Source organism: Lonchura striata, chromosome 1A (genome assembly GCF_050655825.1).
Source record: "Lonchura striata isolate lonStrDom1 chromosome 1A, ASM5065582v1, whole genome shotgun sequence".
In the NCBI taxonomy this organism is placed as follows: Eukaryota; Metazoa; Chordata; class Aves; order Passeriformes; family Estrildidae; genus Lonchura; species Lonchura striata.
This window is the reverse complement of record NC_140741.1, coordinates 45,117,610-45,348,014: the sequence shown is the minus strand read 5'-3', so window position 1 is coordinate 45,348,014 and position 230,405 is coordinate 45,117,610. Positions and strand designations below refer to the sequence as shown.

Sequence of the window (230,405 nt, the reverse complement as noted above, 5' to 3'; positions counted from 1 at the left end):
TCTTCTCCCCTTCATGTACTAAGTGTAGGATCAGGCATCCTAGACAGATTCAGACAGAAAGATGATAGATGTAAATACAGGGGAATGATGATAAAAAAAGTTCAGTGAGATTAACAAAGGGTGCCCCAGGAGTATTCCTAATGTAATGACAATGGAAGAAAAGCCAGTGTCTTCCATTTTCTCCAATTCTGAATTTTTTAAATGTTGGAGAGCATTCCTTTTTATTTATAATTTCTGAGGAATGTCTTCCAATAACACTATGAAAGAATTAAAAGAAACATATTCTAAATATGGTATATAGAAATATTAAAATTATGTTTTGCATTAACAAATGTAGTTAATAAATTGTATTCCTATTGATTAATCATGTGTTTAACATACACTTAAATATATGCTAAATTCTAATGGCCTGGGACTTGCAATAAGAATGTCTGAAAGATTAGCTTTTTAATGATCTGATCAGATATTAATGTAAGCAATAATTACCCATTTTTCACAAGGTAAAATTACTTTCCTTTTCCTTAATTCAATGGTTTTTTTCTGCACAAAACCCCATTCTATTTTAGATTGCTACAAATTAGTTAGCATTTTTATGTGTCTCCAAAAATTATTTTCCTTTAGGAATTTTAAACACAGAAACTAATTTCAAAGGTATGATGGTTTTAGCCATGGTTGCCTGATGTGTCAAAACCGTTACCAATTCCTGTATTTGATTTTCACATCAGAATGAATCCAAATTTTCTCCTGTATGGCTGCAAAAGGAGCTGTTTGGTTTTGAAGGCAAGAGATAAAATTAAGTGCATTAATTCTGCCCAAAGCATCTCAACCATGTAATTCAAAAGCCATTGTTTTAAAAGGATGATTCATAATATAGGCTTTAAGCACTAGGTGTTGGAGATACATGAAATCTAAACACAATGTAGAAGTTAGGTTTTGTAAGATTTGCACATTGTGTGCTAAAAATAGACTGCTATTCAAGGAAATAATTGGTGCTTAAGTGGAAGGACATAATGGTGAGATTTATAGCAGGACCTAATACAGCCAACAGACAAGTTGCAGAACTAAATATTGTTGGCACAAGTAAAATTGTTTCAGCATATTTTTACTGTTTGGCTATCTAAAATATGAATAAATTCACATTCAATTCATTAACTAAATATCACTGAAATCTTGCAGAAAATGCATCAATATACCAAATGCATTCTAACAACTTCACATTTTACATGCACAAACATGTATGTGTATGAATGGCAACCATTAAGGAAATATCTAATTGAAGGTATGTTTGTTTTTATACATGGCACACAAAATTACATAAAGCTATATTTTAATACTGTAAATTTTAGATACATGGTTTCTGCTTTCCTTTTCTAAATCTCCTTTAGAACAAAATATTACTGTTACTATGGAATCTGGTTAGACTTATTGTAACCTGAAAATATATGCACAAAATCTTGTAAGGCAAAGAACTTTCAAAATAGACTGTCAGTGCATTTGTAAAAGGAAAAATAAAACATTTTGACTGAGAAATAAATATTTTTATCAAAATAGCTCAGACACAGAGGAGTTTTAGAAATTTAAAAATTCTTGAGTTGCTGGTCTGGCATTCTATCAAAAGCTACAGGAGCTTTTGGTGATTAAAGAATTTTTCACAGAGTAAAAAAGGTACATTTGTTTATGAATGTCAGTGTTGTCCCTTGCTGTGTGCATGCAGGCATATTGTGAGAGGAAACAATGGCAAATTGTGGTACCTATATACAATCCAGTCATCCTCGAACCTGTTGCACAAAAAGCCTCTTTCACCTTCTGCAATGGGATCAAACTGCTCTTGTAATAGTACATGGGAAAGTGATTTCCAGTGAAGTACTTCAGGGGATGATCAGACAGTATAGGTCAGACTCATGCTTTGTTCAGATATTGACAAAATTATTTTACTGTTGACATTTGGAATGATCTTCAATCTATAATGAAAAATAATCACTAATTGACAGTCAACCCTGTAAAATGAAATTATTGCCTTTTGAATTTGCAAGGACATCTTGTTCTTTTTCTTTTTCTCTTTATTCCTGAGGTGATGATGAAGCAGAGGTGGTTTCAAAGAGCTCTGGGTCAGAGCTACCACGTCCCCCAGGCCGTGGTGTTGCCCCCCTTCACCCCACACCTCCCTATCCTTCTCACTCCATTTCCCTACATCTAAGTGCAGGAGTGTGCTGGAGCACAGTTGCTGGAGAGGCCTGGCCTTTGCACCAGCAGTGGAACCGGGTCTTTGAAGCGGACACAAGTCAGAGTCACAACACACTATTATCACTGTCCTGCAGCTTTTGTGCTCATACTTAAATCTTTTATTTTACAGTTAATATTTGTATATGAAGGGACACAGTTTCCTCCATTTTAGAGAACTTCCCTTGATTGTGTTGCAGTGACAGAGTACTTTGGCCGAAGGGAGTGGCTGTGCACAAGGAAGGTGTGCTGTCCTTGCAGACCACCGGGCCCACCAGTGGGATATGAGAGAGACCGCTACGGCCAAGCATTAGTGGATACATTTTTACCTCTTGAGATGTCATTTTCAGTGCATTATCCTTGTAGGCCTCACAGAAACTCTCCTCACCCTTTCTATTTGGGGTGAATATATAGGAAAATATATGGTGTGAAAAGGTGCTTGAGGCTAGAAGCAACTAAACTGAGGATGAGGCCGTGGTTTCTTTAAATTAAATGTGTTCAACCTTTCCTGCATCCTAGTCCTTTTGGTAAGATCCTGTATGGCATTATTTTTTTTCTGAGAAAATGTTGAATTTCCATGTCCCCAGCCATTTGTACATTTTATTGATTTAAGCAGGAAAACTGGAATATGATCCTCCATGATCTGCCCAGGACATACACACAAACTTCAAGTAGATTCAGCTTGATACAACAGCCTATTACAGTAATTTGCATGGCATAACTCAGTGTTGTTTTTATTCAAGAGAACTTCTCAAAGTCTGGATTTCCATACACTAGAAAACTACTGTACTTATGTGCTTGCAGTTCAGACTGGACGAGACAGCTTAACTTATTACACTCCTAGAAGCAAAACCATTTTTCTTGATAATTTGCTCTTCCCTCCTGATCTGTGACAGCCCAAGAGTCTTTAGTTTCAGTTTGTGCTGGAAAGCCTCTTTCCATTATTTCTTGTCCACCTCTTTGTCTCTTTGAGGGCCTCTTTGAGGGCAAGTGGGAAAACTGCTTTTACACTCTAGAGACAATTCAAGTAAGCTGGATGTGCATTTGAAGACTAGTGTAAGTACTTTAAAAATATTGAATAAGCAGGATGTGCATTTGAAGACTAGTGTAAGTACTTTAAAAATATTGCCTCATGGTAAAACTATGACATTAAAATTTCATATATCTGTCAGTGGTTCTGTTGATTCAGATGTCTCCATAAATGAACTCATTGGCCTGAAAAGGTGTAATGAGAGTATGTGTTGCCCTTGATAATACAGGAGAGGAGTAAAAATGAAGAACAAGCTGACCATCACAGACAGAACTTGAACTAGGACAGGGATGTCAGAGTGGAGGTGAGCTGAGTAAGCATAAGCTGTGACAGCATGGAGAGGGGTGAAGAGAAGGCTTGTATTGGCTTGTACTGTGTTGATATTACATGATTTTTAAAAAGCCACCAAAATGCACAACCACACACCCAAAACTAACTCTGGAAAATTAATAAATGTGTGGACTTTGGTTTTGAGCCATTGTTATCATTATTCTTCAACTTGTTTACACTAAGAGTAAATTGGCTTGCACTTTCCTATATGTGCAATATTCAGATATACCATTAAGAAATTTTGCTTGCTATGACTACCACAACTGTGGCAGTAATTTTACAGTAATTGTACAGTTGTGTTACCAGACACTGAAACAGCTGTTAATCTATCTTCTGAGAATGATATTTTAAATGTGAAAATTATAAAATTTAACTTTTCAGTCTTGTCAAAGTGTGTTTAGCTACATCCTAAATTTTCATTGAACTGACCCATTTCTGTAAAAATAGCTCAAAAGAAATCATTATTATAGATGAACATAGATGAGTCCACACGATTATTATTCGTTCTTCATAAAAATTACATTTAATTTTTAAAATATTATGCTATATGTTTATGATGCAATATAATCTCAGGTCAGGAAGGATTAGTGACCATTATAATGCAACAAAAAACAGCTTCATAAAACAAAGGTATTAATTTAAGGGTATTAATGTAAGCAATAGCTAATAAAATAAAATAATTTTATGTACATATTAAGAGCTAGACTAATCAAAGCTTAAAAATATGATTGATTAATAAAACAAACCTTGTTAATTTGTCATAGCAAAAACACATAATCAAAAGAGCTGGAAGAAGCACAAGCTTACATTAAGAGAAAAGTGCCAAGCATTTATTTTCACTGAGATCATTGTAGAAATTCAGAGTAATTTTAGCTGGAAGTCACAGGACACCAGTAGAAGGCAAATCTGCTCTCTCACTGTTATCAATGATGCCTGCTTGGATGTGCTGGAGGGATGTGGGAATGAGGTAGAGGATGGCATTTCATGCTATCTACTCTCTTTTCTGGTAAGAAGGGAGAAACAAGGGAGAAGAGGTAATCTACTAACATGAGGTCACAGGAACAGGGTTTTAATGCAAAGATTGATGGTCAATCAATACATTTATGTATATTCCATAAATTCATAATCTGGTAGGAAAATGAGGAATCATCAGAATACTTAATGGAACATTTAAATTGCCAGTGAAATTTCAGGTGTTTAAGTAATTCTAGCAGAGTTATACTATGAAATAAATGGCCTCATTAATCTGAGTCTTTAATAGATTAAGCTGTCCTTGCATTTTCTTTTGCTCGATTTCCTATAGACTAAAGCCTTGTGCATCTTGGAGCCTCATGTGATTTCAAGAAAATTTGAGATCTGGTTAGTAGCCTTAAATTTATTCAATTCCATTAGGAAAGGATGCCTGGGAGGAAATCAAAAAAGCCACAGAAAGATGTTTCAGCATCTCTCTAAAAATCTGTCCCTTGGGATCAACATTACACAAAAAAGCAAAGATTTGAAGTTTCACAGCATAGGAAAAGCTTCAATAAACCATGAGATAAAATCCATAAAAAACAAGACTTCATTAGTTCCAGAGCTCACAGAACTTGTTATCATTCAGCTTGTTTAGCAACTTCAAATTTTAGACAACTTTTTTCCTTGCATATGTGACGGGAAGCTTAACAGGGTATTGAATCTTCTATATCTGTGTAGGGCTCCAATGAAAACAAAAAGCCCCAAGCCAGTGTTCCCTTAATGATTTTCTTTCTGTATGGTTATGCATGTATGTGTCAGGAGAGAAGGAGTGGAGAAGGCAGGCAGGGGAAGCATAAAAGGACTGAAATGTCATTTTGAGGATTTGGTGAGGCAGTGTGTTATCTATGTTCTGCCTTCTGACATCTGCTGGCAAAACCTCTCCATTGCAATGCTTACTCTGAATTTTTCAGAAATTCCTCCCCCAAAACTCTATGGGCGTTGCTGACATTTGTGGGTGTTTGATGGCAGTGAAAACCAGAGCACTTATGGATAAGGAGGTAACTCTGCTGGCTGTCAGGAGCAACAGATATGCCATGAACCTTAAAGTGGGAGGAAAACAAAGAAGATTTATGTAGTGGGTTTATCATGCAAGCAGCTGCATCTCTGCATCTTGGGCTATCTTTCTGTGTAGAGCAGACACCTGAGATACCTCTGAACTGCTTGGATAAGCAAATGTTTCCATGCCAAGCTCTAAGCACTGCTTCCAGCTGCCAAATGCCAGCACACCTGCCTGACACTGCAGCTACTGATCTGTGTCCCCCAACCACAAGTAAAAATGTTGCTCATTGTAAATACTGAATTTTAGGACCACAGTGCATACAAAAATGACTGGTCTGAAAATATGTTTTTAGAAAAAAACTGTACATGATTAATCATTGGTCAAAATGAAAATGTCAAAATTATTCTTAGGGTCATAAATGCCCAAGGATCTAGAATGCCCTCACTGCTTATAATCCTTACATTATATTTGGGCTGTGTTTTGGAAAATGAGAATTACACACATCCAAGATCAATCCAAGATGCTTATGCTATGTTTACCATCCCCTGTGGGTGAGAAAGAAATAGAAATTTGAACTGACTTGCTATGTGAGACAATCTGGCAGGTGGTGGAGCTCTGCAAGTTGGCCAGAAGTGAGGCACTCAGTCCCCCAGGGTAAATGTTTTGGCAGGATGATGAATGCCAGGAAGGGCATGCATGTGCAGGAGTCAGGTGGTGTCATTTATGTCCATCTACAAGTGACTGTTTAGCATGAGTAATAAGAAACTAATTTCACTTTGGTCAGGTGAGGGTGGACTTAATTCTAACACTGGAGAGAGAGAGGCCCACATGAAGACTTCTGAGCACTAGTACATCACAGTGCTCTGCCCTCATAAAGTCCAAGCTCTGAAAAGGCTGTCTACTGCTACCTTCAAAGGAATCTGTCAATGAGAGCCATAAAAGCAGAAAAATTCAAAGGCACACATCCTTTCTTTAACTTTTCCTGCCATGTGTGTGATGAAGGAGGAAAGGCTTGAGACAGAAGGCAAAGCTCAGTCAGCCTGACCTCCTAGCCCTGCACATCCTAAGACTTAAGGAGCCATAATTCTCTCTAGATATATATAATTTTCTGCCATATTTGCACAAGAGAAATTACTTATATTCAAACTATTAACTATGTAATCCATTAGCTCCAGATTTGTAATCTCATTGAAAGGTATAGCAACGCTAAACAGATAATGTAATCTTTTATATACATGGAATAATTTTTTTTTGATTCTGTGTTAATTCAGAGGCATTTTTTCATGCTGAATTGATAGTTGATTGTCTTCAGCCAAGCTGAAAAGCTCTATAGTTCTCTTCTGTCTCAAAAAAAAAAAAGAAAAAAAAAAAAGGAAAAAAAAAGCAAGTATTTCCTTTTGGTCATGCATTTGAAAATATCTTGAAATCTGCAATTCAGAACATTTAAAAATCATCATATTTTATTCATGTTTTAGTCCCATCCTGTTCTGCACTGCCCACTTCCCCCCCCCCCCCCCCCCTCAGATCAAGGCTGTTTGGAATAAATATGGTAATATTCTAAATAATACTATTACTTCTTCTCTTGACTCTTGAAAAGCTCTACTTTGCCCGTACTCAGTATGCAGAAAGATGATACAAAACCACATCTTTTTGCCTTACTATTAAAACATCATAAAATGCAAAGTCTTCAAAAACCTTTACGCCATCTTGTAAGGTTTTTAATGCCCATACACAAATCTGAGTGCAATTTTTTTCCCCTTCCTTTATTAAAACATAGATGGTTAAAATTTAGAGGATGAAAGATTTAAAATCAGAAAGAAATACTGGAGAGCAGAACAACTTATTCCTATTTAATTATTCAACACACTTTATATTTCACTAAACTTCCTGTCTGAAATATGGATGATACTGTTTAAAATATGATTTCTAACTATTTAAGAGGAGAAAAATGACCGGGGTGACCTCTTGTTTTCCAGCAAACAGTTTGACAATGCCTTAGTTTATCTCCAGCCTGGAAGGAACTAAGTTCCTAGTGGGCTAGTAAGTGGGCTAGTAAGTTTTGACACGTTTTTTTTACCAGAAAGTGTGATGCGATGCCTCTTTTTAAAACAACACTGTGCAGATTAGAAAATGCTGCATTGTGAGATAATAAATGGCACCATGAATGTTTACAGTGAAGCCTAATCCTTTTTGTAGATGACTTCACAAGTCTGCCAACACATGTTGCCCTTGGTAAAGAGATTTCAGACAAAAATAAGTATGATTTTTTTTGTTAAATCACATTGATCTTACTTACCTACTTACCTACTTACTACTATTGGTCTGCCTAACCTCCTATTTTCACAAGGTCTCCGTGATGAAAATATATTCAATACATGTTATTGAAAATAATTATATTTATTTTAGAATTGAATTTAAAAAATCATTAGGTAAGAAGGTCTGCTTTGTTTCCTATTTCTTCTATAATGTATTCTTTAATGTAAGATTGTAACAAAATCTACTTATAACCAAGGATAAAACATTGATTCATTTTGGAGTTCTTTGTAGCATAACTGCAAGAGTTGGTGCTTTCTGATACGCAGAAAAATAGAAACTCTCATATAGTATCAGATTAAGAAAAATGCATGCACTAATGACCTTTGAAATATAGGAACCCAAATTTAAACCGGATGTATGTGAACACTTTTGGTCCTGATTTTATTTGTTTGCTTGTTTGTTTTTCTTTCTCTGGATGCCTGATTTAGTGATTGTTTCTATTTCCTGCTTCCAGTCCCATAGATGCAGGTGGAGTGATGTTTTGGAAGAAAACTTGTTGTTTTTCAGTAAAGAAAAAAGAAGAGAAAATGGCTGATATTGCCCTCTAGAACAGTTTATAGCTTTTTCCAAACACATAAATAATACTTACTCTATCTCAAATAAAAAGATGGTACTACACTTAATATTCTTGTCCTTTACAACTTTGCTGTGCAATAAAGCCCCATAGGCACCCCCAAGTATTTGGCCCATTGACTCTTCCTTTTGGTGTAAAAAAGCTCAGACCTGTTACTTACAAAATATATAATAGAGCCAAATAAATAATTGGTTAAAAAGAAAATTTAAGACTAAATGCAAAAGGTGAAGAGGTGCAACACTTAACATTTTTGTACATGCTTCATCCAGAGCAAGATTCAGAAGCTGTGCCTGGCAACATAGGGTCTCAAGAGCATAGAGAAAGTAAGGTGCCTTATGATGATAAAAGATCTAAAAAGCTCAGCAGTGGCTTGTCAGGAGGTATCAAATGAGAAATGAGGAGTGCAGGTTTTTAAATCTTTCCCCTTTAGAGAGCTTAGGTGTTTACAAAGTATAAGGAAGAAACTTCTTTATATTTCAAAATAGAAATTACAGTTCTCATAATCTGGGGGATTTTACTCTTTATGATGAAGTCCTGATGATATGATATTCCATAGAGTAAATCAGTCAAACAGCATTCATCTGAGGGTTTCTTTGTGAGTTTGGGGGAGTAAAGTATCACCCATGATGGGAGACAATCAGTGGGGGACCATCTAAGCAAAGTGGACTTGCAACAGTCTGTAGGACCAGGTGTGTCCAAATACCCTGAGGGAGTGGGCTGCAATATTCTCATTCTCTGGACAGAGAGGCATAATTCTGTCTCTCAGGAGAAGCACAGAGAGAAGAGAAAATAATCTTCTCTCTTGTGCTTCTCCTGAGAGACAGAATTATGTCTCTCTGTCCAGAGAATGTCAATTTCACAGTGGGCTGATGTCATTATGAGACCACACTCTAACATTTGCAAATGATCATGGTGACAAGAGAAGATCCCAAATAATAGGGAAATAGTAAATATATTTAATTTCAATAAGTCAAGAAGAAGGATGTGGGGAACTACAGGTTATTTTGCAGGAAGTTTATAGAGAAAATGCTTCTGGAAGTAATTTCCATATGCATGAAGGGCAAGGAGGTGATTTGGAATAGTCAGTGTGGATTTAGTAGAGGCAAATTTTGCCTGACCAACATAATTGCCTTCTACAATGAAATGGCTGTCTGTCTGGGGAAGAGCAGTGTGTGTTTATCCTGACTAGTTAGGCTTTTGACATGGTGTATTACAACATCCTTATAGCCAAACTGGGCAGACCTAGGCTGGATAGGTAGTTTAAAAAATGGGTGCAGATTGATGGAACTGCAAGGCTTGAAGACCAGTGGCTGGTCACTAGTGGCATTTCCCCATGTTCAGTACTGGGGCTGAACTGCTGACAGTCCTCACCAACATTCTGGATGACAGTGGCAAACTCTCCCAGCAGGTGATACCAAGATGCTGGGAGCTGTCAATATACTGAAGGGCGAGGCTGCTGCTCAGAAGGCTGAAAACAGGCTGGAGAATTGAACTCACAGAAACCTCATAATGTTCAAAGACAAATGCAAGTTCAGCATCTGGGACAGAATAAACCCATGCAGCAGTACTAGTGGGGCACTATCTAGCAAACATTCTTGCAGAAAAATGCCTGGAAATGCTGGTGAACAAGATGAACAGGAGTCAGCCATGTGTCCTAGCAGTGGTGAAGGCATGACATATGAGAAAATTGGTAGATGTGTTTGCTCAGGCCCTTTAAAGAAGGGAAAGGGGAGAAATAACTGCCGTACTCCACTGCATATGGATGGTTACAGGGAAAATGGAACCAGAGGCTTCTTGGAAGTACATAGCAAAGGGTTGAGGCAACAGACACAAAAGCCAGAAAGAGAAATTCAGAGACATTTGGTTGGATGTAAGGAATGAAAACCTTTTCAGTAAGGGAGGTCAAAGGCTGGAAAAGGGACAAACAGAGTGGTAGGCATAATCTGTGTCCTTGGAGGTATCTGAAACCACTGGACACAGCCCTAAGCAACCTGATTTAACTTTGAAGTCAGCCCATGCATGACTGAGATTGGGATCTTCAGCCCAACCAGAAGTGCAGAAATCCCTTTCGATCCATCTTCTCTCTGATTCCCAGCCTTCTCTCCTCTTGAATGAAAGCAACAAAGTCTCGCTCCCAAAATTACCGTGAATATACATGTTCCTGTGGGTTGTTTTTCTTTCCTTTTCCTTTTCCTTTTCCTTTTCCTTTTCCTTTTCCTTTTCCTTTTCCTTTTCCTTTTCCTTTTCCTTTTCCTTTTCCTTTTCCTTTGTTTTTGTTGTTATTGTTTTTGTTTTTCCCCATTCTGGAAGATGTCAGTACTCTGTAAGCAACATTTATGTTAGCATACATAAGCATACATGTGATTTATATCTTAGAAGAATGGATTTAAATGGTAAAACCCCCAAACCATAGTGTTTATCTCTATAACTTAAATGATGTAGAAAATAAAGACTGGTTACTTGTTATTGTTTTGCAGTCAGTTTTTCCATTTTTTGTGAAAGCTTTCTAAGATCAATGATCATTCCAGCATGCTAGTTAAAAACCTCTTTTTCTTCAAAATGAAATACCCAGCATGATTTTAGTAAATGCCTGTGGGAAACTTATTAAATAACCCCAGAATAACTTTGCTCCATCGCCTTTTCATTTCCATCAGCTTTTCAGGAGTCAATTACTTTTATTTTTGTATGTGAACATCTGGAATGTTGCAGAGCTTTTAAAGGACTTAAATTTGGTGGACCAGATTCTCACCTGGGATAAAAACATAATTGTCTGTTTGTGTATCTGTACACATATTATAAAGGGGACTTGTAGGCACTGTTGGATTGCCTCAGCTCACACAGTGTCAGGATGACAACCACAAATAGTTTACAGCAGCTGACATTTGAGATCCTTGCTTCCTCTTCCCCAGCTTTATGGGATGGCAATAAAGGAATGCTTCAGGATGCTGCTGTACATCAGGCTCTATGTCTATATATCTCCTTACACCAAGGTATTCCCAGTGAGCACTGTGGTCTGAGCTGCTGCTTATTTTAGTATGTGAAGTTTAATATTAAGATAGTTGGAAAAACCGACCAAAATCCTAATCTTTAGGTACAAAATGAGAAACCAAGAACCTAACTGCTAAAAGGAAAAGCAGTGTTAAAACTGGCACTTTAAACTAGTTTAGATTAGTAGCATGGTGAGTAGTGGGAGGGGAGGAGTCTATTCAGAAAGATAAAGGAGCAAAACTGTTGGTAGATCTTAATGAACAGTACTGACATTGCTGTCAATTCTTAGAGACTAAATCTACACGTGGCTATTAAAATATAAAATTTCTTTTTTTTTTTTCTATTTAGCAGCCCAGAATATGCATGCTTCTGAGTAAAATTAGTGTTTAAAAGATATACACACCAGATCCACATACAACTAGTCAGAAACAAGTTTTTACTTTCCTGATTTTTATGCAGTGATATTCACCTTGAAATGGAAATGCTGAAGTTTCTCCAAATACTACACCTGTTGCATATGCCAGTGCCCATTTCCATGTTTTATGCTTGTCTTTTATCAGGTGGAAGAGACATACAAATTGATGAAAAGTAAGAAACAATGACACTAACTCAAAAATGAAACTAGCTGAAGTAATAAAGATAGAACATTTATGTAATAATTGTTCATAACTACATTGTGTTCTAAGGCCATGGTATTCAGCTGGGGATTTTTCAGTCAGAAAGATATAAATACAGGGTGTGTAAGATTAAGACTGCCAATCTGGTGTATCCAGAATTTGGTAAATTTATCATATTGTACCTGTGCAGCATGTACAAAGGCACCTTTGGAGATGAGTCAGACTTAACCAAGTAAGCATCTGTAAAACCAGCTGCATTCTATAGGTGCAACAGATCGTTTCAGTTCTTCCCAGGAGTGTTGAGCATACTGCAAAAGCAGAGAAGCTTTCTGAAAGCATGTCTTTCAGGACATGATTTCATATGCATGGTGTCACACAACCTGTGTGTGAGCACTGCGGATTTCTTCAGATTTTCAGATGTTACACAAACAGATTTGGAAATGCTCATGTGCAGCAGCATTATGACATAAACAAAGACTACAATTTTAGTGTTTTCACTGGCAAAATTCTGGGGTTTCAAAACAAGTCAGCTTACTGCTTTGCTACTTTTTCTTTACTTGTTTGCATGGGACTTGTTTGTTTCAACATGGTGATAAGTACTCTGTGTCTTCAGATGTATTTACCAGTTTTCTGCAACAGCCGGACACCAACATGAAACTACCAAGTGTCCTCTGGTCTTACAACATGCAGTCAGCTTGAGTGTAATGATACAAGCAGGTAAAATAAACATATGTGCTCCTATAGCAACAGGGTGTTTGCCACATATACAGTGCAACAGCTGCTGTAGTTGCATTTTAGTTGCTCTAGTTGTATTTTTGGTGGGCTTTCACTGCTTTTAATGGAGTAGCAATACTTATGGTCCTACACTGAGGCAGGGAGCTGGAAAGATTATCCTTTCCACCATGTATTCAGGACCTCATGTCATTTGGAATTGGTGGGGCAGGAGCATCCAACCCCTGTGGACCGACTTTAGTCTGGATCTGTCTCTTTTCCTGAAATAATATTGTGGTGCCAATAGCAGCACAATCTTGGCTTTTTCCAGTTGCCTCTAAATTTTTTTTTAGCTGTCTGCTAAAATCTAGAAATGTGATTACCCAATAAGAAAATTCTGAAGTTATTGTATCAGCTTCCAATGAACGAGACAAGACCATATTTGTCTTTACAACCAGCAGCCTTTTAATTCAGCTGCAGTCAGCATCCGGCATGTATATGTACTGCAGTGCTTTCTGCAACAGCGCTTGTGACAGTCACATACCAGGCTACTTTTAACTTGCCCTTTCAATACCAGCCTCTTTGTATTTCATCCTACAGCTGCATCACTGCATGCAGAGTAGTCCACATTAAGCCTTCATTTTGCCCTCTTTTTTTTTTTTTCTTTTTTTGACTGTGTGAATCTTTAGAAAAGGTTTTTTTTGGAAAAAAAAATCAAAAATTCTACATATGCTTGTTTGCATGGAAGAACTAGCATGAACAATAACAAGAAGAGGATTGTTTCACTTCCCTCTTCTGTTTCTGACAGTTGATTATGAACATCGGGTAAGATGTGGTAACAGTTAAGGACTGAGCAGAAGGTTCTTTTCTGAAAACTGGCCATTATACTAGCTTGTAGAATTGAAATAAAACCCAACAGATGATCAGGTATATCAGTACTTCTTAATGCTGCATTAATTCATCCCCATTTAATTTAGGGGTGAACCAGAATTACAGGACAAAACTGAGAACTTGACTCTGATACCACTGTAACAAACAAGGTTTCTTTCTCACCTTTATTAGCTGTGTCACCTCTACTTCTCTGCAACACCTTTTGAATAGCACAGAACACAGCAAAATAAACTAGAATATCCTGCTTTTAATTATCCTCACTCAACAATATTTCCCCTTATTAATCAATAGTCGTGGCAGACGACCACGACCCGCCACATGTCTTTAAAGCTGTCTTAAGAGAAACAAGAGGTCTTTAGGACCTGACCCGTACTACCTTTACTCACTACCTCTGGAGCGCAGGTACACGGACCAAGCTCGCCACCCCACCGCGCAGGGAAGAGGGGCCCGGCCGAGTCCTCGGCTCTCCCGGAGCTGCCGTGCGCGACTTCCTTCTCCCTCTGGAGGGAGACACAGTCCAGTTTTTGGCTGCCGCCGGCGCCGCCGCGTCCCTCCTGCCCCTGCTCCGGCAGCCGCGGCCCCCTTTCCCCGGGGCAGCTGCCCTGCCCGGCCCTACCCTGCCCCGCCCGGCTGCTCGCTCCCGCCCGGCGCCCCAGCCTCCCACCGCAGGGGCAGAGGGGTCCCGGGGGAGCGGCGGCGCGGCCACCGGGGGTCCGCGGGCATCTCCCCGGCCACATGCGCCTCTGGGCGTAAACTTCGCACCCCCGCCCCGCCGCTCGGAGCGGAGAGGAGAGAAGGGAGAGCTGCGCTGCGGAGCGGGCGGCGGAGGGAGGCGGCCCCAGCCCCAGTGTGCGCGGGCGGCGGCGGCAGGCACTGCCGGCTGAGCCCCGCTGCTCGGTCAGACAGAACCGGCCGCTGGGACTTGCTCCCTCGTAAGGGCTGGGGAGGAGAGTCGCGAGTGGCCGGATAAATACGGGGGAGGAGAAGGGCGTCTCTCCCTCCACCTCCTCCCTCCTCCCCGCCGCGGAGGGCGCGCTTGGAACTGCCTGTCTGTCCGGGTGCCCGGGGTGTCTCCGCGCCCTTCCGCGGAGCGGTGCGCGCACGCTGGGCGCGGAGGCTGCTGCTGCTGAAGGTGAACCTCGCGCTCTCCAATTACTTTTCCCAAGAGAGAGAAGGAGGCAGCAGGAGGGGGAAGTCGTGCTGTGTGTGGAAGGCACACCAATCAGAGATGCTCTAACGGAGGGACTGCTGCAGGACGCGCCGGCTTCTCCTCCTTCCTCTGCCGGCGGGGCTGAATCGGAACCAGGCGCAGCTGGCGTAGGGGCCGAAGCCGTCTGGGCTGCAGGACTTACCCATCTCCGCTGTTCCAATAGATCAACCATACTTCGTCCTCTCTATTTTTTTTTCTCGATACTCTGAAATCGTGCATAAGAAACACTTCAAGTCTTCTCTCAATTCCCAGTTACTTCACCCTTCCTCTAGCATCTCTTAGCCGAATTCCTGGTGTATTCCCAGAGAGGCGGGGTGTGAGAGCCGGGCCCCGCGGGCGGCTGCTGCCGAGGGGAGCCGAGCGGACGCGGCACGGCGCCGCTCCGTGCCCCCGAGCGCTGGCGGGGCGCGGGGCGTGTGCCGGCGATGCCCGGGCGGTAAGGCTGGAGCTCCCCCCGGACGGGAGGCGGCCGATCGCTAGGCATTTCTAGCAAGAATCGGGACTGCAGGTAGGTGAGCGTAGCGCTCCAGGCTCGTGTGTCTGTCTGTGTGTCTGTCTGGGCGCTGGTGGGGCCGCCGGGTGATACTCTTCGCAGGCGGAAACCCCGCGGGCGGCGGGCGCCAGCGGCCGCGGCGGGGCCAGGTGTGAGGTGTGCGGAGCGGCTGCCGCGGGCTGCGCCCGCCCGCTGCCCTGAAGTTGGACGAAGCCGGATGTGAAGAGCTGCTTTGCCGTCCTTCTGCTGGGCACCTGAAGCAGCCGGCTGCAGCCTTTCGGCGGGCGATTCTCAAGACTTCTGTTTTCCCTTTTAATTTTATTTCATTTTACATAAAAGAACAGTTCAACAGAGCCGAGAGGGAGGCGGGGGGAGCAGGGGAACCCACCCGGTTTTCAACTTTTATGGAACGGGTAGCCGCTAACTCGCAGGACCTTCGGGCACTTGGGGATTACTGTGCCCGGACGCTTTATCGGCCGCGTTCGAGAGAACGGCTGGAAGAGCGGATAGTCGCTTTATGCGGCCTCTAAAAACAAAACAAACAAGAAAAAAAAAAAAAAAAAGCCATAAAGGGAAGATTCATGGCTCCGTTTTTCTCTTTTTCTCTGTAGTGCTCTCCAAGTTGTGCGTATATACTATGAAACATACCTTGTATATCCACGTTGCTTTTGTAGAGAAAGTTTTAAAATAACCTGCTTTATTCCTGTGCAGCTGTGGGATCGGATACAATGCAAAGAATAAAGAGCGAGAGCTTGCACTGCCCTGTTAGGGGTTGCTACGCATGGCTGTTCTGTATATTTCATTCCTACGGGAGTTAAATGATTGCTTAAAGCATTTTAAATTATATGTGTAGCTACAGTTCTCCCTTTCCAGCTTTTGCTTGGAGCTTACCAGTATTTTTTTTTATAAATACCTCAGTTTTACCACCCTCCCCCCAGTAGACATTGGCTCAGTATTTAAAGAACCATGCTTTGACTCCTGCAGAACTGTCAATTTAAATAATAAACCTACTCAACTCCTTTCTCTGAAAACCCCATAAAGGATTCCGGGTCATAGGGTCTTTGGACCACAGTGGATACATTTAAATTACTATTGACTAAATGATAATTGTTATCTGGTTTCTCTGTCTTACCAACTAGTCTCAGACTTTATCATTCAGCCTACTATATGTTTAACACTTTAAAGCTACTTTATGGGCTAATTTAAGTAAAATTGAGAAATTAAGATTCTTACCTGTAGTATTGGGTACACACTTGAAACACAGTAGTTCATTGATGCTAGGAGGAGAGCTTAGTTGAAGTTGGGAAAGAGCATACTAAGATATTTTTATCAGAGGTGGCAAAGATTACAAGTTCAATTATACTTGTGCACATTAATTGTGCTGTCATCTCATACTGATGCCTAAATTGTTTTGTGAGTGTATAATTAACAGTAGTAAAGTAATTCATATAAATTTCACTATTAATATTTTATTTCAGAGAGATGATGTTGCTGAAGCAGTATTGAAAACCATGTGGGTTTTGTTTCACATAATCCCAATTTCCAGTAGTTATTCTTATAAATGTAAATTACCTACCATAATTTCAGTGGAAATCTTTGCTCAGTTGATACAGCAAATCAGATTTACTACTCACTGGTTCTACATATTTTTTTGTACATAGAAGGTCCCTCAAAAATGTAGTATTAACTTTAGATACACTGATGATAGTAGGTGACTGAGATAAAATCTTGATTCTGTCTTGCTGTTTTAATCAGAGAATGATGGCTAAGCTGCCAGTACCTTTAATCATATTGAACACGCGGGGTAACTTTTTTACCTGTCTCTTATGATCTGGGAGATCTCAGCTTTATGTGCAGATGCCTGTAGTGCACTTGATTATTCTGGTGGGGAATACATTAAAAACTTGTTCTGAATGAAAGTAAATAGATGTGTGTACAGATGGATATTGGAGATTGTTTTACTGGCAGGTTGCAAAGTGATGATTCATTGAGCCCTGTCTAGATTTACATAAAGCAAATAATACTTTACACTGAATTGTTATGGCAGAGAAAAATGTAGCAGCCAAGAAGTTTCATGATTTCATGACAGGTGATGACAGACTTGATAAAGGACATCTTTACAAATACAGGCAGTATGTTTTTGGTAAGCAAAATGTAACCACGAAGTTTTTAATATCTGAGCATCTTCACACCAAAATTTATTGCTGTCTGTGTTGCTACTTACCAAGCAGTGTAAACCTAAATAATGTACTAGAAAGATGTTTCATTGATTATGTTGTATGTTTTGTTTACTATAAATAAGTAATGCAACAGTGCTAACTAGTTATCTCACTAAAGGGAATCACTGACTTGGAAGACAGAAAATCACAATACCTAATACTCATCTACACAGAAATGTGATCACCATCTTGAAAAATTATTCCAAATGATACAACTATCAGTGAGCAAGCGGTTGTATGCCTCTGTTTTATCTTCTGCAGGATTTTATTAGAAATGCTTCATTAAATCACATTATTCTGCAGCTGTCTGCTCACGGAAAATTAAAATAAAAATCAGGAAATTTATCCAGCAGAGCAGTAATATTTCCTTTGCTAAGTACTGAAAGTTTAAATAAAACAAGATCTTTTAGCATCAGTGTACCAGAAGCACTGAGTACATCCTATTTTTGTGATGTATGGATGGCATTTACAGATGCAATTCATCAATGTATTTATTAGTCAAATGTCATCAAACAAAGAAGATAAATGGCAGTAAACAAAGACTGCATGGTAATACAGAGGCTAAAGCAATGGAAGACCCTACAATCTAATTAGTTAATGTTGAGTTTCATATTTTCAATCTCTATTTAAACATCTCATTTAAATGTCTTTCATCATTTTTCTATTGCCTGTCCAAGTAATTCAGGTAGCAATAGCTTTTTATTGGAAAATATATTTTTCATTTACCTTTTGAATTTTGAAGGCCTTGAGCTGTCTAAGGATGAATGTAACAGAAGAGTCCTATGCCAGCAGAACTGAATACTGACCAGTCCCTGTTCATGATCATTTTTGTGTTGAGGGTTATCACCAGCTGACTTAGACTTTCATTCCTCTCTTGGAGTAGTTGCAGGTCTGACATTTTAAACCAGCTGGAGTATTTGCTCCATTATCCTTATATCACTGAATTTAAGAGTGTGAATTTAATCCTTCATTACTTAGAAGGATTTTGCTTGTGCTTTGTTTTCTTTTTTTTTTTTTTCAGCATGATAAAACAGTGTCATAGTATACACAGCTTCACAGAGTCCATTGTAAGTACACACTTTCACATTTGAAATATTTTTTAAAAACAGAAGTTCACTCTTAGGGCTATTTCAACAGAAAATTTGGCTCATTGATTTGGTTTTATAAACTCTTAATATTTACTTTGCAACACTTCTCCTCATTACTAAGTTCAGATATATAACATTCACCAGACATAGGAATGAATGTGGAAACATCAACAGTAATGTTGTTCATTTTTTATGGTGACAGCTACAGAACTATCTCCTTTTGCTCTTGTAGAACTTGGGAAGGATTTATGCTTTGTTTCTTTATATAGCCAAGCAACCACTCTTGTTTGCCATATGTAGCGAGTTATTTATCAAAAGAGATAGCAAAATAATAATGGCCAGCTAATGTACCTTTTCATACTACTAGTGCAGAACAGTCACATTTTTAAGATAAACAATTCAAGGCATCTTCATATAGCTTCTTTTATATCATGTGTTTTGAAAAACACTTTGGAGATAGAAAAGAGAAAGCAAAGACCTTACACTTTACTAATTAAAGTAGTTAACTACCAGGTATGGCATGACACTAGTTAGATAAAATAGTTAGATAAAATGATGAAGAGATTAAGTCACTGAAAAAAGCTTTCTTAGCTTTTTCTCAGAAGAAAGACAGATCTGAATACATTGGTACAGTGATTTGTAGAATGCACTTCAAGCTGTTGCTTGAAGTAGCACTGGAAAATTCTTTGTATGGATTTGATCCTTAGGCTGTAGCTAAACACTTATAGGAGAGGATCCTGTATGTTTTGTGGTGTGGAAGAATAATTTATATAATTGCATGTGTAAAAAGTTAGGAAATGCTTTCCCCCCCTCATCTTTGAAGTTTAGCAAACCTCCTTAGCTGTGCTAGGTTCATAGCTTGCATTTTCTAGTTGCCTCACTTCACATCTTGCTGATCTTGTAATAGGAAGCTTGAACACAGGTCTCTTGGCACCAGGACAGCATTGTATACAGCCGCCTCAGCTGTGAGCATCCCTTTAACAATGTCAAGGGGAAAGCCACGGTACAGGGTAGCACTCAGATGAAAGCACACATGGCTTTTTTTGGACTCCTGGGTGTTTGGTATTCTTCTATGCCTCTATTACAAATCAAAGCTAATGCAGCAGAAGGTGCTTTACACTGGCAAACTTCACAAGTAAATAATAAACAATCACAGTTCAACAAACTTAACTGGTTGTATAAATAGCAAAATATTAATAAATGAGTCAGTAAATATCAAACACTCTAAAAATAGATAAATGTTTAGTCTTGGTTGTATGCTGGCCTCTCTCTCTGTGGAATATTTCTTGCCTCTTCTGTTGCTGTATTAAGGTCCAGTATTTGAAGATGAGGTACTGGACTAGATGGATCATCGTCTTGATTCAATAAAGCAATTTCTTTCTTGAAATGCAAGGAGGCAGTATTGCAGTGCTGCATATTTACTTTACTTACAAGAATCAAACTGCAGCTGCTTAGTGTACTACTTTTGCTTTTTTTTTCCACTTTTAAAAGCAGGATATAAAACATTTCTAAAATAAATCTGTCAGTAACATGCAGTCTCACACCAGCTCTTTTAGAGACAGGAGCACAGACCTGACTAGTCTCTCACATTTGCAGTGATATTTTCATATTGGATTTTTTCTACTCCCTCAGTGCATTTTCTGCATCACATATTGATAAGGCAGAGCTGTGGCCTCTGATCCATCCTGCCACAAAGCAGTCAGTTATGTAGCGGGTGTTCTTCCTCATCTCTGTCTGGCAGGTTGTATCATGGATGGGGTAGAGGGTGTGGCTCAGCCCTTGGGTCACCCAGTGGATTTTCATGCTCATCTGAGCATCTTTATACAGAACAGCCTTCCTGGTTATAGGTTGTCCCTACCTTGCCATGTGAAACTGTGTATGAGAGAACCTGTACCAAAGCCTTTGACGTGCAGTCATGCAGCCTTAGGATAGGTGCTGCCTTCGGCCTCGTGACTGCATTTGGGAGATCTGTGAGCACTGTATTCAAACCATGGACTCTAGATCCCCTTTCAGTTGAGACTTTCAGTGTTTGTTCCCATTTAAGATACCTGTTTGGCCTTTCAGGTTCTAGGCTCAATGATATTTTGTCACTGGGTATTGTGTTATTGCATATATTCAAGTCACACAGAATGGCTTCGTGCCTCTGAGGAAAGCTAATGTCTTTCTGTGCTATTTGTATGTTGCAAACTGTTTGAAATGTGGATCTTTTCCAGTAAGAGATGAAAGTGAGTACCATCTGAAGCTTATCTCATGATTTATATAAGATGAATTAGTAGTCTTAGTTCAGTTTGAACTGTAGAAGTGTCCAAGTCCCAAAAGTCACCACAGGGAAAAATTAGGATGTGTTCCTGCTGTGTGCAGAGAGGTAAAACTTGAGGGCTGATCATGTGAGACATTTCAGCTGGTGTGGCTTCAATGGGACCAATCAAATTAATTATGTGATTTAAGTCTTTTCTGAATTGAGCCCGAATAAATATTTCTAATTGCTTAGACTGATCAGTGCTGAAGGCATGTAGGTGAGGTACTGTTTTGATAACTATGTTTGTATTTGTATTATGGGTATAAATTTAAAACTTGAGCTTTATTTGAGTGGTTTACCACTCCTACGCCTTTTATGAATCTTCAATCCCATTATATTCAGAAAAGAGACTATGTAACAGCAAGAAATTTTCAGAAAGATTCTACAGGCGTATGGGCACTCTGCATTATAAAGTTAGAGGCTACTATTACAATAATGTAAATTTTCAAATATGGTGTTGTTGGTGTGTCACCAAAGTAAAATATCAATTTCTGACTAAGCATATCAGGCTCTGGTATTTGTGCAGGAAATTAGGTCATGTTTAGAGCCTAATTGCAGAAAAAAAAAGATCTGTTTCAGCACCATTAAAAAAGTGCTGAAAGATATACCCTCTCTGGGGTATATTCTCTCTTCACACTCTGTTACCTGTGCAGATTTAGGATAAAAACATGTGAATCTATGCATTGCAACAAATAAAGTATTATTAAACAAGATGGGAAGTTTTATCTTATGATCCGGTAACACCCAAATAGAGAGGGATAAGTTCAGTTCTATGGTCTTACTGGAATCAAGACGCAAGAAATATTGTGTTTATATTCTAACATAACATGCTATAAATTTAGATATGGTATTATCAGCCACTACACTGACATTTCTCATTATTATGATCCTACTTTTTTTCTGTTCAGTCTAGATTCACGAGGGATAAACCTTGCATTGGAATTAAGGTAATATTTAAAATGCATAACTGGTGAGTGCCCAAACCTTCACAAGGAAGGCATTACGCTGGTATTTGTGCAATGGATGTTCAAATTCATTCAAAAGAAGTGGCCGTGAATCCTGATTGAGCTTCTGATTTAGGAAATGTTGGAGATTTTTTTCCCAAATGCAGCTTCAATTTTTCCTTTATGGCAATGAGATTTTATTATTCTGGTTATAAACATTGTCATTGTGATTGTTCTGATTTAACCCCAGTAGGCAGCTCAGCCCACTCAGCCACTTGCTCACTCCCTCACAGTGAGATGGGGAAGAGAATTGGAACAGTAACGGTGAGAAAACTTGTGGGTTAAGACAGTTTAATAGGTAAAGCAAAAGCTGCACACACAAGCAAAGCAAAACAAGGAATTAATTCAGCACTTTGCACTGGCAGGCAGGGGTGAAGCCATCTCCAGGAAAGCGGAGCTCCATCACACGTAGCGGTGACTTGTGAAATGTATGCCAAATCCCGCTTCTTCCCTGTGTTTGTATGCTGAGCATGACCTCATATGATATGAAATATCACTTCAGCTATTTGGGGTCAGCAGTCCTGCACCTCCAATTTTTTCACTGGTGGAGCAATGTGAGGAAGATAAAAAAGGCCTTGATACTGTTTAAGCACTGTATAGCAGTAACTAAACATATCTTTTCTATCAACACTGTTTTGGTCACAAATCTAAAACACAGCAACATAAAAGCTGCTATAAGAATATTAATTCTATTCCTGCCTAACCCAGTATGATCTTTACCACTTATTCTTAAAATTTACATCACACTTAGGCCCCATGTTGTTCAATATCCTCTCATTAACCACCCTTTTTCCCTTCTCACTCTGTAATATATGCAATTTTTTTTTTGTTTAGTCTGTCGCCCACCAGTGTATGATGTCCATAAAATGACAGTTGAGTTCATCTGGTCCTTGACTTGGATTCTGTTTGCTATGCTGGTCACTCAGTAGAGGAGAGGTGGTTGTTTTGTGGACTTACTGGGCACAAAACCAGCTCAGGTTGGGTCTCTGCTGCCCTTGCACTGGTTGTTGTAAGGCTTGTCCTCAACTGGTTTGTGTGGTTCTTACTGTAATACTTACTGTAACATGCAACTCAAATAATGGCTTATGGCAATTTAGATGAATATCTATTGCAGTCTTCATCCCTGGTCCCTTTGGACCAGGCCATAGGGTTTTACATTGCAGTGAACTGCCCTGATTGCCACTGCTCAGCATGGGTCTATCCATAGATCATAGCCTGTTCAGGGCTGTATCTGCTGCAGTATGGACTAATGCACAGCCGTGGTCACTCTCATCTCAAGTGTGCTCCACTGCTCTGGAGTGGCCTTATCCTTGGACCACAGCACCTTCAGGGGTGTTACCTGCTGTATTGTGGCCTTATTCATGGCCAGGTCACAAATCTGAAACACAATAAGCTACTATTAAGAAAGGTAACTATATCCCAGCTAAAACCACTATATTGATAGAAGTATTTTATTTAACCACAGAAGGTCAGCTTGTGACCAAAGCCTAACAACATAAGAGAATGTAACTCTGGGTAACTTTCTTCCCCTTGTACATTGCTTTTGCATCAGATGTGATTCTGAGCAGACAGCTTACAGTTCTTGGTACATTGGGCCTTTAGATGACTCTGTGAGGTTTTCAGCAGCTTTAGCCCTCCTGATTGTGCAGGCTGGCCTGGCATGCACCTGTTTGTGTACACGCAAATGCAGCCTTCTCACATTCTGATCATGTCTGTGTCCCCTTGTGCAATTGTTGGGGTCACTGCTTATGGAAAATGTATTAGGAGAAAGTTTAAGCCTAACTCAGCTGTTCTGAACTTCTTTCCCTTTGGGACTGTAGTATAATGCTTTAGGCTTGAGGATTTTTTGACACCTTAATTATTCTTAAGTATATCAAGTAGTCTTTGGACTTGCTTTTTTTTTTGTTGCATTATGATGAAGAGATATTTGACAGTGAATAAATACACATTTGGTATGTTTTTTCATTGGAAGAAAACTTTAAAAATTGCTAATTATTCATCAAATAAACTCTTAATAAAATTCCTCTGTATGAAAAATGTTTACTCAACAATTGCTATAGCTGCTTGAATACATGAAGACACTTTATTCCCATTTCCACTTTAAAAATGGAATACTCAATAATGGCAGTTATATTCTCTCCTTCCTCATCATGTCTCAGCTGCTCATAACCTAACTTTTTCTCCTCTGGTTCTCCTTGCCCTTCCTTTTCTCTTCACTGTTCACCTCATCTGCATTGGTGTCATCTGATCTTTCCGAATGTCAAGTAAATGCAGACTGCAGTCAGCATTACCAAATTGCTCTCCTGCCAGAAAAGTCTCTTTTCATGTGTATGACCCATCATTTCACAGTTAGCTGCAAGTCATTCTGATTCCCAAATTTACAATGTATTTTCTATTTAATGAGCTATTAAACATTATGCACTTTTAAACTTGATTTTTTCTAACTGCTTTCCTCCTGATAATTATAGCTTTCGAAAGAAACAATTAATTTGAAACCAATTCTGCAACAGAAGTGGCATTATTTAGATAGCATTCCTCCATCTTCATGCACTAGGGATTATCTCATTAGGATTAATTTATATTTGGAAACTCATGGAGACCACTATATCAGTCCAATAGCCACCATGGTGTTATCAATAACATAGACAAGGCTACTGCATATGCTATTTTAATAAAACATAAAATGAAGGTAGATACATGGCTGGCTGGGTAGTTAATTTTTAATTTGTTAGTTTATATACTTTTTTCACCCAGGAGAATGCTTTGAGTAAACCAGAACACAAACACAAATAATATTCCATATGTATTGCAAAGATTTGGACATTTTTGAATGGTGTGTTATTCTCATATATTCTTTTGGTAATCATAATATTCTGTTTGTTAGGATAATTCTTCAAATTAAGTGGTTGTCTAATAATAAGCTGGTAAAAATTGCAGCTGACTCAGTTACAATGAAGAAGTGAGTTCAACATGGCTCACATGTAAGGTTCCCTTACATCCGTGTATTTATTAAATCTAATAATATGTACTAATGCAGGCTATATAATCCTGGCTTTATAATTGTGGTTGATTATACCTAGTTAATAGATAGAAACTAAATGTGTATGCAACCTGCCAAAGGATCACCTTGTGGTGAATCCTAATAATCTTTTCACAAATGCTAATATTTTTGGTTTTTGCTGCTTTGAGTTCCACTTAAGCAAAATATGGAAATGATTAACAGAAGGAAAACTTATCCATGACTCTGGCATGGAAGTTGGTAGAAATGTCCCAGCTGCTGTAAAACAGTCTCTGATAGGCTCCCTTCATTGGTTGCATATTGGAGCTCATACCTCATTCTCACAGTTGCTTTGTGGGAACAATATTGAACATCTTCCTGCGAGAAAAATTTGTTTCTCTGAATCTGTACATGTTAAATGCAGATTCAAGATGAATACAAGATACATATGATCAAACAAATATGCTGAGAAGTTTTGGTAATTTGTAGAGTCCTTGACGCCTTTGTACATGAAGGGTATGTTGTGTATTCCCTTCTGTCTTGGATAATGAAAGGTCACAATTTACCTGTGCCTTTTTTTTGCACCCCTGTTTGAGAAAATAGCTAAATATACAGGTGAGTAATTAGTCAAGTATATAGCTTTATTTCTTTCCTCGTTTCTTTGGAACTTTTTGGTTCAGCACTGCTTCAGTTCAGTTGCAATCTTTTCTGGTTACTTATGATGGTATTATGACAGGCCTAGTTCTGTCAGCTGAAATAATAAAATATTTCTCACTAGTGAATGATTCAGGTGGTTCAAAGACAGATTTTAAAAATAAAATATTTTTTAGTCTCCCAAACTTCCTATCCATTAAACAAAGAGATAAAATAGTCTGCATGCACCAAATCCTTCCTAAGCTTTACTGTTTTACTGGAAAAAGTAAGAAGCTATGATTTTGTGATTTGTCCACAGCTATTCTGTGAGCTGCACATTTCAGTCTCTGTGTTTTTTTAGTTGTTGGTAATTCATGGCCTCCTTCCTGGAGAGACAATTTATAGCTGTCTGGTTCTTCTAATTTCTGTGTGTATTCTGGTCTTGACCAGAAGATCTGTATAACTTTTATTTAATACCTGAGAAGAACATTTTTCCATTTACTGACCAAGCCATTATGACTTTAAATTATTGTCCCTCCATAGATACGATTATTCTTCTTATTTGCAGCTGGGTACTTGCCTTTGCATGTAAAATACATTTACAACCCTGTAAGCATAAAAATCCTGAAAACATTATGTACTGACCATATATGAATAGCTATGTAACAGTCTAACATTATGAACTGAAACCATAAGATAAACATGCATAGTTTTGCTGTATATACAATATATTCCTAGATCAGCAGTGGTCTGTGGAGTTCACATGCACAGTGATGATCATAATAGGGATGAGTCACTGGAAAGATTTAAAGTTGCATCTTTTCTCTGTTCTTCCACTTTTGGGGTTGTTATTTGTTGGCTAATGAACATTTTTTTAAATTGAGGTTTGCCAAAGTGTGAATCAGACCTACTGTAATATTTTTAGATATTGGACTACAGATAGTTTTGGAGGTAGAGGGAAATGGATGATGGAACTGTCTATAAAATGATAAGTGGTTCCACAATATGATTGCTTCTGGTAGAAGTTATTGTTTGAAAATCATAGTTTGCTTTAGTTTCTCCTTTCCCCTCAGATCAGGAGAAATCTTGAACTTAATTCATTGTAATGAAATAAGTGATTGGAGCCCACTGGTAAAAGAAATAGTAGTGGACAAACAATTTCTCTGTTTTGTTTTTGTCAGCTGTTGCTGAGGTTCTCCAGTGAGTCTGATCTTAAAAAAGACCTTCAGTTTTTATCCATTAGATCTCTTTTGTGAAGGAGAAGAAAAGTTTCTCTATTAAGGTACTTCAGTAATGGCCAGAGTCAGAGAACAAGCGGGACTACAATCTAACAAAAGAAGGAACTGAGAATGTAAGAAAAGTACTTCTTTGTACTTTGATGAATACTTTGTCAAATTCTTTCTGCTGCTTAGTGGCAGATGGTGTTTCACACAGCACTGTTACAAGACAAATGCAAATTTGTCCAGGCGCTGAGTAGTTGTTTCCACTTTGGAGGAAAGAAACTGTACCTGGCCTCTGCCTTCTATTCTATTTTTTTTTTCTCTTTTCATAATTTTGGAAGACATTTCATTAGTATTTCCCAGAAATGTCTAACTATGCATTGTAGAAAAGCATGTCTGCCTATGACTTTCTATGGAAGCCTGGTTTGTAAGGCCCTTTAATTTTTAACTATTGTAAATACTTTCTAGCATTGAAGAAAACAAAACCATAACTGGGGAACAGGAAGATGTCCATTTCCTTCCTTTTTTAAATTTAAACATTTTTATCCTAGGCTTCTGCCCAATAAATACTTCCTTTGAAAAATGAACCCAGATCTATTGTTCTACTACATTTTTGTGTTTTTATTTCTTTTTTTTTAAAGAATTGTTATTGAATGAAATAATGTCTTTGATTATTGGCAGCACACTAACAATTAGGAACTTCTGTATACTTATAAATACATTCTTCTACAAAAATTTGATCTCTAAGTTAAATACCACTCACTTCCATGAATAAATACTAATTACATTAAGTAGTGGTGTAATAAAGGAGCACAGCCCATTGGTTTTGTTTTTATCAACATAATAAGTCATAGTAGTAATTTTCTGTGAGAGTTTTAATTTTTCCAGTATAATATGCAGTGAACTTGTAATGGTTCCTGAACTAAGTGCAATTTTTTTCCATTTCTTTGCCATTTGAGGACACTTCCTCATACCTCTGAGTGCTTTCAAGCCTCTAGTCCTTTATCTGTCTTTGAGCATAGCTACTATTTTGCCATTCCACTGACTTTCAACACCAGGCTTCCTGGGTAAGTCTAACTGATTTGTGGTCAAGGTTCAATAAAACAGACAGAAATATTTTAAATCCAGAGTTATTTTTAATATTAAAAATCGAATATAGAAATACAAAGTGGATTTTAAAATAGAGTCTGTTCTTTCTATCTTATGCTTCAGCTTACCTCTTCCATTTGGTACCCTGAGTTGATTTCACTTCTGCAGTTGCTCAAAGATCTGTGTAACACAGTAGCTTTTTCAGAAAAAGCTAAAGGACTTGAGCAACAGACACTACAATCATTAAAACTGGCTTTTAAAATAACATCATATCCCTTCATGGTTAGCTTCATGTGTTCAGTTTCTCTGCTAGCCTACAATACTACAGAGCTTTCAGACTGAGTACTGCATACCTCCTTTTTAATTTCAGTCTCAGAGGTGACGAAGGAGATTTAAAACCTGCTCAGATGGCCTAGATCTGTCAGAGAAAAGAGAGTCGAGCCCTTCACATAGCCATTGCAGATACTCTGAAATTCACTCTGAGAATCTCATATAACAAAAGCTCTTTGGGTGGCTGATTTTGACCGAAAAGGTGAAGGTGAAGCTACCTCTTAGCATTTTCAGCACTAATAAAACTTGTGGTTGGAATTTACCTTTTCACTGATATGATCATATCCAGAAGCTGAATAACAGCTACAATTGTGTTTTACCACCCCCTTGTGTTACTTGATTGGCCTGGATATCTTTTTCCAGCAATTAAATTTTGTGACTTGGAATGATACAGCTAGACATAGCAGTCTCACAGGTCTCATAGTATTATGTTTCCTTGCCTGTTCAAACATATGGTAGTAATTTTATTTTTTGAAGTTATTCTTTTTAATCTTGAAGCCTCTGCTCAAAAATGTGTTAAATCTCCTGGTATTTGGAGTAGAGTAATAATGGTGCATCATCAAATAAAATTCCTGAGCCAGCATACAGGACCAGACAAGAATACCTTTTTAGACATCGCCCTTTCTTTTTCAAAGACACTCAAACCCCACAAGCTATACAAGATTAAAAGTAAATACACCTTTAATTGTGATTTATTTTCTTGTCAGATAATGAACCTTTGCAAAGCTACATTTGAAATGACAGTATGTTATTTTAATGGCAAAAGAAACTCCTTCTTTAGAGACTTCAATGTTCTGCAAAAAGTAAAACACTATGTATGTCACCTTGTTATTGCTTTGTGGAGTTTAAATTAGAACCCAGTGCTTCTTGGCTTTAGATATTGCAAATTTGGTCATAGACTATCAAAAAGGGCATTAAAGTCAGGATTCAGCTTGAGACTGACACCTAAAATAGGTGTTCACTTCCAGTTGGAGGTAGGTGGTTTAGCTTCATAGTCAAGGGAGATCCAGGGTAGGATTCAAGTGTATAACATAATTTAAAACTCTCTGTCTGGCCTCCAAGTGCTACTTTAGATTGTTGCAGAACCCTATCTGAATCAGATGCAAAATGGCTTGCATCACATCTGCTGATCCCTTCTCTTGGGCATTTCAGATGGCCCTAGATGGTTATGTTTGGGCAATCGAATCCTGATGCTGATCAATAGACCTAAAAAGTGATCCTGCTGGCTTTAAAATACCTATCTAGGTTGGATCAACTAAATTGTACTTCAAATCACAGCAGGTTAAGTTAAATAAATTGCCTTAAAGGCAGCATTTTAATCATTCATGGTGAACATTTTAAATGTGGCAAAATATTTGAGATATTTGGATGGACTTTATAGTGCTGTACCAGGTCAATAATGTCAAACATAATGTTTCCCTCTGTAATCATCACTGGTGAAGCTGCACCTTGAGGACTGTGTTCAGTTCTGAGCCCCTCACAACAAGAAGTGTATTGGTGTGATGGGCAGTAAAACTGGTGAAGGTCTGGAGCCCAGGTGTTTAACCTGGAGATGAGGAGGTTCAGGGGAGACTTTGCAACTGCCTGACAAGAGCCTGTACCTTGGTGAGGGTCAGCTTCTTCTCACAGGCAACTTGTGACAGGATGAGAGGACAGAGCCTCAATCTGTGCCAGGGAAGGCTCGGGTTGGACATCAGGAAAAAATTGTTCATGGAAAGGGTGGTTAAGCATTTGAACAGGCTGCCCAGTAAGGTGGTGGAATCACCATCTTTGGAGGTGTTAAAGAAATACTGAGCATGGCACTTAGTGCTGTGGTTTAGTGGGCAAGGTGGTGATCTGGCAAAGGTGGACTTGATCATGGAGGTCTTTTAAAACCTATGATTTAGTTAACTGAACTGAGTACTTATATTTCAATGTCTAAATGTTGGTGCCATAATCCTGAACATATTGGTATCTCTGTTACTGATAGATAATTGAAAGAATAGTAGCATCATGTATGACAATAACAAAACTAATTAACATTGGAGGCAATTTATGCTAAAACTATTATTTTAATTTCTTTTTTATCTGTTGTTTAATGATTCAGTCTAATAAAAATCCGAATGTGTGAAAAAATTGTGGCTGCCCCTTGAAAGTCTGAATATTAAACTGAAGTCTGAAATATCTCACAAGTTATGAGACTGTATCAAACTCTTTAAGCTAGATTTAATGTTTCTGGTAATTCTAAGACAAATAAATAATCAGAGATTTTTAGTAATAAAAAACTATAATATGTTACACATATTATACATATAATACTTGTATTAATAAGAAAGAAATAATCAGGTTTTAAAAATAGGTCTGGAAAGGGTGCTTCCAGCTTTCCTTCTAGTTTATAAGGAGCGTGACATTAACTAAATTTTATTTCTCAGCTCAGGTTTTGTTGCTGAGACCATCATCCAGAAGGATAGTTAATTTCAGAACAAACATTTATTGGACTGTGATGTAACGGGGAAATGAGAGAAGTTTCCACAAGAATGGATAACCATATGCTGAATGTGTATAGAAATCTACTTACAGAGTTTCAGAGCAACAAACCAAACCCAAAATCCTGAAAGAGGCATACTCTGTGTGAAGTGTTTTTGTGACACTGACACATAGCATGACCTTTCAGGACTGAGGTGCTGAACAGTGATAAAACATTTTTCTGCCCTTTACTTTGGCTCACTTACATACAAGACTGATGCCTGCAAGAGAATCTTTCAATCCTTAGTCCTCACTGCATCTGCCTGTCAGTAAGTGTACATGGCATGTAAGTCACAACATTGTCGTAGCTGTGGCAGTGGTCCATGTGTCTTGGTCTATGAGGAGTGGGAAGTATATAATTTCTGACATCTACTAGTGTTTTATCAAAATCCTGAGCATGTTATAAGGATTTCTTCTGGGGTTTTGATTTTCTAATGAGCAACTTGACTATGGTTCATTAAGCTCCTCCAGTTTTGGCTCTTTGTAGAATATAGGTCTACTGGCATCAATCCCCAAACTACCACTCTGCCCATTGATACAATATACACTGGACAGCATCAATCTATGGAATTGAAAAAAATTACCATCATAAAAAAAACCAACTCTTCTTCCTTTGTCTAATGGGAATAAGTAATTTAAGAAACACATCTGCTTTGCTACTTCTTAAGATTCTTAAACAGAATTACAGAGAATTTTATGCCGAAGTACTTTTGCTTGTCATTTGCGTGGTGAAACGATTCTTAGTGTGGACAGCAACAGCTGAATTCGCTTAGTAAATAAAATGCTTGGGCCCCAGTTCTGACATGATTAGGCCACGTGCGGAGGCTACGGGCCGTGGCCCCGGGCAGAGGCAGGGGCCAGCCAGCACTGCCCGCGTGAGGCCGCGTGGCGCCGTGGGAGCGGCACCTCCGGGCAGGAACGTCTGCCCCCGATGCCGCTGCTGCCGCCGCGTGGGTGTGCAGCTTGGGTAACCCTTCATGCTGAGAGGAGATGAGGAGATGAGAGAAGGACACTTGTCTGCGAGCCCAAAGAGTCCTTTATTTACCCAGGTATGGCAGGAAAGGTGCCCTCTGGGTGGGTGCAGGAACAAATGCCAAAGAAATCAAAGATTGCAGCAGCTTGAATAGGGGGTGGGCGGACAGGGTTGCAAACCTGTCTCGCCCAATGGGGATAAAACGGAGAGGGATACAACAACCTATGATAATGTAACAGGGGTAGGCACAAGGTCAGGGGACAAATACAAAAGCTAAACTGGGGTGATTGATACAGAACTTTCTCAAAGAAACTGGGGGTGGTTACAGGATTGACAGCCAAAAGGGTATAAACAAACTCGGATTGATGGAACCAAATAAGGAAAAAACAGGGAGAGATGAGAAGATTGACAGATAACTGGGGAGCCAAGTGGTGGGAACTTTTGGGGTAAACAACTTGGATCACACCAACTGTGAGGGGACAAATGGGGGAGCATAAAGGCTAACTAACATTAATAAAACCAACTGACTAAATAAAACCACACAACAGCCATGTACCCTCTCTCCCCATATTGCCCTTTTTTTTTGTTGTCCCCAGAATTACTCTTTTCTCAGAAAATGCAAAGTAATTTTTGACTGTATTTTTATTTGCTGAGGGTCTTTAAGGCTTTTAAAAGTACCTGCCTTGATTCCTCCAATAGCTGTATTTGTGCAGTATTTTTCTGCAGGACGCTCCATCAATATCTGACTAATTAGAGATGAAATGTCCAAGCAGTATTTAGTAAGGCAGTTTTCTAATTAATTGCAAAACAGGAGAAAATGTTAATTATAGTTGGAATGATCCTAAATACCAGTTTACCATTTTTTACCATTTAATTGCAAGAAATTATGCAAATAACCAAATATAGAACATTTGAAAAAAAATATTTTTTATACTACTTGTAACACAGACAGAATGTTTTTTGTTAGGCAAAATTTTAAGTTTTTGAGGATTAGAATTCTCTCAGTGAGTAAACATTATCTTTCTTTTGTATTCAGCTGCCATCCTTTATAAATATCCCCTTCAAAAAAAAAGTTCTTTAAAATTTTCCTTTAGAATGCTTATACAAATTAAAAAATTCTGTTATATTTTTTGTGGTATTGTATGACAACTGTAATTGCAAGCTTCAAAATCAAGGACCTAATCTGTCTTAAAATGTTAGGGTGGATAGATACACATATATTGAGGGATGCAGTTTAAAACCCTAGGGCCTGTCTATAATAGAAAGAATTAGCATCAGCATTTTGTGCAGCTGAACCAATGGTGAGTGCTATTTAGGTAAAAATGAATGAGGGATGAACTTTGTTCAGCCCTGGTTCAAAGCACCATTACATATTGGACCAGGTTTTGACTGAGCCATGAGCCTGCATATGGCTATGATTCCCATGAGCTATGTGAGAACAGCTTTAAAACAAGATACCTGATGGTTAGCCTATTTTTAGGCTATTTGCATGGTGGCTTTTCTAGGACACACCTTAATCAGGATACCTATATATTGTGTTTGTAGTGAATATCTGTCAAGAGTCAGTTCTTTCTCCATAATAAGCAGATTGCATTATTAAGTTGGAGTCACTGTTTACATTAAATTATAATCTTTACCATGGTTAGCTTTGAGCAGGTTTTATTTTGATTGCTATATAGATGTACTTAAAATCAGTCACCTTTCCTATAATTACATAGGTGGGAGATAACAGAACTTTGCAAGTTCTTCTGAATACTTTCACCTTTCATTTCCTCACAAGTCTCCTCAAATGAGTACATTAGCATCATTTCCCAGAAAAAAAAATTCTACCATTTCTTAGTTCTACATACAATTTTATTTCCTTTTCACAGCAGCACAGAAGAGACCATCAGAAAAACTCACTAAAATCTTGACTTGATCCTACTTTAACTCTACATGTAGACCAGGAAGTCTGCTTTCTGGGAAGCTCACTTGTTTTTTTGTAGTGTCCATCTGACCTGCTGGGCTACCTCAGCAGCACTGCTTAGATTTCATGGGAATAAAACTTCAATATGAGGAGATTTTACCTTGGGTGATGCAGATGTCTTTCTCAGAGCCAATAAACCAAATCATCCCCAGCCAAAGCACTTTTTGGACAGCAGGTCCAGCATGATGCCTGTCCATGGTACTTTATATTAGGGAGATGAAGTTCTTAGAGCTTCCATTGACCTAAGATAATTTGCAGCTCTACAACTCCATGTGGGAACTGTCTGTAAGCACAAATTAAGATTGCATGGACAAATTGTGAGACAGCCTGCATAACTTATTGTCATTTGCACATGTAAAATGTGCATTTTTATTATTATGATTATGTGCATACAATTCAGGCCATATGCTGAAAAAACAACACTGTATTTTAATCAGGTTACTTAGCTAAATCAAATTTAAACTACTTGTTAATCTGTCTGCCCAGAAGAGTCCTGTCTCAGATCTGTATGAAGATCTTCTCTACAATAAGCAGATTAAATTTTTAAAATTTTCTGGACATACAGCTTTCTTAAAAGGCTGTCATGAAATCCTGGAAAAAGAAGATGAACATTAGTAAAGTTTGTAATCAAGTAGTCTGTTAGAGAAGCTACCATCTTGAAACAATCTTTGCCTAAATAATATTTTTGCATGCCTTTACTGTAATAATACCTGCAGTGGTTTTTTTTTTTTTTTTTTTCCAAAGACTTGTGCAAAACATTACCAAGAGAGAAATTTGCTGATTGCTAGTAGTGTGTAGAATTTATTTTTTCCAATTTCATTAAATTGAAATTTTTGGCTTCTAGCCAAATGTGATTTAAAACAATTTTAGGTCTCGGCCTCTAAACAAATTGTTTTAAAAACTGTCATTGCACAGAGGATGGGTCAGCATTTCTAGTTCAGCTTATTTAGTTCGGTGATGGTAGCTGTTATGCAGTACAGGTGACAAGAAGGTCCTTTGCCTTTGTGCATTAGTTAGAAAGCTTAGTTAGCCAGGGGATGCTGTTGTGTCAGCTACAAGGTTAGAATGCTGTGGACTTCTGATGCTTGAGAGAGCTGTTACAGCCTTGAGATGAAGAGATGTGGCTCTTAAGTGCAAGGACTGAAATTCAATGCATTTTAGTTGTGACATTCACTGTTTCAATCCCTAGTGAAACAACCTTGGAGCAATATTCACCTTTGCTAATTCAAACAGAGCCTGAATCACTTTTCCTGCTCATGGGAGACAAAGCTATCAGGATAGCTGCATGTTACCCCAAGGACCAAACCTGACTTTTCTGCAGATGTTTTTTATTGGTCCATTAATGTACCTGAATTTGGCCTGCAAACAGAAAAAAAAAAATCAGCTGATCAAATGTCTCAGTTTAGAAATGCTACTCCCCAGTTTAGAGCTCCCACTGGGACTCTCCAAACTATGTGCTGCTCATTTGCTTCTCTCTTCTGCTCCAATGTTGGTATGGAGAGGAGAATTGGAGGCGCAAAAGGTGACGATTATATGTTGAGATAAAAATATTTACTGGAAACAGCAATGAGATAATAAAACAAGCAGAAACGGCAACAATGTTAATGGAAGGGGGGGGTGGGATTAGGTGGTACAAGAAATGAACTGTTCACACAGAAACCCCCTGACAATAAAAAAGTACCTGGCCACTCCCTTCGCCAAGCTGTGCCAACCCTGAAGGTAGTGCTTCCCTGCCCCTTCCCCTACTCCCTCCCAAAAATCATGTGAGGTGATATTAAATAATCTCTGTGTCCTAGCCATGCCCCTTCTTGGCTATAGCAAAAATTTATCCAGTCCTGGAACTAGGTCATCAAACTTTGGGATTTTTCTGTGGTTCAGGACTGGCAAATTTTGATCCTTCATATGTGTTGAATTTTAATAAATTCACAGAAATGCTTTTGTGACTTTGCTTGTAATTATTGAAAATGCTGTATTTTGACATTATAGTGTGGAGAGCAATTTTCAAAGTTACGGAAAATGAGAACTTGCATAGCCATGCAGTTGTCTATGGTGACCTGGACAATTTGTATTGACCTGCTTTAATTTTAAAGGAAAAAGTATCTGCTTTTATAAACCTTTTCTGTACCTGAATCTCTACTTTTTACACATTCTGTTTGATCTTATGACCTTGCTGTATTGTTGATGCCTCTGTATATTGGAAATTTACTGTCCTCTTTTGGGGATATACACTGTATTTCTCAAAGCAGGTTCACTAGAGCATTATTGAATGCCAGTGATGGAACCCCTCATCTTGTAGGCAAATGATCTACCAATCAGGCTTTGTATTTTTTATAGGTCTGGACTGAAGGTACTGAGTTTCAGCCCTTCAGTTTGAAGGACTGAAATTTCTGCGGAAACAGAGAAGTTGGGTATGATATGTGTTCTTTGATATGGTAGTAATTAAGGTTGAAGAAAAACATACTCTATGGGTGACAACATCCCTCATTTGGAATCTGCTTGGAGGTAGCCAACTCTTGGAAAAAGGCTTTGAAGTCTGAGTAAACACATAACACTGATGAGTAGTCCAGGACACTGTGCAACTCTCGTGCTCTGCCTGAAGCAGAGTAACTGCTTTCAGAATCTTTATGTAGTCAATTAGATTACCCACTTCAGTTATGATGTATCCTTCAAAGGGCTTAGGGAGGGACAGTGTTCATGAGATGGCAGTTCTGTGGAGAAAGGTCATCCTCATATTATCAGAAAGTGTTTTATAGTAAGCATAGGGGCCAAGCAATTGAACTTGTGCATCTTCAAAGAGTACCAAATAGAGAAATGTGACAACATTAAAAAAAACCAACCATACAAACAAACATAATGAGCCCACATTTTTTTCAGTACAAGGATCAATATTTATTTTTAGAAAAAAATTGCCCTTTTTAAAAATTAACTATTGTTAACTTGAAATACAAAACAAAATCCTGGTAATTATAGGCCAATACCCAGTAAGACAATGGAACAGTTTGTATGAGTGTCATCACGCAGCACTTACAGGATGGCCAGGGTATCAGACACAACCAGCACAGGTTAAGGAGGGGAAGGTCATGTTTGACCAACCTGGTCTCATTTTATGACAAGGTGACCCGCCTGGTGAATGCTGGAATGGCTGTGGATGTTGTGTGCCTGGACCTCAGCAAGGCCTTTGACACTGTCTCCCACAGCACACTCCCGGTAAAGCTGCAGCCCATGGCTTGGACAGGAGCACTCTTCACTGGGTTCAGAATTGGCTGGATGGCCAGCCCAGGGAGTGCTGCTGCATCCAGCTGGCAGCCAGGCACCAGTGGTGTCCCTCAGGGGTCTATGCTGGGGACAGTTCTGTTCAATATCTTTATTGATGACATGGATGAGAGGATTGAGTCTTTCATTAGTAAATTTGCAGATGACACTAAGCTGGGATTGTGTGTCAATCTATTGGAAGGGAGAAGGGCTCTGCAGAGAGACCTGGAATGGTTGGATGAATGGGCAAAGCCCAGGGATGGAGTTTAATAAGTCCAAGTGCCGAGTCCTGCATTTTGGCCACAATAACCCCCCGCAGCATTACAGGCTGGGGACGGTGTGGCTGGGCAGTGCCCAGGCAGAAAGGGACCTGGGGGTGCTGGTGACAGCTGGCTGAACATGAGCCAGCAGTGTGTCCTGGTGGCCAAGAAGGCCAAGGGCATCCTGGCCTGGATCAGGAATGGTGTGGCCAGCAGGAGCAGGGAGGTCATCCTTCCCTTGTACCTGGCACTGCTGAGGCTGCACCTTGAGTGCTGTGTCCAGTTCTGGGCCCTCATTTTAGGAAGGACATTGAAATGCTTGAGCGCATCCAGAGGAGGCAACGAGGCTGGTGAGGGGCTTGGAACACAAACCCTGTGAGGAATGGCTGAGGGAGCTGGGGGTGTTTAGCCTGGAGAAAAGGAGACTCGGGGGTGGCCTTGTCACTCTCTACAACTCCCTGAAAGGTGGCTGTAGTCAGGTGGGGTTGGTCTCTTTCTCCAGGTGGCAACTGACAGAGCGAGAAGGTGCAGTCTCGAGCTGTCAAGGTGAAATATAGGGTGGATATTAGGAAAAAGTTTTTTATGGAAAGATTGATAAAGTACTGTCTGCCTGGGGAGGTGGTGGAGTCATCATCCCTGGATGTGTTTAAAAAAAGACTGGATGTGGCACTCGGTGCCATGGTTTAGTTGAGGTGTTAGGGCTGGGTTGGATTTGATAATCTTGAATGTCTCCTCCAACCTTGTGATTCTGTGATTCTGTGAAAATGTTAAGGATGCCTTTCTTCTTTTGACCTTTCCCACTTCTCAGCATAATGTTGTTTACAATGCAAATACATTTTAGGGAAAAGAAGCAAGACCTCAGGTTCTGGAAAGAACAGAAAAATGATGTGAACGTTTTGGCTGCCCTTCAAAAACTTTAAATCCACAAAATCCTAGATCAATGAGTTTACCTCATCTAGACTTCTGAGACTAAGTGGTATATGTATGGATCTGTGGCATAAGCATAGAGGTTTTCTTAACCATGGCTGTGCAAAATGGATCAAATACTAGATTTTTCTTTGATTGTCATTGAAGAATGTTCATTAAAAAAAAAGTTTTATTTTCAAAATAAATGGACCGTGGTTATTAGGGGGATTGTTGAAATTTGGAGAAGAAGTATAATACAGTGGGGTGTTTTTTTATTTTGTGATTTTTTTTGTGCTTTCATTTTTTTGGTTTAGCTATTTTGAGGACTCTTAGATATAACTGTCAAAAGAAAAGTAGCATGCTAATATGAATGATCAATAAGAAGCTAATGTTTATTAGATTTTTTTTCTTGCTTCTTACTGTGGCTAACCTCTCTGATGTTATGGAAGGGGGAAAAAATCAGCTTCTCTTTCAAATGTTCTTAGGATATTTATTTACAATTCAGTCTCTATCCAAAATTGTGATTTTGGGGTGTGGGAAAAGTGATTTCTGAAGTGATGGATGGCATTTGTGCATGAAGCCAAACAGATTTCAAAGTAGTTTTCATTGCCACATTGAGAACTCAGTGAGAGCTGTTGCAAGGGCAGTATGACAGAAGCAGCTCTGGCACAGTGAGGGCTGCTGGTTGTGTCCAAATTCAGATGCTGCTACCTGGGATGCCCAGGACTAATGGTTTGTATAAGCAATGCCAGCAGCTGGAAGGAGCACAAATATTTTTAAAAGAGGGAACCAGAAGGCTACAGGTAGAGTCCAGAACATCAGTAGTTTTTGCTTGGAAATGTGTTCTGAAGACAATAAAATTTACTAATAAATTGGCTGGAAAAGGGTGGCAGATGACCCAGCTTCTGTTTTCAGTACTTTTGATCCCAAACATATAAATATGCAAAACCTATACTGATATGTAAAAAGAAAATAGTCTAAAGTCATAACTGGCTGTAGAATTTGGTGGGAATGTATGTAGGCAGATGTATGGAGGCAGAGATGTGTGTGGCTGTTCCTTTCTCCCTCCCATAGACCACTCACGTCAGTGTTACCTGCTTTGCTTGCTCCCCACACAGAACTGACCTTGTTCTGGCTAGCCTTGTACTTTCTAATTTCTTTGTCTGTGTTAAAGCCAGCTGGTTCTCTCTATGGAAATTCACAGCCAGGACTCTTTCAGCAGATGTCTACATGGCTTCTGCAGCTCTTCTCCTCTGCCCTTCTGTGGCTTTATTAGACTTTTACCCTCACATTACAAAGCCAAACCTGGGTTACTCAACTTTCTTGAAGTGTGTAGCAATTTGAAGGCTATTTATAGTTGAACTTCAGAGCATATGGAGTGAGCAAAGCCAGAATATTTTTGACCTCCAGATCACTGGCCTTTCTTCACTCAACCCCCAGATTTACGTAAGACATTGTAGTCTTTTATTTTTGAAACAGGGTCTGTCCTACTGCATTATACAAGAAGGTTTTCTCCTGGAAACTGCAGATAAGTTAGGCTGCTTTCTAGCAGCATAACTTTATAGAAGTTTTCATACAGTTTATAACAAGATTATACCTGCGAGAAGGATAATGCTTGTTTATTGTGTAAGGGAGACTGAAGTCAGATTTGGGAGATGATAGCACATGCTGAGAAGTCAAATAATAGCATTGTCAAAGGGCAGAACAATGTCCCTATCTCTACCAGCTTGGGTAAAAAAGTTTGAGAATATATACTTGCAACACATGTTATTGCATGAGAATTCTTACTGCTTTAGCAGAAGGTGGGCTTGATTTGCACCAAACCAGGTGCTGAGACCTCTTTTAGGACAGCGCCTTGTATCAGTGAGTGAGCAGAAACACACGTGGCTGTTTAGCTGCTGAAAAAGGCTGTGAAACACCCTGGAATGTCTCAGGGAAAACAGCCATCTCTGCAGAGATTTATACTTTACAGCTCAGATTTTAAAACTGCTTTCTGGAAACTTGGGATAGTCTAAAAGACCTCAGACCTGTGTTTGAATACTCAGGGTTCAAAACCTCAATAAAAGTATTTCTAATGTGCTGCTTGCAGAAGTGACAAAACTTGGAGATGTTTGTACAAATACAAAGCTGGGCCAATGCTGTTTCTGCCTGTTCTTATTTTCAAATAAAAATTTTCCTTAATATTTTTAAAGTTAGAAAGGATCTTGACAAAACCTCGTATAGACATCTTTCTCTGAGTACTTGCATTATTCTGAGAAAAAAAAAATCTTTGTAAATGGGCAGTAAACCTAACTGGTTTATTTTGGATGAGCATATGATTTTCATGGGCATTTTGAGTATCTCATTCAGTGCATACCAGAAGATATCCGGATATTACCTGTACTGAAGATTTCTAATACAATCGTGTTTCCCCTCTGTAGGGACACATTCTTGAGAGTATTTTTTAAACAGAAAAAGACAAATACTCCATTGTAGGTAGGAGACAGATTGACTAAGATTACCAATGAAAGCTGAAAGTGGAAAAAAGAAATTAACTGCTACCACAGAGTATCAACTCTACTTTATTTTCACACTTTTGGAAAATGTCATTATTCTGATAGGGAACTGAATAGAGACCTTTTCCTTTAAGTTTTTGTCCAAAGTCAGAAATCTGTTTTGGAATCCAGCCTAAGGTTTTTGAGAGAACAGGTATGGTGACTAAGCTGGCCTTCTGGTTGTGGAAAGTACTTAGTTTTAGGTTCAGTATAAGCAGTTACTCTGGAATAGGAGGCTGCATAATATTGTCAAAAAGGCATTGTAGGAGAACTTCTACATTCCCTGGCTAGTTCCTTGCCATCTGTCTGCAGTGTTGTGACCATCTCTAGTTAATTATTCCTTCAGGCTCTTAACAGATCCTGTACCTTCCAAGGTGATGCCCTGTGGAGGTTATGGTTTTCTTCAGGCACTTGGCAGAGCATGTTCTCTTAGCTGGGGATCTCACTCAAATGCTGATAATTAAAAATAATGTCATGACTCCTAGGTGTTTGTCTCATATGCTTAGCAATGTGGGTTGAAGGGAATATATTACAACATGTTTCCAGGATTCTTTAGATTTTTTTGAGTGTAATTGATAACAGATTTTGATTCAAGGTGGTGCTATTGATCTCTTGTTTATATGAGCTTGCATCTTTACTATCTAGGAAACCAGTAAGATAACAGGTGCAGCAGACTGCAAATATTCAACCCAGGTAACATGGTACTGTAACCTGCTATTTCCTCACATAACCAGGGAACAAGACCAGAGAACAAGAATATTAATTATAATGTTGGAGGTCTTTCTTGGGAAGAGCTCTGCAATTTTCTGGGTCTCAAGATGAGTATGACAGGCAAGTGGCATATGCAATTCATAATATTTGGAGGTTCAAGCTTTGTAGTAGATCAGCTGCTGTCAATGCAGGAGTGAACAGGTAGGGATCAGGAAATTTTGCAGTGCCCTGAGTTAGACTGACTGATGGAAGAATATGAAAGAAATACCGAAGAATGGATGGAGGAGAAAGAAGAAAACAACAATGGGTCTTGTAGAGAGGCAGAGGGCATTCTTAGCATGGTTGGTGGTGGAGGTGCAGAACTGCTTGCTGCACATTTTTGTGGGCTCTAAAAGTGTACTTGACTCCAGAAATGACCACATCCGTGAGGAAAATTCCTCAGAGTTTTTACGAAAAATAAAAAATGCCATCTCTGCCTCAAGAATTAACTGAGATGCAAATTCCTAGAAGTTGTGATCATGGGGAAATTATCACTGCATATTTACTTTCTTACAAGCTCTGGGTAAACTTCTTACAAAGCTCCTGCTTTTGATGACTGTTAGAAACTATTTCTAGGAGGAGATGTACTTTCAGTCTCATCCTGTACAACTGTTCTCATGAGCAGGCAAACTGCATTTTGAGAGTGAGACACCTGTGAAGAGTAGACTGCCCTCTGGTAAGGGGAAGGATTCTCTTGTGTCTTCTTTCTGTGGATCATGAAGCAAAATAAAAGTCCTCAGAAAATATTTGAATTCTGTAGGAACTCTTATTAAAGGAATTGTAAGCTTGCAATTTGGGAAAATACTAGGATTATAAAAGCATTATACCACTGTACTGGTTTTTCAGTTGGTGATTTTCTCTTCTACTGGAAGTTAATTTTGAATTATTTTAAAAGAATCATTAACAAACATTTCTATTAAATGCGAAATTTTAGTCACAATTTAAGATGCTAATTTAGACTGACAAAACCTTGTTGTTTCTTAACTGTAAATGTGATTACTGTTATTTATAATATTTTCAAGACTTTGCATTGATCTATTTTTCATGGCTCTGTAACTGAGATGAAAACCGACTGAAATTAGAAAGTATCAGTGACAATGGTGGGAAAATCTCACACTCCAGACAACAATCCCACTTGAAAATACAAGGAAGAAACCAATTTTTAGGAGAGTTTAGATAATAAAAGGTTATCAGTCTCAAAAAAGGCCTTACAAGCTTACACTTAAGCTTCTCTTCTGCTCAGTCAAATATGGATGGCACAAATTTTTCAAAATGCTTACTCTTAGTAAGTAGGGTTTAAAACTTTGGAATAAATTTTGTTCTTTTTTTTTATTTCATTTTGTGAAAAGCTCTTAGTTTTGCATTGTGTATAGTTTGTCTAGGTACAGATCTAAGATTTCATTATACCTAATGAGACTCAAAAGTAAGCAGTCTTTAAATACTTAGAATGGATGCCTGAGATTTTTGTTGCTGTCTCTGGGATTTAGCCATACAGCTCTTATGGAAATCTTCCAAGGGACTTTGGAAATCAATACCTCAAGAGTGACCAGAGCATCAAGGTGTACCTATCTGCATTTTTTATTTATGCATACTATGACAATCTTACTGGGGTATAACAACTTCTTCCCATCTCAGTCTGCCAGCTGTGAGTTCCCTGCAGAGCTGCATTAGGCTGAGAGTTTTGTCCAGGTCTTCTCTCATGGTTTTGGTTTGTCAAACACCAGTGAAGTTCCTCTATAGATGTCAAGAGTAGAACAAGAGTTCTACTTATGTGTGAGAGCTTTGCTAATCTTTTATTAATCATTAAACTTGTTTTGACTTTCTTTGTGTATAATTATTGCAAAAGAGAAAAATAGTATTGTGTAATGTTTACATCACTTCTTCCACAGCCTTTATACCCAGTCCTTTGGAAAGTGAATGATAGAAAATATCACTGAACAACAGTATGAAATAATGTAGCATCGACATCTGGAGATTGTAATTTACACAGGGTGACCTTTTTATTTTACATATTCTGAAATATTTTTTTACTTGCTTTATAGGTTCAGTGATGTGGTAAGGAGAGAGTGAAATGTGAAATGAGTTGCAGTCTGGGAAACAGATTTGGTTGGGGATAAAAAAGGATTTTTGAAAACATAAAAGTGTTCTTAGATTTTAAAGGAAACATCCATGCATTTAAGCCTACACAATGTTCTAATGTTATAGAAATGAAATTACTTGAGTTTTATTTTAAAATGACATTTTTCTTTTGAAGTGACCTGATTTATAAAATGATTGAAAAGTGTGACTCCAAAATAATAAAAAATGTCCCTTTGAGTCAGACAAAACTTAAAAGTTTAAATAGAATTTTTGTAATTCTTGTTTGCCGAATAGAAATCCATTTCCTATTTTATTCTGTTTTCCCTCCTCTTTGTTGTCTCATCTACAAAATCCAATGTTTGTACAGATCTGCTGAAAGTAAACTAAGTGGGGCCTGGACTTTTTATGCTAATTTAAGCAAATACAATGGAGTTCGTTTCCTACATATGTGAAAGTCATGAAAAAGATGGGTTTTTGTACTTTTTGGTAGTCATGCAGTTGCTTGGGACCTAGCTTATATACCCTGGTGTTACTTTTTTTTTCTTCCCAAAGACTGACGGTTGAAAAAAGAGGTTTGGGGAGCTTCTCTCCTTGTTCTTTTTCATTCACTCTGCAGATGGGTTTGCATTATGTAGTACCTTACAGTGCACACTACAGCATTTCCATCAATGTCCCATTCAACAGTTATTAAAAGTGAATTTGTCATGAGACTGTACCATGCTGCACACCTATCGATCAATCAATCAATCAATCAATTATCTTACCTTCTAAATTCTTTAAAGTTACTCATACAGTAAGAGTAATGTGCATAGTTCAGCCCTGATACATGGAGTTCTATTAGAAGAAACCCTAATTCAAATAAGCCAGATTTACCAAATCAAGTCACATTGTAGAATCTAGATTTTTCTTAACATTTTTCTGGATTAAGAAGTGTTCTGAAAATCCTATGAAAAATAATTTTATATAGTAATATTTTTATCTGTGATCAGTAGTATCTGTGATTCCATTAGAAACAGCACAACTGGAGAAGAATTATTTTGAAAATAATTTAAGATGTGCTAAAATTATTTTGTGTTATGTATTTTAATTAGTATTTCAGGCAGTGCTGCATCTAAGACCTCATAGATCATGTTGAGTTGGAAGGGACCCCTCAGGATGATCGAGTCCAATTCCTGGCTTTGTGAAGAACACCCCAAGAATCCCACCATGTGCCTGAGAGCACTGTGGAAACACAGAGAAGCCCAGTGCTGATAGATGTTCGATAGGTAACTTACTTATAGGGTGCTACATCATCTGAATTTGAAAATATCCAGATTCTGAGAATATATGTCTAATCTAGAAGAAATTTAATATTAAGTTAATTAATAAGATTGAAGACTTGGTCAAATATCTCTAAATTGCTTCCAAGCAGACTCACCTTACCATGGAAGGTTATGAATTCTGTAGATAGCATATATTTTATGCAGAATAGTGGAGAGACTACAGATCTTTTACTTTTCTATGTGCATTGCTTCAGCCCAACTCATTCCAACTTAATATGAAATGGCATAATGTACTGAAAAACTGTTTTTATTTTTGGTGAGTGGCATGCTAATTTTAAACACAGCTGTAGGCGGGAGTATTTCATATGGTGTGCATTGGCCAACCTGTGTTGCATGTTCCTGTCATCTGCTTGTTTTAGCAAGTGTCACACCTAAGATTTGCTTTGAGCCTGGAAAATTTTATGTCAGACTCCTAATTTTCTTAGTATATTGACATCCCCAAGCTTTAAGCTCTGCTGCCACTAATTATAGATTGCTCTTGTATTCTGTTTACAGAGAAGATGATAAGGGAACACTTATAAATTATACCTTTTTTAAAGTAAGTATTTAAGTTACCTCAGTGCTTAGGGCTTCCTTTACAATCATTTTCAGACATACTCATGAGTGTATTTGTGAATAGATTTAGAAAAGACTTCTGGTTGGATACTTCTATTTACTGAATGACAGAATGATATAGCTCTGTAGATGAGAGGGGAAACCACATATATTCCTCTTCAAATTATTCAAGCTGACAGAGGGATCACTGAAGAGACAAAAAATGTCACATCCTATATGATTTAGCCTGATATCTGTTTGACCCATCTGCACCCATATCTGTATTAAATGATTCATAATACTTTTAGGCATTCTGTTTCTAACTAATCTGTCTTCAAAGCTTTCTAGTTCCTTGTTATCTAAACTTGAGAAATTATTTGAATTTTCCTGACATAATCCTAGACATTTTGAAGAGTATAAAGCTGTTGATTACAGAAGCTGTATTCCACTGCTCCTTTTGTCTACCTTCATATTGAGGCATTGCTGCCAAACCCTGAAGAAATATGTTTGTGTTCAGTACAGTAGATGAAAACTATCTGTAGACTAATGTTTTTCAATGATAGTTATGATATTGTTGTGTCAGCATTGCTATTCTAGCATGAAAGATAACCTCATCTTTCCTGAAATTTCTCATGTATTAGTAAAAGCAAATCAAGACAAAGGAAAATTTATTTTCCTTTCAAAAGGCTCTCTCTTTCTTATAAGTTCAATTAAATTTATGAGACAATTTACAAATAAAACACAATACACATCTGTATAGACCAGTCAAAGAGTTTTCAAATAGTTTCTTATTTAAAATAGGTCTGCATAGTCTGTGTTCCATTGTTAATGTAACCTGACTGTAGTTTTCCATGGGGGGCATAGTGATTGTTTAGAAATCTTAACATCTGAAGTGTCATTTTGTTATTTAGAGTATGTGGTTAAGATATTTATTTTTCTCTATCATGTTGTTTTTTCACCTTTCTCTCTCCTGAATTTTTCTGGTTTAGAATGTAGATTTGCTGCATAATCTCATGTTTCACAAGAGCATGGAAAGCAATTAAGAATACTTTTGGACTGGTTTGGCTCAGAAAAGCCTTCCCCTGAGATAATTTCATGCTGAAAGCAAACTCTGATTCTTGGCAGCAGAAAGAATTGAACCTTTTAAAAAGCAGACTCCCAGTAAGCACAATTATGTTATTCGACCAAGCGAAGGTTGAATTTAGCCTCTCAAATAAACAATTCTGCCAGCTGCATCAGTACAGCACTGGTCCCAAATTCCCACTTCTTTGATCTGGCATGGCAAATTCATGAAGAGGAAAAGGCGAGATTCTGCATTTATTTGATAATCTGTCAGATGGAGTACAGGCTGAGGCCAACCTCCACAGTTTTCTGTAGTGTCAGGGGGACTCATGTGGAAGTCATGGGGAGAAAAAAGAATTTGTCCCTAAATTCATTTTATGTTTTGCCACTTGGACTCTCTACATCTTGCCAGTCTTCCTGGTTTTTGCTTGCTTTCTTCTGTGCTAAAACTCCCATTTTTGCGCACCTTTGGTGTTGTTTCTACACCCTTTTTCTGGATTAGCTTGTGAAAGTATTACAGGCTGTGCCTGTGTGACACTTCAGAGGGAGCAGTGAGATAATCCCTGTCACTGAGTCATGGTTTCAGCTTGTGTGCAGACTCAGGAAGCCCAAGCTGACATGATGTACATGCTTCTGCTGGTGTTTGTTTATGTAGGTTCAGAGGAACAGGAATCTGGGTGACAGTGTCCCTCAGTGCACCCTGAAGCACCAAAAGCAGGCAGAAAAGATGCACTGCTGTGTTGAACTATCTCCCTCCAAATTTTTAGGCTTCTAATAATACTGTGATCAGTCTTTGTGTGGTATTCATAGCAAAAGAATAGTTATGAATGAAATAAGCAGTTTGTGCATTTAGTATTTCCCCTGGTGGTAGATTCTCATTAAATAATCCTCACACATAGTATTGTGTCCAAGTGCAAAAGGATTAAGTAATGCTGAGGCCCGCGAGGCTGCAGAGGAGAGTCTTGGCTCTTGGTTCCTTTCCTTCTCCATGAGCAGTGCTCATCTTGGACAAAACACCCCATTTTAATTTCAGCTAAACTAGGAAAAGGAGAGATAGGGGGTAGCCGCGCCACAACAGTAGCTAAGAAGATGAGGAAAGCAAATCTTTATTCCGAAATATAATCTTAACAACATTTAGTTACTTTAGTGATTTTATGATTTGGTTCCATGTTAGTTTCTCAGAAAAGCTGCTCATTTTTCTTAGGCACTGTGTAATGATAAAGCTAGGTCTGAGTGAGCTTTCCACAGCGGAGGGTATGGCATATCTAAGCTCCTGTGTGCTGAAACATTTCTAAATATGTTGTCCTTCTAAAATGATCCTTGAGGGGAACAAAACTTCAGTGGTGTATCGAAGTTACTCAGAACCACAGTGAGAGAGTATGTCAGTGCAGCAGACGACGAATTGTTACTGACTATTTCAGAAATCCAAACATCATTTTTGTCTTTACAAAATGTAATGCTATTCTTTTGCTCTGGACAGCTATCATAGTCTTCTCATGGCTTTTCCTATGTCAATAAGGACCATCAGACACATGTGACACATGTGAAGTTCAGAGCATCTATATGCTTTGAGACATCCTGCAGATGATCTGTACCTCGTATCTTTTCCTTGTTAGTCTTGAAAAACAAATCTTTCCATTAAAGGGTTCTGCTGAAAGTGTCTTAAGATTTAAAGAGTATTTTGTGTCAGCTTTGTGCCACTCTACCATAATTTCTCTCTTTCTAAAGGTATGCTCTGTGTTTCATTTTTCTTTTGCACCTGTAAGAGGAAATCTGAACCAAATAGTCAAACTTCTGCAGAACAACTCCAAAAAATATAACTGTGGATTCAATGTTTTTCTGTAATTTTATTTTAGAATCAACCTAACTTCGTATTAAATAATAAAATAAACATTGTATATTTTTGATCTTTGTGGTTAAGGTTTTAAAAATACATCCAATTGAAACATCTTTTTGTATCCTTGTAAGATGTACAAGCTGCAAGCAGGAATTGGTGGAGGCTTCATATTTCAGACCTTTCTTGTGAGAACTCAGTATTACACCAGGCATCTGGGGCTTGTTTTTGTTTTGTTTTGTTTTGCTTTGATTTTGGTTTTGTTTATTTTTTTTACACGTGCTACCTAGATCAGAACAAAGATAAAAATTTTGGAGATTTTCATTTAATTCTGTAAAAAGAAAAGGTTTGTCATGTGTAGCAATTTGTAGGCTTTATTTAAAGTATTCCATGGATGTTTTGTACAGGATGGAATACAGCAGGCCATCTTCTCCTGATGGGACATGGAAATTCATATCTAGTGGCCTTAACAGAGCCCTGGTGTTTCCATTTGATTTCTGCAGCCCATAAAAAGAATCTGACCTCATTCCCTGTTCATCTTCATGGCAGTGTCTTTCTTGTGCTTGGAACTGCTGAAATGACTGTTACAGGGATGCTTCAAGGGCACAGAGTAGAACAAGGGATTGGATACTTTTTCACTAAGAACAAGGATTAGGTGAGAATTTCAGCAAAAAGATAATTGAAGATCTCTCAGATCCTATGATTAGGTTAATGGACCTCACTAGCAACTTAAGAAGGACTAAGAGAAATATTATAAATAATCACTTTCTCATAGGGAACTCTTCATGGCAGCATCAGAGCAGTCCTGTGTACTTGATTTGAAGCATTGACAGCTCTCGTAAATATCGCCTGTTCAGGAATGTGAGAGGATCTAACATTTAAACAGTGTACCATGAAGAGAAAAATGGAAAAAAGATGAGGTTTGAATTGTATTCCTGGAATACATATAAGTACTTCATAAAAGTACTTAAAATTAAATTATGTTTGCATTTACATATTTCATGTTCAAAATAATTTTATTCTTTGCATTTTTTATGGGGATAAATGTTACACAGAGAAAACTTATCTTCAGTCTATAGGCTTAGACATAAGATTTCAAAGGTAACAGAGCAAGTATGCTGTAATGTTGAGTTGAACATTATAATTTTTGCTTGGTTAAATTTATTTCTAGGTTGTGATTATGATGGTGATTGTGGCCTGTGTTAAAAAGTCAGAATACTCCAGAGAGTGAGAATAAGATTTGAGGTTTCCAGGATGAGTGAATTATTTTTCCTCTATGAATTAGTGAAGATTGCCATAAAACTTACTGCAGTTTATGTAGAAGTAGTTTCTTAATTGCTCATATATAAGATGTGTAGTGGGGCATATAATGCTAACATGTGTTCCAAGAATTCTTGAAATTTTTGGTTGCCAATAAATGTCATAATAAGGAAAAGCCCAAGATGATTAATGAAGTAAAATCTGTGGTTACTAATCTTTATGTAAATAATTAAAAAGTAGTTTTGGTCTGATTTTGGAGCGGAACAGATGTACACCTTGGTAGTGCAAATCTGCACATGTATTCTTCCTCTTCTCTTAGGTGAGAAAATAACTGATGTTAGCAGAAAAGGACATCAGTTTCTTTGTGGTCAATGAATCCTCAAACTCTGAAATATCCAGATACTTTTGAGGGTTATTATTACTGTGGAGCTGAAAATAGAGTAATCCATTACCTGCAAGATTGTTTTCAAAACAGCAACAACACTTCGTAAGGCATATCTGGCAATGCATAAAATGCTAAAATGGAAGTATTTGAACATTGACAGTAAAACCTTATTTGTATTTATTAATGCTAATTTTTACAGGGGTAGACATCACTCTGCTTTCAAACTAATGGAAGCTATTTATTTCTAGGTAATTTACTAGCATATATGCTACATCCTTTAGAAAGATAAGAAAGAGATAAGTTATCACTTAGTCTTAGGGCCATAAGATTATGGGGTAGTTCAGGAGAAGGGACCTCGAAGTTCACTTCTGCTCAAAACATGGTCAGATCTGAAGTCAGACTGAATTGTGCAGTTTTATCTAGCCTTGTCTTGAAAACATCCAAGAGGAAGGGCTGCACAGCCTCTCTGAACAACCTGCTCCCCTGCCTGACTACCCTTAAGGGTGAAATTTTTATCCTTAAATCCATTCTGAACCTTTTGTTTCAGGTTACATCCATTGTCTTTTGTCTTCATCCCATGAAGATCTTGACTCCATCTTCTTGTTAACCACCCTGTAGGTATTGGCAGGTTAATGTTAAATATCCCCAAAGCTTTTTTTAGGTTAAGCAAGCCCTGGTTCTCTCAGTCTCTCATTGTTGGGAAAGTGCTTTAGCCTCAGGCATCGTGGAGGCCCTCTGCTGAACTCCCTCCAGTTTGTTCATGTCTTTCTAGTATTGCGCACGGTTAGATGGAAATCTAGTGAGTGCTGAGGGGGGTAATAAGGGAGGATGATTCCTTCTCTTGATCTGCTGGCTGTGCTCTCACTAATACAGCCCTAGAGGCTGCTGACTGTCCCTCTGGCTAGGGCACAGATCTGGCCCATGCTCAGCTGCCCACTAGGGCAGTTTCTGCAGAACTTCTTCCCAGCTTATCCCTCGCCATCCTGGGCTGCAGCTGGGGGAGGGTTCCTTTTGCAGGGCAGCACTTGGCTTTTCTCCTCACTGAATTGCTCACAGTTCTTTTCAGAACATTCCTCTAGCCTGCCTTCACCTCTCTGAAAGACAGCTCTGCCTTCTAGCATATCAACTGGCCCCTCTCTCTTAGGTATTAATCTGCAAACCAGATGAGTGTGCACTCATGATAGTGCTAGTGATAAAAACATCGGGCAGGACAGGTCCCAGGCTAGAACTCTGCAGTTCTCTATTTCTTACTGGCCAGAATCTTGCACCCCACTAGTGCATGGTCAGTAGAGCCGTGGCTGCCAGCCACTATCCCATCCCAGGTAGCTCTGCCCTGTCAGTGAACAGCAGATGCTGGCAAGCATCATCCTGCTTGGCCCACGCACAGAGTTCTTCCTGACACCTTCAGTGAACTTGACTCCTTGTGTCCTGCCATGATGACCTTTCAGCAGACATCAGGGAATTTTGGAAATTGTATAATGAAAATTTTTAACCATATCTCTTGAACTACTAAAACATTTTAAGAAGTTAAATTTTCAGGTTTTTAAGACAGGAAGATATTAAGGAATTAAATGAAATTTTATTTATAATTCTGTAACAAATCTCTGAAGATATTAATATTTTCCTGTTCAGTATTTGCTTTTGTATGCTGTGAAATGATCAATTCCTTGAAATTTTTGTCTTAAGAATCATAAAGGTAGGAATGATAGAAAACTGATTTCCATGATTGAATGCTACTACTACTGTTTCTACAATATGCAAGAAGTTTTTTTATAATATGATTATAACAATTATGACAGTTTGATGTTCTGTGTAAATAAATTTATTTCATAAGGTATTCATTTAAATGCAAGTAACAGCAAGGAATAGCAAATAATTTATAAACATAACTTTTCTATGAAAGTGAAAAATGAAAAGGAATTTCATTCAGTGGTATAGTTTAGTTCTGAAGCGTTGCTTTTAGATTTTTATTTCATTGAATGACATTATGTTAGTCCATAGTCATTACTGACAGATTGAAATTCTGTAGAGATCTGGGTATGGATTTTTGGTATGGCAAGCAGAGTGCAGGTGGACTGAGCAGAGCAGGCATGCTGCTTCAGGAATCTTGTTCCAGCAAGTGTCCTAGCTTGAGATCCTAATTCATTCCGGTTTTGAAACCTTGGAGAATAGAATATCAATTCCTGCCTCAAATTTAGAGTACAACTAATGTTTACCCCATGTAAATGATCTTGATGAATTACAGATACCAACAAAATATTGATTCTCTAAAGAATGAATTTCAAATTAATTTTAGTTGTCCATAAGAAGAGCTTCATGAAAGGATTTAAAAATCCAAAATGTATTAGAGCTGATAACTAGCATATAAAATTATTAATTGAAGCTTGTGATAATGTAATTGTATATTTGAGGATGGCAGTAACATACATTGGAAGAAATGGTATGATCCCAATGACATTTCTGTTCAGAATCTCTTAAAACATAGTATTAGCCATAATTTGTTATTTGTAAGAGGTTGTCACTTAATTCCCTTGTTAACATCTTAACTCTTAATAACATTCTGAATAACTGTTGGATTCACTGCTCTTGCTAATTTTTATAGGAAGTTGTTATTGCTGGCTAATAAATGTTTCATGTTTGGAAATCTGATTTTTCTGCTGATCTTTTCATTAAGTGAAAGGCTGCTTAAAGAAGGTTCTGAAGAGCATCAGTTTTTCATAGGGTGATAGTTACATTATTAGTCTTGCTGAATTAGACAATTAAGGGGACAAGCATTTAAATAGTTTTCAAGATTCTGAGGTGAATATATTGCAGGAAAACAACAGCTGCAGTTAAAGGGTGTAGAAGATTTTTAGACCATCACATTTTGTGAAAGCAATTGACTAGATTTTATAAGAACAAATTTCAAATAATAAAATGGTTTTTGTAATATTCTGTTTCAGTATAAGCAGAACTTTGTAGCTTGCCACAAATGGATCTCTATGTAAGTTGATAGGGTGCAAGTCTAATGTTTATTGTTTTCCTGGGTTTGAGGGTGTTTCGGCTTTTGGGCTTTTGTTCTCTTTTGAGAGAGAAACATTCAAGAAGTCAAGCTGATAACAAGCCAGACTTGTGTATGACACTGTTTTATGAGCTAAATTGTTCCTACAGGTTGAATATTGACTAAATTTGCCCTTCACAAATATGCACTCTTTGTTAATATGTTGTTTACAATGTGCTAATGCTCCCACAAAGCCCATTGAAGTAGAGCAAATTGTCCCATTGCATTAGTACAGGATTTTGTCTTTGAATAATTTTATTTCAGGTCAAATACCTTTTAAATCTACAGCATCAATATAACTAGTATTTAGTGTTTGGCAAAACAAGTTGCTGCTGTTTCCCGTTAGTCATCTTTCTGCCTCGCTGACTCACTCCAGCATTTTTCTGCTCTCTCAAAACATTGACATTCTCCTAAAAAATTTTGCAACTGAATGTAACAATTTGCCTTTATGCTCAGTTTTCACTCTCTTTTTGCTATCATGGATAAGTGGAGTCATACAGCGGAAGCTGGTTCAGGATGCCAGCTGAATACAATTTCTGTCTTTATGTAGAAAGGAGGAAGCACTTTTTTTTTTCTATTTACTCTGCTCAGAACAGGAGAAATTTCTATTTCTTGTATTGTTACATGTCACAGAGGAGCTGTGGACACGCATGTGTTGTTCCACACGTGTGGCCAGCACACTTGTAATAGTAGTGCTGTGCCTTGCAATGACTCCTGCCCAGGTTTGGTGTCTTTGCTCCTTAGGTGATGGTTTGCAGCATTGATAAATTAATGTCCTTTGGAGGAGTACAAGCTCATCTGCTCTACATAGAGCAATGTGCTTAAAGCTAAGAATATGCTTAGATGAAATGAATAGTTATTAATTTCTTTTGGTGCTGGACGGAGTTATTTGTGTACAGAGACGTTTTCTGCTCTTGTTTGTCCGTGGGTGTTGTCGGAAAATAGGAGATTCCTAGTGTAATGAATATATTTTACCACTAGATGGTATTGTTATATGAGATTAAGTATTTGCTTTGTGCCAGGGTATGCTGAAGACAAGAGGACTTTTAATGGCTGTTAGTCATGTGGGAGGGTGCCAATGGTGGCTTCTGAGTGAAGGGCAGATGGCCCCAGGAATACGGTTTAGCAGTTAATTAAACTATAATTTAAGATTTTTTTTCCACCCTATAGCTTGTAGGCTTGTTTGACTAATGCAAGTCTATGTAAGTGAGTAAGATCAATGAGTATGCTGACAGAACACTGGAAGTTGGGGAATGTTTTCAGTTGCTTTCATAATTTTCCATGATATTTTACACCATGTCTCCACTAAGGATTGGATTTTCATTAAACATATATCTGCTTGATGAAGAGTGTTATTTCAGGAAATACTGAAAAGGAAGGGGAAGATACCTGTATGATCAGGAGCATGAGAAGACGCGACTTTCACCTCAAGTGTTTGTGAGGCGGTGATACTCATGTGCTTACACATCTACTTCTTAAATATCCAGGGAGAAAGTAATGTGAGATGTATTCAATCATTTAGCCAAATTATTATGCATCCTATTTCTTAAAGGAAAAGATAACAAGAATTAGCAGCTGTTAATTGTTTGTGTTCTTAGGATGCTTTGTTCTGTGAAGTACCAAGAAAGTCTGCATGAACTCTTTTATCTTGCTCTTGTGTGAAAGGCATTATTCACTTAACTCTGGATAGGGAAGCAGCTCTGAACACAGCAAAGCAGGCTGCTGCTTTCATTTGCTGCTGCTTTTCACTCTACATAAAATAAAAATGGAGAAACATTTTGCATTTTTTTATAATGGCTTTGACACTTCCTTACAGCTTTGTTTTCTTAAAATTTTTGAGAGAAAGTATTTTATACTTCAGCTGATTTGCACTTTAAATTGCTTTTTCATGGCAGGCTTTGTTTGAGAATCTGCTGATTTCTCGTTTGAATCACAGGCAGATGTATTGCAGGATCTCAGTGCTGTGACTGACATTTACACTGTTCTCATGTTGTTGCTGTGGTAGTGCTATGCTGCTGCAGTCTTAGATCAACCCCTATTTTCTTGGGAATTGTATGAATCCACAACACAATAAGGTACCTGCCCCAGAGTTCATATTAGTTCATGTATTTAGAAGAAGCTTTCTATACAGAAAACTGGCAGTGAACTGCATATTTTTCAGTCATGCTGAGCTTTCCCAGAGTCCTCCCCAGTCCCTAGCAGTTCACAGTAATCTTTGGGGAGACACAAGTGCAGAATATAGTGCTGTATGGATAAGGTGGAGCTCTCGGTGCTTGCTCCTCACTGACGCTCTCTGTTCTTACCAGACTTGAAGGTGTATGCAAAGCCAAAGCCTGGCTGCTCTGGTGCCTCCTTGGGTGCATGGCAGCAGGCTCGGGAGCAGCCATCCGCAGCAGGCAGTTGGTCTTTCTCCCTTTCTGGCATATGTGCTGCCTTGAAGATGCTCTCTGCAGCGAGCATCTGCCACCGGGCCAGGCAGGCAAGCCCCTGGCGCTTGCCCGTGTCACGCCAGCTCTGCGGATGGGGCGCTGCGGGCGTCCCCGCACTGCCCAGGTCTGCTCTGGAGACGGGCCTCCAGGATGCTCAGGGAGACAAAATCACCTCAAGTGCTGCAAGCAAAGTAAACAGTGATTTAAATGACTGGGTTCCCAGCAGGTATACACCACTCCAGCTCTTATCCCACTGGAAGGCCTGGCAGAAGAAATTTTATATCAAACTCAGAATGATTACTAGGCTAAGATGGCCTGCAGACAGCAAAGTCCAAACCAGAAATGTTGTATCATGCAGTGTTGCCAACTAACCTTTAACAGAGAAATATATTTCATATTAAAACTCATAAATATTTTAAAAGAACATGAAAGCTAGTGGGCTTTTAAATTGTCATCATAATAATTTCTTATATTAATTTCTTCTTGCATTTTCTTTCTTGTACAGTCTTAATTTGAATGGATGTTGATGCTTCCTTTTCCCTGGATTTCATTTTCCTTTTTGTTTCAGTTATCTTCACGATGCTGTTTGAGCAGAAAAATGAAATCTACATTTGTTTTTTATTTCTTCTGTGTTTTGCCAACTTCTGAAATTAACTGCTGTGTGTGTTCTGTTACAGTTTTCTTGTATGAGAACTTGGAAACTGCTGAAGAAGTTTCTTTTTCACTGAGGGATACACTATTAGATATTTTCTTCTACTGATGGTATCAGAGGTAGATTATATTTGGGAAGGAGTGCTTGATCAAAGCCTATAACTCTTCATGAATATGTATTTGTTTAAATTTCTTTAAATGAATGACTTTTGGATTGACTTTTGTTTTATTTTTTAACTTTGCGTCTCTGACAAGAAACATAAACAGGTAAATTTTAATCAAAATAACAGCTAAAATAGTAAGTAGTCTCACTTATCATAAATATGTTACTATTCAGTTCTATGGAAAGACTTTCAGGAATACAGTTATGTTACATTGTGCTCATGGGCACTCTGTTCCCCTTCCCCAGGACCCTGTGACTCTGATCAAGATAACTCTGGACCCCTCCTTTCTGCCCCAAAGGGGTTGGCGGAGAGCCAGAGAAGCCCTCCCTGTCCAAAGTCTATATAGACCCCTGACATTTCCTGTTCATCCTCTTTTGCCCCGATCTCCATATGGACGTCACAGAATAAAGAGAGCTGAACCAACATATATCGGGGTAAGAGGCTCTTCTGGAAATCTTTGCCATCTCCTGATATTCCTCCCCTCAAAGCCTTGGATCTCTGGGCTAGCCTGATAATTCAGGGGGCTGTGCGAGGGGAGGAATGTGACAGTTATTTTCACTGTATTGCCAAAAGACCCAAAACAAAACACAGTTAAAAAACCCCACTTAGACAAATCTTTCTTTCTTTTCCCCGTCTATATTAAGTTAGTGTCCTGGTTTTGGCCAAGGACAGGGTTATTTTTTTGAAGTATCTGGGAAGGAACCTGATGCCATTTGGGCATGGCCAAGACCCTATTGTTATTCAATACCATCCTCTGTCATTGCCAGGGGTAGGGGGAAAGGGGCCCTGACTTATGAGAAGAAGGGGGTTCCATTGCTGTTTCCAGTAAATTAGGCAACAGGGTAACTTTCATATCAGCAATATTATTTTTAAGAGCTATATCCCAGTCTTATGCAGTCCTGGTATTAATTAGTTAGACCTTCAGTGACCTGTAGGGAGTCTAACAAAGGCAATAAGAGAAAACCCAGCAATTTCAGTGACTTCCTGGTTGCCCTTATTAGATAAGGCTGGAAAGCACATTGTAACTGAAGAGAAGGAAAGCATCTTTTCGTTATTTTTCACTACCTATTGGCAAGTGATGGAGAAAAATATCAAGGACAGCAATTGTTACATAAGATACCATTTTGTGGAAGGGAAAACTCACTTTTAGCCAGTCTGTCATACAGAAGCAGTTATACACTCACACAGAGTTCTTGGATATTCTTAATATCAGATTTCTGCTTTATCACTCTCTGATGGTGTTGGTAAGATGTGCATCTCCTAAATTTAAACTATTAATAATGATTAAAATAATCCTTCATCTAAAAAATCACATTGACTGATGGAAGGACCACAGATACTTCCTCTGACTACTAGCTTGATTAAAACCTTGCATTTGCTGCTAGAATTTCATAGCTCTTTTGCTCAACCTGTCAAAAAGGAGGTTGTACTTTCCTCTAGTGCATGCACACTGAAAGTGTACTACGTATTTCCTCTGCAAGTTTAGCTACTGTGTCATTTTGGTGATATCAACAGCCTTGATTTATATTCCTTTTGCAATACTACCTAACTTCTTTTTTACTTTCTTTACTACAATGGGATACGTGGCTAAAGGCTTTAAAGGACTTTTCTGTAATAACTTCCAATCTCTTTTTACGCTGTAGAATCTTTCTTTTAGCTGATAGTCTGCCAGTTTGGTTCTTTGTTTTAGGGCTTGTCAGTCTGCATTCATCTACATTTGCTTTTGGCAAGACCAGAGTCTTTAATGATAGAAATCTTTTCCTCTTCAATTGCAGTTTCCATATGATATGTTGTGGCTCCTCATCTAATAACACTTACAGACTTTGAAGTCTTCCCCTTTAACACTGTGGTTTGGGTCTTTTAGCAGGAGAAAAAGGCAAAAAAAAAAAAAAAAAAGGCAGGAGAGAATAAGGCATTCAAGGACACATCTCTGACTTGTACAGACTCTTTTTGCTATATTCTTGTTAACCTGTTTATATCCAAAATTTGACCAAAAACCTTAAAACTAATAGAAACTTCTGGATTAAAAGGTGCACTTTGTCCAGCAGATTATCTAAGTCTTGTCTGGAGAAAAGCACATCTCAGGTGTAAGTCTTTGGTGCTAATTCAACATAAGGTGTGAATCCATTTCTAAAGCACAAAAATCCTGAAAAATGTTTAACATTTCTTCAGTTCTGAGGAGTGAATGGACTTGGTTAAAAAAACGGAATATTTGCTGGGGGGTTCTTTTGCTGCAACATTTGAAGCGTGTTTAGTTTCCTGGCAGAGAGATGCTGTGACTGCTCCAGCTGTGAGGCACTGAATTCTCTGGTCCTTGCAAAATCCTCACAAGGACAGTGCTGATGTCCCTGTGCTGTGCCCTGGATCTCTCCCACTTGTGGGGACACCTGGCCCACACTGGGGCAGAGGTCTTTGACTCTACCAGCCTTGGCACCACTCCTCTTCTGCCAAAGAGTCAGATTTTGAGGGTATTATAGCAGAGTGGGAGGCAAAAGCCAATAGATTAGGGAGCTGAACACCTCTGATTGTCTGAGAAGATATCAGTGCTTGCTAGGGTCCTCTAAAGCTTTCTTTGTGGATGCAGCTCTTACTGTCAGAGCCAGGCTAAACAGAAAAGCAAAAAAATGCAGGTTAATTTCTCACTGTTTGGAAGTGTAATCTTCCTTAGCATAAGCTTAAAAAAGTTTATGGAATGACATGTCCAACATTAAGGCTGAGACAATAATTAACCGTAGTTTCTGGGAAGGTATGTGAGCACTCAAGAGCAAGAATGGGTAGAAACTATGAAAGGTCTCTTGCTAAAGAATATTTCCACTTGAATCTTTTACAGCCCTTCTGATTTCTGCCCTTTGGCCTCCTTCCAGTTCAGTGCATCTCCTAGTCCAGTACCAGGGAAAGCTTCACACTGTTCCATCAAACTTTTGTCAAATGATTCTCCAGATAAAATGTAACTGACATTTTTTTTTTTCTCAGCCTCTTTTTTCACCCTGTCAGAACAGTCAGAGCAGTGATCAAACCATCGAGCCAGTGGTGTGGAAACACGCCATGCTGGTATTTTTGGCGTGGCCTAGAACATCCTTTTCTAGGCAGACACGTGGAAGGGTGTAGTGAGTTGACCTGGACTGGATGCCAGACCAAAGCCTCTCTCTCTCTATCACTCCCCTCTGCAGCTGGGCTGGGGAGAGAAAATATAATGAAGGGCTCATGAATCGAAATAAGGACACAAAGAGGTCACTTACCAAACACAGTCACAGGCAAAACAGGCTCAAATTTGAGGTATTAATTGAATTTATTACTAACAATATCAGAGCAGGATAGTGAGAAGTAAAATAAGACCTTAAAAACACCTTCTCCCCACCCTTCCCTCCTCTGCTTCAGCAGCATAGGGAGACAGGGAATGGGGTTTATCTTCAGTACATTACACGTAGTTTCTCCTATTGCTCAGGGAAAGGAGTTGTTCCCCTGCTCCACTGTGGGTCCCTCCCATGGGAGTCAGGTCTCCATGAACTGCTTCAGTGTGAGTCCATGCAGTGGGCTACAGTCCTCCACAAACTGCTCCAGTAAGGGTCACTTTTTCATGGGGTGCAGTCCTTCAACCACAGCCTTCTCCAGCATGGGTCCCCCATGGGGTCAAAAGTCCTACCAGGAAATCTGTTCCAGGATGGGCTCTTCTCTCCCTGGATCTGCAAGTCCCTGCCAGGAGCCTGCTCCAGCACAGGCCTCCCATGGGTTCAGTCTCCTCTCAGGAATCCACCTGCTCTGGTGTGGGTGTCCTCCACAGGCTGCAGGTGGATCTCTGCATCCCCATGGATCTCCATGGGCTGCAGGGGCACAGCTGCATCACAATGGTTATCACCACAGCCTGCAGGGGAATCTCAGCTCCAGCACCTGGAGCACCTCCTGCTCCTCCTTCTCCACTGGCCTTGGTGTCCTCAGAGCTGTTCAACTCATGTATTCTCACCCCACTCTTCTCTGGCTGCAAGTGTGTGTGCAATAATCTTTTTTCAAAATTTTAAAATCTGTAATCACAGAGGCATTATCACAATTTCTAAATGGCCCAGCCTTGGCTGGCAGCACATCCATCTTGGAGCTGCCCAAGATTGCCTCTGCTGGACATGAAAGAAACTTCTGGCAACTTCTCACAGAATCCACCCCTGTAGCCCTCCCACTAGCAAAACCTGACCATGGAAACCTGACACAAAGGTAGAGAATCCTTCACATCCCTTCCAAGGGAGATGGCGATTACCCTGAAGGGAGCTGCCTGCAAATGGGATCTCATGTTTCCAGCATGGCCTTTGAGTCAGCATGGAAGACCAGTCACAGGCTGGGCCCCTTTGCCATGTTTATATTCTCCCACCATAGACTTCATTGTTCACTTTAGATCATCTGCCAGATCATCCCTTGGGGTGAGCTGTTTTCTTCAATCCTCAGTGGGAGTGTTGAGCAGAGTGTGGGCAGTGCCCAGTGCCACATTACTGCAATTCAATGTTGCCAGTTTGTGCTGGGCATCAGATAGACGCTGTCCATTCTGTTTATTGTTCCACTGCCCAGTTTAATCTCCTGTGTGTCAGTCTCTGGTGTCATAGGACCACATGGACAGGACCCCAGGGATTGTGGAGGTAGACATGCCAGCAAATCTATGATGAATTATGTTTTTTTGGCTCATGTCACCAGTAGTCCAGCATTAGCATGTTTTCCACTGGATGACTTTCCTTTGTCTTAAAAAGATGCCTGCTTCAACTCTCTCTTGCACTTGCTGAACATAAACTTTATTTTTAAACTAGGTTTGAAGATACTATGTTATATAGTGGAAAGGCAAGGGGAGAAGGCATTTTGCTAACATTGCAACAAGCAAGAGAATCAGGTAGAGAGGTTTTCTCTCTTTTCAAGGCCTCTTGGGTCATGTTACCTATCCTGGCCCTAGATACGATTAACTGAACCTAAAAGAAGAATCCTGGACCATGTTTGTACTGCCTCTTTGTTCACAAAAACTTGCAGTATTTGGATTGGGCATCTTTCTTAGGGTTTCACTGGCCTTTATTATAGAAAATGTTTCTCATGCCAGCAAAAAGGGGAAGGCAAACAGCAGGGTGGCATTGGGTAGTTTAAACTGGAATCTGAAATGTTTGGGCATGAGATCAAAATAAAAAACAAAATTAAAATGATATAGCTGTGTTATACCACCTTCCTCTGCTTTTCTAGGTGTCTTGCAGAGGGGGTGGGGGTCCTTTAGCACAGCAAGTGAGGGATTGCCTACCTTTCCTTGAAGTGCCAGGGGTGTCTTTGTCTCCAAAGTTGTTAGCTGGATGGGGAAGTCCCAGGAAGTGTTACACAGATTTATGTTGCACTAAACTGCTGAATTTTTGAGGAAGGCAGGAGCTGGAGAATGAGGGTAAACAAGCTCTTCTCTTGTAGTCTCTATTGTCAGTAAATTTTTTATAGAGTTGAGATTTATTCTAGTTTCAGCTTTGTGTGGTTCTGTATAGTGGGAACAAGATGGAATAGCCTGTTTAAATAAAACTTCTGGCAGTGTGTAAAGCCACCCTTCTTTTTTTAATCCTTAATGAATGTTTTGTCAATTCATACTACTCTTTCATTGTTAGCCCCTCACATGCTGTTCTTCATCAGAGCAATCCTGTGCATGTTAATTTTTCATAGAGGGAGAGAGTGGGAGACAAATATTTAGTCAGAACTCCCTTTATTTGGCAATGTACAGAACCAAGGTGTCAGTTAAGAGAGAGAAACATTTTAACTACCATTTCTTTGCTAGGGTTTTTTTTTTTTCTTTAGGTATGGTCTTTGCTAGCAGAAGGATATTTTTTTTACCCCCAGAAGGCAGCTAGAGAAAAGCCCACCCAGCCATTAGGGTGCTTGACATGTTCCTTGGCACATGTGGTGGCACCCTCCACCTGACAGCTTGGACTGGAGGTAGCATCAGGGGCTGCTGGGGAAGCAGGCAGAGCAAAATGTTAATATGACATTGTGACATCCCCTGGCCACCAAAGAGCAGTTTGTGGTTCCTTCTCACTGACAACATGAGGCTGTGCAGGAAGTTTCTGCAAACTGCCAATTGTAGAAGTGATTTCTTACAGCGTGCAGCCCTTCTGCTGATGTACAAAGGCTGAGTAAAAACAGGATACTTAAGAATTACAGCAAGTCACAGTGCAATGAGAGCTTTCCTTAGTACTTGTAATAATACAGATGAAATGCAAAAAGCAGCCAGAACTGTCTGACTGGAAAATCTTCAAACAAGGGGGGATGTTTGTACATAATGAAGTCAATCTGCAATGTCAAATGCAACCCAAGATTATGAAACGTGTTGTAATGCACTAAGTAAAAATCTCAGATTTTGAAATATTTTCAGTCTAAAGTAGGACTGCATAAGAGTATACATATTTTGTTTCTCAAGAGACTTGAAAATTATGGCATTTCTTTATGTTTATTTCAGATTCTCTGCAGAGAACTGCTGTGACAGAAGGCAATACATAGCCAGCTTAAAGTGGAATTTAGTAAGAAAACTAAAAAACATTGAAATTAGATGGGCATGGTAGTTTAGTAAGAAAATATAAGTACAACCAGAGTCAGATATGATTTCCCTAGAAGAAGAATTTGTTTTTTAAAATGCGAAAGAGAAAATAGCATTAAGTGAAAATCAGTAGTGTGCAAGGCAGAATTACAAAGAAAAAACAGGGGAAATATCCTGATCTGTTGATATAGGAAAGGAAAAATCATTAGCGTAACTGGCATTACAGCGATTTTTATCCATAGTCTTCCATAAACTGAATTATCAGGCCTGATGTTACTAAGAAACAATAGCTCTGATTAAACTGTGTTGGTGCTTTCTCTCAGCCTCACATCCAGAAAATAATCTAGTAGTGTTGTTAGAAGGCATCTTCAACAAATGTAACTAGTTTGTTTCCTTGTTTGTGTGACCAGAGGATAAGGTCTCTTACTATGTGTGTGTGCAGCAATTGTGTGCATATATAAAATAACCATTACTTTTATATAACATTGATTTTTCTCACAGTTTTATAGTGATCACAACTGTTATTCCCGGCAAAACCCAGTCTGCCTTGCAGAGTCAGACAGAATAACTATGTCAAGCAAGATTTATTTCAAGGAATATAAATGCAACTGCCTTTACTTACACAAAATTAAAGTCTTAAAAAAAAATAAAAGAAGCTTTTGCAAACTCTTTGCTTGCTTTGCTTTCTTGCTTGACCAGCTCCAAGCCAGTGAAAGACTCTCAGTGATTGAAGCAGTTGTGGAGGCTAAATGAAGTTTTTAGGTGAACATTTTAAATTGAAGCTGGCTAGGGGGTTCATGAAGTAATTTGAACTCTCAGCGTGTGCATCTGTAGAACACAGGTAAAAGTATTTTCCCCATTATCAGCCAGAGTCTCTCTATGAGCCAGGGTTAATACAGGGGTATACCTGTTGTGACACACACTTATCCACAGCCACAACTACTTTGAGGACTTGGTCCAGTGTGTCCTTGTACATGGGCTACAATCCCCTCAGAAATAAACCTGCTCCAACATGACTGACCCGTAGCTGGAGTCCCTCCAGGGGTGTGCCTGCTCTGTCATGGGCTTATCTATAGCCACACACTTTGGCGTGCTCCAGCATGTCGTCATGCACAGCCACAGATGCTTCAAGGTGTACATTCTCCAACATGGACTTCCCCCTGGACCTCAGTCCCTTCGGAGGACACCTGCTGTGGCACAGACACAGCCATGTGCACAGATGCTTCAAGAGGTACTTTGTCTGGTATGGGCTTGTCCACAGCCAGACTTTTTGAGACATCCTGCTCCCACGAGGGCTTAACTCCCTTCAGCTCGAGCTCTCACTGGATTTTCAGCCTGCACAGTACAGCAGTACAGAAACAGCAGTGATGTCTTCATGATCTGTCAGTGCATGGGCACTGCTAGGGTGGAAATGTTCCCAGGCACTGTACAGAGAGGTCATAAACACTACAGCACTACAAAAAAAGCAGCCGCTAACAAGCACTAGACTCTAATTTACAGTGAAGCAAGCAAGCCCCGTTGCAAGCACAGGAGTCTGTCAATTAATAGATAAACAGCAATAACAGCCATAAATCCAATCTGGCACATTCCAATCAAATCTGTTGTTATCTTGAACCTTCTCAGCCCCATGTTGGGTGCCAAAAAGGACTGTTGTGGTGTAACCCCAGCTGGCAGCTCAGCACTACTCAGCTGCTTGCTCCATCCTATGGTGGGATAGAGGAGAGAATGAGAAGGGTCAAAGTGAGAAAACTTGTGGGTTGAGGTAAAGAAAGTTTAATAGGTAAAGAAAAAGCCACACAGATAAGCAAAGCAAAACAAGGAATTCATCTGCCATTTCCCATGGGCAGGAAGTGTTCAGTCATCTCCAGGAGAGCAGAGCTTTATCAAGCATTGCAGTTCCCTGGAATGGCAAATGCCATCACTCCAAATGTCCTCCAGCTTCCTCCTTCTTGCCCCAGCTTTTATTACTGAACAGGGCACCATACGGTATGGAACATCCCTTGAGAAATTTTGGGTCAGTTGTCCCAGCTGTGTCCCCTAACTACAGCTTGTGCACCCCCAGCCACCTTGCTGACAGGCAGCAGGAGAGGCCCAAAGCCTTGATGCTGTGTCAGCACTGCTCAGCAGCACCTAAAACATCCCTGTGGTACAACACTGTCTTCAGCACAAATCCAAAACACAGACCTATACTAGCTACTGTGGAGAAAAGTAACTCTATCCCAGCCAAATCCAGCACACTTACGTATGTCTGGATTTTCTCAGCTGTGTTCTCTAGAAATTTTGGCATATTTTGAATACTTTATAAATGTGCCTGGGATTTAGGGATACCTGATAAACATAGTCCAGGTGCCCCTGCTCCAACTGCTGCACATCAGCGTTTCATAGTAGTCTCATCTGGGACTCTGGACATAGGAATAATCTTACTTGAAGCCCCTGAACATGTCTGCTGTTTTGTAGAGCCATGCATTATAAGTTTGACTCTTCAGAAAGGTCCTCTGTGTCTCTACTATCCATGCTGTTTATGCAGGCACGAGGGTTCTGATCGCTCTGTGAAGCCAAAAGCCTGTGCTTTACAGGGTACACACACTTCAGCCTGGTAAATTCTGTACAGGGAGGTTGATTTGGTTCCCACAGAGACCTCAGACTCTGTTGCCAAGTTTGAGGGTCATATTCAAGTATTGTACTTTTCAGGATTTTTTTCAGTTTTGTCTTTAATTAAGTGGGGCATAGGAATCCTGCTAGCTGGGCACTCTGGTTAACAATGGAGGTTTCAAATAAATTGTATTCAACATAGCTTGTACCTTTATGTCTTCAACTGAATCATTCTTTCTGGGCAGTACCTTTCAGACACTTGATCCCCTTTCCTAACATAAAACTAACCTTTATTTTATGGTAATAAAAAGCATTATCTTTTCCCTTCTTAGCCTGCCCTAAGTGATTTTCTTGGCCTAGAAAGGAAATACTGAAATGAAAATATAATTCTATAAAGAGTTAATGTGCTGTAGATTCATTACTATTTTTGCAGAAGCTATTCTCACTTCATTAGCTTGCTCTCCCCTTACATCCATTTTTATAAGAATTACTATGAAGCCAGAATTTGATTAGTCTTACCTTTGTCAATTCAAGTTATTAATGATTAGTTAATTCTCTCAAGGAATCTATTTTTACTGTGTCAGTATTCATTTTAAACCATTGAATCTCATGTTTAAACATTTTTAGTACATATTTTTCAATTATGTAGTCACAGTAGAGAAAAAAAAAAACATTAAATACTTCCTTATGGGTGACTTGTGAAGCAGGAATGATTTATGTCTGATTTCCACAGCTCAAAATACAGTGCATAATGTTACACAGTGTATATGATGCAACTCATGAGCAAAACTATTCTTATATTCTAGTCTTAGCTTTGAATATCACTTCTGTAGAGGAACAGAAGCAAGTGACTTCTTACTTAAAAAGAAGCTCATTATTTCTTCACTAGTAAGGGATGTGAAAAGCTATTAAGGTGATTTTCTTGTTGATAATCTAAGTCTTGTCAACATTTTCTCAGCTCTTCATAGTGTTTGAAGAAACTTTTTCCTTCCAAAGTTTGCAGATAAAAGTACCAATTGTATATCTAGAATGACCTGACCTGGTACATAAAAATAAATGTACTATTCTAAAAATGACTGTAAATGTAAATATAAGGCCATGATGTAGGACAAAGAAAATGGGACGCTTGCTGGTTGGGCTGTCTTCTTCTTACATCCTTGTGGAACTACAGTGAGCAAGAATAAGCAAATAGTGTGTGCTTTTTGGAAGTTTTAGACTGCCCTATTTGCACTTTTTATACTGTACGTGGATGTTGGGAAGAGAGAAAAATAGAGTTTCCTACAGAATGGTTGTGAGGATATAAGTCAGGTCTCCAGGGAGTGTTTGCATGGCTGTACAAACAAACTGTGTATTCTGCAGAGGGACTGTGACTCATGTCTGAGGGGAATAGTTTCTTACTAAGCCTTTTCAGTGCAGCGCAGAAATTCCAGGAGTGTCTCATGAGGATACTGCACGGATGAGAGCAGTTGGAAGTGCCCGTGTTTGCCCCATTAGAGTGGCCATCTGCCAGCCCTTTGAGAGAAGGTACAGTTGCCAGTTGCAAAGGATAATGAGGTCTGCAAAAGTCTGCAGAAGACTCACTACCTCTTAGGCAGCCTGACTGAGTAAAAGATGTGGAGACAGAGCTCATGATGCCCCAGAAGCACCATCCTCTGTTCTTGCTCTTGTGGCTTTGAAATCTGACCAGAGCTGAAAGCTCCAACTAGGACTCTCTAGAGACTGTTTAAGAACGCGTAGCTCTCAAGCTCCCTCAGCTGACTCCATGTCTTTTTTTTTAATCTCACACAAATTAAATGAGTAACTACGTGCATATTTTTAGTTGCTTACATGCGGGATCAGACCATGAAAAGTTGCATGTTGTTTTAGGAGATTGTTTATTTGCTGGCATTGTTAAAAATAATTGTTTTCCACCAGTTTTTCAGAGCTTCTCACATCCCTTCTAGAAGCTGTAAGCTCACAATTCCACCTCATAATTTTTTATGAATTAATACTCATTGTTAAGATTATATTGCAGGAAGATTTGCTGGTCTGGAGAGGAGTGACTTTGTACGTGTTCTCCAGACACAGAGAGGATCATTACTCCTTGGGCTTAGAGGCTGGTAGTGTTTCCACTGCTTGTGGACAGTTGATGTCAAATTTTTGTATATAACTAGCCAAATTAACACAATTCCCTTCTTGCCACAGTTACAATCCAAGTTCTTAGCTAGTTTTCTATACCTGGTTTTCTGCATTTTTTTTTTGTTATTCACATGCATTTTATCTAGTATGACATTTCTTTTATTTTGTCACATTAAATTCTAGTTTGTTAGCCTGCTAGATTGCCTGTACAAAGTAGTACTTTTGGTGGAATATTTCTTATAGATTAGTGGTTAGATGTTTTTAAATTTTTAGGTATTTTTGTAAATCCATTAACTACATCTAGACAAACTTACATTGTGTTGTCACTTTTTGACAGTATGGTGCTAAAACCACTGAAACTGGATTGACTGTTACTGAAGAGTGGTTCCATTACTTAACTGGGCTCTGGAGATTAGATATACTGAATGGCAAATTCTCTTTCTTTTTCTTTCTTAATTAATTTCTGTTTCATGGTTAAAAAGGCTATGTGCTATTGAATTAATTCAGATTGTCTAAGTATTCCCAATATGCTTTTTATCAATAGCTATGCTTTATAAAGTTATCACTGCTTTTTAACTGCTTCATCACTTTCTTTCTGGTTATTGGTTTGGATGAAGTTGTTCCACATTCAGGATTTTTCTTGATTCTGTCTCCTTTGTAGTGGTCTTTGGTTTTTTTTCCCCTAATCATAGTTTAAAAAAATATTTTTATCCTTTCTTAAGAATTAACTAATTTGATTTTAATTCTCTCTGTTTATTTCTTTTGTGGCTATTTGACAAGTGTGCAAATTATTGTATATAAATCACCAGTTCCTGTTTTCAGCAAGGATATTTTTATCCACAAACCTCCAATCAATCTCTCTGAAGCCAAACTGGCCTTCTTGAGCTCTTATAGAATAAAATCCTGCCCCAGCTGAATTCAGTGGGAGTTTTGTCGTTCATGTCAATGACTTCAATGCTTCACTCACAGTTAACAAACATTAGGTTTTAATTATAATGCCTTTTAGGCACCTCCAGCCTTCTTCCTGTTTTGTGGCTTTTAATTACTTCCCAGCAAGCACACTATTTACTCCTCCTAATTCCAGTCAGCGTGGTTTTTTCTTTTTGAAGCATTTTTTTTCTTATTGCTTTTCAGTACACAGGATGACACCTTAGGAAAATAGAAATATAGCCAAAAGGAAATTAAGGTAAATGTTAAGAATTAATCATTCTCTAAAGACAAAAAAACCGATTAATTTTGATGGGCTTCATAGGAAACATGGACTCCTTCATGCTATCCAGTGAAGGAAAGCAGTCTTGCAGTACACAATTATCACATCCCAAGCACAAAGTGGTAATATGTTTAAGAGTAAAGGAAAGAAAAAAACCTAATTGCCTATGACACATCTTGTGGTCCTATGATAAGGAATTTGTAAGATTTTTTTGCCTGCGAGATAACACAGAAACAAAAATAACTGACAATTATTGCATATTAGAGAAAGACATACTGAATTTGTAGGCATCTGCTGTTTATCAATTTGTTGATAACAATATTGTGTTTACTGAAGTACTGTGGTTTTCTGGTCTTTATTGGCTTGCTTCTTTTTTACCTTTTGAATACTGGTTAGGCAATTTTGCTAACTGTATTAGTATAAAAGTGTCCCATGTCCAAAGAATTCATGATCACATAAACTCTGTTAATGAAATAAACCTGAATCATTCAGGTTTGCGAATTTTCTCATGGCTGGCCTACAGATCTGAAGTTGCAAATTTATTAAGCAACTAAGATAAACAAAGATGATTTTCCATGTTTATCTGTGCATCTCATAATCATATATGTCTTTTTTTGTACATGGGATGACATCTTTTATTTGCTTCAACCTTGATGAATAAGGGCTGATCCTACTGGTTTCTATATGTTCTGACCTTCACAGCTCCTCCCTCTTTACATGAGACAGTACTCTGCTGTGTCATGAAAAGGACAGTAGTAATGATGCTAAATTTCTCTGAGCAAGAAAGTTCTGCAAAGAAACAGAACTACTGGAAAGTGCAACTCGGTATCATTACTTACATCTTTTTGGTATGTCTTGGAAAATGTAACCGGCAAGTAGCATCTGGGGAGAAGCTCTGTGTGCATCTGCAGCCTGCTGAAGGGAAGATCATCTTACCGGTCTACACAAGTGCATGAGTTTCTCTCATGGTGGAAGCACATAAAGTGAAATACCACATCATCAATCAAATGCTGAATATGTGAGACTTAAAGTGCCAGTGTGTTTCATCAGGAATAGCATTAAATAAAATTCCTAAGAGGAGAGGAGGAGAATATGGTGCCTGTGAATGTCTAAGCAGGAGTAAACGGTATTATCTGCTAGTCAGATAATAAGTATAGTAGTCCAGTGTGGTGATGTTCTTGTTAGAGAATTGATTCATTTCAAAAGGTTTTGTCAGGACCAATCACAAAGAATTGATGTGCTATCTAAAATCAGCATATATTTTTCAGAATTGTGAATACAGCAAAGTAATTATTGAAAAAAGGGTTCTTGTATAATAGTGAAAACAAGTATCCTCTTTTGGAATTATTATCTCTCAGAAGTATTGCTGGTAACTAGAATCCCATTCTATGCAGACATTCCATTGTCGTGTCTATCCTGTCCCTGTCCTGGCTGCATTGTGGAAGTAGATAAGAAATTACTCTGGTCCTTCAGTCTAAAAATAGTTTTGACAACTATTTCACCTCACAACAAAGAGGTGAAGATAGATAGCTTAGTAGTGGGCAGGGCAAGGGGCATTCTCATTTGTTTCTTACCAAGGCTAATTCATTTTTAAAAATAAAAAATCGCCCTTTTGTTTACAGAATTTTGATTTTGATAGTCTTGAGCCATCCATCAATCACTTTGCCTCTTAAGTACTAAAACATCAATATTGATTTTCTGAACTTTCTTCTTTCTCTTTGATGTCTTTTCTGATTGGTAACACTGAGTCCTCTCAGTTGAAGTCATTCAGCAGTAAAAGATAGAATTAGGTCATTGAAGAATTTGTAGATAGTGATACTTTTCTTACAATTAAATAACATTATTTCTTATTTACCATAATATTGGTAACAATAACTTAACCTCTTCATCTCTCTTTTCAAAATGTAGGAAAGACCATCCTAGTTTGCTTGAGGCCTGTTTCCTGGTTTTGAGATCCTTGAAAAGAAGTTTGAGCAAAATACAATAGCAAAGAGAATAATGTTAGCATTGTGGGAATTGATGCTGCTCTTTGAAAGAGGTCCAGACCTTTTCTGATGGTAGAGCAGGCTGCTACTGGCACTGGCTCTTTCATTGTAGTTGTGATGACACTGGAGGTGGACAGACATTCTTAGAGTAGATACTTCTTTTGGTAATGGTAAGAGTGTTTTATTGAGCAGTTGTCTTATCCCTGCCTCTTACATTCTGTCTGGATTTTTTGCCATGCACAAGAAGAGTAGTCAAGAGAAGCTTGGACTGTGCTGCTGTGACAGGAACTTACTGCTGCTCTGTATTCATTTGTGGAAAGGATGCTCTTTTCCATCATGGTGCCAGCATGGAGAATGGGACCAAATCCCAAAAAGTCTCGTTTGCTTTGGGATATTTTCTTCTGAAGTGTTTCTCATACAACTTCTCTGTAAAAATACCTTGTAGAGAAAAGAACCCCCCCCCCCCAAAAAAAAAAAAAAAAAAAAAAGCCACTAACTCAGCAAAACTCCATCCTGGTGGAAAATAGTAAGGTACTTCCTATGTACTTAGCTATAGCTAGTGCTGACTGCTTTGGGAAAACAGTTCTGAGGCTTTGAACTTATTCTGTGATCTTTCATTTATCTGCCACTGCTATTTGTGGTAAAGCAAGCTGCAGATCCACTGTCCTGAAAAGATGTGTTGGGGCTTGGGAGGAAAAGGAGAAAACTTAGAGCCTCTGGATGTTCTTTGCTTTAGAGAAGTCATCTGGTCCTCCATCACCAGGTGGTGGGAGTTATGTTCTGCATAGGGAAAGCAAGGGGGAGATTCTAGAGCGGTAACTTGTTACTCAAAGGTTTTGTATGCAGTTTTAGAGTTTAGGCTAACTGACTCCTTTGTTTCCTTCTCAGACCTGAGGATTTCAAAATACATTCTAATTAAAGAATTGGCTAGAAGTAGTTTTTAAAAGTGGGGGGAAAATATTCATCAGTTGTAAAGAAGGAATTTGTTATACAGATGTGAGATAGGGCAGGTATAAACTAACTGTTGTTAAGTCTAATCCCTTGTAATCACTGTGAATTATTACAATTATTACAATAGATGTCTTGTTCAGGGGTTCACACAAGAACTGCCTCATAGAATCTGATGTTTAGAGAGCCTCTGCTGTACAGATAGTCACATATCATCCATAACAAAGTGATTCCTACTGTTCTGAGACAAATGCTAAGACAAGACAAAAGTAGTAAAAGGTCAAAAAGAGACAACTACAATGTCACAGTAAAGCAAATAAGAGAGATTGAGGGACAGGTGCATGTCCTATATCTCTGAGATGTCAAGGATTTATCCAACTACAACTCCTGAGTAATCTCAAGAGCCAATCAAAAGTCCAGTGATCCCCACTGGATTTGATTCTTCTGAAGGAGAAGTTGAAGTTCATCCTGATGTGAAAGTGGAGAGTCATTTGAAGTTCTACTGTGACAGTAACATCCATGGTATTGGATCCTCTCTTTCTTGCTTTACCAGTGGGGGTGAATTCCAATGCTTCAGAGAAAAAAACAACATAAATTAAGCTGTCTGCTAAAAGAAGTCTGAAGCCTTAGTCACACAAGAGAAGGACCCAGATCCCATGATGTGCAGGGTTTTAACTTAGCACCATCTCTCTGCTAATATAGCATCCATCTTCATTAGTGTGAGCTTTCTGTGGTTGAAAGCTGTCAGAAACCTACAACACAATTTCATTTGAGAAATTACTAGTATCAGCTCTTCATACTGTTGTTCCAAGTCTACACCTTTATTGATGAAATGAGAAAACTTGTTGGTAAGGTCAGCACTTCAGTTTGTTTATAACTTGTTTGCATATTTTCCTCAAGTTTGTGAAGTTATATGCACTAAATTCTGCTTATAGAAATGTATTTTCAAGAAATGACCTAGAAAAATGTTTTGAAGGAGAGTTTCATCTACCCTCATTTCTTGGCCTGATGAGATGGGACACTACTGCTGACATATAATTCCATGTATTGCATGTAATTTGACATACTTCTTCGTTCAGTGTCCAGTTTTTCTTTTGTGTGGTGTCATAGTTTAGCAATGATATTCCTCAGTTGGGTGCTCCCACTGATGCTCTCCAAAGCTCTCCCTCATACTCACTCCCACTCTTCCTTCTCCTGTTGGACTGGAGAGGGGAATTGGAGGCACCAAAGATGAACATCAGGCATTGGGGTAAGAACAATTTACTGGAAACAGCAATGAGGTAAAAAACCAAACAGCAACAATAACAGCCTTAATGACAGAGGGTGCAAGAAAGAGCTGAACAGTTCACACAGAAACGCCACCCCGGAATAGACAGTAGCTGACTGTGACCTCTGCCACATACTGTGGATTTGAAACAGCCCTTCTCCATGAAAGACATTCCCTTCCCCCTTCCACTGGCAATGGCAAAGTGGTCTAGAATAACCTCTGGGTCCTAGTCATCCTGGCTACTGCAAAAGTTAACTCATTCCTTGCTAGCCAGAACCAGGATACAAGGGGGGAAAATAATATGTTAAAAGATAGTCCTATTTTATTCATTAAGACCCTGAAAAATTAAATACATTGAGAATGATTTATTGTAAATCATATACTGGGGAGCATATTTAAAATTAAAATAGGCAGTTCTCTGACCAGATGCAAGCCTCTGTACAATTCTGTTATCTTAATAAAAACTAATAAATCTTAATCATGTATTCAGAATCTAGGATTTATTTCTGTTTGTCAAAAGAGAGTTTCCATGTTGACAGCAAATCATAGAACCATAGAATAGAATTATTAAGGTTGGAAAAAACTCCCAGGATTGAGTCCAACTTTTCACCAATCAGCACCTTGCCAAATAGATCATAGCACTAAGTGCCATGTCCAGTCATATCTTGAACACTACCAGGGACAGTAAGTCCAGCACCTCCCGAGGCACTCCATTCCAATGGTTAACAATCCATTTCATGGAGAAATTCTTCCTGACATCCTCCCCTGAGGCCATTTCCTCCTGCCCCATCGCTAGTTGCCTGGGAGAAGAGGGCCAGACCCACCTCACTACCACCTCCTTTCAGGTAGTTGTCAAGAGCTTCCCTTTTCCCAAGATAAACAATCCCATTCACTTCTCACAGGACTCACTCTCTAGACCCTTCTCCAGCCTTGTTGCCTTCTTTGAACATGCTCCAGCACCTCAATGTCTTTTGTGAAGTGAGGAGTCCAGAATTGGATGCAGCACTTGAAGTGCGGCCTCACCAGTGCCAATGAGGGGGGGATCATGCTGTAGTGAGATGGAAACTTCTTCCTGTGCTGTACGTAGAAATGACAGCTGAGATGATCACAAATTAAAGGCAAGTGTTTGTTCAGGTCCTCAGATGATATTCTGATATAAGAATAGGAGTTACACTGATATAAGGTCTTACAGGATTTAGGAATAGTTATAAGTAGTAAGACTAATTAATTACCTGTTTGGTTCCTTTTTCAGCAATGGGAGATAATCAGGTGTTTTGTGTGTGTTTTTTAGTGTTTGTGATCTTGTTTCTTGTCATATTAATGACACTCTTTAGTAGGAAGCAAACATTAATTAGTGCATAATTTAAAGTATGAGAAGCAGAGGTTTGGGTGGTTAATCAATTTTAGAACAGAATTTTATCTAGAGCTATTTATGGGATTTCTCAGTTGTGAATCTTTATGTAGTATATTTTTACTCTCATCTCAGTTGATGCTATATTTAAAGTGTCCACGAAGAATTATTCTGTTGTATTTAGAAATCTGACCTAAGGTGCATGGGGGTGCATAGAAGCTTTAATTTACAGAGTCTTTACTACTGTCCAGTTTCAGATGGAGTCATACACTTCAGTGATTGTATGGTCCCCAAAGAAATAGTGTTGCCTAACATGCTAAAAAATTACTTAAGAAAATGTTTTCTTCCAGATTTTTAGGAAGGGGAGTTTTTCCTTGTCTTTCCCTCTTAAAGCATGATTCTACAACTAACCTATCAGTCATACTGACAAAACTGTTGCAGGAAAGATCACCCCAGGTGCCACTGTTTCATCTGTCAGCATGAGGGAGAAGTGCTTCTGGTTCCTGTTTGTGTGGTGAGGCACACAACCTCGTACAACCTGGGGCCCTGGTGGGTAGGTAGGCACGGAGCAGCCGTGTTCCCTGTGAGCAGGGGCAGCCAGGAGCCTCCTGGGCTGTGTAAGCAGAAGTACAGCCAGCACATTAAGGGATGGGGTTATCTGCCTCTTTTCAGCACTGCATCTAGATACTGCACTTGGTTTTGGGCAAGCATTGGTGTCTTCTCCCACTTCTACCCAGTGGGAGAAGACACCGATGATTGCAGTGAGTTTGCCTGTGAGAAGACGGGGGAGCTGGGGATGTTCAGCCTGGAAAAAAGATGAGTTCAAGGGGACTTCACAGAAGTTCCCCCCACTCCACACCTAGGAGGATGGCAACTTAAGACAGGCGTTTCACAGTGTTGTATGGTGGGAGGAAAAGGAAAGTTACAACATGAGGTGTTCAGATTGAATCTGGAAAGGCTGTTCCTGTGAGAACCATCAGACAGTCAAGCAGGTTGCCTGGACCGGCTGTGTAGTCTCCATCCTCCTTTACTCTCAGCGAAATCACTGAAAAGCAGTCTGTGCTTTTTTTTTTCACCTGCCAAACACTGCCTGTGGCTTCACTCCCTGAGAAATCCATAGGGCTGTTTCTTTTGCTTGGGGAACTGAATGTCACCATTTAACAAGAAGAAATGCAAGATGGAAATGGTTTCATTAGAGGGTGTTAAATTTTATAGTTCCTTCATCATATGTGTCACATTAATAGGAAGAACGTGTTTTAAATGGTTGACTTTAATTAGAAGAATGGAGAAGTCTGCCAACAACAATAATCTAGTTTTGGTGACCAAGAGTTTAAGTCATTTAGAAGTTATTCCATTTATTCTTAATTATATTTTCATTTATAGAAGTGTAATCTATTCAGAAAAGTACCAGTGCTAATGCTTCACAGAGCACAAATTATGTTGCAGAATATTTAAAACAATTTTTTTCCTCTAGTATTTTCCCTTTGCTGTTACATTCTGTAATGCTTTTAGCATCATTTGATACATCTGGTCATAAACCCATATTGCTCTTAGTTTTACCATTTGGTAAGTATTTGCATCTGGTTCAAAGGCTCTTTTTTGCAGTCTCTATATTATTGCCAAGCTGAGACCTTGATCAGCATAAAGCTACAGAAATGCCAATTAATGCTTTTGTCATCTCAAGGGCTGATTGTTGTAATTTGTTCTTTTAGGGACTTTCAGCCCATACTGTTAGGAAATTGCAGCTGACTCATTATACTGCCATGAGGATTCTCTTCAAAATGAGATTATACAAATGTATTATTAAATTTAAAAAGTATTGTTTGTAGAAAAATTCATATTAATTATTATATAACATTGCAACGGGCTGTCCAGGGAAGTGTGTGCCTCACCATCCCTGGAGGCATTTAAAAGATGTAGATGTGACACTTAGGGATGTAGTTTAGTGGTGGAGTTGGCAGTATTGGGTTAATGGCTGGACTTAATGATCTTAAAGGTCTTTTCTAATCTAAATGGGCCTATGATTCTATGTATTTGGGAGATCTTAAATTGTTACTATTACAGCCTGCCATGTGAATAATCATTTTATAGTTTCTATATATCACCCAATTTACTGAGCTGTCTTGAGGAAGTCTATTAAGATTTGTATATCATCAAGACAGCAAATTATCCATGGATATTTTCCAAGCTGAATTTGCATTGTTTTTCAATCTACATGGAAATGCTTTGTATTTACTTGAACATCTGAATTGCAGGATTTTCTGCTCCTATTTTTAATTGGCAAGTGTATAACAGGGGCTTGGGCTTGGATGAGTCTTCTTGAAAGACAATTAGTCACAGATATTGAGATTGACCTAATGACAGTCCAGATTTCATGATAATTTTGATATTAGAACATAGAAATGTAAAAAGTCTTGTTTTTACTATACTTCTTAGCTATTTTAAGTTTTGACAGAAAAAGGAGAGGTAACTCTCTTCCTATTAAGTAGATCTCTTTTTCAGTATTATATAGGTGAGAAAAAACTGGTTTTTAACTTTCCTAAGCAGAATAATCAGAGTGATTTTATCAATATGGGTAATAGTGCTAATGTGTTTATGCATGCTAGTCAGTTCTGTCTCATTAGCAACCTTACGTTAGTAAAGTATTTTTCTCTCTAAGAGGAAGCCTGAACCTCTAAAAAGTAATTTTGAAAGGTTGGTTTCAAAGGAAAGGCAGCTTATGCCGTATATTACAAAGCCTAAATGAAAGCTTTCCATTCTAATAGACTCTTGGGTACCTATTTTTTCAGTCTACAGCAACATACAGACTTTGGAAAGGCTCAGAAAATTCACTCCACTGAATCCATTGGATCAAACATATTTCTGAGAGTTCAGATTTTAGCCTGGGGTATAGTATTTCATTTTGGTCTACTATGCCTAGAGAAAGCATCTTTCCAATGCATTATTTTGCTATTTGAAACGTGATATTCTTGAACAAAGAGAAGAATGCACAGGCAGATGGTCTCCAGAACATGGGAGCTGAGACTTGGTTTGTGTTGAATAACTATTATCTAGCCTTTTATTCACCAGCTCCAGACTGCATAAAATGAGGAACTAACAGAAAATGTTAGCTGCTTTTCAAGTCTGTTTTCTGCTGAAGAGAGAAGCAATAATGTAGGAGCTGGACATGTCATAAAATAAGACCCAGATAAAGGGCCCAGGCTCAGATCCACACTCATGTGAGTGTGCTGTGCAGGTTGCTCTCTGGGTTAAAGCTCTGAGACCATCTAAAGGATTTTCTACATGGGATGCCAAAGTAGCCAAGAAGGACTCTAAAATAATTTCTTTTTGCAGTCTGATTTCTAACCTTGTTAAAATTTTAATTCTATTATTATTTATATTCTATGTTCTATTTTGCAAAGCACTATAAGACTCCTTGTTATTCTGGTGAGATAGGATATATTCCTTCTCCAGGAATAGTTACTATGGATGAGCAAAATATATAGGCTTTTTCATCTGGATATATGCTGCAGGGAGCTTGGATCTGGGAGGCATCCCCTTGCTGATCACCAAGGGGCTGTGAGGCTGGGGTAGCTGAGTCTGGCTGCAGGAGAGACCCAGCTCTGTTGCTGTTTGTCCTGTGAGAAGCTGGCAGTGGAGACAAACCCTGAAACGCTGCAGTGAGAAAGTCAAAATAACTTACTTCTAACTGGATAATCCTCCCAACACAATAGAGGATTTTCTTCTTTTTCTGTAGGATTTATTTAAAACTTACTGCAGAAAGCAAAAAGGCTCCTTTGAGGGTCCTTTGCCTGGGTGTTTGGTACTTCAGTGATACCCTGCATTCATATTTCTGGGCTGTAAATTCTTTAGGGTGGAGATCATATTATTTACATTTAGTTGAGGGCTGTGTGCTTTTCCTGGAGGTTAATCATATTTGTAAGAAATCATCTCTTCACTAGGGAAACAACCTGTTTTTCAGCCAAGTTAATGTGGAGTTTGGCCAATATAAGAGTGGTGGGATTTGAGCTGAGGACATCATGTTTTGGTGAATGTCAATATTTATTATAATGAATTTATAATATGCATTGTCATTTACTCTTTTGGGAGGTTAGTTCCTTTTAATGTAATGTGCTTGTATTATATTTTCTAATATAATAGCAGTAGAAATCATGAGAGTTGAAATAAACAATTTCCTATCTGCCAACATCTTGGAAACCCCCCTTTTTTTCCATTTAAACAACTGTTAAAAAGAGCAGAATTGAAATGAAAGATGTAAGGTTATTTTGCTTTACATTATAGGCCTGGAAAGCAACAACCTCAAATCTTCAGTATACCTATCAGATTTTAAATAATTTATAGTTCTGAAATCTGTTAATGTTCTATGGAAATTTTGGAAAAATTGATATTTTTCCAAATAGCTGACATATTTTATTTATTACTAAATATTTCTTAATTTTCTTCCTTTATTTTATAAATGTAATGTAAGAAAGGTAACTTTTTAGCTGGAGTACTGTGGTGATTCTTTGGGGAATTTCCCCTGTATGAAAAGTTTGACACGTTAGGATAATAAATTGCTGGATGGATATATAAAAGACAATGATTGTAGAACTAGTTGAAACTTGTCTCCTTAAAGAGACAATTTGAAGGTCTGCTTAAATAAACTCTTCTTTCCAGTGATATTTCTCTCTACTGGCTGGCTTGCTAAGCTTCTTAAGCTCCACTCCGGTTCATTAGGCAGCAGTGTGTGTTTGCAGTGCCAAAAGCTGTGGGCTTGACTCCTGCTGGCAGTGGAGCTGGATCAGGACGTGCCGCTGTCGCTGCTTGCGTGAGTGAGGCAGCCCCAGAGATTGTGGCCATTAACCATTCTGGAGCATATCTAACTTTATTCTGTTTAGTCCTGGTAGAGCTCCTGTGCTTCAGCTTATAGTGCTGAATGAAGGAGATGGGACTTTGCTTTGATATGCTGAATCTCACGGCTCTAAATATTGGAAGAAATATGTAGGGAATTACAGTGCCAAAAAAGGTATGCTTGCAGCCACACAACTTCAATAAAACTCCTCTTCAGTTTACACAGCATCAGTGATACTGAGAAGTCAGTTTTGTACTGATTAAGATGATGTTTCCCGGTGGAAAAAAGAGTTAGTGTAGTAGATAATGTGCAACTGCCCCTTGTTCTGGAGATTCCAGTTGGTGAGGGCTGGTTCTCTAAGCTGAGGGAGCACATGTGGCCTGTTTTCTTTTGCACAGATTGTACTTTCGTCCTCTTGATACAGAATAATTTTTGTGTAGCCATTGGTGCCATTGTAGATCTGATAGGAGTCTGTTGTGTTTCACTCAGTGTTTAAATTAATTTAGAACATATTCAGACGTCTAGAACGATGTAGCATGCAGCAGTGGGCTTCTTAAACAGAGGCACTTTCAGCATATGTTATATGAGATTGTTTGACGATATTCTGCTATTAGTTCTCTGTGTGAGACAGCATTTTATTCTAAAATAATTGGTTTTTAATCCTTGTGAAAAAGTAGGTCACCTCTTAGGGACTGGCAAAAGCAGACAAGCTGGAGCTGTCCTCATTCCAGTATTGGAATACCATTCTTCAAGGAAGGTCTGATGTTTTCCACTTCACTTGAAGCTGTTGAATTTTGGGGTATGCAGGGTAGTATAGCTGCTTTTGCAAGTATATTAAGGGTAGAACATGACAGGAACAGTCTGTGCTTCTGTGACAGCATGGCTTATTTTATTTATTTTGGCTTGGATTTGAGATAATAGTGCTGAACTCTTCTGTTTATTGTAATATTATATTTTAATTGATATAAAGCACCTTTTTAGAGTAAATAGAGTTATTTTTTCTCTAATGTTCTTCAAAAATTCCTATATCAAGAATATACAACTTTGAAATATCTTTGAAGTAAAATATAACATTTCATTGCTATTGAATTATGAAGTAAAAGCTACTAAAATATTGAAAAACTTTGTAGTGTTTTCTACTACACAAAACTATAATTTGTACATCTGCGTCCTTGAAGCAGTGTGTCTTTGCATCCATTTGTTATAAACTAGGATCTGCAGTTGAACCATGGCAGCCCAAAAGCTATGAATGTTGTTGGACACTAAACATGAGGCAATGGGCAATAGGCAGCCTGGAACTTTAATAGGGTTTTAATTTTTTTTTTCCAGTACAAAAAACCCCACACTGGATGAAGAGCTATGTCATGAAAATTAAAATTAAATATTCCTACTGCTAAAGTCCCAGTGCTACAGGAACATGGCTGTATCATGGCATAGCGTCAGAAATTTCTCACATTCCTTTTCTAAGATGATCCCAGTACTATGAGATCTGTCTTTATTTATCTATTTTAAAGGTTTATCTTAGAAGATGTAGACAGGAGTATCTCTGAGAGTGTTCCTGGAGAAAATTACAAGCTAATTATAAGCTAATAAGCTAGTAAACTAATTATAAGCTAATAATTATAAGCTAATTATGAGCTAATATTTTGGGGTGTAGATCACACATAATGCCACAACCTCCAACTAGGTTTTCTTTCTAGAAAAGACTTTGATGAATACTTGTGTCTCAGTTTGTTTATCCACAGGAAAGCATTTTGGGACACAGGAGAGTTAATTCTATCCATTTTCTTGGATTCACTAGTACTCTGTTTTTTAAAATAAGCACTTATAAAAAATGACTTGTGTATCAACTCTTCTAACTATTCAGTAATACATTGATTAGTCATATAACAGCTATCAAAGCTGCAGTGTGGAAAACATTGTGAGGGTAAAGAGTTTCTGAGTTATTTGTCCATTATTAGCAGTTGTACAATTATTCATGAGGGTGTTTCTATAAATGCCTTAAAAATGAATGAAGGGAATCAAAAGAAATAGGTTTTAAACAGAGCAATATAGCATACTTCTGTGTGAACAGAGGAAAAATCCAACACAAGGAAGACAGATAAACCTTACCACTAACTTAATAAGACTTTGGATCAGAACCAATGAAAGTTTTGAAGCTGTTTCTGTGGAAATCACTCTAAATCATAAATCACTCCCAGCTTTTCATTGACTCTCCTGGGACCAACAGTATCCAGGGACTTTGTTTGAAATATTTTTGGGATTTCAGCTATAACTTGTGTAAAATCCTTAAATCTAACATCATTAAATATCTGATGCTTCATAAAAGTCTACAGATCTAATGATTAGAAAAGTTCTGCTATCAAAAAAACTACCTGTTCAAAATATTTGTTTGGAAGAGTCCATGAAAATTATTATCATCCAAGTACTTACTGCATTTTGTGAAGCAAATAACTTCATAAATCCAATGGATAAAATAAATTTTCCAAGCATATACTAAAATATGCATGAAATATTCATGGTATGAGCAATTTTCAAGATTACATTATTTATTTGTGATTTTATTTTCTAAGGAACTCCTCTACTGCTCATTTGGAAATATGAATCCTATGTTTGGAGTCTTATCTCATAAACCCCTGAAATCCTTCATTTGCCTTGTCTTTCTGTGAGAGTGTGAGGCTCATGTGGAAGAATTTGACTTATTAACAAAGTTGTCATCTGAGCAGAGGCTATAGGAATGATCACAGTGTGTTGGTGGTATTTATTAAGTGGTTAGCTTACATTTAGCTTTCTTATATAGTATAATAATTGTGTTCCAAATACAGTTCTGACTGATCTTTAGTAATTTAGAGTTCTCAACAGTTGTCTAGGCACACTTAAATCTTTGGCCAAATATATCCTTGAAATTGGGCCATCTTTAGGGGAATGCCTGATTTTCTTGTTCTTTGACTATTCAGCTGTAAAACAGGAACATCTTCCTTCCTTGTCAGAAGGAGGGACATGAGAGCACATAATTATTAATTACAGCATAATGCTTAAACAAAAAGTGATGAAATCAGACTAATCAGCAAATTAGTAAGACCTGTTCATTTAAGCTAAATTCAAACATTTGAAACGCATAATCCCATGTGTGACTGTCACAGCTCTGCTCTCTGTGCCTTGTACTGAGCTACTGCATTTGGGTGGTCATTTAAAATTCATCCATGAGCACTGCTTTATATAAGATCAGCAATACTGGGTCAGTTCAGCCTGGGCTTACCTGGGGAATGGAAACCTGTGCAAGTGCAGAAACAGGACAGATTTTTAGAGGTCCTGCTTGCTTGGTGACACTCCTTCAGCTTCTCTGCATCTGGGAACCTTTCGAATCAGAAGTTGCATCTTTGTGTTGGATAGACAGTGATAGTTTTCTTGCATGAGCTCATCTAACTGAACCCATATAAAATTTAGATACTGACGCATCCTGTGACAGTGACTGCTATATTATCTGTCCAAACATTTATATTTGTATTTGTTTTTAATTTTGTCTAATTTCATCTTATACTTCTTAGGCAGCATTTATTATTTATTATAAAAAACCAATGGATAATGATTTCCTTTTCACTTTTCCATGCTACTGCAAGCCCATAATTCTTATATTCTGATGGCTATTTTTCATAAAATAATACATTTAATTCCCACTTTCAGTTTCTATGGAGAGAACAGAATGTTCAGGAACTATAGAATACTGTCCTGTTAAGCTGCACAACTTTTTGACATAACAGAGGAAAATTCAATTTTAATATTTCAGTAGCTGAAAGGAGGTAGTTCAAAGAGTGTAGGCAAACAATGATGAGAATGTGTTGACAGTGCATGAAATCTTTGATGTGGATTCCTTTATAAAATAAAATGACTTTTTGGGGCTGCAAGGATGGCTGCTAAAAACTCCAGTTATAAGCCCTCATGAGAAAATAAGAGAGTCCTTTTGGTTTTAGCATTTCTCCTCAGCTGAAAGAATGATTGATGATTTTTAAAGAATATCTTGTAGTGCAAAAGACCATAACAGAGGCTATCTAACAGATCCTGGTCGTCAGTATGGTGTTTTTATATTCATTTACTCACTCTTTGTAGGAAATTAAAATAGATTAATGGGAGTTGTTTTTTTTTTTTTTTTTCAGAAGGGAGTAGAATTCAGGAAACAGAACTGTCAAAATTTATATTTAAATGACATGGTTGTGTAATGTTTGTCAAAGAAGAAAAGAGTACTACAACCTCTTTCTGTGCCCCACTAAGAATGGTTATCTGTAGAGTGCAAACAATGGACTTATTTGTTGCACACACCTGAGGCACAAAGAAGGAATGAAAGTATTCAGCTGGATTCCATCTGAATCCAGGGCTGTAGACACAGCCCTGCTCAGGTTTAATTGTTCTGTGTGCTATAAGAACACGAAAAAATAGCCTGCCTTGTAAAAGTTGAGGATAAGTACTCTGCAATTCATGAGAGAGGAACAGAGACACTGCAATCTGCCTGCTGCTCACTGAGGGCCTGGATGAGATCTTCCTCACTCTGGAAGTCATAGCCTGTGTAGAACCCTCCTCATATGCTTTGAAGGGACACTTAAGTGGCTTCCTGTCTTCCCAGCTACTCATGCTAGAAGACATGCTTTATTGTGAAGAGCAATTGTTTTCTGTAAATCTTAAAAATCCTCTCATCATTTGGCTGGGGGTCATGTTAAAGAGGGAATCCAATAAATCCCCATCCAATCAGATTGTTTCTGGCACTTCACAGTCCCCTTCCCAATCAGATTCTCTCTGGCACTTAACAGTTGATGGACATTTGTGCTTCCTCTCACAGACAGTGAAGTGCTCAAATAATGAGCTCTTCTTTACTAAAATAAATAGGTCAGATACTTGAAAGTTCTTTTATGGAGAAAGATGGAGAACTATGCTGAATGACTTTCTAATCCTCTGGCAACACCTCTGTAGAAACAAATGTAAGATGTGGGGATGGACAGATCTCTTTAAAGGATCTGATATTCTGTATGGAACTTGTGAGAAGTATCCTTGAAATATGGTCACCCACAAGATTTCACAGCATAGCAGCTGACAAATTCATGCTCTACCACTTCCAACTCCAAACAGGAAATAACTGTCTGAGAAATAATCATGAGTGTTAAGAAAGTGCTCTTGGGAAAATAGCACTGGTTTTGTTTTGCTTACAGGTAGGTACCCACCAGAAATGTGTGAGAATGGTACTACAAGCATAAGTATCATATTTGAGTGGTAGTCTCTTTTAAATATTAAAAGGACTTGGTCCCCCAGAATTCAGTTAAAATATCTATAATTTAACTAAGATGCCATATCCATTACATAATCATTATTTTGCTGGCACCTGCTTGGTTTTTGTCCCTAAATGTAATTTAACATGTCTAGGATATGGCTGATGAAAATGGTAAGAAACTTTTTGTACAGCATCAAGCATAGACAAGCTCTAAGCAAGGTATCACCCAGTATGCTGTCCTTGTTTGCTTGAGTTCTTTAGACAAACATCCTTCAGCAAACATCTCAGAACAAACACAAGTACTGCAGGGAATCCAGCAGCTTCTGATATTTCTAATGTTAAAAACAATCACATATACCACTTTTATGTCATGGAAATCTGCTTTGTAGCAGACTTAATTTCCCCCTATAAATGAATTTGATTTTGTTTTACTTGGTTTCTCAATAATTTACAGTGCATCACATTTGTATTAACACAATTGGAAGATTGTATATTGACAATAGGTATATGATCCACCTTTGTTAACATCATGTTTGAGTGTATCAAATTTTTACTTTAAACCATAATGTGATTACTTACTGTGGTCTTACTACGCCTTCCAGTTTTATGGAAGTGGTCTCTGTATAAGAAGACTGAGTCCCCTAAGGTCCTGTAGGAAACCTGTAAAAGTTTAGAGAACAGAGGCAGACTCTTCTAGTCCATTCACTGGACTCCCATTTCTTACTGTCTGACATCTTTGATGCTCAAGACAAAGGAAACATACTGTTCCAGACTATTCTGCTGCTATTGAAATTAACTTACAGGGAAGGATTCATAATATGTAACACAAAATATTTTTATATCTCTTGTTCACAAGGATGCAAATGCTTTTGCTTTTCATAAAAAACGTCAGAGACAAAAATACAGAACTGTTTCTTTTAAGCATGCAAACAAACATCAGGCATCCAGTACTTCTGAAAATACTTAAAATAGTGAATTATCTGAAGGTAAAGGACATCTCATAAGCTGAGAATCCAAGTGACTGGAACTGGATTTCAGAAATCTCATGCTGAAGAGGTACTGAGCAATCCTTGGATAGAGGAAATGAAAATTCTTTGTAAGACCTGTATTTCTGTGAAAACTAGTGATTAGAAGGGGGTAGTGCCTTTCATGTAATGCTTTCACAGCAAATATGGAGAGGCTGAGAAAAGTGTGTGTAAAAGAGCAGTAATGTGTGACAGAGAGAGACAGATTGTTAGGTGCAGCAGTACACTTAAATAAAACATCACAGCTGTTATGTCAGATATGACTAAATTATATGATACCTATTTTGAAGACAGTTTATGGCTCCTAGGATCATAGAGTCACAGGTGGCTGAGGCTGGAAGAGACCTTAGATGGTTAGTTTCCCCAGCCTGGGTGGTTGCAAGAGTTCTTATTTCCCAAGAAGAGTGCTTTGCATTTCTCCTCATTGAATGTGAAGAAGATCTGTGGACTTCCTGTCAACCAATTTCTCCAGCCCACCTGGGTCTCACTGAATGGCAGACCTACCCTCAGCATATCAGCTGGCTCTGCATCTTGGTGTCATCCTGCAGACTTGAAGAGAGTGCATGCCAGTACCTCCTCCAAGTGCCTAACCAAGGTGTTCAGCAGGACAGGTCCAACATCACTTCTTACTGGCCTGCAGGCAAAGTGTGACCCATTAACTATTACTGTCAGAGGCCTGTCATCTCAGCAATCTTTTACCTCTGGATGTCCACCTCTCCAGAGTGTAATGTTCTAATATTTGTAAAGGAACACTGTCGTAAACAACATTTAAGACCTTCCTAAAGTTGAGGTAAATGACATACACTGTTCTCCCAGCAGATTTTTTCTTTAGATATATTTTCTTCATTGTCCATTAAATTTTAATTTGAAAACAAAGCTATGATGGAGTTAGTATGCACAGCTGGACAGAGTGAGGCCAGAAGCAGAGAGAACACAGTGAAGGGCGGCTCCTTTTGCCAACAGTCCAGTGAGTTCTGTCTGTCTGCTTCAGTTCAGCTGGAGAAACCACCTGTGAACAACAGCACACAGCACTTCCATATGCACTTAACTATTGTGAAGATGTTAAAAATATCAGCTTAAGTGTTGTGCAAGTATTAACTCATTCTACTGAGTCTTGTTAGCCGATTGAAGCCATTATTAATGTTAGGAATGGCCAAAGGATATGTTTAGTGAATGTATGTGCAGAAGACCCAGTAGTAGCATTGCAGCCTTTTAAAGTTGTGAATCAGATTGTAAAACCACTGAAGTTGTGGTAGTGAGAATACACACTTAGGAGACTGATTTGCTACAAGACTACACAGATTATGATAAACAGGCATAACGTGCAGCTGAGGAATTGAGTAGCTTGTCTATAACTGGTGTGATCTTTTAGTAGCACCTGATATAAAATAAATTCTCTTGGCATATGCTTGAGGAGATAACTTGCAAGAGTAACCCCAACTTTAAAAAATTATGTTAAAACTAAGTAAAATAATATTTTTCCTGGATTATTGCACTTCTATAAAATAACATACAAAAATTTTAACTAGAACATGGATTTACTTTAAATAAAAAAGTAGTCATTGTCTAGCATTGTCTGTGCCACAGTGATTGGGATTTTAAAGATTTTTTTTTTTCAAGAATTTTCTTACCAGAAAAAGGGAACCCTTGAACATTTCCCAAAATATTAAATCCTTCTAAAACAGGATCTATTCAAAATACAGTAATCTGACTCCAAAAGATATGATATTTAACTTATACAGACTCTTAAAATAACATGAAAGGGAATAATATGAAGGAAGGGATTGTGGCTGCTGATTCATATGATGACCTAGGTTGTGGCTGAAAGAAGTAAGGAATGATTTCTCTTTTTACCCTTCTATTTGAGGAATGAAAATGGGTGATGCTTACACGAATTGGAACACGATAAAAAGAGAAAAGTGACTTGTTGAAAGGGATCTGGTTTATAGCATTGGAACTTGGAGATCTCTGCTTAGTGAACAGCAGTGCTGCCTTAATGTCAGTATATATCACTTCATGCTACCTAGAGAAAATATTTGAGATTTCCTCAAAGTTATGTGCAGTCCTCTATTATTAAGCATTATTTTTATTTTCCTCTGTGCTGTTTTTTTCACATGATGCTGATTTCCTGGCGTAAGATGAGTTTTCTGTTCAAAATGTCTGTTTTTATGTATAAATGCTCTCCCAAAGTGGTGTGAGGTGGTTGTTAAAAAGCAGTGTCTCTGCTTGGAGAACTTGGTCTTTGCCACACTTTGCTAAATACTTGGTTCTCGTGTTACTCTTCACAGATAATTGTGCATTGTTACATATAATAATATCTTAATTTTATCACAGGTAATGTGGTTTGAAAGGGAAAATGAAACAAAAAGTTATACTCCTGCTTAGTTAGCCTGCTGTAAAATTTTGGCTCAGTGGGACAGAGACATGTTAAGAGTGGGATTAAAATGTATTTCCTCTGGGTAATATGTGATGGTGGCATTTGGAAACTCATATGCTGGAAGGGTTAGCGCTTATTAGCTGGAAATATTCTGTATGTCCTGCAGAAAGTGAAAATGCTAAAGCAGTGAGTAGGTTTCTTTTCATTGTGACTGAAATAAATATTAAGAAAAAATTTAATGCAGTTTAATGTACATGTAGAGAATTGTCTTGGTGGTGTGCAGGCAGTACTTTACAATAATTGCAGTACAACTAGGAGAATATTAATGAATGCTGCTTTGAACTGCTATTAGTCATTGTGATTTGAGTATAATTTGTGTAATACTTTGCATAGGTAGTATGAGTAATATACTACTCATTAGATTTTATACCGCTAGGATGGTGGATTAACAAAATTATTGTAGTAGGATTATTCCAATTAAAGGGATCAACTTCTATGTTTCTCTTTTTTCTTACTATTTCCCAAAATAATTTATAACAATATTAATATTATTTTTATCAGGATTAGTAATAAATCCTGGATGGACCATGTTAATAGTAGCTACCAGTTACCTGTTAGCCTCTCATTTTTGTTTATTCTTCTTTATTTAAACTTCCCATGACAGTTTTATTTGTGATAAAAACTGTGTACTTTCACTGACTTTTAAAATATTTAGCATATTTAACAGTGGCAACAGAGAGCTATATACTCCGTAGTATATAGCTATATAACATGTATATGTTATATAGCTATATATATAGAGAGAGCTATGTTATATAGAGAGCTGTATAACAACTATAGTAGTTGAAACATAAAGCTAGACATAAAAAGCTATTGATTTGATACAAATAGTTAAAAGTATTTGAAAAATATTGCGGTACAGATGTATTAAAAAATGTTATGAAAACTTGTGACTTGGTTGGTAGCCATTATCGCTAGCAGAGAAGGCTTCCAGGAAAAAACGTTTGTCCAATGTGTGTCTACAGTGATTTAAAGAGTGTAGGACTTGGATCAGAGGCAAAACTCAGAGAGGGGACTTGTTAAATAAGGTGGGTTGTTTTTGTCCAGGAAGAAAACTTGCTGTTTGTATGCATTTCTCAGACAAGTTGTTACAGTTCCAGTGCACTATTGGAACATGAGTTGATTATTCAGTGTGTAGTACTTTGATTTGACCTCATGCATTTAGATCTTTTACAGAGATATGTTGGAGGTAGACACTGCATAAAAATCCAGAATGGCTACTAAACTCTTTCACCCTCAGCATGAATTATCACTATCAGAGTTTCTTTTTTCCTAACTGCAAATGAATTTAAAGTACAATAAATGTGAATTCCACTGGCCCATAGTAAAATTCCTGGTTGTGCTAGGAAACTGTATCAAGTTCATAGAACATATATGCTTGATCTTCTGAAATATTAGTTTCTTTTTAGTTGAAAGGTTGCATACATTTGCATTGATGTGTCATGGTTTCAGTTAATGTAAGTCCTGCTGTAATGTCAGTAGGTTTTTTTTCTCTATTTATTTATAATTTTCAAAGGAACTTTTACAATTCTCAACAGAGCTGTCTCCTAAAGTTTAAGTGACATGCAAACTGTTTTGTTGTTAATCAACATCCCTCACAACCAAGCTGTGACATCATGAGAATTCCCAAAGAGCCTTTTGCTTTCAATGGAAGATACATATTTATTTTTCAAACATTGACTTTTTTAACTAAAGTTTTCATTGTTGTTTAAAGAAATAATTTTTTACATATCCCAAAAGACTTAGACAATATCTCTGAATACTTCTTTGGGTTCTTGAAAGAGATTTGTAATGTAGAACTCACTTTGCACTACTTAATAACAGACATTTTGCAGTGTAGCCAGCTATTTTTTGTGCCTGGTAATAAAGGTACTGATAGCAGGCCACAAGTGTACTACTGCTGCCTTTATCTTAACTGCTCCCAGTTATTTGAGAACTTGTCAACCTCTCACATGTTCCACACTTTCCATAACTATTATTGACATAAGAAAAAATCTGTGGGGAAAAAAGTAGATCAAATCCCAATGTACATGTATGAACTGAATTAGAACTGTATGCAGAATTACATGAATTTAAATAGCCACTGGTTAAACACAACTTGCATGAATATTGAATGGCAAAATATTTCCTAGATGGATTTAATTTAGATTGCAAGTCCCCAACAAAGTTATGTTACCTATTTGTATAAAACAGCCTTCTCTTTGAATGACAGTTAATCGCAGAATAATTAAAGATTAAGTATATGTACATCATAGAAATTAAAGATCGAATTTCAGTGTGAGTTCTAAAATTCTGAGAATTTTAAGGGAAACCTATCTTGGACCATGGTTAATATACTTCCCCATATGGATATACCACATATGTGAAAATTAGTTCAAAATAAGTATCTTTCATTTCTTGCAAACCTATGGAAAGGATGTACTCTGTATACTTTAATTTTCAGGAATGTATGCAAGGGTTGGATGAAAAATACTTCCCACCAAATGTTTGGCCCTTACAGATATCAGCTTCCATTTCTGGTGTTGCAGCTGTTACTGTTAGGGAGGTAGGGGCTTCTGTGAAGGCACACATGATCTGGTGCACACAGTGGATGTGACATTTGTGCATTCAGAGAATAGTAGAATAGTATTTTTTAGTAGTACATAAAAAATTCTATGTCTTACAACATAACTGAACAAAAGTCTCTAGTCTGGTCCCAAAGGATTAATTCCTAAACCTTAGCAATTTTTTGTCCTGTTTTGGAATACTAGAAATATTGCAAGATCTTTGCTTTATAAATTCAGTAGAAGGATAAATATTTGGAAAAAAATAGTATATGATTTTAGACATAAACATGCTTTTTTAAATCAGAAATTTAAAAGGAATCAGTCTATATTTGTGTAAAGATGTATTTTTCATTAAAAGACTGATAAAGAGTTTTTAAATAGAATTCTGAATACTGTAGTTGTAGAGATTAGGGGAATATAAAATTACAATTTTTAATGTAAAATTTCATAGAATTCATACTATGAATTTGCAGAGCTCTATTGACATAATTAGCTGTAATTCAGAGTCAGTATTAATTGAACCAAATGTTATTAACAACACTTTAGAATATAAATGCTAATTTAATAAAGAATGGCAAATTCATTTAACTCAGCATGGTCATCCTCTTTGCTGAATTTTATCATTTACTTTCAGTGTGTAGAGTCTCATGGCACAAATCAGGAATAGGTCATGCATGGTTGCTTAGTGGTTTCTTAATTAGTATTATAACCCATTTGCTTTGTTAATAGCTTTGCATTTGCAAATATCATATCCCATTTTCACTGAGGAATCATCGCTCCAGCTAGTCTAGAGTAGGCCTGTTAAGGAAGCAGTAGAAATCAAATAATGTATAATCCTGCAAAACATGTTTGTCATGTTCTGTGATCCAAGTGACTGTTCTTTGTTGTAGCTATCTTTTATACCTTTCTGTGAAAACCTGGGCTGACACATGACCTGACTGCAAGATTGTATCTTTAAGGGTGGTGCTGTCACTCACTGTGATTTTAGCTATATATGTTAAATGCAAAAGTTCTAGATGTGGGTCAAATATATAATCTCTGCTGTGTTTTTTTTTTTCTTTTTTTTTTTTTTAAAGAAAGGAAGAAAACCTCTGTAGACTGGAGATATCCCTGCATTGCTTACTGTTTAAAAGCTTCCTCAAACCCTTGCACTGCATTGCTGAGAAGTGCAGCTGTTGGTCTTGGTCACTAATGACAAACCAGAAGCTGTGATGTGCCAAGTCCCACACCTGCGGGCAGACATTTACTGTGGCTTTGTGATGTCCAACAGGGCTGGAGAAGCGGGTGAGAAGTACTGCAGAGCTGAGCTTGGTGCCAGGAAAGAAAGTTCTGAGAGTCCCTTTGGCTGGTGCTCCTGGGCACTGATACAGTTCATAGCCCCATTCTGGCTACTATGAAGAAAACCAACTCTGTGCATGCAAACCCAGCACAATGGTGATAACTGTCTGCTTCTGAAAATGACAGCCAGCTACACAGAGGGCACGGTAACAAGTGTGTTTAGGATGAAATCTTATTTTTACATTAAAAAGTACCAGTATTTTTAAATAGGAAAAAAAATTTAATTTTCTCTTTTCTTACAGCAGAGAAATAGTCATGGTGTGTGATTTGAACTAATGTTGGTCTTGTTTAATGATTATTCACTAGCTCGTGAAAGAGGCTACAGAGTATAACAAAACTGGAATAAGCTCGCTCAGCACATGGTTGGAGGTTTATTTGCAGTTTATGCTGCACAGATGGGTAATAGTTTGAAAGTGCAGATGGAATTTAAGGAACAGCAAGTTCAGTGGGGAAACTGCTGTGTTGAAAAGAGGGAAAGAACTGAATGAATCAACAGCTTGAGAGAAAAATATTGAGATCCAGCTGGTTATTACACAAATTATTTCAGTCTCTCCTAAAGTATAAACTGTGAGGACAAACAGCAAATATTTTACAGGAATTGGCTTTTTCTTCATTATTGTTTTATACAAGAAGTACCTCTTAATAGAAGGGCTTTTTTTCCTTGAAAGATGTTATATTAGGAGCTAGTGAAGGAAAGAGGCAATGATCTGTCTAAAGAGCAAGACAAAGCTAAAGAAAATGAGTAGGGCAAAGTGGCTGGAGATTTTAACTCTAGGGTTTGTTAATTCAAAGAGAGGGATTAAAAAGTCTGTTTGATAAGAAGGACAACCTGCCAAGCTCACCAGTCGGCAGGTCCTGCTAATGTTGAATGCCTGCCTCTTGGCAGGACTTGTTTCTAAACAAGTCCTTCAACAGCATTTTCATTGTGCATCATCTTGAGAAAGGCAGGGCACAGAGAAAGCCTTGCTACTCTTTTCTGGAAAGAGTAACGGAAAGAATACTCCCAGCAAGTTTCACCCACCTGCTTCCCTCCCTGAGCTGTGTCCACTTGTCACACCTTTTGCATTTACCTACTTCCCACCAATGCCACAATTAGGTTGTATCTGCAGCGATTTAATCTAATGCCAGTGTGTTATAGACTTCAGCTCTTGAGTAATTTTATTATCTGGGGATCTGTTTACTCTAAACTTTTCAGTTTAACTCAATTGAGTCTTTCATCATAATAAAGTAACTGGGCTACTCTATACTTTCACATCAGAGATTTTTGGAAAAGTTTCATTCAATAAATAAGATCTGATAAGAAAAAATATGATGAAAACTCGTTTTTGCAGAACATTTACATATTTTATATTATTCTCTCAGTTCTCCAAATTTCTAATATTTCAGTAATGAGTATGAGGGAGATATTTTTAGCTAAGTTATAAAACAAAGAAAATTATTTTTGAAGTACTAAATTACATATATATGTAATTCCAAGAATAATGCAGAATCCATCATTCAGAACAGGAGGAGAAGCCTCAGCAATAAATTCATTCCTTCAAGCAGTGATTTAAAAAGAAAGAGAAGAATAAAATGATATAATCAGATGAATTAAGACTATAATTTACTGCTGTGCTGTGATTTATCTCCTGCTGCTAGAGATTGTCTCATAAGTGAAGCCAGTATGGCTGAGCATTTAAATTCAAATTTTTTTAGACCTGACTAGTTTTTTTCCCTCAAAGTTGTATGTTTCTGCATATTTAAATTCTAGGTCATTAAAAAAAACAACCTAGCCCTGAGAGCTTGTAAGGTTATTTGCGGTATACAACTAATTTTGTAAAAAGAGATATATAAGAATTGTAAAACCCCCAAATAAATAATTCTGCATCATAGTGTGGTAATGCTCTATTTAAAATAAACCACTTTCATGACAATTTTTCTGTGGAGTTCTGCTGTAGGAGCTAAGAGTCTTTCATAATAAGTAAGAGGAAATAACTAGGAAGTTATTAATGTTTTTTCTTGTGTTTATTCCATTAAATATTCAGGAAAAAATACATTTCTTTTTTTCTCTCTTTTCATGAACTGGCTTGTTTCTTATAGAAGCACATTGAGATTTACTCTTCTATCTTGTCATTCTTCTGCTTTTTGACTTTTATAAACAATGTTTGTTGATTTTTGTTTTTAATATTAAAATCATACCATTTTTTGTTGGTAATATCAGTGTCCTGATAGATCTTTGATTAAAAAAAATTAAATATCAATTTTTGATACTTCTTAAAAGGAGCATTTCTTTCTTTTTCTGGTCTATGGAGAATTTTTTTCATGGAGCTTCTACTTCCTGTCAGAAAATAAAGAAGGTGAAGGTTTGTCTAGTTTCTGAAGGAAGCATTGATGCTGACAGAAACAGATATGTTTCTTTTTGAGGGAATCACAGCATGGGATTGTATCTTCCAGCTAAGAGTTTATGATTGAAAACAACTGGAGAGAGCCTTGCAAGGTCATCTTGAAGGATTTAATAGGGGGAGATCCAAGCATTTGTATTGAGGATCTGTTGATTCATTTTCTGGACAGAGGATAAATAACGGTGTTTTTCAACTCTCATGTATGAAGAGTCTTCTGAAACTCTAGCAGGAGTCTGAAAATGAGAAAAAAGTGTTAGTGCTGTTCAGAGAAAAAAATACTAATTCTCCAAGCTAGCAAGTTGTAAAGAGATGTCTGAAAAGGTGATCATTGCCCCAGAGGTGCCAGCAGACACACAGTGAGTGCATTTCACTGCCCATCCAGCCAGCTTTACTGAGAAATTGGGTATAACTACTCCTGCCAGGGGAGTTATGTCCCTTCTAGTAACTAGGCTAGCTTTTATCCACACTGATCTGAGCATCTCTATGTGGAACTGCTCACATCTGAACAGACATGGGTTTGGTTAGTAAAGACAGCTTCCTTGGATGCAGAAAGACATTTGAACTGTCTGGAGCTAAACCTGCACAGCATTAAACCCCACTGCCTCCTACTCCCTCTATATGTGTCTGTGGAAAATTTCCTTCTGGTAATGCATATTAATTTCTTTAAGCATCCAAATAAAAGGCCCAACTTGAATGACATAACAGTAAGCAGGCATGTGAAAAGCTTAGATGTTTACCTGTGCTTGTCCTTTCAGCCTAAGGGGCTGACTAACTCCATTCTGTTCAGACTTGGGGCTGTGAAGGGGAGAAGCCTTCAGTGGAGGGCACGGCAGGGCTCCTGGTTTGGGCCCCTTTGCAAACAGTGTGGAAATGCTGTCACTGCGGTGGTTTTGACTTTGGTCATGTCCCCGCTGAGCAACAAGTCTTTTAGGAGAGAACTTCTCTGTAGGTTTTTAGATTTTTGCCCTTTCCCTCTGTTTTTCAAAGGAATATCAAGGAAATACTGTGTATATACTTTGGTAAAAACTGTTTTTTATTATTTAGTTCAGAACTTTCACTATTTTAATCATTCTTTTGAGAGTTTTAAAGTTCTAAAAGTTTCTTATGCCTTCTGATGTTTACATATTTCTACTAAATTTTCTCACACTGTTCTTGTAAATAATAATTGTTTTACATTCTTCTTTGTGGGTGGAGAGAATTAATAAGCTGTTAATTTAACCAGTGTAGTCGGAGAGCTGGCAATTACACTCCCCAATCCACTGTTGCTTTTGCTATACTATATCTAGTGTAGTCAGAAAATAAAATATCTTTTTTAGTTCTTTTTCTTCCCCCTTTTACATCTAGCATCCGTGTGTGAGTTATTTTGTGTTGTAGTGTACCAATACTTTGATTTCTCTTTCTTACAAAGATGTAAGTACATCCCAAGTAAGTAGATCCACTTGAGCTATGCAGTGTCAAGCCTCTGTCAAGCCACAGAGAAAAAGATTCAAAATAAAAGGGCCAACTTTTGGTCTTCATCTCTCTGATGCAAGTGCCAACCTTTTTCTCAGTCAAATTTTTTAATTAAGTGCTTAAAAAGAAGAATATGCTTTGAAGTTGTTGGATAAATCAAGAAGGATGGGGATTCAATGGGTTTTAAGCATAGGCTTTGAGTAAATCATTAGGGATTTTATGAGGGTAGTGTTAGTAGAGTGCAAACAGTGGATGGTGAATTTGAAAGAGGTTATACAAGGATATTTATATGCTGGATCTCTCTGGAAATGAGATTTTAAAAAATATATTGGAAATGAAATGATAAAATGTGAAAATCACAGCAAAGAATAAAGTATTTTAGTAAGATCACCATAGATAATTATATGGAAAAAAAATAAAATATGTTAAAAGGCAGGTTACTTGTTATTTTAAGTCTAAAAGCAAATCAACACTTAACTTTTAGCAATGGAAATTCATTCTCCTGTCTGAATTTATGGTGTCCCTAGGGTAGTGCTGTTTTCTTATTGAAATGCTAGAAGTTTCTATAATATTCTGTTCAACAGCTTGAATAAAGAATTTTAGAAATAATTAAATTTTTGTTTGATTTTTCAAGGAGCAATAGGTAGATAGATGACTCTAGTGCATTCTGCTTTCTTTAAAAAAAAAAATTACCATGTAAGTATTTTTGCCACCAAAGCTACAAAGATTTTAAGATATTGTTTCTTATTTTGTTGACCTTCATGATGTTTCTGACCCTCAAATACTTATAGTGCTTATTGACATAATGACATTTAAGTTCTCTTGTCTGCAGGGACTTTGGTGAAACAGAGTAGTTTTAGTGGTAAATCTTTAATAAATTCCTTCTTTCCATAATAGTAGAGATAATTTGGAGATTAATGGGAGAGAGCTCTGCTTTTTGCTGTTTATCACAGACAATTTTGGTGCCTTCAAAACAAACCTCACTACCATGATATGGTAGGCATGTCATAGCTAGAAGTATTGCACCATCCAGCTTCCCTGAAGAAAAATATGGGCTAGGTTGTGTTTGACCAATTTATGCCACTATTCTGTTATGGTTTGCTGTTCTTTGATAATCCCAGAAGTTGTAGGAAACTACGCAAAATGAAATGTACAGCATAATTGATAAACTTAACACTATTATTACATTTATTTATATGACAGCTCTGCTAGGTTCTGTTATGCCATAGCAAAGACCAGATTCAAGGGATTATTAAAGCTTTGCACTGCCTCCCTCTCTACAATGCAGGACACTGTATCACTATGCTGATGTGGGAAAACTCTCTTAGGTGCCAAATACTTTCCCATATACCAAATTAAACAGGCTTGTACAACTAGTGTTTTATTTCCTAGAAGGAAAAAGTAAATTAAATAATATTGTCTTCTGAACTTTCAAAGGAAAAAGTGAATCCTCCACTAAGGAATATGCAAAAGTTCTGCCCCATCCTCCTCCCTAGTGGGGTGGCTGCTGCCTTGCTGAGCAAGCATCTTGCTGCTCTGCAGCCCTGGGCTTGGGAGAGTCCAGCTTTTGCTTTTTAAAACTAGTCCAAGCTAGTAATCTCAGCCTACCTTTAGTCAGTGGTGAAACTGACAACTGGCATCTCCAGAGAATGAGTTAGCTGGCCATTTTTTGAAGTATTTTTTCTCCTGACTTGGCTATTTTTCTCCATTAACTTAATTATTTGGTTGTGTCTTGATTACATCTGCTATCCATTACTGACCTTTTTCTTTAATTTTATTAAATCACAACTGAGTAAAATGTTTTGAAAGAATTTCTGGGAACATCAGTATTTTGTAAAAATGAAGAAGATAAGTTTTGTGTAGACTCATTTATTTATAGTCAGAAACAGTTTTGCCAAATCTAAAAGCAGCTTTACTTCTTGCTGCTTTTAAAGTGTGCTTATGACATTCAAAGTATGTTAAAGGAGATAATGAACTATCTGGTCTCCTAATCTTATGGTACAAAAAAACTAGTCAGAAATGAAAAGGATATAACTTTAACAGTTGGAGACATGAGAAATCCAGTCATTTGTATTCAGATTTCTTTATGCAACCAAAAGAAAATGGCCATGTTTCTTAGACTTGGTTTGAAATGCTACAAAATCCAAATGTTTTGTAAACTCTGTGAACTGATAGCAGCCTATTTTTACTGATTAATATAAACCATCGATCACATTTCTGAATTAGTTATTCATTTTATGCCATGTAAAATAATTATAGCAGAAGCTGTTCCTAAAAATATTTTTACTGTTGTTGTAAGACTATGTAAGGCTTTTTTCAGCATCTTGAAATTACTTTGGGAGGATATTAGGCATGACTTAAGAGATCTAAAGCATGATGACTTGTGCTATGCAAATGTGAAATTTATATGATGAGAATACTTTGAAGAACCTTAGTAAGAGGAGTTTTTTATCAGTAAAATGGTAATTCTTGCATGTTAATAATTCTTTCCTACACATTGTGAAGCTGTGTCGGGGCAGTTTAGGTTGGATATTAGGAAGCAATTCTTCACCCAGAGGAATGGGCACTGGAACAGTGCCAAGCCTGACAGAGTTCAAGAAGCATTTAAATAAGTCCTGTGCAGGGCCAGGGATTTGAACTTGATGATCCTTGTGGGTCCCTTCCAGCTCAGCATATTCTGCGATTTGTGAGCAGTTCTCAGGGCACTTAATTGTTTCTCTCATTCTTCTGGAGGTGTAGTAGCGATAGCTGGCAACTTGGTATCTTGTCATCCCACTGAAGCAAACTTTTAAAAAAAATGTGTGCTTGGTAGTAGAATGGAATTAATGCTTTGGTCTGCTGAAAAATAAGTGCTCAGAAGCACTAATTATGCAGAGTGCATAATTATACAGTGTAAAATTATGCATTAAACACTGCATGTCTCTAGATGTTTATTTCTGTTGACTTTATTTTTATTACACAGAGGCAAATTCAAGATTAATTCCTTCAAAATATCAAATATCTAACAAAATAATTTTTAATCATTGCTGAAGTATGACTAAGATTCAGATGTATCATAATCCATTTGGTGAATATGCAGTGTAATTCAGTATTCAATATTTCTGCCACTTTGTACAGTGACCTCTGTGTAAATAAATGGCAGTCTTGTCTGTGGAGGTTGATATGCACTTTTGCAGCACTGTATATGCTTTTGCACACCTATTGTTTGAAATACTTTTTCCAGAACAAAACTGGAAAAAGAGGCATCTAACAAACCTTTCCCCTAGAAAGGTTAGAAACCTATATTTGTTCAATTTTCTTAGCATGCTTTGTCCTGATTGGATTGTGCAAGTGGTTCTTACCGACTCCAGGGTGCCAGAGTGACAAAACAATATACCTAGACTTAATCTTTTTTCTTATTATGGAACGGTTATAGCTATTGTACAGTTAAGGTTGAAGTTTACTTCCATTACAAGCCTGATCTACAACTCCCATCAACCACTTATCCCCAAAACAAGCCATTACCTGTGCAATTTCACATCATATCTCATGCAGAGTTGTATATTTCTATGAAGGCTAAAGAAAGAATACAGAAAATGTCTCTTAAAGTTGCAAAGCTTGATTCTCTGCTGCCATGAACTAGTTTGAGTCATCATAAACAATGAATGTGTCATACAATGTGTATGTGTATATTTTATTAAAATGATTACTACCCCTGCCTATTGTCAGCATCCCTAATAAGTCCTGTCATAGGGCCCCATTTTCACTTTCTTATAGCTTTGATAGGTGTTTACTGTCTTGAGATTTTATTTCAGCTTGATGTTTGTGTTTATGCATGATGGTATGTGTAAAATATCAGCCAGCTCAATGTAGTTATTGAGAAGCAAGACAATTGCACAACAGATCACTCCTTTCTTTCTGTAAATATTGTGTTGTAGCTTATGAAATGAAATATAAAAAACCTAAAAAATTCTGAAATGAGATGTCAGTTACTGGATTAGCAGAGGACAAAAAAATTCTGGATAACACCCTGCCAGTTGGCACTGGCAGAAAATCAACATTATATTCCAATTGGTGAAGCTGGTGGCACATTTAAAAAGTCCCAGATACATACCTGAAATTAAACTAGCTTCAATAAATATCCAAATTATTCAATACTTTTTAGTAGTTTTCTGTTTAATCTCACAGTTTTGTGGTCTGATAATAAATTGCAGAAAAGTATATGTGCTACTCCCTCTCTCCCTATAGTATGCACTAGCATTGCTAAACTGCACTTTTCTATTATTTGATTATTATTTTAATTTATTAAGAACCAGTTGTGCTAATTTAAAAATATAGTTAAATGTAAAAAAAAGGTCATTGAAATTCTTGCATTTTCTTATCAAATAATTTGCTTTTGAATAATAATCAAGAGTTATATCTTGAACTAAAAAATTCAATATCCATGTTAATTAGCTTTGCTTTTTTATAATGACAGGATCTAAATATAGAAGGGACAGAAACATTTTAATTCTTGTCACATTTAAAAAGGAATATGTAAAAAGTGTTAGCCCTGTTCAGTTGATCCTAGGTGTGTTACAACATTTTTTACTTCCTTTTGTAACTCATTAGACAGGCCCTACTGGCATTTGAGAGGTGTTTTTTTTTGTATAGGAGGTTCATCACGTAACTGACAATTTTTCCCTGGAATAACCTTCTTTTATTTCACTAAGATATATCTGTAGAACAGGCTATCAGTTGTGACAAATTGATGTTTTCTTCTGAAGCTCACCAACTTCCTTTGGATTAGGTGTATGAGAACAGTAAATCTCATTTTCAGTCCTGCCTTAAACTCAGTGCCAAAGAGCTTTTGCACTTAACCCTCTGTGTCACCTATCTTCTCATGAACAACTTTTCTAAAGTGAACATATGAATAAAATTCTCAATTTTGTTCTTTAAAATTTATTCTATGTTGAATTATCAGAGATACCAACTTTTAAGTATTTAAGAAAAATGAAATATCTATAATAATAATATTTTAGTAGCACATGTAGTTATTTTGCACAAAAGACTGAAATAAATTGCATGTTATCTTGTAGCACTAATGAAAACAAATAGCAGAAGCTATGTCTTCTGTTGTGCTTGGCATAGATATGTCATGAAAATTATCTAAAACAATACACATCAAATATGGCTTTTTATACAACTCAATATATGGTTATGCTTCAGAAATCTAATTACTAAGATTGATTATAATCACCATTTATTGTATATCTTAGGATAGCTCTACAATGGCCAGTACTTGAATTTTGGTTGGCCATATTAATTATTAAGTAGACTCCTTACTGATTCCTTTGCACAGTTCTATTTTAAAATTGATGGTGTGAAAGGATATGATCTTATCTGAACTGAGATAAATTTGAGGGTCATAGCTTTTTTTAAAACCATAAGGTGTAACAGACTGTGATCTTCTTGGGATGAGAACTCTTTCAAATAAATGTCAAACTGTAGTTCCTTGCCTGAAAAATTAAGAGGCTTGACTTTTTCTTCATTAACTTTACTATTCATGTGCATTAGAGTGGTGTGGAATTTCTTTAATTATTTTTAAAAATCTTAAGTCTTTACATTTATTTAACTAAGTTATATCTTAATAAATGTTTTACCATGAAAATTTCTTATTCCATTATCAATCTGAACTGCAAGGATATAATAAAAGATTTGTGGGAGTATGGATCTTGATTTCTTTCAATGCATTCAGAGATTAATGTGTCTTTCTAAAGTTTTAAACATTTAAATTAATTCAGTATTTTCTTATAAATTTTAATTTTGGATAATTTACTGTCCTGCATTTCCATTGCTATTTGTAGCAGATAGTCCAAGTGAAGCAGATTGGTGTATGACATGGATGTGTAAACATCCAACAATAGCCTTAATTTATCTGACAGCATCTTCAGATAATCTATACATTTCCTTTCACAATATGCAGAATTTAATGGTAGGGCCGGAAAGCCTCTTCGGCAAAGGATTAATTTGCAACATTGGAACAAAAACCCCACTCTGTGTGTGTGTGTGTGTGTGTGTGTGTGTGTGTGAAGGCTACGCAGCTCTTTTGTTAACTGGGAAATTTTTACTGCAGTGTCTGTCTGCAGCAGTATACTTGCAGATGCATTCTGCAGTGAAGGTGCAGCCCCCTCCTTAGAGTGCAGATCTGAAGGATTTGAAGGATTTTTTCAGACTCTCGAGGAGGTGATGAAGAGAAGTTATTAAAATGTCTTTCTAAAACAGAACTCAGGGTGTTTGTTTATTTTTCACTGCTTGGGAGATCTCTCATGGTTTTTGGTAGGACATTTTATTAAAGGGAGGCTGAAAAAGAAGGGGCTGATGTAGAGCCATTAGAGAACAACATAAATTCAGCTGGTTTGCTCTTTGGCCAGGGAGAACATATAGTGACTTTCTATTCTGGTCTTTTATGTGAAAAACTGAACATTTTCCAGTGGGATTTGGGTCAAGATTTGTGTTTGTAATGCTTGAGGTTTTGACTTTTTTGGTATTTAGACAAGAATATTTCAGTAGTGTTTTGGAAGGGAAAAATACAAACAAGGCTGTAATTGATTTTGTTCAAGAGAAAGCTGTAGTAGTAACTGGCTTGAGAGCAATCCAAATGAATCATCTTGATGGGTCTACACAGGAAACCAGTTTAAAGGGCAAAGTATAAATTAAAGGATGTTCCTTTACATTTAAGGTTTTTTCCCCATATCTATAAAGCTAGAAACAACATATGAACTGACCTAATTTTAAATGATTCTTAAGCTCCTGAAGGCATAAAATAGAGAGAATATATGTATAGATATATAGATAGGCATATATACATAGGTATATATTTATATAGATGTTTGAAAATCTGTGAATATGGATTCATGTTAGCATCTCAGTTTTTATTTAGGTATGTAAATCACAACTTTTTCTATGATTCTGTTTTGCTACAGCATAGAAGTGTTTCATACATATATAACAAGAAGTACTTTTAAAATATTTCATTCAGCAGAGTTCAGCTACTCAGTGCCAGAGGAGATTGGTCCCAAAATGTGATCCCAGAATAACGAGTGCTAGTTTTAGTTGCCCTTTTTCTGCTTTTTGTCTTTTTTCTTATGTAAAAAAAGAAATGTTAATGCTGACTTTTCCACACTTAAAAATAAAAGATGATTTCTATTAGTCAGTTTCATAATACTATGTACAAGGATGCACTAGAGATTGCTGCTTGATCCATCTCTGAGACTGTCACACTAATGGAACATGCAAGTGCTCTGAGGAAGAGGTGCCAACATAGGGCCACAAATGGGTTGAAAAGATCCCCTCCAAAGATCTCCCAATCTTTTGGTCCTCAAATGTTTTTGTATGACAAAAACAGTGACAAGAGAAACTCCCCAGCTGGGACAAGTCAACTGACAGCAATATACAGAGCCATAGTAACAAATTATGAGGACTGCAAAGAACACAATTAGAATTTTTGTAATATATTTAGTTAAAGTACTTGGAATAGCATTATGCTGGAAACAGTTTATAAAATGATCTTGTATGACTTAGAAAAGATAACATCAGGGATGAGATTACTGCTGAAGCATAGTTACCTAGTAATATTATTTTAATGAAATTTTCCCAAATCCATGTCTTCTGTGCTGCTTAATATGAGTTTTAAATGGATGGCTGTCAAAATGAAGTATTTGGAAAAAAAAATATCCAGGGTAGTGCAACTTTTTTGGGTTTTTTTTCCTTTCTTTTCCTGTTGTTTGAAAATATTTGGGTGGTATTAATCTGAAAAAAAAAGTGTGGAAATTGCCTTCTTTGTGATAAAATTCTAAGTGAAGTAAGAGATTTTCAGATCTGAGCTTCATATCTAAAACCAGGGATTTTTTAGTCTTCATTTGTTGTGCCTACATTCTGTTAAAAATATGTATATCACGCTTCAAACTGATCAAGGAAAAGCCATTTGTTGTTAAAAATATATTTCTCTATTCACAATATAAAGGTAATGTGATAACAGTAGTCTCACATTCACAAGCCCACGAAGATACCACTGAAATTCACTTGTTTTCTCTAGGGCTTCTTCATCCTCCCTTTTAAAAGGGTATCAATTTATGCTAATATGTATCCTATCCTATCTATCTTAATGTCTTCCAGGACATTATCCTAATAAATATCCCCTAAATATTCAAGGGAGTTATTTATATATAAAAGCCATTTATTTATATGTAAATTTTGATTAACTGGCTTGAGAATGCTCATACTTTTCCAAGCAGTATGAAAAGTTGTGGAGCAGAATTGCAAAGTGCAGCTCCTGTGAGTGCAGTGGCGCCATGGCAGGCGCTGAACCGCGGCGTGCGAGGGAGGAAAGCTGGTGCTGGCACGAGGTGCCTTGCCTGCTGCTACCATGATCCTGCAGAAGTTTGCTTTTGACACGACCTAAGAACCAGGGAGGAACAAACTGGAAGCTGGAAAGGCTGTTAGTCAATTCTGAGCTCTTACATGAAAACCCCTGCCAGCGGCACACAAGTGTCTGTTGCCACGGCTGAGGTTTGAAAATGCAATTTACCTGAAGTGCAATCTGCAGTTATTATTTATATTGATAAGTAAAAGGGCCTTACTGCATAGCTGTGACATATTCAATTTGGTATGACATTCTAGTTCTTGAATTATTTCAATATTTTAACATTTCTTTTTTTTAAAAAATTAAGTAGTAATAGTATTTTAAAATACTATACACAGACTATAAAGAGAAAGAACAACTTGATTCAACTTGATTTTTTTTTATAAGTCATACAAACTATTCAATGTTCCCTGCCTTTGATTGGATAGCTGTGGCTCCTTGAGCTTATCAAAGCAGAAGGTTTTTAACAAATAAGTAAAGAAGTGGTGCCTAATTTGTACTATGAAAGACTTGGGAATGCTTGCATGAGGTGTTTTCTTGATTATCCAGGGCTACTGAAAATATAGAATATGTTGGAAGATGTGGGTTTTAACTAAAATTTAGGAACAATTGTTTTTAATCAAAAGGAAATACTTTGATTTTTAATGTTTTAAACTTAAGAAGGTTTTTGAAGCTAAATAATCTTAAAAATTACATTTTTAAGCAGGTATTTGTTGAAAATATTTGATTAATTCAAGATGAATTATTGGTTGGGTTTTTGCTTATTGAGTTCTCTGCAAAAAAAACCCATACAATATTCCTGTGAAGTTTCGCAGAGCTGTAGCTCTGCTACAGCACATTTTTTATCCTGTGTACAGCACATATAGCTGTCACATTCCAAAGCTCATGGTAAGGACAGACTCAGTCTAAATAAAATGATGAGGTTTTATAGCTGCCATTAATTTTTGTGAACTCTTTTTGCAGTTGAATGGCCAAATATTTATTTCTGTATCGACACGTGCAGACAATCTTAACAAGCTGTCCAGTACAGGTTGTGTGAAAATGTGTTGTTCAGTCTAGGCTGTGTTATTGCCTTGGTTTATACAACTCCCCAGGGTCCTTAAGGTGGGAGAATAGATTGTTTAGTAACACACTCGCAGGATTTGAAGTGTTTCACCTCTAGGACACTGATTTATGTCCCAGGCTAGGTTGGCACTATCTGAGTGTAGTTGTCACCTCAGAACTTTTGTTTGGCCTATGTGAAATGAAAAGCTTAAATTCATAGTGGACAGATCCAGATCACAAAATTACCCTCTTGTTTTGTACTAATTATGGCCTTCCACGTTTCAATAAAGAGACAAGGATTCAGTAGACATTAGAACTTCCCTCATATCCCCGGTGAGCAATCTTTGTTAAGGCACTTTGTCAGGTTATCCTTGACAGTCAGGTGCTTCTGTCACCATGCCAAATACCCATTTAATCAGTAATGAAAAGACCTTCAGGAACAGAAAATCTCCAACACTAGCTTAAAAAAGCCGTAGAAAATGTTCAGAGTGAGAATTTCTACTGTTTAGAAAACTGTTACTCCTCAAAAACTTGGGGTCTAGCAATCTCAAACTCACAGTCATCTGAAATGGTTGATTATCATGTGTCTAATTTCAGTGAAGAAACAGTGCATGAATCACATTTCTATTTTTATATCTACTGTACTATGGACTGATGCAGAATGGTATGTTCACTGAACAGAAGCAATTCATGCTGAAATATGGGGAAGTTCTACTAATTGGCCAAGCATGATATTAAATACAAGAATAGTACCTGCCTGCTGAAGAAGTGTGTGAGTCCTATACTGGTGAGTTCATAACTTTGTGGAAAGAATATAAAAACTTTATTCTGGATTTGCTGTGGATGAGCAAGGTTGGGGAGAAATTTGAGTTAGATAAGAGATTTTATTTTGCTGTATTTTTCCCCCAGAAGTATGATCAAAGAGTGACACAGGTATCCAAGCAATGGGTGATTTCAAATGCCAGGGCATTCCCAAACAAAAGGATAATGATCCTTAAAGCCCAGCTGCTACAAGAATAGGAGGCACCCAGGTCTCCAGGATGTGCAGCTTGAGGATATCCAAAAGGAAATGTCTCCATGGTGGAACATAGTTCAGCTCTTGTATTTGAGGGTGTAGGAATGACTAACATCTTCCAGGAACAAGAATTAGTCAGGAAGATCCTTTGAAATACATTAAGTCAGAGTGGCGACTCCTTGACTTTGGATTCCTAAAGCATCATCTAATAAACCCAGAATACACTAGATAATCAAAGGCTAATACATTTATTATTTTATTTTATTTTATTTTATTTTATTTTATTGACTACAGCATGGCTGCTCTAGACCTTCCTTAATACTTTCTGGTAAATTACATGCCGGCCTGCAGCCATATAACTGCACAATCCCCTTCACTGTTAATGGAAAATTAGTGAGACTTAATGTGAGATCCTATGGAAAAAGCAAATGGGTTTATTCCAAGCAATTATTTAATTCATAGAACCACATAATGTTTTGCATTAGAAGGGATCTTCAGTATATTACTTCAGTTCAGGGCACATCAATTTTGTCAGGTTAAGAAGGCAAAATAGATGAAAAGATTGGAAAAAGCAGAGTTTTGATAACTTGAAAGTTATATGAGCTTGTTGTATGTGGAGAAGAATTCTTACACTATGAAGAAGAATAGTGACCATTTACTGAATACAAGTCTGGGTCAAAAAACTTATCACTCTACAAGGTGAATTGATTACATATTTGGGACTTGACAGACTTTCAGTACACATTGGTGATATTTATAGAATGTCACTAGAATGGAAGCAGAAGAGCAACAATATTTTGCATTAACTCAGTAAGGAGACCTCAAACTTCCAAAATGCTGTATTTTTACAGTCATTTCTCTAGTTGATTATTTCTACCAATTAAATCAAATTTCTAGAAGCAGGTGCATAATATTTGCGTCACCATCTCATTTTATTATGTAAGCTACTAAATTCATAATTGGTTCTTTGAAAGCAATTGTTTATTACCTCATTTTTTGATTTGCCAAGTCAACAAATTACCTCATTTTTATGAAAGCCAGCTTTTAGCATAGGCTGGTTCATTGGTATCACTGAATAAAAGACATTAAATGATTACTGCAGTTGTAGGGAGTTATGCAATGTAGTTTCAAACTTTAGTGAGTAAGTATTACACATATGCAAATTTTTTCTACTGAAATCTGTTACTAGCTTTGTCATCTGGCACAGCAGTATATAGAAAGAAAAGAAACTAATTATTTTGGAATAGTGCAGTGATAATATACATGGCATTATCTTTTGGGGAAAAAAAATAGCTGAAAGGGAAATGTTCTGTGGTTTGTGTTGCCCTTGGTTTTCTTTTCCTTTCTGGTTTCTTCCAGTTTCAATGTGGAATGCTCAAGTGGTTGTTAATTGAAAAATGTCTTTAGGATCTTTTTAGCTGTACAGATTGTATAGATCTAAATGGATTTTTCCCCCACAGATTTCCTTTTCTATAGGAGCTTTTCTCTTCCCATTCTCTGCTACCAAGAAATCTCTTTTTAGAGACAATGGAGGAGGTGGAAAGGCCAAGTGGGGCCAGAAAAAATGGTTGCTGCAGCAACAAAATAGATTTGGCCAGGCATCTGGAGGTGCTGTAAATTGTGTTTCAGAGGCAGCTGGGCTGGGTGAGTTCCCCAGGGCCCTGGTATGCAGAGGTGGGAGGCAGCTCCTTGGGCTCAGTGCTGCTGCCACTCTTGTGCAGGTGCCTCCTTATGGGGTGTGTCCTTACTGCTGCCCAAGGTCTGGGCTGCCCTGGAATGTGCTGGGAGGGAGCAGAGGAGAAAGGGAAGGTTCAGGGCAGCAGACCTATGGCTAAATAAAAGCTGCCTATCTGCTGCCTGCTGAGCAGGCAGGAGCTGCTCTGTGTGGGTACGTGAAGGGTGTAACACTAGATCTGTACCAACATGTTCATTTTTTCATAGGGCAAGTTAGGATATTTATCACTAGAACAAGTCCAACCACAGCTTCTGGCTGCAGAGCCACTATAGAGAACTAGCAGGGCCAACTCTTCTCTCTTCGTAAAACAGGTGTTTTCTTTACTGAGCCTATTGAAGGGAGACTTACCTATATTTCAGGCAGAGAAAAGACCTTAATCTCCTTCTGGAGCTGCTGTCAGAGCATATCCTGATTACACAGGGGTACCTTAGAATAACTGTTAATCATGTTCAGTTCTCAGGATGGGCTCTGTGCTGCTTTTGTCAGATTAAGGGCTAACAAGAAGATTGCTTTTTCCCTGAGCAGCTCATTGGACTTTGCTCATTGAGACTATGAGTGCCACTTCATTTGATATCCTTAAGCAAGCCTTTGAGTTGCTGTCTGGAGTCATATTTGGTTTCCTGGGACAGCAGGCACAGTGGTGGCGACTGGACCTGATTCTGTGGCAGCTGCTGCTTTGCCTGCAGCAGAGCCAGTGACAGTCTGACAGGCACAGTGGCTGCTCGTGCTGCTCTGGCCCTGCTCAGGCTGAAAATGAGTGGTTTTCTTGGGCAGACAATTACTGTAAGAGCTTCAGTTCCTTCTCTTGCTGGTAGTCTCAGTTATCCACTTCAGTGAAGTGTTTGGACATGTATTAGCTCAAGGAGGAGAAATGCCACCACTGGCCCTAGGAGGGAAGTCCCCTGCAGCAGCCCAGATGTGGGATTGTTCCTGGCTGGGGAGCAGCTCTCTGGGGCTCTGGTGGGCAGCTGAGCATGGGCAGCCCTGTGCCCTGCCCTCAAGGATGGCACTAGTGGTAGATTGGAAGATTGTCCCTTACTCAGCAGTCATTAGACCTGACCTCAGTTTTGGTCCCCCAAAAGAAAGATACAAATTGGAGCATGTACAGTGGAGGGCTCAAGATTTGAGCATTTGCCCTGCAAGGGGAATCTCAAGGATTTACTGTCTCCTGGGGTCCTAACTACAGTTTATTGATGCTTATTTTTGTGGTTAATGAGAAGATGGAAACCTGAGCAATAACGAGTGTCAGCTGAAAGAGGAGAGATACAGATTAAACAGGGGGAAAATTTGTTTTTAATTTTTTTTTTTTTTACCATAAGACTGTCCAGGAAAATTGTGCTCTCTGTCCTTGGGGGTTTATAAGACTCAATAAGATAAAGCCCTGAGCAACCTGGTCATAGCTCAAAGGTGATCCTGCTTGAGCAGGTGGCTGAAATGGAGACCTCCTGCTTCCTGCTGTTGGTTCCAGCCTTACCTGAATAAAATAACCTTTCCTTTGCTGGTGGAAAAGAAGTGAACAAAGGAATATGAAGAGAGAAACTGTCCTTGCATATCCCTATTTTTTTTTTTTTTTTGTATGGCTTTGAAATAGTATTGCCATTGCTTCTGGCTTGTCCTGTTCTGTAGTCTGCCAGACCAGTGCATTCTTGAGGGATTAACCCTGTGGCTGGTTTTGTGAAAGTCCATTTCTCAGAGGATTATTGACAATCCAGAGGTAACCAGGCACTAATGGACTAATATAAAACATGATGTGATTTTTTTCTTGTACCTTTATCAGTGTTGCAACTCTCAGGTCAAACAACATGTCTGGCAGAGGCTGGTTGCTCTCACTCCTGAGCCTGATAGTCTCTGCAGCTTTGAAACCACCAAAGAATGTGGCAGCTTTACTTTGCAAGAATTCACCTCCACCTCAGACTATGCTTTTTGTTATTGAAGGCAGAACCTGAATGTGTTGTATTTTATTTATTATAAAAAACATTTTTGTTCTCCAGTATGTTCTTTTACATGCTTCCTTTTGCCTGATCAAATACTTCTTAGCAGTTCCTTTAATGCTTATGGGTCATGGAACATTAGGCACCAAATAAGGGCTGTATCTAATAGTGCAGAATGAATGGTCCTGCTGCAAGGTCTCACTTATCACTGTCATAAAAGAAGGAAAACAATATAGCACGGTGGGAACTGGTTTTTTGCTGCTTAAAGAAATCACAGGGCACTTGAGGAGATCCTTGCAGCTGTGTCACAGGTGTTATGGACTATGTGGGCAACTGCAGCTCTTTCTGAAGGGAAATGTAAGTACAAGACTTTGGCGCCTGTATCCTTAGGAAACCTCAGCTGCTGTTGCTAAAGGCCAGGATAAAAACCAAGAGGCTAGGCAAGGAGGTGGCTTTATTTTTTTATTACATAGAATTTGTCTGTTCAGGAACCTTTTGGTTTTCATAAAAGGAACACTAATCACATGCAGATTGCAGTTCTGAGATTCAGAAAACAAAGTAATGGGTTAAATTTATTTGGGGGGCTTTTAATTTAGGAATGTTTTTCAACAATCCTAGGAAACAGGTTATGCTGTCATATGGATTTGCACTAGAGGATACAGAGTTTATTTGCTCGTGTTCCAGATGTCTAGCCAGTAGATAGCATTCTCTAATTTTAACACTCAACACACAGAGCAGAGGAGAAAACCAGTTAAAATGGTAAGCTTGCATCTCAATGTTCATTGAACCTAGTATAGAGACTGATGCAATTTTTTAGTGATCAATTGGCCAGATTAACTCATAAGCAACCAGCAATATCTAGCTATGTACTGTAGCTGTATTTCCTTCAGATTGCTTTAATACTTTTTGAAATTAATTTAAAAAATGTTTTGTCAATAGGCATCCAGTTAAGTGCAAGTGGTTCTGCATACTTACCATTTTTTACTAAATTTAAGTAAATTTTATTTGTATGTAAGGTTGCATGATTGTGTAAATATGAATGCTGGTGAATTTTTAATCTCTTCCTTCAATTAAAGATAAACTAGTCTGTTCTTAATATGAGAAAACCTATGATTCATTATATAAATCAACAGCCAGCATTTCCCTTATCTCAGCAGAAATGTTATTTTTAATTAAAGGAAATTTCAGCAATGAAAGTTTTGTTGGAATTGCTCCTTGCTTAGTCAGAAAGATTTTCACATGTTCATGTATACAAAGTTTATATATTCTGTCCAGACTGTCTTTGAAAAATTTTACAATCTGAAGATGTGGTATTGAATGGTCCTGTCTTTATGAATTGTCTGTATTTGAAGTTGATTCCTTTGTAGGATTTGATTTTCAGAAGAACAGAGGTTAAAAAGCTACATTTTAATTTATGTCTCAGTTCTCCAAAGTATCAGTGTTAACCTGCTAAGCTTTCACCAAACTTGGGATGTGAACTGTAATAAAGAATGAATCTACTGTTTTTTCAGAATTTTTAAAGTATAGAGCTCACAGTTTTTATGTAAGCGGTAAGGTCTGAAAATGTTGGAGCTATTTGAAAATCATGTGATATTGGTGAAATTATGCAATGAAAAACCTAATTAAGATCCATATTGTTTAATAATGCATTTTTAATATAAAGTTTTAATAAATAAATAATAGTAATTTAATAACTAGATAATAAATAAAGCTTTTAGAACAATCAAACTGAAAAAAATTACTTGAGAAAAACTTACTATAAATACAGCATCAATATTGTACAAGATAGAGTAGATCAAAGTAATTTTTGATTAAACCACTTTTAGTTGGAAAACATTGACAGAACTGTACTTAAACTACTTTGGGAGATCCTTTTTGATTATTTTCCTGTCTTAAAATAGTTTTGAAAAATTTTAAAGTTGTGGAAACAACCCACTTTGCCATTTCTTTTAAAAAGACTTTAGTTTTTTCTTAGTTGAAACAATGGTTTTGAAACATGTATTTGTTTTATAATAATATCAGCAATGGAATGTGAATTTTAAACTAAATATCTTCTGTTGACATTTTCAAGTTGCAAAAGTTTGGCAAATTTGACCTTTGTTTTCTTCTCAATGGGAAAGTGAAGTGGTTGGATATTTTTGTGTGCCAGGAAGTTACTGTCCTGTTGAGATGTGTTTCAGTATATGGAAGGGGATGTGACTACCCTAAGGAATCCACTGAGGACACAGGAGTAGATCTTGAGGAACATCTGTCAAGAAGGATGGCCTTCCCACACTGCTTGAGCCTTCCTATGTTAACGTTCCTAAATTATCTCTTGAGCAAGCATAGAGTGAATAGTAAACTGATGATGGGTAACAACCAAGGGAAAGAAAAATAAAAATAAAGGTTTAGAGGGTCAAAGGCTCAAAAAATGTGTTGAGTGAGTTCAGGAAAAAGGCACAGAGCAGAGCTTGTCTGAGGGAGCCCATTGCTTTCAGAATGATCTGCTGGTGATTTGCTCAGAGAGGTGTGCCGATGAAGGATCCTTACCTTTATTTTCTTCCTTCTGCTGGTGATGATGCCCAGGAAGCCAGAGCCAGGAGAAGGCGGGGTAATGAGATTATAGGGCCTCAGAGACAATACATGTGGAAGAGATGAGGAAAGCTATGCATCCAGAATATCAGCAAGAGACTCTGGAGGACTTGAAAAGGGAATGGTGACCTGGAGCTCTTGGAGCACACATGGTCCTTTCCCTAGTGAAAGTGAATCAGGGATCAATGAACTGCTTCAAAAGTATCATATCTCTGCCCACTGCCTTCAGAAGATTTGCCAGATGATCACTTGGCATGCTATGGGAAGTGGTTATTCTAGGGAATAACAAGTACCCTGATAGTAGAGAGGAAAAAAAATATGAACTTGTCATAAATAAATGTAGTTAGGGAGACAGGAAGGGACAGAAATGCAGAAACTCAGGAATCGCCAGTGCAGTAAGCTAGAGGATATGCCAGGAGACAAATATATTGCATATAAAAGTAAGGAACATAGAGAAGGTAAGGACACTGTAGCAGTGAAGAGAGACAGGAATTGAGAAATACAAGCATTGCAGGTAGGGTAGAGGCCTCTACTTACTTAAGTATAGAATAACTGAAAATAAGAACCAAAAGAAGCCTCCTAATCCAAACCCCAGCTCCAGTGAAAGGTCACTACTTAACCATGCATACTTAAATCAGTTGCACTACTTTATTTCTGGTAGGTTTTCATGAGAATCATTCAGCATCATTTTAACAAGTATGCTATTGCCTCAGGGATTCTTCTCCTTGGGAAGCATGAAAAAACTACCTTCAGACACTGGCTTTTGCTTGTCTTGCAGCAGCCTCCTAAATTATCTCTCCAAGTGAAAGTGAAATTAAATCAAAGAGATATCAAATTCCTTTACTGAAAATACTGAGAAAAAAATACTTGTTCAATATAGCACCTAGAGAATTTAAGCTGTGTAAGTGATCTGAGTGAATAACTGAGAGAGCAAAGAGGATTATAGTGCCACAACGTAAGTGTAAGCACCTAAACTGTCTAGAATGGTTTCTACTCAGGCAGAATATTACTTTTTGTTGCAAGAGCAGAACTTTTTCTTCTTTCTGCTTTTTGTTTTCTTTTGAGTATTTTGGCTTTCTAGATTTGATCTTTGTCCAAGGAATTATTATAGCTTTTATAAAGAAATAGGAAGTATCAAGTTGCATTGTTATACATGCCAGAGAGATGGATCAATGATTATTACAATTTCTAGATTTATTTGCCTCCTTCCACTGACTTTGTCTTTGGAGGAGCAGATTAGCCCTTGATTACTAGGGGGTGAACAATTCACAGTGAATAATTTATTTGGCAAATGACTTATGACTTAGAATAATTTATTTCCCTAAATGAATTAATTTGATGTTGTACAGGCTTTTTTAGGTGAACAGTTTTCATTCTATAGATTATTCATAATTGGTTATGCAATTTCCATAATTACATAAGTTTGTATACTGAAAACAAGATAACAGATCTCAGTCTCTTTACCCTACCTCAGATGCCCTGCTATGGTAGAGGCTTAGTAAAACTGAAAATCTGCAAGGATCTGTAAGAATTCTGCAATCTGGGGCTAAATGGCACATTTTTCATTGACTTCTTGCTATTCCAGGTATGTATTTTTGCTAGCAGACATTGCTTGTATCTGTTCAGCATGGAAAAATGACTATCACAACTCTGAAACTATCTGTGGGATGCATTTGCTGTTCGTCTGCAGATGCTTCAAGTTCATTGTCTTCTGTATTGAAGACATGGACAGACAGATTTTCCAGTAGTTTTGGCAGCTGCTTGTAGTGAGTGAAGCAACAGGAAAGTGTTGGAGAGCATGGACAGCATGAGGAAGAGGAGCACACAGGACAATATCTGAAATACTGCCTGTTACATGATTTTTACTCAAGACAAGAATGTATGGAGACATGCCCAGACTGATGATTGACATACAAATAACAATAATTGATTGACAAGAATGGTGTAGATCTGGAATGATTAGCATTCTACAAAGTCTACTCTGAGATTCATGAAACTCGTATGAAGTGAGATACCACTACTAGTGTTCTTAAACTACTTAGCAGTATGTGCTAACACTGTCCAGAATAACTACTGTCTCTAGGTAGCAGCTAAAGTACAGGTGGACAGACTTTAAGCTCCTGGAATGTATATATGTATACTGGTGCAGAACCTAGTAATCAGCCCCTGGCTCAGGAATTTTGAGATCTGATAATGTGAGAGTGCAGAATTATAATTTTCCATTGGACTACAAAGTCCAGCTGATCATAACAGAAGACTGAATGGTCTGATTTTTTTTCCTTCTTTCTTCTTCTTTCTTTCTTTTTTTTTTTTTTTTTTTTTTTTAAGGAATTCAGTTCTTTGCTTTGTGGATATTGAAGTTGTGTGGTTATTGCTGCTGTCCTGGGAAACTCAGTTGATCTTTCACTATCTTAATGAGTGGCTTTATTGTTACGCAGTTGATTGAGGAAGAGTCATGTAACTATTGCCTGTATGGGGGCAGCTGTACACTTTGGAGACTGCAAGGGAAATTGTGCTGTCTCTTGACAAAGAAAGGATTTACTGAACAATATTTCTTGGAACTATGGCTGTCTGATATTTGCTGGAAGCAAACAGTTTGTAGAGAAAGCCTTACTGCACTTTGAGAAACTGTATTTGGAGACTTTCCAAGATTTACAAATGGCCAATGAGATGCTGATCCAAAATTACAGTCTCCAGGGATATTTCATCTGATATATTTTATATTCTTATTTTGAAAAAAATAAGATTATTTAAAAAATTAAGTAAAATTTATTTCATTTATATTTCAGATAATTCAGAAATTAATTAATGACTTCATGAGGGCTTCCTGGACTAAATAATAAACTTATAATACATACAAATATATGCAGCTGTCATATGTAATCACTAGATGCCATTCCTTGATGTCACCTAAATATGATTGCAATGTGCTGCAAAATTGAATATTTATTTTCTTTACTTTTATGGACTCACTTTTGTTCCCAATATTAATACAGTGAAGACTTGGTCATAAATAGAGTCTGCAGGGCAAGGTTTCAACAACATTAACAGTGAAAATCATTACTATTTTAAAAATTACATCTTGAAATCAATTGAAGAAAATATTTTGTAATTTGATAGATATAAAGTTGTGTTAAGTATTTGTGTGTAATTTAGGGCAAAATAAACCCACAAAATTCTTAAGGAAAACTCAAAATAACTTTTTTTCTTTGTAAAGGGAAATTCAAAGTTTTTTATTCTGTTATACACAATATGATGATTTAAAGCCTAAAGGATTTTCTCCCTAAATCACCTATTCAAATTTGTATGATGGAACCATATTTAAACATATAATTTTTAATCTTGCTTTTCATTTGAACTTTTTCAGGAAAGCATTTCATTAGTCCTTTTTGCCATTCCACTATACTGACCTGCAAGTAGATGAGAATAATCATCTTACCTTTCTTTTTTTAAAAAAACTAATTATATCTACTTAGTTTTTAAAGCCAGTATACATCTAGTCTCATTGAATCTTACCACTTTTAAAATGTTACACAGTAATTCCCTCCTCATCATGTGTATTGGAATTTGTCCATTCTATGGCTGGACTCTATGACCTTAAATGCTGTTTCCAACATAAAGGATGGTGTGATCTTTTGAAAATGTTCAATTTTCAGTGAAATATTTAAATTACAGCACAATGATAGAATGGAAGATGGCATAGCATACATTTGGCTGTATTCATACAATTCTCTTTACCCTTTATAGGAGTTGAGAAAGAACCAATGATGATCATGCCACGTTGCACAGTTTTGGATAAGAGATAATCTTCCTACTTGAAACTCTACTTATTTTTAGAATGTTTTGTATCATTTTCTTACTTTAATAATGAATATTAAATGAAAATTATCAAGGGAGATTTTGCATACCTTTAAATAATTTTAAATTAAAATTATTTTATGTGCAATTTAATTTTCTTTCCTGGGGATTTTTATGGCACTTTTAACAGATTTTATGAAAGCTTTACTAGGTTTTTATTCTTTAAATTCAGATTTAAACCAAAAGCAAAAATGAAAATGCTTTATTGACTTAGAAATCTATGAAAATATACTGCCTTAGAATAGGAAGGAAAAAATGTGACAAGAGTTAGAACTTAAATAACAAATATCTACTAAAAAGTTTGAAATTAGCAGTCAGACATTCAGAGGCAGAATTGAATGTACAAGGCTGAAGACTTCCAGCTAACAGCAAGGTGCTGTCATATGCTCCATGCTTGACTGCCCCTGGAGAAACAGAATGTCCAAAACACATTTAAGTTGGGGTGTTGCTTATGCTGGGGCATGTTGCTTGGTGGGGTCTGCACAGGTTACTGATTACATTTTGGAAAGTTCTCTGCATTCAGCAGTGCAGGACCTGAAAGCAGTACTGGGACAAAGCAGAACACTGAAATATAGTCATACAGTTTCCTTCAATCCATGACAAAATTTTCTGAATTTTCCTTGCTGCATTACCTGCTTTTGCTTTCTTGTCCCTGAAACCCTGTCCCACGATGCTTGCCTCTCTGTGCTTCAGTGTAGTCTAGGCTTGTTTATCTGGGTATTTGAGGAGTTCCCCTGTTTTCATTCCTTTTTTTTTTCTCTTCCCTAAATCTGGCCAGATACTGGCTTACTTTGCTGCAGTTCTTGTGGAAAACAAGAGAGAAACAGAAAGGAAATAAGTCTCCTCCCTGTTCTGTTCCATGTCATCAAAAATATTTCCACCCCTTTTTTTTTTTTTTTTTTTTTTAGTGTACACCCTCAGTCTCCACTGTCTACATAATTTTGGATGTTGCTCATGTGAGTTACTACCATTTCTTTCTGAAAGTACCCCGAGATGTATGTTTCATTTTTATATTGAGAAAATGGAGCAGTTAATTGCTGGTTTGAAGAGTTTGGTTTACATTTTGGACAATGTGTGGTCTGAAGGCAGCCAAGAGGGTGCAACCGTAGGAAGGCAAAAGGAAGCTTGGACAGTGATGTTAAACAGAACAGTTCTTCCAGATTCCCTTTTAGTCGGAAAGACTATCTGTTCTGGACGAGTGACAAGGTTAGTTTGCCCTGTAGTTGTTTGAGCACTACACAATAATTTCTATTGCTAAAACTCCTGAATTTACTGTGAAGGAACAGTCTTGTAGGAATTACTGAAGTTGGTTATTTGCCTCATCATGAAGAGTGCAAGAGAGCAAGCTGACTGAGCTCAATTTGTTTATTGATTAGGATTATAAAGGCTGTGATCAAGCAGAGATATAAAGTTTTACTTTATCCAGTTTATCTTTCTTTTCTTGTGCTTCAGTGACTGAAACAGAGAAATCTCTGCATCTCATTTTACAAATCAAAAGATACCTTGATAATGAAATGTAGGACTACAATTTCCAGCCTTCTTCAGCACCTTATCTGAAAAGTAAAAACACAAAGAAATATAACATTCACAGATCATCCATATTTGGTATCTGCTTGGCAATTTTGGTGTGGTAAAATATAAAAGCAAAAGATGTAGAAATCATCTGACTAAAATGGCAAAACTAAACAATGGACAAAATGGAAAAATTAAACAATTTGGAAAACTGTAGAAGAATAGTAGTCATAGAAAGTTCAGCTAAGTCTCTTGATATAAATTCTTTAGTGTTGTGGCATCCATGTTCATATTGTGCCATCATACTCATATAAAAATTGCAGTTAATTAAAGTGAAATCAGCATAGAACACTCTGAAGATAAGTCATAGAAACCAATATTAACCTGTGCTTCAGATTGTTTTAGCAGATTACTAAACAGATTTGTTTAAGCAGATTTAATTAAGATGATTTCTTGCATTTCAGAAACAATTTATTTGTTAAGGTTTACTTCAGCTCATTTCAAATAAGAAGAAAAAAATTGAGTATCACTGCTTTGAGAATCTGAAATGTTAAGGTAGGTAGTAAATAGACTTTTGGGTGGATACTGAAGAAGATGATAATCTCCTTATGGAGAGTTAATTTGGAAACTGACTGGTAGCACCTTGATAACATTCTAACACAAGAAGTATGCATGACATTTTGAGACAGGGAAGAGAGACCTATAAATTATATGTTTTTCAACAGCTAAGTGACCCATAAGCCAATAATAGTTGATGACAGATTTCCTGTATAGCAAAATTGCCATTTTTAGCAGATAATAGGTATATTTAAACTTTACCAGGCTTGACTTCTAGCAGCATCCACCATGCATGAAGAGCCAGAGTTATCATGTTAGGAGTCCAGAGGGGAATAACTGCTGTCTGTGTCTCATTTCCAGACCTGCTGTGTTCTATGCATACATCATCCTTTTATATGTACAACATTTTCTTGGATTCTCATGCAGTGAATACCTTTTTAGTGATACCTTTTGATTTTTTTGATTCCTGTTGGTATTGGAATCCTGTGACCCTCTGCTGGCTTGTCACTTTCTCCAGTAAATTGTAGCTTACAGCAGTATCCTGGGAAAAAAATCCTGATATGCTTCCTGTTATAGAGGCAAGTGCTATGAACATTGCTAGTTTTAGAATTTAGGTAACTTAGATGAAGATAAAGCTTGTGAACTGTTTTGCATTCTTTGGTCTTAAATTGGTACTTCTTGATGTCCTGGGATTTGACCACAACATGTATTTTCATTTGGGTAAAGTTTAAAAGGTCTTCTGAACTATGATCTAACATCTCACCAGTAAATAACTTATAAAAAATGATATTGTATAGACTGTGATTATTTTCCAGTGTATGGAAACTGAAAGCAATTAGAACTTCTACCCACTGCCATATAAGCAAACTTCATATTTTGGTTTTAATTACCTCACTGCATGTCCTGACTTATAAAAAAGTCATTCTTGTGAAGTACTTTTTGAAACTCGTAATTGAATAGAACCACTTACATAAAGTTAGGTCCTTGCCAAATGAAGACTGTTGTTCCACAATGCACAGAACTGTAACAGAAAATCATTCTGAGGTGACAAACAAAAAGAAAACAGAAATGAAAATTATTAAAACCATATTTAATCAACAACATACGCATTTTAATGGAGAATTAATTTGGTCGCAAAATTGGAAAATTATAAATAAATCAGTTTTCATTAAAATAACAGCAAAATATTTTGAAATTACTTTTCACTTGCATTCTGAAGATAAGTTTCTAAGAAGATTTATCATCAAACTTAGTGACAAATAAAACTGCAGTGAGACATGAGGGAATTTCTTTTCTTAGATTATAGTCTAAGAAAATATATGTTATAAACAGTATATGCTATAAATAGTTATATGTTAGGAAAAAATGTCATAATTCTTTTTATTTCAATAGGAAAAGATTGGTGGAATCCAGAAGAAACTGTACTGGTCCATCTATGCAATATCTCTTCAAAAATTGTCTAGAAAAAGAGGTGAATACGGAGGTGACAAAGTGTGCTGATACTAATTTTTTCAGTGAAGTAAAAATGGAAAGTAACTGCTGGGATTTGCAAAAGATTTTAAAATACAAGGCGATGGTGTGATAAAGTGCCAGATGAAATTCAATGTTGATAACGATGCACATTGGGAAGAAAACCTAACTTTGCATTCCTAATGATGGGCTCTGAATGATTATTTCCACTCAAGGTAGAAATCTCAGAATTATAATAGACCATTTTATGATCTATTATAAGATCAGTGCTTAGAAATGGCCACTGATGGAACAGTGCACAAAACCAGCAAATAAAATGGAAAGAAGTGCTGGAAAGGTATAGAGAACCAAGCAGGGAACATCATTATGGCACTGTACAAATCTCTAACCTGCCTTCATCCTTGAAAATTGGCACACATCCAGTGTTCTAGTCCTGGAAACCATATAGCAAATATAGTAGAATTAAAAAAGATAAAGAGGGTGTGACTCTTGAAAGGTCTATAATGGCTTCCTTAAATGAAGAGTGACTTTCTGTGCCAGTGTATTTCAATCTGAAACAGAGGCTTTGACCAGCTCTGTCTTGGAGTATTCTATGGGCAAAGCAGAGTTTATAATGGCATTACCACCATCTGTTTTATTTTATATCATTCTATTCACTATTGCCAAGGATGGGATATTGAATTATACAAATGTTTGGTCTGACATCCTGCTTCTCCTTTTGTTCTACCTTTTTCTTATGGAGAAAAACAAGATGAAATATTTTCTTGTGATTTCATGTTCACTTGTTAACTAATAGTAGACTAGAATTTTGGGTTCTAGGCTTTTCTGTCTATCTGTCTTACATGTTTGCATAAGTATGACATGGTAATATCGCATGCTAGGCACTGAAAGCCAGTGAAGTGTGTATAGAATTTTATATTTAGCTCAACTTTTGGAAGACAGTTTGAAATGACAGATTATTTAGGTTGGAAAAGACATCTAAGATCACCAAGTCCAACATTAACACAGCACTACCAAGTCCTCCACTCAACCACATCCCTAAGTGCCACATCTGCCCTTCCATTTTATTTGCCTTCCATTTCACTGTTGTATATGATTAGTTTTGGTTGGACCACTTCACACTTACCATTGCAATTTGCATTTGAGATTTACATTCAATTGGAAGATTAAAAAGAAAATATTATTGTAGAATTTGAATTGGGAAAAGAAGTCAGACAATTTTCTGAAAGCACACAGAAGTCTATTTTAGTGTCGGTAGACAGTCATATGAAATGAAGAACATTGTGCTTATTTTGTATAAACTTTTAGAGAAAAGTAAGAGCAATATCACTGAATAAGACTTAGGAAAATGAACAATTTAGTTGATGAGAGATTTCTGAAAAGTTGTTTGCAGTAGATCTGCTGATTAATGTTATATATATGTACACACACTTTTGGAAATAAACTGTTTTGTAATAAGTCTGTCTTGTTTTACAGCAAGAAGATCCACACAATAAATTAATATGACATAATTAGTATCTTTTAAATAAATATATTTTCCTAGTTAATTTTTGCTTCTAGCTTTTGGAGTAGCTGTTAAGTAATCCTGAATTTAACTTGCTCAGTATAGTGGTATTCCATGTAACTGTCTGTGCATGTCTGCCACGTCCAGCTCCATCTCTAGCATTTTAAGTCTAAACCCCAAATTTAGAAATGAAAATGGCTAGCTTCAAATTTTATTGGTATAAAAGGCATCTCTAGAGTAATATGGAGAGAAGATAATAGGGGAGACATGCATTGGTAAAGTAAACAGAAATTACATGGTAAGACACAATGGAGATTAGTAGGAGTATTAAGTCATATGTGGTATCTGTTAAAATAAATCAGAGATTTTTATGGAAGTTGCCATGGCATGCCTAAGTAGGGAAAAGTTTATTATACTGTTTTATTGAACACCTAGCCTAAATCTGACAATGAATTCTATCGTCTGAAGAAGTACCGGATGAAAAATGTCCTTTCTATTGCTTGTTGCCAAGTTTCTATTTTAGAATTTCACACAGATATTTGTAATTCCTTTACTGAAAGAGATGTTAAATGAAGATTCCCCAGATGAATAACCAGAGACTAGAGCAGAAGACATATAATTAGATATTTCCATTGCCTCCAAATATGTTGTACAAAAGAAATCTCAAAAGCTCTAGTGTACCTTTTAGCACTAAAAAAGTAGATTGTGAGAAAAATGAAGCCTAAAGAAACTAATCGGCAGAAGCAGCAACATGAATAAAAATGCTTGCAGGTAAATTTGATACATTTAAATAAACTATAAACTTCAGGGCTAATTGTACAATACTTTCTAAATACTGAAGACATGTTAAATAAGAATCAGTGAGAAAGTCTTAGAAGTCACAGACTAGCATTCAAATGAGGAAATAAATGTAAACTTGGCAGGTCAAATATAAAATTGAAATGAAATGAGACAAAAATATTTTAAGGGACACCTTGCTAAGGGAAACCTACAATTAAAAGACACCTCCCCTCACCCCCCCCAACAGAAATGTGAAATTCGCAACAGAATGCTGAAAATAGGGAGCTAATCAAAGTCATTGAGTGTAATAAGACCATTCTGCAGAAAATCTGATTAATTGTGTGCATTTATGTATTTTGCAGAGAAAGCTAGGAAAATACCTTCTTCAGAATCATTGTTTATGGATGATATATCTGAGGGACTTTCTCAAATTAATGTGTCAATAAAAGACATTTTCTAACAGATCAATAAAATTAATAGTAACAGTTAACCATTACGTGATAGTTTTCATCCAAGTGTTCTAAGGAATTTAAACATAAAGCTGGTGGCCTGCTAATAGTAATAAGCAACCTACAATTTTGAATGAGTAGGAGGTGGAAAATATGATACTAGTGTTTAAAATGGTGATTCTCAGGATGAGCATTACATACCAGTAAATTTGAAATCTGCATTAAACAATTTGATAGATATTATTATAAAGAGTAAAATTGGTGAATGCATAGATAGATAGATGCAGTAATAAGCACTAATATGACTTGGGAACTAGAAGGATGTCATGAGTCAAAAATCTAGAGTTCTTTGAATGTATCTGTAAACATTTGCTAAAGATGATGCAGATGATATTATCTAGTTAGAACTGTGAAAGAGATTATAAAAAAATTCTGTTAAAAAGACCCTTATTTCCACCATATTAAAAGATTGATAGAATAGTTTGTTCTTATAATGGAGTGTAGTTACAAAAAAAAAATGCAGACGTCTGTGCTGAGTCTCGGCTGTTCAATATGTTCATAAATTTGGATATCACAGACTCATATATTATTCAGAAAATGAGATGAGCATTATAGCAACAAAGTTTGCAGACAAAACAAAGTAATGCCTAGTATTTAAAACAGTCTGTGATGAGATTCTGATGGTACAATACTGGGTTACTGGGTAATAAAATGGCAAATGATACTCAATGTCAATGAACACCAAGTAATACATGCAGAAGAAATGGTCTTAACTACACATACAGAATAATGACATCAAAATTTTAATTTGTTATTATCATTTAAAAATATTAGAATCATGGCAGATATTTCATACAGAGTGTCACCTCAATGGTAAAGACTGAAAAAGAGAAGTGGGTATTGAAAATGTAAAGGTAAAGCTTTGAGAACAAACACCAGAACTTTATTAAGCTAATACAATTCCATGCTGCATATTTTTTTTGAATACTACATGCAAGATGAAATCATTCTATCACAGAAAGGTGTAGAACAAGGAAGGGTACAGGGAATTTAACTGGAAATGAACCAGAGGTATGGAGCACCCGTACTATTTGAAAAACAGACAGTTGCGATGAAATGTGAAAAAATGTACAAAATCATAATGACTATTCTTTCTGGTTACACTATAAATAAGGAGCAGAATCTTAAGCAGTCTAAGACAAATAAATTGAACTGATTTTTCCTACAATAGTAGGAATAATATTCTAATAGTATTCTAAAATACTGAATACTGAATAGTACTCTAAAATTTATCACTGTAGAATACTTTAAAAGGCAAACAGAGTTTCTGAAAGTGATGAAACCAAATTATGGAAAATAGGGCATTCATAGTTATTATTTCTATGGTCTTTGTACAGCCTAAGACCCGTGAGTCCTTGCACTGCTGGTTGCTGTAAGAGGAGTCATGATGTTTGAACTCTGACCTGGGTTGGTGATTTTTAAGTATAGGACAGAGGTCAGACCAAGCAGTTCTGAAGTTGGCTTGTCTCAAAGTTCATAAATGAACATGGAAAACCTCATTCTGAACAGCCTTTTTCATCCTTCCCCATGCAGCCATCACCACTTTAGGCAAAGAACATCAAATATAGTGCCCCAATTCCTTGGAAGTGTTTTTTCTTTCTGCTGACAGCAGGGATGTTTTAGGTACTGCTGAACAGCACTGTCACAGCATCAAGGCTTTGGGCCTCTCCTGCTTCTGTCAGTGAGTTGGCTGAGGATGCACAGGAAGCAGAGAGAGGACACAGACAGCTGACTCCAACTGACCAAAGGGATAATGCAGGCCAGTATTGTGCTCAACGATAAAAGCTGGGGGGGAGAACAAGGGATGACATTCAGAGTGAAGGCATTTGTCTTCCCAAGTTCGTCATTATGTGATGGAGCTCTGCTTGCCTGAAGATGGCTGAATACCTCCCTGACCAAGGGAATGCTGGAATTAATTCCTTGTTTTGATTTGCTTGACTGCATGGCTTTTCCTTCTTTTATCTCAGCCCATGGGTTTTCTCCCTTTTAGCCACCTGATTCTCTTATCCATCTTTCTGGAGGGAGAGAGTGACCTGGGTGGTGCTCTGTTCATGCTGGCTTGGGTTAAGCCATCACAGGCAGTTTTAGAGTACGGACACACATGTAATGATGTTTCCTAACTGCAGTCTTGTGTCCAGTTTCTTCTTTTATGTGACAATTCATGTATTTAGACACACTGTTCACTGTATGAGAATCCCTGCAATAATGCATTGTGCAAATTATTTTTTAATAGTTCATTGTACTGAAGAGCGAACAAATTCATTCTAATAAAAAATATCTGACAGTATAGTATGGCTCCTGATTCAGCATGCAATTTGCAGTTTTACTCCGGTGAACAGCATGTGTACAAGACATTGCTTTTTTGCTCATTGCAGATATCGTGTATGTATTGTTTACTTATAGGGTAATATTAATACTTAATTATGTGTGAAGCAGTGACAAAGCTGGGTAATTATGCTGAAAGGACAATGTTATTATCCAGGCTCAGCCCTCTTCTCCCTTTGAGGGAAGGAATGGGAAAGTTTATAGGCTGTACTTTATCTGCAAGGAATTTCCTCTTTGCTTGGACATTCTTTAAGTTACCAAGGGACTTGGCCTTCAATCTTCTTTGTGCAGTGCTGAGGTACTTAATTGCCTGGTAAATGAATGAACTGGAGTAACAGAAACAATCCAGCTGCAGTGGCATGGGGCTGTATTTAATTTGGCTGCTCCATTATCTACAATGTATAGGTCTATCACAAGTACTGGGATTTTTATTTTTAGATATATGAGTAAGACAGTAGGAAAAGTAATTATATTTTCCTGAGTGCTCCTTCAGCAGTGCTAGGCTTTCACTATGTTACTTTTTAATTAGAGGAATAAAGACTGAAATATATATTAGGAAATAAGTGGCATTTAAAAGGGAAAGATTATGTTTAAAACCAATTGTATTTAAATGAAAGGATTTACTTTTATCCTTCCATGTGTCCTTACATAGCATTCGTATTCTGGAGCTCTCCTGGAAATATATCTAAATTTGCAGGAGAAATGCTTCAGGTCATCACCACTATGTGGTGGTCTGTCCATTAGAAGTCAAATATGCTGTCTGTATCTATATGCAGATAGTTAGAATAATTTGAATAGAAATTTTGTAAGGAAGATTATTTGAAAAAGACTTCCCTAAATATTATTTAGAATTATTCTTTTTGTCCTGTCACTGCGTGCACTTTTTTTTATGAGGCCATATAGTTATTGAACAAGGAGGAATGGCTTTAATCTGACAGAGAATATGTTTAGATTGGATATTAGGAAGAAATTATTTACTCTGAAGATGATAAGACTATGGAATATGTTGTCCAGAGAAGTGCTTTTACTGCCCCTATAAGTGTTCAAGGTCAGGCTGGATGGGGCTTGGAGTAAACTGATGTGTGGAAGGTGTCTGTGCCCAGGTCAGGGGGTTGGAACTAGATGATCTTGAAGGTCCCTTCCAACGCAAACCATTCTATGATTTTGTGGATTGCTTTTTCCTAATAAGTTTTCAATTCATACACATTGGTGAAAAAGATATTTAACATCTGAGACCTAATTGAAATAAAAACTGCATCTGCGTCTGTCAGTGCTACAAACTGTCATAAAATAAGAAGGAACCAGGACTGATTTCCATGAGGGTGCTATTTTGCTTTGCTTCTGTCATGGAGTGAGAGATAAGGTGAATTAATTGAATACTGTTCTTGAAAAAAGTTGTTCATAGTAACAAATAAGCCTCTTCTAGATAATGAAACATGATGTATTTTTAAATTATGATGTTATCTGAACTAAAAACTGAATAAGACTGAAGAGTATTACAGTGCATTTATCCTATTGGATTAGGTTCAGGTGTTCCTGGGTGGAGTGTCTCAGTCTCTAGAACTTACTGGTGGCAGCAATTTACTCCTCATGGATTTTGTCATGAAAGAATCAGTAATATTTACTAGTTTAGGGATTAAGATTGACTGTATTCTTATAGAGAAAAATACATACTTCTTCATTAACCTGAACATATTTGCAAAAATTAAGAAGTCAGCATTAAGAAAAGCAACGTGTTAGTCAGCAAAGTCTTCCTCTAGAAGTGTCTAGCTTGTGTCCCAAATAATATTTTCAGCTCTCGTAGACAGATCTCCTTGAGCTGTAAACATTTGTATTGGGATCATTATTGTGGGAAATGCAGTATTATGTGCTAGGTTGCCTCCATTGATAGCCATGAGGAAAAGACAAGAGTCCTGCTGGTCTGCACACTCTCTGAGAGTCCTTCAGATGGCAGGAGAGGAGGCTGACTATATAACTGATATAACTACATTTCTGGGGCTACTGGATTGTGTTACCAGTTTTTTGTATGTAGTGGTTTTGGCCTTCTGGGAGAGAATGGTCAAGACTAACTAAATGTTTGGATTTACTGGCCAGACATAGGGCTGGTCCACATCCATTAAAATTCCATTGCAGGGTTACTGTGGTACCTAAAGAACTATACTAAAATGAGAATGCAATTTGTTCTGTAAGACCAAAATATTGTTATATGAGTTCTCAGGAATATAAACTGAAATCTGACGTCATGGACAAATTTCCATGTTGTTTTCATTGTGGACAGCTTTGATTTCTGTTTAACTGAAGTCTAGGCAGAAGTTGTATTTTTGTTTACTTTTCAGGCTTCAAATTTTGAACTGGAGATGGTGTGTTTTGCCCCAGCATCAGGCTGTATGCATTTCTTTGCACTTAATTATTTAAGTAGTGTCTTTGATTTTTTCGTTCCTGTAATGTTGGCATTTCACCCAGAATTTACTGAGTTTGGTACTTTCCTTCTTGATACTAGTTCTTACTTTTGACTGCTTCATTCCTAAGGCAGAAGCAGTGAATGAAATTAGATATTAAAATCAAGAATATTTGCTTTTTTTGAAGTAACTGTCAAGTGTTTTTCTGTGAAACCTTTCATTTTGTATAACTTTTTGTTGGTTACAATTTTTGAGCCACAAGTCCAAAGTACCATTCTAGGCATGAGAAAAGGAGCCAAGACATTTCTTTCACTAATTTATTCTGCATTTTTTATAATGGTCAAACTTTAGGCATCTGCTTATCTTTGTGACCAATTAATACCTTCAGTGAAGCTGCTAGGAATAAGTTATTTAAGTCTATCTCATAGGTTGAAAGTTTTATGACAGTTTCCACAAATGCAGAAGAAACCAACTTCTGGTATTGCTCCACTGAAGTGCTGATGGATTTGACATGTCACAAATGTTTCCAGCCTCTACTGCCCAATTGGAGCAGGTACCACTTGTGTGGAAGTTTAATAAATACTAGATGTCATGAAGTTTGACTTTGTAGATAATGAGCTTATACTCTCCTGTGGCTAATAGATGGATGAAAGTACATATCACTTCACTGGAAATCCATACCCGTCAGTCTTGAAAACTGCAAGTCTTTTTCAGGCAAATTATTTTGATATCCTATTCCCTCTGGATGTACATATGTAAAGGCATGCAGCAGCTATGATGGAATTGTTCTCTGGACATAGAGGTTGTGGCCATATTCTGGCATTCATCTGGTCTTTGACAGGCTTATGCATGGCTGTTTGCACGGACCTAATACATTCTGGACATGGAATTGGCTGTGAGGATAGTCTATATTATTTTGTGTACAGCTTTCAATTTGAAAGAATATTGCTATTGTAACTGCAAGGGAAGCTAGCCTGTAATAGCAGATGCCGTTACCAGGCAGTTAATTTGCAAAAGGCCAGGAATTAACAGTTTTGCTATTTATGTGGCACACTAATTTTTCTGCAGAAGGAAATCCGCATTGATGAATAATTTAAATCCCAGTCTCCCTGCAAGTCTATAATCACGTGCCCCACAGAGACTGGAGTACATTCTACTGTGAGCATTGTGCAAAAGATTAGTAGCTCTGTGGTGGCAGTGCTGCTATAACAGTGTGAATTGCACTTTTAATTTGTCTTCCCATCTGACGGAGCATCTCATTATACTTACAAAATCTATTTTAAATTATACTTTTTAAATTCTCAGTTGAAGGATATTTACATAAAAAAGGTGACGATTAAATAAATTGTTTTAAGTCATATCAGGAAGTAATTTTAATGAGAACATCCTTTCTTCTTGCATTTGGAAAAGAATGTATGTTTTATTCTCACCATGTTTAGTTCCAGTCAGTCAAACCCAGCAATGACTGGATCCAATTTTTTACATTACAGTCTAGATGTGAAATGTGTGATAAGCCCTACTTTGTGTCATAAAATTATGCAGGCTCTCTAATAGCTAACTTGTTAGCTTTCTTGAACTGAGAAGTATTTTATACAAAATCTTATGTAAGATGAAAACTTGGTTTTTTCCCCATAAGTAGTGCTGAGCTGAAAATTATTACATTTTGTTAATCAGATTAAGTTGTGAGGGAATATACACATAAGGTCCTTAGGCACACATTTTTAATAACAACATTACATTTCTTTCACTCCTTTTTTTTTGCCCTATTTGCTCTTCCTTAACTACATTATTGAAATCTAGGAAGCATAATAGCTGATCTATTTAATGCCACATCATTATCTTCCCACAGCATAATGCATACTATTCATTCTCTCATATTATTCATTAATCCATTATATTTATTCTATCCTAGTCTTTGTGTAACAATGTAAGGAATCAGACTTTCACTGTACAAATGAATAATATTTTGCAGTATTCAAAGATCCCGGTTAATATCAGTGACCTGCTAATTTGATGATTCAGTTGTTAGTAGGATTTAGTGTTGGACACTATTTGCTGTAGGTCTTGTTTATTTTTCTGGACATCTGCTGCTGGAGTTAATACTGTGCTGAGCACGGTGCGAAAGCTGTGGCCATTTATATGTGGCTTCAGTGTGAGCAGGATTGTACTTAGGTGAACCAATTGTATTTAAGACTTTCTCTTAAAAAATATATGGGCCAGGTCCTTTGAGGTAAGGGGAGGTTTAGGAGGCTGTTGGCAGCGTTCTTTGCTTCTGGCAATTGTTTTCCAGCAGAGCTCAGTTCCTGGGCTGTGGCTGCCGCTGTAGCTGTGCCACGGCTGGGTGGGGACACGGCACCCTTTGCTGCAGAACAGAGCTCTGAGGGGACATCAGGGCAGACAGGCTGCTCCAGCTCATGTCCCTAGCTGTATTCCTGTGCCTTGGGGGGGAGGTCAAGAGGTGGTTTTACTGCTTTTTAGTTTCATTTTTTTAAATTTGCATACAAGTTATTCTCTAATATTGCAGTTATTAATGATTGGGCTTTGGGTCAAATCCTGATTTGAGCTTCGAAGGCTGCTGGGAGATATTAGGACCTACATTTTTGACTCATGTTATCTACTGGTTTTTTCATATTTTTTATTTGCCAAGCAGAGTTCATGTAAACTCTTCATTTTTATACAATTGTTTTAGATGACTTTTGATTCTGCAGCACCCATAGATTTAGCTTGGAAGTTAAAGTAGAATTAATTTAAAAATTAGTTTTTATTATATGTGTATTTAACTTGTACAGCAGTAAACTGCCCACATTTAAAACTAATAAAAGACTAGATATATAATGAAAGAGTAAATAATGTCCAAAATGTACACCAGTGTTAATTAAGATCTTGTGTCTCCCAGGAACTGAAGGTGTAGCCCCAGTTCCACAGAAACTGGAACATGTGCTGAGTTGTAAATACAAAAACTTTTACCAGTTCAGAGTTCCAGACTGAAGAGCTCAACACCTTGCATACTTGGCCTCTAACTGTGTACAAGCTCATGAGCTGATATTCCATGTGCATACCAAACAGCAATTAGACTTCATAAAGCTATGCAAGCATTTTGGAAAACAAGTCTCACTACAGTTTTAAAATCAACTTCCACCATCTGTTTGGGGAAAACAGTGGGTTGGTTTCTTGTGAACTTGGCAATTAAATATGCTAAAATATAGTAGTGGCAGGATACAATATTTGCCATACCTATTAAGAATAAAAGCTAAAATCCAACTAAGTAACACCAAACCTCAGACCAAGAGTTGCCATCTGGCTACCAGGTTAATCAAAACTCTTGATACTCGTCAAACACTCTCAATTGTATTCGCAATTGGAATACACTTTTAGTGATTAATTTTAAAGCAACAGGAGTTAAATTCTGTTTAGAAAAGCAAAGTTTGTATTTCAAGGTTTTCAAAAGCTGTCAAGCATATGACTCTGTGTACTATGGGGTCTTAGATTATTTTTCTGGCTTTTGTTTTTAGATTTTTTTAAAAATTATGTTTCAAGGACAGCAAAAAATGCAGAAATTTTAGCGGTTTTCTAATGCTGGAGAGATTAAGGCAGCACAAGAACATAGTAGACTACTGTGCTAGTTTTTGAAACAATGAAATCACAGCTTTTTCTGGGTGAAATATCATTCCTGCTCTTTCCAGTAATAAAGCAAGCTAACACAGAATACTTTTTAAGGATATGTCAGGACTTCTGATATTCTGGAAAATTATGTTGAAGAATAGACTTTTTTCTAAATCTTGTTTGGGTGTTCAGTTTCCAGAACCAGTTCCCTGGAGTAGTAGTCTATGAACAATAATTTGAGTGGAGAACTCTGCATGGCAGAAGATTGGAGTGAACAAAATGCTCTCAAACAAACACACTTCAGTATCTGGCATAAGTGTGCAATTGGTGCTGCTCCTACCAGGAGGAGATAGTTGTCATAACTGTGTGAAAAGCAGAAATTGCAGCTGCTTAATACACTATTGCTGGATAAGAAAAGGGCTCCATTGAGTGGTTTTCATCTCATTCATCCCTGCTTTTCAAATTATTAATTCATATATACCTAATGGCATGACTCAAGCAATAATAAAACATAGCATTTCATTTCTAATTGTTATTTGACAAATATCATACTTTCAGGAACAGGCCACAATAGAAAAAAAAAACTTAAGGTGAGGCTCAAAAGACTAACTTTTTCTTATACTGCATGTAGATGAGTATTTCTGAATTACAGCCATCATGAGAAATGTCCCATTTATCTTTTACCTCACGTAAAAGATTTTCATTATAGCTGAGCAAAGAATTGGTATTTGATGAGCTTAATCTGGTTGACAGTGCACTGGAAATATATGGTGGTTTATATTTATGGGAACAATACATATTGGGTGAATTGCTTTCCATTGTTTATGTAAATACTTAGCACATCTTGCAGTTAATTATGTAAATACTTAGCACATCTTGCAGTTTGAGATGACTGCTAAACTTTGAGGTCATGGCATACAGTTTAAGTTCATCAGCCCTATGCTATTTTAGATGAAATAACAGAAACACAGTATTGAAAAAGGACACTGTTCTCAGTGTGCAGAGAAGTGTCTTCTAGATGCTTTCTTCCAACTGGATTTCAATCCTCCTTCTTCTGTTGAAGAATTATGAATTGCCTCTATTAAATAAAATATATTAGACTGGACATACAGGAGCAAGCAAGCACTGGAAATACCTGAAGACAATATATTTACACATTCATGGCTCTTCTTGTTTCCAGACTTATTTCTGAGATAAGATATTTCTTCATTCCTGCCATTCACAGGAGATTTAGCAGCATTTGGGCTAGCCAGTGAAAACCAAACATGCATTGCTGTGATATCAGTAAAAGAGGAAGATGCACATACTTTTACCTATTAAAAGAAACAGAAAAAAATCCAAACAAGAAGGATCAGTCCTAATCAGACTTTTACTTCCATTTATCTTAGTATCTTTTTGTTAAATATATGCATTTCTGTGGTAATTTTTATCATTTAGGTAGCATTTTTTAAACTGCTAGCACACCTTGACCTTGAAATTTAAATTTCATTTTTCTCTGAAATGTCAAAGCTTACATAAGGAAATTATGGGAAGATTCCCCTTTCCAGAATTTGTGACTTATTTAATGCAAATTGTTTATATTCCTCGTTCAGCATTTATATTGATTAAACATGAAAAATAGTGATACAAGTGAACTTATTATACTTAACATAGCTATCCAGAATAAATTTCCATAGATCATCTGTAGATAATTTGAAAAAAGAAGCATAAAATAAATACGTGACTCCTGTCGTTACTTCCAAACCAAAAATCTGGCAGTACTTGCCAAATCTGATTGTCAGGAAATTTAGGTTAATTTTTTCAAGTTCTTAAGGCTTTAATACATGAAAATGGATCCTTTTGCTTCATTGCCTTTAGAAACCCCATTTTCTGTGAAATTGCAAACAATACTTACAATTGAAGTTCTTGTCTAATTATTGGAGTTTGGGAGTTTTCAGAGAAACACTAAATATCAAGGACTCCAGAGATGCTTCCTTCACTGTGCAACTGAAATGGAGGCCCATTGTTAGCAGCTGCAACTGCAAATTATGCAAGGAGCAACATAAAAGCAGAGAACGTCCTTTCATGAGTCAGTGCTGCAAGAAGAGCTTTCACCTTTAACTGGCAAGGATTTTGGGAATAGTGAGGCAGATAGCTGTTAAAATGAAATAAAATTAACTGATGCAGAAGGAACACACTTTGGCTTATATTGCATTTTGTTTCTCTTTAAATTTTGAAAGCTGTGGTAATTTTCCAAAATTAAAAGAATATATTATGAACTGCTGATCTCAGTATTGTACATATAGTTTCCTGCAAGTCTGGCAAACTCACAATCATTTACTTTAATGGTGATGGCACTGCAATAGCTATATTTGTGACTGAAATTATATGGAAATATTATTATATCATTCTCTTCTTAGCAAGTAATATATGAATGGTACTCTTGAAAAATATAACATTCCCTTATTAAAATTCAGTCATCATTTCATTGAAACAGCATTTTAAACTTTTCTATCTCACCATTTATCTTTAGAAGTTTTGGTAATTTTCTGATGTCATTAATTTATGGCCATTCCTATGTTGTAAAAGTTAATTCTATTCCTTACCTAAAGACCCTTTTCTGGTCTTGCACATTTAGAGATTAATGATCTCTTATTAATGGCCTTACATAAAATGCCTTTCTAAGACAGCACTAAAAGAATCTTAGTTGACTGTACTGCTCTTGTATGTTACCAAATTTAGATTATTACTGGCAGCAATTAGACATTATTTGGTTGAGTTTCTATACAGTTCCAATTATTATAAAATGAAGAATGAAAAGAAAAAAACCGACCCTCTCTTTAATCATGAATACTACAAACACTGACTATAATCTCTTGTTTAGAAACCAGTTGCATGAAATTCTGCATATCCTTGTCTCTAATATGAGTGATGTTAATGTAATTGTTATGAAAGTATAATGACAGAGCTCTCGTTAATAATAATATGCAAATGAAAGCAAATATTTTTTTGTTGTTCCACTAAGCATGCATAAGAATGCAAATGTGGAATTTGTTAGAAACATTTAAACCTGTTGTAAATATGGTAACATCTGAGTATTTTCTGGGCCAAGTCTGCATTAGGAAGAAAAATTATCTTTATTGAAATTTAGTTCACTATTATAAACTTCCAATTCAAGGTCATTTCATATTACTAGACGGGAATAAAAGGGTTTTGATCTAATTATGAATAACGACCTTTATATTTTATTAATAAAGTCAACTGATGTGTTCTTAGGCTCAGTTCTTTACTCAAGTGCTGTCTGCCAGGGCAACATGAAGCCACTGCCTTCCCTCTGGGCTGGAAGGTGTAGGTGGGCAGGCCATTGTGGGCCAGTGTCTGTCCCACTGCCAGTCAGTAATTTTTTAGGCTTTCCATTTTAGTATGTCATTTTCTGTAGGTTATTCACCTAAAAGGGTCAACCACTCAGCAGTGTCGCTATTGATATCTTGGCTACCAGACATAGGGAGAAACTGTCAATATTCTGATGGATGAAAATGGCAGGTATGGAGCCAGTAAAGCATACAGTTTGGTAGTTTTACAATGAGTTGTGCTTTTCTAAACTGTAGAGCTACTCGTAGGTTAGGTAATACTCCCTGTGAAGAAAAAGACAGAAAGGCTCTTGTCGTTAATTGCATTAGAAGATAAGGGTTTTACTGTTTCACAAAAGGGAACAATTCACTGGGTAATTTGAAGTAATTTATTCTGTATTTTATGCTCTAAATTAGGGGGATGTACTGCAGGTAACTGTTCCCTGACTTTGGTACACAAGCTTTTTCCCTATGCTATGGTGTCACAGTAGGAATAATGGCCCTAAAATGCAGATCAGAACTTGTCTGAGAGCCTTCTGAGTGACAGGGCCTTTTCAACATGCCATTGAGGTTTTCTGAGAATCTGAAAAGGCTTTTCAGATTAATCACAACCGAAAGGGCATCTCGTACAAGTATAAAATAATTATAATAATTATCTCTTTCCTCATGAGATTATAGGGTTGCATCTACATTAGAAAACAGTTTATCCCTGCAGAAGTGATTTTGTAGACCTAAACTGTTGTTGCTGAGGGCATGATGTCCACATTATATTAATTTAGTGGAGGAGGATTTTTTTTGACAAGCTCTTGTGTCCTGTACAGACCGCCCCTAAACTGTAGGAATGCATTAGATGCAATCTTGGGTTCTTTTTTTTCTTATTTTCATCTAAATGGATTAATTTGCTGTGGATCATTCCAGAATCATTCCATGATATGATACAGACCATAGTAAATTGAGAAAATTTGAAAATTTGTTTGTAAATTGAGATGCAGACATAAGTGCACCAAGAGTTCAAGGAACTAGACAAACAAAACACTATTTATTGATTTGTTTTGTCATTAATTCTCCTTTTGTACACTACCTACAAGTCTCAGACTACATATTATGCAGCAGGAAGCTGGGTATAGGAGTTCTAAGAAGTGCTAGTCACAACTGGCTACTTAATGAGCTCCTGACCATATTAAAATGCCATTGCAAGGCAGGCATAGTACATGCCAAAGAGAGTGCGTTATTTCTTGAGGTAGACTCACTTGAATGAAAATCACGGTTGAAGCTCCATATGATTCTTGAATAGCTGCTGTTACTCTTCAAAAAGGGATATTTGGAAAGGGGGTAGGAAATTGATTTTATTTTTCAAGGAAAACTGGGTGCCATTTATATACTTCAGCTATCATTAAGCAATGACCTAGCTTGAATTAATTCCTAGCAAGCCATCACAAGAATAGCCTGAATTTTCTGTTTTCATTAGGAATTGGTATTAATAATGTTTTATTTCTTTAGAATACTGACAAGTAGAGACCAAGAGTCAAAATTGTCTAGCATATGGATGATTATAAAGATAGCATTAGTTATTATAGTCTATGTAACAGATTAGATAAAGTGCCAGGGCCAAAACCCAACTAATATTTGATAAAACCCTGTGCAGAGAGAAAAAAAGCCATTTTTCATTTGTATGAGTAGAAAATTCATATTTGCTTCTATGTGGGCATACTACTGCTGAGTACAAGGCACTGTATCTGGATTACCTGATGGACTTCATGTTTTGCTTCCAGCTGGTGGCTGAAAGTTGTTTGTGCAGCCTGGATGTCTTCCTCTAGCATCTCTCAGAATGAAGAGTCTTTTTCAATGCATATCTTCAGGAATAAAAATTTGCATTACATACCAGATCCATATTTGGAAGAGTCAAGTCTAACTTTGATCTCACTATTTTTCTCTGAAGGTGGTGCCTGTGGTGGCTGTGACAAATGAGTATGGGTTAGGACTTGACATTAAAAGAGTGGAGGAATGTATTCCAATTGTGTTTCATCTAGGTTTACTCCCAGTTGACAATTCTCCTGTCTTCTTAGTGTGTTATGTCAGCTGTTAGAGCTATTTTTGGTCATTGCACAAGCAAGCTTCATATTTTTCTGTGATTTGAGCAACCTGTCATTTTTATTTACACTTGAACCCTTACTTTCAAGTGTGGCACAAAATGTGTAGGAGTCAGGTATAAAACCTAGATTAGGCTCAGACCTGCAATTATTTGTCAGAAGTGCTACTATGCCTATTGACAGATATAATTGTCATGAAAATAGCAGGGTAGAACTTAGTCTGAGTCCTGCTTCCCTGCTCATCTGCAGAGGTCTGTCATAGTGTTATTTGACGGAGAAGATCTTAAAAAAAAAAAAAAAAAAAACTTTCAGTTGGATATTTATGCAATAAAATCTGAACATACAAATTTCAGGTCTGCCAAGATTGTGTATTATAATGATGGCTTTTGTCCATACTCATATCCATGTAAGAATCCCAGAATTAGTCCTCCATTATTGATTTAAAAATATTATGTTTAACACAGTAGTCACTTGAAATAGATCTAATAACAACAGAGATTTTAAAATTCCAATATCCACACTTTTGAAATACTTGTAATATATATAGTATAGTTTCTTCTGTTGTATAAAAATATTTGCACTTGAAAGTACATAATTTTTAGGTTCTACATCTCTACATTTTCTACATATTTTCTATATTTTCTTTGTTTTTGCTCTTGCAGGAAACAAAACTTCTTAATATCTTGACAATTGTTTTGCTTGCCAGTTTTAAATTGCCATTTTGTCATTGTTAAAAATAGAATGACAATACAAAGATTTTAGATTTAAAACATAAGTTATAGAAAAGAGAATGAGTTTTAAATAAAGTGAGGGAGCCTTAATTACTGAATACTCACTCATGCTCAACAGTTTGACTTTAACTCACTGAAGTTAGTAAAAAAAATTTTCTACTGAAAAATCCACCTGTATAGTAATGTGACTTTTTGGGTCACCTTAAATGCTATGACACAGAGATGGTAATTATGCATTGAAGACATTAAAACAATAAGAAAGAATATTTGTCTTAATCAAATGTTTGTCAGCATGGTTAGTTTTTGAATGGAGCACAATATGGGTTCAGACAATTAGTGAGAACACTCACAGGTTTTTTTTTTACTGTGAAATGCTGTTACTTTAGGAGTTTTTCCGAGGAGAATGAAATGACACGGAAGAAATCACTTCAGTAATGAACTTGCAAAGAATTTGCTTATAGTTTTCTACACGGAAAAACCTTGTTCTTGTGTTCCTGTACTAGAGTACAAGAAAGGAATCATGGTATTAATATAGAGACAAGACCCTGGAATCACTGAGCTGTGTCCTGATCCTGCCTGCTGGCAAGATATCATCAGATGCATTTCTTATGGATATATTTTTTTGCCTGCACTGTATTTCTTTCCTTTTGATTTTTTCTGTTTCCTTTCAGCCTTTTATTTGCTTCACAAGCCAAGCTCTTTAAAACTCCTCCTGTGGTAGAGACTTTATTCTTCTGACTGGAAGACTGTCCCCATATTTTTTGTGGGTTCAGTTTCACTTTCATAAAAATGACTAGCCAAAATTGTATAGATAATTCTGAATGATAGTTTAAGAATCTTCATACTGGTCCTTCTCTGTCTTTATTGGAAATATATAATTTAATATTTTTTAGGATTTGCCTTTTTCATAGCCATCTTATTCATATTGATACTTATGTCATGTTGATACATATTGAAATGATACTGATATGCTCTTGGTGATCAGCTTAAAGAAACAAATTGGTTTTACACATGTTGTTTCAGATGATAAATTCCCAACTGGTAGCACAAATGCTGTGAGTTCCTGATATTCCCTTTCAGTACTACATGCAGTTGCTGCTCCTGGATTCATCTTTTAATTCTTGTAATCCACAGCATCTTCAGCTTAATGTAGAAGTTCTGTAGTGACACTGTAGAAAATGCTTTATCTAAAACCAGACAAATTATATCTACCTCATTTCTTTGTCTGGAAAATGAGTTATCAAAAAGAGCTGTCAAGTTAGTCTGGCATGAACTACCTTTGGTAACACTGCTTCTTTTTATCCTATGTTCTATTTACTTCTCTGTCTTTAATTTATCTTTTTCTTCAAAGCTTTCAAAGCTCTTGCAAACTGAAGAGGTCAGACTAATAGGCTTACACTTGCCCAGATCATTTTTGTCCTTTCTTTTAAATATGGGCACTTCAGTTTCCATTCTCCACAAATATTTGATGCTTTCTCTGCCTTCAAAGATGTGGAGGCTTATCTCTGCCACTGCAATGGCCTTTATGAAATCACAGTACACCTAGTGATTCAGATCTTAGTGAGACATTTTGTTCAAAGCTTATAGCACAGTTATCTTTTTTTTTTTTTCACAGTTAAGCCTTTGATTGGCTAGTGAGATATGAATAAAGAAAATTTAAATAACCATCTGCAGGAGGATCACATGTAAGGAACAAGCAAATACTGCTGCCTTGATGATTAAGTGAATAGCTCATACCTCCTGCAACTTAAAGCTCCCTTAAGCATTGAAACCAGGAGCAAAATAGTTTAAAGTGGCATAATATCAGAGAAAATGAGGAGAACTGGAGCCTAAGTAGTCACTAATACTGAGCACTTCATGGTCAGAGATTATTTCACAAAGCTGTTGGACATCATTGGGCAGCTTAAAGATATTTTACTACCTTAGATGTTTAAATATTCCATAATGCTTTATGCTAGTACTTAAAAAGTCTGTGAATGGAACGTGTAGGTTTAATGCTAGATTATTACTTTTAGTTTTCAGAAATACTTAGAAGTATACCTAACCCCCCAAAAATTCATGGAATTTAATTTCTCCATACTGAGTAACATGTCAGCATTAATGTTCATCAGGTGAACATTCTTTTGCTGGTCCTCATGAAATGATGAAGAAAGAAATCTACTCAAATACATCTGTATAGTTTGACTTGAACCTGGCTAGAAGGGCTGTGCATTTCTTGTTTAAAATATCTTTGCTTTCTTTATTGCTTTCAATTAGGTGTTGTATTGGAAAATTAATGAAGATTAAAATTACTATCAACTGTGTGTAGAGAGAACTGGGGTTAATCTGGAAACAGGGGACATTAACATTGACAGCGGTTTAGAGGGAAGACAATTATCACAACCATACAAAAGTTTTTGAAAGAAATAAGTTCTTTCCATCATCTCTCAGTGTTTCTAGCTGGGAGATGAAATGCAGCTAGGTGCCTAAAGCATTTTATACCTCTGGCAATTTGAGCATTCATGCTTATCAGATTTTGGAAACAATAATATATATGTAAATTTCTCATCTAAGTGCTATGAGACTATTGGAAAATGTAATTACCTGTATGTGCATCTGTCTACAGTTTCCCTCTGCTGGGAAACTAATTGAAGTATGCAAAGAAGAATTTTTTTTGTTTATTTCATGTTTTCATATATTCTATAACTTTTTATTTTTCAGATATTTGCGACATTTTCTTTTCTTGAAACTGTCTCAATAAAAGCTCCCTTGCTAATCTGTTTCCAAGAACTCATGTTGTGTACACACATTTCTGCATGTGCTTAAATTTAAGTATGTGTTTAAGTTACAGTGATTTAAATAAAAGAAAAATATGAGCATACATATCAATCATATACTAAAGGACTTTTGTCAATATTTAATTTGCCTGAGAGTCCTAAGTTTTAGCATAGTAGCCTTTTCAAAAGCCCTCTTTATGGCATTAAAGCCTCAAAATCTTCAGTCTGCTTCCACTGTTATACTCAACAAAGTAAAAGTGACAAGACAAGTGTATCCGTCTGCCTAGAGCGCTTTAACTGTTTCTGTTAACTTTTTAAAGAAAAAACCCAACAAACCCTTTTGTTTTGTATGCAGGGATTTCCCACACCTCCTATGTGACACCAGTGTGCATTGCTAGGCTAAATGCTTATTCTCTTTTTCTCTTTCTTTCATTGCCCACCTGCTTGTCCCCCAGCTTCCTTTTGGAATCAGAGTACACTTTGTGTCTCTTACAGGCTATGTTGTATGGAGCAGAAAGATTGATTTTCCCAAGCTACCTTGTACCTGAAGTAATGAAAGTGGCAAATTACTTGTTCCCTGAGCAAACATGACAGGAATATCATAGAGGGAATTTATATATATGCAAATGCACAGGGGTCACATTGGTGTTATTTTTACAAAGCAACCTTATTCACCAGGGGGGCATTTTTAAATCTACATCAGTCTACTCTGGAAAGGCTGAATAAAACTGCAAATACCTTCATTGTGTGGGATGTAGCAACTAACACAACTAATAAATAATATACGATTCAACACGGTAGAGAAGATAATTTAAATGACTGCATTATTTCTGTACAAGAGACTTGGGGTCTCAAGTGATTTCTACTTCTCATTTAGACTTTTTCTGAAGTAGCAAATAAAATATTTGTCATAAAAAGAAAACTAAGAGGATGTGGGACTAATTTTCTATCAGATGTTTGTCTCTTAAGCATTTTGTCATGATTCAGTAGAGAAATAGGCTTATGTATCTCTTTGTGAACATTTGCATTTACAGGGTTTGTGTATTTGCAAAAGGGAAATGGACCTTACAGTGAAATTTCCCACATATGTAAAGCAGGAATGAAGGAATTTTGAACAACTTCAGAGAATCTGTTGTATGTAAAGAAAACAAAAACAAGGAGCAACAGAGAAAAATCCTGTTACTCATAGGAGACATGAGAATTTTATTTGTGTATAAGCTTTTAAAGGAAATATAAAAGCTATTTTTTCCTTACTGTTTTTACTCCTCAACAAAAAAGAACATGAGTTTGTGCTTCACATAAAATCAGAAAGTAAGGCTGTTCAGCACTGGTTGCACAATATAAGGTAATTCCCATGGGATTCTCCTTTAATTCTGAACTGTTGGCAAGGTGCTTGATCTCAGGGTGCACAAAGAAGGAAGAAAGTAGAAATGTAAAAGCTTATGGATGCTACATTGAAAGTACACATCTGTGCATGGCATTTTCAGTACAGCTGAATAGTTGGACCTAATCTGCTGTTGAAAGTGGGCTGACAGCGAGGTGGAGCAGTGACCAGGAGAGCCTGTGCAACACTGGAGTGTATTCACAGTTTGCTGTTGTTGAGCCACACAGGGCAGGGACAGGGGTTTCTACAGACGTGGCAGCTTGTGAAACTCCTCTGCAGCATCAGATATGGTTTCTCCTTTGAGTTTCTCTGCAGTTTTTTTGTCACTAATCACCAAAACATTCTATTCTTGAGTTCATTATACCAGACTAGTGTTAGTATCATGGAGTGTGCTTCAGGGAAAAGAAATCTTTGGGAGCAAAAGTAACAAATCCTATGAATGAATCCTTGTGATATGGTGTCAGTGAAGAGCTGGGCACAACAGAGCCCAGCTCACACTCAGACACTGCCTGTTTGAATTATGTGGGTGACATATTTTTTTTATATTTTGAATGTGTCCCTGAACCACAAAAAGAGCTATCTTTCTTTTTTTCTTGACTCAAAGCACATTATAAAATGAACTCAAACATGGCAGACTTTCATGTCCTCTTTTGTGTGAAAGTGCAGAGCATTCCTTCGGTTTATTTCCAATATGTTAGGTTGGAAACGGAAAGAAATTCTTTGTTTCACATAAAGCTCATGTGAAAAATTGATTTTCATATATAGGTGTTTCCTATAGCATGGCTATTCTCTGCTTTGATCAGCTTTGGCTTATGTGGCATTATTGAAGGGTGGATGGATTCTGCAGCAAAGAAAGTAAATAAAAGAATAAATGTCTCTACAATGAAAATTACGCAGGTTAATATCTATAGTTTGTCTGTGGAGCTCTGCATCACCTCTAGTAAAAGCAGAGATCATTCCAGAGCTTATTTTTCCTACTTATCACAGCCAGTTATGTTAGTGTAATAACAGTACTGAAATGGTCTCAATTTTATTTCCTGGCTGCGCTTACCCAACCTAGATCAGGGTTGCAAGAGGCTAATAGTTGCTTCAGAGCTGAGGTCAAATGCTACCTAGTCCAAGTGTGTTCTCAGTGCCCTATCATGGACTGTTTTGCAAATCCATAACAAAATAACCAGCATCAGGGTTTCAGAGCCCAGGTGATAATGCATGCAGTGAGATACTGAGCATATCTCATGGCCTTTCTGTCCTCTCCTTCTTTTCTAGCTCCTGACTCCTGTTGTCAATGATGTGCACTCATCCGAACCTCAGCTTCTTGGAGTGCAACCCCTTCATTTTTTGTTTCTAGGGCTGTATTTGTACAGTGTGGTCCTTGTGTGTATCAGGACTGCTCCTAGCAGAGAATTTCACAGCTTTGTGCTTATGCAGCCTCTTGTCGGTTCTTGGACTGACCACTGGGAGTGACAATGCACACCATCACAGGTCTGGGTCTAGGTTGTATAGTGTAATTACTTTGAAGGTTGACATCATCTTCCAGCTTTTTCTATTTGAACAACTGTATGTTATGAATACTTTAAATAATGAGGGTTTTTTTGTAGTTATTCTGCTGGTCTCTGAACTATTAGTTCCAAACTTCTCCTTGCACTGATTTTTCTGTTAATTATATTTATTATGGGACTACTATTAGACAAAGTTCAGATTTTTGTCCTTCTGAAGGTGAATACCACTAATAACTAGTGCAGAAAAATGTAATAAGCTTGTGGTGCAGAAAGTGGTGAATAGTTTTTCTCATTATTGGGAAACCTAGCAATGGCAATGAGCCCAGATTTTCTGTGTCAAAGCCGAAACCCTTCCCTTACTTTGCAGAAAACAGCCTCACTCAGTGGTAGCTTACTCCTTTTTGGTGTGCTCAGCTGTGTGCAGGGGTTTGTATCTTCACTCTACCATGCATCCCGAGGGCTGCTGTTCTCAGGCAGAGAGGTTGGTTTTCTCTCTTTCCCCTGCTAATACTGTTTTCTTGATGCATTTGCATTTTTTTGATGTGCATTTGCTGCCAGTCTCACAGCACAGTGAGGGAATCTGGCATCAGCAGAATACAGGAAGAAACTGTATAAGATTCAACTTTGCTTTAATGGTGCAAGTCCCACTGGGTTTTGAGCAATGTTATGTAGGTGAGGAAGAAATATTTGATTTAATGAGAGATGACTTGGCACCAGCAGCATAACAGGTGCAGTATGAGAATCTAGAGTGAAAGAGTTAATTCATATTCTTTTCACAGAGATAGATGTGAAAGAGCATATGCTGAATGTGCATTCTAGTATCTTTTTTTTTTTTGTTCTTATTTACAGTGACAAATAATGTATTTCCCTTTAGCTTTGAGTGGTTCATAAACCTGGAGCTGTTGATGAATATGCAGTTTACACTCCAAAGGCACTGGAGTCAGTGCAAGAAGGCAGACCTTAGAGTGGTTCACAGCACACTGTGATCTCTGCTGGGATTATTAATCAGTCAGGCTTTCAGCAGCACATGCACCATCATGGCTACAGCACTTGCTTATTCCTCTCTCCTTTTGTTTGATAAATGTAATATCTAAACCTCTGGGAAACACATAATAAATGTGTGACTTCTGTAAAAGAATGCTGAGCTCTGTTTGCTCTGAATTCATGTTTAAAAAGGTTTGGAGCACTCTTCAGTGGGTTGTTAGTTTCAGTCATGTTTTCTTACACATAGCCTCCTCATCAATCTCCTGGAGAGCAAGATTGGCTGTTCTGGGGGAAGTGGTCTGGTTTCAATTCTGGAAGTCAAAAGTGGAGTTGGGGGTGTGTGTTGCCTTATCAGCATGTGGTATTATATTTGAAAGACATTTGATGAAAGGAGAGGAATTGTTTTGAAGAAGGGGAAAACAATTTGGGACTTTCAACATATTACTGGTTAAATCTGTATTACAGCAGTCTGCATTTCAGAGTTGTGGTTGTCCAAGATAGCACTGTACACAAGCAGAGGAGAAGAGATGCACTTGAATTCCTTTGGGTTTCTTATGAGCCTAATAGGAGACAAGTGTGCAACCATAATGAAACAATGCATTTTTTTCTGCTTAGAAAAACAGCCTAGTTCCAGGCATAACAATACAGCAATTTTGTTCAAGTGATCAAATTTTCAGCTTTTCTAGTAAAAATGGTTTGAAATAGTTATAATTTTTCTATTGACCTATCAGCAGAAACATGACCATTGTGTAGAGCTGTTTCATAGCCAGATCTCTAGGGTTCTTCCACAGGGAAGAAGTGAGAGAAGGACTCATTACTGTACTTCTTGCCACTCTCTGCACAACTGTAATCCTTAAGTTCAAGCCTACATGCTTGAACTTGTCTTTTTGGCAGGTGGAGGGGTATTTTGTCTTTGGAGGAGGCTACTGAGAAATAAGTTGTGTTATTTTGTGCTTGAACCACTCTGGTGGCTTACTGTCACAGTGAAAACATCACTGAGCGAGATGAGGGGAGCTCTGTGCAATTTCCCTTGGTGCAGTAAATCAGATATTTTCATTACCCAAAGGTAGTGAGGAGAGAGGGTAGTGAATCTGCCCTGCTCTACTTCATGTTTCCAAACCATTGAAGTCTTCCTAACAGGATTTCTCTGCAGGAGGACTGGGACATGAACTGAAGGTCTATTCAAATCTGTTACTGCCTTAGGACTCGTGGGCACAATCCAAAAAGAGCTGCAATCCCAAAAGTTAAAAACGCCACTGTATGATCAGTGACAGCTGCACTACCATGACTGGCTGCAGACACAGTGGTGGAACTGCTCAGTTTATCAAAACCTGCTCAGAGATGCAGAGACTTCTTGCCAGCTTTGAAGTCTGCTGTGCTTATGAACAACATTTGTGCCCTGAGAGAAATGATGATGCTGAAATCTCCTGGTCCTGGAGATTCCTCCACACTAGGGTGGAGGAATGCTCTCTGACCAGGGTGGGAGGTTATGTTGCTGCTTTATGTACCTCATTTAGAGCTAAGCAGAATTTAAGACTTTAGGATTGTGGGCTGGACACTTATAAAAACTTAGTCAATTCTCCTTAAATTAAGAAAAAATATGTCTTTTTAATAAATATTAAGATAAATATTTAATTTTGTGTCTTTTTGTTTTCAGGATGAATAAGAGATACTTACAGAAAGCAACAAAAGGAAAACTGCTAATAATAATATTTGTTGTAACACTGTGGGGGAAATTAGCATCTGGGGCAAATCATCATAAAGGTAAGAAATTATATTCTGTTTATCATACTGTTGTTGTACCTGTGATCTCCATCAATAAATTCAGAAGGGTCTGGTCTATGCAAGCTTTTCTCCTTATGCATATTTGTGTCTCCTGATACTGGTTCACTAATCAGTGAATTAGCATTTCACTAAATGCTAAAAAATAGTAGTAAAAAAAAAAAAAAATAGTGAGTACTCTTTGTCTCATAAAAATAGTTATATCAGCAGATATATATGATGCAAATGAATTCCTGGAATGAACCCTAAAAAGTATATGATGCTTCTGTGTGCAGTTATCTACCAAGATTAACTTCATGGATAATGTGTATTGAATGAGATTGTTTCATCGTCAAAAAAAGACTGCTGCTTTGCAGTATTGTCTGATTTCTTTGTTTTGCTCCTAACATCTGAACAGAAACTTTCTGTGGCAATGTGAGATTTGTTTCCTCTTGGTCATCCAGCACTTAATATGTATGCATACATACCAGCACAAGCTGTGATGGATCACTTAATATTGTAAAAAGGTCTTTTTTTCTATGTGTGTTTCTGGTAATCCTAACACAAGGAACAAGCTCTCTAGATTAACAATTAACAAACTAATGCCTTCTTATAGGCTAATAGGACTTGAAATGAGATCTGCAGTATAACAGGATTTTGAGCTCCATTTCTCATTGTCATATAGTGTCTATTGGCTGTTTCTCTGCTTATACAATATCAGAATAAACTCTAACAACCTGGATAAAGCAAGGGTGGAACATGAACATTACCACAAGCTAAGGTGTTAAACCCAGAGGAAGGCTTCCAAAAAAACTCAGTTAGTTAATTTCTCTGGTTCCATGTACATTTTACAATGTTCAGTCTGATGAGAGGAATTTTATGAGCAGGTATTTTTATATGTCAAGCTGCTAGATATTGTTCTTTTGTGTGAAGATACCTTTCTTCAAAATGACCCACTGATTAAGGACTTCAGGATGCAGAGACACTTATGTGATGTCTTATACAAGTTGCAATTCGTCTGCAGACAAAACAGAATCTGATGTGGTCCTGCAGGCCACCAGGTGGGTGTCGTGCCAGAGAAGAACTGTGCTGATACCTTTTTCTCAGCCTTGTTCCCTCTCCAAACCAGAATACAGATTTCTGCTGTGGCTTCCCAGTTTAGTTATCCTGGCCTGCATTCAGAATTCTTTTGCTTTGATTATTTCTCTTTAAACATCCAAAAAGCCGATATCCAGACCATTTTTATTCCATGCGCCACGGCTGGTCAAGCAGTGTTTGCTTCTGTGGAATTCAAACTTTGCCAAAGTATACTTGCTGTACTTTTTGGAGAACTCATGAGTAAAACCTATCACCATGTATTTCATAGAAGCAAATTATAACCATGAGAACTATTTTGGAATTTAGTGCTTGATAATTGAGAAAAAAAATTCCACTACCAATTGTAGATTTTCTGTGTGAGGGAAACCCCAGCAGAACTATACCATTAATTACCTGGACAGTGTTTGTGGTTTAAGCCTCAGCCTTAGAGCAGAGATAACTTAAGGAATAGTTTTTTATAGATTTAAAAAAAAAATGAGCCCTCCTTAAAAATCAGATTATTAGCTGTAGAGACTTCTTGGTATTCCTGCAAGCTAACAAAAAGTTCCTTTTTCTTTAATTTGTATATTTTCATGCTTTTAGCAAAATATATGAAGAAGTTTTGTAGGAAAAAATAATATTGAGTAGCATGACTTGAGTGTTTAATTTGGAAAAGCTACTACTTTACCTGTTCAATTTCTTTTTGAAAGAGAAAACAATCAGAAATATTTTGGCTTATGGATTTAGCAAATCAGCAACACTCACTATATTGGGGATTTTTAAAAAAAGCAAAAATCAGAGTTATGCAGCTCAATTACCATTGATTTCCAAAGATACTGGGAATTTGAATTCCCATTGTGTCATAGCAGATCCTCCCCCTGCTCTCATGGCAAAAACGGAGCTAAGACAAATTGAAGAACTTGATGCTGCTCACCTTTGCATGGAGTTTCCAAATACTGAGAAACATGTGAGTTTTTTCAGCACTAATTATCTCTAACATCATTAATCTTAATTTATAGAAGTCCTTACTAACATATTGACATGACAAACCCTAAATGACTTTGAAGGATCCCGTACAATTCCAAAAATCAATAATCTGCATTTTAAAAAAAAATCTTTACTTTCCTATTGACTTACTCATATTATTCACTAGTTGCACTAACTTTCAAACCCATCTCTTTTTCAGAAAGCTATTGTTAAAGAAAAGAAAAAGTACAAGAAGAAAAAGATCATCAGTGTGTGAAAAATTGTTTAATGAGCATTCTGTTCTCCAGGCAGACTTCAGGAGGAATATAAACAGATGCCTCTGACAGGCTGTTTGTAGGGTTGTTGTGCTTATTTCTGGGATATAGCACAAATGAAAACTCCCAAGTCAGCAGCAAGAAAAATAGAGGCCAAGGCAGGGCATGGGAAACAAGGCTCTGAGGACCAGTTGAGCAACAGGGTTACAAGCTGGGATTTCAGATTACATCTTTTCAGTGTAATGTGTGTGGGTGCCAAATCCACCCCTCTTTCTCTTGAGGATACTGCTCCTATTGTCTTGTCTGATGGTTATAGTTTCCTAATTCTGGACAGTAAGTCCAAGAGCTAAGAATGTTAAGCAGTGTTTGAAACAACACAAATCTTGCTCTTTTTTTTCTTTTTTTTCCCTGCTGCACACAGGATTACGATTTCTTCAGTGAGATTCCCGGCTATGCACATACTAATATTCCATTTATCCTGTTTTGTGTAAAAAAACCCAAGTAACTCTGCCTTTTTTTTTTTTTTTGTTTGTTTCATTTTGCTGTGGAAATTGATCCCATGGTGATGGGTGCCTTACCCAAGCACCTGAGAATCAGCTCGCAGTACCAGAAGCATTTGTGCTGCAGTAGCTACAGATGAGGAGAGAGGCATAACAATCTCCAAAAGGATGTTGTCAAGTGTATGAGTTGAAAAACTGATAAAGACTCATCCCCCTACACCTTGCTAGCCCTTGCAAAGCAAACAAACCAGTACAAACATACAGTGCTTGCTGGCAGATATGGCAGGCAGGTGTCAGTTCAGCATCACTGCCTTTTTGCTATTTCTGTCATAGGGAGCATGAATTGATTTGATGATCATTCTATCACAAACCATGTTTAAGGTGTCAAGTATTGAACTGGTCCTTTTGAGAAAAAAATATAGATATCCCTCTTACAAGCACTCTTTTCTAGAGAAGAGGCTACTGTGACACAAAATTTGCCCTAAAATGAAAAAAATCTTTCAAAATACATAAATCTGTGAACTTTTTGATCACTAAGTTTTTTTTAACATTGAAAATGCAATAAAATGTTCTAATGAAGAGTGCTTTTGAATCTAAGTATAGTTTAATATTTCTCAAAATGCAAAACAATAAGTTCAACATTCGTTTTAAATCCTGGAAAAAATAAGAGGTAACTTAAAAACATGGCAATTGATGAATGCTTACATGCCAGAAGGAATTTGTTATAGAACCAGAAAACACTCTAGGTAGATAAGTAATTGAGTATTTTTTGACTTTATATGAAAAGTCAAAAAGTCATGATAAGTCATGAAAAATCATGATAATTTATTTTCATTTTAAAAAGTCCCTCAGAAGCTGAACTTATTCATCTCATGCCTATTATATAGATAAATTAAACTATTATATGAGATGCAGAATTTCTGCTCCTACTTATTTGTGAATTTGCACTAAATTACAAGTCTGAGGGAGTGTCTTTATATTCACAAGGAGATAATGAATTTTGGTTTCTCCTTGCAGAGCAGGAGCTGTTCCAAAATCCAGCTGAATGAAGGAGCCACTGAGCCCCTAAAGCTGGTGGTTAGGTCACCTTTCCTGTATGGGTTTCCCTTCCTCAGCTCCCTTGCTGGCACCAGTGTTGTGATGTAGCCTGTGCCAGATGAGCCTGGAGTTTGGGAATGGGTATGACTATGAGAAGCAAGAAACTACATTCCTAATGTTTGGAGACTCTGTCTAGGTCAGACTAGAGAATAGCCCCAGTGATTACATCGGAGATCTCTGAAGTGTTCAACCTTTCTGTAGAAATACCTTCATCATGGGGTTATAGTGTTTTAGTATGACTTTACATTTGTTCTTTCTGTTGAGGATTTTACACGGTGTAAAAGACAGCATTCATAGTGCAGAAATATTCAGTTGTATTCAGTTTTAAAAACAGAAAGTAACTTCAGTGCAGGGTACAGAAACCAGATATAAGACATTTCTTCTTCCACCTAAGTAACCACTAGAGAGCTGCATGTTCCCTCTTTTCCTTCAAGTGAGCAGAGTGAGCCTGATTGGAGGTAATGCCATTCTTTGGTGGCATAAGATACCTGGTTTGAGCTGTGAGCTACAGAGGGCACCAAATTCAGGTCTCTGGTTCCACTATGGGGGCTCTAATATAAGGGGTAAGCAGAGGCAGTATTGTGTTTTCCTCAGTTTACCCTTTTTGAAGTACCTGTACATTTGTTGAGGGATCTGACCCTGCTGATAAAATTCACCTTCTGGTTGTGTGGATCTGTCAAAGGACAGTAGGGTTGTTCTGCATATTCCCAGGTTCTTTACTAGAATTAGAAAATAAAATGTCCAATATTTAAATGAGGGAAGTTGCAGGCATGAAGAGGAATGTGTGTGAATGCATTTGGAACAGCCAGGTGAGCTGGAAACTAGTGGGTAGGGTCTGTTAAAATATTAGATGGACACATCCACTAATGTATTATTTTTCTGTCAGTCCTGCTTATTCAAAAACTCTTTTGTCATATTTGCTGTCTCAAACATGGACCATCTTATCTCTTGTAGAAATTTGGCCCAGAGATAAATTCTTTTAAATGAGAGTGCTTTGTGTGCATCTTTCACTAACCTAATTCTAAGTGTAATTAATGTTTAAGTATAGAAACAAAGGAAGATGACAGTTATTTTAGCAGGCAAGGGAAGAAAGATATTAGATGGTCTTATCTAGCTTGAGCTTGATTTGAATGTTTCAGTCATCAGGATCAGAACCTAATCCAAAAATTGCCATTTCCTTGAAGATAAAATAGAACAGTCAGCCAAAAACTTTTGTATCAGTATCTGTCACTGCAATCTAAAATGTTAATACCATATCTATTAAAATTCAGGAGATAACATTCCTTGGCTTTCTGCCAGGATCTAAAGGGAAAAACAATCTATTATTGCTAAGGTGCCAGTAGTTCTGATGGTTCACTAGGACATGGGTGCAGAAATCACTGCAATAGCAGAGTTGTGCCTATTTCTTCCCTGCGCTGCCAGCTCCATCACAGCAAATGTCTGCCTTCATTTTTACCCCATTCCCACCATCACCTTGGCTGTGAATCTTGTCTGTCCTTGAAGCAGCCATGGAGAGACAATTTACAGTGTTGCAATGCTGCATCATGCATTTTCCCTTATACTGATCACTTAAAAATATTTCTATTTGTATTTGGAAAGTAGTATGGCTTCTTGAGGTTTTTCGGATAAAAGGAAAAGGACAGGGTTTTTTTTTTTTTTTGGACCTGGTCTTGTTATCCCTATGCCAAATTTTTATTAACTTTCCACAAGTAAGTACCCAGGGTAATTTTATTAAATACATTCAGATTTTTATATTGTGGAGTAAAGAAGATGATTGCAAAAAACTTTATATTCTTGTAAAAGTTAAAAGTTATATAGTTGATTTTACAGTTTCAAATTCCAAACTTTTTAATATTTTCATTTATACTAATGCTATCTTCCTTTAGATAACTATCCTACCATTCAAACTTTTCTTTAGCTAATTTCTGTTTCAGTTTCTATACTTCTTTGTTAGGAAAATATTGTAAGATTTTAGGACTGTAAAAAACTACTTATAAAATGCTTATTCTTCTGTTATTTGTTCCTATTATGAGTAAATGTTGACATTTTCCTAATACTGGAATCAGACCCACTTTTCCAGTTTTATATTCTTGGTATATATCCTTTAGTAGAGTATTTATGTGTACTGAGTAATACATTCTGCTAGATTTCTTTATTCTTATGCCTAAGAAAACAGAGTGATTACATTTGTATGCCACAGTTTTTACTAAAATCATAAAAATAATATGAAATGAATTGTCACACAGTATACTCTCTTGGATCTGTTGATCAGAATTTTTTTTTTTTGTTAACATTTTAAGTGCTCAATTAATGTATCACATAGTAATTTATGTTTTTGTTAGCCTTTTCATATTTAAAATATTATTTTCTTGCAGTTATATTCTGAATTTTTAATTTGCCTAAATGTATATCATGTCATAGAGAATGTCTTAAATAAAGATGTTAGATGCAGCTGTGATCAGGAAGGAAGAGAAGGACTGTAAAGTGGTCTGGAGACACCTCTGATACGCCGTGGAGCAGGAGGCCACAGCAAGGCAGTGGCATTGCTGCACTTGCCCGTGCTCACGCTCCAGAACCTTCCCTCTTCCTGAAAACATTTTTACTCATTGAGTGTACTGGCTACACTGTCTTTTAATAAGATCTTTCCACTACAGATATATAATATAGGAGGTGTAAACAGGACAATTGTTACAAAATTTTGAAGGTAAATATCAGATGAGTTTACACAAGTAAACCTTTTGAGGAAATGTCATTTTCTGTGTCTATATAAATACTTAATGCTGGTAGCAAGAGTCCACTGAGTTATTCTGAGAATGTGAATCCTTATGTTATGAAAGAGCTTTCCTTATGTAAGGATGTCACACACTCAGATTGTTTGGTTTGTGCCTGAAAAAGCACATCCCATGTAGAGATTATTTCTATAACATTCAGGGCATATGTTAATCTTATTTTTATTTGTATTAATTTTCTGCTGCTGATGTGTAAAGTCTGTGCCCTTTTCTCTTGACACTCTTCACTGAATTTACTCAACAACAGTGTTAGTAATTGCTTGCTTGTACAATGTCATATTTTAGAACAGCTGTTCTTTAGTCATACAGGTGCCAAGGAAACATTCAGAAGCAGTCAGCTGTTCTGGAAAGTATCCATAGAAAAATATTTTCTTTGTTTTGGTTTGTGGCTTATAAAGTTTCTTTCTGAACAAAAAATTGAGTTCTGTTCACCAGGGGCCTGAGGGAATTTACTGTTTTAAGGCTCACTGGGGCAGTCTTCCTCTACAATAGAGAGAATTATAGAATGGTAGAATTTTTTAGGTAGGAAAAGGCCTTTGAGATTGTGAGTCCAACCATAAAAGACTCAATGCAAATTTGCAAAATTTGTAATCTTTTTGGAAGACAATGTATATATGTATGCATATGTGTGTAAAAGGTATGAGAGACTTAGATGAAGGAGGAAAATACAAGGTCATCACTGCTGAAATAGCTTACATGGACCATTTCAGTTTTTAAGTGCTTATAATCTATTTATGGGAGTTCCACCAAATAGTGGTGATTTTCAAAACTAACTGAAAACTCAGGGAATTTTCCACAATATCTGGTTTTAGGCATCTCTTCTAGATTCTCTGAAACAGCCTTCAGAGCTCATTCCTTTCAAAAAATGAGAACTCAGGCTTTAAGTGTAAGTGTGAATTCTTCCCTGAATTCCTATATCAAATAATTTACAACCTTTTGGACAGCTTCTGGAACTTTTGTAAAGTCTCTTAGCAGGAGCACTTGGTTTGGATATTGTTCCTTCATCTGCCTAAACGCTCTTCTCCTGTATCAGGGTCATAATGTCTGAATAAATTTCTAAAGCACTTATTTCTAATTTTCAAAAAGAGTCTAATTTTGCAGTTCAGAAACCAGTGAAATCTGGTCTGTGACAGATTTATTTATATCTGTGTATCATTCTGCAAATGTCACTCTGTTGTGTTAAAAAAGGTTTAGCTGTTAAACCTGGATTTGATATTTGATCAATTTCTCCTTGTTGAGCAAAAATGCAAATAATCAGAGAATTGTTGATGTGGGAAGGGACCTCTGGAGATCATCTATGTTCACCTGGAGCTGGTTACACAGGCCAGTGTCCAGGTGGGTCTGGAATATCTCCAGAGGAGGCTCCACTACCTCTCTGCACAGCCTGTTCCAATGGTCTGTTACCTGTTATGATCCAATTTAATTAAAAATTTTAGAGAGATGCTTCTGCCTGAGTTCAGGTGCAAATGGGGCTATATGTTGAAGTCAATAGTATGGATTTTATTTAACAGTAAATATGAGGTAGAGACAGAGAGGTAGAAAGAAATAGAAAAAGGTAGAATGTGGGGGAGGAGTGGGAGAGAAAAATAGTGACAGAGGGACAGATTAAGCAGAAAATGTCAGCATTCCATGGTACCTGCTGGTGTCATATTGATCCTCTTTTGGTTTTCTTGGTGGTGACGGTCCCAATAAACAGAGTTCAGTGGATTAATACATGTTCAGGCAAGGTGGGAACCCCCTGGTGACTCTCCTGGGGGAGACAAGTTTGCCACTGTGTCTTGCAAGAGACTCTGGATCTGTTGTGCCACTTCGATCATATGTAGTCCCCTGGTGCAAAAGATCCTTCATAGCAATGTTTAATCCATTAGCTGTAACATTTCAGTCTCTCACACACTCTAACAGGGAAGCATTTTTTCATCATATTTAGATTGAATTTCCTGTTTCAGTTTCTGTTTGTTGCCCCTTGTCCTGTCACTGGGCACCACTGAAGAGCCTGGCCCCATCCTCTTGTTAGCAGCTCTTAAGGTGTTTGTGTGCATACAGAGAAAGTCTGGAAGAACTGTTAAATTTGCAAAGAAAAAGTAGTGAAATTCTGACCATCCCTTTGGGAGTGTGAAAGTACCATTTAACTGTGACCAAGAAAAACCCACTTCTCTACTTAGATGGGAGCAAAGCCATGGCACACTTTTACTGAGGGATGGAAGCTGGCTTGGGGATTCAGACAACAGAAAGAAGGAAAATCATAAAAGAGCAGTCTGCTCTCTTTTACCAGGCTGAACAAGAATTCTGTCTGTAATGATGAGGAGGCCGAGGCAGGAGCTGCCAAGTCTGTCTTGTTCTTTTTTCCCCCATAGATTTGTATAACTCTTGTACTCAACTTGTTCTCAAGTAAATGCAGTAGACTTAGAATTCCTTTTTGCAAAATACTTCTGGCTTCAATGTCAAGTGCCCTTGAGTGACTAAAGTATAAAAGTGAATTTGTGTGTTATTTTGGGTGAATGCAGAGTTGCAGAAAGGATACACACAATAAAGGTATTCTGTTAAAACCAACGCAAATCTTGGGTGCCTTGTGCTATTGTATTTTTAGGTGCAAGTTATTAGAAATGCTTCAGCTGAGTCTATGCTCCAGAGCTGTGTATGAGAGGACAGAGAGCTGTCTGAATTACTGAGATGGTCAGAATTGTTCCAGATCCAGGTTTTGAGCCCAAAGCTATGTATGTGTCTGATGAGTGGGAAGCAAGCATGAACCACTTCAGCCTGTAGCTGTATCTCAGTGAATAGAATTGATCATAGAAAAGACCAAAACCATCATTAGATTCCTTCAGTGAGCTGAAAGACTGAGGGAAAAACCAAAGTTTTAAAAATCAGACAGATAGCAGACAGTATTCTACCTGTGAAAAACACAATGAAGATATTTCTTAAGTAAACAACTTATTTAAAACTTTGTTCAATTTTGTTCTATTATGCATATTATATGTATATTATGTTTATAATATGCTACTGATAGAAAAAAAAATATTACTAGTGCTAAACCTCCATCTAAGATACATTGGCATGTGTCAGATTAACTGTGGAAATTTTGTGAAATGGAACCCAGAAGGTGTGCTAACTGCTACACAGTGAAGAGAGGAAAGTAAATATATATCCAGTGAGTGAATATTGAGAAAAGAAGCATCTGGAAGAAATGGGAATTTTGGATTCTTAATTGCCTCATTCACCCAGAACATCTGCCAGAGATATTAAGGGCAAAAATGATCATATCTGAGAGAAGATAAAAGTTTAAATAAGGAAGGAGGAAGAGTAATTTTGTGCCATCTTGTTACACTGCTGCACATTGTGCATATGAAAGCTGTTTAAATTTCTTTTTTTCCTGCTAGTTTTGGTTAAGAATTGTCTTAGGAGAGTTAAAATATTGTTTCCTATGTCTGTGTTTATGTTTTAAAAACAACTTAAAATCCAGAAAATCTCACTTATGAAAAGTAAATGGTCAATATTTTCTCCTTTACTGTAGCAAAGCACTGTATGCTAGAAAGGTGCATTGCAGAAGACAAAGGGCATCCTGCAGAGGCTGTGCCCTAGACATGTCTGAGAAAAGAACTAACTTTTTATCCTCCTTAGGCCACTCCTGTTCATAGTATAGTTTAGATGATCAACAGTCCTGGAAATGTTTCCAGGGGGATTACAGGAATGAAGTGCACTCTGGACTCTGCCTAATGTTAGGGAAGAAGATGGGATTGGATAAAAACAGGTAAAAAGTGGGGAAATAGGAGGAAACCCATCACACAGGGCTCAGTGGTCTTAGCTCATGGCTTTCATGAGTTTTCAGTTTTTGTCCTGCAAAATGAAAGATGCATTTTCTGCAAAGAGATTTAAGGACAGAACATGTTTTCCACCCTTCTTCTGTTACACCATCACTGTCATTAAATTTTCCTGGGTTAACTCTGAAAAACAGTTTGTAAAGAGGAATGTGACTGAAGAAAAGAGTGTAGCCACCAAAGGGGCAGGTAGGTATATTCTCCTTCACAAGTGTGCAATAAAGTGAATTGTTCAGTACTTCTCTGCAACTGCTAGGGAAAAAGAAAGAATTTTTAAACTGATGTAATTTTAAATTTTCTTTCAAAACACCAAAAAAAGGCAAACTAAGAGCACTGCATATTGTTGCCTATAAAAATGCCATACTCTAGAACAGCTGTTTCTTAGTTGTAGAAGTATCAAAAAATGTTCAGAATCAGCTATTTTTGGAAATAGCAAAGGACAAAAATATTATAGTTTGAACTAAGGCCTCCACTGATAGGCAACTATAAGCAACTTTTGTTGGTCTTAAAGGCCTTTAGAACTTAAGTGTTTCATATTTTTTCTGAAAGTGAGAGCAAAACTAAATTAAAATACTCTGAATGGCATATGAAAATCATACACTTATTTTTGCAGTACATGTGATTTATTTCATCATAGGCAATATTTTAACCTCATTATTTTTTCATCTTTCTGAAATAAATAATGCTGGTCTGTTTAAACAATAGGACACTATTGACAGTAATTACTGAAAGTATTTTTAAAAATAATGATTTTCCTGAAGGAAATATATTTCTCAACTCTAGTTCTAGTTTCTATTTTAAAGTGCAAATTAGCCTAATGAACATTTTTAACCTAGATATGCAATAAATCTTGTGAAGAGCTCCCATTTAAAACTGTCATACTAAAATTGGGGGGGGGAAAAAAGTAAAAGGTCCCACTAATCAGTCTATTTTTGCCTGCCAGAAAAGCTCTCCTAAAAATCTATCTTTAGAACAGGTCTGTAGGAGTGATAGAAACTAATTTGCTTTTCTGCTGGGTGCTAGGAATACAACAGTCTACACTTAAGCATCATGTCCCACACTAAAAATGTAGGAAAATGCCAAATTATGGCTTATCCTAATGAAGTCATTGTAAGAGAGGGATGTTATGCTATAAAATATCACTCAATTTTTCATAATAATCATTAGGGGGTAACAATTTCAAAAATTTTTAATGAGGTTTTTATGCTTTTTTTTGGCATTTTTTAAAATTTGTTTTATGTAAAAGTCTCCTAAGTTTATGCATAGAAATTATGAATAATTAAAGGAAAGATAGATGGGAAAATGAAATTTCTTTCTTACAGACAACCTAGAGAAAAATGCAGAAATGTTACTTTACAGCTTCAGATTTTTAAAAGCATCAGATTTTGTGTATTCTTGTGTGCCTTAATTAATACAATGAAGAAATAAATCAGTGATGTATTTTAAATCCAGGATGTTTGAGTCCTCGAAATTTCTCTCTGGTTTTTTTTTTTTTTCTTTGAAGGGGAAAATTCACTCTTTAAAGAGAACTTTGAAAATCAGTCTTGATATGCTACTACTATAACTAGTAAAGTCTTACAAGCTCTTAAAATAAAAACTATGGGAGTGTGTTTCTTCCTCTGACTCAAGTGTTCTATTTTGACCTGCACGCGACTCCTCTGCTGGATCCTGGTAAATTCCATAGCTCTTAAAATCCAACTTTATGGAGGGCAATAAATCAGTGGATATATTTTAGTTTGGTTTAGTTATACATATATATAATGATAGAGCAGACATGGCCATTACAGAGCACTGATCTCTGCTAGGCCTGTTTCAGTATTGTGGCAATGTCAGATTCCAATGGGGGCAGTCTCACGGATGAAATGACTAACCACGGATCAAGTCGTATCTTTCCCGATGTAGCTGCGTCCCTTAAGGAGGGATCTAATCTTACACCCTTAAGATTTGGATAATACCTTCTGGAAGTGCTTCTTTAGCTGCATTGATTATGCAGGGATGTCCAGCTTAGATTAGGGACTGTAGGCATCCGGTGTATGGTGATCTGGCTTTGGTTTTGTAGAGAATAGTTGAAAGCCCGCTCTCATTATTGTAATAATAATATAGTAAATGATGCTATAAAGGCCCAGAAAGTCAATAAAAATGTCAAGACACATTTCTATGTTAAAATATTGGATGCTTCCACCTGGAGACACTTGTATGCCCTTGATTGTATATGTGTTTATGCCAGTATGCATATGTATAGTACTTGAGAAAAAATAACCAGGGACAAAATTCTAGCAAATCTTTACAGTTTGCAGGTTTGGACACTGCTGTGCACTGCTTTTAGGACTCTGAACCATGCATGAACTGCTGAAATTTGGTTTCTGTTCTATCCGATGACGATATATTCATGCCATAGAAATACATGTGCTCTTGCTAGACTCTAGAAACATCTAACTCTATGAGAAAGGAAATGTGGATGAACATGTGACTCTCTTAGAGAGATGAGGCAGAGGATCAGAAATAATCAGATTACATCTGTGTTATGCAGCATGTTTATTAAAGTAAGAATCCAAGTGAAGAACAAAACAAATATCAGAGTGATTGTGTGTACAATAATATTGTTGAAATAAAAGGAGATTCACAGTACCCATGTTTACTTTTTCATTGTTCCGTAGAAATTATAGGTGCCCAGTCAACATAGAATTCCTAGACAAGGCACCACTTCCACATAAAGAATTAGGTGTTAAAGCAAGGCTGTGCAACTGAAGTTGGGAAAAGCTGGCTTATTCTGCTGCATCTTCAGTTTCTGATTTCTTCATATTTTTATTTTGTTTTACAATGGTCTACTAACTACAGCTGCACCTGAAGGATATGTGCTAGGAATATTCTGAAGACTTCCCTGACTTGTGAGCCCTGTAAAGATAAAAATCCCACTAGATTTGTGTATGTGATCAGACAAGATGTCTCATGAATGGCATTTCAAATCCTCTGGTGTATCCCCTTACTGTTCATCTTTTAAGGTGGTGAATTGAAGGGAAAAGAAATGTTGGTTTTTTTTTTTTTTTTAGTTTTGTGACAGTCTTCCACAGGCTAAGGAAGATTACACTTGGCTCACTTCACAGCATATCAGTGCTGTGGACCTGGACAGTTACTTAACAGTCATGTATTTTTTCTGGTATGCATTTTAGAACTAAAGCAGTAAAAATATTTTGTTGTGAGACAGTATAGATATTTGTAAGGAATTGTGGGCAGTCATTCACTTCCTCATAACAATTTCATCTAACCTTGGAAAGAGGCACAGCCTTGTGGATTTTTATAAACAGTCTGCTGTCATTTCTGACATTTTTAGACCCTGGCAGACAAATACACTGCACTACTATGTATCGTATGTGGCATGCAGCTTTGCACTTGGGACTTTGAAAGACTCAAACCAGCCTGCAGATAACAACTGCTACTCAATCTCTCAGTTATTTGATGAAAAACCACACTACAGTGCAATGGGAGGTCTGAAGTTTTGAGGTTCTAATGTTGACCTCTCTGAGGAAGATCCTACATTAAAGTAGCCAAAAGATCAAAGATTATGCAGTTATAAAAATGTATGAAGCCAGTAGCAGATGCTATCATTTTATGTGCAGTAGGTAATTTGTCTTTTTGTCTTCCTTGCAAGTTCCTATCGGCAAGAGTTGCATTAAAATTCAAGCATTAATTATTTTTTTCTTTTAGATTTCATATCTTCCTGAGAGCCAACCACTCTCCTTTTTACCCCTTTGCACTTTCACAATGGTGAGAAAGATGTGAATGCTGTGGCTGCCTCTTTGGACTCTCCCTTTTGTATGACCAATCTCTGGCACTGACATAACATCTTGGACGGTCCTCATTCCTGGCACCTGCAGAAGCATTGTGGGAGAATGATGGATCTGTATCTGGCTCTTGTGGGAGAATGATGGATCTGGGTGTTGGGTAACACAGCAAAGGAGGAACTGTGGGAGCTGGACCTGTTTGGAAGCTTGCCTTCAGCAGCAGCCCCTTCACCAGCCCTTTCAGCAGGAGCAGCACAGCACCATAGGCTTCTCTTTGCTCCGTGGCAGCAGGCACAGTTTCTTGTCTAATCTGTGAGTCTCATATTCAATGCAGGAGGCTTGACTTCTCTGGAGTAATAGAAAATTATTTTGCTCCAGGTGTGGACTCCCAAAGAACTCACGTCCAAGAGCTACCCAGCAAGCTCTGCCGTGCTCTGTACCTATGTCCCAGCAGTGGTCTAGCTCCACAAGGAGCCTGACTTATTTTGTGGACAGGCAGAAAAAGGATCCTGAGCTGGCCTAGTGTGGTCTCTTACATCCTGATGTGCAATGTATGAGCTTCCGTAAAGTTACAGGATTAAGATTCCAAACATGAAGCCAAATCTTCATTGTCTGAGAAAGTCCCTGAATAATTATGATTTTCTTTTTGTCCATATTGTTGTTTGGAATAGGTTTTTTTTTTTTTTTGACAGTGTAAATTACTTCAGCTGCTTTTGTTACATGCTAGTTGTTAAAAAACACACTTCTGGAGTTCTGGGTTCTGTGATATTTTTGCAGCTTCTGACTTTGGGTAGCTATGAGGGTAGTCTATATGTTTCCTGTCAAGAGCCTTTGTTAACCAGAGTTCCTTCAGTAGCAAATGACTGAGAGTCTATTAGGAGCATCTTGAAAGGTGTGTTTTCAGCAAGAAGACATATCTGAAAGTATTATCTACTGGGAATCCTTGGGCAAAAATATTCCTCATTGCACTGCTCTGAATGGCTCTCCTGGCAGTTCCTCCTCTTTTACTTGCCTTGTTGGAATGTGCTTTCTTTTCCTTTGTCTTGAAGAATAGCCAGCTTCTTCCCAGGCCATCCAGTTTCAATTCATAGACTCTGTCTAGATCCTTATTGATTAATCATACCCATGGCTCAGAGACTTGCTATTCATATGGAATCAACAGTGTAGATGGAAGGTTGTAGCAGGGGAGATCACTCCAAAGGAAAGCATTTCACAGTACTAGACATTTGCCTTGTTAGCAGTTTTTTTCTAAAGGCCTGAGTTAAGTTTCCCTCCTGACTCTACACTTCAAAGAGCTTGCCTGGGGCTCTAAAGAAGCAAGCTGAAACTCAGAATTAAGATCTTTCCTTCAGACAGTGAACTGTGTACAGGGACATCCTATGGAGTTTCTCTTAACACATATGGAAAAGTCTGAAGGATGGTGAAGAAGTCCTAGAAGGCAGGGTGTAAAATAGGAAAAATGAAAATAAAAAGAAGCAGTTATATAGTTGTCAGGAAGGTGAATGTGCATACATGTGCCTATGGTTTGTGGGAGGAATATTTCAAAGTGTATTTGATAATTGGCTTTAGCTGACTGATTAAGTAAAAATGCATTACAGAACTGCAAAATGGAATGCAATATATTATAAAAATACATTAGAGAATTAAGGAAACTTTAAATCAGTACATTATATCCAGTCATGAAAATAGATAAGGTGAAGAAAAACAAAACCAAACATCAAACCAAAAAATTTAGCACACCATCTAAAATTATGTGTAAAATTAAACAAGCCAATCAGACAATGATCAAGGCAAACAAGCAAAAAAAAAAAAAAAAAAAAAAATCTTGCAGAGCTTTTAAAAGGTGGAATTTCAAAATTTAAATGCTTTTTATAGATATTATGTTGAATGTCATCACATATTTATGTGATGAATGTAGACACACATATAAGTGTTAAATGTTATTTTTAGTACCTTATGGTATGTTTTCATGCAAATAGTGAGCACACAGATGTACATAAATACCTTTCTGTATAGAAGAGGGATAGTGAGTGACTCAGTATTCTGATTATTATCTTTGGGAAGATTTTGCACAATGGGAATCTTTACATTTACAGAATTTTCAGAACTTTACCTTGACTTCACTGATTGGTTTCTAGTGGGTCATCACTAAAATCCTGAAGTGTTTCTGTTATAGCAAGTTTCATCAGATTAATAGTTCTTCAATAGAGATATTAAACAAGTGATGCTCATATTTGCCTTTAGGAAAAAAATTTGGGCTGCTTAGTTTGGAAATCATGGCTTGCTATTTAGTCTTCTTTATTTGATGGGATTTATTAGAGTTTCAACATAAATTTGGGTAACTATTGCTTTTCAAAACTTGAAAAATCTTAGCATAGGCTGAATAAGGGGTGCTAGGCATAATTTTTTGAAAAGAAATAAAATATGAATACTTTGATCATTAAATTCTTGTTGACATGCTTAATATGATTTGGCCATCCTATAACTGAAGTTTTTTAACTACAAGAAAAGTGGAGAGGGTCTTTTTAGAAGAGGATGTAGTGACAAGGGGGGATAGCTTCAAACAGAAAGAGAATAGATTTAGATATATTCTTTACTGTGAGGGTGATGAGCCACTGGAAGGGGTTACCCAGAGAGGTTGTGGGTGCCCCACCTCTGGAAGTGTTTAAGGCCACTTTGGGTGGAGCTCTGAGCAACCTGGTCTAGTAGAAAGTGTCTCTCAACCTCTAGCAGAGAGGTTGGAACTAAATGATCTTTAAGGTCCCTTCCAACCCAGGCCATTCTAAAATTCAGTGAAAGTAGTTTCTGGACCTTAATAAATGAAGATCTTAACTGCAGAAGAAAGATCACACACAAGCAGTAAGATGTATGTTGAAATGGAACTATAATGCAGGGACACAGCTGCACCTTTCTTTGGGGAAATCATGGTTCCCCTTCCCTGGGCTTTGGCTACTGTCTCCATAGAGGCACCTTTAAGTGCTTGAGATACCTTTTAATGAGCATGAGAAGGCTGCAAGCAGGCAGTTCAAAAGTAGGGCTTAATATACATTTCCACCTTGCTGCACTAATCCTATTCCATAGAAATTTCCACAAACAATATTTTTCTTAAGGCGCTACTTAGGGTGAAGGTGTTGTGCCAGAGGTCATGCAAATACAGGGAGGTGGAAACGCCATAATTTTTTTCTGATGTACCCCTGAGAACATGCTAATTCATCATCTATACAATGTGACCATTTGGGTCAGCTAGAAAGAAAAGAAAATCAACAGTGAGAGTTATCTAGGGGAACGGAAATATATTCCCCATAATTGTGTAAGCGACAGGCTTCTGACTCTCTGAGACTGAGGAGAAAATGTGGGGTTTTTTGTATTCTGCCAAAGGCTGAAGGCTGCACTGAGACATGTACTACCAGTTCTTGCTGAGTTGAGATATTTGGCAGAAGGCCCAAAGAGACAGTATGAGAGAATAAAAAGCCTTTGTGCCAAATGTTCTTTTGAGTGCCTGAAAGCTGGATTGGTCTTTTTGCTCTGTGAAATCATATAATTAGTAATCTCAAGCATCAGCCTGGTAATTTGCAAAATGTCTGCACACTTTAATATATCTTTTGCTTAACATGTTTGATAACAACCTCAGAGATACTGGGGCTTTTGACTTGTAGTATTTATAAACTGCATCTCGCCCTGAGTGTTTTTCTACTGGTTCTACACAAACTTTCTCACAGATTGTGTCAGCTCACAGCTGCTGGAGAAGAAATGTGGGAAGCATCTCATCTGCAAAAAGCAAAGTGGCTCCAGTTCTGTCCCATAGGAAACACGAAGCCTTTGCTGCTTTCATCATCCTCTCATTCACTACCTGGCAAATGGGGTGGCTCTGGTGGAGCAGCTCCTCTCTGGCCACCTGCAGTGGGAGGTGGGGTAAGACCCAGCAGGCAGGCTGCTCTCAGGGAGCCCATCTTGAGATGAGGACTGAGATAATGTGCAGAAGCTTCTTCTGCTCCACATCCAGTGGGTGTACATATGCAGAACTGGAAACTGCCAAAATGATTGCTGCTTGTGATCTTGTCCCTGAATGCTTTGTGGTTTTGTGAACCTAGAGATTACCCAATTTCAAAATTAAAAAGTCAGACCTAAAGAAGGCAACCTAAAGCAGTCTAGGCTGAGTGGGGTCATATGGAGAAGAGGAAATTATCCTTCAGATTACCTGAAAATTGTTTGTATTTTGAGTTCCTGTTTCTTTGGCTAAAAGTTTGGTATGAAGTAATAATTTGTTGCCATTGCCATAAAAAGTCACTGACTTTTCTGAGAGAGAGGAGGTAAGATTATTTAAGACTGGCTCACTCCTGACAGAGGACTGATTGAATACAATTAGCCTCAGCAAGGCCAGGACATGGCTGTGGGCTCTCCAGGTCCAAGAGACCCTACATGAAGTGCTCCATCTGTAGTTTTTGTTTGTGAGAACAGCTGGGACTATGCCAGCTTCCTACTTTATTCCAGTAAGTCTTTTCCTCTCACAGTGGAGATATCTCAACAGTCCATTTCAGTGCATACATTTTGCTATGGGAATATCTGAGGCTAAATCTCACAGATTCGTTAGTGAGCTCTTCTCAGGGGAATGCTTATATTGTAGTTTTTCCTTGATGTTTTTCCAAAAAGGAAAATGTCTTCCCATACAGATGGCTGTAAATGATGGCTGGCAGACAAACTGATGGATGAGATTTTTCTTTGGCACCACGCAGAAGATTATGCTTGGCAATGTGACTGTGGCAAACCATTCATTAGTTCAGGTTTTAAAGGCTACCGGAGATGCTGTGTGCATAGCCTTGTCATATGAACTCTGCTCATCATCCTTCACCCAAGTGGATTAATTGGGTTAATTGAGGGGTAGAGGAGCTGGGCCAGCTTCTGCAGAATAAACACTTATCAAGAATGACTCTTGTTTTAAAATGATTCTCTCAGGAGAGAAAGCATCATGTTGAATCCAAGAAGCCTGGGAGGAGCTGCAGTTAACAGTATTTTCTCTCTGTGTGTTGCCTACAAGTGGCATGCAAAATATTCCAAGCAATCAGCTATGTTTTTTTAGCAATTCACTTGAGAACCTATCCCAATATGCAAGCGAATCAGAGTAAAAGAGAAATGAAAAACAATGCTGTACTTTTAACCTAAAATTGATTTTCCACTGGTGTAAGTAGAGCATACTCTGTTTGAAATTTTCAGTGCCCAAAGTGAACAAGTGATTTTAATAACTGTAGCTGAGGTACAAAACATGGGAATGTGTATACAGTAAATAGGACCTGTCAATAAGGTGTGTTTGTAGGGTTTTCAGAAATATTTGTATGGGAATATATAATAGATATGCTGATGAAGGCTACCTCTCAGTTGCTTCTTCTCAAAGCTGAACAGGCCCAGCTCCTCCAGCTTTTCCTTGTAAGAGAGATGCTCCAGTCCCTCTTGGTATGATCCACTCCAGGAGCTCTTGCACTGAGGAGCTCAGAACTAGACACAGCACTCCAGAGGGCCTCACTGGGGTGGAGCAGAGGGGCAGGATCACCTCCCTTGACTTGGCAATGTACCCCAGGATACCTTTTGTCTTCTTGGCCACAAGGAAACACCGCTGGCTCCTGACAGCTTGTATATACTCCATGTATATAAGTATCTGGTGGGAGGTTGTCAAAAGGATGGAGCCCCACTGTGGTCTCTTCCAACCTTACCCATTCTATGATTCTGTGATAGCGTAGAACAGGATAGCACAAAATTAGCATTTTTGTCCTGCTGTTACTATAGTACAACCCCATGTGTCATCTGAAAATAAAGCAACATGAGTGCCTTTCCTGAGATGCACCACAACTGTGTCATGCCTCATTGTCACCGCTCAGGACACAGGAATTACTGCTGTGTCTGTAATTGATTTTTCTGTTCACTGGCCAAACAAGGAAAAAAAAACAACAAAGAAAAAGAAGAACATCAAGTAAATTTTTAAAAAATAAAAATAGCCTTGTTTTTTGTAATTTTCCCAATTTAAAAAATATCCTAAGATTTTCAAACCAATTAAAAATGTGCAAAATAAAATTAAAAAAACAAAAACCCTTGTGGATACAATTCTCTTTGATTTTGTTTTATATAATAATCTTATTTCACCACAGTTTTCACATGTCTAGACTATATATCATTATTTGCTCAATCATTGTAAGAGGTGCTGCATGTTCAGTCATCAGAAAAAATATCTCAGTTGCAAATCCAGATGTCATCCTTATTGGAAAAAAACAAAAATTGCTCTGTCATTGACATTCTGATCCAAAACCCACCTATCCAAAAACATTGAGTTCAAAGGGTTTTGCATTTGATCTTTAAAGGTAAAGTTCACTAAGGTTGCTGTTGATGTACCTCTATCAGTGCTGCTTTGGGAGTTAGGCATCTTTTCCCAGTGTCTGTGCTGCCAGTCCTCTCTTCAGCCCATGGAGCTGAAATGGAGTTGTGCTTTGTTTTGTATTCACAAAAGCAAGCTGAAGCTTGTATTCCCAAAATCTTGGCTGCTTTTTTTTCCCCAACTGCACTAATGAATGGTCAAATCAAAGATTTTATCCTTAACAAAAAGCATCACATTACTTGTGTCCTCACATCACAGAACTGCAGTAATATCAGAACCATTGCTGATAGAAAGGAAATAAACTACGTTCAAGTTTTTCCCTAACAGCTGTTACATGGATATTATAGAAAATATTGAAGAATGTTAAAATTAATTGAATGAAGAAATAATATAGTGTATTTTATTTCATATATCTTATTCTGGCATTTAAAGAGCAAGTTAGATGAAAATCCTGACTTAGTTGTGATTATATAAGATTTTGGTTGCTTAGAAATGGCAGCTACTAACACTCATTAAAATATTGAAAAAATGCAATAATATTGTGTGAGAGTGTGTGTTTTGTGTGTGCGAGGGAGATTTTGCAAGTTTGTTTGTATCCTTCCTCTCTACAATGACACATTGAGACTGATATGACATACTGAAATTGCTGAAGTATAGCAGAAAAATAACCTACATTTGTTTTCCTTGTCAATCAGTATGAACAAAGCAAATAAGCTATGTGAACAAGAAAAGCCTCTTTCTTTTCACTGGTCATTTAAGGGTAGGGCAGTGATCTAGAGCCTCTTCTGGAAACAGTATGTTATAACCACTAATTTTATTTATTTCACTAAATGCATCCAGTCACACATTTGTTTGAATATTGTGATATAGAATAATGACTAATCACTTAGGGAAATGGATGAAGTAAGTTGACAATATCCTGGAATACTGTCTATTTTTCCTTACAGATGATAATTTAAAAGAGTAATTCCATTATAATCATTAATGTGGATATGCTTTACATGGATACAAAGTGCACCTGCTTTGTAGGTGTACCTACTTTGTATGACTGGGTCGCTGTATTATTTCATATGGGATATCTTCCTGATCATACCTAAGATGACAAAAAGTCTAAAATGTATAAAATATTAGAAGCAATGTGGATTTAGACTCATGACTAAATGTGATATCCATTCTTCTATTATTGTTGATGCTTCTTTTCTCACCTATAGCATAGACTGAAACAAACAAAGCTTTTCAGGTTTTAAATAGTCTCTGTGACCTCAGAAAAATCACTTTAAATAGAATAAAATAAGATACATTTATTTCATGTAAGATTTCACAGCTGCAGTTCTTGCAAGCTGATATAGGAACTGATTTCTGCAGGAGTTTATCAGGTATCTGTGGTTGCCAGCTCCTTCCTCATCCTTTGGTTGAAAATGCTTCTCACTGGTCTCTGCACCCAGTTGTAGGAGCTAAACTGGTAGGGACCTAACCCTAAAAAAAGGGAATTTTTTCTTGCAGTCCAAATTCCTGGTTTACCATTTTCACTATCAAATGACAGTGTTCATGCAAGCAGGGGATGAAAGAATGCTGAACAAGAGACAAGGGATCTTCTTTTGCTTCCAGTAGAAGTCATTAGATGGATTTAACTGTATCACCCAGCTGTGCTGGTGTCTTTGCAGAGAGCTTTTAATTGAGCCGTTTTGATTTTTTTCCCCTGCTGCTTATATGTGGCTACTGCAATGATAGCCATCCTGAAGACAGAAACATAATAAAGCTGTGACTTTATTTTGTTTAGTTCTTGGCAACATGATTTCTTCCTCTTTGTTAGTGGCCAGTGTATGTATTGATATATGATCTGTGCCACTTTCAGGAAAGAAAAGTTCCAAATGACTAAGCAGATGGGTAACAGAATTGAATGTCAGTGTTTAAGTGTTGAGACAAGGAAAAGGTGCTATTCAGAAGATTTTCTTGATTTAATGCAAGATTTGCATTCCTACACAAAATACTTTATATTCATATTTTTACATTGAACAGTCTTGAGTAGTAACTTCCATTCTTCCCCGGAGCAATCCTCCCACAGAAGTAGAGGGTAAAGGTCATAACTTAGAGCCAGTTGCACTGTGCCAATGTGACTGAAATTTTATTCACCTGAAGGAATTAATTTAATTGCTGTGAAGGAACAAGAAAAGTTTTATCTAAAATGAAGACTAGCAGTTGTATAGTTTCATTTTTTTCCAGCAACATGATACTGATCACTGAAGTTTCTGGTTCTGATTTATGAGATAGGTAGTGATGATTTTGATACATGAAAAAAAATTTGTAAAAGTGGCAGGTTAATTACAGGATATGACATTAATGGGTGAGATATGGTTCTTCCTGTTTTCCAAGTTCCCCTCTCATTATACAGTGTTCTGTATCTTCTGGAACAAAATTTATATGTATATTATGTTATGTACAATCATCAGGTAAACTTAAACTTTGCAACCTGTACACATAGAGATATCTGAGTCTTTTTCCTTCAGTCCCTCTCCACACTGATTGAAGGAAGGACTGCTTGCATTAGCATCAAATGAAATACTGTTTGCAGTGGTTTTGAATAACTAATTTCTGTGAGATTACAGAAATTACATTCAGTTCTTCAAATAATTTCTGCAAAGCAAGCAGCCTACTTTGAAATCTGTACTAGGATGTAAAGAAACAAAACCAAAATGTGAATCTCCCAAAGTAGTATCCTCCTTTTGTGGAATGGTCCAGTGGCTTAATAAGGTTAATTTGTTTTAGGTTGTGGGGGAATCCTTTATCTACTGTATAGAAGCTTTAATTTCATACAAATGTGACAGATCCTGTACTTACTGCACTGGAACTTAATTATTTGATAGCATAAGGGCCTGAAATCCCTACTATTCCTCTCAAAGAATTATCATGGCATTTTCTAGATGGCAAATAGAAACTAAGGGATGGCTAGCCTAATTTCTCAGTGTTTGAAATATCTTTGCAAATTTTTTCTAAGATGATTTTGTTTTAAACCCAGGAAATTTCAAAGCATCTTTATTAAAGATTATCCAAATACTATTGATAGTATGTGGCTATTTTTTATTCTCTTCCATTTTGCATATGTATTTTCACCCTTTGAAATGCCTTTCTGTATTGTACATGAGTGTTTCATTTCATTGCACTCTTTTTCCATAAAGTCTTAAAATGTCTGATTTTTCTCCTCCTAATTACTACAAAGAAGGCTTTCAAAATTTTTGATTCACTATGAAAATTTCCCTCACAGAATTTTACAATATCTCTTTTAACTGGCTTCCATTCCTGATGGCTACTTTTGTACATTGTACTTTATTTTCCTTTAGTGGTTATATTGCAGCATTTCTGTATAGACAGTAAAGCAGTATAAAATTATATATGATAGGAGAGTTAGGACAAAAATTTCAGGATCAGTGATATACAGAATAAAAATTAAAACTGATATAGTGAAAAAGCATGTAGTAATCCTATCACTAAATTTACTTTCTTTTGTAGATTTGGTGTCTAGGATTTTTTATGTACCTTTAATAAAATATAATTTAGTGAATTTGTGTTAGGATAAGTGTGTATAAGGTATGTAATTCCTATCAAAATTAAAGCTAATATGAACCTGCAAAAGCAGGATGTGTTTGTTCTACTATATATTATACATATCCAATATATCCTAGGATAATTTTTTGTCCTATTCACAAATAAAGAATTTTACAAGTGTTTTATTAAGAAAAAAAATGAATGTATTTATTTAAACTGCTTTTTTGGCATGTATACCAGAGGAATTGTTTGGAAAAGAATTAAAAGTAATTTTTGGGGCAGCCTGTGCTAGTAGCTGTAAAAATATTTGCTCAATGTCTTTAAAGGTATAAAATAGAGATTGCCAAGTTCAGGCAGATAATATAAATTACTTTCCTCATGCTCTATTGAATTAAAAATTACAGTTAGAAAGTGAAGAAAATCAGTGTTTGTGCAGTGTTTTTCCTCCTAGGTTTTTGATTTAAATGTAACATTTCAGCATATCAAAGTATGATGGATCATGGGTTAATTGCCTGCATTGTGTTCTATCATTTCAGCTGTAGCACAGCATGATGTGGTTGAGTATAATCAAACCTGACATGGTACAATGCATTGAGTGATGACAAAGACCACAGACTGTTCACCAGAATTTGTTATACTGGAGAATGCATGGTTCCCCAATGATATGTTGAGCAGTTTATGTTTTGTTGATGAAAACCCAGAGTCTAATTGCTATCTGTGGCTTTTACCTCTAGGAAATTCATGAGGTCTATAGCCTACATCAAGTTTTGTTCCTTACTAAGACCTTTTAGGAGCTGACACTGTGAAATAGCAATGGAGTGAATCCAAACATCAATGTTGGGCTCTTTTCCTTGTAGAAACTCTTTTTTATTATTTGACATTAGGGATATTAAAGGTAGCTGAAGAATTCAGTACACAGCCTTTGCATAGAGCACACAAAAAGTTCAATAGCAGCAGAACTAAGGGACACGTATTGCTTCACATAATTAGTATTCCTGCCCATACAAGATTGTAGGTCAATATCAGCTAAAGTTCAGATTTTTTTTCTCTCTCTCTTCCGATGGTAATGAACTACCCCCAGGAATATCTGGCCTTGTATAAGCAACTACTGAAAGTTCAGTTAAAACATTTTCCAAACTCCAGATCCTTTGGTAACTGTCTGCTGAACCAGAAAGGGTATTTTGGTAGCTCTCTTCGTACCAAATTGCTCCTCTTACTGGACTCTAGCATTATGGTTTTGATAATCAGTTAGAGCAACATGAATGGAAGTGACAGGTACAATTATGAGGATTGTCTTGTTGCCTCCTTTGTTTGAAAGATTTGGGTCCCCATGTTCCCAAGTTAACTTTGCAGTGCCAGGCAGAAAAATTTAAAGTGTGATTCCTTAATAGATTTTATTTCTGGATTTCATTTGATTGTTTTCCCTGTACCCTGCCAGTTGCTCTCTGTCTGCCTGTAGGAAGGTTTTGGAATACCATGCCAAATTCTCTTCTGGGCATAAAGTCTGGAGACATGGATTGTGAAAACATATGTATGTATGGGTATTTTAGCATTGATATACTTTCATTACAAAGTTTCTCCCATAGGGAAAAAGGAAAAAAATATTGGTAGAGGTACACAGCTGTTTATGGGAGTCCAGAAATTAATGTAGTTTCTAGGTTAGTTTTATGTTTCTGTTTCATGTTTGATTGGAACAGGCCCATATGCAGCCTTGCATATTCCTTCAACTGTTCTTCTTTCGCCAGGGCTTTCTGCCTGAGATAGTTATACTACATTTTGAAAATAGATCAACTCTCCATTCTAGTGTTAATACCATTGCAATTCTTATTTCATGTGTGCCAGATTGCCTTACAGAGCCAAGTTAATGCATTTATAATTAAAAAAAAATACAAATGAAACAATATGATGTTACTTCTCAAGATATCAAATTGTTCATCTTCTTGTTTTCACAGCTCACCATGTTAAAACTGGGACCTGTGAAGTGGTGGCACTTCACAGATGCTGCAATAAGAATAAGATAGAAGAAAGATCACAGACAGTGAAGTGTTCCTGCTTCCCTGGGCAGGTAGCAGGTACCACCCGGGCAGCTCCTTCTTGTGTTGATGGTGCGACTCCTTCTATTGCTTCCTTTCTTTGTGTTCCTGAGACTTTTTGCTGGCTTAAGGTCATTAATGACCTTAACTCCATTACAGTTAACTATTTAAAATAAGAGTAGGGAAGCTTCTGCATTTTGAAAGGGGTGTCCAAGGTGAATGGGAGAAAGATGGAAAAATTAATTATTTGCTATTGCTCTGTAGAAATGCTAAACAAAATTATTAGATGCCAGCAAAAGAGGCCTCTTGAGAGGCTAAATTTGATCTAACTAAATGAGGACTCTAGGAGTTGTATGAAATTCACTTAATTAAAAGTATTTATGCAAAACCTACATAAGCATATAATTTTCACGTGCTTCAGTTTTGCATCTTATTTATATATTTATCTAACTGGAAAGATACAAGCAAACAAACAAAACACAGTTCTGTCTGGTTTTTAATTCTTTTAGACCTACACTATTATTCCTATTCACAGTGATATGTTAGTGTCTTAGTTAGCAATTCTGGTATTGGCTCATATATTTTATTTGGGAAAATACTAGCTGATTTTTCACATCTCTTTCTCTGAAAGAGTGTCTGGATTCACCCTTTACATGATCTCTTTAATGTTGATATGTTGTTGGCTTTCGGAGAAGCTGTAAATATGTCATCATTGGGGAATAAATTTAATCAAACTATATGCTAGGCTATATTATAGACCAAGCAAAAGAAGAGACTCTACTTAAAACTTTAAAATCTGGCTGAGCAAGATAAAAATGAAGTTGGGAAGAAATGCTATGAAGAGATTGACTTTGAAGCACATAGCACCTTTTGCAAATTGGAAACCTAATTTCTTCTGAAGGTTCTGAGGTAGCTGAAAATCACAGACTAGCTGTCAGTCATCATGTTTCTCATCTTTACCTGGAAAATAAAATAAATGTTGCAGTGTAATGACATCTTAAAGTGTCAATTTCAACAAAATACAAATACATTTGTTTTCTTCTCTTGTAGCTTCAATAGTGGAGCAGAAATGGTGGTGCCACATGCAACCATGTCTTGAAGGGGAGGAATGTAAAGTTCTTCCAGATCGTAAGGGATGGAGCTGTTCCTCTGGGAATAAAGTGAAAACAACTAGGGTAGGTATGATACCAACCTGACATGTTACCAACAAGTAAAAAAAAGAAAGGTGCACAGGAAATTGGGTGCACAAAGAAGACCTAAGTTGAGAAGACTAAAGAAGCATGGGAAGAGAGTTGTACTGGGATTGGACTTCCTGGTCCCTCACACTTTTCTCAGCATACTTTTCAATTGTTTGAACATAGTAAGCTGTGTGCCAGACCTTCTCAGGTAAGTGCTGGGGATAGTAGAGTTGACCCCTTCAACAGTAATGATCAAATTCATTATAATCTAATATGTATTTCTCTCTGAAATCAGTTGCACTGTGTCTGTACACTTTGCTAAACTCTTCATTCAAAGGATAGCAAACCAGCATTTTTTGAAGTTACATGGAATTACCACGATTCTACATAGAAACTGATCATGGTAAGCATTTGATGTGTCATTACAGCATGATCTGGTTCTTTCCATCTTGTCTAACTGTAATTTACTAAAAAAATTTGACTGAGTTTCAGGGAGTTCCTTTCCTCCACTTTACAATTTTCACATTATTGGTTCAAATTTATATTAACAGAAATATATTTAAAGGTCATTATATAGACAACAAAGTAAATATGCTGTCAACTTTGCTTTTTAGTGGCTAACTAAAACAGAACAAAAAATATTATTCAGATAAGCATTAAACACACAAACTTCCTAAAATTTCAGCATTGTATCTTGTCAGGGTCAACACAATTCTTCATCAATATACAAAAGATGAAAATGTACTCTGAAGACACATATGCACGTGTTTAAATATAAACACCTTCCCCCCTGCACCCCAACACACCTACTCATGACTGATTTTTCTTTTATGCATTTAACAGTTTGTAGTGTCAGGCCATATTATGCTAGATTGGTATTTAAACAGGGTTTGAGTATCTATGTAATTTTATTGAAATATTCCTTACATAGGCACTACATTTCTGGTACACATTGGCTGTGGTGAAACACAGCATGCACTGACTGAATTATATTCCTTCTGTTCCACAGAGAGCTCTATGTCTCAGTGTCTGTATTTATAAGTCTCCAAAACATTTTGACATTCTTTGAAGGAAGGATGCTTCCTAAATGTTCGCTTTACAGTTCCTTCCTGAATCCATTTTAGATGTGTTTTTTTCTGAAGACAACCTTGCTGGAATGCTGCCCACACTTAACTTTGTACATGCCAATGCAAATCTGATTATATACATGTAAAAGTATGTGCATATAGAATGTAATCAAAAGGAACCAGATAGATGTTTAATAATAATATTAGAAATAGAAATAGGATTGTGTGTGTTTTGAAATTTTTCCTGGTTACTACTACATGACACTATTAGTGTTCCAGAATACTTGCCACTTTATATGTATTGAGAGGGTTTAACAAATGTTAAGTAAAAATGTGGACCTGGATTACATTTCTGTAGGAAAAAAAGATGTCACAAAAGGGAGAAATCAAGTATGATTGCTTTGATGAGATTTCTTCTTAAAAGCATGTCAGAATATAAGTTTCTCTGCATTGGTTGAGGTGATGAAGCTTTTTCTGCTGCTAGGGATCTAAAGAAGCCCAAGGCTCTTGTCCTCAAGAGCTTATGCCTTTGTTGTTGTTAGACTTTTAGGTATATCCCTTTGCAGCATCTGGAATTTTCTTGTTCTCCATGGTGGGGGCAATCCTCAGGACTCATTTCATACCTCTTCAATAATGCTGCTTTGGAAAAGCCAGTGCTTTTCTATATTTGCTGTCATAAACACTGATTCAGTACAACGGCTACCATAATCTGCTACAGACCTAGCGCCATTGAAAGAGAAATACTTGTCACCTTAAATCCCCACTATTTGTTCTGCCTTCCAGTTTGTCCAGATGCTGTATGTTTTCCTCCTTTTCCTTTCATTTCCCACAGAGCTGCAAGGCTATTCTGAGCAAGTAGCAAACTTCAATTCAAATTTCTGACTGTAAGTTGACCTGTCATTGAAACCAGGTCAGTGACAGGAAGATACAGTGACCTGTGATCTTAAGAGACATCATTCTGATGGCCAGTAAAATATATATTGCTATTGAAAATATGCGTGGTTCTTTGTGTTAACAGAGTAGCTCATTATCAAAGGGCAAGTACTTTCCCCTAATATGTAGTCACTACCGTATTTTTGTAGCTCCTCTTTCTGCTCCCCAAGGCCTATATAAATAAAAACAAAAAAATCTAAATTGCTCTTTTTTTTCCAAAATTCCCCTCCCCTTTTCTTTTGAGAAAAATAAAAAATTAAAAAATAGCTGTACAGAGAACCAGTATTAAGAAGTTAAGAATAATAAGTTTCTGACTGTCAAATTAAATAATCCATATGTGATTATAATGTATAATGTAAAAGTGTAAGACACAAAGGGAACAAAAAAACTTGGGTGATATAAGTAAGTTACAGAAAAACCTTCTCAAGGCTTTCCTGAAAGGCCAAAAAAAAGTATATCTTCACCTCCAAACATTTTCTGTAAGTTTGCCTTCTTCATGTGCCAAAATCCTCACCCAATTATCTGCTGAACTACTATTTTCTACAGGATACCAAACTGAAAAGTAGCACCTACATTTCCGCATCTTTAGCTGTTAATAGTTAACCTTTATGTTAGAAATAAAAACAGTGGAGGAAGGAGGTATTTTGCTTGTCCACCTCTGTTTGCATATTTATTCTCACATTGTAAAAAATTATGATGCTGACTCCCTAATAGTTATGGTATTAATCACTAAGCAAAAAAAGCCAGATAAAAAATGACAGAAAACTAATTGATTTTTAAAAATGTGGTCTACTTGAGGTTTTGCATTTTGTTAAGTTATATAGCTCTCATAAGGTCATACATAAATAATGAATTAGAAGTACTCAGAATTCAAATGTTAAGAAATCTAGTTTGGAAATTATTTACCTTTAGAATACAAAACCAGGTATTGTTTTTCTAATTTGTTTGCATATTAGTGGAAAAGGCTGATATTAAGAATTAACTATAGAAAAGTACTGAATATAGGGAAAAAATGTTTATGAAAAAGATGAGTGCTGACTGTGCTGATTTAGAATTGGCTATTTTGGGTCTATGTAGCCTGCAGGAGAGGAAGGGAGGAAACAATGATAACTTAGGTAATTCAGTAAATTTTTTTACTTAATATAAAGAAATATGTGGGCATATGTTCCCAGTCATAATACCACAACAAAAGAGGATGCCCATGAATACATTAAGAGAATTATGAGAGGATTATGAGGATAACAGCAATTTTACCAGGCACACTTGAGCATTCTTCTCCAGGCTGAGAAACTGTTGTGAAAGAAAACAATTGCATTTTTCCATTTTTCCCCCACATGGGTAGTCTCAATTTTTGATACATAAACACAAAAATTTTGTCACATTGTCCTCTTTCAATGATGAGAAAAGAGTTTCAAAACAGTGAAAAATCCTCTTTCTTCTAGTCTCTTTCTGATATAATTATTCTAGTTCCAGAAGTTCTACTTGTTTTCTTTCTTTTTTTTTTTTGGGGGGGGGTTTCCTTTCTCTTCTTGCAATACATGAAAGGCTCTGTATTAAAAAATAGTAATTTTCCCACCAGTTGAAAAATATGTTGTTATTATGTATAAAACTGAGAATGACATTTTAAAAATTGTCTGAGTTTATATCAAACAGACAAGCCCTTTAAAATGACTGAAAACTAATATTTTGCAGTCAGATAAGAGCTGAAGAGAAAGAATTAAGTATTTCTCTTAGTTATGGGGTATAGTCCACATCTCTCTCTGGATAGGCCTTTTCCCTGGGCAGATCTAGATGCCAGGCTTTATTTGTATTTTTAAGAAGACTACATTGCCTGATATTTTTATGATACAGGCAGGCTTTACATAAAGTGCCCCAGTGTCTCCTGGGATCCCAGTTTTCCAGTCATCCACCCTGGAACTAGCTTGGAACATGTCATGGCTCCTGAGCAGCTCATAAACCTGTGTGTCTTTCCTGCAGAATTTAGAGAAAAAGAACAAAGTAAAGTGGTGTATCCTGGGTCTCATCTTGAGATTCTGGAAGTGGAACATGACTGAAGAAGTGTGTACTTGCTCCAGGCAGTGGGAGAGTGTTCCTGGGCTGATATTTTATGAACATGTAGAGAAATATGCATTGGTATTTTTCATGAGAAAAAGTATAGAAAAACATAAGCTATTTCAGTTGAAAGGGACCTACAATAATCATCACATCAGGCGACCTGACCAATTCCAGCCTGATCAAATTAAAACATGTGAATGACAACATTCTCAAAAAGTTTCTTAAACACTGATAGGTTTGGACACCTCTCTAGGAAGCCTTTTCCAATGTTTCACCATCATCTTGGTAAAGAAAAGCTTTCTAATATTTAGTCTAAACCCTCACTGGTGCAGCACTGAACCATTGCACAGTAATTAAATGGTACTTTGTCCTCAGGCTTTTAGCTTGATTTGGTAGAACTGCCTGTGGAATGAGGCATAGTTTAACACTAAATTGTGGTTAAATTATGTGGGGTAGAATTTACTGGACTTTACTTGGGTTATCTCTAGACTGAGATAACTAGCCCAAGACCTAGACAGTCTTTTTACTTTTAGATGGAGTTGTTCAGTTCCAGAGGACAATTGATTTTGTTTTCAGTCTGATTAATTGTCTTCTGGAGGTGCTTATGTTTCTCAAATAATCTGGAGGAAAACTACCTAATATAGTAATGTAGTTTACTAACTTAGCCCCTAATGATAAATATTCAATGCTGAATAGGAAGCAGCTGGCTTAGATAATTTAGTAACTTTGATGTGGTCTATCAGCAGGAATATGACCATAAAGATCTATCTATTCTTTGTAAGTTTGGGAAGCTTTAGATTTTGACTAATATGAAATGCAATATAATATATTAAGAGTTTAAAAAAATATTCATATTCTGAAGATACACAGCTATGAGCTAAATGAGTGACTCATACTATGATGAGCAGCATGTCCAGTGTTAAAATTAGCAACAGTGCATGTTTTAGAATTATTGGTGTAATACTGATACTAATAATATAAATTAACAACAGAAGAAATCAGATACACAGTAGATATTGATTATTAACTCCTGAAAATATCTAGAAAATAAAAGTGACTAATGTTTTCCTATAAACAAGGGAAAGAAGTATTTTCAGCCAGGTTATAAAGGGCTATCATTTGGAAATGAGCATTCAGCTTCTGGAATAGCTGAGCACCTACACTTTTAAGACGGGCTGAAGGAACTGCAAAGTGGAGGAAAGCAAACTGCAGAACAGAAAGAAATCGATACCTAGTATATTACTATGTAACTATATGCCAAACCAATATCAGAAATAGAGTACTGCAGTAAAATAAAATAAATATTACAAGGGTAGAGAGAAATAAAAAAGAAATATTACAGAGCCAAAAATAAATCCATAGTGAGTATATTTATGTACATTTCAAATCCAAATCTGCATTTCAAATCAATACCAGAGACAGATGATTAGTGTGGAAAGAACCGAAATATTGCCAGGATGGTGAGAAATCCATACTCATACTGAGTGTCTATACCTTACAAAACAATATAGGAGAGAGCCTGAACTCAATTGTTTGAAATATTCCAATTTATCTAATTTTGCATTATGGCTTCCAGAATTTAAAAGAAACTCAAAATTGAATAAGATCCTTGGAAAAGAAAATGTACTGTCTGAACACACCAACTGGCTTCATTTGAAGCCAAACTGTGTTCATGTGCATCCTACTGCTCTCAATCAATGCAGTTTTGTTGCTATCTATAAATACTGCTTACATTTTTACCCTATCTCCTCTTTCTCACTTGCAGATGCTGGGTTATTTCTATATTAATTACAGCTAGTGAAAGGAGAGACAGTAATTTTATTTATGTTTCAATTTATAAAATATGCTGCTCATAAGCCTTTAAGCATAAGGAGTGGAAGGATCCCTGTTTGGTGCATTTACATTTTGGTGAGCTATTGATTCCCAGTATCAAGAGGCAGCATAAAGTGGTGGCTCAACTGCTACCAGTGCTGTCATAACCACTGCTTGAGTAAGACAACATAACACAAGAGAGCTAAAAGGTGTCCCTGGTTATGAAAGGAGAATGGCATTTTTCTTGTAACTTACATAGTGTTAGCAATGCAGCAAGGTTAGTTGTTGGTCTGGACTTCTCCACACAAGCAACGTATCCATAGGTTCTTTAAATGTTACTGTTTTTTCTGCCAAAGTTAAATATGTGGTAGATTCTTCCTTCATGTTTTTGTTCTTCTTCCTCATCCAGGCTTTTCAGAAACAGCAGTAGCAATGATATGGAATTAGGAAAAGCAGAAATTCATCATCTAAATACAATGTATAGGATATTCAAGGATGTTTCTGACAGGCAGAATGTATAGTAATTGTGGTCAGTGAGTGCTAAGAAAGCAGTGTATTTCTCACATGACATGTTTTACAGTATAAAACTGCTACTAACTTACATGACATTAAAAAAATTTGCCTTTTGACCACTGAGAAATGTGAATAATTGTAGGATGGATCAATGATCTGCCATGTGTCAGGTACAGGAAGTGCTATTCCTACTATTATGTAAGGGTTTTATAATTGAAGAAACCACCTCACTGTAAAACTACTTTGTTCCTCTGCCTCATTTCAGAGCCTCTGTATAGACTCCTCAGCTCCTACTTTAATTTCAAACAAAGATTTATTGGAATAATGTACATATATACAGTGACCAGCAATACCTGGAGGTTCATAAAAATGATGTGATTACAATATAAGTGAGTGCACAAACTGTAGCAAAATATTGCCTGTGGAAAAGAGTGATTGCACTTGCGACAGCCTCTTTGTTGCTATGGTATCTCTTTCCATGCCTTTGGCTAATCTGTCACTAGGAGAAATTTGCAGCTGTCTCAGCATGTTTCTCATTGTTAACTCAGAGACTGCTGTATCTAATCTGTCATTGAAATAGCAGTAAGTGGTATGCACATATTTTCTAAGAATAAATACAAGTTTAAGGGGACATATAAGCTGGTAATGGAAATACAATGACATTTTCCAGGGTCAAGCTGGACTTTTGTATTAATCAGTAATTATTGTTTTGATCTAGCACCACAGTTCTTTCATTTTGAAGCTTTGTAATTTTTGTAGGGCACATAAACACTAGTCTTTTGGGACACGGGCATTTTGATGGAAACAGTTAGTATGCTAGCCAACACATGTTAAAAGTCATTAGTATTGAGAGCTGTGTAAATTATTGATTTCTCTAAAAATAGCTTTCATATACCAAATTTGCTTTAATGTGAAGTCAGTGTGCCTAGCTCTACCCTGTGTAAAGCTGTGAGTCTCCACTTGGCAGGAGTCTAGGCCTACAGCTTGCTGATGTTCCTTTGTGGTCACAGAAATCTAGACATGGCATGGTCCTTTCCCCAAAAGCAAATGTACTCCAAAATATCTGAAAAAGAGCAATTATGGAATAAAGAACTAAAGGAAGAAGTGTTCTGTTGTGAATTTCTGTAAACAAAGTCATAGGCTTTGTCAATAAAACTTGGGCACGTGAGGCTAATCCAAGCATTCGAATCACATGATATTTTGAGTTTCAAATTTTGTTTCGTTCTGCTCTGACTTTGAGTCCAATGGATACTGAAATGAAGAATGAAAGTGAGTAACATCAAAAGAGAGAATGGATTAAAAGCAATATTCACAGGTACAGATTTTTTGAAAAGAGGGAGGCTGATTATACACTACCTTGCTATATCTTCCTGTGAATATGCTGAGTACAGTTTCAAGCTATTCAGAAAGGGAAATATAATTTTCTTTTTTTTTTTTTTGTCAGTAGACACACTGTAGAAATAATGAGAAATGAAAAATTTTGCAATCCCTTCATCACACTCACTGCATTGTAGTATATGCTGTAGTTTGTGCAGTTTTGTCAGGGAAGAGTTTTTCCAAAGGTAAGACTGCAACTAGGATGCATTGAAAAGTACCATTTTAGCTTCTTCAGAACCTGAATATTGACAGAATTACACTGCAATCAAAGGAAACTATTCAATATTTAAAGAAAAATGCAAATAGATTTCAACTGCATGTCATTAAGTACTAATCAGTGGTTTTTGCAATCATTACTTTCTTCCATGTGCAAATCCTCCAATTCATTTTTCCAGCCAAGATGTTTTCTGCCTTTGTCCCAAAAGATTCAACTTGTGATTTACTTTTTTTATTCTTCTGCCGTGTCCTTTGTTGGCATATTTGAGATATTGACCTCATGTCTGAAAAATAATTTTCTGCGTTTGTGATGGAAAATAAGAACTAGTCCTTAAACTGTTTGTTAATGATTAGTTTTCTTCAATTCATTCACCCCATGAATTTCCACTTTTACAATGTCCAGACAACAAAATCAAAGGTGTTTCCACTTCCATTTGCAGCTTCATTCTGCCAGTCACTTTGCCATTCACAGCTGTGCAAGAAGGACTTTTTGAATATCTAGTAGTCCTTGTAAATTTTCTTGGAAATTTTTTGTCAGCTTCTAATATCTCAGAAATTTCTGTACAAGATGATATTCAAATGCCAGTATCATGTGAGTCATGCTAGCATGCTCTAAAACTAGTGCTTGTCTCATCCTCCTTTTTAGTCTGTAGGGGCTTCTTTGGATCATTTCTGCAAGTCAGAAATGATATATTTCTGGTCAGAGAGACCAGGGTATTCTGAAACCTCACATGAGCTGCTGCTTAAATAGCTGCAGGCAGAATTTTTTCTTCTTTCCCTGGGTATTTGGCACAGGCTTCAAAAACTCTGCATCACTGCTTAGTTGCAGAAATGTATGAGGGAGTGGAAAACTGGGCCTCAATTGTTCAAAAGGTAATGCTTTAATTTCTTCAAAATAACATGGTTTTCTTGGGGCCTAGTTATAGAAAACATCAGAAACATCCCTTGGTGCAGCTCTACTTTTCTACCTTATAGGGAGGAAATGAATAATAATTGCTGTGAATCGCTAGAAGACATACAGAGCATTCTGAGCCTACAGAATTACTGTTGGAGGAGTGAACAACTCAAACCAGTTGAAATCAGATTACTGAGACATTATTCCATTGCGTAGCAAAGTGAGCATGGTTGTAAATCTTAACTATTTCTCCCTAAGAATAATGAAGATAGTCCTATCCCTTGTGAAAACTCTTCTAAACAAAGAAAAATTTCAAGCAAGAATAAACAGAAGATTGCTGACTATGACTAAATTAACAAAGAAGACGAGCAACATAGAGTTAATTTCAATGACAATTTAAAAAACTGCTCATTTTTTTCATGTCTTGTAGTTTACTCTTTCTACCACCCTGGTGAGCACCAAGTCAATTTCAGGAAAGACACTACTGCTATGTATAGAGAAAAGACTCCAAATGACTTTCCATGTTCTATAAAATGGACGCTGAGCTTTCTTCTACTGCGTTATTAGAATACACAGATGATCCCTTCTTATATCTTACAGTCCTGATTATCATCCATCACCTTCCATGTCTGCAGTGTTAAATGCCATAGAACTCTGAAGTCCAGATTCTGGGTGAAGCTACAAAATATCCAGTCCACCAGGGCTTATTTGTATGATGAAACCTGTAAAATTATGTTGGCAAGACCAATCAAAAATTTGTCTCCAGTTTATGAAGATCAGTGGGTTCTCAAGGAAACAATGGATTGTGTCTAATCAACATGTATCTACAAACTCAGCAGTAATAGATCTGAGAATTTTAATAGAGCTGTAGTTTTGTCTCTTCAGATTGAAGAATGTCAGAAGATAAATTACTGATTCCAGCCAGAAGAACTTGTTTCTTCATCCTGAATTCAAACTTCATGCCTTAGGAACTTGTTCCTACCAAAGGAGGACCAAAGGGCTGTATGTCTGCTCATGCTGTTTCTAATTCAGGCAAATGCGTCCCAAAATCAGATTAGAGTTCTAGAAATTGGAGATTTTTCTATCCTGATTCCTTGTGAGAGTGATCTTGGAAAGTGTAATTTTCTCATCTTCAAAGCATCATTCCAATTCCACTTGCTAATAATTCTTGTTCCTCATCCACAAAGAACAAAAAAGGAGCAGGAGACTTTCTTCTAGAATGCAACTTGACAAATTTGAAGCCTATTTCTTGGAAAGCCAATTACTATTTCGAAGGTCAATCAGGAAATTGCATGAATCCTTTTTCTTTCTCACAACCTTAAATCACATAATTGGTACTTACATTCCTGAAACTTGAAGTCAACGACCTCTTCTGAGTCTTTGGTCTTTCCTTCACTACCTGAGATTTTAGAATTCCAGTGTCTAATTGCAATTAGCTACTTTGATTCATTCATACTTTGTCTTAGGTCATATTTTATTTAGATAAGATAATGAGAAAATGCATATATGAAGACAACTAGGCAGGTTCTATAAGAAAGACAAGTTGAATACCACAGTAGGTTCTTAGTTGAAACTCCTAGCATCCATTTTTAGCTTTGACAGAATACTTCTTTTCTGTGTGCTGCAAAGTTCAAAAATAGTATCCAGGTGATCCTAAGTACAGAGATGTTACAAGGTATTGTAATTTTCACCTGGATGTCTCCATAATGCTCAAGCAAGAAAACATTTACTTATTAAACTGGCAGTACTTGCTCTTTTCATCTTTGCCCAAGATGACTACAACTATTGGGAATCAGAAACCATAATCTTGACTATGTCTTAGTGAAAGAGAATTTATATGTTGGTTTGCTGGACAATGAGAAATACTTCATATTGTTCAATAATGACAGCCTCTGGGTGAAAAGCTCAGTCTTCCTTTTCCACATTTCTATTAGGACTTGAGAAAAAATATCAGAGATTTTTCTGAAATCCTCCAAATCTGCCACCTTTCTTATCCTTATCTTTCTTCTCTTTTTTTCTATTTCTTCTCTTTTTTCTCTGTATTGGAGTGATGGCATGATGGGTACTCATACAGGAGAAGGTTAAAATTACATTTCCTGAAATTAATTTTATATTCTCTGAAAGGGTACCCACTACTCTGTCAGTACCCATTTTTTAAGCCAAAATTTCTCCAAGCACAGAAAAGTCTTTTCTTCACGTGGAAATTCTAAATGGATGAAAAGAAAAAAGAAAATGATTGAAGGAATTCAAGTTGATGACTGATTCATTGTTTTAAAATATTTTTTCCTTCCTGGATATTAGTTCTGCTGTTTTCTAACTTGTTTTTTAGTTGTCTTATATTCCCTCAGCTATGGCAGTATTCCTGGAGCCAAATGTGAGTGCACTTCCTCAAAATGCCAGTAGTGGAAGCTGGTAAGCAAGTGGGGAAAAATCACCAGAGGAATCTCTGAAGCTTGGGACAAAGGCAGAAAACACATCAGTACTGCACTAACAGAACAGCAGGTATTCTTATAGAGAAGATAAAATTACAGGTAAGGAAATAATTTACATTTCTATTTTGAACTTGTCCAAATGGCTTGTTACTCTCCATTCAAAATACCAGGAAAAATGCTACAACATAAATTTTGAAGAAGAAAAAGATCTCAAATTTGGTTAAATTAGACTACATGATTTTTTTAGTAGGGATAATTGGAAGTTCAGTCTGACCCCATTTCTAGAAAAAGATATTAAAATATGAAAATCCTTTGTGCCTATTAGATAGTTTAGAACCTCAGACTAGTTTTAAAACAAGGCTGAGTTTGAATTTTTTAAATTTGCTTTGCACTTTCATATTTAGAATGTAAACACAGAAAACTGCTTGTTATAGGTTTTCCTTTCCAATAAAAAACAAGTGCAACCTTTTCTATAGGTAAGTGATGTCAGATAAAGCCAAAGACAGAAGGACTCTGTTCCCATCTCTCCATTTCCACTTACTTCCTGACAGCTGGAAGGGTATCATGACTCTTTATTATGCTTCAGTTTCTGTATATGTTGAAAGGAAAGAGGTTGTTTTTATCTCCCAGTTGGCATGATTAGGTAGGATAAGTGGTATAGATGATAACAAAATTGCATTTATGTAATTAATTGTCTTGCAGTCTTTTATGCCGCCATGCTGCAGTCCCAATTTGGAGTTGTGAGCACCATAAAAACCTCAAGAGGATATATCCTTGTCTGAATTGTTGCAGTTATTATCTGTTACAGAAAGTAAAATAAGGTTTTTGTTTAAGTCTTCTTTTAGCATAAAACTTTTGTTTGTAAATGAAATATTGTACTACATTAAAATAATTCTACAATGAACTCTGTTCTCTACTGAGTTACAGAAACATTGAGAAAATTAGGGTACGTTCAATACAGTGACATAACCTTTTGGAAGACAGTAATAATGAGTACATAGGAAGGACTAACAAATTGAATTTAGCCTTAATGTAATTCATATATCTTCATCAACTATTCACTATCATAATTGTCCCAGTTGTAAACTATCCAGTTCAAGGAAATATGAACACAGGACCATATTAATTGGTTTCATAGTATTCAAATATGTAGATATTTTATTTAAGCAAGAAACTTTTGAAGTTTTGAGTTTAATCTTGCTTATTTTCAATGATCTTAAGCATGATATTTAAGTTAAAAGAGAAGAAAATAAAAGAAGAAAACAAAGAAATTTTCGTGATCTTTTGAGATGCTGCGTATCACTTTAGAAGGAGTCATTATTGACAGGTTCAAAATCTATCTGAAATATCTAGATAAACAGCTATCTATCTGAATTGAATATTGACTTTTGAAATGTGTAATGTGTCTTCTGTTATTTTATAGTGTTTTTTGTAACCTTCTATTTTTTTTTTTTTACTTTAAACATATATGAGGAGAACACACTAAAAGCTTTCATTTTGAAGGAATTGTCTTCTGACTTCATGACTCCTTTCTGTACCACAGGTCTATGTAGGAACTTATTCTCAAAGAACTTCTCAATTACTGTTTTGTCATACTTAAATTTTGCTGATATACTTTCAGAAATGAGTGTAATCTATCAGTTTCTATTGCTTTTTGGTTTGAATTTGAGTATGTTTAGGTATTTTTAAGACCATGCACTTTTCCTAAGAAAATTTTCTCTGATTCTGAAATGTTTTAACCTGTCATTTTGTATTTTTCCTTGTAAGTTGAAAAAATATTCCAACTATCCCAGTTTTGTTTTCTGTAACTAATTACATAACAGTGTAGTACTTGACATGTGTTTGTTTCTTAGGCAAACGTGTAAAACTCCTCAAGTCCGAATGGAGAAGTAGAGAAAGGAGGTTTCTGCTGTGCCTGATGACAATTTTTATTTTTTCCACACACAAAAAATATTCTGGCTCCGCGTTGGAGCACTAGTTGTGATGAATCCTAGTCTTGGTCGGATTCTAAGGAGGGGCCAGAACGTTCGGTGAGGAATAAAGAGTCAAACCACTCCAGAAAATGTGTTCCAGCCCCGGTTTATTACTCACAGAGCAGCAGGTGTGTACAAATACAGGTTTACATAGTATTTACAGGAATTGTTGTACCTTACTCCTCATTGCAGTTGCTTAGTTTACTGCGGACATTAAAGACTTGTGGCTCATTTTGGCAGAGTTTTTGGAGGGTGGTTGGAGAGATTCTGACTGTGCTACTAAGCAGCCTCAGAGTGCTACTTAGATGTTTCTGGGAGCCCTAAAATATCTTCACACTCTTGACTTTCAAAGATAGACCCAGTTGGTAAGCTTAAGTTACTTACTCTCATGGAAAAACAGCAGATGCTCTTGGAAGAGAAGTCCACTTAATACATCCAGTCTGGTGTGGCATCTGTAGTTGAAAGCTCAGTATCACATACTGAATTACTTAAATTTCATAAAAAACTAAGAATTGGGGATTTCCATTATATTCCTAAGATGGGCTAGAAGTTGTTTAGCTTAAAATTGTGTTAAAGATGAAGATCTCTATCATTTACAGACACATATGCCATGCTCTGAGGTATTTTTCCATTACTACTTTACTAGTCCTACTTTTCAAACTATTTGAAGTAAGTGCAAAGATCGCTTTACATGGTAAAGATTTCCAAAGACCTTTAGTTTCAATCAAAATTTTTAACACTGATTGTCTAGATCTTCACTTTACCAGCAAAAATTTCCTGTTGAAATCCTTAAGAGCAGTGGAAAATAAAGGGCTGCAGTTATATTTCAAACGGCAGTGCATGAAATGAGTTTTCAGAATGTTGTCTCTCTATAATGGAAGTCCTAAGCACAGGAGGTATCACAAGTGCAGTTCTAAGTAGTCACTATGCAATAAAAATATGAAAGAATGATAAGGTTTCAGAATCTCATGGCTATCAAAGACCAAAGAAACTTTTGAGTCGTGTCCTGGGAAATACTCTTTTTAATTAATAAAATGAGCTAGTCATAGCTCCTGAAGGACAAGCATGAGGATCTAGAATTCTAATCACTTAACAGGCTTGGGAACATGTTTAGATTAATACTTTTCATAATGCAGTGCCTAAAATAAAACTAAGGGAACGATTTGAAGCTCTTGAGTTCTTAAATAAAAAGTTAGGTAGGGTCAGAATTTTATAAACAGGAATGAAACATTTGATGACTTGAAAAATTTTCTTCCAATACATAACCTTCTCTGAAGGTAATTGAATCCATGTAGTTATCATTAAATACCTGTTTTCCAGACTGCTCACAAGTGACTCAAATTTTGCCTCTTGTCATTAGCCTAATCAAAGAGCTGTCTGAAATACTAAAATAAGAGCCTGTGTCCTCATTGTTCTTTCTTGAAGTTCCCTTGAAATGCACTTGAGCCACCTTTATTCCTCATGCTTTTGAAATGGTTCCTCCTGCCTCCAGAAACCCAGTTATCTAGCAATAAAGACCTAAATCCACATATACCTACTGTAAAGGGTCTATACATATACAAGCCCTATTCCAGAAAGGTCCTTCACATCTTTTTGTCCACTTTTCCCAATTCATTGGAACATAAATTACATGATTATCCATCTGTGAGGAAATTGTGAATCTGTCTTTTGTTAACATTTGCAAAGTACTTTGGATTATCACTGGTACTAAAACAGAAGCATTTTCCAAGCTTACAAGTTGAACTGTTTCAGTGAATGAACATGCACAAGTGGCAGTGCAAGCTGTCATTTGCTTTCACAAGCCGTGTATGAATGATAGTGCATGGCAAACACATTGTATGGATTTTAAAGTTCCAGGAAATAGTGTGCTTCCATCTGTTCAAAAGATCCATTTCCAACCTCAGCCTCATTCTCAGAGGGCATGAGTAGAAAAAATGCACTGGCAGCTATTTGTTTCTGGTTATATGTGCCCTTCTGTTTCTACACTGTAGTATTTATATTAAGTTCTTCCTACCACAACAAAATTATTTATGTTAGAGAAAAAAAAAGAGTGATATAGCCCTCCTGAGTTCATTCCTTCTGAGGAAAGGTTTCCTAAAGAGTCACTTTGTTAATAATTTTATTAATTTTTTGTGGTGTTTTGCATACAGTATAAGAAAGGATACCACAATAATGACAAAAAATGGACAGAAATATACTGCATACAAACAAGGGCTGTTTTGGTATGGGATCTCTCTCTTTTCTCTAGGACTTAGAGGACAATCCATTGTAGGCAATTCTTCAACAAATTCCTTATGGCGTTTGTAATTTCCTGCATTTAGCATATCTCACGTTGGTTATTAAATAAATTTATGAGACCCCTTTTATTTTTGCTTGAACTCCCCATTCCATTTTTGTTTCCCACAGGCTTTTAATATTTTAGAGAAAAATGGAAGGGGTGCCAAGTCAATTTTGTCTTATGAAATTATGCTTAGCTCAGGGTGAAATATTAATTGCTTTCACAAAAAATAATTTCCTTTCTGTGTCTTACGTATCTCAAGAAAAAAAGAAAGAAAAAAAAAAAGACAGACTGAGTATGCTTAGATGACATGACCTGTGATCACACACAATCCTATATGGTCAATGGAACAGTTCTAATTAAAAAGAAAAAATCCTCTATTAAGTACTTCCTGTTTCTCTGGAGAAAACCCAGAACAGAGGGTGCATCCATTCCTTGTGGAATCATCTGTCAAGGCAAGAAACATTGGCTTAAAAATTTTACCTTTTCTGCATTTGCATTGATATATAGTTCTGTTTTTTCTCCAACTCTCCCCAAGCACTAAAGTCTCTTCTTTACTGTGTATGATAGAAAAGAGAGAGAATTAAATTGCAAGGGGACATATAAAAAGGCAAGGTGCTATCTTTCAAGTGCTTCACTTTGAAAACTTTAGAGTCAGTTTTCAATATAGATTTTGTGCATGGCTTATGATAAACACAGAAAAAAATTCAAAAAGCTGCCAGTCAAAAAATAGTAATGTACAAGTTGTTTTATGAAACCTTCCAGCACACATTTAATTTCAATACACCATATATTGTTATCTATTTTATTCTAAATTTATTATATAACAATTGGTTATGTGCCTACTTTTGGATGTAGAAGCTATTCTGTAGATAGCTAATGATTTGTGATATATTTGTTTCTCTGAAGAAACAGAAGACTTTTACTATATCTAATTGGGGTTTTGTAACTTTGATCCTGAGGTGCTTGAATTTAGGGAGAAGTGCTTTAGTATTCAGTGAATATTGTCTCAGCCATTCTTTACATCCTATAGTCTTGATTTTTCTTCCTTCCTTTTCTAAGGCAGAAGAAAGTCCTGAGTAAAAGTATCAGACTTAGTTTTTATTGAAAATCTATTCCAATGAAATAAACAATATTATCTGCTCTATTCATCCACTGTGTGGATTTCACAAATGAGGATATTTTTCACCCATTGTGGTTGTCCAGAAAAATCTCTTGAGGCTGGTAGCTTTTCTCATGTGGTGTCATGAGATATTTTAATCTCTGATCCATTCTTTATTATCCTGGCAAAAACATTTTACCTAAAGACTGAGTTTGTTCTGAACATTTAGTGAGCAGAATGAAGTGGAAATCTTCAGGTGCATTTAATTATATATATTGTTGTGTTAAAATAAAACAAGTGAGTCCACATACAATTACAGCCAATTTACAGCAGCCACTCACTAATTTAAATTAAAAAGTCTGCAACTGCAGAGTAATTATGCTTTAATTGCATATTTAGGATAGGAAAATGAAGATCATCTAATGTGGTGTATCTATGATATAACAACTACGTGAGAAATTTTATTAGTATAAAGAGAGTAATTGCATTCCAAGAATGAACAAGTTAATTCAAATCAACACCTAGGATGCTAAAGTACTTTTAAAATTTGTGTTGTTAATTTTCCATACATATTAATTATTAACTGAAAACTTGATGTGCATGCTTCAGGGTGTTACTCTTCTCTAAGGATTTTAAAGATCAGACACATATTGTTACTGGTCCCTCTTTTCCTATAAAGGCCTTTGTCACAATACCTTAATACCTTACTTCCCAGACACTTAAATCAAATAGCATTTACTATACCCAAAATTAAGCATTTCTGGGATTACCATCATTAGTTATTAGCTAAAATCTCATTGCTTCTGTATGAAACTGCCTTTAAAAAACCAAGAAGTTTATCCACTCCCTGACATGTATGGTATATGGATATATAACTTTCATTAATGTTGATGTGCAATCTATGCTTGAAAATAAGAAGTATTAACATCATACACAGAGGCAAATGTGGACCTATGTATATGTATATGTATATGTATATGTATATGTATATGTATATGTATATGTATGTGAGTGACCTGATATAGAGCAGAAATCTGAATGGCTATCTGCTCTTTTTTCTTCTTATTTTTATCACCTATCCAATTTATGTGACAGTGTATGTTGCTTTCATGGAGATATTTTCACCACAGTGTTGTAGTGCTAGGTGAGGGGAGCAGATAGCCCTGCAGATTGTTACTTTACTGAATTTTCTTATGACTGAAAATACATTTGCACTTCAAAACAGCCATGTAATTGAGCAGTCATGTATGTGCAAAAATGCCATTTTTGTTATCTGAAGTTTATCACCTTAGTCCATGTGTAGAACTGGGCGTAACATAAATCTTACATCACAGGATAGTTGAGATTGGAAGGCAATTCTGGAAGTGCCATCCCCTGGCTTAAGCAGAGACATCTAAAGCCAGTAAGAACAAGACAGCTTTTAAATATCTTCAAGAATGGAGCCCTCAATCTCACTGGGCAATATGTGCTAGTGCTCAGTAAAAAACTTTTTCCTGAGAGGGAACTGCCTGTGTTTGCTTGTTCTCAGTTTCTTGTCCTGCTGTTGGGCACCACTTGCAAGGTGTCTGCCTGCATTTTCTTGCAACCCTTTCTTCACATATTTGTACAAATTGATGTCTTTCCCCCTGAGCTTTCTCTTTTTCAGGCTGAACAGTTCCAATGCTCTCAGCCTTTCTTCATATGAGATGCTCCTGTGTCTTATTTGCCTTAGTGGCTCTTTATTCGATAGACAGATAGGTAGACATAGATATAGCTATAGAGACATGTATCACAAATGAAGCCAATAAAATTCCACCTGCAGATAGTATCAGATGATGTGTATTTTACATTGTGTAGCTCGGTGGCACCTGGGTCCATGAGTAGAATTCCAGCTTGCTACAGTAAATTAAAAAAAAAAAAATAAGATGGTGCATCAGCCTTTTGAGCTTTGGTGCAGGGCACAGAAATATATTGCCTGACTGTTAAATTAATTCTTTATTATTTTCTCAGGCAATCTTCCACTTTAGAAGGGACCACATGAGGCTGTTTCCAACAGCAAGACCAAAGCAAAATAAAAGCAATGTAATAAATAAACCCATGTATCATAAAAATCACAAAGCACAATTTTATTATTGCCTCAAGTGCAGTTCCTAGAAACAACTCTGTGGAGAAGGCAGGCCGAAGTAATGAACTCCTTGAACAGTCTGTTTAATATTCTGTTTGTTCTACGTTTATGCTCTGCAGAGCTGACAAGAGCTGTATGCAAACAGTTTTGCTGAGGGCAAAAGAATGTTTCATCATTAAGGAGCATAACCCTTGTCTCTGTAATCCAAATGAAAAGCATATGTCCCTTGATGTCATAAACTGTTGTGACCATTCCAATGAGTTTTCCCTCGAACCTTGGGACATTCCCCCTGACACAATTTGATATTAAAATACTACGTGATGATTAATTGTATCCACTGACACAGCAGAAATAATCCTCAAAGTTATGTTTCTTTGATATAACAATTTTTTTCTTTTAAAGTTTAAAATCCAGATTAGTTAGAGGGATTATTGTAAAATTATTGTGAAATGCTTTGTCCCCCACTCTTTTTCTGAGGTCCTTCTGTTTCCCTCTTGTTTCATGTTAGACTGGGTGAAACCACTTTAAATTAAATCCTTGGTAATTTTTTACTTTGTGAATAACAGGATCTCTATCTCTTGTTAACTTGCGCATGAGTTTTGTCCTATTTCTCCACTAAGTGATTATTGCTTGCTAAGATACATTAAGCCTTTAAAAGAACATTGCTTTTTCCAACCTAAATTATTCTATGGTGTTATGATTTTTTTGTAAAGATGCATGCAAAGGATGGAAGAATACAGCTCCAGTATCAGTCACTGTATACCCAATAGCTAACATATAAAAAGCATAGTCGTTACCATACAGACTTTTTAACAACAACCAAAAAAGAGTAACAGAAAACATAAATTTGTGGGTTGACAATTAATGATTTTATTATAGTTTTAAGCATGTTCATATTTCAATTTCTCCTTGTCAAATCCTATTCTCATAAAGCACTTAATAACACAATTTAAGTTGAGGAGCAATACCCTCTAATACCATTGGGGTTTATTCTCTTATTTAAAAACAATCAAAAGAAGTTTGCTGGACAGAGATCTTACACTTCAGTCTGCTTCCAGCACTTCGGAAGCAGATTCACTATGTCCAATTTTTGATTTTCTCATTTTCTTTTTCTTTACAGGTAACCCGATAACTAAAGAGAAATCAAGCCAGTCTTAAGGCTGATAACATTAAATACAACACATAGGAATTTCATTCCTCCAGGCAGTCCTTGAAGTGAAATTTTATACTGCTGGGGTGTATCCTTCAGAATCAATTGTTTCAATGAGAACCTGACTTGCAATCAGCAACAGCCTTGAGATCAAAACTACTGGAAAGTTATTTTGAACTTCTATGTCACAAATATTTCAACTGATTGAACTGTGTACACTTGTAAAATTGCACTTGCTGAGGAATTTGCAGCTGTAATCATGAGCTAATATTCTAAAGGTGCAGAAAAGCAGCAAACTTTTGGGTTCTCCATTGCAGATCACTGGCTTTTCATCTTGAAGAAGTCAAACTCTGAAATGTATTGGATCCTTCACTCTAAAATGACCCTTGGTCCACTGTTCAGATTGCTGGTGGGACTGCACACTACTTTAATTAAATTTCTTTTGCAGAAATTGTCCTCAAGCATGGCACAGTTTTAGGTATTTTTATTTGTGTTCTAATCTTGCAGCTCTCAAAGGTACATATTTCAACATCTTGAAGTTGCTTTCTTATAGGAATGGAATTATATATCCATTGTTAATAATTATTGTTGACAAGTAATAGTTATCTGAATACATCAGTTATATTAGAATGTATAGTCAGGTTGACATGTTTCCCCAAGGCTAGCCAACTACTGCAGCTTAACAGTTAAAGGAAGTAGTGGTCAAAATTCAATTACTACTTCCATTATAAGGCATTTTATATCTTTAATATATACATTTCCATTTAGTTTGAAGGAAATGGGTGTACCCAGTATGTACTTTACTTTCCTAACCTTTAATTCATTTAAATTGATGGTAAGCAGTCAATTACACTATTTCATCCCTTTTTTACAAAGGTAGGCAGGGATGTAAATGAGATTTGCAATTATGATATTGGATGGTAATCATTCAGATTTTTTGTCTTTTTATTAAAAAATAAAATCTCTTGCTTGAACCTAAATACTGATGGATGCTTATGTAGATGTCTGCTCAGTCTGTTTGCCATAAAGGAAAAAAGTCCTAGTGCTCTCCCAGTTTTACACTTTATGGGTATTTTGCTTGTGTACAGTCATCCAATTCAGATCTGTTTGGTTTTGTTAGAAATTCTTGAACTTTGCGATGTGTTGTTACATGAAAAAATCCTCAATATTTGAAGGCCTTAAGCATCTTTGAGCTTTTTACTAAGTTATTACAGAATGTATAATTTTATACTCCATTTAATGTATATTGTACCATCTGTAATGTTGATACAAAAGAAATTGGGCAATTCCTTTTAGTGACACTGCATAAACACACTGACTAGAGGGAGTTCTGACTGGATGCTTTGGTGAGTTGAATTGAAAGCCACATGCACTTAATGGTAGTCAAAAATACATAGTGGTAAGCTTAAGTCCTGTGTGGTTAGCAAACACAGCAAAAACCCCTCAAAAATAGAAAAAAGAAAGGGAAAAAAAGGGAATAGAAATAAATGGTTTAATCATTAAAGCCATTGACATGGCTAGTTTAGTTATATATTAAGTTCTGTGATGGATGAACACCCTGGCAAGCTCTGCCTGTCACTGTAGCCCCTGCTGTTCCAAAAGCATTTCATTACCTCTGCTGTATTATTGCACAGGAGAGCTTAAGTAAAATAAATGACTGTTGGGAATAAAACTGAGAAGTATATTCTATCATTTTGCTGGGAAATAATAAGAAATATGTTGACAGAAAAAGATCTTATTTTCTGATTAAAATTTATTTGGAATAAACCATTTGTAGCAGAAACTAACTCTCTTGGTATTTTGGGATTAATTAGTATTATATGGCTTTGTGCTGAGGTTCAGGATGGAAGGTAGCATCTTAAAGAGGTTGGGACAGTGCAAACTGTAAATGTGCTGTTTTGTAAAATCTAAATATTACCTCTATTTGGTTGAAAATCTACATCATGTTTCTCAATACATGTTTTCTTTGTTTCCTTCTTCTTAACCAGCGCTGAAAATACTGTATTATATACAAGTGTAACACATGCATACCAATAAATGAAAATAAATGGATTTTCAAATATACTGAATAGATTCTCTGCAGTAGAATAATGTTGTGACTATTCATAGCAAGTGAATAAAATTGTAATATAAAATAGAGTTCCCTGTATAAATGTGTGCATTGGAGATCTGTTTACTCATGGAACAAAATATTTTTTTGACGAGTAAGAATCTCAAAGGTTTTATTAACTTCATATTTCCTACCACTTTGAAATGTCCTTTTTGAAAGGAACTGATACCTATGGGAAATTCTGGTGGGTGTACTGTTGTTTTCAGGTCAGACTGAATATTTTTCTTTCTTCCAAAATGTGAATCCTGAAGAATTATCATTTAGATGTTTTAAATAGCAACAAGACATTTCTGAAAAACTAATGATTGGCTTGATTTGTGAAACTGTTTAAAGGAAAAGCAAAAAGAAATCCAGTTACTCAGATCTGCTTGTGCACCTTGAGCAAGCTGGAAACCACAGTTCAGGTATCCACAGTGCAGGTTTAATGCTCCTTTGAAAATGGAGTACAGGTGACTGGAACAGCTATGTGCATTCATATAAGCATGTGAATTGCTTCTGTTAATCCTTTAGTCATTTATATACTACTTTCTTGATTGTTTTATCTGATTGCAAAAACGATCAGGCATTAGGATCAGAGAGAAATCCATATTACTCTTTGAATTAAGTAATCAAGAACTCTAAACTGCAGAATATGAAGTTCTGCAGTTCCAAGTAACAGTGCATTGAGAGAGGAAGAAAAATCACTTTGTTCATACCTCTCACAGTTAAATGTATTGGATCAGTTCAGCAAAGCACAAAAGGAAATCCTGATATGAATCCTAATTTAAAAAAAATTAATATCAGATCAAATCTAAAATAAAACTTAAAAAAAAATTCAAGTCTGGATTTTGGTTGTATGTGGTTTATTGGTAATAAAAATGTTAACCTTTAAAACAGCACTGCTCAGATAACACTGTTACTACATATAAATACACCTACTGTGCTCTATATTCACAATTCTTGTGTTTATCCTGCATCTTTTAAATCTTGACTCCTTCAGCTCTGCCTAAAAATGTTACTGGTGTAGCATTTCAGTACTTCACCAAACCAATGCAGCTGTTTTGCTAAGAATCTATACGATTTAGGAGTGCATTAATTTTGAAAGTAAAAAATCTGATATAAAGTATCTTAATTTGTTAGTTTTCATAAAAATATATGCAGGGATTTTTTTTCTCATTATAATTTTAGAGCTAGCTTCTATAATTTCTAGGTAATGCTTGGAAGTCTGTAACAACAAAACAGAAATATGTGATTGGCATCCTTTTCTGTTGATTTACTGCCTCCTCCTTCATGCCTCAAATTTTACACATCTGTTGTTAACCAATCTATTGGCAAGGAAAAGGAGCACAGTTTTTATTTGCAAGAGAACTGTTGCCCCTAATTTCTAGTTTCCTTTTGCCAAAAGTTAGATAGCTCTGCATCAAACCTCTCACACCTGAACAATCTGATGCCATTAAATGACTTCTCATGGATTCAGTGGTCTTAAATTGAAAATTAAGAATTTCCTAATCACTTTGTCTTTATAACACAGTTTGTATCCTGAAAATCTTTTCAGTTTTTTCTTTCACAGAATGAGTGAATATTTCCAGATTACATCTTTGATCTTGTTTCTGTAAGAGCTTATTTAACTTTTGGACACTACTTTAGAGTCATTGCAAATATTTTAGCAAAATATGTCTGGGTTTTCTTGTATATTCTGTATTCATCTGTACTACAGAAGAGATAGTATATGAAAAGGTTGAATTTCCCACAACTTTGTTTTAGCAGGTGAGATTACAAGTGTTGTCAATGTCTCTTTATCCAAAACTAATTTAAGACTATCTGGAAGGAGGGCCACTGATGGTGACACTGGAAACTCTTGTGTAAGGGAGTGACAGTTCTTTATCAGACTGCTGTGAATAGGATGCTGGGAGAGTCAAACAATTGAAGTACAATTTCACCACTAGAGATGTAGGGTCTGGGGAAGTGCATCCAACATGTGAGCACAGGGCACAGTCAGCATCCTGAACCTGTGGCTATGGAAGTGACAGTAGGACCTTAGACCTGTTCTCTGGGTAGGAAAGGTCTAACTCATGTCTCTGGGATTTTTTCCAAAGCCAGATGACAGAAATGGCAAGGCACCTGGGTGCCTTCAGTGTAGTTTGTAAAAGGCCATCAGATGCAGATGAATGTTTAGCATTTTGTTTAGAAAATTCTGATTGAGCAAATTCATTAACGTTTACATATTTCTCACTATTCAGGTTAATGGTTAAAGAAACTACTATTTTCACTCTGTCCTTGCAAATATACAGGTCAAACTGTGTAGCAATTGGTAGTGAGATCCAATTATTCCTCAATAATAGATTATCTTGATTAAATGCCCTTAATCACACCAATATTAGCTGTGACTGAAAGACTTGAAATATATCTGGCTTTCAGTTCTGAAAACCAGTTTATCAATCAACTAAATTAAATAAATAATTTGTGTAATAGAAATATTATTGCATATATGTAACCCTAACAGTAAAACTTCTATATCAGCTCTTCAAATTCTATTTATATTCATAACTGTGAAATGTAAAATTTGGTTTAGATCCTCTATAACAGCAGGGACATTCTTTTTTTTTGCTGCAACACTGAGTAACCTAAAGACACTGCAGTTTGGAATTTATGGCTTTCACTCTTCAACTGCACAGCTGGGAAAACAACACGTAAAAATGCTTATGTTACTCACATTGCTGAGACATTTTTATTGAGTATGAGGAGTATGGAGAGTTGCTAGTTTACTCCATATAAGCATAGTGGTTGAATCTCTTGAACCCTTTTCTTCTTACTATCATAACAAACATGACAGAAACTGTACTTGAAAACTGTACTCCAGCCTTATGTCTTAGTATTTAAATCAGAACTTACAAAATGGTACTTTAGTCACTATGTCTCCATATAAAGTAGGTTTTTCTTTAGTCTGTTTCCTCCTTATGATTAATCACAGGTGCCTTGTCACATTTGGGCACAAGAGACTATAATCCCTAATATTACTGATTTAGAGTTTGTGCATAGTTTTGTGGTTTTTTTGTTTGTTTGGTTTTTTTTTTGTCATTTTCTCATGTCCTGCAATCGAGTCAGTTCTTTCAAAATTCCAGTAATGATGAGAATTTTTTTTTTAGTAAATAGTGGCCTGGAACTGAACACGAGAGAAGAGAGAGAGAGACAATGTTTCTATAATTTTATCCTATCTTCTAGTTTGAGCTATTCTTTCTAAAGAGAAGAGTTTTTTTCTAGCTATAAATGTACTCTGTTTTAATATGCTTCTGATCATAAAGCTGATGTAATGGTCCTCTCTGTATGTCAGATTTCCTCAGCAGAATTTACAAATGGAAGATGATGATTTTGCTAATGTCCATGGGCAGGTAGATATAATTTGGTCCCAGATGCTCTGCCTAATGTTCATGGCAAAAGTGACTCAAAAACAATGCCTCCATATGCCATTATTGCTGGAATTATTTCTCAGGCATATTCCCTTGTCATCCCTCATATGTAGAACTCATTAGATTCCTAGTGGGAGAACATATGGAGAAGAGAGTTGATGGAAAACATTATAAAACAGATTGTGTATTTAAATTTATATTATAAAAGACCTCTGTACACAAGCAAACTTAGCAGAAAAAGTTCAAGCTCTTTCTTTCTACTTCCTAATGAAATTGATATTTATTGAACTGTTAGTGCATTCAAATACACAGCTAGATGGTGGGTTAAATCCTGGCTTTAGGGATAATAGTGGTAATTTTGCTTCTAATTTGAGGTCAACTGAGTATTTCCTACATTTTTCCAAATATTTACTTAAACTACCATTAAGATCTTTTTGCTACTAGGAGTGACCAGAAGTTCCACCCACACAAATTTGTTGGCAGCATCAGGCCTTAGGCTATGAGTTTGTGATTTCAGTGGCAACACAATGTCCTTGATGAATACCATGGTTTTGTTTCACAAAAAATTGTCAATATTTCTTTCATTCAGCTCAGCTGACTAATGGATGGGGATTGTATCCAGTGCAGAGAGGTTTTAATGACTACTGACTACTATTAATTAATTATTTATCTTCTATGGCAGTTAAATACAGCTAAAAAATAAGCGAATCATACATTAATTCAAAGTATTATACACATATGTTTGTGATGCTTTTTTTTTTTTGTTACACTTAGGACCCTTTCATGTTCTAAGGTAATTTCTTTTCTTTTCTTTTTTTTTTTTTTTTACTCAAGACTGACCATGAAACTGGTTTCAATAGGGAGCATTTGGGTTACTATAAGGTGTCCCTGTAGTAGAGGTGGGCAGTAGCAGGAGCTACCCATTAGACAGGTGGGAGGTGGACAGACTGATATCTATGACCTTGCTGCAGCGTCTGGTAAAATTTGGCCTATCACCAAGAGAAAGCTTAGAAAGCATTTCTAGAGAAGCAAATCTGCCCAGCTCCTAAAGGAACAATTCTGACAGGGTGTCTCTTATTACATGGAGCCAAATCAAATGCTATACCTAAATCAGTAGAGAAGGACATAGGGAAAATGTAGGGCATCTGTTACAGTGTGGCTTTATAGGCCTTAAAAATGTCTGATATGTCCACAGGATGTCCATTTAGGTCACTGCCTCTTTAAAAGAAGACAAAACATAGCTGTTTAAATAGTATCTGCAGTAAAGTTGTGCATGTATTTGCTGGCCAATATGCCTTCCTAAAGCCAAGATTTGGTGACATGTTACGTGAGACAGAAGTTCAGATCCACACCCCCTTCTTTGCTGCTGGAAATGGACTGTGTTATTATACTGTTCTTCTAAACCAGACTCACACAGTACACTGCTGGCACCTGCCCTGCACCTTTCAGAGAAGAATAGTTACTCTGACAAGCCTCAGCAGGAAGCAAAATGCGCATTACCACAAATGCTTTGTCTTAATACTGACAACCTTGATTGTTCTCTATGTTTGGATTTATTTTCCTGACAGCTACAGGGAAAATGTTTATTAGGTGAAAATGTATTTTTTTTTTATTTTGCATCAGTCTGAACATCACACTTAAAAGACATATGTTTATCCCATTATGATTCATTCATTTGTGCTATATATATTAGTCTCTGTCTGCTCATGGTGGCAGCTTTTAAAATAGTGTCATCCATTACTGATTTTTTAATCACTGAAGGAAAGTGGTCATTGGGTGGCAAGTCTTTCATCAGCAGTTTGGTTTTTCTATTCTCTCAGTATGTGCATGAGAAACTAGATGATGAAGTAGTGAAAGAGCCTTGAAGATGTACTGATTTAATTAATTTCAGGCAAATAGACCTTGATTAGTGAAGAAAGATATGGCTCCTGTGTGTAAGATTGTGTTCCATCATTCAGAATATCCAGCCCTCTGCTTTGATTCAAATTTGATGATAAGAAATTTGGGCTGTAGTAATATCAATATAAAAGATTAATAGCAACTTGAAAGACGGATCCTTAAGTATTGATGTATGCGATCAAGTATCCAGCACATTTTAAATCCTGGGCTTTACCTAATGCTCCTAATGGATAAGGAAAGTAGCAAGTATTTCCACATTTTTATGTCCTTGGAAGGAAATACAGACAAAGCAGAAGACTGGCAGATGAAATGCTCGCTGTACTTCAGTTAATGATGTGTTTATTGCTCAAGTCCATATAGCTTGGATCTTACTACACCTTCTGCTAAAACATGTAACATAAGGACCTTAAACTGATCAATTTCTGCAATTAGCAGCTCTGAAAGGAAATACAGAAGCAAATTCAAGGCTGTTTATGCTTGGGTTAACTCCACTGTCTTTAGTGAAGTTATTCTCCAGTTAAGTCTAATCTTAACTTTCTAGATAAATAGTTCAGAAAATTAAGCTGCAGTTAATTTGAAGACCTACATTAATGAGCACATGAAGCTTCAAGGGCTTGGGTAAGAATAAGATAAAGATGACAGAAAATTTAGGGTTTTTTTACTGCTTCACCAGATATTATATTTTTATATAATTGTGGGAATTATGGTTCTGGTCCCACCTCCAACAGTGAAAGATATGAAATTCAGTCCCGGTCTTATTCCTATCATAAAATACATACCAAAGGCAGTTTATCAATGTCATTTGGCACAAAACTTGTTTCCTCCAAACCCCAGTGTGAGGTCTCTGTTTCATGCCTGTGATCCTTACATCCTGAAAATAGAGCTTTCTGGGAACTTTGCTGGTGACTAAGTCTTCTTATGGACTTCTGCTGAAGTTTATATTTCATAGTGACTACCTGTACAAGCTGTTCCAAAAACTGTGGGATTTGTTCATACTCCTGCATCTCCTCACTTTTTTGTTGATCAATATAGTAAAAAATATGCTTTATAAATAGTCTTTGAAGTTGATGTATCTGATAATTTGCAGCAATTCCAAAATGGTTTCTCTTACTTTATTTCACACTTGTAAATGATTCAAATATCATGAACAGAAATAAACTCAGTCAACTCATTCACAATAAAGAAATGTGATGCCTTAAGCTACTTTTAACCAGTCAGAATATTGTCAAGGTGACCTTTCATGTTGTTTCAACTGCATAGCCTTGCCATTATTTAACTATTAGAATGATGGAAAGCTTGCACTTTGCTATTTGAGTGGCAACATTTCTAGACATGGAGACCTGAAGGAACGGACCCATTGAGAGGCTGTAATTAATGTGCCACATTAAGGAGTTAAGGATAAGCAGCCAAAGAAAGACTAAACTGGGTGGAGCAAAGCAGCTGCAGTCTAGTCTTGAAAACGAAAAATTAAGTTGCAATGCTTTCTAGAATCCCAATATCTGATGCTGGTATCTCAACCATCATGGACATGAAAAATACAGCTTCTGGTTTGCTATTTAAACTCCTCTCAAATTTAAATATTAATGAGATAAATGACATTTCATATTATTATTACCTTCTATTTTAAAAAGACAAAATTAATTTTTGTTTGTTTTAAAACTTTAAAATCCATATTTATACAAATAGAAGTACCTATAAAAATAGTAATAATAGTAAAAATCTGTCCATTACAATGTTAAATATAATTGTTTTGTAACTTTATGATTAGGTGTATTCTGTCTACATAAAGCTTGACTCTTGTTGACAGAAAGCAAAATCATCAGAAAGATGTGGCTGTTGAAAAAGCTTTTGTGTTCACAATGCTAATGGAGGAGGATGAGCATCACAGACTGTGGGAGCTGTGTAAAAAGCAGAACAGAAGAAGGTTTCTTTTTCCGTCAGCGGTTAGGTGATTTATATACATGACTCTCATTAACACTAATGGAAGTTATCTGCCTCATTTTTTATGAGCCTGATGTGAAATTAATGGCAGTCTTCCCATTGTCTCTAGTGGGCTGTGGATCAACCAGTAAGTGCACAAATGGGTTTGGTTGAAATATTGGTGCTTGTAGAATGGTGCTTGCTTAGAATTTCAACATGCTTCATTCACAGTTAAAACAAAAAATGCTGTGTGAATGCCTAAGTGTCTGATCTGAGGAGTGTAATGTGCAGAGTGTGCTGATCTATGGCACTGTAGGCATCCACGTGGCAGACTGAAGAGATGCCTGAGCCAGGCTGGAATGACCTGGTATGAGCAGGAGTAATAATCTTCCCAGCAGCATGAGCTGACTCACTTTCCAGAGATTTGAATTGGAGTAGGTGTAATGGAGTTTGTGGTCCAGGATTGGAAAGTTGCAGTGCCAACAATACAGTAATGTGCAAGACCACTTTTTTTGAAATCCACCCTGAAATCTGCCTCTGTGCTGCTGCTGTGCTCTGCTTTTGATTATCCTTGTTATGTTTTGTTTTGGATTTTATTTTTTTTTTTTTTACAAAGGAATCATATTTTCATTTCAGTAAACCTTTCACTGACTTATGAATGCCTTGCAGTTTAAACAACTCTGGACTCTGCTGCTTCTTCTGTGAGAAAGGGAAGTAGACTTGATGTTACCAGCAGAATTTGAATGTTCACATCTGTCCTGGGATAGAGTTTATTTTCTTAGTAGCTGGTACAGCGCTGTGTTTTGTATTTAGTATGAGAATAATGTGGATAGCACAATGGTATTTTGCTTGTGTATAAGCGGTTTGTAAGTCAAGGACTTTTCAGTGTCCCATGCTCTGCCAGTACAGAGCTGGGAGGGAGTGTGGCCAGGACAGCTGACCCTTACTGGCCAAAGGGTTTATTCCATACCACAGAACATCAAGCCCCATATCAGCTGGTGGGAGTTGGTTGAGAAGGGTGATCATCGGGATGAGCATTGGGTGGTAAGCTATTGTATTTTAGGCTGCTGATTTCTCTTGGGTTTTATTTTCCTCTCTCTTTTTTTTTTTAATTACTATTATTTTAATTATTATCATTATCATCATTACCATAATCTAAATTTGTTTCAACTATTAGACTGTTCTTATCTTAACCCACCTTTTTTTGGGGAGGAAAGTCAGCAGCTGCATGGTGCTTAGCTGCTGGCTGGGGTTGAATTGCAGCAGCATGTGTGTCTCTTATTATGAGCTAATCACTACAGGGACAGGTGACCAGCCTTGCTGTCAGTGAAGAACATTTCTCACCACACACAGACAAGCCAGTATATAATAGTTTTCCCATGGATTGGGAACTTCTCTTATAAAGTTAATGCTAAAGTATTCCCAGCTGTACCAGGTTTCTCCTTACCACAGTGTCACATTGGTGTACACATAAAAAACTGGCCTCTGGAAGAACTTATATGTTGAAACTGAGCCTCAGGGGAAGCTGGATCCTGAGGGCTTTAACACACAAAATGTTTCTGCTCCTACTCTGCCAGACATAGCCACTGATGGTCTCAATCTCAGGTCCAGGCTGTAGCAAGGCTGGGTATGTACTTTGAAGATATAGATGTGCACACAGTGCAAACCAGACTAAAACACAGGTGAAAGACTGGCACTGTTATCTGAACCCACTTAAGCACACAAAGCTTGCACAGGGCCATGAGCAGCATGGACCAAACACCCTCCTCCTGTCCTCTGGCTGCTCAGGATTAAAACCTGTGCACCGACACCATTTGCTGCAGCTGAAATGTGCAGCAAAAATGCAGTTAATTTCTGCTTCACACTGAGATTCTGCTATGTTTTTTTTTTTTCTGCATGACATAATGAAATGCAGACTCACTGGATTTTCCACAGCTCTGGGCTCCTCAGAGTTTCAAAATAAGAGCTGAGAGAAGCAGGGAATGTGATATTGGCAATTCATCAGGTAGGGAACAAGCAAGTACCCAAATGAGGGATTTACTAGCTACATTTACAGATTTTAGGGGATGCTCAGCTGGAATAATTGTGGGAGGGACAGAACAAATACTCCCTAATTGTTCAGCTGTGCTGCAGCTCTACCGTGCAAACTGAAAAGGTAGGTGTAGGGAAGAAAACAGAGATTAGTGCCATTCAATTTGCCTGTAGAATGTTTTACAATGTATTTAAAAGCTGTGGTTTGGTGCTTTAGTTTTAATTAACTTTTCTTTTCTTTTCTTTTCTTTTCTTTTCTTTTCTTTTCTTTTCTTTTCTTTTCTTTTCTTTTCTTTTCTTTTCTTTTCTTTTCTTTTCTTTTCTTTTCCCCTTTCTCTTCTCTTTCTCTTCCTCTTTCTCTTCTCTTCCTCTTCTTTCTCCCTTCCCTTCCCTTCCCTTCCCTTCCCTTCCCTTCCCTTCCCTTCCCTTCCCTTCCCTTCCCTTCCCTTCCCTTCCCTTCCCTTCCCTTCCCTTCCCTTCCCTTCCCTTCCCTTCCCTTCCCTTCCCTTCCCTTCCCTTCCCTTCCCTTCCCTTCCCTTCCCTTCCCTTCCCTCCCCTCTTTTTTTTCTTTTCTTTTTTCTTTATTTATTTTTAGATTAAGAATTGTTTGATAATTTAAAAAAAGGATTTTCATACCTTGTTAGCAATCACAAGTTGGACTGCACTGCTCTGGAATTTTATTATTGCATATAAATCTAAGTCTAATAAAGTTCTGCATTTTTATTAAGGACTTGTTTTCTGCTTAATTGTAAGCAAATGAGAAACCACAGCAATGCCAAAGGGTTTTATTAAACTATCAAAAATCAGCAAGCAATATATACAAGCCAATTAAATAGCACTCTATGTCCCTAAAGTAGAAGGCATAGATGCTTGCATTAAATTGATACTTTGACATAGATTCTTGCATTAAATTGATACTTTGACAAAGAAATCAACCCTTATAGAGTCAAACCCATAAAATTTGTCTGATGCAATATACTAAGTGCAGATTAGCAGTCCTTCCCCACTATTCTCCATACAGTTCCATAAATTGTTGGCAAATCTGAGATGGTTCTGAAGGCATTCCTGCACAAGACTCTTGTGAGAATCAGGAGGGATATTTGGATGCAGGTACTCAGCATTATGGTTTTGTTAGACAAATTTATGAGGAGATGATAGAAGTATTTTGCTCACTGTCTGTGTTCTGGATGTAGTTCCAGTAAGCCTTTCCTGGGCCAGAGAAAATCCTACCAAAGAGCTAGCAACAATACAAATTAGACTAATTCCTTTTAGTTTGGTGCTGAATCAGGAAGTGGTTTCCATTTCATGGGGAATATTTCCCCCAGTGGATCTTACAAATCTGTTCAGTCTTTCACTCATTTCTATTGGATGAATGCTTGTATTTCAAAGTCATCATCATTAAGCATGTTGTGTAGGCAGCTTTATCAAAAAGGATAAGGGTAGAATGATCACAAGGTACTTGATCCTCACTTTCAAGATGACCCTTTATTATAGGACAGGAGTATTCAGCATAATCTGTGGGTACTATTTTTCAAGTATTAAATGTCACTTACCTCCTTAGTGAATTGGGATACCTTTTTAGATTCCAGAACTGTTAATAATCAGCTGTATAAATAAAATAATGTAGGCAAAATTGCTTAAAATGTTCAGTAAAAAAAATAGACATTTTTTATGGTTACATCACCACATGGTGATGGTTAATCTATCCTTCATGGAACCACAAGAAATGAGGCTCAAAGTGGGGTCATTGGCCCCTGCAATGTTTAATCTCCTCAGTCTACAAGAAGGAATTAACCAATTCAATCTAATATATGTTAGAAATGGAAAGTACTATTGAAAGGTATTAACAATTAGCACATCTAAGCAAAAAACAAAACATGTGCCATTATTTGATCCACTTTTATTAAATACAAATTTTACATTAGCTGAAGATTAGCTTCCAGAAAGGTGAGAAGTTGTTTAATTTCACAGTATTTGAGACGGGCAACAGACTGTGATTGGACATTAACATACAAAGACCAGAAAACAATGCAGAAAATAGACTCATGATCAACATTCACATATATTTAGTGTTCAATGTGTGTGTGTTCTAATATTTTGGGGTCTCTATTCTGTATTTGTTTTGAAAACCAACTGTAGTAATATATTATGTGTATAAATATATAATATGCTCAGAGGAAGAGAAATAAGAAACATTGGTATAAAAACATGAGTGTTTATACCATGATAACGTTCCATACCATAATGAGAAAATTCTTTACCATTATAACCACCTTGCTGAGATGGCAACTAAGATTACACAGAGGAGTTTATACAAATTTTCAAATTACTTTTCAAGTAAGGTAGTATTTTTAGCTTTTCGTGGTTCATGCATGTCTGCCATACAGTAAAAAATGTTTCATAGTTCTTAATTGCCATGGGACTATCTTAAATGGAAAGAACAATCTTGTTCACAGGACAAATCTCCCACACCCATAAAACCCTCCTTAACACTATTTCACTTAAACATGTTTACTCTTCAATAGTTTCCTGCCCTCAAAGAGCAAGCATGACATTTGAACATCCCACTAGTTGCTGCATGCTCAGCATAGTGAGAATTTCCCCCAGTGTTACGAATGACCGCTTCTGAAGGGCACCAGTTACTCGCCTGAATGGAAATCAAAATGTTGTTCATGGTGAAGCTTTCTTGTTGTTCATGTCAACACCTTTAACACTCAATTTATGAAAGGGATGTTTTTTTCAGTGATTGTTCTGATTTCTCCCAATTCTTGCATTATTTTGTATCTTGCATTCTATTCCATACTTACAGAAAATTTTAAGGTAGGGGTGAAGGAACTTGGAATGAAAATATGAACTGCACAAAGGCAGTTAACCAAATTAAACAGGGACAGTGGGGAGAGAGTTGAAACTACATTTGAGCTTTATTCAGGTGAAATGAGATGTTTACAACATTTAATTTTTCTGTTTTATTGCTGGGTTGGTTCTGTGCTTCCAAGCACATCTCCAGTTGGTATTTATCAGCTGACTTTATGCACTGTTTCAGAACCATTATTGTGAACTTTCCTTTCTAGCCATTAAATGAATTAGGGCACCAGGAGGGGTGACAGTTCCACCTTCACATATTTCTACCAATGTAAAGTTCCTTTGCAGAAGCCTAGTTCTCATCAGTAATCAATTATACCCTTCATGCAGCTAGGAAAAGGGAAAGTGGGTTTTGTTGACAGAAAAATCCATCTCAGAAAGTCACAATGAATTTAAAAAAATAATGAAACATCATCTTGAAGCAACTCTGTTATGGCAACCTATAAAAACCAAACACATCAAGAGTTTGCTTGAGACAATTGTCAAGAAAGGAGCTACTGGTACAATTCCAAGATCTGTTGTCTCATTCCGTCAGGCTAAAGAGCCTGACAGCTCCTCTGATGACTCCTCCCTGAAACTAACCCTCTTCTTGTGTCATAGTTTGATTATATTTGTACTGACAGATGTCACAAAATGACATTCTAAGATGATTTGGGTTCAAGCTCAATGAAATGTTTGGTTTGAACTCAAAAGTTTTTGAGGTAAAACCACCCCAAAATTCTGTGCCCTGTATTTATCTGCAGTTGAAACTCATAGCCTGCAGAAAGAGACATCTGCAGATATGACATGTTTACAAACTCATCAGAACATGCCCACTGCCTTGACTGCTTTCATATATGCAAATAAACTTTTTGATGTACAAAGTTTCTTAGAATTGCAGAATCACAGAAAAAAATCAGGCTGAAAGAAACTTCAGGAGGTCTCTAGTGCAACCTCTAATGCAAAGCAAGGCTGTGTCTCAGATCAGACCAGGTTATTCAGGCCTTCATCCAGATTAATTTAAAAATTGTCCAAGGACAGAGACTGCACAATTGTTTAAATAAAGCTTTCAGTGGTGTTTTCATAAGGAATCTAATTAGGAAAAAAAAAGGTATCTTAGTGCAGGGAAGATTAGTATTGGGAAAGTGTCTGACAAAATGAACTTGACATATTTTCCCTATTCTGTTGCTCAAAATGTCCATTTCTATTACTCCTTCCTTTTGTTTGTCTTCCTCTTGTACATTCCCTCTCTTACATTACATACAAAATTCTGTGAAGTGCCATAGCATAAGGCATGCTTATATTGGCAAACATCTGGCAAGCTTTCTTTGTTATGAACTGTAGGACATCTGCCCTGTTATACAGACAGCACAGCCTTTTGGTTTCTTTGCAAGGTTGAAAAAAATTATTTTGCCTAAAGCTGTTTTGCCAATCCCAATCAAATATGTGATGAGTAAGTGACACTTCCAAACACTAGTTTGAACTTCTGCCCACTGTGTATTTTGGCACTGTTTTATTAAATATTTTTTTAGATATGAGGAAGAAAATTTTTACTATGAGGGTGGTGAGACATAGGAAGAGATTTCCCAGAGAGTTTGTGGATGTTCCGACCCTGGAAGTGTTTAAGGCCTTGTTGGAATGGGCTTAGAACAATCTGGTCACTACTGGAACATATCACTGCTCATGGCAGTGGAGTTGGAATTAGGTGACTTTTTAGGTCCTTTTCAACACTAAACTTTATTTTCTATGATTCTATAACTGTTTTCAGCGAGATGCATTCTTCAGAACCAAACCAAGTCACTACATATTCATTTGTTGTCTTACAGTGTTATTGAAGAACCTTCTCCCACAATTTCAGGATTTGCCTGTTTTCTGTAGATTTCCCTTCTTACAATGCTGAATGGCCTTCTTTCTTGCCTAAGTAACCTTCTCATCTCTGAATGTAATTTCCAGTCACTGTCTGCCTTGTCCTTGCTGAGCTGTGCAGTTAAAGATGGTCTACACAGCTGAAAGGAACACAGAGGGTCAAAGCGCAGCAGGGCTGCCTGCAGGGGACCATGAGAGGCATGAATCTTTGTTTCTCTTTCTCTCTCTCTCCCCTTCTGTCTGAGATAGAGAGGTATATGAACACTTTCACTGTTGTGCTACATGTGTTTGTGCGAGTGTTGTGCATGATGCATACATCTCATAATATGTGCAACAAACACCTGTGCTCTGTTTATGCCTGCTAACAGCCCATGCTCAGCCTTGTTACTGGCTGAACCCAGGTTTTGCTCATGCAGCATCCTCACAGCCTTGATCTGCTGAATGTGGCCTGATTTCCCCTGACACTCTGCCTTTTAATCTGGGTTTAACTTGGGAGCTGATAACTGTGCATTTTTCCGAGATATTTCTTATTTCTTCATTGTGATGATGTGTTTAAAATTCTTTAAAATGGGGGTCTTTCTCCATTGGTAACTATAAATAGAACAAGCCCTGATATAAGAAAAAATACAGTCTGATTTAGGAGCATTTGTAATCTCTGCCTTTCTGCCATCACTCCCGCCCCCTCCATTAGAAGCAATTACCTTGCTGCTTTTCTCTCTCTATTTATCTATCCATCTATCTGTGAATCCTTAGCAAGTAATTAAGACCTTGTGCTGTCATGTCAGATTGCAGCCCAAAGTAGGAAAAAAAATAGTAGAAATGATAAATTCACTGCTAAAACTCCTAAGAAACATTCTAGTTCTTATTCATGAGTCTTAGTGGGTCATCACTCTGTCCTACTCAGATGTTAGAAGAGACTATATTAAAAAAATAATTTAAAAAATAGAAATAATACTTGTCTGCAATGGAAATATGCTATGTAATGTGGAAATGCTGTCTCCAGCAATGGAAAACTGAAATGGAGGAGGAAATACAAGCTTACCCTAAAGTCCCTGAAAACAAACACTCTTATCTAACTGAACAGTCAGCCTTTGCAGGTTGTCTGTATCTGGTAGGGCTTGGGCTGAAAAATTTCCAACATTTATTTGATTCCCACCTGAAAAATAAATTGACATTCTTTTGACATTGTCTGCACTCAAATAGGTGTTTAGGTTCAGTGCTTCATGTAGTGTGAGGCACACAGGGTGATGTGATGGATACCATTCCTCCAGCTTCAGTTTCCAATGCAAACAAGGGTGTATGATCTTCCAGCTGAAATTCTCTACTTACTGAGCCAGCTGATAAAATCTAACTGCTATTGCCATCTACCTGAAGTCTTGTAAGAAACTTCACTATACTCAAGTGCCACAAATGACCTAAGTTTCTTCTGTGAGACTGCATCCCTTTTTTATGGTACTCTGGGAGCAAGGTAGCACTAAAAAGCAGAAATCAGCTGAGAAGTATGATTTAAACTGATATGATTTTAGAGGTGATTTAGAATAGCTTCCTGATAACAGACTGTATTTTTGTCTGTATCATGCATATTTTAAGGATCATGCATATTATCAAGTATCTGGTCCTAAAAGTGGCAGATCAATTTATGCTCATAAATGTATCAGTGATTAAGTCATGCACTGAACTAAATCTAGTCAGTAATATCTAATTTCACTTTTTCAAAGGCAGATTAATTTACCTACTACAGTCACAGAATTATTAAGAAATGCTGTAAGAAATCAAAATTTAGGTGGAGAAATAGGCTGTTTCAGTTTTAAATTCCCCAGATATTATTTTGATGGAAATATGAAAGAATTTAGTCTACATTTTTTTAACCAACTGTCAAGGAAAAGATCCACTCGGGACAAGTCAGCTGAGGCATGAAGATTGCAATAGACCATGGAGTAGCAATGGTAGGTTGGATCTTGACTTTTCTTTTGACTTTTTCAACCTAGAAATACTCTGTTCTTTTATTTACTTATATCTTCCTATCTCTGGTGCCTTGGACAGCAGGATGGTTGCCTTCTATTTCTTATATGCTGAACTCTTAATAATAGAACCTTTCTTTGCAAGGGCAGAATACTGTTAACTTGTATCCAATTCTACAGCCTTTATATACCTCAGATCCTTTTTTGCAGTGTAGCTATCTAGGCACTTGTTTACCTTGTTATATGTATGCACACGAGTTTCCTGCAGTGCTTCCTATGCAGGAGTATTTCATAGGTGCTGGTATTGAATTTTGTTGTACTGATCTGAGCTTGTTTCACCCATTTATTTAAATTATTTTTAATTGTAAACCTACACTCCAAAGTTCTTGCAGCTCCCCTCAGCTCTATTATCTACAAATATGAGGAGCTTTTCTACTATTAATATTGTTCATGAAAATGCTGACTAGAATTATGTGCAGTGCAGCCTTACCTTGTTCCTACCAAATATGGTCTTACAATGTGATGCACAGCAATCTAGTGATAATTGTGTTAAAACTGGCTCTTTTACCTGCAAGGCAGGTGTGTTCAGCCAGAACCAAAATACCAAACACAGCTTTTTCTCCCAAGAGTGACTGTGCCAAAGGCATTTCCCAGTTTCATCACAGTTTGGCCTATGATTCTACTCTTTTTACTGAGGGAGAGACAGCCAGTAAAGACAAACAGGTTGGTCACTGAAAAGGTTTTGTTTCAAGAAATGGATAGTGGATGCTTAAAGCTACTTCATTGCATTTAGGAGCTTATAAATTGATTATTTAATCATTTACATCAGCATCATTCTGCAAAGATAAAGTTATGTTTACTGATCCCTAATTCCCCAGGTGTTGATTTTTCCTTTTCTTAAAGTTAAGATCAATATTTATCCTTCTCCGTCCCTTTCAGGTTTCATCTATTCTCCATGAAGTCTAGACGATAATCACTAACAATTCAAAGATGGATTTGCTCTACAATAAATTTTCTCCAGCTTTGTGACTTGAATATATATAACTTTCTTGAATACCTAAATATTCTCTGATTTATTTTTATTCTATTCTGACCTATATTCACATTCCTCTGTTTTAACAGCAATCTAATGAATTATCTGATCACTATTAATCTTTTTGTGAAAAAGGAAGTGAAAAACCCTGGGACATTTCTGCCTCTGATATGTTATCTGTTAATATTTAATTTCCTCCATGAGGCTCAAGACATTTTACTTCATTTTTCCATGCCATATAAAGCTTTTATATATTGTGTCTATTGCTTTATTTTTGACTATCACTTGCAAGCTTATTACCCATTGCTAGATTTTACACATTTACACTTACCACTCCTTGATTTGTCTGTGTGTACTTCTGTACTGCTTTCTCAATCATCCTAAGTAATTTCCCCCCATTTATATTTTTGGACAATACTATTTGATTCTGAATTACTCCGAAAGCTCCATGCAAACCCACATTAGTCTTACCACATTTCCTATGCAGAATTGTTTCACTTCAATATTGTTTGTTTTTGCACTGGTTGCAGTACCAAAATAATTTCCCCCATTATTCCCTTGCCCGGGATTTTACCAAATACTGATTTTATTTGTTTGTTTTTGTTTTAAGCTCATCAGTAATTATTTCCTACTCTTATTTTTGTCACTGAGAAATAATGAATTATAAAGAAATGAAAGCTAAAGTTGCTGTTGCAGGAACTATGGTTTTGAAAAAGCTGGGATATCTTTTTTTTTACATTCCTGCTGGGGCATCATGCTGCTGAACAGGACTAATCTGCCATGGTATTTTGTGATACCAAATATAAGAGAGAAAGAGGATATTTCATAATGTGTTAGTCTGCTGAAAAGTACTAATTTTGCATTATAAAGAATGGACTGGAAAGGAACTAATAATAAAAATGGAATTTTATTTATATGCTAGGGTTTTTTGGGCATATGTATTAGGAAGAATATTATTTCAACTCCTATTGAAATGCAACCATTCCAATGCAGGCAGAATACAACAATACCACATATTTTAAGACTGAAAGGGGTAGAGCCATTATCAGGAAGGATGAAATCCTTTTTATGAAAAAGGATTATTTGAAATTCACAGATCACTATCTTTGAAACTGACCAGGAGTTCAGTTGCTCCTTCTGAAAATGGATATTGTTTATTTATAATTCATATTAGAAAATTAGTTTTGCATTCATATGTTCCATAATTATTATATGTTGAAAGTAGTGTCACTTCCTCTAAATAAAGAGGAAGAATTCATTGCTGAGTCTATAAATAGGGTATTATTGCTGAATGGGAATGTATGACCTCCTGGAGAGCTTAGAGTTCTTCACTCTGCGAATGAAAGGCCCATGTACCTTATGGCAGTCTCTGTGCCTTAGCATCTGCCCCGACTTTGTGTCACTATGCTCAAAATTCAGTTATGAGCAAATAATATCATATATATGGAGATGAGAATTTATTGCTAGCCCAGTTAGCGTTTTAACAGGCTAATAACACAAACACAGAGCGTCTTCATCAATAGTATAACGTATTTATGCTAAACCTTCCTAGTATCTCTCCCTTTGTTCAGTGGTGTTGTCCTCACCCTTTCAGTATCCCTCTGAGTCCAAGACCAACCCTTCAATACTTCAGTAGAATGGAAATTCTAAAAATGTCATCAAACTCCTGAGGTCTTTGTCCGATGAAGCATGATGTTCATGACAGGAATTTTTTCAGTTTTGTATCTGCTTGGATTTAGTTTCATATGTTTTCTTCACACATACTTCTTATATGCTGCTTATTTTGATGGTTTCCAGATTATTCAGCTTTCCAGTTTGGTTTTTCCTTTACAGCTAGTGCCACATTATTCATGAGGCTGTGCTTGTATAGTGACCACTTGTTGGATTCTTGTTGATTGTCATTGTCATTTGCACCTCAGATAAACTTTTGAATTTTTGCTCTAGAGTTCTAGATTATTTAACCCACTTGTTAGAAAATTGTTATCATGGCTAAGCCATGCCAAGACAATCCCTGGTAAGTACTCAGGCCCTTGCACTGTAAGGGCAATATGAAGCCTTTTGTTAATAATAGCAAAAAATGTATTTGCTGGGCTGTCTCAACAAAGGGAGGATGGTGTGACTATACTCCTAGCTTGACCCTGTTAAATGCAGCTAAATGAATTTGTGTCACCATTTCTGGTTGTTATGGCTTAAATGTGATTCACCATTTTTATTCTGTCTAATAGCATTTCTGTTCCTCAATTTCCTTAGTTTAAAATGAAAATAATGTTATTTCCTGGCCTGTCAGTCATAAAGTAATTTAATAGCCCTTGAGGATGTGCATCTCACTAACTACTAATATTACCAAATTGTTGGTACAGGGAAAGTCCTACAATAAGTTTGTTACTTCTGTTTTTGACAACTTAATTATTTGGTACAGTATTTAGAGGCATTAATATAACCTTTCCCTTTCCAGTAGCTACTCATGTTTAAGGTACAAAACAATTAATGGAACTCTGGGAAGCACAGCATACATTGCAACTGACTGATTTTATTTTGGAGTTCTGAAACAGGTAATAATAACAAAGCAAGTCTGTTGAATCACTTTGTCATACTGTATTAATTTATCTTGGGTAATGGAACTGCAAATTGTAGTTTGTGCTCTAATTTTTTGGTAGCTATAAAATGCATTTTATCTAAATATTCAGCAAAGAAAAGATGAGAAACCTTAAATCCTCATCTACTGAGTTAGTTACTACTTCTCATCTTGCCTTTGGCTATGAAAATCATCTAAGAGTCTGATGGGCACCTGTTACATTGCTGCAGCACATATTTCTGATGAAGCGTGTTTTATACCTTTCAATGGTACCATGTGAACAGTTATGCAGGCATGCTACTGCCAAAAAAGGGGTTGATGAGCTGTGATGAGATCATGGAGTTCTACCTCAACATACCCATTTGAAAACCAGACTTAAAGGAAGGAAAAGGAACACAGAAATCATGAGGAAGTGTAAAATGGGAGGGCATAGGCTGTTGGAGAGCCTGCTGTGCCTAGGGAGGACTGTGTACTGCTGTCTCTGTGGTGAGTCTTTTCTTGTGAGTTTCTGAAGATACAGGAGGGGCTCTGTGATTTGATCTATGTCTTGGGGGGAAAATTTCATCAGAAAATATCACAGAATTATATAATAATTTGGGTTTGAAGGGACCTTAAATATCATCTGGTTCTAATCCTTCTGCGACAACTTCCACTAAGCAGTTTGTTCAAAGCCCCATCCAGCCTGGCCTTGAACACTTCCAGGGATGGCATGTCAACAATTTCTCTGGTCAACCCATTGCAATGCCTCACCACCCTCACCTTCTTACTAATAGCTAATCTAACCTACCCTCTTTTCATTTTAAGCAATTCCTCCTTGTCCTATCACTGCATGTCCTTGTAATATTTAAGGGACAAGAATTTCTAAGGGAAGAGTGTTCCACTTTGTGTTTATTTATGCATCTGTTTTTCCTTCTGATCACTGACAAACCCAGAAAGGAAGGACTTCCATGTTAATAGCTAAAAGGCTGTTTTCAATGGTAAGGGTAGAGGACCTTCCAGAGCCTACAGAATCAATTCTGGGTGAAGGTAAAGACTTTTTATACTTTTAGGTCTTCAGGAAAGGAAGTCCATGAGAGCCATGATACAATTTACAGTTAGTATGCAATTAGTCTGGGAGCAAAAATTATTTTATTTATTAAAGCAATCACATGAAATACTTTCATGTTTGTAGAAACAAATTAGTTTTTTTTGGAGACATCTAAAGTTTCCAAACTAGAGTCTGACTTAGTGTTACAATATATATTGTTGTACAGACTTACATATTATATTATTTAGTATACACATATTCATGAGCTATACTAGTTTTTCATTGTATCTGTAGTACTATACAGCTTCTAAATGATTGCATGGAGTAAGACTCTTCAGTGTGGCTGGCACATACACAATTACAGTAACCTTTCTGACAGTGAACATCAACATTTTTAATAAAAGAAGCAACCTGAAAAGGGCACATGAAGACCTTTAAAAATATGCTTGAAATCAGACATGAAAAAAATACCACCTCTGTAGCAGTAAATGCTGGCTGAAACATGATGTGGTCTCCTTGCACTGCTTCCTAGCCCCCCCGATTATGAAGGCAGTGCTACTTATTCATTAAAAGAGAAGGGCTTAGCTTTTATTTTCACAATGGTAGTTTGTTAAAAAGAAGGACTCAGCTAGTGTTCTTAAACTAGTGTTTAATGATCTGATATGCCTGTAATCAGAGGAGAGAAAGGTACCAAATGTACCTGTAATGTCACGAGTGAGTTATTTGCCATTTTTTAACTGCAGTACATCAGAGTAGAATCAAGGAGATGACATGCATTTAGCAGGAGGGCATTTATATGAAAACATTCCTGAAATATAATTGGTAATAAAAAAAAAATCTATTAATGTCTTATAATGTGTTGACAGGATCTTTACACCGAGTTGCTGAATGATGTAAGTATAAGGTAATAATTAAGAAGTCAGAGTTTAGAATGTTATTAGCAGTTATCTACATGGATATGGAAACCCCCCAAAAGTCTAACTGCTTGCCACAGACCTACATATGCTGACTCAGGGTGAGAGGTAAATATTGTGTCATGTCATGGGCAATTTTTAAGGATATTTTCCATTTTGTCCTCTACTTGCTGCAGCAATGTAGCTGGAAATTTTAGCTCATGCTGCAGTTTTTGGTGGCAGCAAAATACATTTCTGAAAACCTCACTAAAGGGAATATGATGAGAAACCCTGAATCCTAATTTACTGGGGAATTTCTCATGACTTCTCATTTTGCCTTTGGCTATGAAAATCATCCAAGAATAAGATGGCTACTTTGCCATTTCCAGTTCTATATATCTCTACTATAATTCTTTTACAAATGAATTGTACCCCGTGCTGGGTAATGCAAAGCTCCTATCCATCAGCACAGAGTTAATAAGGAGCACTAACTCAGTGTACAGGGAGTTATGTCTCATGAGGCTGTGATACCTTAGCGAGCTCTGTGGTATCTGTAAGTGCCAGGATGATTTCTAGCAAAAGTGAGTGTTACCACCATCTTTATCCATGATAACCTGAAGACTAAAGCAGATGGCCACAGGTGGTACATTCACTCCTCAACAGCTACCAGTTACACCCTGGGCTTCACTGAAACCAGGATCACTGACAACTCTTGATTAAAACCAGAGTGCAGAGGAAGGGTTACGGCTGCTTTTTAAACTCACCATACACATTTTAATTGACAAAATAAGACACTTCTCTGTTTTCTGGGTTTCTCTTGACCTTTCCAACTTCTGTCTGGACAACATTTAGGACAGAACTAAATGGAGCTTCACAAATGGCAGGCTGAATTTGTCCTTCTGCCACCAGAGGAATCCTTCTGGTTTAACAGGTCAAAAATTAATGCCCTAGACTGGAAACAATTGTTAGAATTGCAGTCTAGAACAAAAAAATAGTTCTTTGTTAATATTACTGTCTAGTGAAGATGGTTAATAAAAACAAGCACAGCAGCATTACTGGTTTCCTCAAACTACAGTTTAGAGTCCTTCTAGGACATTCTTGGTTCTTGTCAGGCTGGGACAGAAGGTTTAATTGTGGGGAACATATTGCAAAAATAATCACTTGACTTTCACTGAGCCACTAAAGCAGTCAGCCATAAAGGAATGCTTTTTGAAATGTTGTCATATTTATAGTAACAAGCAATATATTTAAGTAGCAGAGGAGTCATAAAGGAAGCTCAGTATTAAGAGTTTTGGAGCAGAAACTAAATTAGGCTTAATTAAATTACTTCCTCCCGTTATTTTTAAATGACTCCCTACAAATGCCTCTTTTGTCCAAGGAATGCATCTCAATCTCAGGATTATATGAATTCACCTACATAATCAAAATCATCCAAAGGAAGTTCAGGAATGATACCGAATTGCATCACAAACAATTATGTTGAATGTATACAGAAAAATTCTGAATATGCATGACCAAAAAGGCCTTTTCCATCCATGTAATCCAGCTGGGGAAGATTTGAAAGTTTAAGAATTCCTTTAGAGTGCCAGGTGAATTTTTATTTAGGAAAAGGAAAAGGAGGAATTGTATCTGGATGCAGGCAAATTAATTCAGAAATTACTGCTATTGTGATCCATCATGTAATAGATTTAATTAACTCTAAATAAAGTTTTTGCCATAGCCTTGTACTTTTTGACAGTCCTTTTCTATTTTTTCTTTCCACCCTAAATTTCATCACAGTCACTTTGTACTAATTTGTTGTCTCTCTGTTCTTCTAATGCATATCATTATAAATTCTGTTGGACTAAACAAGTCTCCTCTCATCATCATGGCATCATGCTCTGCAACAGTTCTAGTTTGAGTGTATTTTTCTTAAGCAAAACTGATTATTATTACACTGAGAATCCAGATTTCTATTTTAATTTAGTTTCCCTAATTAAAGTTTAACTGGCTCAATAGATCTAATCTTCTATAAGGTAATAATTTGGAGTTCTCCAAAATTTAGATAATGCAGCCTGAGAAAGAGATCTTAAAGATATTTTCTTCAGGAAGCTCTAAGAATTTGCTCTGGATATCTCAAAATGGTGTCATCTTAAGTACTCAACCGCCCTCAGTTCCTGACACTCTAAGTTGCTGTGTCTGTTTAAATATTTATAAAACTGATATATCTACCTCATGAATAAAGTTTTTTCATTTTACATATATTGTGTTCTGGATAAAAAGGTAAATATTTCTTTTTTAATAACATTATATAGCTTGAAACTTGGAAATGGCAGATAAAAAAAGAGGAAACCCATGTTTTGGAAAGGTGTTAACTTATGGCTTAATGGCTTAAACCAAAAAGGTGTCTTCTATCACATCTATGACACATTTTACACTCACACTGTGAAATAAAAACTTTTGACTTTTTCTGGCCTAAACTAGAATGTTGTCTCTTGGTTTGCTGTAATTTTATTGCACCATAGTGACATAACTGAGTGGTAAGATGAAGAAATTGTTATGAAGAAATTTATATTCAAAACCTTGGCTGGGATGGGCAATGACTATTTAAATGAGGAAAAAGGGAGCTGGACAACTGTGTTCTAGACATGATGGGGTTTGGCCCAGGAAAGTGCTTGCTCTTACGAATATTGAACTTGAGAATACTTAACAGTAGAGTCAGATGTCTCTTTTTTTCCATAATATATATATATAGATATAAATTATATAGATACACAAATCTATATATAATAATCAAAAAAGTTTATATGTTATTATTTAATTGTTATTTATGATGTTGTTTGTTATACTAATTTACTTTTCTGTGTTCCTCACTTGGAGTTTATCCTACCAGCTATTAGACCACATGTTGGATCTGGTTTTGTAACATCAAATATAACATTCATCCTTTATTCGTACACTTCATACACTTTCCTCATGTCCTGTATGAATTCTGCTTTTGTACCTAGAATAGAGTAGAGGAGATTCTCTCTTAGTCCTGACTAATTGGGAGAGAGTTATGACAAAATCTAGATGGGAACATTTTAGTAAAATGAGTCCCATAGGATAAGAAGCAGCCAAAATTGCTTTATTTGTTTAGGGGGAAAAGGTAAAGAAGGAAGACATATGTCTTTTCATATGCAATTAGTCAAATACTCTCTTCCCTTCTAAGTAGGTGAATGTGCAGAAATACAACTGCACAGGTTATGGCAACTGAGTCATTTAAACCAAGTAAATAAATTACTATCCTCCATTATTTGAAATCAAATATCTGTAAAAAAGATTTTTTTCTGAAAAATAGGAGCAAAAAACCATTTGAAAAATTCTTGGATGAAAAGTGGTGCACTGAGAAACTTGTTGACCATTATACTATCTCCAGAAGTGAAAAAACCACCCCAGGAGATATTTTTTTTTTTGTAATGAAATATCAAGATCTGTGTTTAGTGATTTTTGATCCTTTTAAAACAATTTGCTTTGAAAGTAGCCTCCTTAGATGTAGAAGTAGTACAGTGTATACTTTGAAGAATTGACAAATCAATAAAAAAATAAAAGGTACATTTGCTATGTTATTTCAAAATCACCAAGACTGATATTGTAGGAAAGAATGAGAAAAATCAGTAGGATGTGTTTTGAAATAGTAAGAAGTACTCTGCTAAATGGAGAATAGCAGAAGCTCTTATTAAGGATGAGATAGTGAAGAGAAATCTTCATTATTTCAGAAAAACTGACTGGACTAAATAGAGCTGAAAAAGGACAGGAAGGAAAAGAAGGGGGAAAAAATAATTTTCCTTTCCCTTTTTTACATGGCCTCAGAATTTTCAAACTCAAAGCTGATGGTGTTCACCCTTGTGCTCCACCTTGTGTTTGGGCTTTGCAGGGTTGGATGTTCACACTTGCATGTGGGTTTTGCTGGAATACTATTAATTCATAAAACAGCCATTCATTGGATATGAATGTGTCTCCTGCACTGTGTAGTCTCTGTTGAACTAAGTCGTGTGCTCAGTAAGTGCCTGATGGTGTGCAAGGATGCTGGGAGACGATAAATGAAGCCCTTGTACTGATATTGACAGAGCTAATCTGAATCAGTCACTGACAGTGTCTTTTCTGAAAAATATACCTCCAGTGGCCTCAGAACAATAGTGCCAGCATCTATGTCTTTGGAAAGGAATGTGACCCACCAGCCTGTGTTGCTCTTCCCTCTGCTGAATGACTGAGTGCTTCATATTTTGTCATTCAGTAACGCTCATGTCTTGTCACTTCCCAGTGCAGAGGCCTGATTTCAGTGAAAAAGTAGGTAAGAAAATTTGTTCCTTCTCCTTCAGAGCTCCAAGAAAGAGCCTCAGTCCTTGAAGAATTGAGACTCATGTTTCTGAAGACTGGTAATCGCTGGATAACAACTGGCAAAAGAAGACATCTCATTAAGATTCTTGATAAATTGTGCATGTAATAACTGCTTTCTTTCACATTACATTGTTGCCACTAGCTTTTGTACCCAAATCACAGTCTAGGTAAAGTAATTTCTGCTGTTTTCTTCTCTTGAATTAATTTTCCAGAAAGAGCCTTCCCCCCACACATTTTCTTTCCTTTTCCTGCCTTTAGAAGACTCTAGTTTATGAAGACCGTTACTCTGTGGCTAGATTGGTTGCAGGAACAAGGCAAAGATGTCAAAATAGACTAGAAGGTTCACATTCTCTCTTTTGCATTTGAAAGAAATTGTGTTTCACTCCGTTTTTCCTCTCAATTTTCTAAAACTGAAGAATAAAAAGGGAGAAGGGAAATTTAGATTACGTGGATGCCACATGTTGTTTTCTACAAGAGGAATAAAAGGGAAACCTTTCACTGTTCAGAAATGCTGGAGGAATTATGCCTATAATTTGCTCTCCTTGTTTTTTTTTCACTGCAGGTGTAACCACATGATATAGAGATAAGGACCAACATATCTTCAGAAAAATTAATTGACTTAATTGAAGTGTGTCCTAGATTATTGCTCAAAGTCCCTACCCTCAGCTAATAAATACTGAAACCAAGCTTACCCAAGGAGACAATTAAATGGGGTGATGTGGAACTTAAATTAACTATTCTGTCCTCTGGTGGAAAGAAAGCCACAAAGCTAGTCAAAAAGCTAAACTAGTAACAAATCAGCAGAGGGCTTTTCAAATTGCCACACAACAGTGTCTCCAGAAAAGTAATCAAACTCAAAAAGGCTGTAGGAAAGCCTCTGTGTTCAACAAAATGGATATATTTGGCGAAAAACCACCTTTAACAGGGTGAAGGTGAGTTTGCTCTGACCTTACTATTCATATTGTACTTTTTAAAATGACTTAGCATGCTTTGTATTAAACCAGGATCAAAGATAGAGACTATGAACACTTTTTTTTCCCCCTCAAAGTTGTACTGTGAAATATGTGGCCATTTAAAAAGATTTGTGATCCAACCTGGAAGATATTGAAGCGGGGCAGTGAAACAGTTAGTCCCATGGGAAGGGGACTAACACAAGAAAGGTGAGGTGGGCCAGGACAGGAGGACTTCTGCTATGGAAACTGGTTAGCCACATGTCTATCACGTGCTCCCTCAGGGGAGCAAAATAGGAGGCAATACAGCTTCACAGCCTCAACATTACCATCATGTAGGAAATCTTCCTGCACAAGGGACTAAGAATCTGGAAGACTGTAAGTGTTAATCCTTAAAATCTGCAGTAACATTTTTAAAAAGTGCAATTGATTTAGAAACTGCCTTTTTATGTTCCCCCTCCCTCGTGAAACTCCAAGTACTGTGTTTCTTCTGAGAAGCAGTGTAAACCTGAACTCCCCCTGCTGCCTGTCTACAGCAGTCTGTTGTTTTCTAGAGACTGACATATTAATAAACTGTTTAAAGTTGTTCTCCAAAGGACAGTAATGAAATGATTGTTTGGTGTATACCTATCTTTTTTTTGGAGTATATTCCTCTGTGAATGGCAACATTTTATATCACTTAAATGGTTACAAACTCAAGAAGTAGGTTTTTGTTACTTCAATCCATATCAGACACTTCAATGTTTTTTGCTGCCTTTATGCCTTTATGTGGAAAAAATTTCTTGTTTGAATGAAGCTTAAATTTTGTCAATTTGTGTAAGTGAACAGACGATATTACATGCTGTTATGCTCAAAAATGTCATGGGAAGATATCATGCTGCCATTCTCCTACACTGTTCTAAAATGTAAATAGAATAACTAAATTACAAGAAAGAATGAAATTCTGTAACTATTTGTTCTAATAGAATGAAATACATTTCTATTTGAAATTGAAAACACTAATTATTAAGAGCAAGTAATTTTCTTCTTTAATATATTACTAGATAGGTTTTTCATTCTTGTTCTTCTCTTTGAGTTTACTAAAATAAAAACAAATATTACAAGTTTATAGGTGCACCTAATATCAGGAAAGTGTACTGTAAATAAGACATCCTTCTAGAAGGAAACAAAGCTTTTACAGCCAATCTTAATACTAGTTTTTCCAGACTGCTGGTTTTTCAGTTACATTCATTAGTGGCCTGTTAGTTTTATGTTACCTAACACTGAGTTAGGTAACACAAGTTATGGGATGAATGCCATAACACAAGTTATGGGATGAATCTTCCTAAGGGCTACTACAGTTCAGATAAAAAACATGACTGGGAAAAGCCAGCATGGATTCATCAAGGGCAAATCATTCTTGACAAACATGATCATCTTCTAGGACAAATCACCTGCTCAGACATTGTCCACCTGGATTTTCACCAAGGATTTCAATACAGAAACCATAATCCAGGAGTGAAGCACTGTGACAGCAGCTCTCTGGCCACAGAGAGCAGGCACAGACTTTCCCAGGCACTTCCTGGGGAGGGCTGTGAGAAGGTCAGAGAAAAGAATGAGAAACGATTCTTATCTCCACTTGTTGCACCTTCTGTTGTGCGCATGTGGAATGTACTATGGAAATTTGTTTACCAAAGGGCTATTTCTTAATTGAACACTAGATGCTGTTTGGATTGATTGACCAATTAGATCAAAGCTGTATTGAATTGACTGTAAGGGTTACTGAGTTTCTTAATAAGTATAGTATAATGCGGTATAAGATGATATAATAAAGCAACTGTTCAGCCTTCTGCAATCATAGAGTCAATGCTAATTATTACCCAGCTGGGGGCCTGTGAGAGCAAAGCACAGACTGGGACCTACTTGACTGAGGAGCAGCTCTGTGGGAAGGGACCTAAGGACCTCTGGACAATGAGCTCGGTATGAGTGCACAGTGTGCTCTGCAGCAGAGAAACCCAACAGGATGCCAGGTTGCACAAATAAGGATATCACCAAGAGATAAAGCTGTTATCCCATTCAGCAACTATCAGGCCACCTGGTGCTCAGTTTTGGATTTTCCTATGCTAAAAAGGTTTGGACTGGCTGGAGAGGGTCCAGGCATGGGCCACAAACATGATCAATGGACTAGAAAGCCTGCCATATGAGGAAAGGCTGAGAAAACTATTTGTTCAGCTTGAGAAAAGAAGGCTTAAGGGAGACCTTATCATCATATTCCAGTGTTTAAATGATGGCTATAAAGAAAATAGAGACTCATGTGGAGTCACATGGAAAAGAGGAAGAGTAATGGGCAAAATTTAATATTATCTGGAACAGTATTTTACCAAGAAAATTGGGACCAGAAAATGTTTGAGGTTCCTTCCAATCTGGGATTCTATGATTCTATGAATGATAATCTTCTCATAATGTTTAATGAAGATATGGCAACTTTAATTAGAATGTACTTTGTTATTATGCATGGAAGTTTGTTGGGCCTTTTAGTAATTTAGCCTTTAGAATAATTCAGTATTTTCAATTTATTTTTTATGCTAAAGCAGCTTTATAAAAACATTTTATGCAAACTGGCCAAATGATTTATGTTTGCAAATTCTGATTTTTAAAAATAGATAGTATTTTATATAGCTTCCAAAAATGTGAATATAGTTGTATTGATGACAGATGATTAGACTGGTGAAGTGCTTTTCCAGATTGCATTAAACTTGAATTTCCTTTAACAGCCTTCTCTACTGGTTGTAATTTTGTCCTGCTTCTGTTTAAGAAAGAGCAGAGGTATTTCCCTCCCTTTCCATCCACAAAACACCCCCCCGGGATGTTTCCTTCCCCCTTTCTCTCTTTTTTTAGCACCTAGATCTCTGATCCCCAGTGTAGGGAATACTACTTGTCAGACTGCACAGGCACCTATGCTCATCATTTCTCAGGACAAAAAAAAAAAGCTGATGATGGGTAATGTATCTTTTAGCAGAGCTTTTTTTTTTGATTGGTAGCCCTGATGGCAAAGTTTCCCAAATGCTATACAGCTCCAAATCTTCTCTACTGTTCTACAAGATACAGATGCTGAATGAAACATTGTTGTGCCTTAATACCAAATGTGGAATGTTCATGTGTAATAGAACATAAGTGTGAACAACTGCACTTATCACAGGAAGTGTGACACTTGATATGTCTGTAGCATACTCCAGAAACGAGTGCAGAAAATATTTGTGGTGGTCACAAATCAACACATTGGCCTCTGTGCTTATATGGTTTCCCACACCTTCCATTCTCTGAAGCATTGTGTTTTGCATGAACCAGAAAATCTTTTAGGGAGGATTTCACTTGATCTTTGTTTGTAAAAATCTTTGACCTAATACCATTGTTCTCTAATGTTAATAATAACCTAATGTGGAATACCATGTAGAAATAACAGGATGTTTCTGACTGCCCTGAATTTATCTCATAATGCCTTTGTTTCCTAATTCTGTCATGAATGGCTGAAACCACCGTTAGTTACTGACCTCTTTCTTAGTCTAGTTGTTTGCCATTATGCTGCTTAAATAGTAATCTTGAAATTCTACTACTGAAAATGTGGAAAAGTAACTAAATTTTAGTACTGCAGCAGTCTTTCCTTTGCAAGACTCCAAAAATTTTAGCTATAAGAAAAGTCCCTGTGACTGAAATTCCTCAGTATCTCATTCATCAACATACCGCTCTTCTTGAATCACAAAAAGGATAGCCAAGGCTTCTAGCCACAAACATCAAATTAGAACAAACAAAAATTGGTAGAAATGGTGTCATTGGAAATGCAATCATGTTGACTAATTTAGGCAGTCATATGTGGGACACTCAAACAATGCAATTTAAAACTTAAAAATAATAAATAAATAGTTTCATTTACTCTTCTTTTATGAGAGAGTGGATACTCCCTTGAGGGTATCTGGTCAAGAACTTTTTCAATGCAAAAGGGGTAATAAAAAAAGGAAGAAGCCATAAAAATGACACAAACCTGAGAGATGAGAATAAGGGAGGCAAGGAGCAGAACACACCTCTTCAGACACAGTAATTGATTGACCATTATTAATTCTTTTTTAACTATCTCTCTGTGTCATCTCACTCTCTACCCCATGTACTATGTGCCAGTTACTGGGGTGCTCACTGACCAGATTTGGTGCCAGCTGCAGCCAGACTGGCAGTGTGGATACCTCACAGTGTGTGGTGTCAACTACTGGATCAAGAGGGATCTCAGTGGGATCTCAGCTGCCTCAGTGAGCTGGGCATCTCTGCCTCTCTCCATTGTATTTGTGTTCCAAAAAACCCAGTTGCTGTGGGTCACCACTATAAGTGAGGTCACTGAGGGACTCAGTGCTGGTAGCTGGAGTGGGACAGCTCATGTGCCTCGTGCCAGCTTTAGGGGAGCCAGTGCTGGCATCACCCTCAGACTGGGATGGGTGTGGCGTGACTGTGTCATTTGCCAGCAAACCTCAGGCTGGACCAGCCAAGAATCATAGGGGCCTGAGTTTAGGCAGGGGATCAGGCTGCTGGAGGGTCCCTGCTGTATTCAGGAGACCTGAAAATCCGTGTGTGTGTGTGTGTGTAATTCCAGATAGTGCCCTGTGTGTGCCTTCATATGTGCATGTGTGTGTGTATGGGTGTGCCTGGGGTATGTGCTCACTTTCACTACCTGTTGAACCTGAAAACCGGTGTGGAACCCCTGGGTCCACAGGCATACCAGGCTGGGGTCCAGTGGTCAAGCAGGAAGAGTCCTGGTCCACATTTGCAGGAGGGAGTATCTGCTCCTAACATTCCTTAATAAGAACCACCAAAAAAGCATCTGAAGAGGGGAAAAATATAGGAGTATTCCAGCTTGGAAAAGGTATGTTGTAGAGGATTATAAACCCATGCATGGTTTAGGGAAGGTGAATGGGAGCTAATAACTTCATCATATAAGAAACAAGGAGCTGGGTGAAGACAGGTGTCTGTCTTGACATCTTTCATATAGTTCATGATGAAATTATTGCATTTGTTGTCACAAGAATCTGTGGAGGCCAGGAGTAAAAATGGATTCAAAGACAGGTAAGAGAAGCTCATGGAAGACAGTTCCCTTGATAGCTATTAAATGTGATGGACAGATGCAATGTCCAGCTCATAAAATCCCTAAACACACATTGCTGGAAGCTGTGAGGTTATCCTTGGATACTATTCCTACTCTTCCTGATATAATCTTTCCCAAAGCATCTATAAACAAACTACTATTGGAAGCAGGACTGACCTAGTTTGGCAATTCTTTTTTGCCCTTATGTTACTAAGGCCTGAGCATTAATCTTAACTTGCCCTGAGTACTGCTATAAAATCTTCAGACACAGTCCTCCAGCACTGAAAATAGATGTGTCCTCCAGGTCTTTTGCCAGGGGATAAGGTTTACCTGGCTTGTGACATCTTGTGTTTAAACATCTTCCTTCACCATGTGCTGTATGTAATGTTGAATACATTGCTTTAAAAGCTTTAGGAGAAGAGAGGAAGGTTGCTTTTTGCTTTGTCAGGTGGAGTCCTTTCAATGCAGAAGACAAGAGCCTTTTTCTGGGCAGACAGGGATGGAGGAGAGCAGAGGGAGCTGGCAGAGAGAAAGGCAAACTCTGCAGGATGCTCCAGTGACTGGAAGGTTACTGAAAAGCAAGGTAGACTGAAGCATAGCCAAAGCTGTGATGGAAAGTAGCTGTTTTTTTCCCATGGACCAGAGGAAGATCCTAGAATGATAGAATGTTGTGTGTTGGAAGGGACCTCTAAGGGTCATCTAGTCCAAACCTCTGCAATGAACAGAGACATCTTCAGCTAAAACAGGTTACTCAAGCCCTCTCCGGCCTGGCCTTGTGGCCTTGAATGTTACTGGAGATGGGGTAATGTATTGTAGAAAGCTTTTGCAAGTTGCTGGACTGAGAACAAAACTGATCTAGGAAGTACACAAGACTAAAGGAATTTAGTTGGTTTTTTTTAGTTGGATTTTTTTTCCCCTCACTTAACAGATCAGTTTTCTACTTTAAATGTTAGATTTTTCTAATTTGAGTTCAAGTAAAATACATATTTTAAAATAGGTATTTGTGAGACGTAAGTGTGTTTACTATAACATGTAGGGAATTAATCTCAGAGCTTTGTCTCCATTGGAGTCCTGTCACATGGTCCAATGTAATTTGGATATTATAAAAAAGATTTGCTGAAAGAAGCAAACCTAGACCGTAGTGAATATGAGATTTATTAAAACTGCTGTTGTCTGATTTAATTTTCCTTTCCACTGGCTTGAGCTTCATTCACCACACAATCTTTTTATAGTAAATGCCTTTTCAAGATGCATTACTCTTAAACTACGAATGACAGGCTTTTGGTGGTGGCATAATATCATTTACCTCAGCTTAGTATTATAACATTTATTCAGAGACAAAACCCAACTTGTTTTTGCCTTTGTAGTCTTAATTTCTAGCAAGAGTGGGAGTAAAAATAGATTTCTTTTGTACTCAATGGTGACTTAAAGTAGGAAAAATATCTCTAGAAAGTAGATTTTAGAAAAGGAAGATAAAGCTAATATGTTCATGCATAGGTTGAATGCTGTCTGCAATTACAGCAAATCATTCTCATACTATGGAGTCAGTTTAGATCAGGAGGCCTTTTCCTTGGTTAGTCTGCATGTGTATGAAACACAGCAACAGTCATTCAAAGGAGACTCACAGCAGGGGAGAGAGGTGTGAGAGAAAACAGCAGCTACAAACAGAACAAGCCTGCATCAATGGAGGAATGATACTTTGGAAAAGACAGATTTCTGGAAAGATAGTCCCACATAAATTTTTAAAACAATGGAAGGAAAACCCATCAATTTTCAGAACTGACCATTGAAAGTAAAGGAGAAAAGAAAATTGTGGCAGGGACGATGCTGCTGCTGTGGGAAAGGCTGATAGCAGTATGTGGGTTTTGGAATGAGACTGGAGAGAAATTTTCATTTATTTTAATCTGAAACTGAGAAGTAGAATAATGAATGAATGCATTAGAGAACTAAGCATTCTGGCATATCTAACTGCTCTGAAACCTCCTACTCTCTAACTCCCTAATTAGAAAAAAGCTCTATTATGGAAAACTGCATAAAGCTAAATGTGGGGAATTGACTCCAAGTAGGTTTTTGGGCTGCTTGGTGAAAGGATTATGGCAGTGATAGCCAGGAATGGAGATCTCTGGATCTCTTGAAAGAAACCTTGGATTCAGAGAAGGGAAAGACTGTGATAATGTTATTACTGCAGTTTTTCATGAAAGGATTATGGGATATAAACTCTCTTTAATTTTATTCTCCCAGTATTGCAGCAAGTTCATAAAGAGTAGAAGAAATTGATGTTATAACTGAGACTGTGGCTTTTTTTTCACTGGAATTCTCTAGTGGCAGGGTGACTTGACAGATCCAAATACTCATGAAATATGTGTGAGGTGAGTGAATGCTTCTGGCCTTTATGCTGTGTTCATATGGCTCTTCATCTGCATTTTAAAAGCCCTGCTGAGAAGCTAAACCTTGTGGATTTACTGACCATCCATTAACTTGGGAATATTTGCACTGAGCTCTGCTGTGTGGTGCACACACATCCTGTAGCTTTCTGGGTGGTGAAAGAAATAATTATAGAGGAAGTAATTTAAATCTGTCAGAAAATAAAGCACTAATTAAGGGATAGAGGCAGGAAAATTAATAGAAACACAAGTGGGCTTATTTTTATTTAGTGGTAAGTATAACTTTTTATGGAATATGATGGCTTGTTTATAATGGAAAATATTCAGATCAAAATTCAACATCTTTCTAAAAGTAAAGGCACCAGCTGTAAAGGTACAGGAACCAGCTTGCTAGGGTTTCTGATTTGATGCAGGAAAGGATGGGTGGAATTCAGTGACATTATGCAGGTCATATTATTCTAACCCATTAATGCCTGTTGGCATTAATACCCCTGAATCTATAGAACTTTGTGCACTAGAGTAGCTAACAATTCTGGCATTTTAAATTGTCATCTTCAGATTTCAGAGCTGGAAAAAATGGGGCAGTTCACAACGTGTTTGCTGTTTTCCTAGCAAGCATGAAGGTCAGAAACTTTTCTTCTCAAATATAAAATCTTTCATTGTACAGCAAAAGGTTCTTGTTCTAGGAGAGGGGAGGAATTCGTACCCTGGTATTGTTAAGTTGATGTGACGTAAAAATTCATCCTTTTTTAGGGTGGGAAAAGACTTATGAGAGTATTCTTGTCAGCTATACAAAAGTCAATCAACACTGTAATTACTCTGGTCTACTGGGGTTTTGTAGCAAGCTAACTGCATCCTAGAATGCTATAAGCTGTTGAATGTGACTCAGAATTGGCAAAGGTATGCAACTATGCAACTATGGGGTTCTTACCCAAAAAGTGTGTGGCCCTGGGCACTGGTATTTCCCTTACCTTGATGGATCATTGGAAATTAAAGACACCAACTGGAGATCAAATTGTTCCTGTCAACTTCATTGTGAACATATTTAATGAGGGCTTGGTAGTTGGAAACAGTCATGAGCACTCCAACATGTCAGTCCTTTGTGTATTGAGGGCAACAGAAGCAAGAGTGCCTCAGCCAGGCCAGCAGGATAGGCTGGGTGAGGCTGTTCTCCTCAAATTTGGCTCTTAAGCAATATAAATCAGAGGAAGTATAGAATTAAATTTAAAAAAAGAATGTGAACTTCATTTGATTCTCCATTAGAAAATCCCCTCATACACTTCGGTTTAAATCAACTAAATTAATATATTTTCAAAATTATGGAGACTTTACATTACCCTAAAAATACTATATAATGTGCCTCCTCAAGTTGTGCTCTATGTACCTCTTTGTAAAGATATGAAAATCATGTGCTTGTTTTGGAGCCCTTGTCTCCATTTGAACATAGCTGGCCATGATGGAAGGTGATTGAATTAGTGTGTCTTGATGAGTCAGCTTAGCCTATGGAGCTGATGGTGAGCCTGCTGTGACAGGCACCTGCTGGGCTCATAAAATAAAACCTGCTAGG

At 36.9% G+C, this 230,405-nt stretch overlaps 1 protein-coding gene across 12 annotated transcripts; it reads left to right on the top strand.

Moving 5' to 3' along the window:
- The first annotated feature begins 15,270 nt into the window (after window positions 1-15,270).
- TAFA2 (TAFA chemokine like family member 2) lies at window positions 15,271-194,638 on the top strand. Of its 12 annotated transcripts, none has more exons than XR_014951817.1 (7): window positions 15,271-15,409; window positions 145,072-145,178; window positions 171,334-171,486; window positions 172,465-172,589; window positions 183,790-183,991; window positions 185,746-185,993; window positions 192,470-194,638. XR_014951817.1 is itself a non-coding variant. In XM_085568422.1 (5 exons), exons 1-5 carry the CDS (start codon window positions 142,877-142,879, stop codon window positions 183,874-183,876), a joined length of 507 nt encoding a protein of 168 aa, XP_085424548.1. In that variant the 5' UTR covers window positions 142,758-142,876; the 3' UTR covers window positions 183,877-185,738. The 12 variants fall into 12 exon arrangements, 3 of the variants coding, with proteins under 3 accessions (XP_085424548.1, XP_085424549.1, XP_085424550.1); XR_014951818.1 differs by lacking the exon at window positions 15,271-15,409 and adding an exon at window positions 91,332-91,764; XR_014951816.1 differs by lacking the exon at window positions 15,271-15,409 and adding an exon at window positions 142,762-142,911.
- Window positions 194,639-230,405: the final 35,767 nt, after the last annotated feature.

Excerpts from the sequence above, each read along its gene's own strand:
- TAFA2 (XM_085568422.1), top strand. The coding sequence starts at position 142,877 with ATGCATCCCGAGGGCTGCTGTTCTCAGGCAGAGAG. Across the intron at positions 171,487-172,464 it reads AGCTCCTTCTTGTGTTGATG|CTTCAATAGTGGAGCAGAAA; the intron begins GTGCGACTCCTT and ends CTTCTCTTGTAG. Across the intron at positions 172,590-183,789 it reads ATAAAGTGAAAACAACTAGG|TTGTCTTATATTCCCTCAGC; the intron begins GTAGGTATGATA and ends CTTGTTTTTTAG.